Genomic DNA, 288358 nt, shown 5'->3' with positions numbered 1-288358 from the left:
CTGATAGTGCATTTGTCCCACTTTGAAACGCAGGTACTGGCGATGTTGTTGGATAATTGGGACATGAAAGTACCATCTTGAAGGTCTATGGTGGTCATGAAATCCTCGCTGGATAGAAGACGCAGTATTTCCAGTAATGTCAGCATGCGAAAAGATTAGCACTTTAGGAACTGGTTGAGAGCCCTCAAATCCAGAATGGGTCGCCAATCTCCGGTCTTCTTGAGTATGAGGAAGAATCGAGAGTAAAACCCCTCTCCCCTCTGATGTTCCGGGACCACTTTGACTGCACCCTTTAAAACAAGAAGACAGACTTGATGGTAAAGCTCCTCGAGGTGTGGAGGAGATGGGCCAAAAGGTGGAGTACGAGGCGGAATCTCGATGAATTCTAAAGTATGACCCCGCCGTACAATGTCCAAAACCCAGCGGTCGGAGGTGATGGAGGACCACTGGGAATAAAACAGAGAGATTCGACCTCCAACACTTTGGGGATGACGAAAGTCATTGACTCTTAGGAGTGGAGCCGCGATAGGTGGACTTTCCCCTGTAGGGTCTGGAGGGCTGCTGACGAGTCTGCTGAGTGGATGTGTAACGCTGGCTGCCCTGATTGTAGGAGCGGTACTGTTGCCCTCCACGGAAATTGGAAGAAGTGCTGCGTCCGCGCGCACCTCGAAAGGACTGCTTCTGGAATTGCAATGTGCCCAAAGACTTCGCCGTATCAGTGTCCTCTTAATGGACTCCAGGGCGTCATTGATGTGAGAACCGAAGAGCGATTCACCATCATACGGCATATCAAGTATCTTGGATTGGACTTCCTGCCGGAAAGAGGTGGATTTCAACCAACCCTGGCGGCGGAGGGCAGCTGCACTTGCAAGCAGACGGAAACCTGTATTCGCAATATCGACTGCACAGTCGATAATTTCTTCTGAAGCTCTCTGCCCATCAAGAAAAATCTGCTGAGCGTCCGCCTTAGAAGCATCAGGTATAAGATTAACTTCGTGGCATCATCTAGGCCAGGGTTCTCCAGTATTTGTCATGGAGGGCCAGATTTTTAGCATATCCACATTTAGATAAATGTTTTCTTCAAAACCTGGCATGGATCCGGCCCTCCAGAACTGACATTGGAGAACCCTGATCTAGACTATGAGGTGAGTGCACCTGCTAAATCGGATATACACAGATTTACAAGAAGTGGGGCTAAGATGCACCCTTCCATTAAGCCATCAAGGGTGGGAATTTTGGGAGAAAGACTGTAACCAATGGACATCTTCACTCTAACCCATGTATTGCTGTAGAGTTCTATTATCAGGTGTAAAAGACCTTGGAGGATACCCCAGTCCTAAAGCTTCCTCCACAATCTCGTTCGCTTTACCTTACCGAAGGCTGTTGAATAATCTATAAAGCAAGCAAAAGACTGTTTTTCTGGGTATGGGTTATCTGCCCGATCATGGTCAAGGCTTATTTAACATGCTGCAGTTAGGACAGAACCCTAAGTGATGGGAAGTTAATCTGTTTGATTTTTTCACCCATAGCTGTAGATGTGATAATAGGTGTTTGGCAAATTGTTTCTAAACTGCATCAAGTAGAGCAATGAGGTTATGGCTGGTTGGCAAATCTTAGGGCCTTATTTATATATGGGATACAAAATTGCTCTGCATATGTGACTGAGTTGAACATAGGTGTTAGAATCTCTCCCCAGTTTTTGGGATTAAGTTTCATTAGGGCAATGGGGAGCCAATTAGGACCAGTGGTCCACGAAGATTTAGAATCTTTAATTAGTTTCATAGTATTTGCATGACTGATTCTAAGTTGCTATCTGTCTACTTGGTCTTTGCCCCTCATGTCCGTTTCCCGTGTCCTGTAAAGCACCATCATGTGTCTTTTCCGTCGGTCATGCATTATGGGGTAAACACACCCCACTTTAGAGCTTTTAGTGCCGTTACCAACTATAGACTAAAAGTCTTTATTATTTTTGGTAGCTATTGCAGCTTAGCCCATGTGCGTTCTTGTTCTTTTTTTTTTTTAATCAGACGAATTTCAGTTCTTAGCTGAGTTTCAGATTTTTTAATGTCCAGTGATTTTTTCACCTTCCCCATGACCTCCAACAGCTGCCTTACTTCTTTTCTATACTGTTTTTTAGTCGAGATATTTTGCGCTTTATTAAGTTTTTGAACGGCACCATGCAATCAACTGTTCTTGGTGTGGTTGTTAGGAAGTCGATGATGTGGGTAAGTATAATGGTAAAACAGTTTATATACTTTTTGTCCCCCCTCACCCTGGTTATTAACATCTAGCAAAAAGCTTGTCATGAAAGGTTGGATCCAGATCTTGTGACTGAATACCTCCTTCCTTCCATACTATTATTTTACCTTTTCTAACCAACAAATCATCCTTGCCTAGCAACCGCTGTATTCAGCATTTGCTGGTGCTTACCGAATGCCTCGGTGGATCCTGCTGAGCCGTGTCCCAATACCACCAAGATACATGATGGGAACCCCAATAAACGAAGGAGAGGACAGACTGCCAGATGATGGTTTGTTCGTAGACAATAAAGATATGTATCAACCTCGAAATATTCTTCCTAAAATCAAGCTAAAATGAGGAAAACGAAATAGTGAAAAAAAGAAAGGCATGTAACCAGAAAAGTGGGAGATAAACTAGTCAGAGCACAGAGCTATACAACTCAAAGGAAAGTTTCACGGTAGCTACTGCATGTTTGCGACAGACTTCCATACTTCTGCTGTCTGGATTGATCAGAAATGGCGTTTCTAACCCAGACGTGATTATCCAGATGAGTTAGTAGTCTAGTCCATGGTCCCAACCTGAGGTCCTTGTCCAGCGTTTCTATGTCACTCAATTCCAAAGTTTGGGTCTCATTAACGAGGTTTTGGTGCAGGGCAGCATGGCAAGGAATCTTGATGGGCTGATCTGCGCCCTAACAAAAGGGCAGGAATGCGTCCTATCTATGAGATACGGTGCATTCCTATCCATTTCCCCTGCGCTGGTGCACAATGGGCTGCCATGCACCAACGTACATACCAATGCGCCATGGTTTAACCCTTTCCCTGCTGCCGTCGGCCAATGGCCGACGGCAGCACTACCTCCCCAGTGCGGCCGTCGGCCATTAGCGGACGGCATTCCACCCGCGCAAGAAAACGCCCGCACCGCGGCGGAATTACCGCCGCGGTTAACGGGTTAAGAGTGTCTGCATCGTAGGGGTGATTGTTTTTGTGCAGAAAGGAGCACCTTCCAACACAAAAACAATCAAGAAAGGTATTTTCCTCTTTCTATATGTGCTGCAGAATGCAACATACATAGAAAGAGGAAAAAGCAAGGAGAAATATGAATATGTCTCCTTGTTGCGCCTCCCTAACACCACCCCAGGGTTGGCATTAGAATCTGATGCATTCCCAGGTTTACGATTCCTCTTAAATCTGGGAATGCTTCCGATTCCATGGGTGCTGCGTGGGAACACCCACAGCAACAACCATGGAATGCCCCTTCCTCGCAGTTTTCTGCATGAAAGGGCACATATTTACAAGGCCATGAAAAGCCATGCAAAGTGGCTTTGCTTGGCTTTGTAAATATGCTGCAGCACTCTGCGCCACTGGAGCGTAAAAAAAGTGATGCCCCCTGCACCGCAAATGTGTTGCTACTGGCCTTGTAAAGGAGGCCAGTTATAAGACTGAGTCAGTTTCTGGATTTTACTAAAAAAGCAGGTCGTTAGTTTGGAATCTCAAGGATGGATTGACCTTGTTCCAGAGACTGTGAACTTGTACTCAAGATACCTGTCCATGCCTGTGTTAAGCGGTGGAGGCTGGCTATCCTTAAAAATGCAAACACAAGGAAATGATGGATGGAACGCTGAAACTTTTCAGACACTCACCCCCAGTCACAGATCTGGGTTGAATCCATCATCATTCTTTAGCTCACTTCGCCACCTCAGTTCAGACCCAGCTATATGCAAATCAGTCTTGACCCTGTGCCTCATGGGAACAGTCCAGCCCGAACTGCCAAGCCAGGTCTTCCCTGAACCGAAAAAAGCGTCCTTGGACCGGTTTCTGGGTAACACCCTTCATCAGCCAGGCTAGCTTGATTCCAGTGCAAAGTGAGCAAGGGACCCATGTCTGGGCATACCTAGCCAACTTAGGGCGAACAAAGCAAACACAAGGAGATGATGGACGGATCTCTGAAACTTTTCAGACACTCACCCACAGACAAAAATCTGGGTTGAATCCATCATCATTCTATAGCTCACTTCTCCATCCCAGTTCAGACCCAGCGACATGCAAATCAGTCTTGACCCTGTGCCTCATGGAAACAGTCCAGCCCAAACTGCCAAGCCAGGTCTTTCCTAAATCGGAAAGAAGCATCCTGGGACCGGTTCCTGGGTAACAACCTTCATCAGCCAGGCTAGCTTGATTCCAGTGGAAAGTGAGCAAGGGACCCACGTCTGGGCATACTCTGCTAACTTAGGTGAACAAAGCAAACAAAAGGAGATGATGGATGGATCTCTGAAACTTTTCAGACTCTCACCCACAGTCACAAATCTGGGTTGAATCCATCATCATTCTTTAGCTCACTTCGCCACCTCAGTTCAAACCCAGCTATATGCAAATCAGTCTTGACCCTGTGCCTCATGGGAACAGTCCAGACTGAACTTCCAAGCCAGGTCTTCCCTGAACCGAAAAAAAAGCATCCTGGGACCGGTTTCTGGGTAACACTCTTCATCAACCAGGCTACCGGTTTCTGGGTAACACCCTTCATCAGCCAGGCTAGCTTGATTCCAGTGGCAAAGTGAGCAAGGGACCCACGTCTGGGCATACCCAGCCAACTTGGGGTTAACAAAGCAAACACAAGGAGATGATGGACGGATCGCTGAAACTTTTCAGACACTCACCCCCAGTCACAAATATGAGTTGAATCCATCATCATTCTTTAGCTCACTTCGTCACCTCAGTTCAAATCCAGCTATATGCAAATCAGTCTTGACCCTGTGCCTCATGGGAACAGTCAGCCCGAACTGGCAAGCCAGGTCTTCCCTAAACCGGAAAAAAAGCATCCTGAGACCGATTTCTGGGCAACACCCTTCATCAGCCAGGCTAGCTTGATTCCAGTGGCAAAGTGAGTAAGAGACCCACGTCTGGGCATACCAAGCCAAATTAGGGCGAACAAAGCAAACACAAGGAGATAATGGACGGATCGCTGAAACTTTTTAGACACTCACCCACCGTCACAAATCTGGGTTGAATCCATCATCGTTCTTTAGCTCACTTCGCCACCTCAGTTCAGACCCAGCTATATGCAAATCAGTCTTGGCCCGGTGCCTCATGGGAACAGTCCAGCCTGAACTGCCAAGCCAGGTCTTCCCTAAACCGGAAAAAAGCATCCTGGGACCAGTTTCTGGGTAACACCCTTCATCAGCTAGGCTACCGGTTCCTGGGTAACACCTTTCATCAGCCAGGCTAGCTTGATTCCAGTGGAAAGTGAGCAAGGGAGTGACCCACGTCTGGGCATACCCTGTCAACTTGGGGTGTACAAAGCAAACACAAGGAGATGATGGACGGAGCCCTGAGACTTTTCAGACACTCACCCCCAGTCACAGATCTGGGTTGAATCCATCATCATTCTTTAGCTCACTTCGCCACCTCAGTTCAGACCCAGCTATATGTAAATCAGTCTTGACCATGTGCCTCATAGGAACAGTCCAGCCCGAACTGCCAAGCCAGGTCTTCCCTGAACCGAAAAAAAGCATCCTGGGACCGGTTTCTGGGTAACACCCTTCATCATCCAGGCTACTGGTTTCTGGGTAACACCTTTCATCAGCCAGGCTAGCTTGATTCTAGTGGCAAAGTGAGCAAGGGACCCACGTCTGGGCATTCCCAGCCAATTTGGGGTGAACAAAGCAAACACAAGGAGATGATGGACGGATCGCTGAAACTTTTCAGACACTCACCCACAGTCACAAATCTGGGTTGAATCCATCATCGTTCTTTAGCTCACTTCGCCCAGCTATATGCAAATCAGTCTAGACCTTGTGCCTCATAGGAACAGTCCAGCCCGAACTGCCAAACCAGGTCTTCCCTGAACGGAAAAAAGCATCCTGGGACCGGTTTCTGGGTAACACCCTTCATTAGCCAGGCTAACTTGACTCCAGTGGCAAAGTGAGCAAGGGACCCACGTCTGGGCATACCCAGCCAACTAAGGGTAAACAAAGCAAACACAAGGAGATGATGGACGGATCGCTGAAACTTTTCAGGCACTCACTCCCAGTCACAGATCTGGGTTGAATCCATCATCATTCTTTAGCTCACTTCGCCACCTCAGTTAAGACCCAGCTATATGCAAATTAGTCTTGACCCTGTGCCTCATGGGAACAGTCCAGCCCGAACTTCCAAGCCAGGTCTTCCCTAAACCAGAAAAAACCATCCTGGGACTGGTTTCTGGGTAACACCCTTCATCAGCCAGGCTAGCTTGATTCCAGTGGAAAGTTAGCAAGCGAACCACGTCTGGGCATACCCTGCCAACTTAGGGCGAACAAAGCAAACACAAGGAGATGATGGACAGAGCGCTGAGACTTTTCAGACACTCACTCCCAGTCACAGATCTGGGTTGAAGCCATCATCATTCTTTAGCTCACTTTGCCACCTCAGTTCAGACCCAGCTATATGCAAATCAGTTTGCATTCTGTCCATCAATTGTTCTTTTTGCATTTGTCACACCGAGTGGGACGGGTATGCCCAGACGTGGGTCCCGTGCTCTCCATGCAACTGGAGTCAAGCTATCCTGGCTGATGAGGGCTGAAAGCCCGAAAATGGTCCTAGGATACTTGTTTCCAGTCGAGGGAGGACCTGGCCTGACAGTTCGGACTGGATTGTTCCCATTGTGCGCAGGGTCCAAACTGGAATGGCATGGTGAGCAAAAAAACAATGGATTTAGGCCTAGATCTCTGTACTGGGGTGAATGTACGGCATTGTTCTGTATTCTGTCCATCAATTGTTCTTTTTGCATTTGTCACCCCAAGTGGAACGGGTATGCCCAAGCGTGGATCACCTCTCTTGCCACTGCAGTCAAGCTATCCTGACTGATGAGGGCTGAAAGCCCGAAACCGGTCCAGGATGCTTGTTTCCAGCCCAGGGAGGACCTGGCCTGGCAGTTCGGGCTGGACTGTTCCCATTGGGTGCAGGGTCAAGACTGATTTTCATATGGCTGGGTCCAAACTGGAATGGCATGGTGAGCAAAGAAACAATGGATTTAGGCCCTGATCTCTGTACTGGGGTGAATGTACGACATTGTTCTGCATTCTGTCCATCAATTGTTCTTTCAGCATTTATTCTTAAAATGCAACGGCAGGTGGGAGAATGACCTTTTAAAGGAGTTCACCTGAAGCAATTATAAGGGTGTAATCTTAAGAGACCCTCCTGAAAAAGTAAGATGCACAGCCATTGAAGAGTACTGCTGCACGAGTGGTGAACGTCCCTTTTAGGGGCCTGGCTGCAGCAGCATTTGAAGACCCTTGAGAGTGCGATACAGCATAACTGAAGTGGGTAGGGGTTCATATATACTCTTGTGAAGCTGAGCACTAGCAGCATATGACAGCCAAGTTCCTTCTAGTATATGGAGCAGCAGTGGGACCAACACATCTTTAATATACCTGGTGCAATTACAGTTGTCACTTTGTTCCAGATATTCAGGACACCATGTTTCCAGCCTTGAAATTCCTGTTAACAATGATTAGGTGTGCGGAATCTAGCCACAACTAGAAGAATCTTTTAAAGCAGTTCGCCCACAGCAGCTGCAAGCTAAGTTTCTATTACAGGACCGGTTTATTGCTACTCACAGCAGCCAAAAAAAAGTTATATCATACCAATAAACTACATTTCCCATGATGCTTGCCATACATCATATCCTGTTTGACCCTATAAGAGCCACTGTTTCCTTTTCCTGAGCCTCTTTCTTTGCTGCTCACGCAGAGATAAGTGCTGACATTTACTATTTGACTCTTGTAATGTGATTGTTTAATTATGCCCGCGCTGCGGTATTAATACAATGTGATGCGCGTTAACTTTGTTAACTTGGTTAGTTGTTGCCATATTTATGCGCGTTTTTGAGCTTTCTGTTTAATTGGCCCATTCGGGCAGGCGATCAGGGAGACTCCCGCTGGGAGCAGAGGTACTGCGCTGTCTCAGGTAGCATTTATATGTCAAGATTGAGTGTGTGCTCCTTGTGCTTCACCGCCGTGGCTTCCCCTTGTAGCGGGTGCGGTTGAGAACCTGTAATGCTCCGACATGCGTAGCCCAGTTGGGCTAGTTTTGGGCTACGCATGTCGCAAACTTCCCCCTGCAAGCTCCGAAGCTCAGAATTGCCTGGAATTTCACAGTACAATTTATTTTTCTTACGCCTGACCGGCTGCAAGAATAGTTTGGCCCGGGAGCGAGCACACGCTCCCCTAAAATTGAATTTGCTATTACGCCCTAGTGGGCTGGAATAATCTGGACTAAAGCACTGCTGAGGAGCTAGGTACCTTAAATTGAAGGCTTTAGTGTGCATGAGGGTTAGCTCCCACTGACTCCCCCAGTATTTAGACATTGCACTATCTGAAATAGAGACATACTTAATCCTGTGCAATGGAAGAATGGGTTAGATATGAGGAGGAAGAGCCCTATCTTGAAAAACGACAGAAAAATCTCCTGGAGGATAATATTGTTGACGTTCTAGACGCCTCCGTCCAGCAGTCAGTCAACAGGGCCATATGTTATGTTATGTTATGTTATGGTATGAAGCTTTTATATAGCGCACGGCTACTCGAAAGGAGTGTCCCGGCGCTTTCCACCTGCAACTCAGAGTAAAAGTAACACAACACAGCGAAAAAGAAAGAAGAGACAAAAAAGAAACATTAGAAACAGCCTAAAGATTAAAAAGCCAGGTCTTCAGGCTCTTCCTGAACTGGAGCAGATTGGCAGTGCTACGGAGCGAGAGAGGAAGCGAATTCCACAGCTGGGGAGCTTTGCAGCTGAAAGAACGCCCTCCCGCGCGGGCCTTCCTCATCCGCGGGACCACCGCTTTATAAAGGGATTCTGAACGCAAGGAGCGGACTGGTCGATAGAAAGCCAGTCTCCGCCGCAGATATCCAGCCCCTGATCCAAACAAGGCTTTGTGCATCAATGTCAGGGATTTGAACTGAATCCGCTTCCGGATGGGCAGCCAGTGTAACGCCTGTAGCAGCCCGGAGGCTCGGGCTCGTCTACGCAGGCCAAAAATCGCCCGGGCGGCGGAGTTCTGCACCACCTGTAGACGCTGAACCAGGTAATCAGGGAGGCCAAGAAAGGGGGCATTAGCATAGTCTAACCTTGAGCCAACAAGAGCCTGCACAGTAATCCGCCTGTGCTCCTCAGACAGCAGGGGCAGGAATTTACGGAGCATTTTCAAGATTCCATAGCAGGTGCCAGCCAGACCAAGAATATGTGTTCTCAGCGACAGCTGGTTGTCCAGCTTGACACCCAGATTTTTAGCCACCAAGGAAGACTGTGCAGGAGGACTCATGTCGGACGGCCACCATTGCTGCCACTCTGGATCAGCGACGCAACCAAAGAATAGAACCTCGGACTTGCTTGAGTTGGCCCTCAGACTGTTCCGCTGGAACCAGTCGAAGACCAGTGCAAGACAGTCCCGAATTCTCTCTCCATCAAACTCCTGGTCTTTCCCGCATGTGAAGAGGAGTTGCGTATCGTCGACGTATGCCTCCACCAAGGCCGCCAAAGGGGACATAAAGATGTTAAACAACGTGGGGCTCAACACAGAGCCCTGTGGAACCCCAACTCCCAGTGGCGGCATCTCGGCAGAACTCTGGGAAACCCAGACCGTCTGGCGGCGGCCTTCAGAGAGAAGGCAGTCCCTAGCACTGTGCAGCAAGCCTTGTCAGCCGCCTTAAAACCGATAATCAAGCAACTAGAGAGTTTTGCGAAGCGGCATGGATTTCAATACCCCACTGAGCCTCAAGCTGAAGATAGCTCGGACAAACCTAAGTCAGGGCAATGGCCCCATGCGGATGCAATTGCAAATTTGCCCACGGTTAATGCTTCTGATCATGGTTATTCCAAGCCATCTAATACTGGGGGTGGTAAGGCGAAACACAAAGAGAAAGTGCACACAGACATCATGGGCACAGACAACTGACGAGGAGGCTCACCCAAACAAAAGATCCAGTAAGGTAGCAGATAAAACTTCAGACACAACTCCGCAAAATGCTAACACCCCATTCACGTTTAATCCGGCGGATATTGTACACCTGTGTTCCTCTTATTGGACTCCAGCCCCAGAGGTGGCAGACTATCTATATGATAAACTGAGGAAGGGATTCGACAAGGATGTGTGCAACAGGCTGCGTTCTGAGTGCCCTCGGCTGGATATCTCAGATAAGGTGGCGGAGACACCGGAAATCTATTCTAGTCTCCTCACCTTCCTTAAGAAATTTGCGAGGGACCCCGAAAAAGGGATTGACGTGCCTGGCGGGGATGCCAGGAAAACCTTTAGACGTAGTGGGGCCCTTAGCCAAGATCCTTGAAATGGCCCTAGTAGCAAAAGAATTGGACACTTTTGTGGATTCAGATGTCTTAGCAGACTGGACGCAGAGGGTGATATGTCTATTAGAAAATGCTACCCGTGCCATTTCTACTAAACAGCGCAAGTCCTTGCTGATGAGGATAGACTCCAACTTAACAGAGTTAGCATCGGCCGAACCTGGCCCTTTAGCGGAGGTTAACCTCTTTGGCAACAGATTTGTCGATGACGTCTCTAAATATGTGGGCACGTTTGCATCCCTGGACAAGTCCAATCAGGAATTAAACGGGTCTTTCGGGCAGGCCTTTTTAATCCGGCTCGGCGAGGCAGAGGACGCTCGCCACACGCCAGTACTATCAAGGTCCTCCCAGTGGAGACTACGGACGTGGTCGTGGAGAGTGGGATTTCACCAGAGGAGGAACTTTTTACCCCACGAGGCAAAGATTCAACAGAAGGCTTTTCAACAGGGGTCGACACCGTGCCGGTTTCCAAGCCCAGACCTCTGTAGGAAATCCTTTCTCAAATGTCTCATTTACCGTTGGGCGGGGTCGCACCCAGTTCTTCACTCACAATTGGAAAATTTTATCACACGATGCATTGGTTCTACAAACCATTCAGGGATTTCAGCTAGATTTTTACCAGACTCCATTCCAAAACACTCAACCGAGGCAACTCAGTTTTTCCCAACAAAAGTGTGCCTTTATGGACGCAGATATAGAAGAATTGCTGCAGAAACACGCGATTGCGTATTGCGAAAATGGGCCTCACAGCTTCTGCAGCAATGGTTTTTTAGTGCAGAAGAAAGGTGGTGGTCACAGGTTAGTGTTAAACCTGAGGGAGTTCAACCAATTTATGGCCTACAAACACTTCAAGTTGGAAGGCATCCATCTCCTGGCAGATTTATTAAAAGAAGGGGATTGGATGGTCAGACTAGACTTGGAGGACGCCTATCTCACGATCCCTATTTTTCCTCCCCATTGTAGCTTCCTGCTATTCCAATGGCGGAACAGATGGTTGGAGTATTTGGCCCTTCTTTTCGGGCTTTCCTCAGCTCCCTGGTGCTTCACCAAGGTAATGAAACCGGTGATTGTTCATTTACGGGAGCAAGGCAACCGCATGATTGTATATCTGGACGATATACTCCTCATGGCACAGACTCAAGCCCTAGCCGCGCAGCATTTACAGATGACCATGTCTCTAGTACAGAATTTGGGGTTCGTGATCAACGAAACCAAGTCATCCCTTTGTCCCTCCCAGATGGTGGACTTTCTGGGGTTTGTCATAAATTCCCGGACAGCTCAATTGAGTATTCCGCACTCCAAACTGAGAGCTCTCAAGAGGGAGCTCACGTCGGTACTATCCAAACAGACAGTTTCCCTATGAACAATTGCCAGAGTAGTGGGACTGTTAGCATCGTCAATTCAGGTGATCTTCCCGGGCCCTCTTCATTATCGGGCCCTTCAGAGACTAAAGATCCAACACCTTTGCAAGAGTCTGTCCTACACGGACCTAGTGACTCTGTCTCAAGAAGTGCGAGAAGAGATACAATGGTGGTTGGGCCACGTAGAAGCGTGGAATGGCAGAACCATCTTCGGATCCCAACCAAAGATCGTTATAGAGTCAGACGCCACTCGTTGGGGCTGGGGAGCACGTTGCGGAAGAACAGAAGTTACTTACCTGTAAACTGTGGTTCTCCAGTATTGGTGTCTTTCATAGATTCACATGCTTGAATATTCCCCGTCGTCGAAGTGGGAGTCCCACAGTAAATAACATAGCAATGTAAATATAGCACAAGCATAATACATAGAGAAAGCAAAAAAACATTGAGTTTTCTTAGATAGACAACATATCACTTCTATGATATGTCTTAGACATTATGTTTTGGTCCAAACTCCAGCTAATCAGGCGTCAGCGCCCTCTTAGAATGTTCTCCTCAGATGCTCAGGCCCTCTGATTTTCGTAGCACAGAGTAATATGGAGTCGGGAGATCAAGAGAGAGAAAGAGAGCCTCTGAGGGGAGGAGGGTGGGTCGCATGTGAATCTATGAAAGACACCAATGCTGGAGAACCACAGTTTACAGGTAAGTAACTTCTGTTCTTCTCCAGTATTGGGGTGTCTTTCATAGATTCACATGCTTGAATAAGAGTAGTGAGCAGTAAAATTAGAATAATACAAGGTACTGATCAATCATCTTAATAATGATACTATAATGATAACCATAATCATGTACAGTACAAAATATTAAAGTATATAACATTGAATAAAAAAGTTCCTTGTATATAGGAGGAGGGAAGCAAAAGAGGCTCACCTTATTTAAAAAGATTTCGAAGTACTGCTTGTCCCACAGCTGAATCAGCGTTGTCCGCAGCATCCAGACAGTAGTGTTTCGTAAAAGTGTGCCTGCTGGACCATGTTGCAGCTCTGCAAATGTGATGAAGAGGCACACCAGCAAAAAGCGCAGTAGACGTGAAAACCTTTCTGGTAGAATGCGCTCTAACAGATGCAGAAAGTGACTTTCCTGCTTGTTGATGGCAGAAAGCAATAGCAGAAGAAATCCAGCGTGCAATTGTCTGTTTGGTGACTGGATGACCCTTCCGCATCATCCCATAGGTCACAAAAACCTGGTCCGATTTACGTATTGTCGCTGTCTTTTGAAGTTAGAATTTTAGACACCTTTTAACATCCAAGGAGTGGAGTGCTCTTTCTGCTGATGTCTGAGGATTAGTGAAAAGGACTTTAAAACAACTAGTTCGTTTAGGTGGAAGTCTGATGGCACCTTAGGGATAAAAACTGGATTGGTGCGTAATAATACTGAGTACTTAGTAAAATGCAGATAAGGTGGTTTAGTAGTAAACGCCTGAATGTCACTGACTCGACGTGAGGAAGTGAGAGCCAGAAGTAGAGAAGTTTTCCAAGTAATATATTTAAGATCAGCTTTATGAATTGGCTCAAACGGGTGTCTCATTAGTTGTGCCAACACAATGTTTTGACGCCAAGGTTGAGGTGGTCTACAGATTGGTGGGAACATCCGAAAAATACCTTAAAAAAATTGCTGAATGACTCTGGAAGAGTAAAGAGAGTTAGAGCCATCCTGACGGAATCGTGAGATTGCTGCTAGAAAAACCTTTAAGGTGGCGAACGAGAGGCCTGACTTTGCCAATTGCAAAAAGAAAGGCAAAAGTTGCTCAGGAGTGGAATGTATAGGGTGCACCTGGGCTCCCCTGCACTATAGACAGACTCTGTTCCAATTGAGTTTGTATGTCTTCACAGTTGAAGGTGCTCTTGCTTTTGCTAGGACCTCTCTACAATCCTGAGGAATGTCCACATTCAGAAATTCATAGTGCTCAGGTTCCAAGCCGCTAAGCGTAGAGAAGCTGGGTCGGGATGGCAAACTTGGCCCTGATCCATGGTCAGGAGATTCTGAAGAGGGCGAAGGATGATCGGATCGCACAGGGACAGAAGCAGGAGTTCCGTGAACCATATTTGCCTCGGCCACCTGGGAGAGATTAGAATAATGTGACAGGGTTCTTTCTTCATCTTTCGAAGAACTCTGGGGACCAGAGGGATTGGTGGAAAAGTGTAGGCATATATTGTCAACCAATTCATCAAAAAGGCATTTCCGCATGACTCTGGTTGGGGAAGCCAACTTGCGTAGAACAGGCATTTGCAGTTCTGATATGTTGCAAAAAGATCTAAATTCGGGCAACCCCATACCAGAAAAATGTGGCTCAGTGTGGGTTGATGTAACTCCCATTCGTGATTCGCTGTAGAGGACCTGCTTAGAGAGTCCGCAAGATCGATTGATGTTCCCGGAACATGCACTGCTGAAAGGACGACTTGATGCTGAATAGCCCAATCCTAAATCTGTTGAGCCTGACAGGATAGTAGGATGGATCTTGTGCCTCTCCGTTTGTTTATATAGTGCATGCACGTTGTGTTGTCCATTCGTACCAACACCGATGTTCCTTGTATGATAGGACGGAACGCTTTTAGTGCCAAGTAAATGGCCTGTCATTTCAACCGATTGATGTGACATTTCTTTTGCTGAGAGTTCAACTTTCCTTTTACTCTTAAGCCTTGAATGTGAGCACCCCAGCCTTCTAGAGATGCGTCTGTTGTGAGAGTGTAGTTTGGAGTGTCTACCAGGAATGAACGGCCTGACGAGACGTTTCTTTCGAGAGTCCACCACTTGAGACCCTTCTTCATTCGAGGTGTAATGCTGACTATATTGTTGAAAGTTCCCGAGACTTGAGCCCATTGATTGTCTAGCTCTTCCTGAATAGGTCTCATTTATAGCCGGCAGAAAGGGACAAGAGGGATGCAAGAGGATAACATCCCTAGGAAAGATTTCAACTGTCGGACAGAAGCGGACTCTTTTAACAGGAGGGAGGACGCCAACTTGTGTAGACGCAGACGTCTTTCTTGTGACACAAAAGCTTTAGCTAGCCTGGTGTCCAGAATGGCTCCCATGATCATTCTGTTTTAGGCAGGGAGAAAGTGAGATTTTTCCATGTTGAATGTGAGGCCCAGGGACTGAAAAAGGGACTTGCAGATTTGAGTGTGTTTGGAAGCCTGCCTAAATGATCGTGCTTTTAGTAGACAGTCGTCTAGGTTCGGAAGAATTTGCACTCCTTGCAGGCGAAGGAAAGCTGCCACCGGTTCGAGAACCTTGGTGAACACAAGGGGACTAGAACGAAGCCCGAAAGGGAGAACTTTGAATTGAAAGTCTTTCCCCGCTATTCTGAATCTTAGAAATTTTCTGTGCCTTTGAAGAATGGGAAGATGAAAATAAGCATCTTGGAGATCCAATGTTTCATATATTCTCCTTGAGATAGCAAGGGGAGAACTTCCTGAAGGGACAACTTGCGAAACGTCTGTTTCTTGATGTATTTGTTTAGGGCACGCAGGTCCAGAATAGGACGCCATTCCCCTGATTTTTTCTGAATGAGGAAAAACCTCCAAAAAAAAACCCCTGCCCCTCTGGAGTTTTGGTACCATTTCGATTGCGCCCTTTCTTAGCAAAATTGAGAGTTGTTTCAAAAGCTCTTTGAGATGCACAGGGGGAGTACCTCTTGGTGGAGAATTTGGGGGAATTTTTAGGAATTCTAAAGCATGTCCCCTGTGTACAATATCCAAGACCCACTGGTCTGTAGTAATTTGTGACCATTTGGAGTAAAATTGTGAGATCCGACCTCCAACCCGTGGACACTCGGGTGAGGTTAGCAATGGCTGAAGATGAAAGTCATGTTTTCTTAGAGGAATCCTTTCCTCTGAAAGAGGATTTACCTCTGTATTGCCTGTAGGATGAAGAATGTTGTCTGTACTATTGTTGAGACTGGAAGGAGTAACGCTGCTGACCTTGTGTATATTGATTGGAAGAGCCACGAAAAGAGGACGAGGAACCACGGACTCTTGTGCCTCGAAAAGTTTGCTTCTTAAATTGCAGAGTTTCTGTGTCTTTCTTTATTGTTTGAAGTGCATCATCTATATGTTGCCCAAATAAAAATTCTCCGTCATAAGGCATGTCTAAAATCTTCGTTTGAACTTCCTGGCGGAAAGATGTTGCTTTGAGCCAGCCCTGTCTCCTGAGAACCACCACCTCTGCTAAAAGGCGGAAGCCAGTAGAAGAGACATCGGTACAACAGTCAATCATATCCAAAGAAATCTTTTTCCCCTCATGCAGGATCTTTAGTGCTTCTGATTTTAACTGCACTAGAGCAGAAATGTCTGACCTCAATTGTCAATCGTATCTGGCAAGTATGGTCATAGAGTTGGCTGCCCGGACTGTTGTAGCTGCCATTGTTGAGAATTTCTTGCCTATGGCATCGAGACGCCTACTTTCACGGTCAGGTGGTGAGGATATTGGAGACGAAGGGTTCCGTGATCGTCGTTGAGTAATTATGGAATCAGGCTTTGTCTGAGAAATCAAACACGCAGGTGAACTCGAGGTGCTTTGTATTTCTTGCCCAGTCTCGGTAGGACTGCTGGAATAGGGTTTGGATTTTGCATAATTTTTAATCCTGCTTGCCAAATAAAATCAATGATCGGAATAGTGTGGACTTGCTTTTGGGGCTGCTCTTTAAAAGAGTATAAGAAGCACTCTTCTTCGGTTACTGACATGGGAAGTTGAAACCTTTTCGCTGCTCTTTCCATGAGTGCATGGAAACTGCCTATATCAACTGGTGGGGAATCTATAGGAGCTGGAGTAGGGGATGGCGTTTAATTTTGATAGTTGTCCCATTCTGAAAGTATGGATCTATCATTCAGCTCACCCTCTTCTCTCCCACCATCTCCATCATTATTGTCATCGTCGTCATCCTCAATCAAAACCTGAGGGGTCTGTTGCTGAGGCCCTGTTGCTGAGACCGAAGGTGTCACCAATGGGACTTTAGTAGGTTGGAGGTGCTGGAGAGGCCTGTACAGATCTCGTAAACCGGCGATTATAATCATCCAGCATATACTGTAGATTAGAAATTAAAGTCAGAGGAATCTGAGTCATTATAGGCTCAGGCTCAGGATGTATCTCACAGATAGAGTAATCATCATACTCCTCCTCTTCCTCTTCTTCTTCAAGGTCTTCCTCATCTGAGTCCTGACATTTTATAAATAGTTCAGAAGGACTTCAAGCCGCTCTGAATCGCCCATCATCATCTGATTCTTCATCTTCTGAAGAAAATAATACTGCTGGAGGCTATGATGATCTGTGAATCGGTAGTAACTCCAAAGAGGAATGGCACCATTGAAGAAAAAAACTAGATGACTTCAGGGGAACTAAAGCCATAGTCGACGCAGCCACCGCCGACGGAGCCACCGCCGACGAAGCCACCGTCGACGGAGCCACCGTCGATGGAGCCACCGCCGATGAAGCCACCGCCGACAAAGCCACCACCAACGAAGCCCTCGCCGACAAAGCTTTCGCTGACGAAGCCACCGTCGACGAAGCCACCTCCGACGAGGCCACCGCCGACGAAGCCGTCAACGACAAGGCCATCGGCGACGAAGTCACCACCGACGAAGCTGCCGACGACGTCAAGGCCACCGTCGACGAAGTCGCAGTCGACGACGAGGTAAGCATCGACGGAGCCTTCTTCTTCTACTGCTTGGTGGTATCGTCGTCGATGTCAAAGGTATCACCGACGAGATAGGTGTTATCTTCACTGATACCAACGTCGAAGACGCCGACGACAAGACCTAAGCCGTCTTCATGGATGATGATGTTGACGTCCTCGACGTAGGCTCGACGGCGCCTGCTCTCGTCGACCGGGGAAGAGATGGTGGAATCGTGGAAGATGATAGCAGTTTCTGAGGTAAAAACTGCGCAGACTGAGTCTTAGACGCCTGAGAGTCAGATCTCGTGGGCGTAACAGGAGTAGGAAGACTCTGAGGGGGAGAACTCACCCCATTTGAAGTGGAAGGCTGGTCCTTGTGATGTTTTTTCACCATTTTAGGTTTAGGAGATGTCTTCTGTTTTTCATTGCTTCTCTTCAGAGATGAAGAAGTTTTGATGGAAGACACACTCTCTACATCAGAGACAGGGTTCTCTGAAGTTTTCAACTTCTGTAGCCACAGAAGAAGATGGCCTTCTCTATCTTTCAAGGTATTCTGTGAGAAGGTCCTACATATCTTGCAATCCTTAACCTGGTGTTCAGGATACAAACAATAAATACATTTTTTATGAGGGTCTTCAGAATGAAGTCTCTGCTTTCCACAGCTACCACAAGGCCTCAAGAGGTATTTTTTGGTGGTAGACATTCAAAAAATAAGCTTCTGAGAGATTTGAGAAGAAAAAAAATGAGCAGAACTCAGGGAGACTCCCTTCACACGACGTGCGGTAGAAAATCTGAGGGCCTGAGCCTCTGAGGAGAACATTCTAAGAGGGTGCTGAAGCCTGATTGGCTGTAGGTTTTGACCAAAACATAATGACTAAGACATGTTATAGAATTGAAATGTTGTCTATCTAAGAAAACTCTATGTTTTTTTGCTTTCTCTATGTATTTATGCTTGTGCTATAGCTACATTGCTATGTTATTTACCGTCGGACTCCCACTTCAACGACGGGGAATATTCAAGCATGTGAATCTATGAAAGACACCCCAATAGTGGAGAAGAACATAAGTTACTTACCTGTAAACTGTGGTTCTCCAGTATTGGTGTCTTTCATAGATTCACATGCTTGAATATTCCCCGTTGTCGAAGTGGGAGTCCCACGGTACATGAAATAGCAGTAATATATGCATATATAAATAAAAAATTACCATAATTATATATATATATACATACATACAATACGAAAACAAGTTACTTACCTGTAACTTTGGTTCCCCAGTATTGGTAACTTTCATAGATTCCCATGCTTTGTATCATTCCCTGTCGTCGGAATGGGAGCCTCGGTAGTATCACAACCATAGAAACAAAAGAGAAAAAATAGGCCTAGGCCTCATCTCCTTTTGTATCCTATCACCCTCTTTGTGCAAAAGAGACCAAACTTTTGTCAGGAACAATCAGAGCTGCCTCACCCCCTAGAACCTTCCTGAGAGAGCTCAAGAACCTCAGATTTTTCGTAGCCGTTGTGCAAACCGCCACTATCTCTGTCAAGAAACTGAGCTTTCCCAGCGGAGGAGGGTGGGCGCATGGGAATCTATGAAAGTTACCAATACTGGGGAACCAAAGTTACAGGTAAGTAACTTGTTTTCTTGCCCCAGTATTGGAACTTTCATAGATTCCCATGCTTTGTATCAGAGTAGCTAGCAGTAATAAGCAAGACACATTTTGTAGATACATGGCATCACATAACCATAAAGCATATAAACTTATAGCATAGCAAACAAGAAACAAAATGTGCTCACCAGGATGGAGGGCTTGTAGGGAAAGCTCACCTCTCAATGGAAAAGATTCCGCAGAACTGCTTGACCAACAGCCGCGTCGTCTCGTCCTGCAGACTCCAGGCAGTAGTGCTTCGTGAAGGTATGTGTACTGCTCCACGTTGCTGCCCTGCATATGTCCTTAATGGCGACTCCAGAGAAAAGAGCCACCGACTATGCCACAGACCTTGTGGAATGTGCACGGACTTTTCTGTCCAAAGGCTCACCCGCCTCCTGATGGCAGAATTGAATCGCACTGGAGATCCAGCGGTAAATGCCACTCTTTGCCAAAGGAAACCCCTTCCGTGGTAGGACACAAACAATTGGGATGATTTCCGAAAGGGCCGTGTGCGCTCTAAGTAGAATTTTAAGCATCTTTGAACGTCCAAAGAATGTAATGTGCGTTCCGCAGGCGTTGAAGGGCGCGGAAAGAAAGACTTTAAAATCAAAGGTTCATTCAAGTGGAACTCAGACGGCACCTTTGGAATAAATTTGGGATTGGTCCGAAGGATAAGCACATCTTTTTTGAATTGCAGGAATGGATGCACTATGGAGAGGGCTTGAAGCTCACTCACTCTTCTCGCTGATGTTAGAGCTAAGGGGAGGGCAAGTTTCCAAGACAGGAATTTCAAGTCCGCCTTGTGCACCGGCTCAAACGGAACTTTCATGAGTTGAGCCAGGACAAGATTGAGTTGCCAAACTGGTGGAGGAGGGCGAACTGGAGGATACATTCGAAACAAGCCTTTTAAGAATTGCTTAATAATCCTAGAGGACCATAAGGAAGGGCCTGAAGAACTGCGCCTAAACCTCGATATGGCTGCAAGATGTACCTTAACAGATGAATGCGCCAACCCAGACTTTGCCAATGATAGTATATATGGCAAAAGTTGATGAGGTAGAGATTTGTAAGGATGTAGATCTTGTCTCTGACACCACAGGCAGAACCTCTTCCATTTAGCCTTATAAGTCTTATTAGTGCTCGGTACTCGAGCTTGGGACAAAACGTCTCTACATTCCTGGGAGAGATTCAGATGACGGAACTCTCTGTGTTCAGGAGCCACGCTGTCAAGTGCAGTGATTTCGGATCCGGATGGTAAACTTGTCCTTGATTCCTCGACAATAGGGAAGGAATTGGTCGTAAGCAAATCGGATGAGCTTGGGAGAGTAGAAGGAGTTCTGTGTACTAAAATTGCCGGGGCCAAGCTGGTGCAATGAGAATCATCCTGCATGGTTCTGCTTTCATTTTCCTGAGTATTCGAGGAATGAGGGGAATTGGCGGAAAAGCATAAAAGAATGTGCTGTACCAGGCTAGCTAAAGGGCGTTCCCCAGAGATCCCTGATGGTGAACCTTGCTTTGGTAAAACCGGCATTTTGCGTTTCCCGGAGAGGCAAAAAGGTTGATGGTTGGTGTCCCCAAGACCGAAAACAAACTCTCCAGAATGGACTGATTCAACTCCCATTCGTGATTCACCTCTGTCTGGCGACTCAGGGCATCCGCCCTGACATTGAGAGAGCCTGCCAGATGTTAGGCTCTCAAACTGATGTTGTGTAGAATCGCGTAATCCCAGATCCTCTGAGCTTCTTTGGACAGAGTTTGCGATCTCATTCCTCCTTGCTTGTTGACGTAGTGCATGGCCGTCGTATTGTCCGTCTGGACCAGCACTGTATGATTTCGGACCCTGGGAAGGAAAGCCTGCAAAGCCAAACGAATGGCCGCTCGCTCCAAAACATTGATATGACACTGACACTGTTCTGGACTCCAGTGCCCGCTGACTTGAAGCTCTCGGAGCACCGCTCCCCAGCCTTCCAAAGAGGCATCCGTTGTCATGATCAGAGGGGATGGTGAAACTAAACGTCGTCAGACCCTGTGCGAAATTGTCCTGCAATAGCCACCATTCGTATGCCTTTCTCATTTTGGGTGTCACCAACACCTTGTCGTTGAATGATCCCTCTGCTTGGCACCATTGTTTGTCTAGCTCTTCCTGCAGAGGACGCATTCGCAGCCTGCAATGAGGTATTAATGGTATGCAGGATGACATCGGCCCGAGCAGGGACTTGTATTGTCTGACTGAAAGGCATTTCTTGTACCGAGCCGATATGATCAACTTCTGTTGACGTGGCACATGGAGCTCTCGTTGGAGGAAGGTCTTGGAACTCCAACGTATGGCCACTCTGAACAATATTCAGGACACACTGGTCCGATGTTATACACTTCCAGCTGGTCAGGCAAAATGATATCCTGCCCCCACTGATGTGACTGGGAGGGGAGGAACAGTAGGTAGAGCCAGGAGGCCGCTATTGTCTCTTGGTGTTGTCGTGACCCTGACGGTTCTGACGCCCTCGCGGAGGTTGGCGAGAGTAAGACGCCGATTGTCCCTGCCGTTGATTTGAATACTGAGTCTTATAAGATTGCGAAGACTGAGAGGAATATCTCTGTTGGGTGTTGCCTCTGTATGAAAAGAAAGCTCTGCCACGAGCGCCTTTAAATGGGACCTTACGGTAGTTGAGTGATCCCAAAGACTTCGCCGTGTCCGTATCCTTTTTTATATTCTGCAGGGCATCGTCAACATGCTTACCAAAGAGCATCTCTCCATCAAATGGGAGGTCCAGGATCTTATTTTGGACCTCCTGACGAAACCAGGTGGCTCTCAACCAACCTTGGCGACGAAGCACAGCTGACCCTGCCAATGCTCGAAAAGCTGTGGACGCTATGTCCATAGCACAGTCGATAACTTCAGAGGATGACTTTTCTCCCTCCATCAGAACTCTCTTTGCCTCTTCCCTCGCGGGGTCTGGCAGTTGTTCCACGAACGGCTCCATGTCACACCACATCTGGCGATCGTATCTACCTAGAAGGGCGAGAGCATTTGCTGCTCGAACCAGTAAGCTGGCCATGGAAGAAAACCTCTTCCCCACGTTATCCAGGCGCCTACCGTCCTTGTCCGGAGGCGTAGTCACAGGTGTTGATGGGTTCTTAGACTTGCTTTGAGCAGCCTGTGAAATCACCGAATCAGGCTTTGGCTGCCCAAGAAGACAAGCTGGACTGCCATCTGGAGCCTTATACTTCTTTTCCAACCTAGGGAAAACCGGAATCACAGTGGCTGGATTTTGCATTATCTTCATACCTTCCTCCCACACATGCTCAATAATAGGAATGGATTTGACTGATCTTCTGTACTGATCCTTAAAGTCATACAGGAAACATTCAGACTCTTCCTTCCAAATTGGTAGTCCAAACCTCTTTGCAGCTCTCTCCATGAGGTTATGGAACCCCCCTATATCAACCGGAGGGGAAATAGAAGTATCCCGACCAGTGGCATCTGGATCTTGCAATCCACTGTCTCCTTGATCCAAGTCTAGGTCCTGCAATGGATCAGTCAAGGGATCCACCTGAACCTCATCATCCGAAGAGGTATCCTGCTGAATAGGAGTGGAGGATCCGGGATCCGGTGTCCGAGAAAGGACCCTAGGAATGACCGTTGGTTGTGTGATAGACACCACTTGTGATGGAGGAAGTTCGACCACTGGCTGCACTTGCGGCAACGCCTGAGGTGGAGGTTGCGTAGACTGCATTGACTGTTCCGAAGGAAACCTGTTCCTAGTCAAGTCAAGTCAAGTCAAAAAATTTGTATAGCGCACTACATACCCAGAGGGTTTCAAGGCGCTTAGGAAGGGGAGGAGGATTATTTGTCAAATATCCACGTTTTAAGGTGCTTTCTGAACGCTAGGTGGTTCTGGGTGAGGCGAAGGTAAGCGGGGAGTGAGTTCCATGTTTTAGCAGCCAGGTATGAAAAGGATCTGCCTCCCATGGTGGTCTTGTTGATGCGAGGTACAGTGGCGAAGGCTTGGCTGGAAGAACGTAGTTGGCGGGAGGGGGTGTAGAAGGACAGTCGAGAGTTGAGGCAATCTGGTCCGATGTCGTAGAGTGATTTGTGTGCGTGGGTAAGCAGTCGGAAAGTGATCCTCTTATTGACGGGTAGCCAGTGGAGGTCTTTAAGGTGACCAGAGAGGTCTTCGTTGCGTGGGATGTCTAATATGAGCCTGGCTGAGGCGTTTTGGATTCGTTGGAGTTTCTTCTGGAGTTTAGCGGTGGTACCTGCGTAGAGGGTGTTTCCGTAGTCCAGTCGGCTCGTGACCAGAGCGTGGGTGACTGTTTTCCTTGTTTCGGAGGGGATCCAGCGAAATGTTTTTCTGAGCATGCGAAGAATGTTGAAGCAGGAAGAGGATACGGCGCTGACTTGTCTGTTCATTGAGAGTGAAGAATCCAGGATGACGCCAAGGTTCCGTGCGTGGTCTGTCGGGATGGGTGCTTTTCCGAGGGCTTCCGGCCACCAGGAGTCGTCCCAAGCAGAGGGGGATGTACCTAAGATGAGGACTTCTGTTTTGTCTGAGTTCAGTTTCAGACGGCTTTGTTTCATCCATTCGGCGACTTCTTTCATTCCTTCGTGTAGGTTAGTTTTGGCGGTGCTGGGGTCCTTGGTGAGAGAAAGGATCAGTTGAGTGTCATCCGCGTAAGAGATGATGTTGAGGTTGTGTTGGCGGGCGATGGCCGCGAGGGGGCTCATGTATACGTTGAAGAGGGTGGGACTGAGTGAGGATCCTTGAGGTACGCCGCAGATGACTTCAGAGGCCTCGGACTTGAATGGAGGAAGGCGGACTCTCTGGGTTCTTCCGGTGAGGAACGAGGTGATCCATTCAAGTGCTTTTCCTTGGATTCCGATGTTATTGAGGCGTTGTAGAAGGGTGCTGTGGCAGACTGTGTCGAATGCTGCAGAGAGGTCGAGGAGGATGAGGGCGACTGTGTCTCCATTGTCCAGTAGAGTTCGAATGTCGTCTGTTGCTGCGATGAGGGCGGTCTCAGTGCTGTGTTTTGCTCGGAAGCCAGATTGTGAGGGGTCGAGGGATTTGTTGGCTTCGAGGAAGGCGGCGAGCTGGTTGTTGACGGCTTTCGTCGACGGCACAGAAGATCTCATCGACGGAGTCTTGGTCGTCGTCGACGGTCTCGTAGACGAACTCGTCGTCATCACCATCATTGTCGTCGTCGAAGTCGTTGTCGTCGTCGACGTAGTTTTGGTCGTAGACGATGCCGTCGACAGCTGTTTTCCGGAGACCACCATCGTCGACGTTGAAGAAGTTATCGTCGACGAACCAGGAACCTTGAACGACGACAAAGTCGTCGACGCTTTAACCGCTACCGACGACGAGCCCGTCGACGGAGCCAAGGAAGCAGCGGGACTTTTGCCAGAAGTAATCGTCGTCGACGTACCTGATTTTTTTGTCGTCGACGGACGCTATTTTTTCTCAGGCACGTTCCCTGGAGTGCCTGTAGAGTGTTTGTCACCAGTCCTTTCCTTTTTGGACGGAGGAGAAGTAATAGAAACCTCCTTTTTGTCCTTAGAGGCTGTAATTAATCCAGCAGCCTGTCCCTGCCTCTCCTTTTCACTTCCGTGAGGAGATTGAAGGGGACTAGCCCTCTCAGACCTGTCAGAGATCTTATGAGGGGCCTTAGAAGGGGGCTCAGCTGAAGAAGAACCAGGAGGAGACCTACCCCTCTTCTTGGATCTGTGAGAGGAAGCCAGAGATGTCGAATCCTCTTCATCCGATGAGAGAACCTCCTTCTGAGTCTTCATTTTTTGAAGCCAGGTCAAAAGCCGTCCCTCTCTGTCACGAAGTGTCTTAGTAGAGAAGGTTCTACAAATTTTGCAGTCTGTGGCCTTGTGGTCAGGGTATTAGCAATAGATACAGCTTTCATGCTTATCCTCCACAAAAAGACGCTTTTTTCCACAAGACGCACAGGACCTGAATAAGGCCTTCTTCTCCTTGTCAGACATGTCCTGATTGAAGTAGAGAAACTTGAAGAAATAAACAGTTAGAGTGAGAAAAACTGAGCAGAGCCCAGTGGAGACTCCCTAGCACAACGTGCGGTAGAAAAATCTGAGGCTCTGAGCTCTCTCAGGAAGGTTCTAGGGGGTGAGGCTGCTCTGATTGGTCCTGACAAAAGTTTGGTCTCTTTTGCACAAAGAGGGTGATAGGATACAAAAGGAGATGAGGCCTAGGCCTATTTTTTCTCGTTTGTTTCTATGGTTGGGATACTACCGAGGCTCCCATTCCGACGACGGGGAATGATACAAAGCATGGGAATCTATGAAAGTTCCAATACTGGGGCCAAGTAAAGTATCCAAAAAAAACCTCAAAAGTACCATAGAACAGAATAGGCCCATAGAAAGCCTAAGGGAGAAACTCAAATTAGTAACATATCAGTTTCATTATGTTTTGGTCCACATTCCAGCCAATCAGGCTGTAGTTCCCTCTAGAACCTTCTCCTCAGAAGCCCAAGTCCTCAGATTTTCGTAGCACAAAGTAACAAATGTGCCTGAGGAGAAGAGAGAGCCTCTGAGGGGAGGAAGGGAGGGTCACATGTGAATCTATGAAAGACACCAATACTGGAGAACCACAGTTTACAGGTAAGTAACTTATGTTCTTCTCCAGTATTAGGGGTGTCTTTCATAGATTCACATGCTTGAATAAGAGTAGAAAGCAGTAAATCATCATATAAGTCATAAAGGTAACACTAAACTTCAAGCATACAAGAACATATCATAAATATGTAATATATCAATATTCAAGAGAAAATACCTTTATGACTGGAGGCGGGTAGCAACAGAGGCTCACCTTTAATGGAAAAGATTCCGCAGCACCGGTTGTCCCACCGCTGCATTGCGGCATCTGTTGATTGCAGACAGTAGTGCTTCGTTAAAGTATGGCTGCTCGACCACGTAGCAGCTTTGCAAATGTGCTGCAGAGGTACCCCCGCAAAGAGGGCAGTAGAAGCTGACACAGCTCTAGTTGAATGAGCACGTACTGGAGCCGGAAGAGGCTTGCCAGCCCGTTGATGACAAAAAGTAATGGTAGAAGAAATCCACCTAGTAATAGTCTGTTTGGTAACAGGTTGCCCTTTGCAGATCGGGCCATAGGTCACGAATAATTGATCTGATTTCCTGAATGATGCAGTGCGCTGAATGTAAAACTTGAGACAACGTTTCAAATCCAAGGAATGTAATGAACGTTCCGCAGGAGTTTGTGGATCAGGAAAGAAAGTCTTTAAAATGACTGGTTCATTGAGATGGAAATCATTAGGGACTTTCGGAATAAACTTAGGATTAGTACGTAGCGTAACAGCCTCCTTGGAGAACTGGAGAAAAGGAGGCTGAATTGTGAATGCCTGAATGTCACTGACACGCCTAGATGATGTCAAGGCGAGCAATAGAGCAACTTTCCACGTGAGGAATTTTATGCTTGCTGAGTGGATGTGCTCGAAAGGAGGTGGGAGGAGCTGAGACAAAACCAGATTTAGGTGCCAAGCAGGTGGAGGACGACAAATGGGTGGAAACATACGGAAGAGGCCTTTGAAAAACTGTTGGATGATTCTAGATGAATACAGCGAGGTGGAACCATCATGACAGAAGCGGGAAAGTGCTGCCAAAAACACCTTAAGAGTGGAGTGGGAAAGTCCTGACTTTGCAAGGGATAGGAAAAAAGGTAGGATCTGTTCTGGTTTGGCGGTCATTGGATCCAAGGCTTTGGTGTGGCACCAGACACAGAAACGCTTCGACTTCAACTGATAGGTTTTAATGGTGGATGGAGCGCGAGCATGCGCTAACACTTCTCTGCAATCTGCGTCGATGGTTAGACGCGCAAATTCATTGTGTTCGGGTTCCAGGCATGGAGCTGGAGGTACGCCGGATCTGGGTGGCAAATCTGCCCTTGCTGCATCATGAGGAGGTGAGGCAGAGGATGAAGCGATATTGGCTTGTTCTGGGAAAACAAGAGTAGGTTCCAGAACTATGGGCGTCGCAGCCACTTGGGTGCGATCAGAATGACATGACAGGGTTGAAGTCTCATCCTGTGCAACAGGCGCGGAATCAGAGGAAGCGGAGGGAAAGCGTAGATGAATTCGTTCAACCAGCTGATCGAAAATGCATTTCCGCTCGACTCTCTGTGGGGATGAAGACTTGCAAAGCGTTGGCATTTCCTGTTGGCGGCAGTCGCAAATAGATCCATCTGCGGCCGGCCCCACTGACGGAAAATGAACTCGAGAGTTGGTTGGTTGAGTTCCCACTCGTGATGTTTCCGAGAGAGACCTGCTGAGTGAATCCGCCAGAACATTGGAAACACCCGGCACATGGATGGCTGTAAGATGAATTTGATGACGAATCGCCCATTTCCATATCTCCTGTGCTTGTTGGGAAAGCAGAAGGGACCTCATGCCGCCCTGTTTGTTTAGGTAATGCATGCTGGTGGTGTTGTCTGTCCTCACCAGCAGAGATTGGCCCTGTACTATCCGTTGAAAAGATTTCAGGGCAAGGAAGATCGCAAGAAGCTCTAGGCGGTTTATATGCCAAGTGCGTTGGATTGCAGATCACTTTCCTTTTACTGACAGTCCTTCGAGATGCGCTCCCCAGCCCTCCAGGGACGCATCGGTTGTAAGAGTCGGAGTAGCGTCTTGAAAAGACTGACCCATGGATAGGTTCGGAGGGTGAGCCCACCACTCCAGTGCCACCTGAATGCAGGGCGTGAGAAGGATCCTGTCATTGAATGATCCTGAGATCTGTTTCCACTGCTTGTCTAATTCCTCTTGCACGACCCTCATATGTAGCCTGCAGTGGGGGATGAACTGTATGGCTGAGGAAGCCATGCCTAGGAATGATTTCAACATCCGGACTGAAACGTATAGTTTTGACTGCAGGAATTGTACCATCTTGAGCATGTGGTCTTGTCTTTCCTGGGAGACAAAAACCTTTGCCAGCTGAGAATCTAGTGAGGCTCCTAGAAAATCTCGCCTCTGTGACGGGCGAAAGTGTGACTTCTGGCAATTGATGGAAAGGCCCAAGTTTCGAAAAAGGGAGATGCAAGACTGAGTGTGCTGGATTGCCAGTTGGAGGTTCGGAGCCTTTATAAGACAATCGTCCAGGTATGGATAAAATTGGATGCCTTGTCGGCGCAGAAAAGCAGCTACCGGGGCCATGATCTTGGTAAAGACCCTTGGTGCTGAACGGAGGCCGAACGGCAGAACTCTGAATTGGAAGTGTAGGAGTCCGACTGTAAAACGAAGATTCTTTCTGTACCTGGGGTGAATCAGCAAATGAAAGTATGTGTCCTGGAGGTCGATCGTGGAGAAGAACTCTCCGGGATTGAGATAATTTAAAATCTGGAGCACGGTCAACATTTGAAATGTTTTTGACGTGATGAATTTGTTCAGGGCCCTGAGATCCAAAATGGGGCGCCATTCCCCCGACTTTTTCTTGACTAGAAAAAAGCGGGAGTAAAACCCCTTGCCCTGCTGGCCTTGTGGTACGACCTCAATAGCACCTTTTCTGATCATTAATTTGACTTGAGCCAATAGTTCTTTGAAATGGGGAGGAGGCGGGCCAGTAGGAGGGCGATTGGGAGGAAATTCTGTAAACTCCAAGGTATGTCCTTTTGAAATCACATCTAGGACCCATTGATCGGAAGTAATGTTGGACCATTTCAAGATGTAATTTGAGATTCGACCTCCAATTCTTACAGTCGGTGGAAAATTGACGCTGGGACTGTCACTGTTTCTTTGTATTTGAACCACCTCTGTAGGTGGTTTTTCTCTGGTATGGTCTGGAGGAGGTCTGTCGATTCTGGGACTGGTAAGTTTGTCTTTGCCGGTTGTCATTGTAGGAGCGATATTGGTTTGATCCACGAAAAGTGGAAGAGTTGCCACCTCTACCATGTGCTCCTCGAAATGACCGTTTTCTATATTGGAGAGATCCTAACGCCTTGGCCGTATCTGTATCTTTTTTGATCGAATCGAGGACCTCATCAACATGTTTGCCGATGAGCGATTCACCATCATAAGGTAGATCGAGGACTTTAGCATGAACTTCAGGGCGAAATGCTGTCGATTTTAACCAGCCTTGACGCCTCAAAACAGCAGCCCCCGCCAATTGTCTAAACCCCGTAGAGGAGATATAAATGGCGCAGTCAATGATCTCTGAGGAGATCTTTTCACCCTCCTGAATGATGGCTTGTGCTTCCGCGCGGATGGCATCCGGATGTTGTGGAGGCAATGCTGCAATCTCGGACCACATTTGGCGGTCATACCGCACAAGAATAGCCAAGGAATTAGCTGCCCTTACAGTGGTGGCTGCCATGATGGTAAACTTTTTTCCTATGGAATCCAGCTTTCGGCCTTCCTGATCTGGAGGAGAAGTGAGGGGTGTGGAAGGATTGCGAGACCTTTTTTGGGCTGCCTGATGTAATGACGGAATCCGCCTTAGGTTGTGACACTCAGCATGTCGAAGAATCTGCTGGAGCCTTATTTTTTTCATCGAGTCTTGGCAGGACAGCCGGGATCGAATTCGGTCGCTCCATCAATTTGTGACCTTCATTCCAATTTTGGTCGATTATTGGATTAGTGTGAGCTTGCCTTTGAGGTAGGTCTTTAAAATCGTAAAGAAAACAGTGAGTCTGTTGGACGTCTAGAGTGAGATGAAATCTCTTAGCAGCGCGGACCACCAAGTGTGGAAGCTGTCAATGTCCACAGGAGGCGAAGCTAATGGTGACGTTGGTGGGGTTGAAGGTGTGTGAGCCCTGTAATCATCCCACTTTTGAAGGCCATTGTCATCATCATCATTCGGATCCGTATTGTGAGGGTCTGGATCCTCATTGTCCGTATCATGCTGGGTACGCACCGGTGACCTTGACGGAACTGGTGCAGAGGCTTGTGGTTGTGGAGGAGGTTGCGGCACTGGAGAAACAGGCCTAGACGGTGGGAATCTGTGATTATAGTCATCTAGCATGTGCTGCAGATTCAATACCAAAGACAGCGGTATCTGTGTCGTTTGTTCTGATATAGGTGCCTCTGACCTGTCTACAGGAAATAGATCTGTCCCATCTTCGACGTTCTCTTCCTCCTCCTCATCATAATCCTGGCACTTGATGTGTAGCTCGGATGGACTAGCCGCTTGTCCAAAGGCATTATCCAGCTCTGAATCATCATTGGAGTCCTCCTCCGCAGACTGAAATATTTTGTCAGGAAGAGTAGGACCACTCTTTATAGGACTCAACTGTATTAGAGGTACTCGTTTCAGCGTGGAAGCAGTGACAACTGTGAAGGTGGTAGCCGTGGCCAAAGAATGGTGCAGCGTCGACGAGCCCGTCGACGTGGTGGTGGAAGAGTCAATAGCCGGTTGAGGCGTCTGCACTGTGTCCACAGGCAAAGAATCAGTTGACGGATGTGATTTAGTCTTCGTCAATGAAGATTTTTTCGCCGTCGACGGCGTCGTCGACGAGGGAATAGACTTGCTCGTCGACGAAGATGGTCCCGTCGACGAAGGGTGGACCGTCGACGAGGTCAAGTCAAGTCAAGTCAAGTCAATATTTATATAGCGCGCTACATACCCATAGTGTCTCAAGGCGCTTGAGGAAGGGTGGGGAATTACTTGTCGAATATCCAAGTTTTAAGTTGTTTTCTGAATGCTAGGTGGTTCTGAGTAAGGCGAAGGTGAGTGGGAAGTGAGTTCCAGGTTTTAGCTGCCAGGTAGGAGAAGGATCTGCCTCCCATGGTGGTTTTGTTGATGCGAGGTACAGTGGCAAGGGCTTGGTTTGAGGATCGTAGCTGACGGGAGGGGGTGTAGAAGGACAGTCGTGTGTTGAGGCCTTCGGGTCCAAGTTCGTAAAGTGCTTTGTGTGCGTGGGTTAGGAGGCGGACAGTAATCCTCTTATTTATGGGGAGCCAGTGGAGGTTTTTCAGGTGACCAGAGATGTGTTCTTTACGCGGGATGTCTAGTATGAGCCTGGCTGAAGCGTTCTGGATGCGTTGGAGTTTTTTCTGGAGTTTTGCGGTGGTACCGGCGTATAGGGTGTTTCCGTAGTCCAGGCGGCTCGTGACCAGTGCGTGGGTGACCGTTTTTCTAGTTTCGGTGGGGATCCAGCAAAATGTTTTTCTGAGCATGCGAAGAATGTTGAAGCAGGATGATGAGACGGCGTTGACTTGTCTGTTCATAGAGAGTGAGGAGTCCAGGATGACGCCCAGGTTCCGTGCGTGGTCCGTCGGGATGGGTGCTTTTCCAAGGGCCTCTGGCCACCAAGAGTCATCCCAGGCGGAGGGGGAGGTGCCTAAGATGAGGACTTCTGTTTTATCTGAGTTCAGTTTCAGACGGCTGTGCTTCATCCACTCGGCTACTTCTTTCATTCCTTCGTGTAAGTTGGTTTTGGCGGTGTTAGGGTCTTTGGTGAGTGAGAGGATCAGTTGAGTGTCGTCAGCGTAGGAGATGATGTTGAGATTGTGTTGGCGAGCGATGGCCGCAAGGGGGCTCATGTATACGTTGAAGAGGGTGGGGCTGAGTGACGATCCTTGTGGCACGCCGCAGATGACTTCAGAGGCCTCTGACTTGAATGGTGGGAGGCGGACTCTCTGTGTTCTTCCGGTGAGGAACGAGGTGATCCATTCCAGTGCTTTTCCATGGATTCCGACGTTTTTGAGGCGCTGTAGAAGGATGCTATGACAGACTGTGTCGAAGGCAGCGGAGAGGTCGAGGAGGATGAGGGCGACTGTGTCTCCATTGTCCAGTAGAGTTCGAATGTCGTCTGTTGCTGCGATAAGTGCGGTTTCAGTGCTGTGTTTGGCTCGGAAGCCGGACTGTGAGGGGTCGAGGGATTTGTTGGATTCGAGGAAGGTGGCTAGCTGATTGTTGACAGCTTTCTCAATGACTTTGGCCGGGAATGGAAGAAGCGAGATGGGGCGGTAGTTTTTGAGTTCGTGGGGTCAGCTGTGGGTTTTTTCAGAAGGGCGCTGAGTTCTGCGTGTTTCCAGCTTTCCGGGAAGGTGGCGGAGTTGAGGGAGCAGTTGATGACATCTCGGAGATGTGGTGCTATGATGGAGTCTGCTTTGTTGAAGATGTGGTGAGGGCATGGGTCAGTTGGGGATCCTGAGTGGATGGAGTTCATCAGGCGGATGGTGTCCTCAGTGGAGATTGGGTTCCAGTCGTTAAGGGTGTTCAAGGGGGGTGAAGGTCCTGCAGAAGGTTGGGTGGGTTGGTCTCCGGGTCGGTTGTCGAAGCTGTTGTGGATGTTTGCAATTTTGTTGTGGAAGAAGGAAGCTAGGGAGTCGCAGAGGGCTTGGGAGGGGGTGATGTCGTTGGAGTTGGCTGATGGGTTGGTAAATTCTTTGACGATGTTGAATAATTCCTTGCTGTTGTGGGCGTTGTTATCTAGTCGGTCTTTGAATGCGGCTTTCTTGGCAGACCGGATTAGTTGGTGGTGTATGCGGGTGGCGTTTTTGAAGGCGTCCCTGGTGCTGGTGTTTGGGTCTTTTTTCCAGGACTTCTCGAGGGAGCGACAGAGTTTCTTCGATTTATTAAGATCATCGTTGAACCAGGAGGCGTTTTTGCTGCCTAGTTTGTTTTGACGTTTTTTCAATGGTGCTAGGATGTCGGCGCTGTTGGAAAGCCATTGGGTGAGGTTAACGGCTGCTTGGTCGGGGTTTGAGGAGTGGGCGGGGGGGTTTAGAAGAAGCGATGAGGAGATCTGGTCGCTGGTGATTTTGTTCCAGTTTCTTCGCAGGGTGGGTTGAGGATGGTTGTGGATTGTGGTCTTATTGTAGGTAAAGTGAACGCAGCTGTGGTCCGTCCAATGAAGAACTGTGGTGTGACTGAATGAGACATGTTTGCTGGAGGTGAAGATCAACCGTCGAAGAAGTCGTCGTCGACGGTGAGGCAGTCGTCGACGAAGTAGTCATCGACGAGGCAGGTCCCGCTGTAATCTTGGTCGACGACGAGGAGTGCGTCAACGAATGGCGCGTTGACGGTTGCTTCTTCGTCGACGAGGTGGATTTGATAGCCGTCGACAAGATCTTTAAGACAGAGGTAATGGGCCTCACCTCGTTTGTTGTCGTCGACGAGGTGGACGTCGTCGACGTAGTTCTTGAAGATATTGAACATGTCGTCGTCGACGTGGAGACAGCATCCACGGATTTCGTCATCGACGAACGCATCGACAAGCCCGTCGACGAGCCAGTGCCCGTTTTTGAGGAAGAAGGCACGGCTTTGGACAATGAGGCCAGAGAGCCAGGTCTCGTAGGCGCAATTGGAGGTAAATCCTGTGGGGAGACAACTTTAGAGATTTCTACAAGTCTCTTTTTCTTAAGAAAAGGAGAAGGCATCTCTGACTCCGACCCACGCTTTTGAGAGGTCTTTGACTAGAAAGAAGAGACACTCTCATCCTCCGAGACCACAGTGTCCGTAGTCTTCAACTTCTGAAGCCACAGAAGGAGACGGGCCTCTCTGTCCCTTAAAGTTTTAGGTGGAAAAGTAAGGCAGTACTTACAGGTCTTCACTTCATGGTCCGGGTAGAGGCAGTAAATACATTTACTGTGTGTATCTTCATGAAAGAGACGCAACTTTCCACAGGATGGACAAGGTCTGTACAAAGATTTCCTTGAAGAAGACATTTTGAGAAGAAAAACCAGCTAAGTAAGATGAAAAACTGAGCAGAGCTCAGGGAGACTCCCTTCACACGACGTGCAGTAGAAAATCTGAGGACTTGGGCTTCTGAGGAGAAGGTTCTAGAGGCAACAACAGCCTGATTGGCTGGAATGTGGACCAAAACATAATGACACTGATATGTTACTAAGTTGAATTTCTCCCTTAGGATTTCCATGGGCCTATTCTGTTCAATTGGAATTTTTGAGGGTTTATTTTGGATACTTTACTGTATTGTATGTATATATATATATATATATATATATATATATATATATATATATATATATATATATATATATATATATATATATATATATATATATATATATAAATATGGTAATTTTTTATTTATATATGCATATATTACTGCTATTTTATGTACGGTGGGACTCCCACTTTGACGACGGGGAATATTCAAGCATGTGAATCTATGAAAGACACCCCTAATACTGGAGAAATATCCCTATAGGAGGAATGTGGTCACTGCGAGAGTTAGATCTCCACATCAATTGCCTGGAGCTGTTGGCAGGGTCGTTTGCTATTTGGACCCTCTCTTCCAACCAGGTCTCTAGTTGCATTCTGCTACGGATGGACAATATCTCAGCAGTGAAATATATCGACAAGTTGGGAGGTATGAGGTCATCACTACTATTGGAGATAGCAAAGGACTTTTGGCACTATTGCCTAAGTCATCAGATCTCAGTCATTGCGGAATACATTCCAGGACAGTAGAATACTGTAGCGACTGGAATTCCAGATAAAAGCGATTGGCAGCTAAATCCCCCAGTTATTTTATTGGTTGCAGGCAATATGGGGCCCTTGTCAGATGGATCTTTTTGCATCCAGACTGAATACACAGTTGCAGACATTTTTCAGCTGGAGGCCGGATCCATTAGCGGAAGCGACGGATGTTTTTTCCCCAAGACTGGTCAGTGGGCTTGAACTATGCCTTCCCTCCGTTCATTCTGATTCCCAGAGTGGCGACACAGGTAAACCGTCAACTAGCGGAGGTGATTCTGGTGACACCCTTATGAAAGTCACAACCTTGGTTCCCAGTGCTATTGGAAATTAGCTGCGACTTGCCCAGACTGATTCTGTGGTCATCGACGATGGTCCAGGGCCCTCATGTAGAAACGCACCCGATGGTGATATCGGAGCTGTTGTCTCTATTGGAATGGAGGCTTTCTGGCAACAATGGGAATTGCCTGGATTTTCGGTCAATGCCTCGGCGTTCATTAAACAAGCCTGGGCCCCTTCCACAAGGAAACGATACTCATCAGCCTGGAAAGGCTGGTTTTGTTGGTGCGTGGACCGGCACATGGATCCCGTGGAGGCAGACTTACCCCAGGTTGTAAATTTCTTGTCAGAAAAGGCGTTGGAGGGTTTGGCCTACCGTTCAGTCAATAATTTTAGATCGGCCTTTTCTGCGGGACATCCCCAGATAGATGGTAAACCAGTGGGTATGCACCCAGTAGTTTGTAAATTACTGAAAGGAATCAGAGTAGCTAATCCCCCTAAACCGAAATACTCTTCTCTGTGGGATGTTTCACTAGTTCTTTCATTATTTGACAAGAGGCCAGCTAATAATTTGTTATCCAGAAAACAATTGACGGCCAAATTAGGTATGTTGTTATGCTTATCTGCCTGCAGACGTTCGTCGGACGTGAGAGCTTTGGATCTTACTATTTAGTATTTACTCCGGAAGGGGTTTACTTTAACATTACTGGTAGGACTACGACATTATCAAGAAGGATTAAATATCATGCTTTTCCCAGTAATGCAAAGTTATGTGTGGTACAATGCCTTAAGGCCTATGAAGAATGTACTCTGTCTGTACGGCCGGAGGGTTCGACACAATTATTGATTGCATTACATAAACCATATAAACCGGTGTCAGCGGCTACAATAGCCAGGTGGTTAAAATCAATTATGCAAGAAGCTAGTATTGGGGCACATTCTCTTCGTGGTGCAATGGCATCCAAAACTTTTATGTTCGGTTCAAATATTAAAGAGATTATGCGATCTGCTTATTGGTCATCAGAGTCTACGTTTAAACAATTTTATTATAAACCTGTGGGTGATATAGCTACAGTAGTTTTTAATAAGCGTTAATCATGCATAATCCGAAGCCTCCGGTCCTGTAATCAAATAATAAATTTGCTAGCATTCGCACCAAGAATTTTCAATTCTATTAAGGACACGGAGGCGAGGATTATCGCACCCGGTTATATTAAAAGTATGTAATACATGCCCACCCGTATGTATTTTATATTCTGTTTAACAGAAGTTACGGGTTCTCCTGTGTTTCATTCATTTCAGGTTCAGAAAACAAGATGGAATGGATTTACCTCTGGATGAAGAAGTCCTATAACGTTCCAGTTTGGTTATGGTTCTTCCACGTTGGAGGATGACAGTTTGGGCTTGTTTTAATGTTATCAGACTAAACAGTTCGAGCAAAGAAAGAGGCCCAGGGGAAGGAAACAGTGGCTCTTATAGGGTCGAACAGGATATAATGTATGACAAGCATTATGGGAAATGTAGTTTATTGGTTTGATAAAACGTTTTCATTGGCTGCTGTGAGTAGCAATAAACGAAAGAGAAAGCATCATCCTCGCCTCCGTGTCCTTAATAGAATTGAAAATTCTTGGCACGAATGCTAGCAAATTTTTTCTTCATGATCTGTGATGCAAAAGCAAGATGCACAGTCCTTGAAAAATAATAATGTCTGACTGCAGCACCAGTTTCAATGCTTCCAAATGAGATGGAGCAACACTCAGATGTTGTCCAAAGCAGTTACTTAAAAGGAAGTGAAGCTATAGGAACAGGTTCCTTAGCGGTGGAATTAGTTTTAGAGGTTTTTCTAGTCAAAAAGCTGCTCAGTAACCAATAGATCTTTGAAAAGATTTGTATTTAGCGTTCAGGTTTTAGCCTTGTAGCCATATGCCATTTAGTTAGTTGACAGTGAGAGCTTAACCTGATTCTCATTCACAATGAAGAGTCTCTGCCAGGCCAGGTATTTTTTTGTATATTCTGGAACTTACAGTCCTTATTTTATGTGGCAAACAGGACTACAAGTTCATATACAAAGAAATATGCTGGCCTGGGTCAGCTACTCATGCACAGAACAGGGAAGCTTGAGAGCTTTGTAGTTCAAAATAAGGCGACCAACTCACTCTCAAGTCATCATACAAACTGACTTTTCACATACAAATTATTGCTGTAAAATATGCTATTCCGATTAGCCCAATGGAAGCAAAGTAAAGTACCAAGAATGCATTAGGTTGTCACACATAAGTCCAGGACTGGAAATAATATCTATGATTAATGGATTGAGTTGGCCATCAGACCTGTTGGCTCACCTTCATTTGGTGGATGACACCCTCTTTTCAATGATATACACACTCCTAAAAAAGCTTCATGCATCCATAAACTCTGACTTTTTAGGTCAAGCCTGAGACAGCACAGATGTTGTTGCTTGCAAGATCTTTTGTTGACTTAAGCTTAAACATCTAGGGCCCGATGCAGGTCGGTCGGTAACGGCCGAAAATCGGTATTTTCGGCCGTTACCGATCGGTAAATAGGTGATTGGCATGTAGGGGGCTTTATTTTACCGAATCGGTAAAATTTCCGAATCGGTAATTTTACCGATTCGGTAAAATAAAAAAATCGGTAAATTTACCGAATCTGAGCCACCCATATGTAGGTGGGACTCTTCAGAGTCCCAGGAGCCTTACCGAATCGGTATTTTACCATAAAATCCAATTTGATGGTAAAATACCGATTCCGGTGTGCATGCACACGTGTGCATGCACACCTATGCCATGTGACACCACCCCCTTTTCTGAATCGTTTTTGGCCACTATAGGTGTGGCAGGGTATACTCAGACATGAGTCCCTTTCTCACTGCACCATCAGGATTCAAGCAAGCCGGGCCGAAGAAGGCTGAAATGCCAGAAACCGGTCCCCGGTAGCTTGTCTCCTTTCTGGTGAAGAATTGGCTTGGTAGTTTAGTCTGCCCTGTTCCCATGATGCACTGGGCCAGGGACAGACTGATTTGCATATAGCCAGGTTCTGAGCTGGGATGGTGCAGTGAGATAAATAACGGTGATGGATCAAGCCCTGATCTTTGGACTGGGTAAGAGTGGTCTGCTTAATTCAGACATTCTGTTCATCACCACCCCCTTTTCTGAATCGTTTTTGGCCACTATAGGTGTGGCAGGGTATACTCAGACATGAGTCCCTTTCTCACTGCACCATCAGGATTCAAGCAAGCCGGGCCGAAGAAGGCTGAAATGCCAGAAACCGGTCCCCGGTAGCTTGTCTCCTTTCTGGTGAAGAATTGGCTTGGTAGTTTAGTCTGCCCTGTTCCCATGATGCACTGGGCCAGGGACAGACTGATTTGCATATAGCCAGGTTCTGAGCTGGGATGGTGCAGTGAGATAAATAACGGTGATGGATCAAGCCCTGATCTTTGGACTGGGTAAGAGTGGTCTGCTTAATTCAGACATTCTGTTCATCACCACCCCCTTTTCTGAATCGTTTTTGGCCACTATAGGTGTGGCAGGGTATACTCAGACATGAGTCCCTTTCTCACTGCACCATCAGGATTCAAGCAAGCCGGGCCGAAGAAGGCTGAAATGCCAGAAACCGGTCCCCGGTAGCTTGTCTCCTTTCTGGTGAAGAATTGGCTTGGTAGTTTAGTCTGCCCTGTTCCCATGATGCACTGGGCCAGGGACAGACTGATTTGCATATAGCCAGGTTCTGAGCTGGGATGGTGCAGTGAGATAAATAACGGTGATGGATCAAGCCCTGATCTTTGGACTGGGTAAGAGTGGTCTGCTTAATTCAGACATTCTGTTCATCACCACCCCCTTTTCTGAATCGTTTTTGGCCACTATAGGTGTGGCAGGGTATACTCAGACATGAGTCCCTTTCTCACTGCACCATCAGGATTCAAGCAAGCCGGGCCGAAGAAGGCTGAAATGCCAGAAACCGGTCCCCGGTAGCTTGTCTCCTTTCTGGTGAAGAATTGGCTTGGTAGTTTAGTCTGCCCTGTTCCCATGATGCACTGGGCCAGGGACAGACTGATTTGCATATAGCCAGGTTCTGAGCTGGGATGGTGCAGTGAGATAAATAACGGTGATGGATCAAGCCCTGATCTTTGGACTGGGTAAGAGTGGTCTGCTTAATTCAGACATTCTGTTCATCACCACCCCCTTTTCTGAATCGTTTTTGGCCACTATAGGTGTGGCAGGGTATACTCAGACATGAGTCCCTTTCTCACTGCACCATCAGGATTCAAGCAAGCCGGGCCGAAGAAGGCTGAAATGCCAGAAACCGGTCCCCGGTAGCTTGTCTCCTTTCTGGTGAAGAATTGGCTTGGTAGTTTAGTCTGCCCTGTTCCCATGATGCACTGGGCCAGGGACAGACTGATTTGCATATAGCCAGGTTCTGAGCTGGGATGGTGCAGTGAGATAAATAACGGTGATGGATCAAGCCCTGATCTTTGGACTGGGTAAGAGTGGTCTGCTTAATTCAGACATTCTGTTCATCACCACCCCCTTTTCTGAATCGTTTTTGGCCACTATAGGTGTGGCAGGGTATACTCAGACATGAGTCCCTTTCTCACTGCACCATCAGGATTCAAGCAAGCCGGGCCGAAGAAGGCTGAAATGCCAGAAACCGGTCCCCGGTAGCTTGTCTCCTTTCTGGTGAAGAATTGGCTTGGTAGTTTAGTCTGCCCTGTTCCCATGATGCACTGGGCCAGGGACAGACTGATTTGCATATAGCCAGGTTCTGAGCTGGGATGGTGCAGTGAGATAAATAACGGTGATGGATCAAGCCCTGATCTTTGGACTGGGTAAGAGTGGTCTGCTTAATTCAGACATTCTGTTCATCACCACCCCCTTTTCTGAATCGTTTTTGGCCACTATAGGTGTGGCAGGGTATACTCAGACATGAGTCCCTTTCTCACTGCACCATCAGGATTCAAGCAAGCCGGGCCGAAGAAGGCTGAAATGCCAGAAACCGGTCCCCGGTAGCTTGTCTCCTTTCTGGTGAAGAATTGGCTTGGTAGTTTAGTCTGCCCTGTTCCCATGATGCACTGGGCCAGGGACAGACTGATTTGCATATAGCCAGGTTCTGAGCTGGGATGGTGCAGTGAGATAAATAACGGTGATGGATCAAGCCCTGATCTTTGGACTGGGTAAGAGTGGTCTGCTTAATTCAGACATTCTGTTCATCACCACCCCCTTTTCTGAATCGTTTTTGGCCACTATAGGTGTGGCAGGGTATACTCAGACATGAGTCCCTTTCTCACTGCACCATCAGGATTCAAGCAAGCCGGGCCGAAGAAGGCTGAAATGCCAGAAACCGGTCCCCGGTAGCTTGTCTCCTTTCTGGTGAAGAATTGGCTTGGTAGTTTAGTCTGCCCTGTTCCCATGATGCACTGGGCCAGGGACAGACTGATTTGCATATAGCCAGGTTCTGAGCTGGGATGGTGCAGTGAGATAAATAACGGTGATGGATCAAGCCCTGATCTTTGGACTGGGTAAGAGTGGTCTGCTTAATTCAGACATTCTGTTCATCACCACCCCCTTTTCTGAATCGTTTTTGGCCACTATAGGTGTGGCAGGGTATACTCAGACATGAGTCCCTTTCTCACTGCACCATCAGGATTCAAGCAAGCCGGGCCGAAGAAGGCTGAAATGCCAGAAACCGGTCCCCGGTAGCTTGTCTCCTTTCTGGTGAAGAATTGGCTTGGTAGTTTAGTCTGCCCTGTTCCCATGATGCACTGGGCCAGGGACAGACTGATTTGCATATAGCCAGGTTCTGAGCTGGGATGGTGCAGTGAGATAAATAACGGTGATGGATCAAGCCCTGATCTTTGGACTGGGTAAGAGTGGTCTGCTTAATTCAGACATTCTGTTCATCACCACCCCCTTTTCTGAATCGTTTTTGGCCACTATAGGTGTGGCAGGGTATACTCAGACATGAGTCCCTTTCTCACTGCACCATCAGGATTCAAGCAAGCCGGGCCGAAGAAGGCTGAAATGCCAGAAACCGGTCCCCGGTAGCTTGTCTCCTTTCTGGTGAAGAATTGGCTTGGTAGTTTAGTCTGCCCTGTTCCCATGATGCACTGGGCCAGGGACAGACTGATTTGCATATAGCCAGGTTCTGAGCTGGGATGGTGCAGTGAGATAAATAACGGTGATGGATCAAGCCCTGATCTTTGGACTGGGTAAGAGTGGTCTGCTTAATTCAGACATTCTGTTCATCACCACCCCCTTTTCTGAATCGTTTTTGGCCACTATAGGTGTGGCAGGGTATACTCAGACATGAGTCCCTTTCTCACTGCACCATCAGGATTCAAGCAAGCCGGGCCGAAGAAGGCTGAAATGCCAGAAACCGGTCCCCGGTAGCTTGTCTCCTTTCTGGTGAAGAATTGGCTTGGTAGTTTAGTCTGCCCTGTTCCCATGATGCACTGGGCCAGGGACAGACTGATTTGCATATAGCCAGGTTCTGAGCTGGGATGGTGCAGTGAGATAAATAACGGTGATGGATCAAGCCCTGATCTTTGGACTGGGTAAGAGTGGTCTGCTTAATTCAGACATTCTGTTCATCACCACCCCCTTTTCTGAATCGTTTTTGGCCACTATAGGTGTGGCAGGGTATACTCAGACATGAGTCCCTTTCTCACTGCACCATCAGGATTCAAGCAAGCCGGGCCGAAGAAGGCTGAAATGCCAGAAACCGGTCCCCGGTAGCTTGTCTCCTTTCTGGTGAAGAATTGGCTTGGTAGTTTAGTCTGCCCTGTTCCCATGATGCACTGGGCCAGGGACAGACTGATTTGCATATAGCCAGGTTCTGAGCTGGGATGGTGCAGTGAGATAAATAACGGTGATGGATCAAGCCCTGATCTTTGGACTGGGTAAGAGTGGTCTGCTTAATTCAGACATTCTGTTCATCACCACCCCCTTTTCTGAATCGTTTTTGGCCACTATAGGTGTGGCAGGGTATACTCAGACATGAGTCCCTTTCTCACTGCACCATCAGGATTCAAGCAAGCCGGGCCGAAGAAGGCTGAAATGCCAGAAACCGGTCCCCGGTAGCTTGTCTCCTTTCTGGTGAAGAATTGGCTTGGTAGTTTAGTCTGCCCTGTTCCCATGATGCACTGGGCCAGGGACAGACTGATTTGCATATAGCCAGGTTCTGAGCTGGGATGGTGCAGTGAGATAAATAACGGTGATGGATCAAGCCCTGATCTTTGGACTGGGTAAGAGTGGTCTGCTTAATTCAGACATTCTGTTCATCACCACCCCCTTTTCTGAATCGTATGCCATGTGACAGGCAGACCTGCCCTTAGGGCAAGTATGCCTGCCACATGGCACCGAGCCTGTTTTGGGGGTGCCAGAGGGTGTCAAATTGACACCCCCTGCACCCTTGTGAAATTCGGTATTTACCGATTCGGTAAATACCGAATCGGTAATGCCCATCATTCCTATGGGCTTCAAAGCCCATAGGAATGAATGGGCTTTACCGATTCGGTATTTACTGAATCGGTAAATACCGAAATCATCCGATTCGGTATTCCACCACATCTGGAATACCTACATGTCGACCCCATAGATTTACCGATTTTTAATTACCGAATCGGTAAAATTCGGTAATTTAAAATCGGTAAATCTATTTTACCTACATCTAGCCCCTAGAGTCCACCCATTATTTACCATTGGTTGGCTTCTTCCTCACTTTTATTCCTTGTTTTTCAATGGTCAGCATGAGCCAGTTTCACTTTCTCTTCATGTGTTCATCCCATCTCTGGAGCATGGATCAAGTACTGAGTAATTGCTTTAAGGACCTTCCGCTGCTCGTGTTGGAACTGATTAACTTTTTTTTCTTCTTGTTGTTACCCCTGTTGCCGTTGTTGGTTCATTGTTCTTACACTCCTCCACGCCCTATACGCAGGACCCACAGTCAAACTTCAGAAAAGACTCCAAAGCATACAGAACGCATCCGCACGACTCATCCTTGACATCCCCCACCACAGCCACATATCAGCCAACCTGAGAGACCTGCACTGGCTCCCCGTCAGCAAAAGGATCACGTTCAGGCTCCTCACCCACGCACACAAAGCGCTCCACGACTCAGGTCCCGAATACCTCAACAACCGCCTCACGTTCTACACTCCAACACGCAAACTCCGCTCCGCCAGCCTCGCCCTCGACACCATCCCTCGGATCCGCAGAACCAGCGCCGGAGGAAGATCATTCTCCTACCTGGCGGCCAAGACGTGGAACTCCCTCCCCGTCCACCTATGACTGACCCAGGACCACCTCACATTCAGGAAACACCTCAAGACCTGGCTCTTCGAGCAGTAGCGGCACTCCCTCCACCCAGCGCCTTGAGACCCTCACGGGTGAGTAGCGCACTCTACAAATGTATTGATTGATTGATTGATTGATTGTTATTGCTTACCTCCCATTCCTCCAGTCATTGTTGCTTGCTTGCTTACATTTGGAAGACTTTCATCTAAGTTGCATATGTAAAACATACTCTAATAAATTACCTTATATGCCCATTTTACCTTGACAGGATTTAAATTGGTGAACCACAGATCACAACACTAAGCAGTGAGCATCAAATCACCAAGCCAATTTGTGGCCTTGAAAGTATGGGTTTTATAATTGTGTCTTTCGTTGCTCATTGGCTTATGTAAAATATTGGACTTTTTTTTTTTTTAAACAGATTTTATTGTGTGAACTCGCATATCATGCACACCTCTGATACCCAGAGACAAGTGCCATCATCAATACACCAACAATATCTTTAGTCACATGTACAACAAAGATTATCCCCAAACAACCAACCCGCTGATGAATTAGTGCCACAGGATATAATCAATATGCAACCCCCCCTTCCTCTCTCCCCTCCCGCGCCCCCACCGCCTGCTAACATTGCTTATCCAACGTATAAAGTAGCAAAACATTACATTCCATGTAAATTCCATACCAACTGCCACTGTTCACAGTCCGTGTCCTCATATCGTCGGGAGGGTGGCCTCCTCAGGCGGCGGGTCAAGGTCTATACCCCGGTAGTCCGCCCACCGTTTCCAGATTTTGAAGTGCTTCCGGGGACAGCCCCTTGCTAGAAATATGGTTGTTCCAGGCCCATGCAATAGTCCATTCCGTTCTTCCAGGCCGTGAGTGACGGTGCCTGAGGGGCTTTCCATGCTTTTGCAATATCACGTTTCGCCATCGTAAGTCCTAACAACATTAGGTGACGCTTATACCTATTCCCCCCAACCTCAGCCATGACATGCAGCAGTGCTAGTTTAGGGTCCCTCTGTATCCTCCAGGCTAAGACTTCATCTAGACATCGATGAGCCCCATCCCAAAACCTTTGCAACGATGGGCAGTCCCACACCGAATGCAGTAATGTGCCAACTTCTGACCCACAGCGAAGGCAGTCGGGGGACGCCACCAGTCCCGCCTTCCACAGCCGCTGTCTGGTGTAGTATATGCGGTGCAAGTATCTGAACTGGATTAGCCGCAGGCGCGTGGATATGGCCGCTCCCCTGGGACTCTCGAGAGCTTCAACCCAGTCCTCCTCGTCTAATTCCCCGACATCCCGCTCCCAGTGGGCTCTAAGGCCACTCAAATCTGAGGAGCAATGCTGCACTAACATCTGGTAGGTACGCGATAATTTTTTGTCTGGCAGCTCACCCATGAAGAGTTTTGCTTCAATGGGACTGAATTCAGGGATCTGCTCCAGGCCAACCAGGGAGGGCGCCAGGGCATGTCGGAATTGAAGGTATTTATAGAACTGGGTGCGGGGCATCCCATAGTCCTCCTGTAAATTTGCAAATGATTTCAGTGTTTCGCCTGACAGAACGTCGCCCAGGGTGGAAACACCAATGGCATCCCAGCCCCTGAAGCCCGACAGGGCGTCCAGCTGCGGGAGCCTTCCATTGCACCCAAGGGGGGTTTCCCACGTGAGGACATTCCACCAACCCGTCCGCCGCAGCGCCTGCCTCCACACATGAAAGACCACCTGTGTGGCTGATGGGAGGGACCTCCTAAGGGGTGCCGCATACAGCAGCGTATGCACGGACGCCGAGCCCATTAAATGTCTTTCAACGGCGTAGGCCGGGTCTCCCCTGTCACCATACCACCAGTCATTCAGCACTAGTAAATGCGCCCCCTGATAGTACGAGAGCACGTCCGATGTGGCCAGCCCACCGGTGTACGTTGACAAAAAACACGTCCGTAAAGCCACTCGGGCCGCACCCCCTTCCCACAAAAATGCGCTCAAAGCTGAATTAAGCTGCTGGAACCTGCAGGGGGGAATCATATGTGGATGATTCTGTAGTTGGTACACCAGGCGTGGGAGCGCCACCATTTTAAAAATTGCAGACCGCCCGAGAATAGATAGCGGCATCTGCGCCCAGACCTTCAGGTCTTCGCGTACCCGATCCCATACTGGAGTGATGTTGCGTTCCCGGGATATAGTCGCATCTTCAGATAAGAAGACCCCCAGGTACATTACTCCATCCGTCGCCAACCGGAGGCCCGATGCCCAGTCCCCAACGCTCCGCAGGTCGACCAACAGCCACAGCGTGGATTTGCCCGGGTTCATGTATAGGCCAGAGGACTCGCCAAAAATCTGCAAAATGCGCAGCAGTCGCGGGCCTGAGCGGTCCAGGGCAGTGAGGAAAAATAGGACATCATCAGAGTATAGAGCTATTATGTCGGTGAGAACAGGCACCCATCGGAATCCCCTGAGTTGGGCATCAATGCGCACCCACGCCGCGAGGGTTTCCATTGCAAGCGCAAATAGGTATGGGGAGAGGGGACAGCCCTGTCGCGTCCCCCGCCGGACCGGGAATGAGTGAGACACCGCGCCCCCGACACGCATTGATGCCGTGAGGCCCGTGTATAGCAAGTGGACCTGCGCTAAGAACCGTGGGCCGAGATTTAGGCGGCTCAACAGGGCAAAAAGATACGTCCAGCTGAGTGAATCAAACGCCCTATCCATGTCCGCCAGGAACAACGCGGCCGGCTCCCCCAGTCCTCTCCAAGCCGACACCGCCACTTGAGCTCGCCTGATGTTATGGTGGGTAGCCCGCTGCAGCATAAACCTGGCCTGATCCGGATGTATCAGATCTGTAATATGCGGCTTGAGCTTGGTGGCAAGAGCCTTCGCCAAAATTTTGGCTTCAGTGTTCAGGAGTGATATTGGGCGGTAAGACGCATGGCTCTCCAGGGGTCTCCCAGGCTTCAAAAACACCACCAACTCGGCATGTCGCCAGTCCGGCGGGAGTGATCCGCTCTCACGTGATTCTTTAACGACCGGTCTAAAAATCGGGCCCAGCTGAACCGAAAACTTCCGGAAGAATTCACTCGGGAATCCGTTGGGACCCGGCGCCTTGCCCGGGTTTAGGTCGCCCAGGGCGGCGCCCAACTCCTCGTCCGTCAGAGGCCGATCTAGCAGATCCCTGACCTCATCCGAGATGGCTCTTGGTGGGAGGTCATGAATAAAACGCTGAACAGTATCAGCCTCCAAACATTCCCTGGCGGCATATAGGGCCTCGTAATACCCGGCAAAGCTGTCCGCAATCTCCACTGGATCTAGCATGGGCTCCCCCTCAAGGGTAACTATCCGAGGTAGTGGCTGTGCATGCATAATGCCCTGGCAAAGACGGCGCAACATTTTGCAGGACTTGTCGCCCCACTGGTAAACCCGACTACGGGTCGCCAACCAGGCCTGCCTCGCCTCGTCCAGCAAGACCGACGCGTGTTGTTGTTGCGCTAGCAGCAGCTGTCGCCGTGCCTACCCGCCATCAACCTCTCGGGCTCTGCGCTCCAGTGCTTCGTAAAATATTGGACTTTGAGGGAAAGGTTTTACATGAACACAATATCCAGTGACACCAATATTACAAAAAAAGCGTTTTTTTTCCAATGGAATACTTTTCACGCTTTTATTAAATTATATTTTTGCATGTTCCTCACAGCCAACAATGTTTGTACTGCACTGCTTTTTCACATCAACATTCTGTGCACACTTCATGATGCAACTCCTACATTGGCCCTTGTACTCTCCTCTCTAATATTGAACAGGGAGAGGCGGGGACACACTTTCTCGCTGAAAAGAAGTGTGTTTGAACGCAAACAAACCACAATAAGACCACTCAACTCACAGAAGCAATTAAGCACAAATCAATGTCAGCTGGGACTCTTAAGGGGAAAGAGACCAGGGCCGTGCCATCTGCTGGGAGAAACACAAGAGTTTTCTGCATGTGTGGCAATGCAACAAAAAGTAGAAGGGATGTAAAAGTTAGATTGATTGGGAATTTGGCCTAAACATTTGATCAGGCGTACCCATAGGGAAGAAACTGGATATTTGCTTTACCATGGCCATGTAATATACCAATGGCATGTAATATGCCAATGGATCTCACCTCTGTGTGCAATTTTATTTAAAAGTTATGTTTTGTAGCAGCACCGCTGTTGTGCAGCATGCCTGAAAGTAAAATAAAAAAACTCAAAATTATGCTGTAACCACTGGCCACGTCATAGGTTTTTTCTTCAACCATACTGCACAGCAACCACGCGGCTGTACAACAGACTTAAAAGAATATTGGCAAAGCCAAATAGCGCAGGTGTGCAAGAGCTATTTGGCTTTGCCAATGTTTTTCTGTGGTGGGATGGTAGTGGCGGGGGAGGGTTAATGAGGGCAGACATCAATCTGGGACAGAGTGTGAGGGGCAAGCAACAACATGGCAGAGTGCTGCAGCTTAAATAAAGAACAAAAATATAAAGTTAAAAAAAAGTGCTATGATGCGGCTATAGAGAAAATAATTTGTTTTCTAGCTTTATACTTTTGTTTTTTTTATCTTATTTAAACTGCAGCGCCCTTCTCGGTTGTTGCTTGCCTGCCAATAGTCCCCTACCCCATCCAGCATTGCTTGACCCATATGTCCCACCACAAAAAAACAAGCATGTGCAATGCAATATGCCCTGCATTTACGAAGCTTTTACCTACTAACATTGTAAATGACAATGCCTTTTATTCAGGTGTACTTTGTACTTATAGTCATTGCTTGCAGGTTTTCAAAACACATACATAAAAGGCATTGTCATTTACAATGCCAATAACTCAAAATCTCCCAAATGCGAAACCTATTGCATTGCAAACGCTTGTTATGTCCACACTGTGTCTTGTTCAGCAAGACAGGAAGGAGAAATGGAGTTGAGGGAGAGGGTGGGGAGCACGAAGGGCACACTGCTCCTGAACACTGGGCTCAGCTTTCAGGACTTGTGAGGAGAGGAGAAGAACAGGAGGGGCAGGAGCAAGGAGGAGCAGGCAGGAGAGTGGAAAAGCGTGTGCCATGCTGCAACCTAAAGCGCGGTGCCCGTGTGGTTAATATAAGTGGATAAGCAACTATGTTTAAATAAGAGTTGGGCGGCCGCCATTGTTTACTAAGTTTCCGGATCACAAAAATACAATTATAAAAGTGGGCACCTGCTAAAACATTAAGCGTGATGCTGGTGTTGTTAATGATGAAACTTTTGCGCAGCACCCTGGGGAGGGATGGCAATGAGGACCAAGCATGTTGCGCTGCCAAAAAAACAACAGAATGGGCGGAGCCACTATAGTGAAATAAAAAGTTACTTAAATGAAAAGGTGCAGGTTGTCGCTACTGGTAATAAAAATTTTAACACGGGTGCCATGCTGAAACCGAAGCGCGCCGCCTGGAGGCAAAGCAGGCACCTTTGCAGTAAAGCATGTTGTGTCAGCAATAGGGGAAAATCATTAAAGAAAATAATGATCACAGATTAGATAAAACAGACCATGGAAGAACACAAGTAAAAAGTCCAGTCCTCCTAGGAGGTTACAAATGCAGACAAGGTGGTACTAAGGACGGACTACTAAAACTATTCATGAATCAAAAGCAACCATTTGGAAAGGACAGTAAAAGGACCCAATTGAAAAGTTGGGCGGAGCTTCAAGACCATACCAGAATACAGCATCCCTTGCAGAGCACCACATGCGCTGTCCAGGCTCAACCTAAAAACTTTGACAACCAATAGACCTCAACAGGTAGGCAATGTAAGGGTCTAAGTGTAGTCTCTGCAAGAGTGCTCCAGATCCGAAGACAGGCCCAACCCCTCCCTCCTACACCTAATGCGTCTATCAAACTCTAGACCACACTGGTGACAGGGAGGGAAAGAAGGGAACAAAACAAGGAAATGAAGAGGGAGGTGAGTCCTTGGATTCGCAACACTGGCTGGTAAAACACCGGTACTAAGGTCTTTTCTTGAAAGTTCCCAAATACATGAATCTCCCAGAAACAGAACCGGATCCTGGAGAGTTATTAGGCCCATCTAGTGTCTGCAATTAGGCTTAAGTAATCTTCCTGGATGTCAAGGTTGAACTGGTAGACTCAGGTCTTCATCCTAATGGGATTATGAAGGGTGTCTGTCGCCAGGAAGCAGCGTAACTCCAAGGAGGGTACTGGGGATAGGCGGACTCCAACTTCCATAAATCCCCTGGAAGGACTAACAGAACCTCGCCACTCGAGCCCGGCAAACCGACGGAACAACAGGACCGGCCGGTGAGCGGGACCCAGCAGCAACAGTCCGGCCAGCCTCCGGGGACTTTGGAGAAGGTAGCCGGCTCAAAGTGCAAGTGGAGAGGGAGGCAAAAGGGAGGAATGACCAAAAGCTGCCCTGCTGGAAACAAGCAGCTCCTGGCCCAAGGACGGAAACAGTACGAGAGAACACGACTCGTTACCAGGCAGGAGCCATGCAGTATACACGGGGAAAACCAAACCGCAAGACGTACTGGGATTCCCACAACGCAGGAGAAAATGCCGAGAACAGAAAAGGGTGGCGCGGCGAGGCGGATGTGACGCGACGAGGGGTCGTGCACTAGAACGCGAAGCGCTGCACTTGGGGGGAAGTCAGGCTTTTACTGTTGCCTGACTTCCTCGCACATGCGCAATGTGAGGCGGCCATTTTGGGAATTTGAGAATTTGCAGGCGTGACAGGCAAGACCGATCAGCTTTGCCAATGCTTGTTACAAACCTGTTTGCCCCCATAATTAGTTCCCCCCTCTATTTACTTTCATGGCAGCCACCTCCTACAGATCTGCCCTCTACTAAGATAGAATAGCCATAAATGTATGCTGTCTGGGTTTATTCAAGCAAACCAGGAGCCAGAATACATTATATTATCAAATGAAATCCTGGAACAGGAACAGTCATCTGACTACCCAGAACAGTAGCATCTTCATTATAGCTGGCAACGACTGGGCAGAGAGGATGTGGTCTCACGCTAGGCGTCTGACATTGGAGCTGGGGAACCAAAGTTCGGGACTTGGGGTCGACTCCACATCCTGTGATTCTGGGCAGATTACTTATTCTCCCTGTGCCTCCCCCCAATTTTTTTTAAATGAATGTGCCCTTGTGCAACGTAACTGGTGCTCATGTAAAGCGCTCCAATACCTTTGGGTCGAGTTTGCGCTATATAATACCCTGCACAAAAAAAGATACAGCAGGAGCATCTCTCTTTTCAGGAGGATGGATGGCATTTATATGAGCCTGAAGGCAAATCTGTGGTATCTTTAACTTCTGTTTTAGCAGTGTACGTAACCAAATTTAGAAGTGTAAAAGTCAAGTCCCTAGGTGTGTCCTTTTTAGGTCTCGCACATGGCAACGTAGTCGCCAGTGAGACCTATTGTTGTCCTCTTGCCTGCCAAGTGGTACAGACAGGGGCACGCGCAGATTGGTGTCTGTGGACAAGCTTCTAAAGAGACGCACTTGCGCAGACGCGCTTCCATGTACACACAGCCCCTGCTTTCGCTTGGCTACATGCACTAACGGCGGGCGTGCACACACACACAGCCAGCCCCCCTCCTTGAACACACACACAAACATGCACACACACACGCGCGCGCACATACACACACGCACATACACACACGCGCTACTTTGAAAACAAAACCAGTTTGGTAAGTCCGTCTCTTCAGTGGGTTTTCCCTTGAATGGATGAATGCAATTCGCTTTACACACTCCCAGTGCTTTTGCCGTTCCATCATCCTGATGTAAATAGTTTTGTTGTAGATGATTCTAGGACTCTAGTAAATATTCCCTATTTCATGCCCTCATGTGGTTATATCAAATCATACCCTTATACAGGCATAAGAATCATACCCATATTAAGACATAGCCAATGCAGTTCAAATACGGCAAGGCTACTCCCATAGACTCCTAGAAAGCACAACGCATTCTTAAACAAACCAAATCCTCCAGCAGCCCTGGAATTCCCCCTGCTTCTGTATTGATTTGTCCTAAAACTCCTGGAGTCCTGAAAGAACTGCGAGTTCTTAGTGACGTCTTATGTCCAACCTTACGTCAAACTCGGCACCTTCCAGGTATAAATATACCAGTATCTGCCTTAAGCAACACACAGTGGTTTGGAGCAGATCGGCTATCTACTTGCCCGACGCCATGATGATGCGAGTGCCGAAGGAAGCCGACCCTCTCTGCTGACGCACTGAGAGAGACGCTGTCTTTTCTCCTGCCGAGAAATCCAGCTCCAGTGTTTCCCTATCACCCTTGCGGGTTGCTGGGAGATCGAGTCCTGAGAAAGAGATACAAGACCTCCTTCATTCTATAACCAAGGTATGGTTTAGACCCACAGAGAATTCTTGATTCAGATTCTTGGCAAAAACTGTAACTCATCTACTCCTTCCCTGTACTAGGCTTAGGTTAGGAACTCTGGGGTAGGCGTATCTTAGAAACACCAGTTGAGTACGTTTAGTCATTATTTTATCATTGTATGTATTTTATCCATTTTAAATATCTTATGGCTTAGAAACCATATAAATGCTTTTACAGTATTATTTCATAATACTTATTTTACTGTGCGCACTTTACTTTATGACAAGTATTGCAATTGTGGCAATTCACTTCTCTTGCATGAGAAAGTAGACTGCTCAATAAATACCCTTTTTATTGAAAACGCCTGTCTCTCTATTTCTCTGCACTCCTGGTGAAACTAAGCATGCACGATTAACTGAGTGAAATAGCTATCTATTGTTTCCGTGACTCTGGAGATATACTCCTTATTCAGGGGGAGCAAAGTTGTCATGTTTATGCGGTTGTTAGAAACTACTCCCTTCTTGTCTATTCAAGAAAGTTAACACCTTCTTGTTTACTCGAGAAAGTTTCTAGTGACCTCTGAGCTAGCTGGCATTTAATAATTAAGTCTAACATATTCAATAGAGACCTAGTTGACCTCAGTCTTACATCTACACTGTCGTTTATGTTATTCCAATGCGCAGAGCCTATTGGGAATATAGGAACTACACAACATGGCGCCCAACGTTTGGTAAGGCGATAATTTAACGCTAGATAATAGAGTAACTCAGTCGTGCTTTTCACACAGACCCCTTTTTCCGTAAAAACTCCAATAGACGTCTGGAGTGGGTAAAAAGGTCAAATATCCGCCAGAACTAAGTAGGAAGAGATTCCTATGTATTAGTTTTTGGTTTAGTCAACGTTGAAGGATACAGTGTTCCAAAATATTGTGCACCTAATCTTTGTTTCCTTGGACCTTGCTCTGCTAAACTTTCTGTCAGCAAAATGACGGAGAGTGACGACGAAAGGGAGAGAGGTAGAATAGCAACTCAACTATTAGAGGAAGACACAAGTCTTCAGCAAAACAACCCGGACGCAATAATCATCCCGGTAAATGCAAGGAAGAGTGTAACTATAATACATATAGAAAATGGTGTATCATCGAGAGGTGCTACAGTAATATTTGTGGTAGAGGAACATGAATGTCGGCAGACAGAGGTATTCTATTCTTGGATAGTTCCACTACTACAAAGCAGGGGAAGCTCCAGCGGAATACTTTCTTTTCGAGGACGTTGAAATTCCACTAACTTACCAGGAGCATCAGCTCTGGTTTAATGGCGCCCTAAAACATCAAAATCACATTACCAGGCTCGGTCCACTAGGTAGACCAGGAGCCACATGGCCGGTTCCAGCCAGCTATACACCACATCCTGACATTGAAGAAATGTCAGACAGAGAACTTTTAGTTCAACTAAAACAATTAACAAAAGCATATAGGCAATTAGTTCAATTGATAATTGTCGGTACAACTTGCTACCAAGAATTAAAAGAAACAGATATAGCAGAACAACCTTTTGAACTTGCCAGAATAATTGAAAAATCCTATGAAGAATTAGGTAGAGACAGTTTGGGTGGGAAACCACTAAAACCACAACTAACAGAAAATCCTGAAAAGACTTTCATTAAAAATAACTTAATAACTCAAAAGAAGAAGTGGGAGGGTAATAAACAAACCACTCCCAGAGAAAAACAGTTTCAGACCAGAGGAAGGTCTCCCCAACGATGAGATAGATCTCCAGAACGGGGGGTAGGTCTCCCCAACGGGAGCTCTCTGAAAAAAGATATAACCTCAGAAAGAGGGAAAATTTGAGAAAACCTGACAGATATCAAGATATTGATACACGTCCCTCTCGATCTTTTCAGACTTCCTCAAAGAAATCGGAAAGAAGAGGACGGTCAGAACATAAAGAAGAGCGCGTCAAGTCCAAAGACAAAGAACTGCTCATCAAAGTAAAAAATTACAGTTTCCCAAAAAGAAGGTAGCCAGTATTAAAGTAAAACATGCCGAGGATTCTGAGGACACAACTCAAGAACGGAGAATGGGCCCAGACAATGCTAGACAGCGCAGCAGAAGTGACCATAGCTCGCAAGATCCTGATTAATCTTCTGGAGACAGTGGGCACGAATGAATACATTCAAGTGGAAACTGCAAACACCAGAGTCAGTGTGCCCCATAAATTATATGAAATACCATTACGTATAGAGGGGGCCAAAACTAGGAAAATAAGAGGTCTCTTCTGGGAGAACCTATCTAAAGGTTATGATATCCTTTTAGCAGAAAAGGACTGGCCACCAGAGTTTGTCAGGGAGTGCCTACATGGCGAAGAAATGATTATGCCTGCCTTCTCAATTCACATTCCAATTCATAAAAAATACACATATGCTAGAAAATGGGCAGTGGCCCAAGCTCCTGCATTATATAAAAATCATGTAGGATGGGATGAGGATTCTCCTCACCATAAAATCCAGTTAAAAATCAACCTACTGCACAGAGAGTTAAGCAAGAAGCTTAAAAACAAGTCAGGGAGATCTTAGATCAACTTGAGTACCAAGGTGTGATTGAAACATGCACCTCACAAATGAACAATCCTTTGTTTCCTGTATCCAAACCAGACAATTCATATCTTCTAGTATTGGACTACAGACACTGAAACTCCTTTTGCAAAACATTTGCAGTACAAAATTCACACAGTGCAGCACTGATGAATAACATTGTGGGCAAAAAATATCAAACAACACTAGATATTTCAAATGGTTTCTTCTTTCAAAACATTGCACCAGAAAGCAGGTATTTGACCACTTTCTCCAGTATGGGGGCCCAAAAGCAATTTTGTCGTCTCCCACAGGGATTCAAGAATAGCCCAGGATTCTTTTCAACCAGAGTAACAGAGTTCCTACAAATGTATGATGATGAGGTATTATCTTATGTCGACGATATCTATCTAACAGACGATGACCTGGAGACACACTTGAAAAGAGTGAACACTATAATACTTGGCGTCGCATCTGAAGGGTACAAATTTAACTTTAAAAAGTCACGAATTGCCCACCTCACTGTACTATTTTTAGGATATGAGTTATCAAGTGAGGGCAAAAGCCTAGCAGACAACTTCTTAGAGAAGTGTACAGTACTCCAAGCTCCAAAAACGCTGAAAAACTTACAATCAATTCTAGGTCTCCTGAACTTTGGAGGAACTTACATTCTAAATTATGCAGAGAGGGTTAAACTGCTCTACGAACTAATAAAACCTGATTTCAAAGCAATTAATTGGACTCAGAAACATACAGAAATTTTATGATCATTACAAACAGACATGTTAACTAAAACAAAACTGCAAACACGCGCGAACGAACGCAACCTTGTAATCCGAGTCATCCCAGGAAGATGTGGATTTACATACCTAACCTCTAATGAGGGAGAAACGGTACCAGTAGCTTGCAAATCACACTTGTACACACAAGCTGAAATGAAATTCAGTTCCACTGAAAAGATTCTAACTGCGGTACAAACTGCTGTAGCAAAAGAAAGAGCCCTGGCACAAGGTAAACGCATAATAATCGTTACACTGATACCTGCCCTAGAAGCAGTAACAAGAGCAAGCATTCCGAATGCTAAAGCCTTACATCCGAGATGGATACAATGGGTTAATTCTCTTGCTGCATCAGACATAGCATACGAATTCGATCCTAACTTAAAAACGCAAGAATTTCTCCAATATGAATATGAATGTCCTCTGCCAACTGAAATTCTACCTCTGGAACAGTACACCTGTGTAATCTACACAGACAGATTTGCACAACACTAAGTTGTGGATAAAAAAGTTTACAATGCTGCGTGCGCGATTGTAAAAGGTCGCTGGCGCATAGGTAAATTTAGACCATTAACCACTAAAACTGAATCGCTCAAAAACTGTACAGCTCAGCGATCTGAACTACAGGCTTTTAAGATGGCGCTTGAAAATGCAGATCGCAAATTCCCCACACCAATAGTGTGCGATTCGCATTACTGCGTCGAATCTTACAATAATTCCATGCAGACCTGGATTGAAAACGGTTACAAAGATGAGACAGGTGGCACAATAAAACATAAAAAACTATGGGAACAAGTAGTTGTTTTACAGAAAGAACTACGAAAGACTCATGTGATACATACGCAGAGACTTCAACGTGATGGCGTTCACGTTGCAGGGAATTCATTGGCTAATAAAGCCACAGCGGCAGCTGGTCAACCGGCTTCCGTAGCTACAAAAAAGCGTTCTAAAAAAAAAATAGATGGTGAAACGCTACTTGCAGTAAAAGCCTCTATGGAAGGCAATTATGCTGCGTTACTTCTGAATTATCCACTCGGAAATACATACATAATTGATGCGAACTCCGTTCCTTTTGCTCAAATCCCTGGAGTGGGGGATAGAGTAATTCCAAACACGAACCGGAGGGTTTACTTGATTCAAGAAGCACACATGGGAATGGGTCTGAGGCACCAAGAGATCCTGAAATCTCTAATAGAATTGCAATGAAGATACTTGTGGCCGGGAATGAACGTGCAAGTTTATAACTTTGCAATGGATTGTCAGGACTGCAATAGAGATCGCAGTTATGAACCGGACCAAATATCTGATTCTAGCACAGTAAGACCAGCCCAGACACCACTATTAGACAGCATTAGACTATCTACACGCAGGCGTCCGATCGGACAAATGTGATCCCATAAATATTAAGACGAGATTCATTTGGATGTGGCCCCAGCGCTCGGCTGACGCCAGAACTGTTATAAAAGATTTGTGAGTCTTTATCGGCACATACGCAATTGACATGCTACATTCTGACCAGGGTCCTGCGTTTAGCTCTCGAGCTTACAAAGAGGCCATGACCAGCTTGGGCATTGCATTGCGGTACTCTAGTCTATTCCATCCTGAGGGAAATGCGGTAGTGGGAAGAAAAAACCATGACATAAAGCAATCTATAACAGCCAGGGTATTAGGTTCGAGTGATGGGTGGGTCAAACATCTAATAAGTGTCCAACATAGTCTTAATAATCTGCCAAGAAATTCTCCAGGTGGAATCACTCCGTATGAACTTTTATTTGGTACAAGAATGATAATCGAAGATCTCGATTGTCAGACTTCAGTGGTGGAACAAAAAGCGTTTGATATCAAAGATCGTTTGGCTGTTTTACAGGACTTGAATGATACGAGAAGAAGTCTAAGTAACACAAAGCTAAGGCCAACGGCCACTGAAGAGAAACCACCTGTCCCAACAAGACCTGTCTGGATCCAAAGATAGGGGATCCGGTCAGAGAAAAAATTGCGGTAAAGAAGGAATTTGGGCCTTCTTAAAGAAAAGCAGTACCTGTCTTAGCTATCAGCGGAACAAGATCAGTCGTACTACCGCTCCTTGCTGGTAAAAAGGAGAACAGAGTTGTATCAATCGACCTGGTAAAACCACAACCATGTGGCCAATAATAAGTAGTAGGCCCAGTGGACTCCCAAGAAGTAGCAGAAGACCAAACCTTGCTACAATCCAAGAGGTTCAAACTCAGAGACTAATCACATGCGATAAACCTGCAGTGAATAAAAAAGGAATATGCAACAAAGCCATGGAACTTGTGCCTCTTGAAACCCAAATTGCAACAGTTCGTCAACAAACACCTGCCTACAATAATGTAGCCTCGGACTATACCAATATGAAAAAGGAAGAAGCAACTACAAAGATTAATAACAATCCTGATGCCATTCAAACAATTGACAGAACTGCATCTGGCTACTTCATCAATTTCGATTACTTTTCTGATGATCCAAGTGAACATGAAGACAAGCCAGCAAACAAAACTTTCAAAGACAAAATTACAGAACTCTTTCATCAACTTGGGGAAACATATCTGATTTCACCGTGGATTGAATTGTGAATTGTGTTAGGTGTACTTTTCCTCCTACTCTGGCTCATTTAAATTCTAAGCTTGGGAAGAATGATTGATGGAAAATACAGTACAATGGACACAGAAAGCCAGAACATCAACTTGGTTCTAAAACCTCACAGATCCTCTCACATAGAAAAAAGAGAACTATCATCAGTGGACATTACAGCCATTCCTATACCTGGTGGTGTAGCGTGGGACACTACTGATTACGACATAAATGGCCCGGTTGAACTCTTGAAATATCCACATCAGTTCAAGATTTCTTTAAGTGACTTTGAATCACCTAGTACTTTCTCTGATGATTGGGACTTTAGAAATATTAACAATATGTCAGATTTAGAAATGTCAGCTAAATATACAGAACATGATTATTTACAAGGTTCATCAAATTATGAAGAAATGTATTGCTATAATCATTATGGGCATCACTATTTGCATAAATCAGCAACTCCTAGAAATGTTTTTATGTATAATCAATGGGAACATTGTCCAACTCTGCCAAAAGGCAGCTCAAAAACATTTTATGAAAAATTCCCATACTTTTCAGGGTTTAATATCACTGATCCAGAAATGTTTTATTTTAAAATTATGAATAAGACAGGAATGAAAAACATGTTGACAAATACTAAACTGATTTATTCTGAAACATTTTATGAAAAAATGTCTACGTTTGGTTTTGAATTTTGGAAAAACAACATTGAGACAAAAACTGTCTGGGGTACAAAAGACTGGCAGGTACAAGGTTTAGAATCATTATTCAGAGCCTGCATGATCCCAGAACAAATAATGTTCCTGAATGACACCATTCAACAAACGACCTGTCTTGGCCTAGCCAGGATAAAGGACTTAAACAAACCGTCTATACCAAAACCCATACTTGATAGTAATAGTACTACAGAAGTGGAGATAGACGTATCCCATCTTTTAAAACATAACAGAACACTTCCTAATTGGAACAAATGGTTGATCTGGCCCACAGACACTAATAACTGTCAAGATAGATTCCTGAACAAAACACAGGGGTTCAAACAGAATAGGCCAGACCCGAGATATTCCCAGAGACAACATCCAGGGATAATAACAACCTATAGTGTAGGAAAACTATGCCTCGAATGGCTACAGAAATCCACACTACCTGACATTAAGCAACACTTGACTTTACTTAAAGAAGGTGCTGACTTGCAAGATGTCTTACTGGGACCTCGCAAACAGCGTCAAAAACGTTTCATATACGCCGGTATATACACAGCTTACAATGAAGCTTGGAAAGTAACGCAAATTGAAACTGCACAAACAATACGAGAAAGTGATCGTATTAATTTGGAAAAATCACTTTCTGTAGTGGACAATGGGTTAACGACTCTGTCCTCCAGAATTTATTCACTGGACAGTATTGTATCATCTGCTATTGATATAATAGAACAGGATATGCTAATGTTACAACATGGCCAGTCCCAATTACGTTCTAATGTACAGTTAGGCTGGACGTTACAAAATCTGCGTTCAGGCTACGTGCCATGGCGTCTGATAAACACAACGTCATTATTTTCTATCTTTAACCTTAATGATAAACAAATCTCTTTGGCACAAAGAGGGGCAGACTATATGGTGCTGGGCATTGAAAAACTAGAAAGATTACCATTGACAGTCTCCGAAAGATCTGTCATTGAATGGATAATATATGACACCATTACAATTCCGATAACAACTTTTCAGTTTCAATATTGCCAAAAGTATATACCAGCAGGCCTGTATGAAAGTTTGGGTAAAGGGTACATCAAATCAACCTGGAATTTACCTTACACACATAGATGTTGGAGTGGGGGCAAGAAAGAGGTATTCCTTAGTGGTAACAACTGTAAAAATTCACTAAGCGGTACACTTCTGTGTCAAGGAATTAACTTACACGGAGCCTGCCAAGGTTCATCCAATAACCTTTCATGCCACCTGCACGGCACCCCTGATACACAGATAGAGCCTTTTTTCAGACAGCTTTCGAACGGCAGCTATGTTTGAATAAGTGACCACAGCTGTTGTGGCATGGTGCAAGGAACGGCCTATCTCGTGAGCGTTACTTCCAGGGTCACTTGTTGAATGCAAGTATTGTATCCAAACAACAAGCTAGACATGGAGGCGGCAATATGGCCTTCTTTGAATATCTCTTCGGAACCCTTGCAGGAAGGAACGTACCGGGTGTTGCTGCCCTTGAAATCGCCACATCGCCATATCGCCGAACTGCCCGTGTTAGCCAGCTGGCCTCCCCGTATCCCAGGAGGGATTGACCGCCCCGCCGCAAGGTAACAACTTGCAGCACCCGCTTCGCGAGTGCCGCTGCGCGGCCCGAGGCGTGGGGTTGAGGCCGGCTGACTGGGAACAGCTGCGGTAGGAGGAGGAGGAAACATCGGATCTAGCAGAGGGCGCGAGCTGCAGGGACTCCCAAGACCAGGAGTCCCTGCGTTGCACAGGTGTGCACGGCCGCGCCCCCACCAAGACACGCCCCCCGGCTGACCAGCTCTACAAAGAAGGACGCTTTTCAGCATTAAGCGGGAACCCTTGCAGGAAGGAACGTACCGGGTGTTGCTGCCCTTGAAATCGCCACATCGCCATATCGCCGAACTGCCCGTGTTAGCCAGCTGGCCTCCCCGTATCCCAGGAGGGATTGACCGCCCCGCCGCAAGGTAACAACTTGCAGCACCCGTTTCGCGGGTGCCGCTGTGCGGCGCGAGGCGTGGGGTTGAGGCCGGCTGACTGGGAATAGCTGCGGTAGGAGGAGGAGGAAACATCGGATCTAGCAGAGGGCGCGAGCTGCAGGGACTCCCAAGACCAGGAGTCCCTGCGTTGCACAGGTGTGCACGGCCGCGCCCCCACCAAGACACGCCCCCCGGCTGACCAGCTCTACAAAGAAGGACGCTTTTCAGCATTAAGCGGGAACCCCTGCAGGACGGAACGTACCGGGTGTTGCTGCCCTTGAAATCGCCATATCACCGAACTGCCCGTGTTAGCCAGCTGGCCTCCCCGTATCCCAGGAGGGATTGACCGCCCCGCTGCAACGTAACAACTTGCAGCACCCGCTTCGCGGGTGCCGCTGCGCGGCGCGAGGCGTGGGGTTGAGGCCGGCTGACTGGGAACAGCTGCGGTAGGAGGAGGAGGAAACATCGGATCTAGCAGAGGGCGCGAGCTGCAGGGACTCCCAAGACCAGGAGTCCCTGCGTTGCACAGGTGTGCACGGCCGCGCCCCCACCAAGACACGCCCCCGGCTGACCAGCTCTACAAAGAAGGACGCTTTTCAGCATTAAGCGGGAACCCTTGCAGGAAGGAACGTACCGGGTGTTGCTGCCCTTGAAATCGCCACATCGCCATATCGCCGAACTGCCCGTGTTAGCCAGCTGGCCTCCCCGTATTCCAGGAGGGATTGACCGCCCCGCCGCAAGGTAACAACTTGCAGCACCCGCTTCGCGGGTGCCGCTGCGCGGCGCGAGGCGTGGGGTTGAGGCCGGCTGACTGGGAACAGCTGCGGTAGGAGGAGGAGGAAACATCGGATCTAGCAGAGGGCGCGAGCTGCAGGGACTCCCAAGACCAGGAGTCCCTGCGTTGCACAGGTGTGCACGGCCGCGCCCCCACCAAGACACGCCCCCCGGCCGCAACGCTTGGCTTAACTACAACAGGGAGGCGCGTAGCGGGACGCCGAGCGAAGCCCGGGCAAAGGGCGGGCCCTCTGTGGCCCTCAGAGGCCAGAAGAGGCTGGGCTGGGCCACCCCCCTAAAGTCGCATACCGCATCTTGTATATTGGGCTGTCATTCGGACTCACTTGTAATAGACAAATCCACTCACTCACTCGGCGTTGCTGACCATGAGGAAGACCGCCAAGAAGCCCAAGATGCCTACTCTAAGATCAAGCACAAAAGCCAAAACGGACCCACCCCCGCCTTTACCAACTTTAACCGCCATCGACAAAATGCTCAAACAAACCATAGGGGCGGTATCTAATGCCATCGCAAATACAGAAAGAAGAATGTCCCTACCACCTGTGACAATCATTCAGGAAACCCAGGAATCCCTTATCAACCTATCTGAAACCTCCCGAGAGCGAGAGCTGGCAGAGGAACTGGACACTAGCCTGCCCCTCTCCGCCTCTTCTTTCGTTGACCTACCTTGTGCCCAGGCGCCTGCTGAAACTAGTAGCGAGAGATCTGGCGCACAAACAAATAACTATAATAATAACTCTTATAGTACAGAGTAAATCTTGCACAAGGAAGGCCCCAAACGCGGCGGCAAAAAAGGATCATCAAAAACCAGAAACCACAATCTGGTAACGCCCATAAACCCATCTACACCGGGAATACCCTGTTGGATCACCAATATGGTGGCTGACCTCAAAACGGACCTTGAGCATTCCATCAATGCGCTGCTAAAACCCCTCATAGCTAAAATAGACAGATTGACATCACTCGTAAATAACAGGGGGATTGGCTCAAAAACCCAGCTAGCGTAAGAAGGCGGCCCAACAAAACAGAATGATGTCACATCCAAAAGCCTAACTAAAGATAAGGCCTCTACAATTCCTGTCGCGGTGGCAAAGACCTCCAACAGAGTCACCCAAAAAAGTATCAAAGGCACGCAAAAGGCTGCTCCCACACCGAGCACAGGTAAAAGCAACAAACAAATAATCACTGAAAATAATAAATTACCCCCGGGATCCTCCCAAACATTGGAAGGAAACAATGTTCAAACACCTAAAGCGAACCTAAAGATCAACCCGACTCCCCCTACAACAACTACCAAAGAAAATATAACAGCTACTCGCTTCAGGACAATTAATCTACCGCCTGAAGCACTGCCCTTTGTAGTTGTTTTAACAGGAGTCCCACCTTTAAGGGAGGGCCAACGGGAATCACAAGTAGAACTGAAAAACAAGTGTGCACAGTGGCTACAAATACATAGACCCTTGCCCCCTAATATTTATGGAGAAATTCTATCTGTAAGAAGGGGGGAGTGGATTGGCAAAGGCACCAAGACCATAGCAGGGGACATAATCACGGTAAACTTCAGAGATATGGCAGCAGTCAATTTTATCTGTAATGCCCCCCCCGAGCTATACTCGCTCACAAATTCACCCGGTTCATCTATCTTACTTTTACCCCCTTTGCATTTCAAAGACCCAGGCAGAGCAATAGACCACCACCGACTAGTATACCCCCCATGGGCCCTCAATATGGTCCACCCCAATGGCAAAGACCAAACTTTATCATGCCAAATTATGACTCCGCCCTAATGCAGTATGCACATTGGAATAGGTTCAGCACACTTGAAGGGGTTGATTGACATGGACGGGATAATCAATCCCCTAAGATCGCAAGGAGGAAGGAGGCAAGCCCAACATCAAAAGGATGGAGAAAGGGGGTAGGCAACGGACCAGAACTTGTGCCCGGTAAAGGAGGCAGTATCAAACCACCAAACACAAGTCAGGGAAAAGGAGAGTGGACAAATCCCCCAAAACATAGGACAACCAACAAACAGAGTAGACCAGTTGCCCACAGCAGATTAGCTGCTACCAGTAGTATACATCCCGTCCTTGTCACCTCAACGGAAGCGGGAAAACACTCAATGCTCCCATCAGGAGACACGAAAGGAACCCCAAAGGAAATGACCCAAGTAAAATTACTAGTTGTATCTTGGAATATTGCAGGACTAGCGGCCAAATTTGAATCGCAGGAATGGCTCAGCTACATAAATAAATTCCATATCATATGCCTGCAAGAAACCTGAGCTACCGAACTAAATGATTACAGTTTGGAAGGTTATAAAAGTTTCTTCGTTCCAGCTAAAAAAGTAACCTCCGGGAGAGCCAGTGGGGGACTCGCTATATACGTCAACTTAGACATTAAGGGCACCTGGTCCGACATCAAATGGGCCTCACATAATCTTCAAGCATTAAGGTTCACCTCACCAAGATTAACCATTTTCCGAGTTAACTGGTATAATGCTTCTGCAACAACGGAGAAGGGAACAGCTGTAAAGGAACTGGATGAATGTTTAAGAAATTTGAACCTTTTAAATAAGACACCAAACCTCCCAAGTTTAATATTAATGGGAGATTTTAACTGCCATCTATGTGATAGATTAAAACCCTTCAACAAAGACTGGTCAAGATGCACTTTAATGAAAGGCCCACATTTTGTACATTCAAAAGAGGGATGGGACTTAGAGAGACTAACGAAAAGGCATAACTTAACCCAAACCTTAGACCTTGTGGCACTGGGAGAAAAAGGAGAACTGACCCCAACATACAAAGGAAGAGGTTGCCTCTCCTATATTGATTTTATTCTAGTCTCCCCCATTCTAAAAAGAAATATCAGTAACACTACAGTCGAGGCCAGCAGTTTTAGTGATCATAACCCGGTCATTATCACAATCGAAGGTTTTGATTTTAACTCGTGCCCAAAGAGATCTGACATCATGGAAAAAGCAGTGGACCAGGGAAGAAGAATTAAATGGGCCAAAATCGATGGGGATAGATTTTACAAAAAATTATTAACAGAGGCCTCAGCTGCAATAGATAACTGTCTGGACCCAAGTGTGTGTGGTGCTCGGGTGGTCAGGGCATTCGAAGAAATCGAGCACCACGTAAATATCTCTTTAAACACCACTGGGTCTAACAAAACGTATTCAAACCCTCGCTGGTTTGATTCGAATTGCACCAGGGCGCTTAAAAAACTGAAGGATAGTCTCCACTCCAAACCAAGGGACAAGATCATGGTGGCACTGAACAGAGCTGAATATAAAAAAGCTCTGAAGAAACGTAAGCAAAGCCTACAAAATCAGGCCTGGGAAGATTTAAAGGGATGCAGCCGAAAGGAAAGACTCTGCAAGCTTCTGGAAAGTGATTAATTCCCCATTTTTCCAGGACCAAGGGGCACCAAAAATTATGAACATCATCTTGCCGGAACAATGGCAGACCCACTTCCAGAGGCTATATAACCACTCAAGTCACCTAACCCTGGAGGATGCACCTAGGGATCATCAGCCGGCCAAGTTGGACTTCTCCCTGAAAGAAGTTGAAATGGGAATAACTGGGCTCAGCAAAAACAAAGCTCCGGGTCCGGACGGTATTCCACCAGACCTATACCTAAGTAGACCCGATCTGTGGGCACCGTTGCTCACCAGGGTACTAAACGAGGCAGTGGTGGCAGGACTGCCTCAGTCCTGGTCAACGGCGACCATAGTTCCAATCTACAAGAAAGGGAACCATGACGACCCCCAATGCTACCGACCCATCTCGCTCATAGATGTGACAGCAAAGGTACTAGGGCGAGTCATCCTACAGCGACTGCAAGACTGGGCCGAGGAGCATCAAGTCCTCTCGGAAACACAATACGGCTTCAGGAAAGGTAGATCTACCACCGATCAATGCCTAAATTTATACCTCCTGATAGCCAAATATACCATCGCCGGGAAGGGGTCCATTCATATGGGGTTCATGGACCTTTCAGCGGCTTTTGACCGTGTAAACAGGAGCAAGCTTTGGGCCATGTTATTAGAATTGGGGGTGGACCAACCACTAGTAGACACCCTGCAAAATCTCCACCGGAACACCACTGCAAGCGTGAGGTACAATCAAGAGGGTAATAAGACTGACCCCTTCACTTGCTCGAGTGGAGTAAGGCAGGGATGTATCCTCGCGCCCTTCCTTTTTTCCATTTATATCAACTCGCTGGAAAAGGACCTCCTTAAACTCAAGGTGGATTCACCTCAAATCGGTCATCGTGCGGTACCTGTACTACTCTACGCCGATGACGCGGTTTTGCTTGCCAGAACCCCCCTAGGTCTGCAAAAACTGATTGATGGGTTCGTCGTGTTCATGGACAAATTGGACCTGGCCACCAACCTGGAAAAATCTTACATCATGTCATCAGGGCAACCAACAAAAGGGTCTTTTTCCTATCACATCGGGCCACATAAAATAGACCAGGTCAAGACCTTTTCATACCTAGGGGTATTATTTGACCATCACCTCACTTTAAAACCCCTGGTAGAAAAGCATTCTATGAAACTGGCAGCCTCAGTAGGAGCCATTATGGGGTACGGGCAAAGACTAGGAAAATGGTCCCCGGAACAAATATTGAACCTATATAGGTCAATCTGCTGTGCGAAAGTATCCTATGGTGCAGAAGTGTGGGGCTTCTTGGATAATAAAGTGCAGCAGATACAGATGGAAGAAAATAAATTCTTGAGGAGAATTTTTAAAGTCCCGCAGAGCGTATCGGCCCACATCATCCATGAAGAAGTAGGAGAAACCTTCATAGAAGACAAGATTAAAATCAAACCTCTCCTGGCATGGGTCAAAGTATGGACCAACCCAGAGGCGGCCCTAACAAGACAAATCATAGGGGACTGCCTCAGAAGAGATAAAGGGCAAACCATCCCCTGGCTGAAATACGTCAAGAAATCTCTAGTAGAAATTTTATTGCTCTAACTTCTTTACATCCCCAGACTCCATCACACCCGAGAGCAAGACCCTGGTGAAAAAACTCTTTTCCGCACAGCTTAAGTTGTCAAGGGCAGAAAAAGAAAACCATAAACCCACTAACCTTTTTTATAATGAGCTCACAGTGAAGCATGGTATGGAACCTTATTTAAGGGTCATGTTTAACGCCCAGGATCGCTTCGTCATGACCCGCTTCAGACTTAACATGCTCCATCACCTCCTCGCGGTCCCGGCTGGGTTCACTCACACTGTGGAGGAGAAGGGTACCTGCGGCTGCGACCACAGGTCTCCGCAGGATACCCTTCACTTTGTCTTACTGTGCCCATTGTACACTATGCCAAGACGCAAGTTCCTGGTGGGGATCTTGAAAGACCTAAAGTTTAAACACGCAAGATTGGCCTTGAGGTTCTTACAGGAAGCGGAGGATGCTTACACCCTTTTTTGCACCATAAACTTTATTCGAATAGCAATAAGACTGAGGAATACTAGAGAAATTGGCCCCTAACATCACTCGTCCCTTTGAACATTTAAATTTATGATCCCCCTGTCTTTTTAGAGTGTCAGATAATTTTAACAATTTTAACATTTATACCTTTTTTGGAAATTCATTGATGTTTTTAAACATTTTGTGTGTACTTTGTATTTGTGCTTTTATGGTGTCTTTTTAAGAACCGAATAAAGATTACAAATTGAAATTGAATATCTCTTCTATTCGAATTGATACTTTAAGCAGAATGAAGTCTATTCTTTTACAAACAATTGTGCCTTTAACCTCGTCTAGAGAAATGTATGATCTACAAGTTGCAAGGACAGCAGCAGGGATACATACATTATTATCAACAAATTGCCCCGTACATTTTGTAGAAATGTTAAGCCAAGTCTTAAACATGTCTGATACCTGTGGCATCGCTCATGTATTTAAGACAATTTTTTCGGGACTATTAGCACCCTTTGAAGCAGTCCTGAGCATCTTCCCGAATTTTGTGCACTCTGTGTTCGGCGGCCTGCCTCTCATCTTGGGACTCGTAGCAGGAATCTTATTTTTGTTCCTTCTGCTCCGATATGGCAAGTCAAATCACAGACAAAACTCAGGCTACAATGGAAGACACGATCCTAGCAATGCAGTACCGAGAGCGGATTACTAAAGTCCTCGGCTTGGCTCGGCTAAGAGATCTTAATACTACCTGGTTTCTTTCATTCAGACCAATCTGGCAAGATTGCATCTTACTTGTTCTACGATCCCTGCTATGCGGAGAGGATTGTGTGTTAGACGTCTGTCTCACACTTCCATCAGCAGTACCAATGGATATCGATACTTTGCTTGGTTCGGTAACGGCTCATGCAATGTGTTGTCCCCAGTGGCTTCCCATTCTGATGACGACATTCGTTGAGACCTCACCATTACGATTAGGTGGCGGTGAGGTACGAGATGAAAGCGCCACACAGGTACAACCTTCTGTGAACATTGCTGATCCAGATTACGCTGACAGTAATGCATCTCACATATGCACTATTTCCACTTTTTCGGAAATGGCACAACTTTCACCTAATGTTGTAGACAATTTTTTTCCAGCCTATCTGAGTTGATGTTCTCCCCTAACAACAATAATAACTGTTGAAAAAGCAAGCACATGGCGTTCCCTGAAATCTGAATTCAGCCTTCAGTTTTGGTAAACAGAACCTAAAAAACTTTGGAACTATTTTTTCCCCCCAGAGAGCGAAATTGATTTTTTTCCAGTTCCCAAAATATTTACCTTTTGGCACATGATACTCTGCTTAAAGTAGAACTATTCTTAGAGAACAAGATTTCTATTTTTAGAAACTCTAGAGACAATATTTACTTAGTCTCTAGCACATGTACAGTCTTGTATAAATATGTGATGAAATGGTCTCGACCTTCTCTTCTGTATTAAGAGCCATTTCATAAATGTAAATTTCATGATTAATTCAGTCAACATTCTAAATGTACAATATATGCATTATCTGAATGACACCACTGCTTACAAAAAACGTACAGTATAATACTCATTTTCATGTATTTATCATTTCAAATGCATTTTATGTATTTTGGGGTGGGATGGAAAACACATGCTTAGATATGCTTAAACATTGCTTAGTATTTAGTAATGATCAACATTATACGTGGAGTGAGTGTTGTAGATGATTCTAGAACTCTAGTAAATATTCCCGATTTCATGCCCTTATGTGGTTATATCAAATCATACCCTTATACAGGCATAAGAATCATACCCATATTAAGACATATCCAATGCAGTCGAAATGTGGCAAGGCTACTCCCATAGACTCCTAGAAAGCACAACGCGTTCTTAAACAAACCAAGCCTCCAGCAGCCCCGGAATTCCCCCTGCTTCTGTATTGATTTGTCCTAGAACTCCTGGAGTCCTGAAAGAACTGCAAGTTCTTAGTGACGTCGTATGTCCAACCTTACATCAAACTCGGCATCTTCCAGGTATAAATATACCAGCATCTGCCTTTAGCAACACACAGTGGTTTGGAGCAGATCGGCTATCTACTTGCCGACGCCCTGCTGATGCGAGTGCCGAAGGAAGCCGACCCTCCCTGCTGACGCACTGAAAGAGACGCTGTCTTTTCTCCTGCCGAGAAATCCAGCTCCAGTGTTTCCCTGTCACCCTTGCGGGTTGCTGGGAGATCGAGTCCTGAGAAAGAGATACAAGACCTCCTTCATTCTATAACCAAGGTACGGAGCTGATTAGACCCACAGAGAATTCTTGATTCAGATTCTTGGCAAAAACTGTAACTCATCTACTCCTTCCCTGTACTAGGCTTAGGTTAGGTACACTGGGGTAGGCGTATCTTAGAAACACCAGTTGAGTACATTTAGTCATTATTTTATCATTGTATGTATTTTATCCATTTTAAGTATCTTATGGCTTAGAAACCATATAAATGCTTTTACAGTATTATTTCATAATACTCATTTTACTGTACGCACTATACTTCATGACAAGTATTGCAATTGTGGCAATTCACTTCTCTTGCATAAGAAAGTAGAGTGCTCAATAAATACCCTTTTTATTGAAAACGCCTGTCTCTCTATTTCTCTGCACTCCTGGTGAAACTAAGCATGCACGATTAACTGAGTGAAATAGCTATCTATTGTTTCCGCGACTCTGGAGATATACTCCTTATTCTGGAGGAGCAAAGTTGTCATGTTTATGCGGTTGTCAGAAACGAATCCCTTCTTGTCTATTCAAGAAAGTTAACACCTTCTTGTTTACTCGAGAAAGTGTCTAGTGACCTCTGAGCTAGCTGACATTTCATAATTAAGTCTAACATATTCAATGGACACCTAGTTGACCTCAGTCCTACGTCTACACTGTTGTTTATGTTATTCCAATGCGCAGAGCCTATTGGGAATATAGGAACTACACTACAGTTTAAGGGATTAGAAGTATCTGGTTGGTGGTCACAATAGAGGCCTCTTGTCTCTTTTGCAGAGAACGGGCCTTTGTCCCATTGTCACACGTGTTTCCCCGCATGAACTTCGGTGTTTGTATTGGCTCCCGTTCCGGAAGCAATACACAGCGGGTTTGCTTACAGTAAACGCTGCTCAGTGCATGATTACGGCGCACTTCCTTATTTAGTCACCAGAGCGTTTTGATATTTCTGTGCTTAGTGTAACTGTAGTGTAAACGTCATAAATGGAGCGCACACCGCTAGCCCCTCCTCCGGATCGCCCCTCGGGACTCTGGTACTTGCAGTTCTTCAGTGGATCACCCAGGTGGGTGCAAGTCGGTACTTGTAGGACTGATGAATCTCTAGACCCGATACATGTCCCGGGTTTTAGGATATCGCCCGAGACATGTCTCGGGTTTCGGGATGACTTCCCTCATCAGTAGAGAAAGATGGTTTAGGGGTGGAAGAGAAGGCCGCCACACAACAGTCAAAGGCTTCGATGCCAGAACCGGCACGCAGGTGCGTCTTCCAAGAGCCCGTCGGCCCAAAGCTCAAGGGAGCCGTATTGTGTTTCGTCATAAATGGAGCGCACACCGCTAGCCCCTCCTCCGGATCGCCCCTCGGGACTCTGGTACTTGCAGTTCTTCAGTGGATCACCCAGGTGGGTGCAAGTCGGTACTTGTAGGACTGATGAATCTCTAGACCCGATACATGTCCCGGGTTTTAGGATATCGCCCGAGACATGTCTCGGGTTTCGGGATGACTTCCCTCATCAGTAGAGAAAGATGGTTTAGGGGTGGAAGAGAAGGCCGCCACACAACAGTCAAAGGCTTCGATGCCAGAACCGGCACGCAGGTGCGTCTTCCAAGAGCCCGTCGGCCCAAAGCTCAAATGAGCCGTATTGTGTTTCATCATAAATGGAGCGCACACCGCTAGCCCCTCCTCCGGATCGCCCCTCGGGACTCTGGTACTTGCAGTTCTTCAGTGGATCACCCAGGTGGGTGCAAGTCGGTACTTGTAGGACTGATGAATCCCTAGACCCGATACATGTCCCAGGTTTTAGGATATCGCCCGAGACATGTCTCGGGTTTCGGGATGACTTCCCTCATCAGTAGAGAAAGATAGTTTAGGGGTGGAAGAGAAGGCCGCCACACAACAGTCAAAGGCTTCGATGCCAGAACCGGCATGCAGGTGCGTCTTCCAAGAGCCCGTCGGCCCAAAGCTCAAGGGAGCCGTATTGTGTTTCGTCATAAACACTGCTCTGCTGACGAGGGAAACTGTCCCGAAACCCCGGGCCATGTCTCGGGTCCAGAGAACTTGGGGATAATGAGTAACTACTCGCGCCAACTGTGGTGAACTACTTTTTTACTCGTCCATCTACATGCACTACATGTACCAGAGTGCTAAGGGGCGACCCGGAGGAGAGGCTAGTGGTGTGCGATCCATCTTGGTTGTACTTAAACGGCTCCCGTGAGCCCTGAGCTGACGAGCTCTTGGAGACGCACCTGCACGCCGGAGAGGTATCAGAGCCTGTGACGGTTACTTGGCGGCCTTCTCATCCACCCCAAACACTGCTCTGCTGACGAGGGAAACTGTCCCGAAACCCCGGGCCATGTCTCGGGTCCAGAGAACTTGGGGATAATGAGTAACTACTCGCACCAACTGTGGTGAACTACTTTTTAATCGTCCATCTACATGCACTACATGTACCAGAGTGCTAAGGGGCGACCCGGAGGAGAGGCTAGTGGTGTGTGATCCATCTTGGTTGTAACTGTAGTGTAAACCTTTCGTCAATTACTATTAGTGCACGGTATGTCAGTCTCCAGAATTTTTGTAGTACTTATTCTGGCATCGGTGTTGCCTGGCATTATTAGAAAGTGTTTTGGGCATTTTCGTGGTTATGTGGACGTTTACGCATTAATTGAGAGAAAACAATACTCATACACTCAAGGAAGTCGCAAACAATGTTTTAATTGAGAGGCAGAGCATCTGCACGACTTTATTCGCCGGATTGCGGAAACAAACTACTTATGGTATGTTTAGTTCATATATGTATTACCTACACCTGAAAGTGAACCTTTCCATTAGGGCTCGAGAACCCCATCCCAGCACATACACACACGCACATACACACACGCGCACACACACCCGCCCCCCCCCCGCTCAGAGCTTGTTTCATGGTGGCGCTGTTGTCCATCTGCGGAAAGTCTTCGAACACTTTTCGGGGGCTGGGGGATGCGCCGCACTTCTCCACTACTATGGATATCAGTTTGCCCTCCGAAATATTTTCCACTGAAGGGTCGAGAAGATCGCTGCACATTCACATGCAGGACGTCAATACGTCAGCATCGGGGGCACCAGTGCGCATGCGCGGTGTAAAATACACACGTAAGAATGTTGTTATAGTGAGATTTGGAAGAGGGTGGCTTTGTTAACATCTCAGGGACTTATTATCAGTCACATAGAAATAAAAGAATGAAAATAAGAAGTGAGCTAGCAAGGATCGCCGCCATTTATTTGTAGTTTCTGTAATTCTAGGCACGAGCCGGTGGTATCAAGGATTATTATACTATTATTTCTATAACTTTTTTTTCAGTGAGCTTGCAGCATTCATTGATTTATGTTTATAATGAATGGTGATCTGTTTTTCTCTCGATCAAACTTGAATTGTCATTGTGATTTCACAAGAGACCTCGATATGTGATGACGACCCTTTAAAAACGGCTGTATTTTTTTACCGATATGGTTCTTTATTCAGTTCTAGCTAGGCAGCATGTACAATATGTCACGCTTTGAAAGAGTTTTTTACAAATTAAATGACAACTCACAGATCTTCAAATAGGTCTGGACTACATTCCTCAAGGGTTGATATCCGTATGTACATCTAGTTTGGATTCCTGTGCCCCTAGAAATGCCCCCACACAGTCCTTACATTCTCAGTGACCTGTGCGGTTGTTCAGTCAAGCAGACCATGGGACCTTCACTCTACTCCCTGTTGTAGAAGATCTATGTGGAGGGGTTAGCAAAGGGCCAGAATTTCCTAACGGACCCGTCCACATTCTTACATAGGATCTGGACCTCTACTCTCTCCCCACCCCCATTAGAGTCTCAGCTGTAGGCCTCCCCACCCCCACTAAATTGACGTTGATCTATTTATTCTCGACTACTGCTCTTTACGGTTACAGCTTTGTTGCTTATTAGTTTACCTCTAATTGTCGGACCCCTGGATGAGTGTAAAGTGTTGCTTAAACAGAGGTTTGCATTAGGTTACTGTTGGTTATATTGCCTTGCATTATGAACTATGTGAACACCCTGTGTTGCATCTTTAAGTGGATCCTGAAAAAGACAATAAAGAATTGAGATACAAAATAATAAATCTTATACCGCAAATTTCTACTGACATGGAATCAATGAATGGACACAAATCACTTCACGCATTTACCTGCAGAAATAAATGGTCAAATCCTTTAACCACAGAGCTCGGATTTTGACATGTTGGGATTTATAGTTTTAAATAACAAGCAATATAGCACTTGACAGGTGGCCAACAAAATACAATATCTTCCAATCCAGTGCCCTCCTTAGGCCTCTGCGGCAGACAGCTCTCACTTTTCGTAGACAAACATTTCTTCAAATACATTTCATATTCTTGAGTGGGTTTTGGGTCTGTCACTGGGTTCTGATAGATGGCTTTATTTTCCATCTCACTTCCATGCTTCCGATTCAATGGCTTTTCTACCTATTCGTCTAAACCCACATGCATCACCACACCCATATGCCCCATGACTGATTTATGTTTGCATCAAGACAAATGTGCACGCATTAGAGCCCATCTTGCATTGGATTTTCTCCAACAAAGCTAAAGGCAACACTGCTAGTCAAGCATGCGCTATGACATGTATTTGCATGCAAATGGAGGAAAAAAGGAAAAAAGCATATCCAATTACTTGGTCTTTTAGAGCAGAAAAATACTGGTTTTGCTAATGCTTTTTTTTCAATATCATGCAAAATGATTGCAAATCTAAAGATACTTAAAAAAAACCTTCTCCACCAGTAGGATGGGGCATCCTGAGCCGAGGCTCAGGCGAAACTCTTCTAGATGTGCAGCAGGGATGCCAAGTGGCCCTAAACCTTTGTCAAACTAAGATTTAGGTGCTTCTGTCTAAAAGTTTAATTTTTGTACAGCTCTGCTTAGGGATTTTGCTGTAATGCAGTTCTCTAGATTCGGTTTTATATGTGCTGCATTACTCATGGTCTGTCTAGTCTGATGCCCCTTGCATTACTTGTTAACTCCTCAGAAAAGGACTGCAACCACACTGAAAGAATTTCTTACAAGAGATCTTCTTCACAAAGTTCAATTCTTCCTGGTCACAGTCCTGTTCTAAAGGGATTGGGGGACATGGTTCCCTTATTTGGTATGGTCAAGACAATAGTCGAGTGGGGAGGGGGTGGAGGAGGGGTTCCTTTTATACTGCTCCTTATGAAAGGAAGCTGAAGGATTTTTTTGTTAGGGTTTACAGGTGCCAGGGTGCTAATCCGTGGATTGTACAGCGTTAGTGGCAGCAGTAGCAAACAAGCATTTGCAATGCAATATGTCTCACATTTACACAAGTTTAAGCTATTGGCATTGTAAATGAGAATGCCTTGCCTTTTATTTATGTTTTAAAAACAAAATTGAAAGGCATTGCCATTTGCAATGTTAGTAGCTCAAACTCGCATAAATGCGAGACCTATTGCATTGCAAATGCTTGTTAAACAGTCTCCCTGCCATACCAGGCCTGTAGTACCAGGGTGATCGGCCCCTTTAATAGCAGGAGACCCATGACTAGGCAGAAATGATTCCACTTCCCAGCTGAGCATTTAGCTACACCCCTCGGCTCACCACGAGGAGAATGACGCACCCTACATGCAGCTTGCATCCGCCACGCCCCCCTTGTCGCAGCACCAGACATAGACGTAAGACTAAAAGCGAATCTTAGGTCGGCTGCCTTTTTTGGCACGGTCCGTGCGTAAACAAGATGAAAGCTCTTGTGCAGAGGTCAGTCCAAGCCTTTCGCCTTTAGGGCTCAGGAGATCTTAAGACGTGTGTAGGGCCCAACCCTTCCACAAACTGAATCTGAATCTGAGATAGACTTCGGGGCCTGCAGCCAGGGCGTGACCAGTCCTCTTTCTACTTCACTAGCCTCAGCTTGGAAGCCCCGCCTCCTCCACGTTGTTTGTCTACTGCTGTTTGTTGAAAGAAGCATGCCGAGGCCACGCTCCCAGGGTGAACGTCACAGTCGCCACAGCCCCCTTAAGCCCCGCCTACTCGCGTCACGCGCCGGCTGCCCACGTGGAGCTGCACCACGCCGTGTTGTCCCGTCCGATGATTGGCTAAAAAGCACATGACAATGTCACCGGACGCGAGAAGGCGGAGATTGAGGGAAACCTGGAATGGATGAAAGAATAGAAACCTCTGCTGTAGTAACTGCAGCAGAGAGGCGGGGATTGAGGGAATGCAGGAGGGCGAGTCTGGGGCAGAAGGCACAGGACACAACGTAATTCTGACATGGAATAAAAATCGGGATTGGAAAATGTTTCAAACCTAACCACGCCCGCCCCCAAACCCCCCTTGGCTCGGAGGGACCATGATGAGTAATGTGCACGATCCGTTGTAAGCACGTCAGAGATTTTCCCCTCAGAAATTATTTTAGCGCCAAGAAATTAACCTCCAGCAGATTGTTCCCAAACATGTTGCTTAAAACGGAGTTGGCTTCACAACCACATGTAGAAAGAGACTTGCGATTTGGTACAACGATCCCTAGCTTGATATTGAAATATTGATATCTTATACACAGTACCTCGGCGCTGCACCCCCCTGTCCTCCAGCCTACGACCTCGGGGCTGTGGCAAGCAGATCCGAACTGCCCCAAGACGAGCCTGAACCTCCGCACACAAACAAGCGCCAGCCGCTCCTTTTCCCGTGAGGAACCTATTCGCCTTATCTAGTTATGCCACCTACTTTCCAGGACCCCTCCAGGATTTCCTATGAGCCCCCACCCCCATGTAGCACTTGAGTTTCTTTTCGCCTCTGGTCACTAGCAGTAGTAGCAGATGTGCTGGTCTGGCAGGCTAACCCTCATAAACTAGTACGAAGTTGCGAACCCGAGCAGCTAGAAGCCAGTCCCTATCTTATTCCTAGGGCAGGAAGTCTTAAGTGTTTTAGGAGGTTCCCGTTTCATTGTGTCTTCTTAGCCCAAAACGTTATTTTTAAACTTTAATCCCTAAAATGCGAACAGCAATCACCCCCCAATGTTTTAAAAAGAAATCTGTATACTTTTTTTCAGCAGGACTGATCTCTGTGTTGTGTGATCATTTGTAAAAGCCAATCTTAGGCATGGTCTCATTACATAGTAAAGTACATGCTTGGTTTGACTACAATGCCTTCGATGTTCGATACGCCACTAATGAAGGGTGCATCCAACACCCATTTACATGAACAGCTAATTTCCCAAGGAACAAAGAAGTGTTGCAGAGGTTTAAAAGGGAAAAGGAACATTTTCTACAGGGTAGATCGTTAGTAGACCATAAACAATTTTTATTTTAGAAGATTATTGATGTGTTAGGTGCATTTGTATGGCAATGCTGTTTGGTCGTGCAGTACTTTTCACACCTGGCTGGCCTTTGAAATTTCTGGGATTATCAATGAGGGTTTAAACATATCTGTTGATACTGCATTTGGTAGTGTTTCATACGCTTTAAGGGCGCATCAAACTGGACAGTGACAGCAAGGTTAGAATAGATTAAACATATTGTTTAATAACAGGTTACATTGGATAGAGTCCACCTAGATCTTGTTACTGCTCTGCTGTGTCCCAAGCATTTTACCAGCTGTTTCTCTCTGTTGATGTGCACGGTTGTGCATTACGTGGCTTTGGTTTGCTTTTTGGTGTTGGAAGCATATTTTCAGATTAGATCCTTTTCATGCAGTGCTCTCTGCACGTGGTTGTGGTCCATTTAACTTAACTTTGTCTGAATAGTTGATAAGTGAATTGATGAAAGGATGTGGATGGGCTGTAGGAGTGGCAAAGCTGAGCCAACTAGATGGCTTGTAGCCATGTTGTGCACACGTCTTGTGCCCAATATGTACTGTCGGTGTAGTGAAATACATTCTGGCAAAAGACTTATTTTATAGACGAAACATACAATTGCACTAATAAAACAATCAGATGTTTGGAAAAAGATACATAAGTAACAAGTAATCCTCCTCCCCTCCCTAAGCGCCTTGAGACCCTCTGGGTATGTAGTGCGCTATATAAATTCTTTGACTTGACTTGACTTGACTTGAACATATGTAATTTTTTTTGGGGGGGAAAGGTCTCAAGTCTTTCTTATAATACTTCTTCCATACACTTATGATTAATGTAGTAAATTCCAGAATTAAAGCAGTTCTTGACCAGCGGTGGGTGACCACTAGCTTCAAATGGATGTGTGATATTCGTTAACAACACTGCATCGCTTCCCACTAACATGCTACCATTATAGCAATTACCTCACTGACATTCAGTAGCAAAACCATAAAATACATACTAAGCCCTCCTCCTACCACTCAATACCATTTATATCTGATATAAAATTGGTCCACCTAACTATACCGTTGGTATGACATTATGTATGTAGAAAGATATTCATTTTTTGATGTCAGATTCATATGCAAACATGCTAAAGCTCAAACTCTCTGGGTAAACGTGTCTCTTGTACACCCACCTCACATGTAATTCCCCACCTACTTTGGCACCACATTCCTCTATTACTATACAACATGCTTCTTTGGCCACACAGTGCCCCAAAACAGCAACCAGGGGTCTAGGTAAAAAAGAAGTGGGATTACTTTATACCTTACGGCATACCTTAAATAAGTGAAATTGAATCCTGTGTAATATAGAGAATGGTACTGCAACCCAAATGACATTCATAAAGAGTGTAATAAAGTCTCTGACTGACAAAAACATTTTTAACCTGGTAGCCCAATCATCTGGTGATTTGGAGCTGCAAGATCCAGCAAAGTGAATGCTCTTGCTTGTTCCACTGTGGCCAAGTTAGCATGAATGTTGGGCAATGGATACCTTTCAACCAGTGTTTTCTTTCAAACACCTTAGAAAAATACTCATCTTGTAATTGCTTTTTAGCTTCTTGGTGAAAACGACGGGGTACAGTCAGTCAGTCTCTAATAACATTTTAGTTGTAGGGACCGAACACTGTTAGCGTCCGTTTTATTTGCATAATCTGTCCGGCACTACCCGAAGCTGTATGCCTTAACGTACAAGCCCCTTCTTTGTAAATACCTTTTCTTTCCCACCACTTCTTGCAAAGCGTCAGTGTAGCTAGAATACCACAACAGTTCTATGCACAGTCAAACGGATCTGGATCGAGTTCTATAACTCTTGCTCTGTTCTTTGACTTAACCCTTTCGATGCTGATGACGAGCTGGGCTCGTCATGGTGCACAGTGGTCGTGTGCTGATGACGAGCCCAGCTCGTCATGAAACAATAGAAAATAGCAATTCCCAGCACAGGAGGGGAATTGCCTTAGCAGCCATGGGGTTAAATAGTTTGGATTTAGGCTTAGGTTTCAGCACCTGCCACTATTTAAGGTGACCAGGTAGCTGCATACCTCTGAAAACCTAATTTCCAATGATGGGTTTTCCTTTTACAGACCGTTTAGAAAGGCCATAATATTATGTATTGTATTGCTTCAGTGTGGAGAAGTGTGGCTCACTGGTTAGAGCAGGCAGACCCTGAAGCAGAGGTCAGACCCGGGACCAGGGTTCAATTCCCGACGCGGCAGGGTCTTGAGCTCAAATGCCCATGGACTCGATAATTCTCGCTTCGGTGCCTGACCTAATCATGGGTTCACACTCTGCAACTCTGGGCATTAAGCTTGCTTAGTCTCCACAACGGCCCCCCGCGGTGGGATGCCTGGCTTTCACCCTGGGGATGCCCTGTAGGGGCTATCTCACAGGGAAAAACCAGGACGGGTTCCCAAGGCAAGCGCGGAGATACCCCTTCGGGGGTCGATTCTGGGGCTATATAAGAGACATAATAATAATAATTCAGTAGTACACAAATAACACTATACGTCTCAGAATGCACTGAATTGTTACAGGCAACTCCAGGACTCGGAAAAGGGTATCCAGGTAACACTCTCCCTGTGTTGTAGTTGGATTATAGTTACATCTGAGATCGGGACCATAAACCTATTTTGCGTGTTCAAGTCTGGGGAAAAACCTAAGACAGCAGACTGCAGGTGTGCTTTAAATAATCCTATGTCATGGTTTGTCTTGTATATCTTGTATCTCTTCCTTGTGGGACTTTACAACTTGTACATTTGCAAATTTTTTCTGTTTGTATCTTTTATGAAACTCATGTCATCCTAAATCCTTATTTATCGCAACTGATTCTTTTGTAAAGCGCTCTGACACCTTCGGGTAATGTTCGCACTATATAAATTCGCATTAAATAAAATACAAAAAATAAATAAAAAATCTTCTGGTTTCCTCCTTTGCAGAATACCTGGAAATACTTGGAGTGTTTGCTATGCCGCCCCCACATCCCTTTACCATCCCTTCATACCCCCTGTTTGAACCCCTCCCCTCGTCGGCTTTGAGCAGGCCTGTTTTGCACTTTCGCTGCCCTTGTTGTGGAGCGCCTGCCCACTCCATGCCAGGTTTTGTCAGCACCTCTCCACTCCCACCCCTGTAGCCCAGCGCTCCGCCCTTACTCTCGCCTGGGCTTTGCCCCTCCCCGGCTCTCCTTGTTGTGCTCACTCCCCGCCATCTTGTCGCCCTGCTTTGCGCTGGGCTCGGGCTAAGGGTTGTGAGGAGGAGCCGAGGCCGCTGACTGCACCCGGGCCGAGCAAGCGGCCCAGACATGAGCTTGGAGACCCTATTGGAGGCAGCCATGTTCTTGGAATGGCAGGCCCAGCAGCAGCAGCGAGCACGTGGTAAGGTGGGGGCTCCGTGGGGGATGGGGCAGTGTCAGTGGGGTTGGGGAGGGGGCTTCTGGGTGCAGCATGACTCGCCCCTCAGGTCTAGACTAATCCTCCGCACATGCAATGAACGGAGGCTGCAAGGATCTGAATGACTGCAGACACTGCAGCAGTGCATTGATGGGGAATACTTTCACTGTGTGTCTCAACCTTACAGAAGGGGTCGTTTCCGTGCAACTGTATCGTCAGTGTGAGGGTGCTCCACTGCAGTAGTGCACTGGCGGGGAATGCTTTCACTGTGTCTCATCCTTACAGAAGGCGTCGTTTCCGTGCAACTGTACCGTCAGTGTGAGGGTTCTGCAGTGCACTGGTGTCACTGCGCGTCTCATTCTTAGAGAAGGGGTCGTTTCGGTGCAACTGCCGCCAGTGAGGGTGCTACACTGCAGCAGGGCACTGGTGGGAAATGCGATCACTTTGCGTGTCTCTTAAAGAAGGGGTCGTTTCCGTGCACCTCTACCGCCAGTGAGGGTGCTACGGTGTCCTGGTGGGGAATGCGATCACTGATCTTAAAGAAAGGGTTGTTTCAGTCCAACTGCACCGTCAGTGAGGGTGCTACAGTGCAGCAGGGCACTGGTGGGGAATGCGGTCACTGCGTGTCTCTTTCTTTACCGTCAGTATGAGGGTTCTACACTGCAGCAGTGCACAGTGGTGGGCAAACCTATGCTCCAGTGTTTGTCCGTCTTAGAGAAGGGATTGTATCCGTGCAACAGTGCCCTCCGTACGAGGCAGGGAGGAGAGATGGATCTACACTGCAGTGCCTCCGTACAGTCGGTGTTCTACACTGCAGCAGTCTCCTCCTGGAGGCGCACCCTCCCTCCGTACGAGGCAGGGTGGAGAGATCGGTCTGGTCTACACTGCAGTGCCTCCATACAGTCTGTGTGCAGAGCACGCTGTAGCTTCCTCACTGAAGTGTGAGGCAAGCCCCTCATTTGGTGGCATTGTTTTACATTGTAGCAGGGCGCTTAGAGAGCATTGTTTTACGATGCAACAGTGGGAACTGAGGTTGTGATTGCACATTGCAATGTCCTCCTCATCAGAGGGTGGGGGTTGCGCTCCACTGCGGTACCCTTTTAATAGGGGTGGGGGCTTTTATTCTTCAGCCGTGGAATCTGTATGTAATTAGGGTCACAGCGCCACACTGCAGTAGTGTCCCCGAGCGAGGGCATGTTCCACACACCAGCTTCTCTCAAGTGGTGTGTTACTCATTACTCTGCACTGCAGCACTGCCCCCGCATCGGCGGCAGCATTGTTCCGCACTGCAGCAGGGCTTCCCGGGGGCTACACATAGTGGGAAAGGATCTTTTCACGCTGCAACGACGCCAGCCTCGGAGCTGCTGGAGAATCTCATTGTTGCACAGTGCAGCCGTGCTTTCGTTGGGGTGGGGCGGATTGAGGCACACTGCATCCGTTGTGAAACACCTCACAGTGGAGGTTCCTTCGTTGTTCCTGCCGGCGATGATGCTTACGTGCTAGCCTGCGTGTACTTGCATGGCTCCAGCCATGTCGCTAGACAGAAGGCGCCTCAAAGCCCTCCCCCCGTGCATACTCCCCGATCTCCAAGGCACGGCTCTTGTAGTGTGTGGGGTCAGTGTGACACGCAGCGCCTGGCTCCACCCGGGTCACGTGCCTCCCATCACGAGGCGGCCGGAATGTTGCCACAGCGGGTTTACAAGGCATTGTGACGTGTGCAACCCCGCCCATGCCACGTGCTCGCGGGTCCCGCCTCCTCGACCGCCTGCTCTGCAGCGAGGGAATCCTCAGCCCTTCCGCATCAGTCACTGCAAGTTCAGGCTCGCGCCGCGGGAGCGCGCGGCCGGCGGGCCGACTAGTGCGGTGACGTTCTCGTCGGCGGGTGGACATTCAAATAAAGGGCCAGTTTACTGCAGGGGCGCACTGGTAGACACTACAGATTGCAATCTATGGCAACGGCTCTTTCCAGTGGGGTGCTGTTGTCTCAGACAGATGACTTCCCTATGCAGGGCTCCGCCCTTTGCAGTGCTGTCATTACATATATACACCAACAGCCATGGAACCTGCCAGTTGACTAGCCCATAGGCAGATGGGCATCAGATGGTCGGTCCAAATCAGCCTGTTCTTTTAGATGGACATCTTTCCTCAAAAAGCAGGTGTGCCCTGCGCCTAAGTATTAAAGGTTCTTTCACAGCAAGAGGTAATTGTGAAAACATTTATATAGCGCATGGCTACCCGGAGGCACCCCAGTGCTAACAGTAGCAACGGTGCAATGGTCACTCAGTTAGGAAAGAGAAATGTTTTCAGGGATCTACAAAAGGAAAGGTGGTTGGATTCTGTACGCAGGTGGGAGGGAAGGGAGTTCCAGAGTCTGGCAGCGTTGAATGAAAATAATCGGCCTCCACTTCTGGTCTTCCTGATCGTAGGGATAATGGCCAAGTTCTTTGTTTTTGAACAAAGGGATCGGTTGGGCTCGTAAGGCTAGATAATACTATGAAGAATAGAGGGCCCAGTTTTAAATAAAGATTCATGAACCATACACAAGGATTTGAACTTAACTCTCTCCTTAACTGGCAGCCAGTGAAGGGATTTCAGGGCAGATGTAGCAGAGTGGTATTTAGGAATGCCCAATAAGCGTCTTGCTGCCCAGTTTTGAGTAGTCTGTATTTTGGAGAGAGTGGCAACAGGAGCACCCAAATAGAGGGCATTAGCATAATCCAGCCTAGATAGAACCAGAGCCTGGACCATCATTTTCCTAGCCTGAAAAGGCAGGAGAGGAAGGACCTTCGGGATCATTTTAAGGATCCCGTAGCATAAGGCAGCCGTCTTCCGAGCCTGAGTTTTAAATGTAAGTTCATGATCGATCCATACACCCAAACTCTTTAACTGGGTCTTAGGAGTGGGGAATGGATCCAATGAGGTAGGCCAGATTTCATTCAAGTCATGGGGAGGTTCATTTCCTAGGATCATAACTTCACTCTTTCCCCCATTCAATTTTAGGAAAGAGACGCTCATCCATCTTGCAATTTCTTCCAGGCACAGGCTAAGGCAGGGAGGGAAATTTTCCGCTCTATTGAGCCCAATCACCAGTTGCGTATCATTTGCATAGGTGACTAAGTGAACTCCTAAGGGTAAGACTGCCTCAGCGAGGGTGCAGGTATAAGCATTAAACAAGGTGGGGCTTAGGGAAGATCCCTGCTACACTCCACAACGAAGGGGTGTCCGTTTGGAGGTGACTTCATTGTCAAAGACTTGGAAGGATCTGTTGTTCAGGAAAGAGTGTAGCCATGCCAGGGCAGTTCCAGTGATACCTAATTTACTGAGCCTATGGATCAGAATCTGATGGTTTAGGGTATCAAAGGCCTCGCTGAGGTCAAGAAGGAGGACCACTGCGGTGCCACCGGAGTCTACTATCCTTCTTGACTCTTCCACTACTGAGAGAAGGGCTGTCTCCGTTCCCTGTAGTAGGCGAAAACCTGTCTAGGTCGATGGAGAAGGTTATGAGTCTCCAAGTAAGATGATAATATTAGATTGAAATATTTTTCGGTAATTTTACTTACCCCAGGGAGCAAAGAAATAGGGCGATAATTTCCCAGGTCGGAGGGATCAAGACTAGGTTTTTTTAACAGAGCCTTTACCATGGCTTCCTTCCACAAGGGAGGCACTACCCCTGAGGAGAGTGAGATGTTAATAAGGTCTAAGATGACAGGCTAGACCACGACTGGTACCTGTTTAAGTTTCCCTAAAGGGCCAGGATCCTTGGGTGAGCCACTCACTCTTCACCTTGAATAGGAGGCTTTCTAAAACAGACATCTCCATTGCCGTGATTATGTACAAAGTGGCCTGGTTGCAAAAAGATAGGGGAGCTAAGGAATTCTTTTTGACGGAGGGTAATAAGGAATAGATAATTTCAATTTTGTTCGAGAAAAACTCCTAGCTTATCACATTGAACTCCCGCAATATCAGGGGCGACAGGTGGAGGGGGAACTTTGGAGAGAGTTTTAACAATACTAAAAATCTCACGAGAGGAGTTGGGTGCTGCTAAGATTTTATTTCCATAGTAGTCTGCCTGAGCTGCCTTGATTTCGGGTTTATAATGATGAATGCTTTCTCTATATAATTTTTTCTTATCACGTGAGAAGCTTCTCCTCCAAACTCTCTCGAGTTTTTTGCAATTTTGTTTCAGGCCCCGTAGTATAGCAGAATACCAGGGTTTTTGGGTGACCCCTTTTGTTTTTGATGCTTTTTACGGGAGCAAGAACATCTAAGGATTTTTGGACCCAATTGTTAAAATTGTCATTGCCCGTGACCACGTTTAAAGAGGGCGCTGGTTTAGTTTCTTCCAATACTGAGGTCCATTGTTCGATTGAAAGTTTGGACCAAGGACACCTTTTTGAATGCGTTGGGAATTTACATGGGGCTAAATGGGGTGGTGACCAAATGAGAGGAATAAGAAAATGGTCTGACCATGGGACAGTAATGGGTTTCCCTCCAGATAGATCCTCTAAATTCGAAAAAATGGGGTCTAATAAGTGACCCTTTATAAGAGTGGGTTCGCTAATTTTTTTAATAAGATGGAAGGCTGCTAAGTCCTTAGTAAGTTTGTTAGCAGATGTCTGAAGAGGGTCATCAAAATGGAGATTAAAATCCCCCAGTAAAGTGAAATTGGCCAATGAACTAGCAAGGTTTGCAGCCAGGTCTGGTAGTGAGTTACAGAATTCCACTGAGGGACTAGGGGTTCGGTGTATCAGGATACCGGAGAATGTGAGGACTGGAGAGAACTCAATAGAAAAGGCAGTATTCTCACAGTCTGGGACTGGAATGCCAGTCAGACGGCAAGTTAAGCCATGTTTATAAATGATGGTACCTTCGCTTTTGGCGCTTGCTCGAACCAAGATAACTTATCATCGAATCTGTTTCCCCAAGTAGTCACAGAAATGGACTCTGGTCAGGCAACTGCCATTTATTTTGAAGGTTGTCTTCAGGGGGTTCCGGCAATTTGCTATCATAAATTTTGTTTTCATTTTATATATCACAGGGTTTTTCTTGGTGCAGTAGGTTTTGAAGCAGCCCAATAATTTAGGCATTGACAGTTCGTTGTAGGAAAGCAGGACGGCATCATCTGCGTATAGTAATATTGGAATTTTATTCCCCCAATGAAAGGGACGTCCAATATTATTCTGCCAACATTGTTTATGAAATGATTAAATAAATAGTAAGAGCACCATGATGCAACCTTGTCATACCTGCTTTCTATTGCACAGTTTGGCATCAGTTATCCTTTTACCTTGCACCCAACTGAGGCTGTGTTGATTTGATGTAGCATCTGTACAGCCTTCACATGGTCTCATAGGAGTTTTATATTGTGGAGAGACTGCCATAAGTTAATCTCTATCGACAGTCAAATGCTGTCTTAAGATCTATGAACGTTGTATTTTTTATAATGACTTGTTTATGATGCATATTGTATATCAATGATTGGCGACTGTATTATGGGCTTTCCTGAAGCCGGCCCGGAGCGATAACAGTGTATTATTAACCTAAACCCAGGTTTCCACCCCGGAGGCAACTGTCTTTCCATAAACCTTTCCAGCACTGTCAAGCAGTGAGCTTTGACAGTAATTAGCTGAATCGTTCTGTGGCCACTTTTTATGGAGGGGCACTATGACTGCTGTTGACCAGGAAGCTGGGACCTTCACCATTATCCAATCTGCATTAAATGGTGCTGTTAATACAGGAGCCCACAGAGATGCCATACTCCGAAACATATTGCTTGGGACACTCTCAGCCCCTAACCTTATTTCGCTTTTGGGAAAAGATGGGTATTCAGATTTCTTCTTCTGTGAGTTTATTTGTCCGTTTCCTACTGTTGGAGGCAACTGCAGGCGTGAGCCTGTCTTGCTCTTGAAATGAAGTGTCCTTACTTTGATCAGGGTCACAACTCGGTAGAGACAGATGGTGCTACATTTTCGTATATTGCCCCTAAATGATTGACCCATTCGGTTGAGATAATAACTGAGACTAGTATTGAAGGCCCTTTGCGACCCCAGTTGACCTTGTTCCAGCAGCCGGTATTAACCGTTTCTCCAAGTACATTTTTAAGGGCTTCCCATGCTCGTAGATGGGTGTGCAATTAATTTTTTTATGTTTGTTTGATACTGTTAACCATCAACTTATGGTCCAAAGCCTCAGTGAAGTAGGGGTGACAGGAGTCGCCCTGAGATGGCTGCAGTCCTTTCTCAAAGACAGATCTTTTTCTGTCTACGAGGAGGATGCCGTATCAGAGCAGATACCTCTGCAGTGTGGAGTCCCCCAGGGATCTTCTTTAAGTCCCACCATGTTTAACAGCTACAGGTCTGGCAGATGTGGTGCTTCCGTGGGGGATCCACATTGTCACCTATGCGGACGACACCTAGCTAGTGGACTCCCTCAGTCAGCAAGATGAACAATTGTTACTTACCTGTAAACAGATGGTTCTCCAGTATTGGTGTCTTTCATAGAATCACATGCTTGAATATTCCCTGTCGTCGAAGTGGAAGTCCAACGGTAAATATCATAGTAATAAGATGCTAATAACATAAGTAAGTAAAAACATAACACATAAAAAATACACAGTAGAATGCATAGAAATACCAAGACATAATTCCTACATAGGAATACATGGTAGAGAGAAAAAAACACTTGCAACATATCCATGTCATTATATTAGTCCAAACTGCAGCCAATCGGGCGCCAGCACCCCTCCAGAACCTTGTCCTCAGAGCTCAGTTCCTCATATTTTCGTAGCACAGAAGTGACAATAGAATCTATGAGGAGAAGAGAGCCTCTGAGGGGAGGTGGGTGGGTCGCATGTGAATCTATGAAAGACACCAATACTGTAGAACCACCTGTTTAGAGGTAAGTAACAATTGTTCTTCTCCAGTATTGGGGTGTCTTTCATAGATTCACATGCTTGAATAGAATAGTGAGCAGTAGTAGCCGAAAAAGGCTTGAAGAAAACTGTTGTAAATGGAAGTCCTCAAGCCACGTATATTTTAGGTTACTTTATTCAGGTTGGGTTTCAGGTGAGGTAATTAAGATGATAATGTAAAAGACCCACCAGGAGTGACCTCCTTGTCACTCAGCCTGCCTGGTGCCAACTGCCAGTTGAGGCCGGGCAAAGCCCCCAACACTCCATGATGTCACCAAACATTCTAGTGGTGACATCATGTGAGTCACAGTGAAATCCCATGGGCAGAAAAGAGACAGGCTAAATATAACAACAAGCATTTACAATGCAATGGTTTTGCCTTTGTTAAAGTTTGAGCTATTGGCATTGCTCTTGACAATATTTTTATTTATGTTTTTTTTAACATAAATAAATGGCATTGTCATTTACAATGCCACTAGCTTTATCTCTCGCAAATGACACACACAAACACCCACAGAGAGCCCCCCAACACACACTCAGAGGCCTCCCCACACACACACACCCACACAGAGCCTCCCACACACACAGCCACACAAAGCCCCCCCACACACCCACAGAGCCTCCCCACACACTGCGAGCCCCCCACACACACTGCGAGCCCCCCCCACACTGCGAGCCCCCCCCACACTGCGAGCCCCCCACACACTGCGAGCCCCCCCACACACTGCGAGCCCCCCCACACACTGCGAGCCCCCCACACACTTCAAGCCCCCCAACACACTGCGAGCCCCCACACACACTGCGAGCCCCCCACACACTGCGAGCCCCCCAACACACTGCAAGCCCCCCAACACACTGCAAGCCCCCCAACACACTGCAAGCCCCCACACACACTGCAAGCCCCCACACACACTGCAAGCCCCCACACACACTGCAAGCCCGAGCCCAAGCGAAGTTACAGGCAAATCTAAGGGGGTCACGTAAATGAAAAGGACGAGAGTTCGTAATGATACGTGTATTAAGCACACAAACGCACTGGAGAATGAATAAAGGCAGTTACGCAGGTGACACTGGAGAGTGGTAGGAGAAGGTAATATAGTGTCATATAGTGACATGTAAGAACCTCAAGTAGTGCATGGTCTAAAAACAGTCTCTGGGAGAGAGAGACCTTAGTTGAGTCTACATAGAAAGAGGATATTAATATCGTGTGTCAATAACACAAGAAGAACCCCACAAAGGTGTACAAGTCACAGAGGAGGGCGGGGGGGGAGGAAATCATGGAAGAACCGCTAGTCGGAAGGAATGTAAAATGATGCACGTTTCACCTGCTGCGCTCTGTGGATGTCCAGGTGCTCTTCGGAAGACACAAAAAAAGAAAAAAAGTACGGGGTGATTATCAGAGGACGAGAGTGCGAGCGGCGTGATGACTGACAGTGGCAGGGGGTCTTACCTTGGTGGCGACTACTGGATACAAAGTCGGCCACGTGGTAAAAAGTACAGTAAACGACCAGGGCACCCCGTGCCAAAGGTGGGAGTACTGTACTGGACGGGTGCGTCCAGAACTATTCGAGGCGACCTGGGAGGGAAAATAAGAATGAGGTCAGAGAGAGATAAGGGGCTACTGCGGTCAGCATCGGGTGGACCAGATGGCTCTCACCTGAGTCAGAAGGTCAGAAGACGCATCCGGTCCGCGCGTCCATGTAGCGAGATCCGGGTAATGGACGTGTCCCGGCGCCCCTCCCTTCTCTGCGGCCGCACTCACCGGTACTTGGACGCTGCAGCTCTTCCTCACCCGGTCTCGCTTCTTGGGGCCGGGTGCTCTCACGGGCGGCGGCGGGGCTCCACTTCCACCATGGAGCCCTGTCGGTGGGTGCAGCTGCTTCTCCTTGTCCGCGCTGGGGGGGCGGGACTTCGCTGCAGCTCTTCCTCACCCGGTCCCGCTTCTTGGGGCCGGGTGCTCTCACGGGCGGCGGCGGGGCTCCTCTTCCACCATGGAGCCCTGCCGGTGGGTGCAGCTGCTCCTCCTTGTCCACGCTGGGGGGGGGGGGGTGACTTCCGGGTCGCCCCCTCAGCTTCCGGGTCGTCGCGGGCAGCGCGGTGGCCCGTCTCAACTACTGCAGGCGGGGAGTGAATTCACCGAGGGGTGGGCTCCCTCGAGGTGAAAATAAACAATAGCGGCAAGGTCCCTGGGCACCTGCCAGGGGACAATTTAATTACAAAAAAAGCGAGGTGAGCACTCGCTAGGGCAGAAAAGCGCTATGAAGCGCTCGGGGTGTTTTTCACGAAACTCCCCGGCCCCGAGCAGGAAGGCGGGTGCCGGCAATGCCGGACCAGATTCGGGGGCGTTCCCGGCTTTTGGCTGACGTAGCCAAAAGCCAAAAATTCTCGGGAACGCCCCCGAATCTGGTCCTGCATTGACGGACAAATGTCTTCCAATGGCTAGCCTCCATTTATGGAGCTAGCCAATGGAAGACAGGGGCGGATTCCAAGCTCCATACTATACTCATTAGATTTTCGCCTGCGCGAAAAAGCTTCGCAGAGCGCCGCTTTCGCCAGGCAAAACCTAAAAACCATGCAACAACATGGAAGAACACTCCATTGACTATAATAAAGTCATGCAAGTAATAACCATAAGCAAAATAACCTTAATGGAGGAAGGCAATAGGCTCACCTTAGTTAAAATGATTGTGAAGCACTACCTGTCCCACTGCCTTATCTGCGTCTTTGATGGCATCCAGGCAGTAGTGTTCCGTGAACGTGTGCCTGCTGGACCACGTGGCCGCTCTGCAGATTTGATGAAGCGGCACACCGGCAAACAGGGCAGTCGAAGATGACATCGCCCTGGTGGAATGGGCCCTTACGGAAGACTGAAGAGGCCTGCCGGCTTGCTGATGGCAGAAATCCAACGTGCAATAGTTGGTTTGGCAACAGGACGTCCCTTGCGCATGCGTCTATAGGCAATGAATAGTTGATCAGACTTGCCAAAAGGTGCCGTCCTATTGATGTAAAATTTAAGACTTCTTTTAATGTCCAAGGAATGTAGGCGTTGTTCCGCCGGAGATTGAGGATTGTCAAAGAATGTTTTTAAGAACACAGGTTCGTTAATGTGAAAGTCGGTAGGTACTTTAGGAAGGAAAGTAGGGTTGGTGCAAAGCACTACACAGTCCGATTTGAATTGGAGAAATGGAGGTTTAATGGTGAAAGCGTGAATATCGCTTACTCTTCGAGAGGATGTCAGATCAAGGAGAAGGGCAACCTTCCAGGTGAGAAATTTTAAGTCCGTTCTGTGGATGGGCTCGAATGGTGCTTTCATTAGTTGAGCCAGTACGACATTAAGATGCCAAGTGGGAGGAGGACGCCGAATGGGCGGAAACTTCTGGAATAATCCCTTGAAAAACTGGCGAATGACTCTGGAGGAGCAGAGCGAGCTGGAACCATCTTTACGGTAGCAGGAAATCGCCGCCAAGAAGACTCTCAAAGTGGAATGTGAAAGTCCTGATTGAGCCAGTTGCAGAAAGAACGGAAGAAGCTGAACCGGAGTGGAATGAAGAGGATGAATATTGGCATCTGCGCACCAATGACAAACCTCTTCCACTTGAGTTTGTAGGTTTTGACTGTAGACTGAGCTCTTGCCTGAGCGAGAATGTCCCCGCATGATAGTGAGATATTTAAATGGGAAAATTCAAGGTGCCCAGGTTCCATGCTCACAATTTCAGAGACGAGGGGTTCGGATGATATACTTGACCCCGTCCATCGTGAGGAGATCCACTCGAGGATGCAGAAGTATGGGCTCGCACTGGGAGAGAAGTAGCTCCGAGAACTATGCTTGTCGAGGCCATCTGGGAGCGATCAGGAGGATGTGGCAATGTTGTCTCCGCATCTTCCACAGCACACCAGGAACTAGTGGAATCGGAGGAAAAGCGTAGGTTAATAGATTGCACCAGTTCATCAAAAGGGCATTCCTGCACGATCCGGGGTGGGGGTGCCAACCTGCGTAAGATGGGCATTTCCGGTTCTCAGGTGTTGCAAAGAGATCCAAGGGTGGATGGCCCCACCGTCGAAAGACTAGGTCGAGTGTTGGTTGGTGTAACTGCCACTCGTGGGTGGAAGACGTGGATCTGCTGAGGGAATCTGCTAGGATGTTGGAGACTACTGGCAGATGAATGGCAGTCAGGGTGATATAGTGACTGATTTCCTAATCCCAGATCGACTGTGCCAGACGAGACAAGAGAGATTTGGTTCCGCCCTGCTTGTTGACATAGTACATGCTGGTCGTGTTGTCCGTTTGGATAAGGACTGACTCCCCCTTGATCACAGGATGGAACAACTTAAGGGCTAGAAAGATGTCCATCAATTCCAGCCGGTTGATGTGCCAAGAGCGCTGAGGCAGAGTCCATTTGCCCTTGATCGACAGACCTTGAAGGTGAGCACCCCACCCTTCTAAGGATGCGTGCGTCGTCATCGTGAGTTCCGGAGCGGTGGTGAGGAAAGTGACCCCTGCTGCGATGTTGGACTGTTGCGCCCACCACTGGAGAACCGCTTTCAAGCGAGCGGTGACACAGACTATGTCGTTGAAGGATCCGCTGACTTGACGCCATTGCCCGTCCAGTTCTTCCTGAATAGGGCGAGTTTTCAATCTGCAATTTGGGATCAGAGAAATGCATGACGATGTCATCCCCAGAAAGGACTTCAAGATCCGGACTGAAACGGACTGTTTTGCGCAAATACGAGCCTCGAGGCGGAGTATCTTCAGCTGACGCTCGTGAGACACGAACGCTTTGGTTACGGAAGTGTCCAGGGTAGCGCCCAGAAAGGTTCTACAGAGAGCTGGGACAAACTGGGACTTCTCGGCATTGATGGAGAGGCCGAGGGAGCAGAAGACCTCCTGACAGCGTTGAGTGTCCTGAACCAACTGGCTGCGAGATTGAGATTTGAGAAGGCTATTGTCCAGGTATGGAAAAATGTGGACGCCCTGGAGCCGCAGATAGGCCATCACAGGAGCTAACACTTTCGTGAAGACACAAGGGGCGGAGCGGAGGCCGAAAGGCGGCACCCGAAACTGAAAGTCTCTCCGTCCCACTCGTAAGCGCAAGTACTTTCGATGACGTGAAAGAATTGGCACATGAAAGTAAGCATCCTGGAGGTCGATGGTGATCATGTAGTCGTCTTGGGACAGAAGACGCAAAATCTCCATGAGCGTGAGCATACGAAAAGATTGGGATTTGAGATATTTGATCAGCGCTCGTAAGTCCAGAATCGGACGCCAGTCTCCTGATTTCTTGAGGATAAGGAAAAAAACGGGAATAGAACCCCCTTCCTCTTTGAGACTTTGGAACCACTTCGATGGCGCCCTTCGTAATCATAATCCAAATTTGTTGGAACAACTCCTTGAGGTGGGGTGGAGGCGGGCCGGATGGAGGAGTGGGAGGAGGAATCTTGACGAACTCCAAAGCATGGACCTTCGCTACAATGTGCAGAACCCAGCGGTCTGAGGTGATGGAGGACCATTTGAGAAAAGAACAGGGAGATTCGACCTCCAACCTTTGGGGGGGAAGGCAAGTCATTGTTGTTTAGAGGTAGATCCTTTATATGCAGACTTTCCTCTATAGGATTTGGAGGACTGCTGACGGGAGGACTGCTGCTGCTGGGAAGAGTAGCGCTGATTGCCCTGGTTATAGGAGTATTTTTGACGAGATCCTCCATGAAAATTGCAGTTTGTGCTGCGTCCACGTGCGCCACAAAAAGGTTGTTTACGGAACTGTAAGGTCCCTAAAGAGCGAGCAGTGTCAGTGTTCTTTTTAATGACTTGGAGAGCCTCATCAACATGTGCCCCAGAGAGTGACTCTCCATCGTACGGCATATCCAGGATCTTTGCCTGTACCTCTTGACGAAATGAAGTGCAGCGGAGCCATCCCTGTCGCCGCAACACAGCTGCCTCTGCAAGCTGTCGGAAACCAGTCGATGCGATGTCCACTGAGCAGTCCATGATCTCCTCAGCTGCTCTCTCTCCTGCAAAATTTTCAAGGCCTCAGCCCTGGAGGGCTCCGGGATGAGGGATACAAGGGCAGCCATGTCAGACCAAATCTGACGATCGTATCGCCCTAGAATCATTAAAGCTTTCGCTGCTCTCGCCGTGGTAGAGGCCATTGATGAAAATTTCCACCCAATGGCGTTCAGGCGACGACCCTCCCGATCTGGAGGAGCTGTAATAGGTGATGCTGGGTTCCTTGAGCGTCGCCGAGCAGCTTGAGTGACCACCCAATCAGGCTTCGGCTGCGAAATCAGGCACGCAGGGGAACCAATGGGTGCCTTATATTTCTTTTCTAGGCGAGGCATTTGCGCAGGGATGGTATTTGGTGTCTGCATAAGTTTCAACCCTTCGTTCCATATGAAATCAATAATGGGGACTGTATGGACCTGCTTAAATGGCTGATTCTTAAAATCATACAGGAAACAGTCCTCTTCTCTTTGGGCTCTTGGCAGTTTAAATCGTTGAGCCGCTCTGTCCATTAACTGATGGAAGCTGGCAATGTCCATTGGTGGGGAATCCCCAGGTGTCACTGGAGGAGGGGACGGCGTCTGGATTTGGTAGTTGTCCCAATCGACCATGGTGTTGTCGTCTTTGTCATCATCCTGGACTTCGCCCTCTTCACGATCGGGGCGAACGTCATCCTCATCATCGGCATAGACAGTAGTGTGTATCCGAACTGACGTCAGAAGGTGGTGGTAGCGGATCTACAGGAGGAGGTACTACAGGCACAGGAGCTCGCGGTACTGGCGAACCCTGATTGGATGGGGGAAATCGCCTGTTCTAATCCTCCAACATATATTGTAGGTTAGAAAGGAGAGACAGAGGCAGTGTCGCTGTTGGAACCTGCACCGCTTGTTCTTCATCCTGAAAATAATTTCCTTCAGGTTCCTCACCATAGTCCTGGCACTTAATGACTAATTCTGAAGGACTGTGTACAGCCCCAAAAGGGCCAAAGTCTTCCTCTTCTGAACCAGAGTCCTCTTCAGAGCCAGTGGCAAACAATGACGAAGGTGGCTGCTTGTTGTCTTGAATAGACAACTGGTCTACCGGAACCTGGCGACGCTGGTATAGTGGTACGGCTTTGGAAAGACCAGAACCTGACGTTGAAATGGCAACGATGCAAAAGAGTAGGTAGTCACCGTTGACGAAGACGTCGTTGACTTAAGTGATGATGACGGCAGAAGCGACGACGAGGAGGCAGATGAGGATTCCATCGTCAACGGTGTCAGTCGACGGCGCTGTCCTCGACGGGTGTGGCGTCGATGAGGTCTTCAACGTCGACGACAAGTGGTCGTCGACGATAATGACTATGTAGCCGACAACAAAGCACTCGTCAACGGGATCAACGCCGAAGATTTTACAGGTCTCGTCGATGAAGATGTCGTCAATGACGAGTGAGTTTTCTGTTTCTTTTTCGTCGACGAGAGGATAGGAATAGTCGATAAGACCGGTCTAGAGCCCATAGACCTCTTCGTCGACATAGGTGACGTTGACGTAACCGTCGTCGACGTGCCAGCAGCAGATGTCGTCAAAATACAGGCTCGCAAAGTCGCAGCAAATTGCTATAGACTACTAAGGATGCTAAGGAAGATTCTCCCCCTTCTTCCTTTTGACGCCAGACGTATTTTGGTCCAGCCACTCATATTATCTCGCCTTGACTATGCGAATGCAGTCTATTTGGGTGCTCCACTAAGATACTGCAAATTGTTCAGAATTGTGCAGCTCGCCTTCTAATGAACACGCCCAAACGTGTCTCAGTCAGACCTGCTCTTGGTCAGCTGCATTGGCTCCCCATCCAGGAAAGAATTAGGTTTAAGGCTATTTGTATTGTCTATAAATCGATTTCCGGAAAGGGTTCTTCACTGTTTCAGTCAATGCTGCAATTATACTGCCCCAACAGAACTCTTAGATCCAGTAACAAACGACTACTCATTGTTCCTATGATCAAGCGGTCATGAACTGGGGGTTGGCGGTTTTCCTATAATGCAACCAAGTTCTGGAACCAGCTTCCAGAGTATCTATGACTGGAATCTAGTTACCTTAGATTTAGGAAGCAGCTTAAAACCTTTCTCTTTCCTCCTTCCGCTTAAAATCTTCCTCTTTCCATGATCAGATTAGGTGTGCAAGGTGTCCCGATAAGCGCTGGGATGCCCTTGGGTAGCCATGAAATATACAAGTGCATAGTCAATTGGTCTCTTGTATTCATGTGGCAGGGATTTTAGGAGTGCTTCCCCCTCTTCCCAAAGGTGCAACTGACATAGAACTTTTGATAGTGCCTGCTTCATTTTTGCACATTCATCATCAAACCAATCTACATTTGTTAGCGATTGGTTGAACCTGGCTATTTGTAGGTCCTACTGCACCATCTCCAACAGAGTGTTACTTTCATCAGTGTTTAAAATTTCTCCACAGTGATCAAACTTGGATTATCCTTGTAGGCTTGGTTCCAGTGAGTGCGACAGCCCGTTATTTATTTTAATTCGTTTTTTATGCCATGCACTTTTTTTCCCACCAGATTGTACTATGAGATTAGATTCCCTGCCACTCTTCTGTGCTGCAAAACCCTAGAAGAAGTGGAAGAGAGAGGATACATAAAGTAACAATAGATCATGGTGACTCAATTTTCCTAGTTATAGGCATGTCGATAATTTAGTTCAACAACTCCTGGTTGATTAATAAATAGTCTATTAGGGTTCTCAATTGCCAGACCTAAAGGTATTGGTGTGGGGTCGTCTGAAAAGTGCAGCCATTAAGTGTGAAATGATTGTTCTGGATCAAGAAAGTATTGGATTCCCTTCCCCCTTCATGAAGATAGTAGCGGCGGAAACCAAGGCAAGAAAAGAGACTTCTAGGCTTGCACCTTTGCTTGATCTTTCAAAGATATATCTGGTCTGTTATTAAAATCCCAGTATATAAGAACAGAGTGAAAGCAGTGTCCTTTCTTTATACTGATCTCTTCTTTTTGCTAGCATTAGTGAGATAGAAACTTAAGTTTTAATGTTTCTGGATAATCACCCTTGTTGACTAGTGGCATGTAAACATTGAAGTTCTGGATCAAAGCACAGTGGGTGATTTCCAGATGTTGGATGAGGATGAGGATTCCATTCCTCGATAAGCTTTCTGCACTCACTGAGACCCAAACTGTTAAACTGCCTTTCGGCCTTCCGCAGATTATGTAAGATTTTATAAGTGATCCATTCTTTGTCCTCAAATTTAAATTCCCAAACTGCAATATTCCAACTGATTAAGCTCACCTACGTGTTTTTTGCGCAGTGGGATGTGCCGTTATCCTATAGAAGAAACCTTGCATTTACTTGCGATTTCAGTCCACGCCTGCCTGCTACTGGACCCAGGTTGTTTATCACTCTTAATAATTACCTCGATTTAGGACATTATGAGAGCCTCTTGAATAATAGATTGATGTGAATTGAATAATAATGTTATTGCCGCTAGTATAAGATTAGGAGTCACAAATTCTGGAATTTGTTAGGATTTTGACTCCCCGCCCTATTCTGCTGGCTTGGAGGCTCAGTTGAAAGTACAGGCTATTCATTAGATTGATGTGTAAATGCCCCCCTGATGGGTACATTTCACCATCTAGAATAAACGATACGGCTGGATGCTTGTGGTAGAAGCTGTTTGATTCTTTTCCTGATAAGAAGCCACTGCGGACAGTCACTGGTGAAACACAATTACACCATTTGCGGGCTCTTCATGACTGATCATACATCAGAGCTGCTTGCTTTTGGGTAGATCTTCATATCAGCAGAACCCGGCCAGGTATTTTAACTCCTTCACCTTTCTGATCCTGGCTAATTCAAGTGGTCGGGGAATCGGGTGAGTGGCCATATTCATGATGACATTTGGAATAACTGACAATTTGTCGGTTTGGGTTGTCGTACCTGTTGCTTTAGGGCCCACAAGCTCTGATGGATTCTCCTCATGGGTCATTAGCCCTGCTGTGTTTGATGAGACACATAGGGGAATAGGTTTCAGGGGAAATTCTCTTAGACCTGTTGGGAATCTCTGAAGGGGACTATGCTCCTTGAAATCAGGCTTGTATTTGAGTAGTTAAGCTGGATTCTCTATATATCTGTTGTAAAGAACCATTACGTTCTTGGATTCGGAATTTTGTTTGGTTGGGATAGGTTCAGTTTCGCTTTGAGTTTATTTGAGAGAAAAGAAGCCTACTATCCTAATAAGTTGTCGGGGGTCAATCGTTTTCCACACAATGCACATTGAGTTTTGTCTAGTGGTTTTTTGAAAATGGAATATAGGCGGACTTTAATAAAAATGTTCTTTCTTGGGATTTGGCCAGTTGTTAGCTGTGGCTCCTCAAACCTTCCAGGGGCCTCATCTCCTTATAAATATGTCTCTTTTAATAGATTGAAACGCTGAGCCCTGGACGGGTAAGAAGTTGAAAGGAGGCTAGCAGTGTTGTTGGTCTGAGGAAGGCCGCACCACCATATGTAGTGACTTCTTGCACTCCTTGATGATTGATTAGATTACTAAAAGAACGTCATCTAATTTAGCTCAAACTGTCGAGCAGTTTTAGGATTTTTACCGTGGGCTTCTTTTGCCAAAGGCGTCTGACGCTGCAAGTTCCATAGCATTTTCTTCTATTTCGCTGCAACATTAACCTCTATGTTGCACATAATTTTAATTTGCATATACAATTTAGAGGAATGGCAGTTACAGCCCCAGCAACAATATCTAACATGCGGCACATGGGTCTCATGACAGTAAGAATGGGTTGCACATTTGGAGTTTCTGAGATGTTCAAGAGGGAGTTATATTGCCCCTGCATTTATGGCTGGTATTCCTAGACAGAGGCTTTGGGACCAAGATGTTTTTAGAACCCTTGCAGGCTGGACATAATTGAGGGAGTGTCCCCTGCAGATTATATAAATCTACCAAACCTAGGGTGGAATCAATCACATCCTTTTGATTAAAAGCATATGGTGAATACTGAGGAAGAGAATGTAGGGCTGAAAGGGATAGGAGAGTCCTCCGGCTCTGTGTCTAAACCATGGCGATGGCAGTAATCTGTGTCTGAACTGGGGCCAAAATTTCCTGGTGAAGGTCAGAGATATTAATCTGGCGTGGCTGGAGGCCTTGGTTGAACTACAGGGGGACTTACTCATCTACAGGTATACCCATCAACTTGTTTTATTCACAGGGTACCAGGAACATGGTTAAAATAATATTTTGAGGTTTTTGTTGAATGCAATTGTTCAACTAAACTTGCTGTGATTTTGCCAAATTGCTTGATGTGTGATGAACGCTGAGTACACACCGTAAGCAACCCACCACCTGCTTCTAATAGGCTCCAGAATGAAATGATCCACATAAAAAAAGAACACAAATTAAAAAAATAAACAAGACATCACCTAATGTTGCTTGAATACACCAACCTGTCCAAAGCAAACGGGAAGAAAGGGAAAGAAAATGGAAATTTGATTCCCAACAATCAGATACATGCCAAAAACCGAGCCCACATCGCCTTCGTTTCCACAACAGGATCCATAACAAACTAGGACAGAAGGCGCTGATCGTTAGGTTAAACAATATTGTTTTCTAAGAGGCACCACGTGTGTTCGGTTCTTGTAAAATAAGAAATGTTCACAGACTTTCGCTAACACATTTACAGACTCAGATCCAATAGTTCAGACAAAAATTAAATGGGACTACAAGTCCCAGTTTTCTGATGACGTTGCCGTTATGATGTCATCATGGTCGCCCACAGGAACTTACAGCCCCTATGTATACTGTCTCTCGAAATCAGTCCGGCACTCAGCGGCGGACAAGGAGGCGGTGCTCGTACTTTGACAAAGTAAGTGTGTACGTGTTGATATGGATGATTGATATGGCAATAGGAGCCTGCACGAGAGGGCTGGTATGAGAAAGTACGCACTTATATCATCGGTGGCACCGAGTCAGAACACATTATGTAACCAGGATTGCATACTTGGTTTACCAACCATGCAAAATAACAAAACCCCCCTTGCCGCCTATAAGACAAATTTCTTAAAGTTGATGAATATAGTCTACAACGGTAAGTAAACTACAACCCGAAAAATGTGGCTACTCGATACACTTTATTCTCATATTACAGGAAACAGCCAAACACCAGCTCTAGACCCGCATACCTTGCCTGCAAGGAACACTTTATCAAATTACGGTAGGGTAAAAACAGAATTATACGAGCACCCTGCTCATCTCTAAACAAACAAAAGCAACCTATTGCGTTGGAACTACATAGGCATTTCCTGAGTGTACATGGTACAGAGTACTGGCCTCTGGCCGGAGCTTTCCAAAGAATTTAAACTGACTCCTTAGAGACACTAAGGAATTGGTATAATTAAAATAGATGGGTTGTGTGATAGGAATGGAGTGCATTATTTCACCCTAATGAATGTTTTTCACCTGCAAAGTGTGTGACAATAAGACGTCCCCATTCTCCAGGACCTCATGAACTTTGAAAACTTAAAATCGAGGGTAAGCACACCAACTTGAATGAATGTTTTTATCCCACATTTGTCACCTAACAATTTGTCCACAATGGTTGAATGTTAAAAATGTATTAAATTGTAGGATATAGCCATGATAGCTAATGGGGTGGTCCTTCGAACTAAAAAACATTTTTCAATCAAACGGAACAGTAAAAGAACTTCTCTGTAGATATAGCAACAATAAGAATGTTATACCTGCACTGAAGACATTTGGCAGCACAATTCTCACTTTTGTACCCCCAGGGAGGTGTCGCCCCCCCCACCCCCCCCATCACCCCCCCCTTTTCCTTCTTCCTTGCGCTTAAGGCAAGACAAACATGGACCACCATAATTCACGAAAATGTTTATAGATAGAGACCAAGTAGATAATTAGGAATTTCAATTCCTATAGGGAAATACGTATACGGTTCATCTTCAACCTCTCCGATCCTTTTGTCTTGTAGGAAATTCCCAAGAACAGAGACAGGTGAGAGCCTTAGGCCTCAATAGTTTGCATGCATAGTCAAGCAGGGATACACACACAAAGCCCTGACAAAGGCCCAGACCCGAACGGGCTCTAAGCAGGAGTCGAAACATGTTAGCAAAAACACAGAAGGTTTAGTTGAACAATTGTATTCAACAAAAACCTCAAAATATTATTATAACGATGCAAGCGGAATTGTCGACAAAAGACCTGTGTTTGAGAGATGAGGCTACAAAGGTGTAGAGAGCATATGACAGTCCAGAGATCATGGAATCTCCTCAAATGGCAAATAATGGATGAGTGAGTGTCTTTGATAGACCTTCTGCCCCTTACGGACTAAATCTTTTCACCTCATATGTCTAAACATATGTGCACGTTTTAATCCAGATGCGTCCGAGAAAGTTGTCACTCCTATTTTAAAAAATGTAATTGTTCAACTGTTTCTAAAGAAACCAAGCTGGGGTGACGGCGTTTTGCATAAATCTGACTGGCATAGATGATTTTGCAGCAATGGAACAACAAAAAACACTTCTGGTTCTAGGCCAGTCCAGACAAGATTTGCAAGAGGGCAAAGACTTCAGCTATTTGCTGCAGACAGGCCTGCACGATGAATGTTGATGGTGATATGGATCGCCCACATTGAAGCATTTGACTAGATAGACCACTATTAGGAGACGCTGAGACAATCTTCGATACTACAATGTGCTCAAGGATTTTGGGACTAAGCTGTCTTGACTGAGTCGTCGCTACCACTTTAATGGGGCAACGTCTTTGCTCTCTGTAGTGGGACTAGCTAATGGGGGCTTCCGCTCCACCATCTGACCCTCAGTTTGGAACAGACAGCTTGTTTACCAGTACCACACTTAAAACCTGGGTTTGAAGTTTAATAACAACCTGTCTTTCTAGAGATAGCCGCCTCCTGGCAAAATGTATTCACCGACTAAAAACCGGCATACCTCAAAACCATCCAGGTAAAGTGGCACGATTTTGATTGTATGAATGTAAAGTTATTAATTTAGAGCTTCCTACTGAAGCCATAAAGCATGTCTGCCCATCTCCGATCTAAAAAGTGCAGCATTTAAGAGTTCAAAAGAAGACGTATAATTAGTTCTTACACAATATGAAATAACGTGATTTGCTGCAGAAATCTCCCCATTGAGTTTAAGACTAAGCTTAACACTATATAAGGATCTATGTAGTTGCCTGGGTTTACATAATGTGGAATGACCTCGCAAATCAGGGTGTGCAGAAGTAGAGCCCTGTTCCAGTTTCACAAATGTCTTCGTTTTTTGGGGGAGACCACAGGCCTATAACCAGCTTTTCAGTTCCAGTCCATCCAGTGGAGGCTGAAGATTTGAAAGGAGTTTTCTGCAGGAGTTTGCCTCAGAACACTTGTTTCTGAATTTGTGCAGCAACAAACCTGTAAGGTGTCATACGAGTGTGCCAAGTTGGGAATATGGGAATGTGTGAACACAGTCTTCGGAGCTGGGCAATCTTGGTGGGTCAAACTGGTTTTGGGAATATGGGTTGATGACCCGCCTGCTCAGAGCCAGTAAGGTGCTTGGTTACTCATAGAGAGGTGACGGTAGTCGGATATTAACTGGACTAGGGAACTGGTATTCAGAAATGGATTGGTGCATACTGACCAAAAGAGACCTAAACGAGCGTAGTAGCTGGTTAAAGAAATATGAAAACATCTGTGGCCCATGCAGATTGCATAGAGGCATGTCTTGATTATGATTGATAAGTGTGTGGTATACGGCGTGACGGGCCCGGTTGTGGTTTTAGATGGTAAATATCACTGGGGGAGTAGGGGGGGGAGGAGGGGTTATTAAACGTAGCTCTAGGCCGGTCGCCGCCGCAAAAGGAAGTGTTCTCATAGGAGGCCTATACCCCGAAATTGTTTCCTGAATGAATCATGTGCCTTGACGATTCTCTTTTACGTTTGGATTAATTAAAGAATAAAACATTGAAAACGTGGGGTAAACAGCCCGGTTAAACGCGATGAAATAGGGCAGACTCCTCCATCTCAGATGAGAGAACACTTTGACCTCCCCGTGCTCCCACGGGCGCTGCCGCCTCTTGCAGAGACTTCAACCCCTGGCTTGTGAGTTAGTAATAAACTGGCAGTCTGGTGGGAAAGGTTTTCATAACCTTTCTTTTTAGCACAACCCACACATTCTGACTTCTCGCTCACTGGCTATGAAACCACTTACTGGTAATTTGTTGCCTTCAGTTTCCTTTTCTTGTAAAATATATATTTTTTTAATTTGGTGAACTGCAGTGAACCGTACGTGGAACACGAGTCTCCTCTCCCCGAGGTTGATACGTGCTGGCTGTACGCAGTCGAACAGAAGCTGTGCTTAGCGATACGTCGTACTTGTATGTGGAAAAGTTATGGCTCCGCATGCGGAACCAAAATCCGGCAGTCCCCGAGCCTCGCCTACTCTTATGCAGCTTAGCTGTACACTGTGTCCTCGGCTTTATAAACAAACGAGTCAGGAACTTGCGTTGTTTCTTTCCAAATACCAATGATTCATCAGTGTCATTTACAGTTTATAGTGGTAGAAAGAGAATTGACGTTTGGAAAAATGCTGCAGAAGCGACAGTAAACAGGCGAAGAAAGTGGGAGGTTGAGGTTTCTAGCTATGTTTTGACTTCAGGTACTATTTTCAGGCACTTTCAGGACCGATCTTCAGGACGTTTGATTCGAGGGAAGTTTGACAGTCCTTGTGACATGGACTGAAGCTGTCTTTAGAAATCCAGGAACCCGGTTCCACTGTGAGCGACTGAACTGCCTAGTACCTCTTCCTTAGCTTTTGACTTACAAGTGGTAGAGTAGTCAAGCGATCAAGGCTTACAATTGACGGTGGTGTGGGTAGAATGTCTGGATCAGGCTGTGCAACTATCACTTGCAATAAATATAATTTCTAAGCAGTGTTATAGAAACATCATTATAAAGGTGATATGAACAGCCATTTAACTCTGTTTTATAACATTGTTATCTTCCGACTGCATTTCTTAGGGAACTCTGTAATGAACTGTAGCCTGAACTTAAGAACTACATCGATTTGGGTAATGTTCAGCTACAGGCGAAACGCAGTGCATGCTAGTTAGTGTTCACTTTGTTTGCAGTTCTCTACCTGACAATCTTTATCGTTTTGTCTTGGAGTGGCCTATGGGAACCACACAGGGTAACTGCTCTGTCAGGCATTGTCACTGCTGGTCACAGGAGTGGCGGAAGCCAATGTGCATGGCTACCTGGGAGGGCAGGAAGTAGCAAGTGCACACACCTATCTGACGGGCCTATCATCCACGTATTGAAGGCGAAAGCAGCAGCTGCAGGAGGAGGCCCATGGTTGTCGCGCTGTCATTTGTCTCTTGACAAAGTATGGCAACGCATGCCTCTCGCAATCATCAGGTGCTGGTTCAGATTCAGCACTTGAGGGCGCGGGCACCTGGGGCCCTTCATAATGATGGCGAACTTCATGTGAAGTGAGAGATAGGAACCCTTGGTGCAAGCATGTGGGCCCGGTGTGACCACTGGGAGAAGAGAGAGGATTTGATGATGCAGGTTCCAGGCCCACGGGCTACATGTGATCTTTGGATGCAGAGAGAGAGTTGTGGTGATCCATGGCTCTGTACCATGGGCGTCGTGTGATCAGTGCGAATGGAAAGAGATGTAACGAAGCAGGCACATGGGCCTCGTCTGATCCCCAAGTGCAGAGAGCTGTGAAGATGCAGGGTTTAGGCACATGGGCGTCCTATGATCATTGGGTGCAGGTCAGTTCTTGTTCGGGTCTCAGGATAAAGCATGACCGCTCTAGGGGCCTCACACAAAGAAGAACGTGGATCTGTCTGAGCAGCAGCTGATTTTTCTGGCTTGTTGCTTCCAAGCTCTTCCCACCAAGGAGTTCGGGCTGAAGCTGGAGTTTCTTCTCAGCCCTTGGTTTTAAATGTTCACTCTTAGAAGCAAGCTCGCCAAGGATTCGATCTCTAGCACTTGTAATTTTTCAACACTAGTATTCAGAGCTCCTAGAAGTATAAGATAAAAACTGAATTTGCTAGAGGAGCTGGCTTATATCTCTTTCTGGGGGGGGGGGGTCTGTTGGAGGTTGTGGCATAATGGCCTAAACTGCCGACTTGGGAGCCACTGGGAACCAGGTTCGAGTCTCTGCGTCGTCATCCTGTGATTCTGGGTAAATCATTTAATCTCCCTGTGCCTACACTACAATTCTGCGCCTTGAGACTCTCATGGGTGATTTGCCACGCTTTACAAATCCTGGATTGATTGAGCTGGATGACACCAGCCCTGTGTTCGGATTTAAAGTTGGCCTATAACTTTTTGTGGAAGGACTGTACTCCAGGCACCTTTCGCTTTGTGTGGGTCATCTTATTCTCAAACAATGTATGTTATCCTGAGCACTCTGTAAACTCTTTCAACAAAGATTGCTTTAAATTTCCTGGCGGGAGCCCTCGTCGTCGCACGTAGCCTGAACGTGCCTTGGAAACTGAGATAAATATTGAGGTTAGGACCACTAGCCTCTAGACTGGGCTCTCCAATTATCACGAAAACACAGTTTTCTCATTAGGTTATTCACATTTATTTGCAGTTCAAACTTTTCAAAATCTGTTTTTAGACTTGATATTTGATGTATATATTTCTTGCCAACATAATACCATCTTATGTTGTATTAACCATAGTTGAATTAATCCAAAGCTTTCAAATTTTCGAAATACCCAATGCATTTCGGGTCAAACAACAGCCATGACCCTTCGTCAGGGGTCTAAATAAAGGAAATCAAACAGGACCAAATTAGTCACCCGGCAACATGGTCAAAAATATTGTCACCTCGCTGTAACTCTCACAGTAAAGGAAAACGGAAAAGGTAGTGCAACAAGAACCCAAATGAGCCCGAGTCAAACAATTCATACCTGGCTAAACTATGCAGAAACGAGCAGAAGAAGGCTCCACCTATGTGCTTATAAGAGAATCTACGCATTAGTTGCTGGTTAAAGTTTAAACACACTAGCATAACTGTACGCAAACGAAATGCAAACCAATAGACAAACTTACAGGTTTAAGCGCGCGTTCGCGCTTCAGTGGATATCAACCGGTATGTCACTTCCCAACTAACTGCGTAATCATAGGTTATGCTGCATGTCACGTGATCGCGGTTGCAACCAATGGCGTTGCAGGACGGCGGTCACGTGAACTGAGTGTCACGGCTTCAAAACAACAAGACTGCAGCGCCCCGACATGGATCCTGTGAAACAAAGACTCAAAGCAGAGTTTTATTGGATTAAAAAATTGAACTCTGCCCAGCCGATTGGGTTGAATGATCGCATAGAGCACGCGTGGGTTCTATGATTCATCGTCTTGTGCCCAGACCCTGTTTCCCCACATTATATATGTCAAATTGCCATGAGATGATGTTCGATTGTAGCTTCGTCAAATTATTCTGACATCTTCTTTTTGTTTTATTGTATATATGTGCGTTCCGTTTTTCATTCAGTTTTTCATGCAGTTGCAATGTGTTAAGCTTCGCGTCCACTATGCGCTTAATGCATATTTATTTAACGCGATCACTGCAGTCTTGTTGTTTTGAAGCCGTGACACTCAGTTCACGTGACCGCCGTCCTGCAACGCCATTGGTTGCAACCGCGATCACGTGACATGCAGCATAACCTATGATTACGCAGTTAGTTGGGAAGTGACATACCGGTTGATATCCACTGAAGCGCGAACGCGCGTTTAAACCTGTAAGTTTGTCTATTGGTTTGCATTTCGTTTGCGTACAGTTATGCTAGTGTGTTTAAACTTTAACCAGCAACTAATGCGTAGATTCTCTTATAAGCACATAGGTGGAGCCTTCTTCTGCTCGTTTCTGCATAGTTTAGCCAGGTATGAATTGTTTGACTCGGGCTCATTTGGGTTCTTGTTGCACTACCTTTTCCGTTTTCCTTTACTGTGAGAGTTACAGCGAGGTGACAATATTTTTGACCATGTTGCCGGGTGACTAATTTGGTCCTGTTTGATTTCCTTTATTTAGACCCCTGACGAAGGGTCATGGCTGTTGTTTGACCCGAAATGCATTGGGTATTTCGAAAATTTGAAAGCTTTGGATTAATTCAACTATGGTTAATACAACATAAGATGGTATTATGTTGGCAAGAAATATATACATCAAATATCAAGTCTAAAAACAGATTTTGAAAAGTTTGAACTGCAAATAAATGTGAATAACCTAATGAGAAAACTGTGTTTTCGTGATAATTGGAGAGCCCAGTCTAGAGGCTAGTGGTCCTAACCTCAATATTTATCTCATCTTATTCTCAACTCATTTTGGTTAAAACTACTCAAGTATCTGTGTAGTCAAAGTCAGACGGTCCTTGCAAAGGTGCAAAGTAAAGGATGCAGGGGAGCCTAGCAGTCAAGCCTTTCTGTAACTGCTGTGCCCGTCGCCCAGCTTTCAGGCTATAGTAGCGTTGCTGTATGGGTAGGTCACATTGAAACCTGCTTGAACTGTTTCATTTTCAGCCTCTGCAAAAAAAAGTCCTTCTGTACAATGATTCAAGCTCGACAGCGGACTTGTCTTCTCAAATTATTCACAAGAGGACATGCAGAAGAAGGGGAGACTGCAAACTCTGTAGGGCCCTACAATTTTACCAGCTGCACACGCACAATGCGCGGGGTGGTGGGAGGGGGAGTTGGAAGAACATCGACAGGGGTAGCTTTCCTCATGTTAGCGACGCAAATACACAGTCCACAGGCCAGCTATGACCAATTACATGGATTTACCAGGGAGTGAGTATTCAGTCTTCATCGAAGCTCAGTGAAAAAAATGTAACCTAAGCAACGAGTACTGTTATGACACGTCCATAAGGATAGTCACCCACATGGGAAAAAGTACTACTTTAGGTGAACGCCAATCCCCCCCCCCCCCCCCCCCCCCCTACTGGAGTCTTGCTTATTGCAGATGAGCAGCATGCTGTAATCTTGAGGAAAAAAAACACTTCTCAGGACATTCGCTGCGAGTGAATTAAACGATGTCGGCACAAACAATTAAGAGACAGTTGTCATGTGGACACTGCACCTTCGATCCTCCATGTACTGACGGAGATTTAAGCGAGGACAGCAACAACTTGACATGAACTCTGCCGAGCAGTAACACATCTGACAAAGTAAAGGGGGGGTACTTAATCCTAACACCGTGGTAATGCAGTCTCCTGTTGCACCCTACAGACCAAAAGGAAATTCTTTTTTTTTTATCTCACTTTAGCCCATGTCCTTTTAACCAAACGGCCCCAGTGGAGGCTTCAGTGTGGCCGGTAGTACATGCATGGCTACTGACAATTTATTATGGATCTGGGTCATGTAGGATAACTGATTGGTAAAGATGATGGGACAACATTCTGCACTGGATAGATTTTTAGCGTAGGAGGATGGAGTAGCAGCCAGTATAGAATATTGATTATGAATGGTCTTTTGGGGAAGAAGCGTGGATTCTATAGACAGTGTTACTGATGGATCCCTTCGCCGAGCTGTGCTTTAGAAGCAATGAAATATTATTGATTGTCCCCTAGTGAGCATGTATCCTGTTTATTGGATTCTTTAATATTTTAACCATAAAGAATCTGAGCTGGATGGTGATGGTGTGTTTATGCATTTAAATGGATTGTGGTGATGTCACCTACGATTGTAGGGGCCTGGGGGTTCACTGAGAGCTGCGGTGCAACAATCAAGTACAATTTGCCAACATAACACTCGGTAACAAGGTGTTCAGCTCAGGATACAGTCTGTAGGGAGTACTTGCGAGCCTGGTGCTCAGAGTACCTGTTGTAGATCTACATGCAGGGGGTTGTTCTTGAAGTTTGCTTTAACGTCTGGGTGAGGGTAGACCCTCTTAAGCTGAGGGCGATTTAGTGCACGGCGGCAAAGCGGACAAAACACTTTAGGATAACTAGCTAGTGTTCTCTGGCAGTGAAGAGGGCAGTGTGTGAAAGAAGGGAACATGTTATTCTTGGGAAGGAGGGGTACCAGATAACAATATCAAGAACTGTGGGTTAAGGACAACCTTAAATTTTGTTTTTGCAGATTTCATTAAACAGTGATGTAGTTTCATCCATTGATGAGCTTTGGTGAGCTGTTGGCCACTTGCCCATGTGCGTGTGCGATGCTGAATGAAAAAAAGACTATGATGTAGGAGTGAATAACAAAAAATGTAGTAGAAAAATCTAGAGGTGGAAATGAGTGAGTTATTGCAATTTCATAGCGTTCGAAAGAGAATACACCTTTTGTATAAAGTTAGATGATGGTGTAGCAAGAGAAGAGGTCCCAGGCCTAGCTAGATGTGTGGAAGCAAGAGCATAATGACAAGAGATAAGTGACCCGCTATGTTGGAGGTGAACCAGGGAAGCACTATACCTGTGATACCAGGAGTAGATCTTGGTATTAAGGTTTGTTAGAACATTGAGCGCTCCATTGAAGACAGTAGTGCTCCGTGTTTCTGATGGCTGGTAGAACCCCGGAGAGCAACATTACAATGTTTTTTCATGTCATAGCTGTTGCTGTGAACAAAGGCATATTGGAGCCCTAGGGGGATTTAACCCCCCTTGGGCTCAGAGGTCTTTGTTTTTACAAGTTGGAACATTCTGCCGTCTGGGGCGGAATGTTCTAATAGCCTTAGAGGCCTACTTAGTGAGCTTTACTGGACATTAAAGGCTTGCTCCCTTGTTAAAGGCTCTCGTGTTCAGCATGGGCCTTTAACGCTGGAGCGGTCCTTTAATGACCGGTAGTGCCCGCTATGTCGGCCTCTAAGGCTATATGACAACCCCATCAAAAGTTGGAGGGTGGTTCCAGAGTATGACAAAAGCAAAAGAGGTGTATGCTATAGTCTGTAATGAGGAGGTTTAAGACTGGGAAAGTCTTTCTTCAAGAAATACACACTGCAAAAACATGACTGGAAAGGTGGTAGGGATTGTTGTCATCAAGATACCCTCTGAACCTGACTACTCTCGAGGATTTTGGAAAAGAAGAGGAAGGAGAATGGTTGGTAGTTGGGAGAGGTTGGGGTGGTCTGTTGAGCTGTGGGAGGAAAACAGCTGAAGCAAGGTGAAAGACTGTGAGTTTAGGTTGGTGGAAGAACAGGGTGAGGCTGTGTGGCATAATCGGTGAGAAACGTTTTACGAGGGGTGACAGAATGGGTTGCTGAAAGGATGACGTTGAAAGTAGGAAAGAATTGTGAGGGCAGAATGAAGGGGTGTGCAGAAGATTGGAAGGGAAGGTTGTAGAGGCAGTTTGTATGAATAAGATGTTTGCAGCGAAGCCCACTCAGTAAATGACAATAAAGTCGCACCCAGAGTGAGAAAAAGGTTACTAGTATTTGTCATTGGTGGTTGCAAAGGTATAAGTGATGCAGGTTTAAAACGATGTGTCCCGGTTAAAAAGTAAGGATCTCCAAGGGAAATATTTTTGAAGTGAGAAGTTTTGCAGTATGTGCTTTACAGAATTTGACATGACTGGTGTAGAGGTAGTAGATTCAGGGTGGTGAAAGGTTTTTTATATCGGGCTGGAGCTACAGTGTTAGCTTGAGAAGGGTTTAATGAAATTAATTTGGAAAAAAAGTCTTATTTTGCCAGGAGAATTGATGCTGCCACTAATACCAGCAAGGAAATCTTTGCGATTGTGAAGGAATTCACGTCGCCCTCATCCATAACATCAAAACGTTCACATTCTGAACCGTGGGTTATTCAACTTGCAGATTTTTTTGCCAATAAAATTAAAATCATTCAGTCGTCTTTTTCGCCACCAGACCCGGTCAAGGCCTCCAATTCTACTCTTCTTTCACCTTGTTCTGCCTCTGAGCGGCCTTTACTTTCGAACTTTCCGACCCTCTCGCCAAAAGCCTTGTTGGATCTCTTATCCAAACTGAAATCGGGCTCCCCGCTGAATCCGTGTCCTGCTAAGTTCCTTGCTAAATTAGCACAAGTCATTAACCCTATAATCAACCCGATTTTAATTCAATCCCTTGACACTGGAGTGGTTCCTCAGGCCTGGAAACATGCTCTTATCCTTCCTCTCCTAAAAAAGCCAAACCTTGATCCCGGCATTCATGCCAACTATAGACCTATTTCCCTTCTCCCGGCATTTGCCAAGGTTGTGGAAAAGCATGTGCAGTCCTCCCTCTCGGATTTTTTAGAGACACATGATGTCCTCCACCACACCCAGTCTGGGATGCGTGCAAACATGAGCACAGAGACAGCACTGTTGGAGGTCACGGAAGCCATCAAGGAGGTCTTGGATGTCGGAGGAAAGGCGATGCTGGTGATGTTATATCTTTCAGCGCCTTTTGATACCGTCCCCCACAACAGTCTCCTTTCAAGACTCTATGAGATTGGTTTAAGGGGGACGGCTTTCAGTTGGTTTGAGTCCTTTCTATCCGACCGCCAACAAACAATCTGGGCCCCTCCGTACTCTGCTTTAGTGCCGCCATTGGAGGTCGGAGTTCCTCAAGGGTCTATCCTGAGCCCCACTCTTTTTAATATCTACATGTCCCCTTTGGCGGCACTGGCGGAGTCCTATGGCGCCCAGATTGTATCGTACGCCAACGACACACAGCTTCTTTTCACGTGTGAAAAAACTCTGAGTTCGATGGAGAGAGGATTAAGAGCTGTTTATGGCCGTTTTCACATGGTTCCAACTGAATCATCTGAAATGTAACTCAGACAAATCGGAGGCTCTCTTTTTCGGTTGTCCTCCGGATCCCTGCTGGAAGTCCTGGTGGCCGGCGGCGATGTTTCCTCCCTCCGTGGCCACTTCAGTGGCCAAGAATTTAGGAGTAAAAGTGGACAAGAGTCTCACTTTTAAACCGCAGATCCTGGGCTTAGTGGGACAGTGTTTCGTTTTTTTTTAAAAATGCTGAGGAAATTTCTCACACTTTTGTCCCTTGCCACAGGAGGACCACGGTTCAGGCCTTGATAGGTTCCAGGCTGGACTACGCAAATGTGCTATATTTGGGCCTTTCCGAATATCTTCTTTTGCGCCTTCAAATGGTACAAAATTGCGTTGCACGAGCAATTTTCGGCCTCAACCGGAGATCCAACACTGCAGCACTTCTTAAATCTCTTCATTGGCTGCCTGTACGCAAACGTATTTCCTTTAAAGCTCTCACCATGGCATTCAAAGCTCTCCATGGTATGGGTGCTCGCTACCTTAGGAATAGAATCGGCTTCCACCACCCTGCTAGATCATTACGTTCTACATAGCTAGCGCTGGCCACAGTTCCATCAATTAGGCTAGCCCGCATAGGGGGTTGCTCTTTTAGACGTCTGGCGCCCCAACTCTGAAATGCACTGCCTTTGTCTTTGAGGAAGACAGAGAATCTACTTGCCTTCAGGAAAGATCTCAAAACCTGGCTGTTCGGCCAATGATCTCTTCGAGTTTTTGTGCTCTGTGCCTGCTAGGTCTGATAGCGCCGGGACACTCTGCCTGAGTAGCTCAGCGCTTTATAAAACCCATCATAACATAACATAACATATGGTGGGCACATGGAAGAGGAAGCCAGTGCTTAGTTTTAAAGTGTTAGGGCTGACTATATGGTAGCTGGTAAAGATTTGGGCCAGAGAGCAAGTCTTATCTGGAGCTTCTGCTAACTGCTGTTGGTATCAAGAGTTATGTTAAAGAGAACTTACAAAGTGCACATTCGCCATAGGTCTCTTGGCGCTAGATTTATCATTGGGTCATAAAAAAACAATTAGATCCTATATGCTTGTATAAAAACCAAGTCTTCAGACTTTACCTAAAGGAAAGAGTATCCCCCACGTGCCTGATGGTGCTTGGCAGGCGATTCCAACTAGTATGGGCTATAGTTGAAAAACTTCAACCTCTACATCTGCTCTTTCTGTATTTCGAAACAGTAAACAAGTTGGTGCGTGTTGACCTCATTTTGCATAGTGGAACAGATTTCTTAATTTTGTCTGAAATAAATTAATAATGAAACTCTTATTGGGTAGTAGTCTGTGTCTAAGACTGTCAAGCTCTTCGTAGAGTGCCCAGGTCTTTGGGTGGTGATGGAGGATAATGTCCGGGGTGCTGGAGGTGCATAATCTGACGGATGTGATCAAGAGGAGTGCCATTGATTTGGGATAGAGGACGTAGAGGATGGATCTTGCTCAGGATGAAATCCACCCCTTCGCTGCAGTGAGAGGCTTGGGTAAAGATAGTGTGGTCAATGTGGAGGAACCCATTTGGGCTTCATGCAGGTTTGTGACGGTGACATCATGGGGTAATGCAAGCGCAGGAATCAATTTGGCCATTATAGTGCTGCATGTAGATCTGGCGTTCGTCAGACCGAATGAGAGACACCTTGGTAATGTGATATATAAAGATGCAGGACTGAGAGACCTTGAGCGTGGGAGTTTGTAGGTGTATGATACTCCTGAGGGGGTGATAGCCACATATAAGTCTGAGTCTGAGGTATTGTGGAAGGAATGATGTGTGAGGTTGGTGAGCTGTGAGGATACACCAGCATGATGAGGGTAACGTGGTGGCTCAACGAGGAGGCTGTCGTGTGGCTTACGTTGGGTAAGTGAATTGAGATAATGGTGATGTGGTAGAGCGTGTGTGATTTGTTTTGGTTGGATGGTGGTGTTCTGGTGTACAGGGGAACACAAAAGGTGTGTGCAGGCCAGAGACTGGATTGGACAGATGTTGGCTGAACCGCGGTGTATGCTTGCAACTTGAGCAGTTGGTATAGCCCAGTATCGCTCGTCGCCTCCAGTGATCAAGCATAGAGTTGCGACGGCAGCTGTTGAATTCTTAGTTTTGTAGGTATTCTGACTTAGGTTGAATCATTTCCCGGTGGCCCAGAGCACTGGGTGAAGTAGATCTTGACTGCTAAGACTTCTCTCAGATGTCAACCCGGGCTGAAGACTTGGGCTGTATAGCATTGCCTAACGGATGGGCCGAAATAAGGCTGCCAGGTGTTTGGATGGATAGGGATCTGGTCTGAGCTGTACTGCCCAGAGATGCGGATGGTTACTTCTGCTGAAGCCACTCGGGGTCATTGTGCCCGCAAGGAGGTCAGAAGAGGATAGGTTACAGTGCTAGGTTTAATTTGTTGCAGCTAAACTGCGAGCTGCCATATTTATCATCTTTGAACAGAATATGAACCGGGAAAGAGAGCTCGGGGACGGGGCTGGAGGAGGGAGGACCTGGTACACAGCACCGATGCTTCTAAGCCTCCTGCACTTTGGAGCCTCGCCTTCATCTTTGCCCGCAGCATGAACGATGAGCTCTCGGTTATGGAGTGAATGCAGGTTTTCACGTCATCTCTGCAGGGGAAGCCGCACACTGCATCCGTGCTCGTCTACAAAGCATCACCTGCACCCCCTAAGCATCCTGCCTCTTCCAGTCCCGCAGCTTCACCGTTCCCCTTCGGCTCCACTGCAGTTCTTCCCACGCTCCATCTGCTGCCTGTAGTAACCCCTAGACAGGGCCCCTCCTCGGCCGCGCGGTGTGGCGGAGACGCCCCCGCTCCTCGACGACTGATGAGAGCTCTTCAGCTGAGGACCGATGACTGTTCCCCCCGGATACCACGGAGTTTCTAGCAGCTCTCTGCAGTGCTTGCCAGCCACGTTGCTCTGTACGCGTAGTGGTCTTAAACAGCTCTTTCCGCTTGAACTCGTTTGCCATTTTCCCAGTTGAGTCTGGTTGGAGGTGCGCTGCCTGATTCTGCAGTGCTGTTGTGCGTGCACATGCGCTGCCATTGTCTCTGGGGGCTGCGAGGACACGCCGGGCTCGCCGTCTGCTGTGGACGTGCTCAGCCCGCTGATGTGCTGCTGTGCACATGGCGCCGGGTGCACGTGAGGACACGGTAACGAGCCCACAAGGGCTGCAGATGGCTTGAAGGGGGAGGGGGTGGTCGATGCATCCGTGGCAGTGACGAACACCACGTGCTCATAGAAGCAGTGGCGTTATGCAAAATGAGACTGCAGAATGCGATGAGGGTCCCCGAGTCTCCCACATCTCACAGATATGCATTGACTTTGGGCTGAATGCAGGGGGGCGGGGTGGAGGGGTTTTGACAGTTTAGCGACTTCCTGCGGATGTGGGGGCCCGCTGCGCCATATGGGGATGTAGGAGGCTGCGTTACGCTCCTCCATAGAAAGAGTAAGCAGTTTTTTTTTTTTAGAAGTGCAGCAGATGCCGAGATATTTTCATCATCGCACTATAGACAAGTGAAGGGAGAGCTGCACTACAGAAGAGTCATCTTTAGGGAGACATGACAATCCACCATTAAAGAGGCGTCGGGGGCATCTCTGTAATGGATGTTATGTTATGTTAACATTTCTAAAGCGTGACTGATACCCTAGGGCAGAGGTCCTCAAACTTTTTGATGCCAAGACCCCCTTGTAAAACCTTTTTAGGCTTAAGGACCCCTTCCAACAAAAGTTTGTAGAAACTGGTACTCCTCATCATCAACAACTATCGACAACCATAAATGCGCCTATTAGACCTCATCACATCCATCCATCCATCATTCATCCACCCACACTTTCACACATCCATCCATCCATCATCCATCCACCCTTTCATGCTTCCATCCATCATTCATCCACCCACCTTTTCATCCATCCATCCATCATTCATCCATGCAACCTTTTATTTATCCATCCATACATCCATCCTTCATCCATCCACCCTTTCATCCATACATACATCCTTCATCGTTCCATCCATACGTCCATCCTTCATTCACCCACCCTTTCATCCATCCATCCATCCTTCATTCACCCACCCTTTCATCCATACACCCATCATTCATCCACCCACCTTTTCACACATCCATCCATCCATCCATCATCCATGCAACCTTTTATCCATCAGTACATCCATCCTTCATCCAGCCACCCTTTCATCCATCCATCCATCCACTCATCATTCATCACCTTTTCACATATCCATCCATCCTTCATCCACCCTTTCATCCTTACATCCATACATTCATCCATGCACCCACTCATCATTCATCCACCCACCTTTTCACATATCCATCCATCCTTCATCCACCCTTTCATCCTTACATCCATACATTCATCCTTCACCCATCCACTCTTCCGTCCATCCATTCATCATTTATCCACCCACCTTTTCACACATCCATCCATCATTCATCCATGCAACCTTTTATTTATCCATCCATACATCATCCATCCACCCTTTCATCCTCCCATCCATACATCCATCCTTCATCCATCCACCCTTTCATCCATACATCCATCCACCCACCCTTTCATCCTTCCATCCATACATCCATCCTTCACCCATCCATCCTTTCATCCTTCCATCCATACATCTATCCTTCATCCATCCACCCTTTCATCCATACATCCATCCTTCATTCACCCACAGTTTAATCCATCCATCCATCCTTCATTCACCCACCCTTTCATCCATCCATTCACCCATCATTCATCCACCCACCTTTTCACACATCCATCCATCATGATCCATGCAACCTTTTATCCATCCACACATCCCTCCATTCATCCACCCACCTTTTCTGTGCCCCTCTCATAGGGGGGGAGCAGGGAGGGGGGTCAGTATCTCTCTGCGTCTTCTTCTTCCTCTCTCATGGGAGGGCATCTCTGTGCCTTCCTGCTGGGAGCAGGGGGCGGACAGGCTGTAACATCACACCTGAAGAACAGACTCTCAGGCACATTTCTCCCACACAGGCACCAGGTATGAGGGTTTGTGCTTTGTGCTTTACAGCCTCCTCCCCCAGCCACCCTCCCCTGCCCCCCATCCCTTCCCCTCCTCGTGTGCCGCACTCACAAAGCCGCACCCGAGTACTTCACAGGTCTTTAAAAGACCTTTTTCTTGTTAATGATGCTTTGTTGTTTTTCACCCCTCGGTGTGAATTAGGCCTCGCTGTGAGCACCCTTAATCAGCCTGACACCACTAAAGCAAACTGACAATCTGTGACCCCCTTCCCAGGACTCCAAGACCCCCCTGAGGGTCGCGCCTCACAGATTGAAGACCCCTGCCCTAGGGTGTCCTGGCGCTGAGCACTGCCTAATTGCTTGCTATGGTAAAATGACTACACAGTAAACAGCCAGGTATTCAACCCCTTCCTAAAGGAGAGGAGCTCGGTTGCATTTCTCAGGCGGAATGGTAGATTGTTCCAGTATTTTGTGGCGCAAGTGATGAAGCTCCTCCCACCCAAGCTGGCTTTTTTGCAAAGGGGAACATTCACTTGTTTAGCTTCCGAATAACGCAGAGTTCTTCTAGGAATGTACCATTTGAGCCGTTGGTTCAAGTAGTCGGGCCTGCTCCCTTTAGGGCCTTAAAGACCATACAGAGTGCTTTAAACTGCACCCGCTGTTTTACTGGGAGCCAATGGAGCCTAAGTCCCTCCTTGACTGACACAAACCTGGGTGTACCCGTCAACAGCCTAGCTGCTGCATTTTGTAGGGTTTGGAGCCTATTCAAATGTCTCTTTTGGATGTTCAAGTAGAGACCATTACAGGAGTCCAATCAAGACAAAATGAGTGCTGTGACCGCTGTCCTGAGGCGGTCTTCCGGAAGAAGGAACTTTTGTTTCCTCAGAATTTTGAGGAGAAAGAAACTTGCAGAGACAAGCCCACTTATGTGGTCCCTGAAAGTGAGTCTGTTGTCAAAAATGACCCCCAGGTTCTTCACTTTCATGGGGGGGACCGGGAGAGTTCCCAATTCTTTCGGCCACCAGTCAGGCGTCCAGGGGTTCAAGTTGTTACCAAATATAATTACCTCTGTTTTTCCTGAGTTGAGTTTCAGGCAATTAGTTGACATCCAACCAGAGATAGCGTTCAGGCAGGCATTACATCTTGTTCCAGTTTCGGCTTCTTGGCCGTGCTGGAGGGATTGCACTATTTGCGTGTCATCGGCATAAGATGTCAATTGAAACCCAAAGGATCTTATCAGTGCTGCCAGTGGGGACACAAATACATTAAAAAGTGTGGGGATGAGAGACGACCCCTGCGGAACTCCGCAGGGAAGAGAGAAAGATCTGTTTAGCCGAAGAGCCAGGTCCTAAGGGTCTTCCTGAAGGTGTTCAGGGAGGGGGCACCGGTAGCTGGTTCCAGGTCTTGGCTGCAATATGAGAGAAGGATCTTCTGCCTGCTCTGGCTCTGTGGATGCGTGGGGTTTCGGCCAGTGCGAGTTTGGAAGATCGGAGGCTTCTTTTGGGTACGTGGAAGTTGATTCTGTCTTTGAGGTATTTGGGTCCGTTGTGTAGGCATTTGTGTGTGAGGATTTTGAAAGTGACTCTTTTCTCCATGGGGAGCCAATGGAGACTTCATAGGTGTTTTGACTGACGTGTTCGTGTCAGGGGATGCCGAGGACGAGTCTGGCGGCGGTGTTCTGTATTGTCTGGAGTTTGCGGAGAAGGGACTTCTTGATGCCGGCGTAGAGTGCGTTTCCATAGTCCAGTCTGCTAGTGATGAGTGCGTGGGTGACTGTCTTCCTTGACTCAGGGGGGATCCACTTGAAGGTATTGCGGAGGGTGTTGAAGCAGCTAGAGGGGACGGCGTTGACCTGGTTCATGTTGAGTGATGATTCGAGTACGATGCAGAGGCTCTTGGCTTGGTCTGAGGGGGTAGGTGGATTTTCGAGGTTGGTTGGCCACCAAGTACTGTCCCATGCAAAAGGGGTGGTACCGAGGACGAGGACATCTGTCTTCTCGGCGTTGAGGTTCAGGCCGCTGTCGGTCATCCAGACTGCGACGTCTTGCATTCCTTTCTGGAACTTGAGTTTGGCAGTGGTGGGGTCTTTGCTGAGGGAGAGGATGAGCTGGGAACCAAGAAGTAACAGAAATAAATCCCCTGTCGATGTTGGAGCCAGAGAACTTTTTTGATGGCCTACTTTTGTGAGAGGATGGATACCTCTGCCCGAAGTAGGTTTTGCTGATGTACTGATGATCTTCGAGGCAGCATTGCTGGTGGAGTGGACTTGAATCTGATTGAGTACACATTCCGCACAATATTGAGCACCCAATTGTCCTTTGTGATTTTGGCCACTCGTCCAAATGAAACCTGATACTTCACCCCCCTCAGCCCCCCTCTCACCCCCACTACTTGAGTGGGTAACAGAGCTGGGGAAGCAAGTTCTCACTGTTTGGCTGCTGTTTAGCAGAGGGGGATGTTTGCTTGGAAGCCCCTCGTGCTGATGAAAGTGGGATCTTGAATGGTGGTGTTGCGAGGACCAGTGAAGGGTTTGAACCCTCTGTTGGTATTGGCGGCGGTCATGAGGACGGTAACAGCGTCTGAAATCCTTACACTTTTCCAGACCTACTGCCTTCAGGGTGTCAAGCTCGGACTTCATTCTGGACATCTAATGGTCTGCGTGAGTGCCAAAAAGTGAAGTTCCGATGAAGGGAAGATTGCGAATCCTGTGTTGGCCCTCAGGTTTTAGGCCTGTGAGTTTCAGCCAAGAGGAGCGCCTAGCACAAATGCTGTGCGAATAATCATGAGCCACCAGATCTGAAGCATCGGCTCCTGCCCTTATGAGCTGGTTCGCTGTGAGTCCTTCTTCCTGTAGGACCTCCTGGAAATCCTGCGGGTCTTCTTTTGGCACTTAGTACAAGAATCTTGAGAGGTAGTCCCACAGTGATTGATCATATCTAACCAGGAGTGCAGAGGTGCTAGTGGCCTTCATATAAGAGGCTGAAGTGCTACACATTATCTTCCCAATAGAATCCATTGACTTGCTGTCTTTGTCAGGAGGGACTGCGGAGCAGGATGCCCCTGAGTGCGCTTTCCTTGCTGCAGACACTATGACAGAGTCCAGTGGAGGATCGAACCTCAGAAACAGTGTCTCCTCGTCTGGGGGCTCTGTACGCTTTGAATAATCGCGTTGGAGCTGCTCCTATTGATGCAGGAGTGAGAAAGGTATGAAGAGCTGGCTCCAGTAGACCAGGTACCAAGGGAAGCAGAGGTCTAGTGGGCGACCTGTGTATGAGGGTTTCGAGGATGACTGATGCCAAGGAGGTGGTAGACGGCATCTCAATGTTAAGTTTTGCAGCCCCCCCTACATAGGACCTGGTTGAAAGTAATGATGTCATCCACTGGTGACACACACAGGTGTAGTGGCAGACAAAGTAGTGGAATAGTCTTCCACCGAGAATCTAGTGCTGTTTGTAGACCACGATGAAGAACTGTGCCTAGGCTCTTGAGGAATGGGAGTGTCTGGTTCTAGTCGGGTGGAGCATGAGTGGTGTCCGCAATCGATATCTCCTTGAAGCTGGAGATTGTTGCCTTGGAGATTCCCGAGGAGACCTTGTGGCTGGTGTCGGTGGACGCACCCCTCTAGTAGATGTTCGAGAGGGGGATTATATTTGAGAGTAGTCTGACCTTGGACTGCGCTTTGGCACTCTCCACTCTTTTCACACTCTTAGGCCATCTAGATGAGAGGTTTATCGGAGGTGTGTGCTGTTCTTGAGTCGGGGATCCCTCCGGTGCGATCTGCACAATATTCAAGACTAGAGATGATGATGCACTCCTCAATGTTGACCGTCTTGATGTCGGTTCCTTAGACTCCACCACTTGAATTTCCCTCAACTTCAAAGAATCTCTCGGTACAGGTGAATGAGCCAATCTATGTCTCTTTGCCAGTGGAGACGTGTGCGAACAGTGGGCTAGACGTCGATCTCCTCGCCATCTATCTCCTCTACTGCGATCTCCTCGACGTCGATTGATTTCGCCCCAAAACCGGCGATGGTGAAGCTGGGCTTCTTAGTGCTGAGTGCCCATGACTAGCAGTCTGTGGTGTCTCTTGTTGGTGGTTTCGACATTGATGGTGTCTTCGACGTCGGTGGTGTCTTTGTCCGCTGTAGCATACTCGACGTCGGCGTTGGCAGAGGAGACCTCGGCGGTGACCGCCCATGTCTGTGCTGTCTGTATGACTTCGACAGTGAGCATCTTTGCTCCGCCGTCGGAGGTGAACCGGACCTGGACTGTCCACGAGGAACAGTCTATGACGGTCAGTGAGCAGTTGACGCTTGAAGTCTAGACTTAGACTTACTTAGTTTTGACTGACCTGACATCGACCGTGTCATCGGCGATTGTTCTTTCGACGTTTACTGCGGCAAAGGTCTTCCTGTTGACAACTTGGAAGCAGACAGTGAGCATAGAGGTATCTTCAACGCTGATCTTCTCTCAGTCGACGACGGTGAAACTGACAAATGTCTTCTTTTTTCACCTCTTTTTCTATGCTCAGACCGTACTTGAGAGGAGGGCTCTTTAGAAGGCTGTTTGTTACCTTCCAGGCTACTTGTAGATCCTTTTCCTCTCTTCTCCATGGCATGCAGCTTAATCCTTTCCCTGTCTCAGAAGGTCTTTCTGGAGAACTGCTGGCAGCAGTAACACTTGTCTGGTCTGTGTGAGGATGGTAAACGCACATCACAGAGTATGGGTTTGATTTAGCCATTTTCTTCCCACACAGAGTACACTTGTTAAACAGGGCTGGCATTTCTAACTAAAAAATATCTAGGGAAGTCAGAAAAATGTTAGAATAGTACAGCTTGTACTAAAAGATGTTGAGTGAAACCAAACAATTCAACTTCAGAATATCAGTTAATGACAAAAAAGCCAATAATTGACGCGCTCAATGCAACAGGATCCTCACAGAAGGAGCCATAAAAGAGAAATGACCTAACTGACACCTGTGCGGCATGATGGGAGCCTGGACGTCTTGAAGGCACATCACCAGTTTCTTTATGTGTGTTATATATGCAGCCTTCTGGGCTAATCTGCCTGCTAGTACCTTACCTTTCTCCTCAAAAATAAAGGCTTTGTTCAAACAAGTTAAGATAACATTTATCTATGTCATGGAAATGTTGCATATATATGTTTTCTTTTAAAATGAAAAAATACAATGCAATATTGGCATATTTGAACCTAATTTAGGGTTTAGGCAGCAAATGTATAAGTGTGTGTGTGTGTGTGTGTGTGTGTGTGTGTGTTTATGTATATGTATATGCATATATATGTATGTGTATATATATATATATATGTATGTTTCCACCGTACTAGTCCTTAGATTTGGTTAAACATGCATGAACACATATATGTGTGTGTGTGTGTATATATGTATATAAATATAATATATTTTATATGCAGATATTTTTGTATATATTCCTAGGGTCCCCGCACATGGGCGGGACTATTCAGTGCTTATGACTATTGATGGTTATCCCCTGGTAGAGAAGGGTTGGTTAGACTGGGCAGAACTCTTGATATTTGGGGCATCTTCATGTCTTTCGATTGATAGAATGGTTCCCAGCATGAGATTGAGTAAGGTCCTACCCTGCATAAAACCTGTTCTACCTTTTCATCCTTCTCTGTGATAAAGTGTGTCCCATTGAATGAGGACATTTTTCTACCATTAAAACATTCCAAAATAACTTGGTGAGTAGCACACGCAATGGGCATTGCCAATATAGGGCTAAAAACACCACCCTCTTCAATATAGATAGTGGATGGCAAATCCTGACAACTTTTTATTCCCGCTCCTGCTCCCCTATGCTATGCTTGGTTTCCCTCTCATATGCACTTCGAGGAGCCCCCAGAATGAAATAAAGCTTTGTACAAATACATAACATAATGTATCCTTTTTTATCTGGTCAACTACAGTCTTTTGATGCGCTCCTTCTGCCTCGCTGAGCGCTCTATTACAAAAACAGCATTTCGTATTAAGCCAGACCTAGCATTTAGGCTGACAAGGCGCTGAGATTTACAAATTTATGATTGTTTTTAAGGCACATGTCTTCCAATCCCCAAACTTACCTAAAACCTACAACAGGATGCCTCTGTTCTCTCGTACTTAATGTCAGGCCGAAATCATCGGAATCCTGATTCCGTAGAAATGCATTTGATAATCTGTTCATCCACAGTAGGGCACTGACCGAACGACCACTTGGCTTTTTTTAAACTTCTAAACTTTTTCTGATAGCCGTCGCCACAATTCAGCAAGGCCCCCGTGAAGGTTGAAAAAGTTTTAAAAGTTTTACATTTGCCGAGGTTAGCAAGCAGTGCTCCGTTTCCAGGCTCATCATGGGGTGAAAGAGGCTGACAAGGGGTACGTCTCTGGATTTTGTCGTTGCTTCATAAATGTGTGGCCTTGGTATGGCCCCTCTCAATGTTAATTTTCCTCAGTTTAACCGTATGCGCGCTAGCGCAATTCCGCTCCTGTGCTGAGTTTTTTAAAACCGCACTTTACGTGACGAGCTGGGCTCGTCATCAGCGTGCGAGGAGGCTACGCCATGACGAACCCAGCTCGTCATGAGCATGGAAGGGGTTAAGAAATCATACATTTTTCACTAGAACTTCTAGCATGTAGAATGTGCTCTAGTACAACCTTTGGGCTCCTTAAAAAAAAAACTGGAGGTGCGGCCAGTGCACATGGATTTCTCTCACCTGGAGGGAGAAGCAGAGCCCTAACCCGCCCGTCCCCCATACCTTCTGACCGCAAAATCAAACGAGTTTCGTATCACTCTTTAACAATTCATCATATTTTTATTGTTAATTAGCATTTGTACAGTCTTTAGTATGGCAAGTAAGCACTTTTCAGCTCCATGCGGCAAGACTTCCCAATGTTTTCGTTCCAGCTATTCAGTACCATGGATTTGGTACTCTGGTCTGCACAGGTTAGTGTCCGGGGTAGGGTCTAAGATGTCATTTGGCTGCTGCATGAAAATGAGTTTATATGAACATGTTGGCGTGGTACCAGCGCTTAGCTCACTTTTTGGCTTTGTGGTGTTGCCAGTGTAATGCCTGAATGTTTGGGATTGTTTTGAGAATCAAAAAATGACACTGTACCATATCAAATAAAACCATAATGGAATGTAAACAACCGCAATTGAAGAACGTAGGAGGGTCAGATTATGGAATCGTAAATTTGGGGTTTTGCAGGGATGAGAAACGCACGCCACATTTCATGCTAGTGTCCTCCCGCTGCTTGAATCCCGAGATACGCCAGCCAATTCAAAAATCAGCAGTCATAAAGCACCTTTGCACATTTTGTGGCATTTCCTTTTAATTGCAAGCTTCTCTAAAATAAGTAGTCTGTGGAGAACTAAAGACATGTCCAGGTGTGGAGGAGCTGGGGTTTTGGCTAAGAGAGACAACTTATTCTGAAGGTGCTAGAGGGTGGTGTCAGCTGATGACATATTGTTAATGAGGAGATTTGAGAAGGGGACTTGAAGCCCCGCCCCTCTTTTCCATTGGCTGGCGTCACCGTTTATGCTAAACGGTGGCCTGCCATGGGAAATTAGTTTTTTTTCTTTGCCGCCCTTTCCCCTTTTCGTCCGGCCCATCTGGACAGGATTGTCTGCTTTGCGGCTGTCGCGAAGCAATTTCTTATCTTTAGTGGAATAGGGGGCCATCGGTTTTCACTCAGATGCGTGTTTATTTTTGCATCGCTCTTTCACTTAAAGTGAAAGAGCGATGTAAAAATTTCGAAACTTTTACAACCTTCACTGGGGCCTTGCTGAATTGTGGCGACGGCTATGAGAAAAGGTTTAGAAGTTTAAAAAAAGCCAAGTGGTTGTTCGGTCAGTGCCCTACTGTGGATGAACAGATTATCAAATGCATTTCTACGGAATCAGGATAAAGTAGGTTAGGATGATTTCGGCCTGACATTAAGTACGAGGGAACAGAGGCATCCTGTTGTAGGTTTTAGGTAAGTTTGGGGATTGGAAGACGTGTGCCTTAAAAACAATCTTAAATTTGTAAATCTCACCGCCTTGTCAGCCTAAATGCTAGGTCTGGCTTAATACGAAATGCTGTTTTTGTAATAGAGCGCTCAGCGAGGCAGAAGGAGCGCATCAAAAGACTGTAGTTGACCAGATAAAAAAGGATACATTATGTTATGTATTTGTACAAAGCTTTATTTCATTCTGGGGGCTCCTCGAAGTGCATATGAGAGGGAAACCAAGCATAGCATAGGGGAGCAGGAGCGGGAATAAAAAGTTGTCCGGATTTGCCATCCTCTGTCTATCTCGAAGAGGGTGGTGTTTTTAGCCCTATATTGGCAATGCCCATTGCGTGTGCTCACATGCCCAAACTCCAATGTGATCCTGAACCCAAGCGCTTTAACAGAGACAAAGCCATATGAGCTACATTTTCGGAACAAATCATATTAAAATATTAATATTAAAATAAGGGGAAATAACTAACTAATACATTTACTATTTTAATTTTTCAATTCACAAAGATTGTTTATTTAGACCAAACAGAAACAAACATACAAACATAGCGATCTTCGATTTAAAAACCAGCTCGAGTTAAAAACTTGATACATTTACTATAGTGTGTTCACTATTGACAGCACAAACTGGCTTGTTTTGTTGTACGTGAGTATAAAACAGACAACTGGTTGGGAAAATAAGTATTTAAAATATTTCAACAGCAACATATGTTTTCATATATTTCAATATGTTCTCACCTGGATTGCTCTTTTCATATATTTCAGCTCCAAAATTGTCTCGAAGTGGTTGGTAGTGTGACTGGGACTTCACTGACTGTCTGAGAAAAATATTCGAGTTGCGCGTACATGGGCCAACAACCATTACACACCTGCGTTGAAGACGAGACAGGTGGACATCAACTACGAAATTCTGTATGTTTGCCGAATTCCTGAGAGTCACCCCTTCACCCCTTTAATTATCCCCCTAACTCCCAGTCATTGGTGCTTTCACACCTACATTGCATGGTGTGCCGCATCAGAGGGCATATGACAATTTATTTTTTTGCCCCCCGAAAAAAACATGTGAATTTTTCAAACAAGTGACAGAAGAAAATCCGGCAAATATTTGATTAGGTTCCGGTTTGTGCATATCACGCCGTGTACACAGACGCTCGTCTCCGGGTCTGGTGCCTCTGTGGATGCCACGCTTTTACCTTAGGGTGTGCGCTTCAACCCGCTGTCACGGGTTCGAATCCCGGCAGGCCCAGCCATCCTCGGCTCACTCCACCTAATGCAGGTGGGTAGAACACACAGCGGGCAGGGGTCTGTCACCACCCCTGGTACTGGTTGCAATGTGATAGTTTGACATAACTGTATCCAAACAACTAACCCCCGCCTTTTCAGGCGCAGGACCTGCCCAGGCCATTTTTTTTGCGTGGAGGTTGCAAATGTGTCTGTTTGAAGCATTCAAAGTAAAATTAAAAGTAATCCCATCAAAAGAAAACTGCTGATACGGATGGAAATTCAAATCTGGCAGTTAAAACATTTTGTAACCAGTTTGGCAATTTTTATTTCCCACGATTGCTGAGCAAAATCGAACACTCTAGTTCACAGACAAAACACAAAAAAAACGTGTTTCAAGTGAGTTCCGAGCGAGCCCTGGCTTCAGTCTGGCTTGAAACCCAGGGGTTGATACTGAGCGAAAAATTTGAACTTTTTGGAGAATTACTTTGTTGCTGAAGAAAGGGCACTGAAACCCTCTGGGTGGCGCTATAAAGGTATATCAGGGCGTAGAGTGGATCGATCAGGCAAGGGGCTTAACGCAGGGTCCTCTCCCTACAAGGGGGTCACATGTTTAGCCCAAGATTAATAAAACATGGAGTGGGGTGTACCACATTCTGCAGGGGCTGGCATCGCTTTGGTTACGTCACTGGACCAGGTGCTTCCTCTTGGGGCCCAAGTCCCCCTCGTTCACATCTACAAACTCAGGAAGCGTGTGAGCAACATGGAAAGGTTGACTGGGCACGGACAGTGTCAGCCACATAAGGTTGACCTGTTGGGACGCAGTCAGTCAAATCTAAGAGGAACCTTTGATGGGCCAGTGTGACTGAGAAAGAGTCAGTCACATGTCTGCCACTTTCCTAGTAGGCCACTGGAAGCAAGTAAAACTGCTGGCTCGTGATTCAACACTGAGTGAGGCAGGGATTGGAGAAGGTTATTTTTTATCCAGCTTGCAACTGAAAGGCTGGCGGGGCTGGGGCACAGTCAAACACTGAGGCTGATAAAGTCTGTCACAAGACAGGACAGTAGACGGATTGGGGCAGGGTCGCTCGCTAAATCCCTAAAAGTGAGGGAAAGTCAACCACGTGCCTGACTCGACTGGACCAGCGTGACTGAGTTGGGGTTGTGTAATCCTTCCTCCTATCAACCTTCAGAATGATGGTCGGGCGGACAGGGAATCAGTCAGGCTTCAGCCAGGTTTGAACGGGGCCATTCAGACCTGTAGCTTCAGTGTGCCTATGACTCAGTGTGCCTGCCTGTGTGATCACGTGCTTTGGTGCACCCGTGTGCCTCTATGTATTAGTAATAATTAGTGTGTCTGTCTCACGGGGTGCATGTGTTTCTCAGTGTGTGCATGCTTGTGTGCCCGTTTGTAGTGCGGTTTCTATGTATGTCTGTATGCAGGGGTCAACAGGGGGTAAAAGACATTGTCATTTACAACGCCAATACTTGATTAATGCTTCACGAAGGAAAAACATAAATAAATAACATTTTCAATGCCAATAGCTCACAACAATGTAATTGCGAGACCTATTGCATTGTAAATGCTTGTTAAATAAGGACTTGGATTTGTTCTCTGGACAGTGCGGTTGTGCTTTTGGGCAGAAAGACTGTACACAGCAGGAATTTGCAAAGCCAGTAGGTCTTACTATCTCGGTCTATTTGCTTAAGCAATTCTTTTTACCAATGCAACGTCAGCAACAAAACCGAAACAAACAATGGACGAAGAGCTCACAATAAGGAGCCACTTGTGTGAACGCCTCAGGATGCTATGGTGACCCAGGGTTATAACACATGTATGTGCAATCATCATCAACATGGCATAGTGCAGCGGTCATTCCGTTTTTTCAAATTAAGATTTACAGTTCCAAGATTGCGAACGGCACTTGCAAGAGTAACTGAAAAAAGTGAACTTAAAAATGTGTGAAAGCGATGTTTAATAAAGGAACGGAACGGCAGCAAAACCACTAACCTTTTTAAGAGACTCAAATGATTGAGAGGTATGAAGACCAGTGTACCCAGCAGAAAAATCATGGTTTCCACACTTTCTTTTAATCACCATAAGTTTGAAGTTGCTCATTAGTAGGGAATAAAATACTCTTTCACATACCTTATCTGAAAATGCAGCTTACTCCTAGTGAACCCTTCGCGTTTTAGTATTATTTCTTTGGCTTCGCAAAGCTGGCTTTTAGCCATAACCCTTCCCTTATTGTGCTACATGCTCCTTCTAGTAAAAGTAAATAGTTTACGTTTTTTGAACCAGCGTTAACCTTGCAGTGAAAACACATAATCTGTTCACTCAGTTTCATATTATGCTTGAAAGTTGTGTTTCCAACATTTTCTCATTAAACTGAAATCGGATTGTGCAATATTAGCATACTTTGCTTGCTTTTCAAATTGAAGCAAATAGCCAGGACTCATTTCCACATACAAATCTTACTCCTGCCAAGGTTCTATGGTTGGTAAACAGCTGCAATGGTGGCTCTGTACAAAAAGATTCCCTTTTGTCTGCACTGTTACTGCATACCTCTCAATCATTTGAGTCTCTAAGAATGAGTCTTACTTTGTTTACAATATCAATTGGAGTAACACTGTGGTTATACTGCTGTAGCTAACTAAATAAGAAAAAGGCGAATCACGTGGTTGAGGGCTAATTGATTAAAAAAAGAGAGGGTGAGATAGATAAGGAGAGGTGGGAGACAGTCATTGAACTAAGTCCTCCCTAAGTCTATATTGAATAGGTTTCTTGCCAGCAGATAGGTACATTTATCTATATGCAAGACATAAAAAGACTTTTTGATTGGATTTAAGTAGCTGCTTTATTTAGGCTCGGAATCGGGCAGCACTCTTGGAAACCTACTAACCACTTAATAGTTTCTAAAACTAGACACCAGGAAATCCAGGGTGGTGTGGTTTGTGTAGGTGCCATCACATTTTCTTATTCAGAATATAAGAAAACAAGTTGTTTACCTGTGACTACAGTTATCCAGTATGTTTCATTGGCTATGCGGATCTGCAAGATCAGGGAGTATCTTTATGACATCTATGCCCTAAAACCTAGAGTGTACAGCCACCTCGTAGCTGTGACTTTAGAGTATAAGCTGCACTGTGCCCTAGAGCGCTGGAATGTTCAGCGGTCAGTTGGAGACAGTGGAGTACTTCAGGGCCAGTAATGGCTGTTAAAGGCCTTATGCTCCAACATTCTAGTGTTTGTTTTTCTGTTTCTGCCAGTTAGTTAGAATATTTTACTATCACTGATTAGGATGTTCTAATAGACTTTTAGTTCTTCCTCGTGATCTACTGGCCGATAGACCCTTGGCCTTCATGTAGGCACTAGTCTGCTTAACTTGTGCTCAGAGCCATTAACAACCGTTATAGCCCTCAGCAGCAGGGTTTGATCTGGAGTAGTTACCCAGTGCACCCGAACGTATGGAGGAGTACAGTAGATCTGTAGCATCGGCTAATCCCCCAGAGTTTAGGCATGAACTAAAATTTGTACAGTCAACAGCTACACAAGAGTCCCGTGATCATATGGTAAGGTCTGTTCAGTCACCCACTTCCAGCTAACTTTCACTATAAACTATAAGTTCTCTAAGAGGATGTTATGATCTGAAATATATGCAGTTAACCCATGAGCTAATGTGTGGGCAGTCACATTGGCCTTGGGCTGGACTCTGTGTAGTCACTCAGTTGAGGCCATGGGGCAGATCATACCCATTGTACAAAGCACCAGATTTTATGCGCAACTAGAGTTGGCGCAGTCTTGCCATAGGTAAGGCTGGTATTTGGTATGTGTAGTCACCCAATATAGCCTTGGACATCAGCTGGCCTATGTGCAGTCACCTAATACGTCATTAACACAGATATTCTCTTGGGGTTGGACAGAGCTCATTAAATAGGGATTAGACGGGATAACCTATAAGGAAATTGTACCTGGTGTTGGACAAAACTCAAATGAAAAAAGTGTTATACATTATAAAAATTGGATGTTTACTATGAACAATATTGAGGTAAAAGTTGAGCATCTCCATGGTCATGTCATCTTCAACAGCATTTGTATTTCTTTACAGAGGAAAATGAGAAGCTCCTCCTCCGAAGAGGCGATGAAGATGTGGAAGACAAGAAAGTTGTAGTGAAAATTGAAGTTCCAGACGAAGACCCAGACATTCCTGTTTCCCCTCTCGCACCTGCCCCGCCACCTCCTGTACCACCACCCTTGCTAACACCGATGACGGTCATTCCACTTCCCGTTGTCAGCAGTGTGGCCCCGCCGGCCGCCCATCCCACAATGTCCGCCTCTCTAGTCCACCGGAACCCGCCAGTGGTTAGCTCTTCTGGTATCTGCAAGGAATTGTCTATTGCACCAGTCATCCAAAGGCCTGGCGGGCCTGCCCCTCCGGATCTGAAAACCAGCATGCCAACGGTCAGTAGCCCCAAGTTGCTGCATCAATACCCGTCTCCAGTACTTGCCATCTCCCAGCACCACGTTGTCCAACCTATACAACCACAGCCGCAACAGCCCCTACTGCAACAACAGGTGCCGCCATCCCAGCTCAGTGCTCTCAGGCTGGCTCCTTCTGAGGATTCAAAACCTAATGACCAGAAGAGGAGGCCTGGAGGGTAAGTGCACCAAGCTGTTTTTTTTTTTTATAAAGAAGGCTTTCAGTGCCTACTTTAAATCTGAGAGAGTCATGTTCATTTTGATAAATGTCTTTGGGGGCCACTGCAAGTTCTGCTTTCTCCAGGTCAAAATATTGTGCTGATTTGTCCATTTGTAAACAATTTTTAAAAAAACGATCTTGCTGTCATATTCTTCCTTCTCTTTCCACAGCATTGGGATGGGGTTTACGGGGATTATAGTCGGCTCAGGGTAGTGGGCTCTTTGTTCGCTGAAATGTATGTATTTTGCGTTTTCCAGTATTCATTTGGCTGTTCCGGTGCACCTTGAACAAGGTTTAAGAGTTCCGAATATGCAATCACCTATTCCTTATGTGTGATGGTGTGAATCGGTAAATGATCACCTAAGTGTCTCTAACTAGATCAGTCAGTGAACTTTAGATAACTCGTTTATAAGAAAGTAGTGAGTGATGCACATTATAAAAAGAATTGGCTCATGGCCTTCTGCTGAAAAAAACAAAGAAAAAAGCTCAAAATTGGCAATAGATAATATCTACAAACTATATGTTTTACGTGCTTGTCTGTGTCCATCCTCCTTGCTTTGTATAATTTTACATTTTGAAATTACACATGACTTTTCAATCTGGTGATCAGATTCTTGGTGGTGATGCATGATGCAGTTGTATTGGCACTGTAGCTGTGGTACAAGACTGAGACGCGCCATGCCGGTGGTACAGAGTCACTGGAACAAAGATATGACGGGGAGCAGTGTGGGAACAAGTCATTTTTATCATGCTGGACAGCAGTTTTAATCCAGAGGCATTTCATGTGGGTCCAGAAAAGAAAGATGGATATGCACCAGACCTTCATTCAGATTATCTAGATTTGATACATGCAAAACCAATTTATCTAAATGGAACCAGTTCCCTTATTGTAAAGTTATCTTGGAAATCTGAAGGAATCTGGCCCACATTGTCCTACGTTTTACAAATATGCCTTAGAGAATTTTATGTATTTACAATACACACGCGTGAGTCTGTGGTGGTTGCCGAAACAGATTGCATTTGCTAAATGTACTATGCAGAATAGTTCAGCGGGTAGATCGATCACTGCTGAATGGCTGGACATGTTTGTTCAAATTTAGGGCGAAAGGACTGAACTTTTTGTTTCGACAGGCTTGTCTAGTGTCCTGCGGTTCAGCTGCTTCACATGCAGCTGTACTGCTGTAGGAATATGAATTGCCATCAACAGGCAGATGCTTGGAAGTCCGATTCCAAATAGGTAGTAAAAACATTAATAGAGGTAGGGGATATTTACAGCCATCCACTATGGTAAATAAAGAATCCGCTCTGAGGTCTGTTACTGATTATGAAAGAAACAGTGAGCATTTCCAGTTTTGAGCTTCGCGTTTAGTCTAATCTGCCCTTCAAGGGTGTTCTCTAAATCCCTAGCAAAAGTAGCTTATCTTTCTTGGCTTCTCTGGGCGATTTGCAATAAAAGCCCTGCAGGCCCAAGAAACAAGGCAAGAGTTGTGTGGCATAGTGAATCTGCTTGAAGCCTTAATTTTCTCAATCCTCTTTAAATTTGATCCATCTCTAGAAACGGGCCTAGTAATATAGGAGAACATATAGATTTCCCAACCAGTAACATAGGTGACTCTAATCCTAGGAAGTGCCCGGCTGCCTTTGATTTCTACTAAGGAATATTTTAGGTTTTCCTTCAGGGACAAAGGAAGTAAATATTGGGACTCTGGGAAATAGATTCGTCAGTCAGAAGGCATCTCTTTTCAATGGACGATAAGAGATTTTCACTTGAAGGTGTGGGCCTCCTTCTATAGCTGTATTGATTCCAAAACTGGTGCATATATGAAGAATCTGGGAAGTGCATTCAGGGTGTCTTTTTGACCAGGGCTTTTGGTCAAGAAGAAGCAGCTTCTTCCAAGACAGTGTTACGAAGCTCTCATTCCTTTTGCTCTCCAGCCTTGAAATGGAAGTCAATTGTGACCTAAATCACAGGCCTATGTTTAATGCACCAGAAAACTGGAATGTACAAGATTTTTGATCCACACCAGAAAAGCTCTAAAAACTTTATAAATGTGCCCCACCATCCAGAGACCCCCCCCCCCCGCACACACATCTGTTGGTAGTTAAAAATGCCAGCTCAGACTAAGAAGGCTGTTGTTAAAATGATATAATTGGAACGGCGTTTGGCAGTAGTTTAATACCTTTTTCGAATATGGGAATGGGTCTTTCTGCACAAGCAAAAACTAATAAAAATCCAAGTAGTAATTCTTCCATGATGCAATATCTGCAATCTACGGGTAATGTATTCTTATTCATTTGATAAAGAATATTTCTATATTCATTCCACACATTACCCGTTTGTAACTTTTTATTAATTTTAGTATACGAAACACATTCGAAACAAAACACCATTATAATTCCCCAAATTCGCTGTTCCGAGACACCTCATCAGCAACACTTGTTATTTAATATTAGGCAATAGGCAATAATAAACAGTGGATATTTCTTTTAAAAACAAAAGATCAATGCCTGATAACATAAAAACAAGGATTAGCAAAGTCAACAACTATACCTTTTTTTGTTATAAGTCTTTAGTATTGGTTGGGTGAGATTATGTACTGCCTCAGTCTGTCCTTGGAAGCAAATCCTGTAACCAAGCAACATCTTGGGTTACAACATTATGGAAGGTATGAGTAGTGCTCCCTTGCTGAACAGACTGCATTAGCAGTAGCTGTACCTTCAAACAAGGGTTACAAAAAGAATCCTAAGATGAAGCTCATGATGTAGGGGGTAAGGTCAAAAGGCATTAACGGCACAATATTGTATCGTAGATGCTCTTGACAAAGAACCAATATTTTTTATTTATCTTTAAGAAACCTGATTTGTACACGTGTATTTTCTTTGTGAAAAATCAATGCTGTAGAACCAAAATGTTATCCTGACACGAAAGTAAAACAGACTAACGCACCAAGGGGGAGGAACACCATTAAGTCGCAATCACAGACTAAGGCTTTGAAACAGCACACTCGTCCTACCAAAAAACACAAATCAGCAATTTCAAGTTTTATTGTGTCAACAAATAAAAAAAATACATAAATTAACACACACTGGCTCTGAAGTACAAGCTACTTTTTATGGCACATCTGCAGTGTAACAAAAGGGCTACATAACGTCCCATTACCAAAACCTAAAAGGATACAAATTGGACAATATAACAATCTGTGGCATTTTTTAAAATTAATTTTGATTGTTTGCTTATGACTATTGCCATTTAAAGACAGAACCAGCACAAAACAGACCATAGTAAAAACAATAATCAAAATCCTCCAACAAACTGTACACTTTGTAAAATGTAATCTTCAAAGTACAATCTACATCATATATATCATATAGGCATTAATAAACTGCCGCCCTTTTTCTAGTCCTACAATTATATTTCTGAAAAATGTGAGCCAAAATAGCTTAACACCGAGAAATAAACAAGCGGTAATCTATAGAAGTGCATCTAATTTGGCACACTGCTTAGAAAACCATCTTCCATAACACAATTGGATTGTCTCAATTAAGCCTTGAATCTTCCAAGCAGAATGGATCAATCCGTGTTTTTAGAGTGTTCTTAGATGCAAGATTTATAAATGCATATCCTGATGAGGGAGGCTATTCAAATTTTCCCTGTACACAACACACCTAAACAAGTATTTACAATGCAATAGGTCTCCCAGCATTAAAGTTTGAGTTACTGGCATTGTAAATGACAATGCTTTGCATTTTTTTTGGGCAGATGAGGGTGTGTGAGGGTAAGTGAAGGTGTGTGAGGGTAAGTGAGGGTGTGTGAGGGTAAGTGAGGGTGTGTGAGGGTAAGTGAGGGTGTGTGAGGGTAAGTGAGGGTGTGTGAGGGTGTGTGAGGGTGAGGGTGTGTGAGAGTGAGGGGGTGTGAGGGGGTGTGAGGGTGAGGGGGTGTGAGGGTGAGGGGGTGTGAGGGTGAGAGGATGTGTGAGGGTGAGAGGGTGAGAAGATGTGTGAGGATGTGTGAGGGTGAGAGGGTGTGTGAGGGTGAGAGGGTGTGTGAGGGTGAGAGGGCGAGTGAGGGTGACGAGGTGTGAGGGTGAGGGTGTGTGAGGGTGAGGGGGTGTGAGGGTGAGGGGGTGTGAGAGTGAGGGGGTGTGTGATGGTGAGGGTGTGTGGGTTCTGAGGGTGTGTGGCGGTGTGAGGGAGAGGGTGAGGGGTGTGATGGTGAGGGGGTGTGAGAGGGAGGGTGTGTGTGAGGGGGTGTGGGTTCTGAGGGTGTGTGGCGGTGTGAGGGGTTTGAGGGGGGTGAGGGTGTGAGGGTGAGGGCGGGTGAGCGTGTGTGAGGGTGAGAGGGTGTGTGAGGGTGAGAGGGTTGTGAGGGTGAGGGGGTGAAGGTATGAGAGTGGGTGAGGGTGAATGACGGTGAGTGAGGATGCGTGAGGGTGTGTGAGGGTCCGTAGTAAATGGTGGCAGGGCAGACATCATTGCAGCTAGCAAGTCGTTATTGAAAATGTGTTGACCATTTCCTGCACGTTATCTCCCCTCTTTGTAATAAACATGGTAAGTTGATAAATTACACAGTAAATGTGGATCGGAAACATTTGTATACTCTCTACTCCGACCAAGGTTGGAATTAGTCACTAGTTACAGACCCGAAGAATGGATGTGCTCTCTGTGAACACGCGGCAGAGCTGTGAACAGCGGCCCGATCAGATCTGCACACAATTTGTCATAGATAGACAAGAAGCACATTGCATGGAGAGCAAATGTTCCTTCTGCTGGACTACGAAGCAGTCTGTAAGACATAGACACACAATACATGCTCTACTGCACAACCTCATGAACACGCTACAAAGTACGCAAGAGCTAAAGCTAAACTATTGTGTCTTGTCTTTTTCATTCGTACTGATTTCCCTGCCTCACGGTACTGTGCCAGGCAGGTATCAGTCCTCAACCTTTAATGATATACTAATTGTTTATCCTTGATCCGGCTCAATAAACTGTTTTTGAAAGCTGCCAGTAATCCAAGATGTATTTTTACAAGAAAAGAAAATTGAAAACCGGTTGTGTGCTAAATTACTTCCTTCAGTTCCGCTAGATTAACATATTTATTAAGAGAAACACTGAGCTAACTTTTGGACTCAAAATGGCACTGACATGTTACCTAGTAAATAACAAAATTGTTAAACAAATATTTATTTTCGAGGTGACCATAAGTTAAAACCACAGTTCACTGCCCAGGCCCAGCTGCTGCCCATCCCCGCTATTTACCGAAGATGTGAATCGACTCTTAATAACGGCTGCCCGCTGCTGTCGCTGCTCGGGGAGTGACTCCAACTTTCTTCTGCTGTAGGCGAAGGTCAAAAGAAGGGCACGTTAATGATGGATTTTATGCACAGCTCGATAGCGAGAGAACCCAAGGACCAGGAGAAGGAGTTTGCTGTTTTGTTTACGTTGCGTTACGTTACATCACAAGACCAATATAGAACATGTCGGCATCTTATTGGTAAGAGCAGAAGGAATACCGTCGGCTGTAATTGGTAATTTAACAAGCGTTGCCCGTGCATGGCCAGCCACGAGCGTTGACTGCCCTCCCTCTAATGCGCTGCCCCTGCCCTGAGCCACCCTGATGTTTCCCCTCCTTCTGGCTGCTTCTTACCTGTTCCCTGCCTGGCCAGACTCTTATTTTGCCCGTCGAATAGTAATTGGCAGGAGTGCACCTGCGCCGGGTCTGTACTGCGCATGCGCAATGACGGGTTAACTTGGTTTGGCAGGGGATTAGTGGTGCATTTTCTTTGCTCGGGCCATGCCTATCTCCCGGGTACAATAGGCTGCCAACAACAGCGCTCGAGACAGAGGTATATGGGTTTTTGCAAGTGACAGGTGATGCGCAAGGCAAGATCGGCACTTTGTGTGCTCGTGTGTGTGTGTGTGCCCACAGGGTGGGGCGGCGGCGTGTGTGTGTGCTCGTGTGTCTGTGTGTGTAGTGCGAGCCCTAAAAACGAAACCTATCGTGGGGCAGGACTTCCATCTTTTGAAGCCCGCGCCCACGGAGTGCCTGGCCAGAGGTGGTGACGCGGCGAGGAGGCTGCAGCATTCTGGAGTGGCGGTAAGTGGCCCTTACTTGTAGGGGGGGCTCAGTGCGCTTGTGTGTGTGTGTTCGCGCGTGTGTGTGTGTGTGTGTGTGTGCCTGTGCGTGAATGTGTGTAGGTGCGCTCGTGTGTGTGTCTATGTTTGTGCGCATGCGTGCTGGGGGAGGTGTGGCTGTGTGGTACGGCTTTCCAGGAGAGGAGACAGGAGCTGGCCACAGCGAGCACGTTCGCGTGCGCGTGGCCCGCTCAATTCCCTGTGCGTGGCCAGCTCCTGTCCCCTCTCCTGGAAAGCAGAGTCGCTCACTATAGGTCTCTGGCGAGACCGCGCTTTCGTGCGGTTCAACGCCAGGAGACCTAAAAAGGGGCAACATGACTTGGACTTTGCCCTAATGAATAACTTGTATCCCTGATCTGTTATGCTTCTTTACAATAATTTTCAGCAACTGCTTGTTCTCGGTCTCAGAATAAGAGCAGTCTTCACCTGTAATATACAAGACATGGCCGTTCCATTATTTGTGCAGTAAACTTTACTGCTAACAAGTTAGATACATTTTCGAATATCTGCCAACACATACATGATACTTTCTCGCTAGTTCTGGCTCCTTTAGCAGGTGTATAAGTCTCAGGCAACATATTTGTGCTAATGATTCCCAAGCTGTTGTCTTTAATTCTAGTGTCAGCTTGCATTGTGGAATTGAAGCGGAGTTGGAATAGCTTTTTCGTAGAGCAGTTTTTTAGACTAGACCAACTTGGTCTTGCATCTAGTGCTAATAATTCGACATAAAGAGTTTGTGGAATAATTTATCGGTGGTTCTACGCAATGGAGTAGATGAGTAAAGGCCATATTTCTTAACAGGGGGATAAACTTTCTTCAACCCCTGTAGGAAATCCTTAACCACCGGCAATTGGAAACAGGAAGGTTGGTTGGGTGATTTTCTGTATCCTGTAATGGCTGACAAATGAACCCTGATCGAGGCATATTTCAAACCCGCTTTAGCTAAATAAAGGAGGTAAGGAAGAATGACTTCCTCCTGCCCCTTTGTAGGGTCAAAATGATTTTCAACACACCATAGGTAGAATCTCTTCCACTTAAAAGTGTACGACGCTCTTGTGGAAGGCCTCTTTCAGAATAAGCATGCGGTCCGGCGGCAGATTCAAGTGTCCGTATTGTAGGACATCAGGAGCCATGCTGCCAAGTTCAGAGAAGGAAGGCTGGGATGGAGAATCCTCCCGTCCATCTTGGTCAGCAGGTCCGCTCTGTAAGGTAGTCTTTTATGGGGGAGTACCGACAATTGCAGAAGGTCCTGGTACCACCACTGACGTGGCCAGTCTGGAGCTATCAGAATCATCTTCATGTTGGATCTGATGAGCTTGGACACCACTTTTGGGATCAGAGGCAGAGGAGGAAAGGCGTATGGAAATGTCTCTGACCAATCCATCAAAAGCGCATTCCCCTTGTCCCTGGACGGTGGAATCTGGATGCGAAGGCGTGGCATTTTTTCTCATCTGCAAACAAATCTTTTGGCGGACGACCCCACTGCTGGAAAATATCTGCCACCACCTTGTCGTGCAGCACCCAGTCTGGCTGATCTTCGAAGTGCGGACTGAGCGCGTCTGCTCGCAGGTTCTGCTCGCCTGGAAGGTGCACTGCCACTATGGAGAGTTTCCGAGCAAGATGCCAGTACCATATCGCTTTAGAACTCCAGGGAGAGAGGACGAGAGCGCGTACCACCCTGTTTGTTTAGATAATACATGGTGGTCGTGTTGTCTGTTTGGATGAGGATCGAGTTGGGCGCGATCGACGGCCAAAAAGCTTTCAGAGCAAAATGGACTGCTCGTAGCTCCAACATGTTTATGTGGTAGGACTGCTCTTTTGTGGACCACCGGACCTGCATTTGAAGGCACCCCATGTGTGCCCCCCATCCTTGCAGAGATGCATCCGTTATCAACGATTACACTGGAACTGGTTGATGGAAAGGGACTCCCACCAACAGGTTCTGCGGTCGAGTCCATTGAATCCTCCCAGCGACCCGTTGCTTGGTCCCACTTGTCTTCTAGATCTTGCTGCAACGGTCTCATTCTCAGCCTGGTGTTGGGAATAAGAAATATGCAGGAGGCCATTGACCCCAGCAGAGATGCCACCTGTCGGACTAATGGGTGATCTGTCTGAAGCAGAGCATTGCACTTCTGCTGCATTGAAGAAAGTCTCTCCGCAGGAAACGCTCTTCCTTTGTTTGAATCCAGAGTCGATCCCAAATAATGGATTGTCTGGGTTGGCTGTTGGACTGACTTCTCCATGTTCACATGAAGACCCAGTCTGTGGAGCAGATTTAGACAGACCTGGAAATCCTTCCTTACTTTTTGATGAGATGGCCCTTTGAGGATCCAATCATCTAAGTAAGGGTAGACGAACAGACCTTTTCTGTGTAGGGCGGCCGCCACCACTGCCATGCACTTGGTAAAGATTCGTGGGGCAGATTTCAGTCCGAAGGGTAAGACCTTGTACTGATAGTGCTTGTCGCCGACCACGAATTGCAGGTATTTGCGATGACGTGGAATGATAGGTACATGGAAGTACGCATCTTGGAGGTCCACCAAACACATCCTATCTCCTGCTTGTAGATGTAGATATATTTAATGAAGGGCCAACATGCAAAACTTCTCCTTCACAATTACTTTGTTCAGCAAGCGAAGGTCCAGGATAGGTCTGAACTTGTGCTCCTGATCTCTTTGGGGCACAAGAAAGTACCTGCAGTAAACTCCCTTCCCTCGCTGCGCGGAAGGAACCTCTTCTATGGCCTTTTTTCGCAGAAGGGTTATCACTTCCCCCAAGAGTCCTGGGACCTACTTTCTTTATCGGGCGGTACTGAGGAAGACGCAGGCACTGCATGAGTTTTCGTGGCTGCTGCAATTATAAGAGTCCGCAGGCGGATCTGTCTTCAAGAACACAGGGTCTGTTGCAGCCGGCTTGTATTTCTTTTGAATCCTAGCCAGTGCAGCCTTAATTACAGATGGCGTGAGGAAAATGTCCATCACGGGCTCCAGAAGACCAGGAACCAGAGGAAGCAACGGATGAGAAGCTGCTATCTGATGCAGAGTCTCAAATATAACTGTTGTTGCCACCCGAGGGGTAGACATCTCAATGTTTAGCTTCTGAGCCCCTCTCTGAAGCACATCATGGTAAGTGTTAATGTCATCTATCGGTGACACACTCGACAAAGGGCTGTCCGATAGAGTGGGAGAATAGTCCCTCTTCGAGGATCGAGTGGAAGAGGAAGACCACGTAGGTGACCTTCTTCTTTTGCAATGGGAACTATGCCTACGCTCCCGTGATCTGCCTGTTCGCTCTTCACTCCTGGGCGAATGCGATCTATCCACTTCCTGCACCAATCTCTGCAGAGGTGATCTATGAAGAGGTCTGGCGTATTCCTGCATCCGCTGTGCTGTGAAGGAGACCTATGACTTGGTTTGCCTGAACGCCTTTCTGGGGAAGCAGATGGTGAATGCCTCGTTGAAGGATGTCTTGATGAATGAGAGGAAGAGTGGCGTGACGCTGATTCTGTCACTAGAACCACCGATACTTCTCCAGACCTCACTGAAGTGGGTCTTGACGTCGGGCGTGCTCCTCTCAACGCTGACATGGACCTCCTTTTCGATGTCCGGTCTGTTGTTGGAACCGGTCTCAACTACGTTTCTCTGTTCTTCGACGTCGAGTCCCTTGCAGACGACACCTGAACATCCCTTCGTCTCTATGTCGATCGTCGATGAGCCGACGAAGGCGAAGGGGTTCTGCTCCTTGAGGCCGATCGTCGCCATGCTGACGATGGCGGAGGGATCTCCTTCCTCGACGCCGATCGTCTGGCAAAGAGGACATGTCTTAGGTACATGGTCCTTAGGCAAACAAAGAATACAGCCCTAATGAGAGTCTGACCTGGCCTTCCTTTTTCCACAAGAAGGGCAGGGGTCAAAAAGAGATGGCATTTACTTCAGAAGGTGAAAAACGTCGAAGTAAGTCAAACCTTTCCAAAAAAGTGAAGATTATTTCTAACTACAATCAGAAAGAAGTGGAGCTGTGTAACCAGGATCCTCCCTGAAGGAGCCGGAAAGAACAACTGACCTAACTGTCAGCCCTGAGGCAAGCTGGGGGTCATGACTGCCTTAAAGGCACAGTGCCCGTTTATTTCTGTTGCTATGAGTTAGCCTTTTTAGACTATGTTTCTGCAATGCAGCCTGGGAGCTGTATATGCTTTCAGTCCTATGTGAGAGTTTGTGCTGACTGCTAAGCATTAAAGCAGTTTTAAGACCTGTTCTGCTGTTGTTTTTCCCGGTTTCTATTCTTTTATGATGTGATGGGGAGTCCTTACAGCATTATTCAGCTTCCATTAGTGGTTCGGAAACTGCAACAACATTCAATGACAATGATACTAGTAGCACCCACGTGGGCAAGACAGCCGTGGTTCACCCCGCTACTGCAACTCTCACAGGTGCCACATCAAAAGCTGAGATTATCACCCATGCACCTTACACAGAACCATGGAGAAATAATGCACCGAGATCCCAAACAATTGAACCTAGCGATCTGGCTCCTGAGGTCATAGAATTTGGATACTTCGATTTACCCCCAAACTGTATGGAAATCATTATGCAAGCAAGACGTCCTACCACCAGAGCATGCTATGCAGCAAAGTGGATAAGGTTTGCTGTATACTGTAACAGTAACAACATCAACCCTCTGGACGCATCCACTAAAGAGATTTGCTATTTACTACACTTGCAGCAATGTAACCTTGCTTACACCTCTATAAGAGTACATATTGCAGCTATAGCAGCGTACTTGCAAAACAGACAACATCTTTCCCTGTTTAAAGTACCAGCAATAAAAGCTTTCATGGAAGGCCTTAAAAGAGTCATTCCACCAAGACTACCGCCTTCCCCAGTCTGGAATCTCAACATAGTACTTATCAGACTAATGGGACCACCTTTTGAACCTATGCACAGGTGTGAAATACAGTTCGAGGCATGTGGGCTGCTAAATTCATATCTTTGCATTAGATCGCCACCTAGTGTTGGGTCCGGATGATCGCACATTGTTGTCCTGGAAGAGTCTTCGAAGTATCCTGAGATGGGTGGCTCCTCCCCTGGACTACAGTGCGCATGGGCATCGGCTCCATCCCCAGATTGTTTTTTTCCGCCATTGGGTTCGGATGCGGTCTCGACGTCTCTCCGTCGGAACCGAATAAACATCACTTTTTACGGCCAAAAGGCTTTGGGTTCTTTACGTCGGTATTGTTTGCGTACGGTCTCGAGTTCTTCCGTCTCTCGGAGCCGGAATCACCGGAGTTTTTACTACTCTTCGGACATCGAGGCCTTCTCATCGCGACTCGACACTAAGTTCCCAACATGGAGCGGAGTCCGTTTAAACTCTGTCCGCTCTGTGGGTCCAAATACCCACATATAGACGTACACCCGGTCTGTAATAAGTGCCTTTCGCCAGACCATGACGAAGGAAGTTGCCGGGCCTGTGCGAAGTTCAGGTCGAAGAAAACTCTCACGATTCGGCGCGCAGTGCGCCTTGTGGCCAAACAGGCGGCCCCGGATCCAGATAACATCTTCGGCGACCAAGAAGAGGAGGACCAGAGCCATCATCTTCAAATCTCCCCGCCTGAGACGGAGGTCGAGGCTGATCCGGAATATGACGATGACGGAGTCGTGGGTCAAGGCCTTGAATACGTCGACGAGGTAGGGGACGACGTTATGGTTTATGGGGCCGAGGAAGATAGCTCAGGGGACGAGCTATGCCCCGAAGTTGACGAACATCAGGAGAGGGTCGCGGGATCGCCTGTCGGCCTTACCCAAGACCCTGTAGCGCAAGCCACGGCCCCGCCTGCCGGCCCGGCCACGGACATACTTGCTGCGCCGAGGGTTTCGAAACCGAAACTGAAAGCAACGGTCTCGACTGCACCTAAAATGGCCGACCCAAAACCGAAACCGAAAGTTAAGGACTCAATCGTCCCTAAGATGGCGGTCGCAACAGCAAAATCAAATAAACCGGCGGCCTCATCGACTCCGTCGACCTCCGGTCCGCAGAAGTCGAAGAAGCACGGCGATTCCACAGGGTCGAAATCGGCGCCGGAGGAGAGATCCTCTAAAAAGGGTGGCACGCACAAGACAAGCGCGCCGGCGCCGGCGAAGCCTGCCAAGGCAACCGACACAGCCCCGGCTCCAACGGGGACATCTGCGCATCGCTCCAGGGACTCGGGGTCGGCGCCGTCCATCCCTCCAAAAGACCAACGGAACGTCGCATCCGAAGGCAAGGCCACCTCGTCGGTGCCAAAGACATCGGTCACCGACGCATCTCTCGTGGCTGCTTCACTACAAAGAATTAAAGACAAGGCTTTTTCTTCGTCGACGCCAACGCCATCGACGCAGAAGGCGGCAGACGTCCCGGTCAAACCGGCAAGTAAGCTCCTCTTCCTTCTACCGCCAAAAGTGGTGCCAAAGGCCTTTTCCTCGAAATCTACGCCAAAGAAGTCGGAATCTTCTACGGCAGGGACATCTTCGGGTCAACTGCTCGACCCTGAAGAGGATTCGGAGTGTTTCATAGACGCGGACACGGGGAAGTTAACCCTTTATAAAAGGAAGATCACTTCGCAGCCGGTGGAATCCTACGTCATTCCCCTAAAGAAGAAAAAGTTTCCACAGGACGCCTCAGGCCTCATGGAACCTATCCAGCCTCCTCTGGGAAGGAGCCCAACACCGTCTCCAGACCACTCTGAAAGTGAGGGCTATGGTGAAGATGAACAATACACGTTCCCAGTAAATGAACCTGATGCACAGCCAGATTCTTATTATGGCATTGGGGACCAAGGCACCCAAGATGTGGGGCAAGACCCACAGACTTTCAGTACACGTGCATCCCCTACGGAGGATTCTGCAGGTTTCCATGCACTCATTGAGAGGGCAGCTGCTAATCATGATGTGGACATGCATGCTGACCCAGTTGAGGAGGACTTTCTATTCGACACATTTTCAGTTTCGGAAAGAAATGTAAAGACCCTGCCTATGCTCAAAGGGGTCCTCAAGCATGCTGCGGACATCTTTAAAGAGCCTACCAGGGCGAGGGTGGTCAACCCACGTATTGAAAAAAAGTACAGACCAGCGCCTGCAGACCCTGCATACATTCGAGGACAATTGCCGCTTGACTCCTTGGTGGTAGCAAACGCACGCAAGAGGGCCAACTCCCAAACAACGGGTGAAGCTCCTCCCCCGGATAAGGAGTCCAAAGTGCTAGAGGCAGGAGGCAAAAGAGTGGCTGCACAGGCTGCCAATTTCTGGCGTATTGCAAATACACAGGCACTACTGGCACGGTATGATAGATCACATTACGACACACCAGAGCAGATTGTAGAACACCTGCCTCCGCAGTTTCAAGAGGGCACCAAAATGATTATACAAGAAGGACAACTGATCTCCAACGCGGCCATAAAGTGCGCACTTGATGTCGCGGACACAGCCGCTAGGGCCATTAACACCAGTGTCATGCTCAGAAGACAGGCTTGGCTCCGCATATCGGGGTTCAAACCTGACATTCAAACAACCATACTTAATCAACCAGTCAATCCGGATAGACTGTTTGGTCCAGATGTTGACACCACCCTGGAAAAGATTAAAAAGGACACTGAAACCGCTAAATCGATGGGGGCCCTACAATCTCAGCAGTTTCGTGGCAATAATTTTCGTCGCTCAGGTGCCCGTGGAGTCACCAGAGGACAGATGGGTCAACAGTCACAGTTCCCTAGAGGTGGAGCACAGTCCTCGTACCCCAAACAAAACAAGAGGGGCTACAGGGGAAACAGCAACAAAGGACGTGGCAAAGGAGGCAACAATTCACGCTCCTCTGCCCCGAGCAACCAGTGACTCTCTGTCACTGCCCCCCGACCATTTAACACCTGTCGGGGGGAGAATACAGCAGTTCCTGCCCGTCTGGATCAACATCACCACAGACAGGTGGGTGCGACAGCTTATCCAGTACGGTTATTGTCTAGAGTTAAAGTCCACTCCACCCAACATTCCACCAAGGCAAAGACCTATGTCCGCAGAGCACTTGCACTTATTGCAGCAGGAAGTGTTGGTGATGCTGCAAAAAGGGGCAATCGAGCTCGTGCCAGTGGGGGAGGAAGGCACGGGGGTTTATTCCCTGTACTTCCTCATTCCAAAGAAGGACGGATCTCTCAGACCAATTCTGGATCTCCGTCCCCTCAATCTGTACATACTGTCAGAGCATTTCCACATGCTTACACTGCAACAGATTCTTCCTATGTTAAACAAAGGAGACTTCTTAGCAACCTTGGATCTCAAGGATGCTTATTTCCACATTCCGCTACATCCGTCCCACAGAAAGTACCTCAGGTTCACTATCCAGGGCACGCATTATCAGTTCAAAGTCCTACCCTTCGGAGTCACAACTGCCCCAAGGGTCTTTACCAAGTGTCTGGCGACTGTAGCAGCGCACCTCAGGAGGCAGAACATCCATGTCTACCCCTACCTCGACGACTGGCTCGTTCAAGCCAGGTCGGAACAGCAGTGCGCCGCGGACATGTCGACTACCATTCACCTCCTTCACGACCTGGGTTTCTCGTTGAATTACCCGAAGTCACACCTTCAGCCGGCACACGTCCGGCAGTTTCTGGGTGCGACAATCAATACCCTGACGGCCTCGGCACAACCAAACCAGGTCAGGATAGACGGCATACAGTCTTTAATCCAGAAGTTCAGACCGGGACACTCACTTCCAGCAAGAGTGTTCATGCAGTTGATAGGCATGATGGCCTCCTGCATCTTCATAGTCCCGCACGCACGGTTGCATATGCGCCCGCTCCAGGAGTGCTTAGCAAATCAGTGGACACAGGCTCAGGGACAATTAACAGACCTAGTGTTGGTTACCAGTCGGGCATACAACTCTCTGCATTGGTGGACTCCACACAACCTTTGCAAGGGCCGACTGTTCCAGGAGCCAGTGCCACAGGTTATCCTGACAACGGACGCATCTCTCCAGGGATGGGGAGCACACCTGCTCACTTACACAGTGCAGGGACTATGGACGACGCAGCAACAGAAGATGCACATCAACTATCTAGAACTGATGGCGATCTTCATGGCACTCAAGTCCTTCATTGTACATCTGTGCAACAAAGTGGTGTTAGTCCGGACGGACAACATGACCGCGATGTACTACATCCAAAAACAGGGGGGCACCCACTCACCACAGCTGTCTCACCTGGCTCAGAGCATGTGGAAGTGGGCCATTCAGAGGAACATCTTCCTCATGGCAGAACACCTCCCGGGGAAGGACAATCAGATGGCGGATCTGCTCAGCAGATACAGTCATCAAATGCACGAGTGGGAGATACATCCATCGGTACTCCAGCCGTACTTCCAAAGGTGGGGGCGTCCAGACATAGACCTGTTCGCCACAAGGGAGAACGCAAAATGCCAAAGCTTCGCCGCCAGGTTCCCACACCCCCAATCGCAGGGCAATGCGATATGGATGAACTGGTCAGGCAAATTTGCTTACGCTTTTCCCCCGACACCCCTGATACCACTGGTGGCGAGGAAACTACGGCAACACTCCATGACACTCATCCTAGTTGCTCCAACGTGGGCACGCCAAGCATGGTACACCACGTTCCTCGAACTCTCAGTGGTCCCGCATCAAAGACTGCGCCTCACGCCCAGACTTCTGACGCAGAACCATGGAGAAATTCAGCATCCAGATCCGCAACAGCTCAACCTAGCGATCTGGCTCCTGAAGTCTTAGAGTTTGGGTACCTAAACCTACCTCCTGAATGCATGAACATCATCAAGGAGGCGAGGAAGCCGTCAACCAGAGCATGCTATGCCGCAAAATGGAAGCGTTTTGTCATTTACTGTGCAGACAATGACATAAACCCGCTAGATGCATCTATCCCTAACATCATTTGCTATCTGTTACACCTTTATAAGTGCAAACTAGCGTTCACTTCTATTCGGATACATCTATCCGCCATCGCAGCTTACCTTCAAAATAGGCAGCATCTCTCAGTCTTCAGGGTGCCGGCCATTAAAGCGTTTCTTGAAGGCCTGAAACGAGTCATTCCCCCAAGAACACCGCCAGCTCCCGTGTGGAACCTCAATGTGGTCCTCACCAGACTGATGGGACCACCGTTTGAGCCAATGCACTCGTGCGAACTGCAATTCCTAACGTGGAAAGTTGCTTTCCTAATTGCCATTACGTCACTAAGACGCGTAAGTGAGTTGCAAGCACTCACGATACAAGAGCCATTCATCCAGATTCATCCAAATAGGGTAGTACTACGTACTAACCCCAAATTCCTTCCAAAGGTGGTGTCACATTTTCATCTCAACCAAACTATCGATTTGCCTGCATTCTTCCAGAACCCACAAACAGTGGCGGAAAGGATGCTCCATACGTTAGACGTACGGAGGGCATTGATGTACTACATAGACAGGACACAACACTTTAGGAAGACAAAACAACTCTTTGTTGCCTTCTCACCACAACACAAAGGCAACCCAATTTCCAAAGCAGGAATAGCCAGATGGATTGTTAAGTGCATTCAAATCTGTTATCATAAAGCCAAGCGCACTTTAACAATACCCCCAAAGGCACACTCCACACGCAAGTTGGGGGCATCCATGGCTTTCCTTGGAAACATTCCTCTAGAGGACATTTGCAGAGCAGCCACGTGGGTTACACCACATACCTTTACAAAACACTACTGTGTTGATGTACATTCCAAACAGCAAGCGGCTGTAGGGCAGGCTGTTCTCAAGACACTTTTTCAGGTTTCTGCAGCTGGCACGGGCAACCGCCGCTGATGGAGGGACTGCTATGTATTCTATGCAAAGATATGAATTTAGCAGCCCACATGCCTCGAACTGAATATGCTACTTACCAGTATGCATCTGTTCTTGGCATGTAGGGCTGCTAACATTCATATCGCCCACCCTCCTCCCCGGTGCCTGTCGCAGCTGCAGATATACTATTGTATTCAATCATTAGCATGGACATCCTTTACACTTTTCACTCCATCCTTTGCCACAATGGCGAAAAACAATCTGGGGATGGAGCCGATGCCCATGCGCACTGTAGTCCAGGGGAGGAGCCACCCATCTCAGGATACTTCGAAGACTCTTCCAGGACAACAATGTGCGATCATCCGGACCCAACACTAGGTGGCGATCTAATGCAAAGATATGAATGTTAGCAGCCCTACATGCCAAGAACAGATGCATACTGGTAAGTAGCATATTCAATTCCTCACATGGAAGGTGGCCTTTCTTATAGCTATTACTTCACTCAGAAGAGTAAGTGAATTGCAAGCATTTACAATACAAGAACCATTTCTGCAGTTACACCAAAATAAAGTGGTTCTTAGAACAAACCCAAAATTCTTGCCTAAAGTAATTTCAGCATTCCACATCAATCAGCCAGTGGAACTACCAGTCTTCTTTCCAAAACCACAGACGGTAGCAGAAAGGGCCCTACATACATTAGATGTCAGAAGGGCGATATTGTACTACATAGAAAGAACACAAACTTTCAGAAAGACAAAACAACTATTTGTAGCGTTTTCTCCTACACATAAGGGCAATCCTATCTCTAAAGCAGGCATTGCCAGGTGGATTGTAAAATGTATACAAATATGCTACTTAAAAGCAAAGAGGACATTAACTGTTCCTCCTAGAGCTCACTCTACACGTAAACTAGGAGCATCTATGGCATTCTTAGGAAACATTCCTCTAGATTACATATGCAAAGCAGCTACCTGGGTTACACCGCATACCTTCACAAAACACTACTGTGTAGATGTGCAGGCAACACAACAGGCTAGAGTGGGACAAGCTGTACTAAAAACTTTATTTCAGACTGTTTCAACAGACACTGGTGACCACCGCTAGGGAGATAACTGCTGTATAGTCTATTCATAATGTACCATATGCAGCCCATATACCTCGAACGGAATATGCTACTTACCAGTATGCATCTGTTCTTGGCATAGAGGGCTGCAGAGAGGTACATGCCCTCCCAGCCTCCCCGGAAACCTGTGTCTGTTCCAACACTATCTTATTTAGATGGCAAAACAATCTAAGGATGGAGCCGATGCCCATGCGCACTAGCACCCAAAGGAGGAGTCACCAGTCTCGTGACGACAAGACTTCTCAAAGAGAAAAACAAGTGCAATCATCCGAGCCCAACACCAGATGGCGATCTATTCAGAAATGTACCACTCTGCAGCCCTCTATGCCAAGAACAGATGCATACTGGTAAGTAGCATATTCCATATTTATATATATATATATATATATATATATATATATATATATATATATATATATATATATATATATATATATATATATATATATATATATATATATATATAGATAGATAGATAAATAGATAGATATGTATATAGATAGATATGTATATAGATATAGATAGATAGATAGACCCATATTTGTGGGGCACATATATGATTGTGTTTCCGGGGTCCCGCGCATGGGCGGGAATATTCTAGTGCTTATGACTATTGATGAGGATCCCCCTGGAAGAGAACTCCCCTTTACCAGAAGGGTCGGTCTCTGACAGTGAGGACTGTGTGGAAAATTCTGGGGAAGATGGCCTCCTGCATCTCCCTCCCACCTTATGCAAGGCTACATATGAGACCAATCCAGGAATGGGTGCAAAACCAATGGTCACAAGCCACAAGAAGTTGGAAAGATCTAGTGGTTGTCACACAAAAGGTACAGGAGGAGATGGTGTGGTGGAGCAAGGGACATGTAACAGCTAGAAGAACATTTATACACCAACCTCCCACAGTAACCATTGCCACGCATGCCTTACATCTGGGTTGGGAGCTCATGTAGAGAGACTCAAAAGTCAGAGGAATTGGAAGGAAAAGGAAGCGGTACTACATATCAATGTACTGGAACAGTGTTCCTAGCCTTAAAAGCCTTTCAGAAACCCCTGTTGGGAACTACTACAACAATGTTCCATCTCAATAAACAGGGAAGAACACACCTCAGGAAATATGGAGGTGGGCCTTCCAGAGACAAACGTAACAGCAATTCACCTTCTGGGGAAAGACTATGTCGAGGTGGACATGCTCAGCAGGCAAGCATCGTACTCTCACGAGTGGGAACTCGATTGAAACAGTACTGAATCAGACTCAAACAATGGTGAACACCAGAAATGGATCTGTTTTCAACTCCAGAAAACACAAAATTCCAATTATCTCTGTCCATACACCCACACTGTCACTCCTTTGGGGAATGCTCTGTCGATAGACTGGTTATGGACATTTGCTTACACTTTTCTTTGATACCACTGTTATTCAAAGTAATCAGAAAATGCAAACAGTCTCAAATGACACTGATACTTATTGCCCCACAGTGGGTGTGACAGATTTGGTTCTTGGACCTGATAGTGATAGTGCACAACAATATACAGAGATTACTGGGACAGCAAGATCGATCTGTGCAAAGGGGGAGAGTTCTCCATCCAGAAACCTTGAGTTTAGCTTCTTATGCTCCTGAAGGCTTGAAGTTTGAGAACGTAGGTCTGCCAGAAAATACAATGGCAATTCTCAGAGAAGCAAGAAAGCCAACAACAAAAAAATGCTACATAGCTAAATTGGAAAGGTACTCTAGGTAGTGCCAGAAAATAGAATTATTAAAAGGCAGTACAAAGGAGACAACAGTCCTAAACTATATCACACATCTACTGGACTGCGAGCGAACTTGTGCTTCCTTAAAGGTACATTTAGCAGCAATAGCGGCCTACATAAGAGGCTGTATAGGAAATAGTTTCTTCAACACTCCTGTAATTAAAAGATTCCTGAAGGGAGTAAAATGGATAGCTCCGCCTAAAAGGGTGTCTGCACCAATGGAACTTAAATTTGGTACTACCATTACTATTGAGGAAACTCTTTAAACCTTTTCAGAAAGCTGCTCTAAAATGATTAATTTGTGAATGCAGGCACTCGCAATACAAGAGCCGTACACTCCATTAAACAAGGGCTGAATAGTCATGAGGACAGATCTACAATTACTTCCCAATGTCATCTTGCATGTCAACAGAAATCAATCGATTCAAATACTATGCTTTTTCCAAGAAACAGCGGAAAGAGCATTACACACGACCCTAGCGGAAAGAGCATTATACACGACCCTAGCTGAAAGAGCATTATACATGTTATACGCAAGAAGAGCAATTGTCTACTCTATGGACAAAACAAAAACAATCAGAAAGGGGAAGCAACTGTTTGTGTCAGTTGCAGAGAGCAACAAAGGAAAAACAGTTAAAGAGAATACGATCTCTAAATGGATTACACAAACAATCAAATGAGTCACACAACAGCAGGAATAAAAGTACAAACTAAACAAAAGGCACATCTATGCTCACAAAAAAAGCGACAATGGCCTTTCTGGTAGATATACTCTTGCAGGATATTTGCATGGTAGCTACTTGGTAATCTGTGCACATGTTCACAAAGCATTATTGCACAGATATACAAATGACAAAGGAAGCTGAAGTGGTACAAAAAGGATAAAGTATTTAATTACAAATTCAAGCTATATAAATGGGTATGTTTGTTATAATGGGAGACATTTATTTGACTGTATGGAAAGATTAGGAAAGGATAATTCTGTTTGATTACACTCGGGTTATACAATCTGGAATAACATTTTGGATCAAATGACCATACTCCTTTGCTTTAACTGGATGTTGCTTTCTTTATCTCGCCTGTTGATGATGTTTTATTGGTTGTTTTTCCTCAATGTCATGCACTTATTTTTCTTTTTTTCATTAATATTGTCGTGCCCTGTATATAATTGCAAAACATCTTAATAAAAATATTTAAAAAAAAAAATTAAAAAAAAATTCAAGCTCATCTTCAACCCAACCACCTCAAGCATAAACAAGTATTTGCATAGGCAATCTGTCTCGGCATAAACATAAACAAATATAGGCATAGGCAATCTGTCTCGGCAATGGGAGTGTCTAATTATAGAGATGGCAAAAGGGGCGTTGCAACACAAATAGGCAGAACCCAGTGCACCGGGAAGGCCCATATATGCAAGAAGGAGAGCTTGCAAATTAGAGGGATACAATGCAGGCGTCCATCCATGCACACACACGTGATGAACATAGGTTAAACTAGATAAGATTTACAGATCTGTGTAAGGGAAGTCAGAGCGATGAGTCGTCACAAAGCTTTGAGTGATTCGATCAATAAAAACCAGTACCAGCTCGTCCTTTACATTTGCAGATTACCCTAGCAGATTAACCCGTTGCATATGTTTGCATTTCTTTCATGGAAGCAGGCACCCTGGCAGAAAGGCTTGTTGAGCTTTCTGCTTGGCTTCGGTTTTACAGCAGAGGAGACTCAGTGCATGACGCTTCAACTGGAGCATTTAAAATATTAGAATGAATCATCCAGGGCAGTTGTCTTTTTACAAAAAGTAGGGAAATGATTTTTCATAAAACAGAAAAGTATGGGTACATCATGCAACTCAGTAGAAAGTTTCCTCTGTAAAGTGGAGTCACCAACTGCAGAGCACTCCATCCCTGAGAAGTGAAATTGCATACAATAATACCGCCGCCCGTGCAGTAGGCACACACTATATGCAACCACTTCCCTTTGCTGTGATGTCACACTGAGAGCCACCTCCATGTGAAAGAGAGTCGATCCAACGCTACACAGAGGGTTACAAACGTTCTGGCTGTTAAGTTCTGGAAAAACAATCTCTTTGACAAACACACAGCTGGGCTCTTTTTGTATAAAAGCTAAAGTTGTTGTATTTTGTGCGTATTTACAAACAACAAGAGAGAAAGGGAGAGTCACGAACACTCTTAGTCCCCAAATTATAATATGTAACAACAACAAAAGAGTGTTCCTGTTCTGGTTAAGGTGGAAAAAGGCACAGAGCACAAGAAAACAACAAAGCCCAATAGGTTTGTTAGGGCTTTCCTAACAAACCTATTGGGCTTTGTTGTTTTCTTGTGCTCTGTGCCTTTTTCCACCTTAACCAGAACAGGAACACTCTTTTGTTGTTGTTACGTATTTTGTGCGTATACAAGAGTTTCTCATTATTATATAATGTAGTCACAGCCCAGGGCTTGTTTATACTCGCAAAGTTTTCGCCGTTTCCCTGCTTCTAGAAGGCTCTGTTTTCCACAACCCAGAAAGGCATGAATACACTGCAAGAAGGGACCGAGCAGTGGAGGGTACTACAGAGCACACAGTCTCTTAATATGCTAGTGGGGTGCCACATTTTGAAAGCAAACAGCCCTTCTCCGACAATCCGCTTAAGAGACTGGCAACTCTATTTTTGTAGAGTGGCAGATAATATTTCCCAAATGGATCACAAAATCTAAATACACGCACCACTCCCCTCAGAAAAAATCCCCCCAAAAGTATGTATCCTAACAAAAGAAGCCCAAAACACGCGTAAGCATTGAATGTCACATTGCTACTATAAATATTACTAATGACAAATGACAGGCACGTTTTGACTTGCAGTGTAATTGCAGCGCTTACCGTTAAGACAACGATTTACAGGCCTGTTTGAGAATTGCCTGGCCAAAACAAAGATAATAGTGCTCGTGAAAAGCACTGTTATCCAAGGAAAAAAGTAATCCTAAAATTATTAACTAAAATGGCCATTTTGTATGGCATTTATTAATTGGCCGGTGCTCTTGGGTAGGGCTCAACACAGAAAGAGGCTTGACGCATGCATGCTATGGAGATATGGAGTTAAAGAATAGAAGAGTGACAATGGTGGCAGTAAATGGGAAGCCTATGAGTGAACACAAGGAAATGATGGACGGAGCGCTGAAACTTTTCAGACACTCACCCCCAGTCCCAGTTCTGGGTTGAATCCATCATCGTTCTTTAGCTCACTTTGCCCCCCCCCCCCCCCACCCCCCCCCAGTACAGCCCGAACTGCCAAGCCATGTCTTCCCTGGACCGGAAACAAGCATCCTGGGACAGGTTTCGAGCTAACAGCCCTCATCAGCCAGGCTAGCTTGAATCCAGTTGCAAAGTGAGCAAGCCTATGAGTGGGCTGAAGCACACAAAGTATATAGAGCAGTCTCTTCAAGACATTGCCTCTATAGGTTGTGTCATGTCCGTTTTTATGTCTTGCCTGGCGTTGCTTGTTGGGCGAGAGATTTTGTAAAAGATCAGATTTGAGAAGGGGACTTAAAGCCCCGGCTCTCATTTCCATTGGCTTGCGTCGCAGTTTATGCTAAACGGTGGCCTGCCATTGGAAATGGGGTTTTGTAGCCGCTGCCCTTTCCCTTTTTCTGACGGCCCATCCGGACAGGCTCGTCTGCTTTGTGGCTGTTGTGAAGCACTTTCTTATTGTTATGGGGCCATGGTTTCGTCAAGATTTTTATCCTTTGAGAGGTCGGGGACAGTGCGCTCCTCCACGCTTATTAGAAACACATGGCCCCATAAAGATAAGAGATCGATGCTTGTTAGGGTTGTTTGAGTTAGAACATCCAGAGATTTGTTTGTTCATTTTGAGTGATTTTGTGGTTTAATTTATGCCAAAACATAAGGAAAGGAAAGTCAGCTGAGCGGAGAATTCCCAAATGTGTGAATTTATAGTTTGTTCTGTTTCCAATCATTGGCGACCCTGTGTGCACTGGAAGTCATTGTGGAGGTAGAACTTGCTCGTGCAGACTCGGGGGTCCACGGCTCCGTGAATGTAGCACCCCCTGGGATGGTCATTTCCTAATTCTGCCATGGCGTCTTGTACCTCGGTGGGTCTGGCAGGGCAGGGCGTGCTCTGAACATTCTGTCCTGTTCCTTGTGTCACGTGATCCTTGACCTCAAGGGCCACGCCGCTGTACCCAGTGGCAAGATCTGAATCCTTTTTTTCTGTACGTGGGGTAGACTCACAACTCTGCTGGTGCACCTCAACCCGGAGGTGCGCCAGGCCTCTATCCCTTGTGTACCCACTACAGCACTGCCACAGCACCCAAGCTCGGCTCTGCAGCACCCTTGCTACTCCCGAGAGCCAGGGCTCTGTCAGTGCACCTCTGTCCAGATACACAGCTCCCCTGCTGAGTTACCGACTCATCATCTGACAAGAAATATCTTGTCCTAAATATTAGTTACAGAAATATCGCCCCTTTGGGTGCAGATATTCTGTTATTGACTACAAAGGCACAATAATATTTTTGTAAAGGGCAATTACAAAAATATATTTCTGTTGCAAGTTATTCTTCAACGATATTCTGGTACCATACCATCCTGCTATTCAGTACTCGTCCCAGTACAGCATGGTCTATGCATCTTTAGGTGGATTTACAGCACCCCTGTCATTCCAACAATAAGGGTCACTCGCAGCATCATAAATGCAACTCAATTCAGGTCAGCATCCTGCGTGACCATATACTGCTCGGTCCCACACATCAGTAGCAGTCTGTCTCCACCCAGATCTGCAGCACTCATGCTTTTCTGATCCAATACAGTTTTGTTAGTACAATTCAGTTTGGATCCACAGCTTCACTGCCATTCCATTCTGAAGACCCAGACACAGCTCGGTCAATGATATGCAATGCAGTAGGTCTTGCATTTACGTGAGTTTGAGCTATTGACATTGCAAATAACAATGCCTTTTATTTTTGTTTTCATTTTAAAAACATAAATAAAATGCCTTGTCATTTACAATGCCAATAGCTTAAACTCGTGTAACTGCGAGACCTATTGCATTGTAAATGTTTGTTCATTCATCCTGCTGCTTTAGTATAGCTTTGTTAGTTGAAGTGGGATACGATTTTGAATAGCTCCAATAGAAGTTTCATGCCCTCCCCGTTTGCATCATTTTAACATTAAACTTGTGTGCCTCAGGTTACCTGGGAAACCCTGGTCACACCTTGTACAATGTAGCAGCAGCAGCATAATTACCTATAACTGTGTTCTCCACTATTGGATCTTCATAGATTCACATGTTCGAATCATTCCCTGTCATCGAAGTGGGAGTCTCATGGCACAATAGAAAGCAGTAAATCAAGAATATTACGTTGAAGTTGATGCAAAAGACATTCACTTTAATAGCTTTTTATAATTTATTTTATTGGCATTTCAAAGAAGAAAAGACAAACCGAGAGGTAATAAACATGATAATTGACAATGTTCTGTGGCGGCAGAGGTACAGATAATAAACACATGCAGATTGGTAGGTATCACAAAAATCATAAACAGAATCAACCTCAAGTAAGGGGACGGGAAAAAGCCCCAGTATACTCCCAAGGCTCACAACCCCAGGCAGCTACGTAATGAGGGGGTTTGCCTTGGGAATATTCAGATAAACCCTCTCCTGAAAACAATCGTCCGCATCCCCAACCTCCCAAAGTATGCCGCCTAGACTACTACTGTGTCTCCGTGCAATCTGTTTCTTGAGGTGACTCAGCGCTCCCATCCGAGTCTATCCCAACCCCCGGACGGTCTCACCCTCCCCTTCCGAAATGTCAGAGTCCGCATCCCGTCCAAAAACATGGACCAGAAATTCTTGGGTCTGTTGCGACGGGGCATTAATTCGCTATACAGTTCAGATTGTGTGCAACAATATGTCAGTTCACTTGACCAGGCCTTGAGTGAAGGGGGAGGGCCTCTCATCCAGGCGCGCGCAACGCACCCTTTGGCCAGGAGAAAAGCCATGTCTATTAATTTCCTATGCGCTGGGAGCAAGGGCTTCGAGTAGCCCAATAAAGCTAAGAGCGGGTCCGGGACCAGTGCTAAGTGCGCAATTCTGTTAACCTCCTCGTCTACAGCGTGCCAAAAGGAAAGGACTCCTGGGCAGGACCAGGCCACATGCAGGAAATCAGCAATCTGGGCTCCGTACCTCTCGCAGTTTGGGCTGTCCCGCAGCTTGTACCTGTATAGTCTCTCTGGAGTGTAATAAGATCTGTTCAGGTACTTAAAGTGTAGAAGTCTGTGACGACCATTCAGGGATATCTTCCTAGTGCTTGTACAGCAATACTGCCACATGTCCTCCCGTAGCTCAATTTGTAAATCAAGTTCCCATGCTAGTCTTGGTTTCGCATATTCCGTTGTTCTTTCCGAAAGGGCAATGCGATACAGATTAGTTATTAATTTAACGGGGGACTTGGCGTTGACTATATAATCGTAAGCCACAACCGTCGGGGGCTCCTCTATGTCCTCACCCAAATGTTCTCTCAATGATTGTCTCACCCTGTGGAACTGAAAACGTGCCAGTAACGGGAATGTTATTTCGCCAGATGCAATCCCTTCCTATCTTCGGGCCGTACCGCCCTCAAACAGGTCCCCCATACTGTGGATATTCAGCATACGCATCGCCGATAGCACTCCTTTCTCCTTACACGGGATCAGCCAGGCACACCAGTCTATAGCCGCCTTTGGATCGTACAACAGGGAGCCCGCTTGGATATCCATCATGTGGTGCCAAGCATGCGTGACCGCGTTTAACGAGTCGAGAATCCCCGTACGTCGGTCCCGAGGTTTCGCTAGCAGCGCAGGTAATGGAGTCGGATCTGCGACAATCGTTTCGATGCGTAAGTGGGGGATAGTTGCTGGGCCATGAATCCAATGATAGGCGTGAGAGCTTTATGCGGCGCAGTAATAGTTCCAGATCCGAAGCGTTCAGACCGCCCGCAGCATACGGACGGATTAGTATATTCCACGCCACCCTAGGCTGCTTCCCAGCCCATGCAAGTCTAACCATTAGTGCTTGTAGCTGACGGAAAATATGGGACGATAAAACCATAGGGATGTTGCTGAACAAGAACAGGAATCGTGGAAGAACGATCATTTTCATTAGCGAAATACGCCCCAGGAGTGACAGAGGGAGAGTAATCCATTTTGCAATATCGTCTTCTAGCTTAGAAAGTGCCCTACCATAATTCTCCCGAAGAACAACCTCCGAGTCAGTATGGAGGCGAATCCCCAGATATTGCACTGCGTCTGTAGTCCACTGTAGTGGGTACTCCTGATCAAATTTCCTCGTAGCAGGAGTAAGTGGAAACATAATGAATTTGTTCCAATTAACATGGATGCCCGAAAGGGAGCTAAACAAGACCACTTCGCGGAGAACCGTTAATAAGTGTGTGTGTGTCAGGCTCCCTGAACATATAGAAGGGTATCATCCGCGTATGTGGATACGATCAGATTATATGTAGGGAAACGAATGCCCCTATGGCTACGGTATTCTCATAAGGCACAGGAGAGAGGTTCAGCCGCGAGCGTGTAGAGCAGGGGTCTTCAAACTGTGGGGCGCGACCCCCAGGGGGGCCGTGGAGCGATGCAAAGGGGGTCGCGCCTTCCCATTCACAATTCTGCCCAGGCTAAAGGGCTTTAGCCCTCCCTCTTCTCCCGTCCTGTCTCTCAGCCCCGGTTGCTGCAGTGCAACTCGAGGTGCTGGGGGCTCGGTCAGTGGCGTAACACAGGCCCCCACCGCAACCCCCATGGGGGAGGGGGGGGGGGGTCGGGGGGGGGGGAGTTCCAGGGGGCCCGCTCAGCAAAGTCCAGTGAATGCCCCGGCTGCATTCTCATGCTAATGCCAGACGCCTCGGGTGTGGGGTAATGTCTGAGTACCGGGCGAAGTGCTAATCCGCCCGTGCAGCATCTCCATCCTGAAAAACAATGGCAACACTTGACCCCCGACCTCCTCAGGCTGAACAGGACAACCTTAAACCGTTTTTCAACTGCAATTCCACATCTCTCATCTACTACTGCACCCACTGTGTGACCAAATGTCGGAAAAATATAAAGCAACCACTAGTCAGGTTAAAAGAGCTGATTTAGATGCAAGGTCGCGAATTCACCTTTAGTTAGTCATTTTTTTGAAGGCCAATCAAAACGAACATGAAACTTAACGGAGGAGACTTCGAAGAAATACTATGCAAAGAAAAAAGTAAATAGATTGATGCCAGTAAATCATTTAAGTATAGCCTGAATATGGTCGAAGAATAGCATTTTGTTTTAGTTTAAGGAACCTATTTTGATCTGCATCCGGAACAACACTGAGACGACACACCCCTAGTGACAGATTGTTGACTGCGCATCCTCAATACTGAAATTAAGAACTGAATATGCAGAAAGAAAGTATCCATCCCACAATTCTTACATTGATGACCTGTGAATAAGAAAGGATTATGTGGCTGCCGTTCTCTGGTAGAACACATCTCGTACAATCCAGGTATGATCTCGAGACCGAACATCACCAGTATAATATATCTTGTCTAACAAAGAACTGAATGGGCATAAATGTATACAACTGTAACTTGTACTTAATATGCTGCTCGTTCTCATGCCTTATTAGTCGTTGACTGCTGTAATAGCTTGAATTTAATCCATCTCTCAGCAGAGTGTTTTCTGGAATGCTGTGGTTCCATTGCCTTTCTAAAGTTTATATGCTAATTCTTATTTATTTTTTTATCAGTGGAAACCTATTTGTATCACCATTAAGTATTTTGTTTTCAGTATTTTGTTTTCTGCAATTTCATTATTTCAAACTTTTTAATCCCTTTGACTCGCATTCATGCCAGGAATGCGATCTGTGCCACATGCAGCTTTGTTCTGGCACCTCTGCGCTTTGGAAAACCTGGTCCAGGACAGTAAGGATTTGCACAGCTGCACTTGGACGTCTTGAATGATTTGGACGCATTTTCACATTTGCTGTGTCTAAATCTCAACATTAGGCAATTTTCAGCTTTTTCACAACTTTTGCTCCTTGTGGTTTTTGCGGAGGTCTGATCAAATTTTTCTTCAGCACAATATCAATCATAGCCTAATCTGCGAAGAAAGTACCTGCTGTCTGAGTCACATGTACTTCACTCACGAATGCGCACTTCAGTTGTCACTTTCTCAGCAATGGTGATTTTCCTACATTTTGGATTTGAAATACACTACTTTTTTAAAGGTTTTTAAGGTGGGTTTTGAAGCCCTTGGCTGGTAGTCTGAACCTACTGTGATACACCAGTGCAAGGGGCTCACTATGCATGCTAAGGTCATGCACCCGGTCATTGTTGAACTTGCTTCACCCTCTTTATCAAAACTTAATTGACAATTCATTGTGTCATAATGTGGCCCTTTGCCCGTTCTTGAAGAGATGGTGGCACGCACAAGCCTCTATTGCAGTGTATGCACAAGCTCTATTGCCAGTAGTCTGGCACAGGCTTCGGGCACTCTCCTTTGCAGCAATGGCAGCCCAAGCTGTGCCCTAGCACAACAAGCCTGTCCTACTACCAGGGTATAGAACTGAGTCCATCTGGAAAGAACCAGAGAAGGTGATGGAGAGAGGGACATTGGCACCGACTGGCACCGGTGCTTTGGACTTCAGTGAGACTCCCTGGGGGTGAGTGCATCTTCTGAGGGCATCTGTGTGACACAGAAGCACGGCCTGGAGTCAGCTGGGAACACTCTCAGTTGAAATAAACTCTGGTTGGAAGCAGGCCCAGACACCCTGGAGGTCCCATCCAGCTGAAGCCCCACTGGAGGCAGAGATCTGCAAGAGGGGGCAGAGATACCCTGGAGGCCCCACCCAGCTGGAGGCACAGGCCTGCAGGATGGTGGTACAGTGGCATAACACAGGCCCCCGCAGCCCCCGGCGGTGTGGGGGGGGTGAGTTACAAGGGGGGTACTCTCATTTGAAAGCTCCTGGTAGAATCCAGAGCGGCCCCCTCAAGTTTTGTTACGCCACTGGGCTCAGAGGGGCAGTGTATGGAGTCTTATCTCCAGCAGGCCCGAGTTTTTCACAGGTCTTTAAAGACCATTTGCATATTTACATGCCTTTGTAAACTGGTTACAGAGGCTTAGTTTTTTCCTGGTTCCAGTATCCCCTGTGTCCCAACTCTGCCTGCTCCTTACATTTGTATATTACATTTACTGCTGTGGTGTGAGGATGCATTTCATGAAAAGGAATATAAAGTAGGATTGCCAAAAGAAAAATACCTGATGTGTTTTGTTTAAAAAGCCTGCAAAGACCTCCTTTTGACACTAAATAGACGTATAAATAAAAAAGTATGTATGCATTCGTTATGTGACTTTTCTGTCTTTGTTCCCTTTAATTATCAGTCATGGATCAATGAGGCAGCCTTAGTACACAATTAAAAATGGTTTCTATTTATATTTGCTGTTCGAAGTACGCACAGATAGGTGCTAAAAATATAGCTTTAGGTGACAGCCTATTTTTGTAGCGTCTGGGCCATCAAAATATTGAGCTGGCAACCCTAACCATAGGACTGGAAGTTTGGTGGAGGATCAGCACATTATTTATTTCCTCCAACCTCAATCCCTAATTAAAGCCAAAATAGCAACAGTTTAACTGAGATCTGAAACCCTACGCCGCCGTCCATAACATGCTGATTTACTTCAAGTGTCTGGGAATGCACTCTGCATTCAGACAACTCACTTATTCTCGCCCTTCTCTTTTACGCTAACTCTGTACTCACAGCGATCACAATGAATGTATGCTACCTCACCCTGCAGTCACACAAGCACACTACTCATCCTGTACTCATGGGACACTTCACTCACCTGTCCCCCTCACTGCTCAATATGAAACTCACTCAAACAAGCCCATCAGTAATCCTACATTAATTCGTCCGATTCCAAACTTGCATCCGCACCCAAATTCATACGCCACCTCACTCACCCTGCAGTCACTCCTCTTAATGAAGCAATGCTATCCTAAAAGATATGGCATCACATAACATCTTTTACATTTTCTTCCCACACAATTTAGTCAAGCCTGTCGCGTAATTTGGTCCTCACCTGCCTCATAATTCCTCTAGCCCTGCCTACAGGTTTAGAGATTTTTGTCAGGAGGGGGTCCTTACACCTCACAATGTTGACAGGGGGGTCTCAGCATCCAAAAGTTTGAAGACCTCTGGTGTAGAGGATAGGGGAGAGGGGACAGTCTTGCCGTGTACCCCTACCAATCTTGATGGGGTCGGTAACTAGCGCATCTATGCTTATACGGGCCATGGGTTAGGTATACAGTACCGCCAGGAGCTGTAGAAACAAGTGCCCGACACCCATCTGGCCCAGGACCTGTCGAACCAGTAACTCTCCATCGTTATGGTCCTCGAGAATAATAAAGCAATTCCTTGAAAGACTCCTCAGAAACTTTCCTCCAGTGAAACGTTCTCCTCCTCTTTAGCATTTCAATATTGTACTGTCGCAACTGATGAAACACCTGTGTGAACCAATTCACAAAGCAGAGTTAAAATACATTTCCTGGAAGACATCGCTTCTTCTGGCACTTACATCAGCAAAGCCGGGGAGCATCAACCAGGCGTTTATGATCAAACAACCTTTTCTCCAATTCAAAACGGACAGTGTGATCCTCAGGAGTAATCCTACATTTATTCTAAAGGTTCAGTCAGACTTTCACCTAAACATACCAGTCATATTTAGGAAAGTTTTCCCTAATCCTCAAACACCAGGGAAAAGAACATTACATACGTTAGATATCAAACGATATCTCAAGTTCTATATACACAGGACTAACATACGGAAAGCAGATCAGTTGTTTGTAGCCTAAGGCACCCTCAGAAAGGGGTTTCCTGTTTCTAAGCAGAGTATAGCAAGATGGATTGCTTCGGCCTTACAATTCTGTCACTGACAAGCAGGAAAACCTTTGACTGTTAAAGTCAAGGCCCACTCCACCAGAGCGGTCTCCACCTCCAAAACTCTCTTTGCAGGTGTGCCCATTCAACAGAGTTCATCCTCCGAGTCCTCTGGAGATCAAGACCCCAGAGAAGGTACATCAAAACGTCCAAATTCTTTTTTAGAGAAGGGCGAAGGCACATGCCGAGTAAGGTTCAAACCCCAACCACAATCATGGGACATGAGGACTCGCAACAAGAACTACTACAAAACATAACAAATTCTTCCATCATTAATCTTTCCACTAAACAACTAACCACACATGAGCATTCAGTTCTAGAACTGGGAATTACATTTTTTCATCAACGAAAACAGATGTAACATATCTAATGATAGAAACACAAGACCTTTTTAGGAAAATAAGATTAAAGGCTTTCATCCATAACAAAGAGAACACAAGATTACCAGAACCATCCAATCTATCGAACAAATCGTCTTTCACTCCAACAGCACAAATGGTCCCCAAACAAATATTGGCTTTTGAACAAGCAGTCCTTTCTTCGCTCACACAGTTAGGCAAACACAAAACTTTGAGGAGAAACATCACGAAAGACCAACACACAGCTATCAAACACCTAAGCGAAGACACATCCATAGTAGTGAAGCCGGCCGACAAAGGGGGAGCCCTTGTAGTTTGGCAAAAAGACAAATACATAAAAGAAGCCATGAGCCAAATAGAAAATACCGAGTGGTACAGGAAAATACCAGATGATCCCACAAACAGGATTCAGACAAAGATACAAATCAAACTTAAAGAAGGACTTGATGAAGGCATATTGGGCCCTAAGGAATTCGATTACATGAGTAAGAAAAATCCACGCACTCCGGTAATTTATTTCCTGCCCTAAGTGCATAAAAATTTGCAAGACCCACCCGGAAGACCGATAGTCTCCGGGTGTGAGTCTATTTTAGAACCAATAGCCAAATACGTTGACGTGTTTTTAAAACCTTTCTTGAGCGATGTAAAATCTTATGTCAAGGACACGGCTGATTTCATCAATAAGGTTGAAAATCTCCCTTTTGATGACAGCAAAGAATTAAACTGTTAAGAATCCGACGAAATTGCTCTAGAAAAGAAGACTACATAACACATGCGGAAATCTTTTGTGAGCAATTAAAAGCCAGAGGTTATCCCAAGAAAATATTGAAGCACGCAACCAAGCGTGCGTGGTATACACCGAGAGAAGAGCTACTCACCAAAAAAGACAAAAAACCATTGGAACAATTGGTCTGTGTCACAACGTATGGTCCACTTACAAATCGATTCAAGTCGATAATTCTCAAAAATTGGCACTTGTCAAATCTTGAAACTCCATTTGCAAAACCGTTGTTTGCCCTCAAAAAGAATAAAAACCTTGGTCAACAATTAATAAGAGCAGACTTAGGCATAACAAAAGCTAAAAGTGATCTTCGTGCTATGTGGAACTTAGATCCATTACAGGGACATCACAAATGTGGAACTTGCGTAGCATGTGCAAGTACCATCGAAGGCACAACATTTGAACACAACAACACAAAATGGAGTCACAAAGAATTCACGAATTGCAAAAGTAAAAATATTGTCTATGTAATAATTTGTCCATGTGACATAATTTACATCGGAAAAACAAATCAACAAATTTCACAAAGGTTGGCACAACATCGTTCCAGAATAAAACAAAAAGTATTAAATGCACCAATGGTGCAACACTTCCTTGATCAGAACCACTCAGAAAGAGATCTAAGGTGGTCGGTTCTCTCTGCAATAAAAGCCCCATTAAGGGGAGGCAATGTGGAAACCCTTTTACTCAGAAGAGAAGCGTACCTAATTATGAAGTTTGACTGCGTGACCACAGGACTCAATGAACAAATTGAAGCCTGAAAATATAGCTGCGTCCTCTGTACAAGACTTAATAACTAACATCAGTCAGGACTACTTGTCCCAGAACCTCCAAACCACATGACACGAGTATAAGTAAAGAAGTCATGTGACCAGCACCACCTACCAGCACCACCTAGCAAAGCCTCAGAACGCGGAGGAAGGCAGGAAAAATACTGAGCCATGAAAGATTTCTAAAGGTAAGAAACTACACTTACCTTAGTGCTAGATGGACTTTGATAGACGAGTGAGAAAGACCAGACTTTGCTAGTTGAAGAAGATATGGAAGTATCTGCGCCTGCGATGATGTGAAAGGATGGATGTTGGAGTCCATACACCATCCGCTTAAGTTTATATGTTTTATTCATGGTCTGTGTTCTGGCATTGGCCAGTATGTCTCGACATTCTGAAGGAATATCTAGTTTGGGAAACTCATGGAACTCAGGAGCCAGAACGTCAACTGAAGAGATGTCTGGTTGGGATGATGGACCTGGCCTATGTTCATCATTAACATGGTTAGTATTGGTTCCAGCTTCATCGGAGGCTGCTCTGAGAAGAGTGGGACCACTGTAAGCTAATACTGGCGGGGCTACCTTGGAGCTATGAGAAGGACCCAGCAAGGCGCTCTCTTCATCTACCTTTAGAAATCTCGGGATCAATGCAATCTGGTGGGCGGGAATGGGAGGGCACAGGGGAGGATCATAAGTATAAATTCTAGACCATCTGACTAAAAATGCATTCCCCCATGATCCTTTCTGCAGTCGCCAACTGGCAAAGAAGAAAACAAGTTACTTAGCTGTAACTTCAGTTATCCAGTATTGGTATCTTTCATAGATTCACATGCCTGAATCATTCCCCGTCGTCGAGGCGGGAGTCCCCCGGTAAATAAAAAAGCAGTGCCAAAAGGACTTTGCAGTAGTAGGCCCTAGAAAAAGGCCAGAGGCCTATATTATAGTAGCCTATCTACCTCATTATGCTAAAAGACCCAAAGTCTTTGCTCCAACCAATCAGCTCACAGCACCCTCTAGAACCTTCCCTGCAGAGCCAGCTCTACTCAGATTTTCGTAGCACAAGTGGGAACAAGTATCCCAAACTTAGAGAACTGACTCGCCGGGGAGGAGGGTGGGTGCATGTGAATCTATGAAAGATACCAATACTGGATAACTGAAGTTACAGGTAAGTAACTTGTTTTCTTTTCCAGTATTGGGGTATCTTTCATAGATTCACATGCCTGAATCAGAATAGCAAGCAGTAAGCCAGGCAAAGTCGGTTGCTGATGGTGGGAGACTTATTACAGTGCACCCCCTTGAATGTATCGTCAACAACCAACAAACGCCTAGAGATTGATCTACTAATAAATCATGTTCAAGTTCAACATTGAAATTATGCATTTTCTTTCTGGAAAGAAATCTTAAGCATCATACAAAAATACACAACATGTTAGCATATGTCTGCATATTTAAAAACAATCTGTTGAATTGCATGCACTTTATATGAAATAAGTGAACATCAGTACCTGAACATACTCCTTATGGAAACAGGTGACGTAAAACAGCTTGGCCCACTGCCGCATAATCCTGATTTGCTGATTGCAGGCAGTAATGTCTTGTAAACGTGTGGACATTCTTCCATGTCGCAGCACGGCAAATGTTCTCAAGCGTCACTCCTGCAAACAAAGCCGCAGACGCTGCTACATCTCTTGTGGAGTGAGATCGAACAGATCTTGTCAATGGTCGATTAGCCTTGACGTGGCAGAATTGAATAGCGGATGCGATCCATCTTGAAATCGTGGCTTTAGTAACCGCTTTCCCCAATGTAGTCTGGCCATAAGCTACAAACAGTTGATCTGATTTTCTCAAAGTCTTGGTTCTCTGAAGATAGAATTTTAAGCATCGTTTGATGTCCAAAGAATGCAATGTCTTTTCAGCCGGGGTTGACGGGTTTGGAAAGAAAACTTTCAGCTTGACAGGTTCATTTAGATGAAACTGGGAAGGCACTTTCGGTATGAACGTTGGATTCGTTCGTAAAGTGACATAGTCCTGGGAGAATGTAAAAAGGGCTCCTTTATAGTGAAAGCTTGAATTTCTCCCACTCTTCTTGCGGAAGTTAGCGCCAGTAATAAAGCAATCTTCCATGTCAAGAACTTTAGGTCGGCTCTATGGATAGGCTCGAACGGATGCTTCATCAGCTGTGATAGAACCGTGTTGAGCTCCCATTCCGGTGGTGAGGGCTTCACTGGGGGATAAGCCCGGAACAGACCCCTCATAAATTGTTTGATTAGCGATGAAGAGCAGAGTGACTGAGAGTTAGTCATCTTTCTGTACCTGGATAAGGCCGCTGAGTGGACCTTTATTGATGAAAAAGAAAGGCCAGATTGCGCTAAATGCAATAAATAGGGTAATATCTTTTCTGCCGGCGCCTCTATAGGGTGTAAAGCACTAGAGATGCACCATGCGCAAAAACGCTTCCACTTGAGACAATAAGTTTTTAATGTACTCTGGGCTCTTGCCTTCTCTAAAATGTCTCGGCAGTCCTGAGGAATTTGAAGATGTTCGAATTCTAGGAAGTTAGGAGCCATGCGTGCAATTTCAGCGATTGAGGATCTGGGTGAAGTACCTGACCCTCGTTGCGTGACAGTAACCTCGGAGTTACACGCAGTTTGATCGGTGGTTCCTGTGAAAGTAGCATGAGTTCCTGAAACCAGTACTGGCGAGGCCACTTGGGAGCAATGACGAGAAGGCGACAACTCTCCATTTTCATTTTGCGCACCACTCGTGGAATCAGAGGGATCAGAGGAAAAGCGTATGCATAGGTCCCTGACCATCGCATCGAAAGGGCATTCCCCCTTGACCCCTGTTGAGGATATCTGCTGGCGTAGTACCGGCATTTCTTGTTCTGTTGGGTCGCAAATAGGTCCAACCTGGGTTTGCCCCATCTCTGAAACACATAGTTCAACTGGCCGTTGTCCAGTTCCCACTCGTGGCAATCTGACAATGTTCTGCTCAGTTTGTCTGCCAAGGTGTTGTAGAGGCCTCTGACGTGCTCCACTTTGAGAGTTATGTTGTGAACTGTTAACCATTTCCATAACTCTTGGGCTTGTTTGGATAACGTTGCCGATCTCGTTCCTCCCTGCTTGTTGATATAAAACATGCTTGTGGTGTTGTCCGTTTTGACTAGAACCGAGGATCCCACTATCATGGGGAGGAACGCTTGAAGAGACAGACAAATGGCTTTCAACTCTAGACTGTTGATGTGGCATTTCTTGTGTTGCTGAGACCATTTTCCTTGCACTTGCAGGTCCTGGAGATGACCACCCCAGCCCTCCATGGACGCATCCGTCGTCAGAATAAAATCCGGAGGATTCTGCAAGAATGAGAGCCCCTGTTCCAGATTGCTGATCTGAGACCACCATTGGAGTGCATGCACCATCCTGTTGGTGATTGTGATGGTGTCCTCGAATGAACCTGTCGCTTGATGCCATTGACAGTTTAGCTCCTCTTGCAGTGGCCGCATCTTTAGACGCGCCAATGGAATGAGGTTGATGGCTGAAGAACACATCCCCAGAAGTGATGCAAATAGGCGAACTGAAAGTGACCTTCTTCTTGCCAGTTTTTTGGCCAACGCCTGCAGACGGAGTTGTCTCTCTCGAGATAAGGATGCCTTGCATTCCACTGTGTCCAAGCAAGCTCCTAGGAACAACAGGCTTTGTTTTGGATGCATCTGAGATTTGGTTTTGTTGATTGTGAGGCCTAGCGATGCGAAGAGATTGCGGCATGCCGTAATGTCGGATCTTACTTTGGCTTCTGATGGACCTTTGACTAGCCAGTCGTCCAAATACGGGAAGACCTGCACTTTTGCTGCCCGAAGAGCTGCTGCCACAGGGGCCAGGCACTTCGTGAAAATCCTTGGGGCCGACTTGAGGCCAAATGGGAGAACTTTGAATTGATAATGGGCGCCGGCCACAGTGAAACGGAGGTACTTCCGATGGTTTGGGTGGATTGGGATGTGGAAGTATGCGTCTTCCATGTCCAAGGAAGCCATGTAATCTCCCTCGTTGAGGCAACTGAGAATGTCCGAGAGGGTGACCATTCGAAATCCCTGCTTCTTGAGATATTTGTTCAGATTGCGTAGGTCTAGGATCGGTCGCCATTCCCCTGTTTTCTTTTTTATGAGGAAAAAACGGGAATAAAAACCTGCCCCTCTCTGATGATTTGGAACTTTCTCTATTGCATTTTTGAGAAGCATAGCTTGCACTTCCTTGAACAATAAGTGAAGACGAGGGGGAGGGGGACCCCTGGGCGGAGTTGGTGGAGGTTTGGTGATGAACTCTAGGGTGTGACCATGTTGGATCAAGTCTAACACCCACCGATCCGATGTTATATTCTGCCATTGCTGTTGGAAAGCAGATATCTTCGCGCCCACTGGAAGGTAAGGGATTGGAGGTGGCGCCCAATTGCTCTCACTGTTTCTTGTGACTGTCTCGTCCTTGATTGTTTGCGCGCCTTCTTCCTCCTTGGCGAGAGAAACCAGCCGATCCAGATTGTCTGTAAGAGGACTGATAGTTTTGGCGGTATTGTGGTTGATATTGTCTGCCTTGCTGGTAATAACTTCCTCTGGACGAATAACCTCGTCCTCTAGCTCCTCTGAACGATCCTCTTTTATATTGCAATGATCCTAGTGACTTTGCAGTATCTGTGTCAGTTTTAATCGTCTGGAGAGCCTCATCGACATGTTTCCCAAAGAGGGACTCTCCGTCATATGCCATGTCCAGTATTTTCAATTGAACCTCCGGACGAAATGTAGTGGCTTTTAACCACCCTTGACGTCTCAGGACAGCTGCCCCAGCCAACTGCCTGAAATTCGTATTCGCCATATCTAGAGCGCAGTCGATGGATTCTTCCGCTGCCCGCTCTCCTTCCATTAAAACTTTCCTGGCTTCTTGTCTTTTGTCCTCTGGCAACAGCTCTATGAAGCTAGTCATCTCCGACCACATTTGGCGATCGTAGCGCCCAATAATCGCCATTGAATTTGCTATCCTGATGGATGCTGCAGCCATAGTGGAAAACTTCTTCCCAATAAGGTCTAATCGTTGCCCCTCTTTATCTGGTGGAGTAGAAATAGGGGTAGCTGGGTTCTTTGACCTTTGTTGCGCCGCCTGAGAGATTACCGAATCCGGGCGTGGATGACCAATAAGGCACGCCGGACTAGAGAGCGGAGCACGATATTTCTTTTCTATTCTGGGTAACACAGCAGGCACAGATGCAGGGTTTTTCATTATTTTTATGCCTTCCTTCCAAATATACTCAATCATGGGAATGGCTCTAGATATCTTTCTTGTTTCCTCTTTAAAGTCATGGAGAAAACACTCAGTTTGCTCCACTGTAACCGGGAGCTTAAACCTGGTTGATGCCCTCTGCATCAGGTTGTGAAAACCACCTACATCTTCAGGCGGTGAATCTGAAGGTTGTGGAGTTGGAGGGGACGGCATGGGTATAACATATTCATCCCATAGGTCTGATGAAGGTATGTTAGGCAACTCTCCATCTTCTACCTCCTTTTCTGATGACGTATCCGGAGTTTGTGGAGGCAAGACCGGTTGCGGAGTTTCCACAATTGGAGAAACCGGTGGATGTTGCTGAGGAGGAACTACAGTATCAGATTGAGATACTTGCGGTGGAAAACGCTGCTTGTAGTCCGCCAGCATAGCCTGTAAATCTTGTATCAAATTAGGCGGCAACTGAGTGACTTCCGGGACTCTAGGCCGTCTCTGATGTTCCAATGAATGAGGCACTATGATATCCTCCTGGTAGTAGTGTTCAGCGTAGGAATCGTCTTCATCATCATCTTGGCACTTGATGACAAGCTCGGATGGGTGACGTGCCACACCAAAAGCACCCTCATCATCATCATCATCTTCAAAGTCATCTTCTTCATCATCAGCATAAGTTTCTAGAAGATGAGAAGGCATAACTGGAGATATATATGAACCCTGTTGTCTCTTATAAGACACGAGTTGAAAGTTCTTTGTCGCTATTGGCGTACAAAAGGCCTGATTCCCAGTGGTAGGTCTTAGTAAAGCTGATCCCATCGATCTTGATGACCCCCGTGACCAAGGTGCATCCACTTGCTGAAAGGATGCCGTCGTCGACGGGTTTATCGTCGACGAGATCGACGACGGCATCGTGGACGATAGACTAGCCGTCGACGGGACTGTCGACGGGCTCGACGTCGACGGGACAGTCGTCGATGGACTCGACGTCGATGGAGCCACCGTCGACGGGACGGTCGTCGACGGGGTAATCGAAGACGGGCTCGTCGTCGACGGGATAGACGTCGATGCTTTCTTCGTCGACGAGGCAGTCGTCGACGGCGGCGTCGACGACTTCGTCGACGGGCTCTTCTTAGATGACGAATTTTTTGATGATGACGGCGTCTTCGTCGACGAGTCGTCCACGAGAGTTCTTTTTGTCACAATACAAATTTTTGTAGACACAATCGGAGTAGTAATAGATGTAGTGGATATCATATCCATAGAAGAAGAGGTTGAAGTAGAGACAGTGGTCACTGGAGAGGAGACAGTAGAAGTCTTACTCACAGTTTTCTTTGCCGGATCGTTGGTGGCTTAGGCTCCAGAGACAGAATGTTTGGATCTCTGTGAAGAGCCTGAAGTAGAGTGGGAGGTCTTAACATGCTTTCTCCCCTCACTTGTCTTATCCTCTTGAGACCTCGCCCTCTTGCTAGAGGTAGAGGCTCTGTCGTCATCATCCGTGGAGGAGGATTTAAGCCACAAAAGGACTCTGGCCTCCCTATCCCTTAAGGTCTTGGCAGGGAAGGTAAGGCAGATCTTACAGGTTTTTGCCTCATGCTTGGGATACAGGCAATAAATGCAGTCCTTGTGTTGGTCATCTACATGGACCTTCTTCTTCTCGCATGTTCTGCAGGGTCTAAACAAGGCCTTCCTGTCAGACATCTTGAAGCTCTTGAAGAAAAAAAACTGAGTCAAGACTCAGGGAGACTCCCTTCCACACGACGTGCGGTGAAAATCTGAGGAGAGCTGGCTCTGCAGGGAAGGTTCTAGAGGGTGCTGTGAGCTGATTGGTTGGAGCAAAGACTTTGGGTCTTTTAGCATAATGAGGTAGATAGGCTACTATAATATAGGCCTCAGGCCTTTTTCTAGGGCCTACTACTGCAAAGTGCTTTTGGCACTGCTTTTTTATTTACCGTGGGACTCCCGCCTCGACGACGGGGAATGATTCAGGCATGTGAATCTATGAAAGATACCCCAATACTGGATAACTGACATTTGCTGTTCTCGCTCGTCACAAACAGGTCTAAGCCCAGTTTGCCCCAGCAATGGAAAAGATGGTCTAGTGTTTGCTGGTTGAGCTCCCATTCGTGGCAGGCCATGCCAGTCCTGCATAGCGAGTTTGTAAGGATGTTGTGTCGAAGATCCAGGTTCCATATCTCTTGCGCTTGAAGGGATAGGGCTGGTAAACGTGCTCCGCCTTGCTTGTTAGTTAGTGCTTACTTGTGATGTTGTCGGATCAGATGAGTACTGACAAACCTACTTTCTTGGTTAGGAAGGATATTAGCGTCAATGAGATGGTCTTTAGCTCCAGTAAGTTGATATGGAGAGTTGTTTTTTGGGCAGTCCATTTTATCCCGACCGTCAAGTCCTGGAGATGAGCGGCCCAGCCCTTGAGTGACGCATCTGTCATTATCACATATTTATTTTTGAAACTTATAAAGCGCAAACAAATGCCCTTGGGTGTCTCGGCGCTGTGGACTAAGCAGAGTCGTAGGCTAGCTTATTGGTTAAACTACCATGTTTTTATCAGCTTGCGAAAGTCCAACAGTGATTGGCATGAACGGATCTGCAACGGCAGCTCATTCCACAGTCTCGCTGCTGTCACCACAAAACTCCTGTCTCTCTTTGTTCGTGGTACCTGTAACTGATATGCAGTGTGGGAACAAAGTTGTCTATTGGGACAGTATGTTGATAACTGATTTATCAGAAACTGGGGGCCTAGTTTACATGAGGCTTTGAAGGCAATGCAAAGAGTTTTAAATTTTATGCGATTCCTAACTGCCAACCAATGGTAATTTCTAATCACGTGAGATGTGGGCTTAAATTTGGGGGTCCCTGACAACATTCTAGCGGCGGCATTTTGAACAGTTTGCATTTGGTTGATTACCCTGCTTTGTGCGTTGGCGAACAGCCCGTTGCAATAGTCCAGGGATGACATCACTAGCGTACTTAACAAAGTATTCTGGAATGTGTGTCAAAAATGAGAGGTCTTGGGAAATATTGGGTGTGTGCAACCACCAACGCATGGCTTGCCTCATTGTGGACTTAATCTGAATGATATTGTCAAAAGAGCTGTTGTTTCTTTATCTCAATAAACTTATTATTTTTTTTTTTTGCAAAAACCTTTATTGCACCGACAAGATACACAGCGGAATGCCTACAACCCATCGGGCCGGCCGCTATAGCAATGTTGATCAAATGGCGATCCTCTATATTCACTGATTATAGTACTGCAGTAAAAACAACGGCATCACCGTCATAATGAGAAGGTGCATCATTAGCATGAGTCTTTGCAAGCATCATTGGTTTTCGGTATGATTTTTGTAGTTTTCTCCCCCCCCCCACTTCCCCCTGAACAACGAAAAAACAAAATAACTGTTAGGAATGTCAAAGCGGTCACTTAAATGTCAGAATTATGCTCATGTATTCATAGTATCAAGACTTCCCTCACCAGAGTCTATCCCCGCCCATTGTCAAATCCAGCTACTGAGTAGTTTCATTGTGGACCTCTCAACCAAGTAGAAACCCTCAGAGTTCCCCCCGTGGTCACCCCGTATCTCAACAAAACTGGAAATCTCCATCCCACCTGCAATATCCTCCTCCCCCAGTCTGTACGGTGGATTAGCCTTCTGCCTCTTCTCCATCTGAGTCATCCAGATCGTCCTCAGGTAAAGGATCACAAATCTCCCCCCTATACACATTCCACTTGGTCCAAATTTTATTCCACTTACCCGGGCATGCACGATTGGAGTATACCGCCCTTTCTGTTATCATTACTCTATCCATATTTCGACACCATATGGACTTGGTTGGTAGCTCCGCCACCCCCCATTTTTGTGCAATATCTCGTTTTGCTATGAGCAACCCCACCGTGACCCAAATTTGGTCCTGTCTGGAAAGATCGGTAGGCTCCCACACATTTAGGAGGCACCATTTTGGTTCTGGTAACAGAGATGTGTCCAGTGTTTGTGACATCGTTCGTAAGACCTGTCTCCAATATTCTTGTATCCGAGGGCAGTCCCAGATGATGTGGAAAAATGTACCCTCCTCCCCGCACCCGCGTAGGCAATATGGGTGTTGTATCCGGTGAATACGATGTAGCATTGTTCTCGTGTAATATACTCTGTGTAAGATTTTTAATTGAACTAATCGCAGCCGCGCAGAGATGCCCACTTCCTTAGGAGAGGCTAGTGCCTCATTCCATTCCTGCTCGTCCATCTCCCCGGTGTCACCCTCCCATTTCTCCTTCTGAGGCAGTGTCGGATCAGGTAGATTATTAAGTAATTTGCGGTATGTAAGGGAAGTAGCGCGCTCGACCATAAAATCCGTGAGGAGGCGGTCTTCCAGTGGGGCAGACTCAGGCAGATCCGCGGCTAAGGCTGTTAAAAGTGCGTGACGAATCTGAACATACCTGTAACGCTCCCTGTCGCTAAGTTCATAAAGTTCTTGTAGTCTCTGGAAGGGTATCACTCTACCCCTCTCCCAAAGATCGCCCACCGTTGAAATCCCTATTGTGTCCCAGTGGGAGAAGCCCTTGCTGTTTCTCATGTTGCCGAGGACACGGGAGTCCCATAATGGGGTTAGTTTGGTTATTCTACCTTTCCAGCCCAGGGCCGCCGTTGCTGTGTGCCAGGTTTCCACGGTTAGCCTGGTTGGGTCCCTGTAATGTACGTGTTTTACGTCGGTCATACAGTGGGGCTAGTAAGCTGTCGGTGCCTAGTTGCGTTCTATCTGCCTGAAAGGTTCGGTCGGATTGGGAAGCGTGAATCCACTGGTTTATGGGTTTGAGGTGTGCCGCCCAGTAATACAATTTTAAATTGGGCAAAGCAATACCACCGTCATACCACCCTCTATGCAGTTTGGACTGTGCTATACGGGCGGGGAGGTTCCCCCAGAGGAGGTTGGACACTAGTGCTGCCACCTTCCGGAAGAAACCGGGGTGCACCGAGTAGGGCGTATTCTCAAGAACGTAGAGAAAACGGGGCAGTGCCATCATCTTGTATAGTGCTGCTCTCCCCAGCAATGTCAATGGGAGTCCCGACCAGAAATGCACGTCCCGTTTGAGTCTGTCTAGGTGGGGTTTGAAATTTTTGGACACAAACTCCACTGGGTCTCTAGTGACATGTATGCCTAAATATTTAAACGATGTGCCGGTTACGCGTAAAGGGCAGTCCGATTCGAGGACCGGGGTCTGACCCTTTAGGACGTATAATTCGGATTTACCCCAATTCAGTGTATATCCGGATATCTTTCCATGGGTGTCGCAAAGATGTAGTAGAGCGGGGATACCGGCCTCCGGGTTGGTGAGATAGACCAGCATGTCGTCCGCATAGAGGGACAGTCGATCTTCCCAGCCTCCTTCCAGCAAATACCCCGCAGGTGGGGCGTGTTTCTGATCAGGGTTGTGAGGGGTTCCAATGAGAGGGCGAACAGCAATGGCGAAAGGGGGCAGCCCTGTCTCGTGCCTCTACCTAAGGAAAATTCCCTGGAGATATGGCCGTTGGCCACTACTCGTGCCCGTGGGCCAGTGTATAATAATCTCACCCATGCAATAAAGCGGGGGCCGAAGCCCATGCGTGACAATGTCTCGAAGAGGTAGGCTCATTCCACAAGGTCAAAGGCCATCCTAGCATCGAGTGCCATTATCACGGCTGGAGTTTCCAGTGTGTCTGCCTGCGCCAGTACTCCGTGCAATCTGCGCAAATTTAGCGCCGTATTACGATGGGGCATGAATCCGGACTGGTCCGGGTGTATAAGGGACGACAGGTGGGGTAAGATTCTCAGTGCCAGGAGTTTGGCCAAAATCTTGGCTTCTGCATTAAGCAGCGATATGGGGCGGCAAGAGGAACAGCTTTCAGGCGGTTTGCCAGGTTTGGCAATGGCCACTATAGTTGCCGCTCTCTGATCTGGCGGGAGCGTACCTTTTTCCAAACAATTCTTGAACATCTCGAGCAGATGTACACTTAAGGTCTCCGGCATCGCCTGATACCACTCCACCGGTATACCGTTAGGCCCCATAGCCTTGCCCGGATTTAAAGCACGGATCGCTAGCTGAATTTCGTCGGCGGTGATGTCTGCATCCATCTCCTCCGAGATTTCCGGGGCCAATATGTCTCTAGCCATGTCCGGCGTCACTGTGTGTTCGGGGTGTATACTTGTTCGAAGTGGTCTGCAAGTAATTCGACTATGCGTCTCGGGTCAGTGTGAATCTCCCCGTGCTCATCTTTCAATTTTGGAATGCCTCTCGAGCCCCCATCTCTTTTATCGAGCCATGCCAGCATTTTTCCCGCCTTATCGCCCACCTCGTAGACCCTGTTCTGAGTGTCGGACAGACTTTCCCTGACTCGTGTGCGCAGATGATCGTTATATAATTGTTGTTGTAGGGTAAGTGCATGCAGGGTGGATGGAGTGGGACATTGTTCATGGGTTGTAGTCAGTGTCTGTAAGGTCAACTCCAGTGCATCCAACTCCTAAGCCCATTGCCTTTTGAAGCCCGTGACAGAATTTATAGCTTGGCCCCGTAGCACCGTTTTATACGCCTCCCAAAGCACCTCGGCCGAACGTACCGAGTGTACGTTCTCAGTGTAGAATTGTGTCGTTGATTTTTTTAGATCTTTGCGAATCTGGCGGATCTTGAGGTATGCAGCATGTATGGGATAGATGCGTTTGCATGTTTGCGATTGTGAGGAGAGAGTTAGGGTAAGTGGGGAGTGATCTGAGATCCCTCGCGGGTGGATCTCCATTGCTTCTATGTAGTGAAGGCCATCCCCTAGAGTCAGGAAGTGATCGATCCTAGACAGACTTCCATGTACTGCAGAGTGAAAAGTGTACTGCCGTGCAACGGGGCGGAGGTGTCTCCATACATCAACCAGTCCCATGGCTGTTACAAATTGTTGAAAGCGGGGTATCCCACCCGCGGGGGCTGGAGTTGGGAATCTATCAAGTTGTGTATTTAGAATAGCGTTGAAGTCCCCCCCGAGAATAATTTCCCCTTCCGGGAGAGACAGGAGAAAATCGCCCAGTTTGGGGAGGTGTACTGAATGAAGTGATGGCGGGACGTAAACCGAAACCAAGTGGAAGAGTCTCCCCTCCCATTGTCCTTGTAGTGCCGCGAAGCAGCCCTGGTCGTCTGTTTTAGTGTGCAGGGGGAGGAAACGTGAGTGTTTTTGCATTAGAATTCCGGTGACCCTAGAGCCGGACGTAAAGTCCGAGTGGACCACCATCTTGTATCCTCTTCTATTCAGGGCCTTGGTGGTCTCCCCCGTTAAGTGGGTTTCCTGCAATAGAGCTATTGTGGGTTTGTGTCTCTTCAGTGCAGTGAGTATTAGCCCCCTTTTCACCTTGTTGCCTAGTCCTCTCACATTCCAAGATAGTAAACGCAAGGAGGGGCATTGCCTCTCGGGGTCTACATTCCCCCCTTCAGCTGTCGGGACGTCAACCATTCGGTCCCAGGGGTGCCACTAGGTGTCGGTGGAGCGGTGTAGCATTCATGGTGGGTGTGTGAATGTGCGGGAGGATGATGAGCGTTCGCACGTGGGTCGGAAGCTCCCCTTTCTTACACCCTCCCGGAATTAGCTCGGGTGAACATTTCGTCTTCATCAGTGACCTAACATGCAATTTCCTAACAGTCAAAAAACAACCCTTCCCCCATCCCCCCCTCCCTGCATCCCTGCCTAACGGACTTTCAACTGCTCGCCCCCCCAACTGAGCAGAGTGCCTGACCCATCCCCAAACCAAAGTACTTGCGTGTAGGGGGGAGAGTGTCTCCCCGAGCAGGCGGCATCCCTGCGTGCCCTCGGGTTAGCCATGCCAGAGTCCTTTGCAGCCAGAAGAATGTAAAGTCAATGAACATTGAATAACGCTGAGACAGATCCCGGGCAGGAATCATTCTTCACCCCCTGCTCCCGCAAAGCTGCGGGAGGGAGATCTCTCTGCACCTCCTCCACGACCAGACCCTTGCGAACCATTTTTGCTGCGGTCTGTGCTTCCATGGTCCGGCCTATGGGATTTTTGCTGTCGACCAACCATGTGCCATCCCTCCAACCAGTCCCGGGCAGTGTCCGGAGAGTCAAAAAACCACACTTTTTTGTCCGCCACGACTCTGAGTCGAGCCGGGAAAAGCATCGAATATGGTAGTTCCTTTTCTCTCAGCGTTTTCTTGACTTCGAAGAAGGTCCGTCTCCTCTTGGAAACTTCGGCTGTATAGTCCGGGAAAAAGGCTATTCTTGAATTCTGAATTTGGATGGCCTGCGCTACTCTAGCAGCCTGTAAGATGGTGTCACGGTCCCTGAAGTTAAATAGTCTAGCCAAGATAGGTCGGGGCGAGCTTCCAGATTTTGGCTTTCCCCCCGGGACTCGGTGGGCCCTTTCCACAGAGAAGAAATTCGAGAGTCCCTTGGGCTGGAGTTGGTTTTTGATCAAGTCCTCCACATAGAGATCCATCGCCCCCGTGTCTTCGGATTCCGGTACACCTAAAATCCGGACGTTGTTGCGCCGGGAACGGCCCTCCTGGTCGTCCAGTTTATCCCTGAGCTGTTTGTTGTCTGTTTGTAAACGTTCCATGGCTGATTGCAGTTCAGAGACATCCTCGACCAAGGATTTAGTGACCACCTCGACCTGTTTGACCTTCTCACTCATTTTCTGGAGGTCCCCCCATATCAGAGGGACTTCCGTGGCCGTCGCCCCCACTGTTGCCTGCACCTGGGCTAGAGCCGCCAAGACGTCTTCAAGCGTGGCTTTTTTCGCCCCCTCCTTTTCGGTAAATTTTCCCGAGGGTTTGCGTTGTTCTTGAGGCGGTGTCTGTCTCTCATACGCAAATTTGTCCAATTTAGCCTGGGTGGTACTGTTCCTGGGGCCTCTGTTCGACATTGTGCGAGTGACTGCGGTGTTGCCAGAGGCTGCAGCAGGGTGTTGGGCAGATCAGGTAGGGTCTTGCACTGTTAGCGGCGTCAGTTCCGTATGGAGGTCTGCGAGGTGATATCTGCGTAGGCAGCAAAATGGCGGCGTGACGTCTGAGTTTCACTTCTTCTTCCGCGCCCCTAGTTGATCCTGCGGAGCTGTAAAGTATTGATGGGCGCCACGGAGTTGCCCTCTGGACTTCGGATCCCCGGAAAGTATTCTACCGGGTTTCTAGAGTAACATCCACAACGGGCCGGGGCTTCCTGTTCCGCACTGCCGCCACTAGCACACTTCTGGCCGGCTGTAACTTCGCCGTGACTCCGCTGCTTCTAGGTTGGCAGTAGGCCTTACCCCGCTCTGGTCTCCGCCCGGCAATCAGATGTGATTTCGGGCCTTCACAGACCCCAAAGTCGCTGTGTTGGTAGCTGCACGGTCTCTGGGTCTGGCCCTCCCCTTTGAGCTCGTGAAGATACGGATAATTAGTCCAGATTGTTGCGGGAAGCCGCCCTGTCTCGGGAGCCTCTCTAAGCTGCGGCCGCCATCGTTGGCTGCTAGCCACGCCCCCGCCAATAAACTTATTTTTGAACTTAAAAAAAGAGCAGTTGTTTGTAACCACTGGCTGTCCAACTCCTGAAGTGACCTCTTCTGGAGACAGCAGTTTGGTATGAGTGGAATGCATTAGGAGAGCATCTCCAGAAGACTTGTAAGGCCAGACAGAAGTAGACCTTCTTTTTAGTGAGGCGCAGTACTAGGCGGGAATCTGTTTCTGTCTCTCGTGGGAGGCAAAGGCTTTTGCTTGGATTGTATCCATCACAGCTCCCAAAAGGTGATTGAGACAGACATGTTACTGTATCATTTGCTGTGATTTACTTGAGTTTATTAGCCAATCGTCCAAATATGAAAATACTTGGACTCCTCCTTGCCTGATATATGCTGCCACTGGAGCTAATACTTAAGTGAATAATTGAGGTTCTGATCACAGTCCGAATGGCAACACCTTGAATTGGTAGTTAGTGTCGGCTACCCTGAATCACAAGAATTTCCGGTGCTTGGGGTGGATTGGGACATGAAAGTAGGCATCTTGGAGATTAAGGCTGTCATATTATCCCCTTGATTTAGAAGGTGTAGCACATCTTGAAGAGTGACCATACAATATGACAGTGTTTTCAGAAACTTGACGAATATCGAAGATGGAGCGCCAGTCTTCGGTTTTCTTCTATATAAGGTAGAAGCAAGAGTAGAAACCACTTTCCCATTGAGTGTTCGGTACGATTTCTATTGCTCCTTTGCGTATCATTGCGGTTATTTGAAATAAGAGCTCTTTCAAGTGGGAACTTGATGGTCATTGTAGTAGTATATTCGGTGGGGTTTGCTGAAACTCCCAAGTTATGTCCCCGGGTGATGATATCGAGGACCCACCGGTCTGATGTGATCTGGGATCATTAGTGAAAGTAATTGGAAATTCTGCCCCCAATGTGAGTAGTCTAGGTGGGGGTGATGACCAGCACTTGCTGGGGCTCACTGCTTTTTGGTTGTGCCTCTGCCTCTATAGGAAGACTTGCCTCTGCATGCTGCAGATGGTGGTTGTGTATAGGACGGCTGGTGTTGCTTGCCAACGGTCTGGCAATATTGATAGGGTTGGTACTGTTTGTCCTGTTGATAAACACCTTGAGAGGAGTGCACTCCTTGATCAAGGGCTACCCATATTGGCGAGTGCCCACAGATTTGGCTGTTTCATTGGCCATCTTGATGAACTAGAGCGTTGCCTACATGTTTTCCAAACAAAAATTCACCATCATATGGTATGTCCATAATTTATGTCTGAATTTCAGAACAGAAGGAAGTAGCTTCAAGCTATCAATGGCAACATTCGCTCCCTAATGCAATATCTTTTGTGCCTCTAGTTTTGTGTCCTCTGGTTAGAAGTCAATATATGTGGAGATGTCTGACCACATTTGGAGGTCGTAACATCCCAGAATTACCAAGGATTTCTTTGCTCGGACCGTAGTTACCGTCACTGTAGAGAACTTTTTTCCTATACTGTTGAGGGATCTCCTATCCTTATCTGGAGGAGCGGAGAGGGGACAAAATGGATTTCTCGATGACGCTGAGCCGCCTGTGCTACAACTGAATCTGGTTTTGGTTGGCCGATGAGACAAGCTGGAGAATTATCAGGCGCTTTGTATTTTTTTAGCCAGTCTAGGAAGTGCTGCTGGTATACAGGCTGGAGTTTTCGTAACTTTAAGGCCTTCCACCCATATAAAGTTCACAATTGGAATAGCACAAACTACTTTCCTAGTTAGTTCTTAAGTGTCCGAGAAAGCAGTCCGATTGTTTTCTGACTATTGGGAGTTGTAATCTTTGGCAGCGGGCTGTTCCTTAATGCTGTGAAATCCACCAATGTCCTCCGGTGGAGAATCTATTGGTGGTGGAGTAGAAGGGGACCGTGTTTGTATTTGGTAATCATCCCTCTCATTGGGAATTGAAGCAGTATCCTCAATCTCACCATTTACTCTCTATCTTCATCCGCGGATGGAGGATCTTTCACTGGAGGCCCAGGAATTGGAGAATGAGGAAAAGGAGGGGTTGTGTCCAGTTTAGCGCTGGGTAGGACACGACAATATGTTGTATTTAATCAATGGGTGTTTTGATTGTTTGTGTGGAAATACAAGTTGATTCACTTAGATCAATGTTTATAGTAGTCTGAGGACTTACTTTGTCATACACAACATGATATTCGTTATATACAAATTTTTACATTTAACACAAAAAACAAACAATTATGATACAACTATACATAGACATTTCAATCTGCATTTGTGTGGACTGTACCCTACTAACGGATTTCAGCACCAGACCTTTATCAAGTGTCTTTGCTATATTTACGGTCTGGTATCGCAAGGGCAGAATTTACAAAAATTATTCTGTTGACTGCAAGAGGCACTTAGTGTATAAAACCCTTTGCGCTAAAGCAATTCGTCAACTGGAGTGAACAAAGGTAAGCCGACGCGTTTCCAAACCTGTGCCTTGATCATCAGGCTCTTCTTCAGGGCTTTTGTTAGTGGGTACCTATGTGAAAACAAAATGGGACACGTTTGAGAAAAGGAACCTCTCTCTTATGCTGGGAAAGTGCCTTAAGTCAGTTACGCTCATTATTACCTTTGCGGTGAAAGGAGTCTGAGTCGGTCTTGATCGCGACTTCTGACTGACAACTCGTTCTGCAGAGGTAAAGGGCACACTTTATATCTAATTTCCATGTATGTACAACATGTATGGTGTCACTGTTTTTCTGTTTGAAGATAAAGACGTCAGGACTTGCATTTACCTATTTATCTTGGTTGTGGTGGCCGGGTTTCAGAGTCTTTTTGTATTCTTTAATCAGGTTTTGTTAAACCGGCGGCGGCGGCAGGGTCTATGTAAACGACAAAGGTTAAAGATTTCTGTAATTCGGGCATTCCGACCTTTGCGGGGCTTGTATGCTCGATTCACCCTTCGTAATGGTTACTTACTTGGGGTCTCAGCCCGCAGGCTGACTGCTTCTCTCGTGATTCTGACGGCGTCTGTGTTCTTTCAACTAGGGATTAGTCGTGTTTGCTGCAAAAACGAGAGGGTTGGTTTTAGGGGGATGTTTGGCAAAAGCGAAAGTGTAGTTTCTTACCTTTAGAAATCTTTCATGGCTCAGTATTTTTCCTGCCTTCCTCCGCGTTCTGAGGCTTTGCTAGGTGGTGCTGGTAGGTGGTGCTGGTCACATGACTTCTTTACTTATACTTGTGTCATGTGGTTTGGAGGTTCTGTGACAAGTAGTCCTGACTGATGTTAGTTATTAAGTCTTGTACAGAGGACGCAGCTATATTTTCAGGCTTCAATTTGTTCATTGAGTCCTGTGGTCACGCAGTCAAACTTCATAATTAGGTACGCTTCTCTTCTGAGTAAAAGGGTTTCCACATTGCCTCCCCTTAATGGGGCTTTTATTGCAGAGAGAACCGACCACCTTAGATCTCTTTCTGAGTGGTTCTGATCAAGGAAGTGTTGCACCATTGGTGCATTTAATACTTTTTGTTTTATTCTGGAACGATGTTGTGCCAACCTTTGTGAAATTTGTTGATTTGTTTTTCCGATGTAAATTTTGTCACATGGACAAATTATTACATAGACAATATTTTTACTTTTGCAATTCGTGAATTCTTTGTGACTCCATTTTGTGTTGTTGTGTTCAAATGTCGTGCCTTCGATGGTACTTGCACATGCTACGCAAGTTCCACATTTGTGATGTCCCTGTAATGGATCTAAGTTCCATATAGCACGAAGATCACTTTTAGCTTTTGTTATGCCTAAGTCTGCTCTTATTAATTGTTGACCAAGGTTTTTATTCTTTTTGAGGGCAAACAACGGTTTTGCAAATGGAGTTTCAAGATTTGACAAGTGCCAATTTTTGAGAATTATCGACTTGAATCGATTTGTAAGTGGACCATACGTTGTGACACAGACCAATTGGTCCAATGGTTTTTTGTCTTTTTTGGTGAGTAGCTCTTCTCTCGGTGTATACCATGCACGCTTGGTTGCGTGCTTCAATATTTTCTTGGGATAACCTCTGGCTTTTAATTGCTCACAAAAGATTTCCGCATGTGTTATGTAGTCTTCTTTTCTAGAGCAATTTCGTCGGACTCTTAACAGTTTAATTCTTTGCTGTCATCAAAAGGGAGATTTTCAACCTTATTGATGAAATCAGCCGTGTCCTTGATATAAGATTTTACATCACTCAAGAAGGGTTTTAAAAACACGTCAACGTATTTGGCTATTGGTTCTAAAATAGACTCACACCTGGAGACTATCGGTCTTCCGGGAGGGTCTTGCAAATTTTTATGCACTTTGGGCAGGAAATAAATTACCGGAGTGCGTGGATTTTTCTTACTCATGTAATCTAATTCCTTAGGGCCCAATATGCCTTCATCAAGTCCTTCTTTAAGTTTGATTTGTATCTCTGTCTGAATCCTGTTTGTGGGATCATCTGGTATTTTCCTGTACCACTCGGTATTTTCTATTTGGCTCATGGCTTCTTTTATGTATTTGTCTTTTTGCCAAACTACAAGGGCTCCCCCTTTGTCGGCCGGCTTCACTACTATGGATGTGTCTTCGCTTAGGTGTTTGATAGCTGTGTGTTGGTCTTTCGTGATGTTTCTCCTTAAAGTTTTGTGTTTGCCTAACTGTGTGAGCGAAGAAAGGACTGCTTGTTCAAAAGCCAATATTTGTTTGGGGACCATTTGTGCTGTTGGAGTGAAAGACGATTTGTTCGATAGATTGGAAGGTTCTGGTAATCTTGTGTTCTCTTTGTTATGGATGAAAGCCTTTAATCTTATTTTCCTAAAAAGGTCTTGTGTTTCTATCATTAGATTTGTTACATCTGTTTTCGTTGATGGAAAAAATGCAATTCCCAGTTCTAGAACTGAATGCTCATGTGTGGTTAGTTGTTTAGTGGAAAGATTAATGATGGAATAATTTGTTATGTTTTGTAGTAGTTCTTGTTGCGAGTCCTCATGTCCCATGATTGTGGTTGGGGTTTGAACCTTACTCGGCCTCTGCCTTCGCCCTTCTCTAAAAAAGAATTTGGACGTTTTGATGAACCTTCTCTGGGGTCTTGATCTCCAGAGGACTCGGAGGATGAACTTTCTGAAAAGGTGAGGAAACGATTTTTGGACCTTCCCTGGTATTGGGAGAGGGCTCTGCGAGATTCTTGTTGGGCATAAAAATCTTCCCTTGGGTATGGGTAAACGGTCTCAAGGCTTTTGGCCGCCATACGTGTGGCAGGGTATACTCAGACGTGAGTCCCTTGCTCACTTTGCCACTGGATTCAAGCAAGCCGGGCTGAAGACGGCTGGAATGCCAGAAACCAGTCCTCGGAAGCTTGTTTCTGGTCCAGGGAAGACATGGCTTGGCAGTTCGGGCTGGACTGTTCCCATGAGGCACAGGGTCAGACTGATTTGCATATGGCCATGTCTGAACTGGGGTGGCAGAGTGGGCTAAAGAACGGTGATGGATTAAACCCAAATCTTTTGACTGGGTGTGAGTGTTTGATTGATTCAGATGCTCCGTCCATCACCACCCCCTTTTGTACCGCTTTTGGCCGCCATAAGTCCCTTGCTCACTTTGCCACTGGATTCAGGCAAGCCGGGCTGAAGACGGCTGGAATGCCAGAAACCGGTCCTCGGAAGCTTGTTTCTGGTCCAGGGAAGACATGGCTTGGCAGTTCGGGCTGAACTGTTCCCATGAGGCACAGGGTCAGACTGATTTGCATATGGCCATGTCTGAACTGGGGTGGCAGAGTGGGCTAAAGAACGGTGATGGATTAAACCCAGATCTTTTGACTGGGTGTGAGTGTTTGATTCAGATGCTCACTTTGCCACTGGGTGTGAGTGTTTGATTCAGATGCTCCGTCCATCACCACCCCCTTTTGTACCGCTTTTGGCTGCCATAAGTGTGGCAGGGTATGCTCAGACGTGAGTCTCTTGCTCACTTTGCCACTGGATTCAAGAAAGCCGTGCTGAAAACGGCTGGAATGCCAGAAACCGGTCCTCGGAAGCTTGTTTCTGGTCCAGGGAAGACATGGCTTGGCAGTTCGGGCTGGACTGTTCCCATGAGGCACAGGGTCAGACTGATTTGCATATGGCCATGTCTGAACTGGGGTGGCAGAGTGGGCTAAAGAACGGTGATGGATTAAACCCAGATATTTTGACTGGGTGTGAGTGTTTGATTCAGATGCTCCGTCCTTCACCACCCCCTTTTGTACAGCCAGATATATAAGGCACACTGGGGCGAGATGGGAGCAATTGCTACAATACCTCCCAGATGAGCACAAAACAAAAGCTCAAGATTTAGTCCAGGAAGGAAAACTCCTCTTCAATTTCTCAATTAGATGCACATTAGATGCTTTAGAAACCGCAGCTAGAGAAATCAACACTAGTGTGTTATTAAGACATGCGTGGTTAAGGATTTCTGGTTTCAAACCCGAAGTACAACAGTCTATGTTAAAACTCCTTTTGACAAGGAACATCTCGAAAGTAGATAAGTCACTAGAAAACATGACAAAGGACACTGAAGCAACCAAGTACATGGTGGCTCTGCATTCTCCCTCTAATCGTGGCTCCTTTAGTCACTCCTTCCACCAAGGAGGGTCGAAAACCATATCCTCAGTCAATACTGCCGCCTCCTAAAAAAGCAACAATCAATCTTCCTCTTCAAAAGGTCTTAGAGGAGGATACAGAGGCAACAACAACAAAGGTTGAGGCAGGGGTTCTACACCACGTAATTCCCCCTCCCCCAACGAGCAGTGACTTGCCTACACTTCCCCCTGATCTTTCAAGACCTGTAGGGGGGTCGTCTTCTACAGTTCCTCCCCATTTGGCAATCTTTCACCACAGACAAATGGGTGTTGGGAATTATCCAACATGGTTATTGCCTGGAGCTTACCAACAATCCTCTAAACATTCCACCACATTCTCACAAAATGTTACTAGAACATTTATATCTACTTCAGCAAGAGGTCCAATCTCTCCTGTCCAAAGGAGACATAGAACCTGTGCCATTACAACAGCAAGAAACAGGCGTGTACTCCCTGTACTTTCTCATCCCCAAAAAGGAAGGCTCCTTGAGACCTATTCTAGACCTCAGGAAACTAAACCTCTACATACTTTCAGAGCATTTTCACATGGTGACACTTCCATAAGTGTTCCGACTTCTACAGCAGGGCGATTTTATGTCTACTCAAGACTTAAAAGACGCATATTTCCACATTTCAATTCATCTTGCTCATCGCAAATACCTCCGATTCATGATAGTGGGTCATCATTACCAATTCAAAGTTCTACCGTTTGGAATCACCACGGCCCCCAGGGTATTAACCAAATGTCTGGCAGTAGTCGCAGCAAATCTGAGAAAACAACACATCCATGTCTTCCCATACCTGGATGACTGGCTCATCAAAGCGAGCACTTACCAAATGTGTCTCCAACATACTAAATCCACAATTCACTTACTTCACCAACTAGGGTTTAAAGTAACTGTGTTGAAATCTCATATACAGCCTTCCAACACACAAACTTATCTAGGAGCCACAATAGATGCTCAGAAAGCTCTAGCCTCTCCCAATACAGCCAGGATTCACAGTATTTAGTCCCTTCTCACTGAATTTCAGCCTAACCAATCATTGCCAGCAAAAGTATTCATGCAATTGCTAGGAATGACGGTGTTTGCATTTTAATTGTTCGCCATGCAAGACTTCACATGCACCCCCTTCAAGAATGCTTAGCAAGTCAGTGGAACCAGAGGGTCCGTTGACCGATCTATTGTTGGTAGATGACTGCACCTCTCTCTCTGCAGTACTGGAACCCACAAAACTTATCCAAAGGGCAGACATTTCTCGACCCTGTTCCACAGACCGTGCTAACAGCAGACGCATCGCTCACTGGTTGGGGGGCTCATCTACAAAGTCACACAATCCAAAGATTATTGACTCTGTACACGAGCCTCCATATAAATCACCTAGAGCTACTATCAGTGTTTAATAGCGCTCAAAGCCTTTCAAACTCCTCTAATAGGCAAAACGTTCTTAGTCCACACAGACAACTTGACAGCTATGCACTTTATACATGAACAGGGCGGGACACACTCTCCAACTGTCAGGCCCAGCACAAGCCATTTGAGAATGTTCAATACATCACAAAATGTATCTCCTAGCAGAAAATCTTTTAGGAGTAAACAGTCAAATTGCAGACCTTCTCAGCAGGCCGAGATCGCAAATCCACGAGTGGGAACTTCCTCCCCACATTCGTCTTCCCTACTTTCAGGAATGGGGATTTCCTCAGCTCAAAATGCCCAAGCTCGCCTCCAGGTTCCAACACCCGCTCTCCAAAGGCAATGTCCTATGGATGAACTGGTCCGCGATATTTGCCTATGCTTTTCTGCCTCTCTCTTCTCATTCCGCTGGTAGTTCGGAAGCCCAGACATTTATCCCCCAAACTCATTTTCATAGCTTCCACATGGGCACAACAACCTTGGTTCACCACCCTGCTAGAGCTCTCAGTAGTTCCACACCAAAAGCTGCATCTCATCTCCAGTCTCCTCACTCAGAGCCATGGAGAAATCAGACATCCAAATCCCAAGGAACTCAACCTAGCGATTTGGCTCCCGAAGTCATAGAGTTTGGTTATTTCCAAATACCACCAGACTGTATGAATACTCTAAAGAAGTCTAGGAAACCTACTACTAGGGCATGTTATGCAGCAAAAGTGGAAACGATTTGTTATATACTGTAACAATAACCATATCAATCCCATTGATGCTTCAGTGCAAAACATCATCTGTTATCTTACACTTACAGCATTCTGGATTAGCCTACACATCCATTCGATTGCATTTAGCAGCAGAGCTGCATACTTACAAAAACAGACAGCACTCATCTCTATTCAGAGTACCAGTGATTAAAGCCTTTATAGAAGGACTAAAAAGAGTAATATCACCAGGTGCTCCATCTGCACCAGTTTTGAACTTGAATATAGTCCTTGCGAGGCTAATGGGTCCACCTTTTGAACCAATGCACAAGTGTCCACTACAATTTCTCTCATGGAAGGCTGCATTTCCTATTGCAATCACTTCCTTAAGGAGAGTTGGTGAACTCCTGGCACTAACTATACAAGAGACGTTCTTTCAACTTTACAAAGACAAAGTGGTTCTTCGAACCAATCCCAAATTTCTTCCTAAAGTGGTTTCTGCTTTGCACATCAATCAACCTGTTGAGTTACCCGTGTTCTTTCCTCAACCTGATTCTGTAGCACAATGAACACTACACACACTAAATGTTAGAAAAGGTCTACTATATTATGTAGAAAGAACAAAAGATTTTCATAAGACAAAACAGCTCTTTGTTGCTTTTTTGCCACCACACAAAGGCAATCCCATTTCTAAATAAGGTACTGCAAGATGGATTGTGCAATGTATCCAAATATGTTATGTGAAAGCAAAAAGAACCTTGACAATAGCCCCTAGAGCGCATTTCACCCACAAAATAGGGGCTACCATGGCTTTCTTGGGGAATATTCCCCTAGCTGACATCTGTAAGGCAGCGAGGTATTGTTTCCTACCTGTAATTCTAGTTATCTCGTATGGGTATTTCCATGATAGTCATAAGTGATGAATAGTCCCACCCGTGTGCGGGGACCTCGGACCACTTTATCCAGATATGTTCTTAAGTGATGAAGTTCGCCTTTCTTTGGGAAGGCCTTCAAAAAGTCACTTCAGAATATCATAATGCAGCCTAGGGTAAGGCCACCGGGGTCAGAGTTCTTCATCTTGTATTGGCAAAAGAAGTGACTGTGAGAATATGTTCTCAATGTCTTTTTTTGTAATAGCAAAGAAAAAGAAACTTCACAAAGCCTTTTGCTATAAATAGAAAGAAATTAAGAAGTGCCTGACCCTGTAGCCCATAGGCTGCCATTATAAGTATGGAAAAAGAAAAACAGTGCATTTAAGAGCAGAGACACCACCAATATCACATCATGCTCAGTCAGAGGCAGTTACCTCGGTTCTTTTTGAAGGCTAAGACACCTGAAAGTAGACGGAGCATGAGAGAGAACTAGAATTAAATGTAAGAAACTATACCTTCTCTCGTTGGGGATTTCCATCCATGTATAGTCATAAGCGATGAATAGAGTAGCAAGCTCAACCCCCCTAAGGCGGCAGAGTAGACAGAAAACTACCAAATGTGAAGCCCTGTTAAGAAAAAAGATTCCTGAGGGATGCTTGGTGCATCCACTCTGGCATCTGCGTCAAGGCAGTAATGCTTAGTGAATGTAGGGATAGACCTCCATGTCGCTGCCTTACAGATATCTGTTAAAGGAATATTCTTCATAAGGGCAGCAATAGCTGCCTTACCCCTGGTAGCGTGAGCTTTGGGCCTACCAGAAAGGGATTTATTGGCTAGTTGATAGCAGCAGAGAATGCAAGAAACAATCCACTTAGAGATTGATTGTTTATAAGTCGCCAACCCTGTGTGGATTGGACCACAATTGATGAACAATTGTTGAGAACTACGAATGGCTTTAGTCTTGTCCAAATAGAATATTAATACCCTCTTAACGCCAGCAAATGGAGAGACCTCTCTGCTGGAGAAGGGTTTGGAAAAACTTAGGATGTGTGCATAACACTACCTTAGAGGAATGGAACACGGTGTAAGGCTCATGAGTGCAAAGAGCCTGAATCTCACTAACTCTCCTCGCTGATGTAATGGCCACTAAAAAGGGGTTTTCCATGAGAGACGCTGTAATGAAGCTTTATGGATGGGCTCAAAGAGGAAGCATGAGACGAGACAGTACTACGTTCAGCTTCCATGGAGGGAAAGGGTGTCTAAAGGGAGAAAAAACCTTCTTTAACCCCTCTTGGAAGTCCTTAATGACTGGAAGTGTAAAGACACAGATTTGTGAAGGACATTTCCTAAAAGCTGTAAGATCAGAAAGATGGACTTTTACTGTAGAGTATTGGTGGCCCGGTTTGGGAAGAGACGATAAAAAGAGAAGAATATCTTCTTCCTGGCAGGAAGTGGAATCGAACTGGTTAGAAGAGCACCAAATACAGAATCGATTTCATTTAAGGGCATAAGCTGTTTGTGTCGGTGGTCGCTTGGCTTCCTTTTGGATATTCATACTATCCTGAGACCGTTTTAAATGACCAAACTGAATGATCTCAGGAGCCCTGCTGCCAAACTCAAGGATGACAGGCTGGGGTGTAGTAGTTGGCCTTTGAACTGTGAGGGGAGATCTGGTGTGCAAGGTAGCCTGAGATGTGTACGGATAGACCGGTGAAGGTGAAGACGGTCCGGGAAACAGAGTTGTCTCTGCCATTCTGGAGCGATGAGTATCATCTGGGCTGCTGTGGACGCCAGTATGTGCAGGACTGTCGGTATCAATGGTATTGGAGGAAAAGCCTAAAGAAATTTGTTCGACCAGTCGATCCGTAGGGCATTCACCAGAGACTGTTGATGGTAAAATCTGGAGGCGAAGTCATGGCATTTTTTGTTTTCTTTTGTGGCGAACAGGTCTATAGAAGGTGCTCTCCACAAACTGAAAATACTTTCCACGACTTCTCAGAACCGTGGGTGTCGTTGAGAACCCTGCTGAGTGAGCCTTCCTGGATGTTCTGGGCCCCTGGCAGGTGAGCCGCCACCAGTCTTAGATTCCTGGCAATGAGCTAATGCCAAATTGATTGGGCTTCTTGCGACAGAGGTCTGGATCTCGTTCCGCCCTGCTTGTTTACAATGCTTCCGCCTACCGGAGTGGGTAACAGAAGAGAGGAAAGTGAGGATTCATGGTTTTGGTGCAGCAAGTTGTCGCCTCCTTGATTCGTTAGGTGGGAGTTACGACCTCTCTGCGCTTTGCGATGTTGGTGCGACCGCGAAAAGAGCATCGCTGTTCTTTTGATTTCTTTAGCCCCACCGCTTTTAAGGTATCCATCTCTGTTTTCATACGTGACATCTCGTCGCCAGCGTGGGAGCCGAAAAGAGTGGAGCCAGAAAATGGTAAGTTCTGTAGTCGCAATTGGGCGTCCAGCTTCAGAGACGTTTAGCGCAGCCATGCATGGCAACGTAGGGATATTCCATGGCAGTAGTCATGAGCAGCCAGGAGTGAGGAGTCTGCAGCTACACTGATTATTTGGTTAGAGACCATCGCACCCTCTTGCACTGTTTCTAGGAAATCTTACCTATGTTCTTTAGGGAGGTGGTCTGTGAAGTGCAAGATTGAGTCCCACAGGGAGCGATCATAACGTCCTAAAAATGCTGTGGCACTGACTGCTTTCATGGATGTAGCGGCTGTGTTGCAGATCTTGCGTCCTGGTGAATCTATCTTTTTGCTTTCCATATCTGAAAGAAACACGTTAGTGTTAGATTCCTTACCTTAGAATATCCCCAGGCGTCAGTCTGGATCCGGAAACTTTTGCGTAGCAGTACCCCTGCGCGTCGGTAGGCGTCGTCTGCAGGCGTCCCCTGCGGCTCCGCGTCCGTCGTCGGCGTCGTGCGCCGTGATGGCGTTGCTGGAGTATATAGACGCCGCCTCCGCGCGCTGACGTCAGTTCTTCTTTTTTCCGCGCCAGTGGACGCAGATCTGAAGAGCAGTACTCCGGTCTTTGACCAAGTTTTTCGATAGTTTTTTCTCTTATTGTGCCTGATAGGATGCCTGGGTTCAAGCACTGTGATGACTGTGAGCGCACGATGTCGGTCACGGACCATCACCGCCTCTGTCTCCGGTGTCTGGGCCCCGACCACGACGTGGACTCCTGTGTCGACTGCCGGGCCCTCACCAACAAGGCTAGGCGGGAGCGGTCCCGCAAGCTACTGGAGCTCCGGGTGTCGGCCCCACGTCGGGACCGGGAGCGGTCCCGGTCCGGCCGGAGGTCGAGAGAGCGTTCGAGGGAGCGGTCGCGGAGCCGCGCCGAGCGTTCCGGAAGTCGGCACCACTCGTCAGGGTCGTCAGGTAGGAAGCACAAGAAGTCGGGGCGTCGTCATCGTACCCCCGACTCCCCCCGACGCTCGCGCGATGCGGCCGGGGGCTCGGGTGACCCCAACCCCGCGGCTCCGCGAGAGTCGCCGGCGCGGCCTGCCTCATACCCTCCGGTCCCTGGGCATGGCGCGACGCCTGAGGAGATCGAGGCGTTCCTCATGGCCATGAGGGCGCTCGCTTCTCCGACGGGGCCTACGGCGCCTTCGGGCCCAGTGCTACCGTCTGGGGGCCCTGGCGGTTCGGGTGTCCCTGCCTCGGCGCCGTCGGGTGCTCCGGCCCCGGCGCCGCCGACGGCTCCGACCCCGGCGCCGCAAGGGCCTTCGGGATCGGCGCCGGCTGGTCTTCCGGCCTCCCCGGCGCCGTTGCCATCGGGGTTACCCCCGACGCCGCCCCCGCGCGGCGCCGGTTCTCCAGTGCCGGCTCCGGCCGGCGGTGGGGTTCCGGCGCCGGCTCCGGGCGGCGCCGTCCCCTTACCTTCTCCGACGCCGGACGCGGCGCCGGACGGGCGTCGCTCGACGCCGGTCCCGGCGCCGATGGGGCCCATGAACCCCTAGGAGCCGGTCTTCATCGTTGACTCCGAATACGGAGAGGATGAGGAGTACGGTGAAGGTTGGGAGGGGTCCGAGGACCCTCTGTCACGCGAGTGCCAGTATGACCCGGACTGGACAGGTGACTTGGGGGATGCCAGTGGTTTGGACGACTCTCCTAACCCTGGTTTGATCTCTCCTCCTTCCGTGGCATCGGTGGAGGGAGCTGCCTATTCTGTGGTGCTGATGAGGGCTGCCAAGGCCTTACACCTTGAGCTCCCCGTCGCGGCCGTGAGGCCTAACATCCTCACCGAGGTCTTCAAACCGCAGTCATGCCCACAGGAGCCACTGCTGCCGTTTAATGAAGCCTTGTCAGACGTTCTGTTGGGCACGTGGTCCAGGCCCGCTTCAGGTGCGCCTGTTGATCGGAACGTGGCCAGGCGCCACCGTCCTTGTCCGGACGACCCCAAGTACCTGTACCCACCCCACTCCTGAGAGTCTGGTGATCCAGGCCTCGACCTCCCAGTCCGCATTCCCGTCGGCCCCGCCCGACCGGGAATCCAAGAGGTATGACCAGTTTGGCAAAAAGGTCTTCTCGTCCATTAGTTTGGGCCTGCGGTCTTGCAACACCGCTTGCCTCTTGGGCCGCTACACCCACTCTGTGTGGGATACGGTCGCGGAACTGCTGCCAGAATGCCCCATGGAGGTGCGGGCAAAACTCGGTCAAGCTGTGGCTGAGGGCCGGGATGCAGCGAAATATTCAATACGGTGTGGTCTTGATACGACCGACTCGCTGGGCAGAGCTATGTCAACGACGGTGGCGATTCGTCGCCACGCCTGGCTGAGATCCGCCAATTTTTCGGCTGATGTCCAGAATACATTGATGGACATGCCGTTTGATGGCTGTCACCTGTTCGGTGACAAGGCGGACCACGCGCTGGAACGCTTCAAGGACTCCAGGGTCACGGCCAAGTCCTTGGGTCTCTCGACCCAGCGTCAGCAAACGGGTTCGTTTCGTCCCTTTCGTGGCCAAGGAAGGGGCGCCCCCACACGTGCTGCCAGCCACGCGCCGCAACAATCCTTCCAACGCGGTGGCGGCCGTGGAAACCGCCGTGGTGGCGGTCGGGGACAACGGCGGGGTCAGACCACACCTTCCCCCGCAGCATCTACCCCAAAATCCTCCTAGTCCGTGCTTTCGGCCCCATGTGACGCCAGTGGGTGGCAGGGTTCGCCATCACCACGCTCACTGGCGCACGATCACTTCGGACAGGTGGGTGCTGCAAATCGTCCGAAGGGGCTACTCCCTCCCCTTCGAGACCTCTCCTCCAGCCATGCCACCGCAGAACCACCGTGTGTCGGGGGACCACTTGACACTTCTGCAGGAGGAAGTTACGGCCCTCTTGGCCAAGGGGGCCATCGAGCGCGTTCCTGGGCCAGAAGTAGGGCGTGGTTGCTATTCCCACTACTTTCTGGTGCCCAAGAAGGACAAGGGGGGCCTACGTCCTATCTTGGATCTAAGGAACGTCAACGGCTTCCTCCGGAAGGCGAAGTTCAAGATGTTGACGTTAGCTCAGGTCTTGGCTGCTCTAGACCCACAAGACTGGATGGTAGCGTTGGACTTGCAGGACGCCTATTTTCACATTCCCGTCCTGCCGGCCCACCGGCGTTACCTGCGGTTCACGGTAGGCCTGGAGCACTTTCAGTTTATCGTGCTCCCCTTCGGCCTTACCAGCGCCCCACGGGTGTTCACAAAGGTGATGGCGGTGGTCGCAGCCCATCTGCGCAGGTTGGGGGTTTCAGTCTTCCCCTACCTAGACGATTGGTTGTTGAAGGCGGGCTCGCCCCAAACAGTCGTCCACCACCTTCAGATGACGGCAGACCTCTTGCACGACCTGGGGTTCTCCATCAATGTGCCGAAATCACACCTGTGTCCCTCTCAAAAGCTCCTTTTCATCGGAGCGGTTCTGGACTCTGCGCAGTTTCGGGTTTATCCTCCGGAACGGCGGGTTCGGGATATTCAGGCTTTGATTCCCATCTTTCAGCCGCTATCCCGAGTCTCGGTCAGGTTGACGCTGCGGCTGCTGGGACTGATGGCTTCCTGCATCCTTCTGGTGCATCACGCCAGGTGGCGGATGCGGGCTCTGCAGTGGGACCTGAAGTTTCAGTGGGCCCAGCATCAGGGCAACTTGTCCGACCACGTCTTGATCTCGGAGGGCACTGCGAGACAACTGCAGTGGTGGCTTACGGACCGCGATTGGGTCAGGGGCAAGTCCCTCTCCCTTCCCCAACCGGAGCACGTTGTCGTGACGGACGCGTCCCTCCAGGGCTGGGGTGGCCACTTGGGAGAGGCAGAGATCAGAGGCATCTGGTCTCCGGCGGAGTCCCGGCTCCATATCAATCTGTTGGAGCTGCGGGCGATTCGTCTGGCACTGAAGGCATTCCTCCCCTTTGTCAACGGGAGTGTAGTGCAGGTGTTCACCGACAACACCACCGCCATGTGGTACTGCAACAAACAGGGCGGAGTGGGGTCGTGGACCCTTTGCCAGGAGGCTCTGCGCCTCTGGCAATGGCTGGAACGTCAGGGCGTGACTCTGACGGTTCAACACCTGGCAGGTTCTCTGCACGCCAGGGCGGACGAACTCAGCCGTCGGTGCTCGATGGATCACGAATGGCGTCTGAACTCGGACGTGGCGCAAGGCATCTTTCTGCAATGGGGAGAGCCTTGGTTAGATCTATTCGCCACAGAAGAGAACGCGCAATGTCATCAGTTCTGCGCGTTGGAGTTTCCAAGACGGCACTCGCACGGCGACGCCTTTCGGCGCGAGTGGAGTTGCGGTCTGTTATACGCCTTTCCGCCTATACCACTTCTGCCCAGAGTGCTGAAGAAGATCAGGCGCGACCAGGCCCAAGTTATCCTTGTGGCTCCGGACTGGGCTCGAAGGTACTGGTATCCCGAGCTACTCAGCATGTCAGTCGGTCCCCCGATCCGCCTGCCCCTTCAGGAGGACCTTCTGTCGCAGCAGCAGGGGACGGTCCACCACCCGAACCTGTCCAGTCTCCACCTCCATGCTTGGAGATTGAGCGGCGGCAGTTGAGGCCATTTGACTTGCCTCCTGAAGTCTGTGATGTTATTCTGGCAGCCAGGCGTCCCTCCACTAAGTCGGTATACGCCTGTCGGTGGAACAGATTTGTGGCATGGTGCACAGCAAAGGCTGTGGATCCTCTTTCTGCCCCTCTTTCGGAGGTTCTTCTGTTTCTTCTTTCTCTTGCCCAGCAGGGCTCTGCTCTGGGCACTATCAAGGGCTACCTTTCTGCCCTTTCAGCCTTTTTGAGGCTTCCTGATCAGCCTTCTTTGTTCAAATCCCCGATTGTAACTCGATTCTTGAAAGGCATCACTCACATGTTTCCACCTGTCCCGTTTGTGATGCCTCAGTGGGATTTGAACCTGGTTCTGACTTTCCTGATGTGTGCTCCCTTTGAGCTCCTTCATTCTTGCCCTCTCCGTCTCCTGACTTTAAAGACGGCTTTCCTGGTTGCCATCACCTCTGCCAGGAGGGTGAGTGAGCTCCAGGCTCTTTCTGTCCAACCTCCTTTCCTGGTTAGAGACCATCGCACCCTCTTGCACTGTTTCTAGGAAATCTTACCTATGTTCTTTAGGGAGGTGGTCTGTGAAGTGCAAGATTGAGTCCCACAGGGAGCGATCATAACGTCCTAAAAATGCTGTGGCACTGACTGCTTTCATGGATGTAGCGGCTGTGTTGCAGATCTTGCGTCCTGGTGAATCTATCTTTTTGCTTTCCATATCGGGTGAGGTGTTGCAGATGGAGAAGTAGCGTGAGACTTTCGTGCAGCCAGAATTACCACTGAATCAGGAGGAGGATCAGACCTTAAGAACAGAGGATCCTGTTCAGGTGGGTGGTACTGTTAGATGAGCCTTGACGGTGCAGATTTTGCCGGCGGCGGCGTGAGGAACAACTCCATGGCTGGATCGAGCAGGCCTGGTACTAGATGAAGTAGTGGTCTATATGCTGTGCGTTGATGGAGTGTTTAAAAAATAACAGATGTTGATAGAGTAGATGTCGCCATATGAATGTTCAGTTTAGGTGCACCACGAACCACGACCTCTTGAAAGGTATTAATGTCATCAATTGGAGAGGACCGGGTTGTGGTGAATCGGACAATGTAGAAGAGTAGTCTCTGGTAGAGGAAGACGTGCCTCTATGGTGGTTATGGCGTGAACGTGATCTGGACCTGCGGTAACAGTGGTGAAGTGAATGTCATGATCTAGTGGAGGATCGTGAGTGCCCATGTCAAGATCGACGGTGCGATCTCGAACATGATCTTCTAGGAGCCGATCTGGTCCGAGGTACCGCAGAAGCAAGAGGAACCAGTGCTGGTATTATTGGAGCCACCGGAAGCTGAGGTACTGGAAGCTGAGGCGGAGGAGGCAAAGCCGGAATAGGCGTCCTTGAAGGAGCGTGTGCAGGTGAAGCCAGGGTGGAAGATTCGAGTATCTCCACCAATGAAAGAGATCTGGAGTCAGAGTCCGAAGAGGAGTAGATTCTCCTTCTTTTAGATGCCTTTCCTCGCCTCGACGATCCCTGCAACGTCTATCTTTGCCGTTGACTTTTTGACAAAGCTCTGCTCCTCGATGTTGACGACTCGACAAAGAACGAGTTCTCGGAATCGACCAATCACAGCGTCGGCATTTAGTTGTCAACGTCAATCTTCTATCTCTCGGCTTCGGAGAGACATTATCCTCTGGATCGTCACTTGTCTCGACGGTGTGAAGTAGCTCTCAATATCGTTCTAGTAGTCATCGACATGGAGCGTCAGCGTTTATTCGACGTCGAGCCGGTCAATGATGGCGAGCATGTCGGCGCCGTACCTCCTTTCGACATAGATGTCCTCGACTGGGACTCTGGGGGTTGAGATAAAGCTCTGGAGGGACATTTTCTTCCCCTTCGCTCAGAGGTCCCTCTGGTTACCTAGTATTTTCTTCTCTTTTCTCTTCCCTGCATGCAAACCTTCTCCTGTCACGCAGGGTATGTTCGGCGAAGATCTTGCAGATGTCACGGGAGCTAGGAAGATGAGAGGAAGCTAAACACAATACAGACTTCATGTGAATCTGTTTTAGCTTTTTTTCTGCCACATCTAGGGCATTTGTCGAAAAGAGATGCATTATGAACAAGAAAAAGGCCTTTTTTTCCTCAGAGAAAAACACTTTGCTTCACAGAGAAGGACAAAAGACTTTGAGTGTAGCAATAAGCAATGAAATTTGAAGAGTTGAATTGGAGAAAAAAAAAAAAAAAAGGTAGAGTTCAATGCTCCATGTGTCCTGTCGGAACGAGCCGGAAAAAAGAACTGATATAACTGCCTCTGGCAGATCATGATGGGATATTGGTTATCTCCCTGCTCTTAAAGGCACAGTTTTTCTTTTTCTATACTTATAATGGCAGCCTATGGGCTACAGGGTCAGGTACTTCTTCATATCTTTCTGTATATAGCAAAAGGCTTTCTGAAGGTTCTTTTTCTTTGCTATTACAAAAAAAAACATTCTGAGAACATATATTCTCACTGTCACTTATTTTGCCAATACTAGATGAAGAACTCTGACCTCTGTGGAACTTACCTAGGCTGCATTGTGACATTCTTAAGGTACTTTTTCAAGGCCTCCCCCCCCCCGAAGAAAGACGTACTTCATCACTTAAGAACATATCTGGATAAAGTGCTCCAGGGTTCCCTGCATATGGGTGGGACTATTAATCGCTTATGACTATACATGAAAATCAAAGAAAAACCAAAGGTGATGATGGATGGAGCGTTGACAATAAAAACACTCGCCCCCAGTCAACTGATCTGGGTTTAATCCATCACCGTTCTTTAGCTCACTCCGCCACCCCAGTTCAGACATGGCCATATGCAAATCAGACTGTGCCTCATGGGAACAGTCCAGCCCGAACTGCCAAGCCATGTCTTCCCTGGACCAGAATCAAGCTTCCCAGGACCGGTTTCTGGCATTACAGCCGTCTTCAGCCGGGCTTGCTTGACTCCAGTGGCAAAGTGCGCAAGGGACTCACGTCTGAGCATACCCTGCCAACTTAGGGCGAACAAAGAAAAACCAAAGGTGATGATGGACGGAGCGTTCACAATACAAAGACTCACCCCCACTCAACTGATCTGGGTTTAATCCATCACCGTTCTTTAGCTCACTCCGCCACCCCAGTTCAGACATGGCCATATGCAAATCAGTCTGACCCTGTGCCTCATGGGAACAGTCCAGCCCGAACTGCCAAGCCATGTCTTCCCTGGACCGGAATCAAGCTTCCCAGGACCGGTTTCTGAGAGCCCGGCTGAAGACGGCTGTAATGCCAGAAACCGGTCCTGGGAAGCTTGATTCCGGTCCAGGGAAGACATGGCTTGGCAGTTCGGGCTGGACTGGAGGGTGGCGGAGTGAGCTAAAGAACTGTGATGGATTAAACCCAGATCAGTTGACTGGGGGTGAGTGTTTGTATTGTCAACGCTCCATCCATCACCACCTTTGGTTTTTCTTTATACATGAAATTCCCCTACGAGAGAACATGGTGTACACCGCACACATTCACCAAGCATTATTGTGTAGATGTGTTGGCGAGGCAACGAGCTAATGTAGGACAGGCATTACTCAAAACACTTTTTCAAACAACTGCAACAGCTACAGGTTAGCCACTGCTTTGGGAGTTTACTGCTGTATAGTCTATACAAAGCTTGTGATCTACAGCTCACATGCCTCGAACGGATAATGTTACTTACTCGGTAACCATCTGTTCTTGGCATGTAGAACTGTAGATTCTCATGCGCCCTCCCACCTCCCCGGGTACCTATACCTGTTGCAGTTGTCTTACTTTATATACATAGTCATGGACATCTCTATTCTACCTTACTAACTCCATTCTCACCCTCTGCGAAAAAACAATCGAACAATGGAGTCTCTGCCCATGCACACTATCACCGAAAGGAGGAGTCACCTACCTCATGCCTGAAAAGACTTATTTGAAGAAAAGCAACTTGCAAACATCTGGACCCAACACTAGATAGCAGGAGTATGCAAAGCATGTGATCTACAGTTCTACATGGCAAGAACAGATGCTTACTGGGTAAGTAACATTATCCTTCCTGTGGCACCCAGTGTGGACTCTGCTGTTCCTTTCCCCATTTAAAGTCTGTAGACCACTGTTAATTCTGGTCCTAGTCAGTCGCATCATTTGATGTCAAATGTACGGGGTTCATCTGCAGATTCCAAAATCCATCTTAGACAACCAAGTGGATAGACATTAATCTGTGGCTGCCTCTCAACATTTAGCACTGGATGAGCAGCAACTGTGTCTGAATACAATCAACAACTATGTGGAGACTTATCCACCACATGTTCCTGACCAATAAATGTGCAGCCCATGAAGACCTGTCATTTTTTCAGCAGGTCGACAGTGTGTGCCACAAGGCATTGTTCCACATATCTGCAGCTGTGCTTTATTGAGCTGCATGGTCCTTTGGGACTAAGTGCTACGATTGGTATCTCCCTTCCAAGATGTTAGTCAGACTTTGGCGATCAAAAAACTGCATAACCTGATTCATACTCCACTTGAAATGATCACTAAGCATCAATCCTGCTGCGAATTCTGGTAACAAAATTAAATTTAAAATACTGTACCTTGTATCTAAAGCACTGCATGACTCTTGCTCTTGACTATATTGTTTAAAAAGTGATCCTATACCTCCCAACCAAATGCCTATGGACAGACTCTTAAACCAAGCTATTGCTCTAGTTGGTCCAATATCATTTTTGAGTAAATATCCCTGATTTCTTAAGGTATTCATCTTCTTTTGATATTTTGCATCTAGACACACTTTGGAACCTTTCCTCAAAAAACTAAAAACAAGCAGTCTGTTTTCACTTGTGTGCCTCCGCTGTAATCCCTGTACCCCACTGTTAGGAGAACTCTGAAGCTACAACTTGGTAGTGTGAATGGTATATAAAAATGCTATTATTTTAATTAATATTTTCTCTGCCCCTGCATAACAGGGGGAAGGTAATTTTGGGGCCAATCATACCATAAAATTATTGATGGGTTAAAAAGTGAATTAAGGGGAATATTATTCACCTCAGGGTTCTGAGTGATATAGAGAAGAACAATTGTTACTTACCTGTAAACAGGTGGTTCTCCAGTATTAGGGTGTCTTTCAGATTCACATGCTTGAATATTCCCCATCGTCGAGTAAATAAAATAGCAATAACATACCAATAACATATTTATGTAAATACATAACACATGAAATAATACTAGAAAAATACATAGTGAATACTCAAAAACAATTCCTACATAGGAATACATGGTAGAGAGAGAAACACTAGTAACATATACCTGTCATTATGTTAGTCCAAACTACAGCCAATCAGGCGCCAGCACCCTTCCAGAACCTTCTTCTCAGAGCTCAGACCCTCAAATTTTCGTAGCACAAGAGTGACAAAAGAGTTGATGAGGAGAAGCGAGCCTTTGAGGGGACGTGGGTGGGTCGCATGTGAATCTATGAAAGACACCAATACTGGAGAACCACCTGTTTACAGGTAAGTAACAATTGTTCTTCTCCAGTATTAGGGTGTCTTTCATAGATTCACATGCTTAAATAGAATAGAGAGCAGTAACAGCCGAAGAGGCCCCATTGCTATGTAACAGCATGGAGAAAATCAATAATAATACAGTCATGTAAGTACTGATAGCAATCATATAAAACCATAGTGGAGGAGGGAAGACAGAGGCTCACCTTAGTTAAAAAGATGACGAAGTACTGCCTGTCCCACTGCTGTATCCGCCTTGTTGATGGCATCCAGGCAGTAGTGCTTCATGAACGTGTGCCTGTTGCACCACGTGGCTGCTCGGCAGATCTGATGAAGCGGCACACCAGTAAACAAGGCGGTAGAGGATGACATCGCCCTGGTGGAATGATCCTTCACTGAAGATTGGAGAGGCTTGCCGGCTTGCTGATGGCAGAAGATAACGGCTGAAGAAATCCCACGTGCAATAGTTGGCTTGGTAACAGGGCCACCTTTACGCATGCGTCCGTAGGCAATGAACAGTTGATCGGACCTGGGAAAAGGGGCTGTCCTGTTGATGTAAAATCTAAGTAAGATTAACAGGAGTGTAACCCATAAACCAATTCAGGACTGGGTAGGTAGGATGCAGAAAAAACACAGTGTTCTGAGAGGTAGGAGTCGGTAGACAATTATAACTAGCATGCACATAGCATTACTTTGGAAGAAAGAAGGAGAATACTCATTTGTATGTCAAAAGATAGTTATTAATCTTTATGTTGTAACATTAGTTCCAAGGTCGGAGGTATACAGTTAAGAACAGCACTGCATAAATTAAATAGGTGACAACCACATGGAACTTGGTGCAAAACGTGTACAAAAGTGTAAGTGGCGACGCAAGTGAAAGTGAACAGCGTTGGTGGCACACTGTGCATAAGGTGCAAATAATTTACAGTGGGTAGCTCAACGGCGCATGTGACAGTGTGATATCACAGTAGGCCAGGGTAATTTCATTCAATTGTAGAGCCACAAGGGAGGAGTGCGCCTGTTGTTTAGGCTGTTAGGTCGACGGCGTTTCGATCCGGGTTAGTTCGGATCATCATCAGGACTTGGTTGTCTGAATGAAGGAGTGCTGGGTTAGGATCCGGGTGAATTGAATCCTCTTAAAAGCAAGTATCCTGGGAGGGATGCCCGAGGTGACTTGAGAAGCCCCAGTACAGGATCGTCTGTGGGCTGCAGGAGGGTGCTTGTTAGTTCTGTGCTTTGATCGGCCGAATAAATCTGCCGCTTTCGCGAACGCTGTAAGGATCGGCGTGCGCAGCGCTTCCGTGCAGGTAGGCGCCTGAAAAAAAAAGGAAAAACCGCCTACCTGCACGGAAGTGCCGCGCACGCCGATCCTTACAGCGCTGTTTTTAACTGTATACCTCCGACCTTGGAACTAATGTTACAACATAAAGATGAATAACTTATCTTTTGACATACAAATGAGTATTCTCCTTCTTTCTTCCAAAGTAATGCTATGTGCACGATGTAAAATTTAAGGCATCGTTTGATGTCCAAAGAGTGCAATCGTTGCTCTGCCGTAGATTGAGGATCGCAAAAAACACAGTTGATGGACAGAATGCAGAACAATGTCTTACATTCACCCCAGTACAAAGATATGGGCCTAAATCCATCGTTTTTTTGCACTCCACGCCACCCTAGGTCAGACACTGGCTATATGCAAATCAGCCTTGACCCTGTGCCTCATGGGAACAGTCCAGCCCGAACTACCAAGCCATGTCTTTCCTAGACTGGAATCAAGCATCCAAGGACCGGTTTCTGGCTATCAGCCTTCTTCAGCCTGTTGCACCACGTGGCTGCTCGGCAGATCTGATGAAGCGGCACACCAGCAAACAAGGCGGTAGAGGATGACATTGCCCTGGTGGAATGAGCCTTCACTGAAGATTGGAGAGGCTTGCCGGCTTGCTGATGGCAGAAGATAATGGCTGAAGAAATCCCACGTGCAATAGTTGGCTTGGTAACAGGGCCACCTTTACGCATGCGTCCGTAGGCAACGAACAGTTGATCGGACCTGGGAAAAGGGGCTGTCCTGTTGATGTAAAATTTAATGCATCGTTTGATGTCCAAAGAGTGCAATCGTTGCTCTGCCGGAGATTGAGGATCGGCAAAGAAAGTCTTTAAGAAAACAGGTTAATTTAGATGGAAATCCGTAGGCACCTTCGGCAGAAAAGTTGGGTTGGTGCTTCGCACCACACAGTCACTTTTGATTTGGAGAAAAGGTGGTTTTATAGTGAAAGCGTGAAGATCACTCATGCGACGAGATGATGTCAGAGCAAGGAAAAGGGCTACCTTCCAGGTCAGAAACTTTAAGTCCGCCCTATGGATAGGCTCGAATGGCGCCTTCATTAGTTGGGCCAAGACGACATTGAGATGCCAAGTGGGAGGAGGATGCCGTAGAGGTGGGAACTTCCGGAACAGTCCTTTGATAAACTGACGAATAATTCTGGAAAAGCAGAGAGAGGAGGAGCCATCCTGCCGGAAACGAGAGATTGCAGCCAAGAAAATTCTCAAAGTAGCATGGGAAAGCCCTGATTGAGCTAGGTGCAAAAAGAACGGAAGTAGCTGCTCCGGAGTGGAATGGATAGAATGGATATTAGTAGCCGCGCACCAATGGCAGAACCTCTTCTATTTGAGCTAATAAGTTGTAATGGTAGATAGAGCTCTGGCCTGAGCGGGAATATGTCTGCATTCCGGTGAGATATTTAAATGCGCAAATTCAAGGTGCTCAGGTTCCAGGCCTTAAATTGTAAAGAGTAGGGTTCGGATGGCAAATCTGATCCTTGTCCATCGTGAGGAGGTCCGGTCGAGGATGGAGGAGGATGGGCTCGCACTGGGACAGAAGGAGCAACTCCGAGAACCACGCCTGTCGGGGCCAACTATGGGCGATCAGAAGAATGTGGCAGGGCTGCCTCTGTATCTTCCACAGCACACGAGGCTCCAACGGAATCGGAAGAAAAGCGTAGGCGAATAGATCGCACCAATTCATCAAAAGGGCATTCCCGCACAACCCGTGGTGGGGATGCCAACTTGCGTAAGATGGGCATTTCAGGTTCTCCAGGGTCGCAAAGAGATCCAGAGACGGACGACCCCACCGTTGAAAAACAAGGTCGAGAGTTGGTTGATGCAACTCCCACTCGTGGGTCGATGACGTGGACCTGCTGAGGGAGTCCGCTAGGATGTTGGAGTCGCCCGGCAAATGCACCGCCACCAGGGTAACTTGATGACCAATCCCAGATCGACTGAGCCAGCCGAGACAAGAGTGGAGACTTGGTGCCGCCCTGCTTGTTGACATAGTGCATACTGGTGGTATTGTCCGTCTGAATGAGCACCGATTCCCCTTGAATCACAGGAAGGAACGACTTGAGTGCCAGAAAAATTGCCATCAACTCCAGCCTGTTGATGTGCCAGGAACGCTGAAGCAGAGCCCATTTGCCCTTGATGGAGAGGCCTTGAAGGTGAGCACCCCAGCCTTCAAATGAGGCGTCTGTTGTTAGTGTGGGTTCTGGAGTGGTGGAGAGGAAATAAGTCCCAGTCGCAAGGTTGGACCGTTGCGCCCACCACTGGAGAGCTGTTCTCATGCGAGCGGTGACACCAACGAGTTCGTTGAAAGAACCGGTGACCTGACTCCACTGTACGTCCAATTCCTCCTGAATGGGGCCAGTCCGTAGTCTGCAACTTGGGATCAGTGCAATACAAGGCGATGCCATCCCCAGAAATGACTTTAAGATCCGGACTGAAACGGACAGTTTTACCCGAATCAGAGACACCAAGCCAAGCATTTTTTGTTGACGCTCTTGGGACACAAATGCCTTTGTAAGCATTGTGTCTAAAGTGGCTCCCAGACAATTCCTGCGGGGAGCTTGTCTGCATTGATGGCTAGGTCGAGAGATCGAAACACGTCCTGACAATGACGAGTGTCTTGAAGCAGCTGTTTGCGAGACTGTGACTTGAGGCAGTCGTCCAGATATGGAAAGATTTGGACGCCTTGGAGACGCAGGTAAGCCACTACTGGAGCCAATACTTTTGTGAAGACCGGAGGGCAAAAGGCAACACCTTGAACTGGAAGTCTCTCCGTCCCACCCGGAAGCGCAAGTACTTCCGATGCTTTTGGAGAATTGGAACATGGAAGTAAGCATCCTGAAGGTCGATGGTGGACATTAAGTCTCCCATGGAAAGAAGAGGCAAGATCTCTACTAGTATAAGCATGCGAAAGGATTGGCTCTTGAGGTACCTGTTGAGTGCTTGCAAATCCAGAATCAGTCGCCAGTCTCCGGTCTTCTTGAGTATTAGGAAGAAACGGGAATAGAAACCCTTTCCCCTCTGAGACTTGGGAACCACTTTGACGGCACCTTTCTGAATTAGAAGACGAAATTGATGAAAAAGCTCCTTGAGATGGGGAGGAGGCGGGCCAGACGGTGGAGTTGGTGGAGGAATCTTGATGAACTCTAGAGCATGGCCCTTTGCCACAATGTCCAGAACCCAGCGGTCCGAGGTGATGGAGGACCACTGAGAAAAGAACAGAGCGATTCGACCTCCAACACTGGGGGGGATACACAAGTCATTGTCATTTGGGAGTGGATCCTCTATATTTGGATTGTCCCATGTAGGATTTGGACGACTGCTGTCCGGTGGACTGCTGTTGGTTGGATGAGTAACGTTGATTACCTTGGTGGTAGGAGCGATATTGAGTGTTTCCTCCACGAAAAGTTGAGGAGGTGCCACGTCCCCGTACACCATGAAATGGCTCCTTCCAAAACTGTAAAGTCCCCAATGAGCGAGCAGTATCAGTTTCCTTCTTAATGGACTGCAATGCCTCATCTACGTGCGCTCCAAAAAACTCACCGTCATACGGCATATCCAGGATTTTGGCTTGTACTTCCTGGCGGAAAGAGGTGGACCGTAACCAACCCTGCCTCCGCAAGACCGCTGCCCCAGCAAGCTGACGAAAGCCAGTGCACGCAATATCAACTGTGCAATCAATAATTTCCTCCGATGTCCTCTCTCCGTCCTGCAGAATCTTTAAGGCTCCCACCTTGGAAGCATCAGGGATGAGGGTAACCAGGGCAGACCAGTCCGACCACATCTGGCGGTCGTAGCGGCCTAAGAGGGCTAAAGCATTAGCCGCCCTCACCGTAGTGGATGCCATAGTGGAAAATTTGCGTCCAATAGCGTCCAGGCGATGACACTCCCGATCCGGAGGAGCCGTAATTGGAGATGTTGGATTACGGGAACGACATTGTGCAGCTTGAGTGACCACTGAGTCAGGCTTTGGATGAGCAACAAGGCACGCTGGAGAACCGTTGGGCGCCTTGTATTTTTTCTCAAGGCGAGGCAGTTGCGCTGGTAGTGAATTTGGAGTTTGCATTAGTTTCACCCCTTCAGTCCATATAAAATCTATGATGGGTATAGTGTGGACTTGCTTGAATGGTTGATTTTTAAAGTCATAGAGGAAACAGTCCTCCTCCCTCTGGACTCTGGGCAGCTTGAAGCGCTGGGACGCTCTATCCATCAGCTGATGGAAACTTGCAATGTCCCCCGGAGGCGAATCCACGGGCTCCACCGGAGGAGGGGTCTGGATTTGGTAGTCGTCCCACTCCGCCATGTGAGTGGCGTCGTCCTCATCATCATCGTGAACTTCTCCATCTTCCTGTTCTGGAATGACGTCATCATCATCAACTGGGTACACCGTAGTGCGTATTTTCACTGACGTCTGAACTTGTGGAGAAGGCGTTGCTGGCAGTGGTGGCGGAACAGTGACCGGAGCCGCCGCAGCCGCAGGCACATGAGGCACAGGCGAACGCCGGTTGTAGTCATCCAACATATGTTGGAGATTTGAGATGAGCGACAAAGGCAGTGTCGCAGTTGAAACCTGCACAGAATGTTCCTCTGCCTGAGAATATTGGTCGTCATCATCATCACCATAATCCTGGCACTTGATGATCAAATCCGAAGGACTGCGTGCCACTCTGAAGAAATCACCTACATCATTGTCGGAGTCAGAGTCCTGCTCAGAGCCCGTGACAAACATGGGCGAGGGAGGCTGCGGATCTGGGATGGATAGCTGGTCAACTGGCTGTTGACGACGATGGTGCAAGGGGTCGGCGGTGGAAGCGCCAGACCCGGTGGAAGACAAGGGCACCAAAGGCAATGGAGCAAACGAAGAGGGAACCACCGTCGACGGTGCTGACGATGACTATGGCAGAGGCGTCGACGAAGTTGCTGCAGAAGGATCCACCGTCGACGGAGCCGCCGTCGATGGAACCATCGTAGACGGTAAGGTTGTCGACGAAGTCGTCGGCGTTGATGAAGCCGCCGTTGGGACCGACGACGAAGAAGATTTCCTGTGAGCTTTCGTCGACGATGATTTTACTGATGAAGAAGCAGATTTCGTCGTCGACGAAGAGGCAATAGGTATCGTCGACGAGACCGTCTTCAAGCTAAGCAATACCTTAGTCGACATGGAAGACGTCTACGTTGCCGTCGACGACGATCCGGAGGCTGATGTCGTCGTCACTGTCGCTATCGACGATCCCGAGATGGCAGATCTCGTCGTCGGGGCGATCGTCGACGCTCCCGTCGACAATGAAACATGTTTCGGAGCGGAAACATGTTGGGAGGTAGCAGAAGACGCTGGAGAGCCAGGTCTCGTGGGCGTAGAGATAGTAGGAGGTGGTGAAGACACCGCAGGAGCCACAGACAGGGAAAGTTTCTTCCTTTTTAGAAAAGGAGAAGGCATATCCTGCACACTACTACGCTTGGAGGCTGCTTTTGATGGTCCAGAGTGCAAACTTTCTGTATCCCGCAGTGCCGAATCCTTATCTTTAAGTCTCTGAAGCCAAATGAGGAGACAGTCTTCTCTGTCCTTAAGGGTCTTTGTAGAGAAAGTCCTGCAAAACTTGCATTTACGAACCTCATGGTCGGGATAAAGACAATAAATACACTTCTTGTGGGGATCTTCAGAGTAATGACACAATTTCACACAAGAAGAGCAAGGTCTAAAAGACTTCTTACTTGAAGACATGCTGAGAAGACTGGAAAACTTAAAGAAGTTGAGAAAAACTGAGCAGAGCTCAAGGAGACTCCCTTCACACGACGTGCAGTAGACAATCTGAGGGTCTGAGCTCTGAGGAGGTGGTTCTGGAAGGGTGCTATCAGTACTTACATGACTGTATTATTATTGTCTCATTGATTTTCTCCATGCTGTTACATAGCAATCGGGCCTCTTCGGCTGTTACTGCTCTCTATTCTATTTAAGCATGTGAATCTATGAAAGACACCCTAATACTGGAGAAGAACAATTGTTACTTACCTGTAAACAGGTGGTTCTCCAGTATTGATGTCTTTCATAGATTCACATGCGACCCACCCACGTCCCCTCAAAGGCTCGCTTCTCCTCATCAACTCTTTTGTCACTCTTGTGCTACGAAAATTTGAGGGTTTGAGCTCTGAGAAGAAGGTTCTGGAAGGGTGCTGGCACCTGATTGGCTGTAGTTTGGACTAACATAATGACAGGAATATGTTACAAGTGTTTCTCTCTCTACCATGTATTCCTTTGTAGGAATTGTTTTGGATTATTTACTATGTATTTTTCTAGTATTATTTCATCTGTTATGTATTTACATACATATGTTATTGCTATTTTATTTACCATGGGACTCCCACTTCGACGACGGGGAATAATCAAGCATGTGAATCTGAAAGACACCCTAATACTGGAGAACTCAAGCATCACTCTCTTTGTCTCTTTGATGTCACTCAGAACCACTTGTTAAATACATTCCAGCAATTCACTGTTACCCATCTATAATTATATATATTCTGCTATTACTAACTAATTGCATTTATGTAGCACTTGCTACCCTTGAGGAGGCTTTGAGGCACTTTACACCATACAGCAATCTGTGCCGAAACCCAAGATAGGGTTTAGCCCAGTATTCTTGGTTATTGTTGGTTATTGAGATTAGTTTCGTGAGTTTAAGATAACCATTCCATGCATTCACTCCAGTTTCTTTGTGGTGGATTAAATGAATATTACTTAGTTGTAATCATTAGTGGGCAGGGGTGTGTATGTGATCTCATGCAGGTGGTTAGTGGGATTAATAGGTGATCTAGGTTGCAGGGGGTTGAGTTTCAAAGGTCGTAATGTAAAAGAATTGTGGGCAGTATGCAAAAATACAATACTAGAGATTGTGCTCAGTGAGAGGAGGCATGCAGAAGATGAAAGGAAAGAAAAGGGAAGACGGACAAACTAAGACTATATGGGTAACAGTTGCAACATTGAAAATGCTACAGTGGATGTCGCCTTATGTCCATCCTTCAGATTGGGGTCACAGTAATATTACAAAAGCAAACAAGGATACGTTTGGATGTGTTTTTTAACATTGGTTCATCTTTTCTCCCATATTCAAGTGGTACCTGCTCCTCCCTTTTTTGCCTGTTTTGCAGGCATTGTATGTTTTTGCAACTTGTACCACCTTTGCAAGCCAAATTTAGTTCTGTTAAATTGGTTTCCTCGCTCTTGTAGAGGGGTTGTGATAATAGGCTTGGGCAAGAAGTTATTTTTTTACTTTATGTATGATTTAATTTGCTCTTTCAGTCTAGGAAAAAGCAAAATAAAATGTGTGGAGTGGCTTTCAGGCCTTGAGAGAGATTGCACAGTACGCTGCAATTCTGTCTTTTGTCAGTCAGGTGTTCAGACCACCTCTCCTACTTCCCTGTACACTTTAGAGAAACCTATTCACGTAAGACTGTTCGAAATGCAGAAACTCCCAGAGCGAGGACATACAGAGACGTTTCCACTTGTAATGATCGCTCGGGAGTTTATCCAACTCGATTAGTGCTCAACAGATGGAAGGTTTCCATTCATCTACCTTCAACTTCTCAGTATGTTGAACCCGAGCAAATCCTTCAAGGTGGAACCCGCACACTTCTACCGGTCCTACATCTGGGTTCTAGGAGTGTACCACTGAACTTCACCGATGTTCTAGGATTTAAAAGTGCAGAGAGTTTAAAGTTTTCACTGCCATTGTACCTATTTTAATGGATGGGCAGCTATGTTTGGAGGCACAAACCAGCCCCTTACGGGTATGGGGCTAGTTCCGCGGTAGAGCACAGTAGGACTGAAAAGAAATTAAACTGGCCAGGTGGGAGGTGTCAGTTGCATGATATGGTAGCTGGCTAGCTGGGAGAGTCCTGATTCGGCCTAGGTACAATTTATAAATAAATATCCTACAATTTCATACTGAATGATATATGCTCACCTTTACCAGATTAGCCACACAGGTGTCAGTTGCATGATATGGTAGCTGGCTGGCTGGGAGAGTCCTGATTTGGCCTAGGTACAATTTATAAATAAATATCCTACAATTTCATACTGAATGATATATGCTCACCTTTACCTGATTAGCCACACAGGTCACAACACCAACACTATGTACACGATAGTAGTCACCCGTGCCTATACCAGTTGAGATTCAAGCATGCCACATACTTAGTTGACATTGTTTTGTTAATGGATTGATAATTATCCTCTTGGGCCGTATTATTATTTCGTAAATGCATACAGTATCGACATAGTTCGGCTCCTTATTCTCACAGTACCTCTATAGTGGGCACGCTGTTCCCCTCACTCAGTATGGAATCCAGTTAATTGCATTCTTTAAGCACATACTGAAATTCACAGAGCACCAACTCAGTAACAGGACATAAGCAAAACTACCGAATTATGTTATTGGGTTCAAGAAAGCCTTTTAGAGGCCAAGGTGGCCAGCTCAAGCAGTGTGTCCACACCATGGCCGCAGTTGTATAGCAAAACCACATTCCTGTTATCTTCAGACTGCATCTCTGTGTCTATATTCGGTTTATGAATGTTAGTCTCATTTAGTATTGGGTTGTGAGTCCAGCCCACTGAATTTAGGCAGGTGCTTAGGGTACCGTCGATAGTGTGAGCTAGCATCTAGCGGTGGACTTGGGGGGGACGAGGAGGGGGCTCGATTTGAGGCAGTAGTGATTGCACCTATTAGATGAGCGGAGGTTTGCCTCTTATTGACGGCTTTGAATGATATTCACGTTTCAAAATAAAGTATGTGGCTTTGCTTAACGTGGGCGCGCACGGCAAATAATATTTTTGAATCCCACTCTGTCCTTTTGTCTACATGCTTCAGTTACATGAGTAAAGTGTTCAGTGGTGTAAGTGAAAACAATATTGATTTCTGCGTTTACTTTTAGACTTTGAGGTATTCTTGACTTAGCAATATTCGATAAAAATAATTGCTTTTGAAAGAAATCCTTAACTTAACACGAGTCCGGTACCGCTTGCTTTATGGAATGAAATAAACGCCTTAACAAGTTTTGTGAAGGAGTGTTTGCACAACTCTATTTTTCTTCAAAGATAGCATTTTTGGAGGTGCCGATCCTATATTCATTCAAAGACTTTTGTATTTGTACAAGCACTCCCACCAGGTGCCTTCACAGGGCCATGCTCAGGCTGGGGATTGCCATCTCACAGTGCAACGACTAATGCAAAATGGAAGCAGACCCTGAAAGCGGCCACTGAGTTTGTCTTATTTTGTTTGGGTTGCAGGGCTGGGACCAGGGAGGTGCATAATAAACTGGAGAAGAACAGGTGTGTATAAAACTGGACACTTTTTCTTGCTAACTGCTTTAGAAAACACTTAATTTAAACAAACAAAAGCCTCTGTAGAATCATGTGTGTTTAAAGCAGCAGTACCACTCATGGGTCAGCTTGCCTACTTTCTGTTCTATTCAGACTTTGTTCTTTTTGACAAACGTTTTGGGTTCATTTAATCTGTCAAAAATACCACATTTATAACCCCGCCGTGGAAAAAAGAACAAAAGGAAATTAGGATATAAATATGGTGTGTGCTTATCAGCCGTGCTTCAGTGGTTGGTGGTAAGCCTAACAGTGGCACCTTAATTTATTTTAGTTAAAATGCTGCAAATAACTAAATGACACGACCTAACCAAAAAGATTAAATCTTATTGTAGAACTGAATAGAAAACAGATAGAAACAAGGGGCAATGCTGATGGTTTTTGTTTGTTCGAACTAGCAACTAAATAATTTAGCAAATTAATGTTGGCCATCCTGCCTGATTGACTAAGATTCTGTTTTGTGCACGAACCATGCTTATGGTGGAACAAGCCTGAATTTACAGGTGCCTTGATGTGTCTATTGACATGAAAATGCATATATAAATATGCTGTGCAGAATCTTTGTTAACCTGGCATTTACCTCAGCGACACAAACCTGTTGGCTTCAAAAGGCTCAGTCAGAACACATGCCTTCTGACCTGGACCAGTCAGGACCAGAAGAAACTGGCAGATTTTCTGTCAGGCACGTACCTTTTAAAAGCATGTATGGAGGAAAGAACCAGACGCATCACTGACTACTCCAGCCTTGTAGTACACCAGCCACCGGAGACAGAGTTTTGCAGTCGGCCAGCCTGCAACTGATGGCATCGTGCTAATCTCGGCCTGTGATTTGGAATGTATGGAAATTACCAATTGGACCACCTTTAGCCGGCTTGATAAATATGAAGCACTGGTTGACTGACTGGCTTCTTAGGTATAAGATTGTAATAGGACTATAAAAAGGTGCATTTTGGGGGGCTGAATGAAATTGTATTTGACACGTTGGGACGTAGAAACTGTAGATTTTAACTTGCCATTAAATTTGACATTGTTCATCCCATTTCATGGGGACTCAGTGGTTTTCTGTTTTTGATTAGTTTTGAAGTGACAGTTTCCACACAAGGAGAAGAAAGGCTTCCAGGAAGTCGAGATGTTATTTTTCCTTAAAAAATGCAGTATACTGCTGTGTTCAGGTATCTGTTATTCAAATCCTTTGTAATAGACATGTTGTAATCAGGGTGACTCGGTTACACACAAATCATGTTGCTTCCATGTTCACTAAAAGTGATACAGAGCATCCTTCTACATTGAGCAGTGGCAGAAGCGGACAACAGAGTCTTTATGTTCTGCCTGTCTCTTTAACTCCTGCACCATCCAGACACAACACCATCTGATGAGTTACCCCTTCTTCACTGACTTTCATGTGCAACCAGGCTTCATAGCCATGTACTTTTCTTTCTCATCTGCCCCTCACACTGATGGGGTCTTGTCCAGTTGTTCCCTCAACTGGTTCTTTCCCCTCTGCTGTCCATGATGTCTTTCTTTGCAACTCTGGACCAGGTGACCACGTATCTGCCCTTTCTCTACCTGCACACACTCTGAACTGTAGACGAGATCTGGTCTCCAAAGTCTGTTCCAATTAAGGAACCTGTAAAAAATAAACTGGGTGCAAATCAGCAGGATACGGTTGGGCCTCCCAGTGCTCATTTTTGGGGTGAGAGCACAAATGATGACTTTCCAACGATCTGAGTGCCGGAAAGAAAGACGACTTTCAAGACTACCTCTAAGGCACAGGAGGCTAGAAAGCGCTCTCCTGGTTAGTGAGAGTGTATCGTTTCTTTCTTTATCTTGCTCAGGGTGGGGGAGAGGGTTATATGGCTTCCACGAGTTTCCTGGGTGCGAGGCAGTTGTCATTACTAGCTCCTGAGTAAGGGAAGAGTAGGATGGATTTCATCAATTACCATGGTTCCTTAGCAGATATGTTCCACTCTATTAAACAGGTTTAGGGCGACTGTGTCAGCTCACGCTAGATGATCGCAACCTCGCAGACCCTGTCACGAGTAGTATAGCCTAAGCTCCTATTAGTATTTCATCTCTCAGTGTGTGCTAAACTAAAAAGAGACACGCAAAATAGTATATGTACTGGTTTATGCTGTACAGGTCAGCGACATATCTGGCTCATAAGTGTATATAAACAACTGGGTAGTAATCAATTCAATATTCCTCCGTTCCTCACAGCATGTGTTTGTGGACAGTCGTTGGTGTTTCTGTGACTCGTGCTGGAATTCAGCATAGCTGAGCGATGCGGAATGAGTGCACATTGGATCCCATATGCTGATTTTCTTTTTACTGAAGCAAGCTAATAACGAATCCCATGATAATTCAAAATATGCAGACTCCTTTAAATACATGCAGAAAACAGGCAAAGTAATGAATGGGCTGTTGAACAAATGTAGACTTTTAAAGAAGCCTGAAGAAATTGCTACACAGAAATGTGTAGATCTCGATTCAAAACGATGACCAGAATTATTTTAACCAATGTAGGCATTCCAACCTTCCTGTGTGGAATAGCATTTTGAGGAAAACCTTTTAGATCTGTCTGTGTATTCACAGATATATATTTAACCCAAATCTCCCCATTCTGTCGTCTGTGAAAATAACGATGGAAATCCAACGAAAATGATACCCTGCATAGTTGGGTACTCGAAGTGAGAAACGTATACCATTTCTTCCGGTACTCTGTTTGGTGGAAAATGAGGTTCAGAGGGATGGGAAGGGTCGGGTCGGTGGAGGTGCTAGAAACAGAGGTATTTTGTGAGACGGGACGAAGGCAGCATTAAAGTGCAAGAAACGGGGAAGGTGGCGTGGGCCAGAGGAGAGTCATGAACGGAGGTACTTGTAGGGAGCCCACCCCCAAGAAAACATACAATAGAGGGAAAATACAAATGAAATAGCATTATTTTAAAAGGCTAGGTTCTTATTCAATAACAAAACATAAAACTCCCCTCATTTTGTTTTTTTTACTTTCTCGTGCTGCATTCATTCATTGCTTTTATTAACCTGCCCTTTAACACTGGCAACGGATTCCCTCAGGTTCCTAATGAAACCATTTTCACCTCAAGGGTGGGGGCGAGGGCTAATGCTCGACTGCTGACCGCAGAGCGCCCTGCATTGCTACACGCGTGAAATGCTGCTTCACAAGTCAGCCGTGTTGCCATGGTACCTACAGTTATACCACTGGAATACTTTCTTTTGATTTTCGGAAAGACATCCACTTCGGGGCAGTTAAGGCTAGTGGGGGTTATAGTCATTAGCTCACAGGAATTCTCATCCTTGTCAGCTGACCCCTTATTTCCCCTGCTGGTTGTACATGGTGGACCACACCGCCGCATCTATTCCAGTGAGCAGAACATTGGTATTTTACTCGCTTTGGGGGTGGGGTCGAGGGTATTTATGGAAAGTAATGAAATGTGAAACATGGCTACGTTCTAGGGAGATAGTCTTGAAGCCTCAAATCTGATAAAAAGTATTTTGTGGTACTGTTGCTTTAAACTTGGTCCCGCGTGTAAATGGTGTATGTTAAATATTGGTTTGCTAGTCTACTTTCAGACATTGACCAGTTTTATATCTGTTTTTATGTTCCTTCCCCAGACGTGCACATCTGAAGGAATGCTTTGAGACCTTAAAGAGGAACATCCCCAATGTGGACGACAAGAAAACGTCCAATCTCAGTGTCTTGCGGAGTGCCTTGAGGTATATTCAGGTACGGCAGCAAAGACTCCAACTTGGTGACATGGCTTTAAATATGTACTATTACAGCTCCTTTCTGTGCAAGGGCGCACATAGGTCCCATTTGAAAAGAAGAGCTCATCCATGTATCTTTAAAAGTCTGCGTATCTTCGTATTTTTGATGTTTTTGTGGTCTTGCAATGCTCTGCACAAATAAGCAAAGGGCCTCTGAAATAATTAAGTAACACTAGCATAATGGAGTTTTAAAGTATATTTAGACGATGAAAGGCGCTACAGTCGGCTGGTAACTAACTGACTCCAAAAACAGTATTTATTTATGTTTGTAGTATTGTATAGCACAAGCACGTTACATAGCGGGATGAACACGAGTATCAAATGCACTGACTTAAAGTGAAGTACTAAATAAAGTATATTTAAATGTTAACATTGAGGTTTATAAAAAATAGTATGTACATTATTTACAGATAACCGATCGTAGAGTGTTTGCGTCAGTGATAAAAATAGGAAGGGCACGTTTGGAGGAAGAAACTGGGCGAAATGGGTGAATGCATTCGAATCGATAGAAGCTTAGTTTGCCTAGGAATGTCCACTGAAAATAAATCTCTTTTGAAAGCAGACCAGGAAGGATTCCTTTGGCTGGCACGGGGGTTGGAATTCCAAAATTTGAGAGGGCAACAGGAAAATGATTGTCATGGTACTTTTTTTTATTTGTGGTAAGGAATGCAGTTCTGTCCTGAGGTCCTGTTTTATAATATAGGATTATGTTTCTCTTCGACATCTTCGATTGTATTATTCATTTTTTGTCATATCGTTTATTTAAAAATGGAGGGTGAATCTCATGTCAGAAACAAATCAAAGGGGTTTGGGTTACTCAGTGAGAGCAGGTTTGCCGTTGAGGATATGGAGTCAAGCCGAGGTAGAAACATGTTTTGGGTGTCTTTGCTAAGAGTAAAAATATCTGGCTATGTGGCCAGAGGGTGCCCTGGGAAATGAAGAAGGGTGTGGGGAGCGTTGAATCATTATAGAGGAGACATTTGTACCGCACCTTGTCGGCAGGTTGACGCTGGAACTCTCGAAACCCCTTGATCTATTCAATATAATGATTGTGATATCTATTGAAAGTCAATAAAGATGTTGAGAAATGATGTAGTCGCTTGCCTGTAACCAATCGATGTGTTTTTGTTGAAACGGTTTACTAAAAAGAAATATAAAAAATATATATATATATCTGGCCAAGAGACATTCAGTTATATTTTTGTATCATCGGTTTATTAGGGTGAGTTACGCTAACAGAGTAGTAGATCCATCAGGGGTTCAGAGTATTCAAAGTACAGGATAAAGAAGGTGGGGCAAAAATGTAATCTTGTAGGAAAGAAGGTTTCAAGAGAGTGAGTGTTATGTCATTTATCTGATGGAGACGATTAATTAAGTGTTGGGCAAACTAATTACAAACTTTACTCATGCAGTCTTTAAGACCGCCTTCAATTTTCCAAGATTTTGTTATTGATTATGTCGAAGGCTACAAACAAACTAACAAGCTGAGAAAGAGCCTGCATTATCAAGCATGTTCATGGCATCAGTGACGTATTAATAGTGAAAAATAATCTGAATCAGGACTGATTTGATCAGAGACTATATTTTACCAACAACAGTAACATAATCACCACAAAACACACTTTTTAGAGATGCCACGGCCATACCCAGCCCCCAACAATAGACAAATGGCACGTGCTAGACCTCTCTGAAAAGCAGCTGATCCAGGTGTAACCTACAGCTACATGGCCTCTGCAGATTACACCACTTGATATTGTCTCTCCAGCTTCCAGCAAGTCTCTTTAAACCCTCAGAGGTCTCTTCACAGGATGTCTTCAGTCCACTCATATCGTATCCTCTTGGGGCTTTACTGGAAAAGGAAAGGCTGAATTGTTTCAGGCCGTCTGTTTATGTAAGATGCTGGTTGGGCATCCTGAAGTACACACTGCTATGAACAACATTTTGACCTTCTACTTAACATTTGTCAATTATGATCCTGTCCTTGATGCCAGAGAAATAAGATACCAATAGGAATGGAGTAGATGGGTTTATTCACTGATAAAGCATCCAACTGCTATCAAGTGATTCAAGAAAGCTGCATATACCTTTTTTATTCAGCATTCACTCTTGTTTCCTAGTGCTTTACAATTCAATCTCTACAATATTTAAGTAGTCTGCACGTCTCCTGTCAACCATACCACTCCATGTATTTTCTCCGATCTATATAGATATCAGTGGTACAGACAAAGGTTACCAGCTTTCTTATCCTTCCTTCAAGCAATAACCAGAATACTAAACTGCATTTATGCCCCACTTAGTTTTAAACAGCAAACAGTTCTTCTAATTGGTTTGTTTCACAGAGGTTGTGTCCTAGGAGAAGTGCAGTGGCACTCGCCTGGCACTATACGCTGGTGTGTCCAAAAGAGCTGTTTAAAAAAAAAAAAAACGTTTTATGAAAAATGGACTCTTTTATAAATTCTGATTCCATCAGAATCCGAGCACAGCACCCTGTTTTAGGTCTCAAAGAGAGACCTATTGCAGTCAAACCACAAAGCTGACTTCACAATGAGGATTTGTAGAAGTGCACGTGCACGTGCTCGTGAACGCGCTTCTATCCCCCCCCCTGCCTTGCTCTTCAAAGGCTTCCCTTACCATTTGCTCCTGCCTCCCACTGCTTCACACTTCACGGCCACCATGCCCTGACTCGCATTTCTGCCCAGCCATCGGTTCCCCAGCTCCAGCACCTCCCCTCTCTCTACACGCACACAGCCTTACTCGGATTTCTCCTCCCCCTCCCCAGCCAGCTCCCCCCAGGCCCTGTTCCCTCCCACCTTTCCTGCTCTCTGTCCCTCTCTCTCTCCGTACATCCAGCGCAGAATCCACGACTGTCACGTCAGTGCCTGCCACATTAGGCATTCCACCACATATCAGTGTTACGAGAAACCATGTCAATTTTTGAATAAGTTGCATTGTAAATGCTTGTACACACCTGCGAGCTGTCTGTTTAGATACATGTTGGCCAGCGAATCCTGCTCAGAGAGCTGTAAAGCCAGCAGGTTTAGTTTGTCATAGTGGAATTGTATCTGAATTCATAAACTGTAGTGTTTCCTGCCATGTGTGTTCTCACGGAATACATTTTTAAATATGCATTGTTTCATTTCATCCTTTATTATGCTGAATCCAGTCTACCAGATGAGTCGTTCTGGGATACATGTTACTGAAAACGCCACTTTGACAACAGGATTGTAAAAGAAAGAAGGAAACGTGGTGTGGTGTTTCAGTACTTTTTGCTAAAACAATGAACTTTGACCCTGCCACTTAAGAACTCCGCACGTTGCTCACTCCCATCTTGCAGGGTAGCAGCTTGTGTTCCCCCCCCCTCCCTCCCCCCACTCACTTAGGAAGAACACTTGACACTTCTGCCCTTGCTTAGTGATGTAGGTTTTACTAGAAACACATTTCCCATGTGATTTTTACCAGCACATAGTTTTCTAGGACCGTCTGTTAGAAGAGCTGCTTTGATGCTTTTTCTAATTATGTTCTTTGATTCAGTGGCTTGCCTTCAGGACTATTACACTGTTAAAGAATGTGGCCATTGACAGAAGATGCCATACAGATTCATCTCAGTCATAATAGCAGTAGTCACGTGTTCCTGTATAGTCCATTTCATATGAAGCAGCCATACTGCTCATGCTCCCTCCCAGAAAAAAAACGAGATCGAGGCTTGCTTTGATCTCTCTCCCCCACATCAACCGCTAGTGAAAGTCAGTGTTTTTGTAATTAATCATGGCATCATAATAACTACATGAGCCCAATGTCTTCTTGCCACAACTATATAATCAGACTGATAAGACTGGTAATGATTCTTGCTGCCTTTATTTGGGAAAAAAATGTGATCATCCTCAGCCTTTCTTTGTAATACTTTGGATTTGATGTTAGTTTAAATCGCTTTATTGGCATTTTCATATGAAGATGGCAACAGGTAGAGCGCAGCACTGCTGAGTCCCGGCCTCTGTCTCATCTCGGACCCCGACCATCGCCGGAGACTCGACTTCCGGCGCACTCACCTTGCCTGTCACCTCTGAGTCAGAGCGCACTCTGCTGTCACCGTCCCTGCACTCTCGTCTCAGTGTCAGACCTCTCTTACTCTCGTCTCGGTGTCAGACCTCTCTCACTCTCGTCTCAGTGTCAGACCTCTCTCACTCTCGTCTCAGTGTCAGACCTCTCTCACTCTCGTCTCAGTGTGTGTCAGACCTCCCCCCCTTACTCTCCGCTCTCATCTCAGTATCAGACCTCTCTCCCCTCACTCTCTGCTCTCTTCCCTCTCACTCTCCGCTCTGTCTCACCTCTCCGCTCTGTCTCCCCTCTCACTCTCCACTCTCTCTTCCCTCTCACTCTCCGCTCTCTCTTCCCACTCTCCGCTCTCTCTCCCCTCTCACTCTCCACTCTCTCTCCACTCTCACTCTCCACTCTCTCCTCCCCTCTCTCTCCCCTCTCCCTCTCTCCCCTCTCTCCCCTCTCACTCTCACTCCCCTCTCACTCTCCGCTCTCACTCTCCGCTCTCTCTCCCCTCTCACTCTCCGCTCTCTCTCCCCTCTCACTCTCCGCTCTCTCGCCCCTCTCACTCTCCGCTCTCTCTCCCCTCTCACTCCACTCTCTCTCTCCCCTCTCTTCCCTCTCACTCTCCGCTCTCTCTTCCCTCTCTCCGCTCTCTCTCCCCTGTCTAGGCTGCTCTCTGACTGTCTCCAGTGGCATCTGTCTGTCTCTGGTCACCCCTCCTCTCCATCACACACCCTCACATCCACTCACCCTCACACCCTCATCCTCACCCACCCTCACACCCTCACCCACCCTCACCCTCGCACCCTCACTCACCCTCACCCCCTCATCCTCACAAACCCTCACTCCCTCACCCTCACACACCCTTACCATCACCCTGACACACCCTGTCACCCTCACTCCATCACCCTCACACCCCCTCACACACTCACTCACAGTCACACCCCCTCACTCACCCTCACCCACACTCACACACCTTCACACCCCCTCACACACCCACTCACCCTCACACAGCCTTACCCTCACCCCCTCATACCCTCACCCTCACCCTCACACCCCTAACCCTCACCCCCTCACACCCCCACTCATCGTCACCCTCAAACCCCCTTACCCTCACACCCCTCACCCTCCATCACCCTCACACCTCCTCACCATCACATACCCTCACACCCCCTCACCCTCACTCACCCTCACCCCCTCATCCTCACACACCCTCACTCACCCCCCTCACAACCCTCACACCCCCTCATCCTCACACCCCCTCACCCTCACACACCCTTACCCTCACACCCTCACCCTCAGTCACCCTCACCCCCTCACCCCCCTCACCCTCACCTCCCTCACACCCTCACCCACCCACCCTCACTCACCCTCACCCTCTTACCCTCACACCCACACCCACCCTCACTCACCCTCACGACCCTCTCACCCTCACACACCCTCCCCCTCACACACCCTCACCCTCACACCCCCTAACCCTCACGCCCCCTAACCCTCACGCCCCCTAACCCTCACGCCCCCTAACCCTCACACACCCTCACTCACCCTCACACACCCTCACTCACCCTCACACACCCTCACCAGCATAGCATACCAAAACCTAGCATAGCAAAACATAGCATAGCATAACAAAACAAAGCATAGGATAGCAAAACCAAACCTAGCATAACAAAACAAAAAATAGCATAGCAAAACACAACAAAGCATAGCATATCGCTTTACATACGAGAGTGGGGAGGAGCGCCACGAGATCCGTGACAAACGTGGTGTCAGCGAGGAGACTACCACACTGATGTCAGACTGCTACCACGATCTACCTGACATTTGCAGTGCCTTAATGTGAGGTGCCCACCCGACAACAACCCACCATGCCATGGCGCCTGTGGTCTTTCTTCTCATCTCCCACCTGGGCAACATGCTGCTGGTGGGTGACGGGCAGCCATACCACACCACCACCTTCTCTCCTGGACTTCTATACTTTTTGTTTTGTCCTGGCCGCCATTTTGCTGCTGATTTCGGACACTTTTCTATGGACTCTGACCCTCCATCCATTCCCTCGTCCTTTAACCCTTTTCCCCGTTGATGATCCTCAAATGTTTCTTCCCTTTTCTGCTTTGCCTTTTCTCCATACCCTTGCATCCCTCCCACCCTCCCCTTGTGCTGTGACTGCATCCCCCCTCCGACCCCCTTTGGAACTCTGCTTTTCTGTATATAGAGATAACTCTAATCACTAGTATATGCTGTAGACCTTTGTACCATCTACCATTCCTATGTGACTCTCAGAGTATGCAGTAGACCACTGTGCTCTCTAACATCCCTATGTGACTCTTGGAGTATATCCAGTCATATCCCTTCCCTATGTATACAGAGATAACTCTAATCACTAGTATATGCAGTAGACCTTTGTACTATCTACCATTCCTATGTGACTCTTAGAGTATGCAGTAGACCACTGTGCTCTCTAACATCCCTATGTGACTCTTGGAGTATATCCATCTGTATCCCTTCCCTATGTATATAGAGATAACTCTAATCACTAGTATATGCAGTAGACCGTTGTGCTCTCTACCATTACTATGTGACTCTTAGAGTATATCTATTTGTATCTCCTTGTGTGACTTTACATCTTGTACATTTGCAATTATTTTCTGTTTGTATCCTATATGTAACGCATGTAATCCTAAGTCCTTATGTTTTTCAACTGGTCCTTATGTAAAGCGCTCTGACACCTTCTGGTAAAGTTTGCGCTATATAAAATCGCATAAATAAAAATAAATAAAATAAACAAAACACAACAAAACATAGCATAGCAAAACAAACCATAGCATAACAATACACAACAAAACATATCATAAGATAAAACATAGCATAACAAAGCATTGCATAACAAAACAGCAAAACACAAAGCACAGTATAACAAAACACAGCATACATAACAAAACATAGCATAACAAAGCATATCAAAACATAACATAACTTAGCATAACAAAACGCAACAAAACATAGCATAACAAAACACAACATAGCATACCATAACAAAACAAAGCTTAGCATAGCATAACAAAACATAGCATAGCATAACAAAACATAGCTGAACAAAACATAGCATAGTAAAACAAAGCATAGCATAATAAAACACAACAAAACATTGCATAGTATAACAAAGGATAGCATAACAAAGCATAGCAAAACACAACAAAACATAGCATAACAAAACATAGCATAGCATAACAAAACAAAGCATAGGATAGCAAAACTAAACATAGCATAGCATTACAAAAAAAAGCATAGGATAGCAAAACAAACCATAGCATAACATAACATAACAAAACATAGCATAACACAACACATAGCATAACAAAACATAGCAAAACATAACATAGCTTAACAAAACACAGCATAGCATAACAAAAGAAAGCTTAGCATAGCATAACATAGCATAGCATAACAAAACAGCATAACAAAACATAGCATAGCAAAACAAAGCATAGCGTAATAAAACACAACAAAACTTTGCATTGCATAACAAAACATAGCATAGCATAACAAAGCATAGCATAGCAAAACACAATACCACTCAGTGCCACTTAATTATATGCTACATAATTACTCTGCACTCAATGCAACATACTCTCCAAATACCACTCAGTCCCACATAATTACACACCACATAATTACACTCTACTGAATGCAACACACTCCACACAATATGACTCAGTGCCATATAATTACACTGAATGCAACATACACTCCTAATACCACTCAGTGCCACATAATTACACTCTACTGAATGCAAGACACACTCCACACAATACCACTCAGTGCCACATAATTATGTTACATAATTACACGACACTCAATGCAACATGCACTCCAAACAATACAACTCAGTGCCACATAATTACAGTGCACTCAATGCAACATGCACTCCAAATACCACTCTGTGCTACATAATTACACGCCACATAATTACATGCCACATAATTACACTGCACTCAATGCAACATACAATCCAAATACCACTCAGTGCCACATAGTTATATGCCACATAATTACACTGCACTCAATGAACATACACTCCAAATACCACTCAGTGCCACATAGTTATATGCCACATAATTACACTGCACTCAATGTAACATACACTCCAAATACCACTGTGCCACATAATTACACACCACATAATTACACTCGACTGAATGCAACACACTCCACATAATTCCACTCATTACCACATAATTACAAGCCACACAATTAAACTCTACTGAATACAACATACACTCCTCATAATACCACTCAGTGCCACATAATGCCACGCAACATAATTACACTCTACTCAATGCAACATACACTCCAAATACCACTCAGTTCCACGCCACATTATTACACTGCACTCAATGCAACATACGCTCCAAATACCACTCAGTGCCACATAATTACACGCCACATAATTACACTGCACTCAATGCAACATACACTCCAAATACCACTCAGTGCCACATAATTACACTGCACTCAATGTAACATACACTCCAAATACCACTCAGTGCCACATAATTACATGCCACATAATTACAGTCTACTGAATGCAACACACACTCCACACAATACCACTCAGTCCCACATAATTATATGTTACATAATTACACTGCGCTCAACGCAACATACACTCCAAATACCACTCAGTGCCACCTATTACACGCCACATAATTACACTGCGCTCAATGCAACATACACTCCAAATACCACTCGGTGCCACATAATTACACGCTACATAGTTACACTGCACTCCATGCTACATACACTCAATGCAATATACACTCCAAATACCACTCAGTATTACTATGACTATCACTAAGCTACATAATTACACTACACTCAATGCAACATACACTCCAAAGACCACTAAGTGCCACATAAGTATATGCTACATAATTACACTGCACTCAATGCAACATACACTCCAAAGACCACTCAGTGCCACATAATTACACACCACATAATTACTCTACTGAATGCAACACACACTCCACACAATACAACTCTGTGCCACATAATTATATGCTACATAATTACACTGTGCTCAATGCAAAATACACTCCAAATACCACTCAGTGCCACATAATTACACGCAACATAATTACACTCTACTGAATGCAACACACACTCCACACAATACCACTCAGTGTCACATAATTATATGCTACATAATTACACTGCACTCAATGCAACATACACTCCAAATAACACTCAGTGCCACATAGTTACACGCCACATAATTACACTGCACTCAATGCAACATACATTCCAAATACTACTCAGTGCCACATAATTACACGTTAAATAATTACACTTTACTGTAGTGAATGCAACACACACTCCACACAATACCACTCAGTGCCACATAATTATATGCTACATAATTACACTGCACTTAATGCACATACACTCCACACAGTGCCACAAAATTACACGCCACAATTACACTACTGAATACAACATACACTCCACACAATACCACTCAGTGCCACATAATTATATGCTACATAATTACACTGCACTCAATGCAACATACACTCCAAAGGCCACTCAGTGCCACATATTTACATGCCACATAATTACTCTACTGAATACAACATACACTCCACACAATACCACTCAGTGCCACATAATTATATGCTACATAATTACACTGCACTCAACGCAACATACACTCCAAATACCACTCAGTGCCACATAATTACACGCAACATAATTACACTGCACTTAATGCAACATACACTCCAAATACCACTCACTGCCACATAATTACACGTCACATGATTACACAGCTCTCAATGCAACATACACTCCAAATACCACTCAGTGCCACATAGTTATATGCAACATAATTACACTGCACTCAATGCAACATACACTCCAAATACCGCTCAGTGCCACATAATTACACACCACATAATTACACTCTACTGAATGCAACACACACTCCACACAATACCACTCAGTGCCACATAATTACACGCCATATAATTCCATGCTTCTCAATGCAACGCAAATACACTCCACATAATACCACTCGGTGCCATATAATTACACACCTCATACTTGCACTGCTCAATGCAATATGAATACACTCGATCTGTCTATCTATCGCCCTTATTTATTTATTTTTTTTTTTTGAGAACCAGATCATCTATCCCGACTCTAACCCCTTCCGACAACATCTCACACTATGGCGTCGGTACATCGACGACATTCTGATACTATGGAAGGGTGACCGAGAGAGCTGTAATCAGTTCTGCACCTGGATTAACTTACAGAATCCCTACCTGAAATTCACTGGGACAATGTCAGAGACAGCTTTGCCCTTCCTTGACCTCACGATACGGCTGGGATCAGCCGGTCTGAGCACCACTCTGTTCCGTAAAGAGACGGACAGAAACAGCCTCCTTCTGTTTAACAGCCATCACCCCAGAGCACTACGTGAAAATCTTCCCTTCGGTCAATTCTTGAGGATACGTAGGAATTGCTCCTCAAGGGATGATTACAGACAGGAAGCTAATACCTTACAAAGTAAGCTGCTTGACAGAGGGTACCCCACCAAATTGATACGAGACTCTAGTAAGAGAGCCCTCAACAACCATAGGGAGGCCCTCCTGGAAGTACACCAAAAAGAACGCGACAACCTTATAACATGTGTCACTAGTTTCACCAAGAATTCTAACTTCATTAAGAAAACAGTGAATAAACACTGGGGCATCCTCAATTCAGGGGGCACTGATTTACCCAAGCCTAGGTTTGCATTTAAACGGACAACGAACCTAAAAGACTCCCTGATACACACACGTCCTAAGAAATCACCTGGTGCTGGACAACGTACATTATGGGACCTCCCACCCGTGGTTGGACACTACCCGTGTGGAGGCTGTGCCGTCTGTCCCCAATCTATACAGTGCAAAGAAATTACGTTAACAGACTCTTTCACTTGGAAACTGAATAGACACACTAACTGTAATAGCTCTAAATGTGTCTATCTCCTCATCTGCCCTTGTGGCAAATTCTATGTCGGGATGACCATGAGACAGGTCAAATTGAGAATAATGGAGCATAAAAGTAACATACGATGCTCCAAGACTCACACGAGACTTTATGAACACTACCAACAATATAATCACCCTGCCGACAGCATCCAATGGCTAGTGCTTGAGTCCCAACCAGCCATGACCAGACAAGCTTTGTTCAGGCTTGAACAAAGATGGGTGCATCGTCTCCAGCTAGACACAATAGGGCTGAATGACGCTATTCCCTGGGCGAGTGTCTCGAGATAGATACCCTCTACTCTATCACCTGTTTACCCCTCCCGCCATGGTAACACATCCTGGGTACACCTCTCCTGCCATATACCCCTGACTAGCGGTGCAACACAACCTACAACCCAACCCCTTACTGTCACTATCATCCCGTTCCACCTTGATTCCTCTTTACAGAGGACCTCTAGTACAATACTCCACGGACCGACTGGGTTGAGTCGCGCAGTCCCGGCAGCACACAGTCAATGCAGACACAGACTGACATAATGTGTAGACTATTACGCAATATGCGCGAACATCCGCACCTCAACACACCTTATGGCCATTTTATGAATAATTATTCAGGCACTTCCTGTTGCGTCTCCTGCTCGGGTCTAATCACACCCGACTTTCTGAGATATTGATCTCGAAGCAATTTTCCATCTGTTTAAACACTATTGCCACTCCCAAGATGGCCCCCTTACTGAGCCACTCGATTACCTAGCTCTGCCCATTGGACCAGACAGGGTGCTGCGCATGCGCATGACGCATTACAGATGCGCCTTCACCGGACCGGCACCTACGTCAGAGGCCCACTTCCTTCAAAACGGCGGACACCAGCGGAAGCCTCTACCAGCTGCTCCGCACCCTGACCAGGTGCCGTGAGCGTGAGGGGTAGGTGTTCCGCCGTTCCAGTGTCTCCGTCAAGGTAAGCTTCCTTCGAGACCATCAAAGCCCCGGGTTTTCTATGTCAGGAGCGTGGATGACGGGACAACATCGGGCCAAGGTATTTGATTACCGCATGTGTCCGTCAAAGATCACCTTGCTGATCGGAAGCCTTCCCGGAGGCCCCGCTATTCAGATTCTATATGATAAATTATGCCCCGCCTGGCCACTCACTCGACCCGCCCCCAGCTCACCGGGTCTTTAACTACATAGAGACAGGGCAGTTTGTTGTTTTCACATAAGCCTCCCTGGAGCCCCGCTGATCGTATTTTAAAGCATCATATTATGGCCCACTTGGCCATGTACCCGCCCCCATCCCGCCCGATCTATTGCTGAAGGGGCTGAGGGCAGTACCTCGGTTACCTCTCTGTCCCATATGTCAATGGATAGGAGTGGTGTGAGTGATACGTGTCTAACATCACATTACAGTACTGTTACCCAGGGAGCCATATTAAGTGGGGATTATCCCGCCCAGCCTCTCTCCTTCCTTGCCCCGATTATGAATTGCTGCTGGGAGAATGTTTTACGCTCTATCTGGGGCCGCTATTACTGCTGTTAAGTGCACCACCATTCACATCTACCTTACTTGTCTAGGTTACCAGCTACCAATTTTTACATCCTATAGGTGCATCCAACCTTATAACGCTGGCCTCACGGGAGCACGCTGCGGGGCCCATTCTTAATCCCTTTAGGGTAAGAACATGACTAATGCTGCACGCCTGCTGTTGTTTCCTAGGGACGGGTTGTTATCTTGAAAGCTTCGGCTATATATACCACAGTTTTTTCTTAAACACACAATGGAAATTCTCCAATTGTGATATTTGGGTGGTGTATGACATAGAAGGGACGTTGCACCTAAATTCCCGGTTCAATTGGTTCTCCCTTCCACACTACCCCTTCACTTCTCACAGTGTGGAGCCTGTGTCACAAGAGTCACGCTGCACGATTTGAGCATTGAGTCACTATGTTGCATTTGACTTGAGTTGTTCTTTCTGTTTTTATATTTTGTTCCCCTACCTCTAGGTCGCCTAAATAGAGCAGGACCCCTTGGCCCTCTTGTCCTCCGACCCAGCGAGGTTGTATTTGCTTTCTTCATATAGATTGAGCATTGAGTCCAAATTTGTTTTTTTGTGTAGTACTTTATTTGAGGTCCTGACGAATCGCCTTTTGGCGAGAAACATGTTGACCACACTAGGGGGTAGAGTTATTGCTCTGTATACCTTTACGGTCTCTAAACTCCCCTCCCACCCCTTTTAACTAAGGAATCAGCCACGTTATTAAAGTTGGAAGTGGACTGATTACCTTTTTTATCACTTTCACTCACTATTGCACTGACTACACCTTCCTTCATCCTCACCCACATCCACCATCGGCAAGGAACTAAAGAACCCCGTCAAAAGAGTACCTTTGGGGACTCCGTCAGACATTGCAGCGCCGGTCTGACGAGGGGCAGTGAGCCGATGATGACACCGGACACCCTCTAGTAAGGGTGTGTTTCACGCTTATTACTTTGGGTGTGTGAGGCTCTCTAAGTTCCGACTAGGGAACCCTTCCTTCGCAGCCACGGTATTTATAATACCAACTCCTTGCTCCACACTGTTACACGCTCCCTGGGGAACTTTGTACTCTGCTGTTAGCTGTTATATCTATCGCCCTTACTCTCTGTCTATCTATCGCCATCACTCTCTCTATCTATCTATCTATCTATCTATATCTATCTATCTATCTATCGATCGCTCTCACTCTATCTTTTGCCCTCACTCTATCGCCCTCCCTCTATCTATCGCCCTCCCTCTATCTATCGCCCTCCCTCGATCTATCTATCGCCCTCCCTCGATCTATCTATCGCCCTCCCTCTATATATCGCCCTCCCTCTATCTATCGCCCTCCCTCTATCTATCGCCCTCCCTCTATCTATCGCCCTCTCTCTGTTTATCGCCCTCACTCTATCTATCGCTTCACCACAGCATCACTCAGCACCACCACAGCATCACTCAGGGGAAACACAACATTACTAGGCGCTACCACAGCATCACTGAACGCCACAGCATCACTCGTCGCCGCCACATCAATCAGCACAACCACAGCATCAATCTGTGCAACCAATCAACAACAACTGGTTCAAATATGTTCTCTCAATGTTTCAAGCTTTATTACAAATGTCACAAAAAGATGTTATTTCACTTCTGTGCTTGGATTTTCGTCACAATAAAATACAATTAACAAAATCTTCACAAAAATTATTTACAAAAGTTTAAGCTATTGCCATTATAAATTACAATAACTTTTATTTAAGTATTAATTATTAAAAAATGTAAAAACCATTGTTATTTGTAATATCAATACATCTAAGTTACGTAAATACAATACATATTGCATTACAAATGCTATAGGTTTCACATTTGCAAAATTTAAAACTATTGGCATTGTAAATGACAAAGCTATTAATTTAGCTATTTTCAAAACCAACACATAAATAAAAAATGTCATTTACAATACCAATAGCTCAAACTTTCCTAATGCGAGACCTATTGCATTGCAAATGCTTGTTGGCTAACAGCTGTAAAAAGGAGACCAATATTGCCACCATTTTTATTCTGTATCCTTGGTCCAATTCTGGGGTGCTTTTTAACTTCTCTCTAGTTCAATGCAAATCCTACCGTTACAAATTCAAATTGTGTAAGCTTTGGCGTATTTGCAATACAAACTTTATCTCAATAAGTTGCTGTAACAAGCTGCAAGTCCGCTAAGGAAGCCCATTCTTTTGCTAATTATTTTCCACATAAGGTTGCAAGACCATAAAGTGAAGTTTTCAGGATTTTGAATAGTTTCTTGTTTGAAGATGTTAGACTACTGATCACTTGCTCCACCCCAAGTGTTTTTGAGGACTGAAATAGAAGTCATCAACTTGGAATGATGCAGACAGTTGTTATTGAATCTGCAGAATACCTCAGTTCCCTTGTATACCTGCTAAGCCTCTCTTGCTTGCTTAGTACTAGACATTTGTTGGGCCGGAAATGTCCCCTGCATGATATGAAGCTGTGTTCCCTTGTTCTGACTGCCCTACTGTCCAGTCTATCTGGCCTCTTGTCTTTAATTTGGGCCCTGGCATCACAGTGTCTATTGTGTGGGAAGAGACCTAGGCCTATCCCTGACTTAAAGGTTCCAGACCTGTTCTATGACCCGTAGAGACACACCAAGTGTTTCCCCCATAGTAGACAGGTGTCCCTGTCCTGGGTGTAGCTTATATATCAGTGCTGGCACCATACAGTGTTTTGTGATTTATAGTTTGACCAAACCTTTATATCTGTATTAGCGACTGTGTGACCTATTGACTGATCTAGTGTCAACTTCTACTGTTCTGTCACTCAGAATGTTGCACTGCCATCATGTATGTCGAGTGTATTCATAGTGAGCCTGCGAAACGAGTGGCGTTATTACTCCGTGAAATGAAATGAAAAATTGCACTTGTATAGCGCATAGCTACCCGGAGGCCTCGCAGCGCTTGTGAATGATTACTTAGTGCGGGCTTGGGGTAGATTAGCAGGTGCTAGCAAACAGGTGCGTTTTCAGGGCCTTCCTGAAGGACATGTGATTGTTGTGTTCCCGAAGAGAGAGCGGGAGAGAGTTCCAAAGTCTCGCCGCCGTATGAGAGAAAGAGCGGCCTCCCCAGCGAGCTTTCTTGATTTTGACGGACGTTGCCAGCTGGAGGGTGCAAGAGCGAAGGGAACGGGACGGAACATATGGCGTGACCATAGGATGTAGAATTACAGGGCCCGTTCGATGGAACGATTTGTGTAAAATACACATGGCTTTAAATTGCACTCTTGCCGCCACAGGGAGCCAATGGAGCTCCCTCAGGGCGTTCTTAGCTGACTGCCAGCGGGGGATGTTGTAGAGTAGGCGCGCCGCACTGTTTTGTGTGATTTGGAGCTTCTGAGTAACGGAGATGGGGACTCCCATATAAAGAGCATTCCCATAGTCCAGGCGGGAGAGTATCAGGGCCTGGACCATAACCCTCCTCGCCTGGAATGGGAGCAGAGGGAGCACCTTCCGCAGCATCCTCATTAGCCCAAAACAGGTGGCGGCCGTCTTGGTAGCCTGGACCGAAAAATCGAGTGCTCTATCGAGCCAGATCCCAAGGCTCTTTATCTGGGACTTGGGGACGGGGAAGGAGCCTAAACATGGAGGCCAGATGGATGCAAGGGCAGAGGGAGAAGGGTTGCCCAGTAAGATGATGTCTGTCTTCTCCCCATTAAGCTTTAAGCAGGAAGATTGCATCCATCTGGCGACAGCCTCTAGACAGGGGCCTAAGGTGAGGGACGATCCCTCAGAGTGGTCTAGAGAGACCACCAATTGGGTATCGTCTGCGTAGGTGACGATACGCACACCAAAGGGATGGACTATCCTGTCTAGAGGTTCCATGTAGGCATTAAAAAGGGTAGGACTTAGGGAAGAGCCCTGGGGAACCCCGCACCTAAGTGGGTGTTTGGGAGACACCACTTCACCCTCAAAGACTTGAAAAAAACGCTCATCCAGGAAGGATGTCAGCCACTCTAGAGCCGCGCCTGACACGCCCATGCCCGCCAAACGATGTAATAACGTGGCATGGTTAACCGTGTCGAACGCGGCGCTGAGGTCTAGTAGAATGATGGCGACTTTTCCTCCCCGATCCAGCACGGCTCTCGCTTCTTCCGTTACCGCAAGGAGGGCGGTTTCGGTTCCGTGCTGAGGACGGAAGCCTGTCTGAGAGGCACGCAATAGACTATTGGACTCTAAATAGTCCATTAGGATGTTGTTCACGTGCCTCTCAAGCAATTTACTCAGCCACGGAAGAAGAGAGATGGGGCGATAGTTTGCCCAGTTGCTCTGGTCGAGGTTGGGTTTTTTTAACAAAGCCTTCACCATCGCACATTTCCAAGATGGTGGAACAGATTTGGAAGAAATGGACGCGTTAAGAACGTCTAAGATGACTGGACGAACGACGTCCAAGACCTTGATGAGGGTCTGAGGAGGTGCTGGGTCATTGGGAGAGCCAGAAGTGATCTTAGGGATCAGTTTGTCTAGTCCAGGAGTGTCGAGAAGTGGGATTTCCTCCAGCTTACAAGGAACAGAGGAATCAGAGGTGATGAGGAATTTTGAATCGTCCGTAGTGTTGTTAAATGAAGAGTATATGGCCTGAATTTTTTGAGAAAAAAAGACGGCCAGATCATTACAACGGTTTTGGGCGCCTTCAGCGGAGGGACGCTCAGCCGGAGGCGAAATAAGGGACTTAGCGATTTTGAAAATTTCCCTGGGGGCATTCGCCGCCGCATTGATTTTCCCTTCATAAAAAAGAATTTGTGCTGTTTTCATCTCCATTTTGTAGATTTTTATGGCAGCCCTATACTCAGCTTTTTTAGGTTGAGAATAGTCCTGCCTCCAGGCTCTCTCAAGTTTTCGGCAGGCTAATTTCCTGAGTCTAAGGGCAGGTGTATACCATGGGGCAACTTTGGGTCTTCTTATAGTATTGCAAGCATTTTCAGGAAGGACCTGGTCGAGGGTACTGGAAATCCAATGGTTAAAATTATTAGTTGCCTTACTAGGATTGGTTGCCCTTGCAGGAAGATTTTTGGCGAGGGCCACTTCCCAGTCAGGCAAGGGGAGAGAGGGCCATTTCCTGCTTCGATGCTTGGTAGTGTTCTGAGGGGGGAGGAGGGGGTTAGTACACCATGTGAAGGGAATTAAAAAATGGTCGGTCCAGGGTAGAGGAATCGGAGTCTCCACCAAGAGGTTATCTATGTTGCTGTAAATGTGGTCAAGAAGATGACCTTTGTTGTGCGTAGCATGAAAGCCCTTCTGGCATAAATCCATGGCTTGCAGGTTGGAACAAAGATTGTTAGCCGATGAATTATAGGGGTCGTCTAAATGTAGATTAATATCACCAAGCAGAGTGAGATTGGAAGAGGTCAGGACGACGCTTGCGACAAGATCTACTATCTTGGTAATAAAATTATTGAGGGGACCAGGTGGGCGGTATGCTAGGATGCCCGAAAAAGTAGTAGTGGGAGAAAGTTCTAGCGAGAAGTGGAGACTCTCACAAACAGGTGTGGTGGTAGGAGTGACACGGCACTTGTAACCGTCTCTGTATATAATCGCCAGTCCCCCACCTCTCCCAGTCTGGCGGTCTGATCGTTTTAGTGTATACCCTTGGGGAGTGACCCATACAGCCGTAGGGTCTTTATCTAGCTGGAGCCAGGTTTCTGTTAGAAACAGGGCATCAGGGTTAAGTTCTTCAATTAACATGTACAGCTCGGTGAAGTGTTTCGGTAAAGACCGACAATTAAGGAGAAACATTCTCCATTTATGTCCAAAGGACGGATGACTGCGGAGTGAAGGAGTGGGGCGCCAGTTACAGACCTTACAGTGGTAATCAGTGTTAGTAGGAGGAAATGAGTGGTTACAGGGCGACTTGATGGGAGGACGTAAGGAGAGAAGCAAAGAGGAGTCATAGGAGTAAGTACCTGCCATGAAGTAAATCCAGGCCAGAACACGCAAAACGCGTCTGGACGCGGACTGGCGCAGACTGGCTTCTCTTTGGCGCCTCTTAGGCGCAATGAAGGCGCTCCCGCTACGCGTTACCGCTGCGCGAGGGGGGAGAGATTAAGAAGATTGGGAGGTGAGGGAAGACTAGAGCGTCACCCTCTGAAGATGGCCGCCCGCCGAGGGACAAGCAGGAAGTAAGAGCGCTCTTTCTCCCTCCACTCAATCAGCATCAGATAGCTGCGGTGGACCGGGGAGTCAGCGCTATGCCTGGCAAAGGTAACAGCAGTTTTAAAATGCACTTTACAGTTAGTAAAATAACCCACAGGTTAATGACACACAATTTTTAAAATTCGTCCTAAATACTGAAAAAACGCTCCACACCCTAGCGCTATGTAAGACTGATTATTGAAAACAGTGGGATACATTTAGCATGGCACAAGATGGAGGAGGGGACAGCTTCCCTAGACATCTGAAATGAAGTGCCTGTATTCATGTGGTGGGCGATCTAGACACTGAAGTGTGATGATCGAGTCTGAGATTCCTTTAGAATTTCCATAAATACTTTGATCGCAAGCGGCCGCTGATTAGTTATTCCCGAGCACTGACGTTTGGTAGATGGTAGAGGTGAAGGATAAAACTGCAGTTTGTTTTTCAAGGTCAAAAGGTTAGTAGGCCAGGCCAGGCCCGGACTGCCCTTTTATCTGTCCCAAATTACTGTTTTAGAAAGGTTTATCGAAGCCAGGTGCAATTATCTCGCACTTCATTCTGCCTATTTGTTGGGTGCTTCTCTTAAGAGACCACCCCAATGCTACCTGCTGTGAAAAGCATCATAGCAGGTAGCACTGGGGCTGTGTCTGGAGAGCAGCCTGAAGACTTAAAAGAGAACTACCCCAAACCGGTTCTGATATTTGAGACAGTGGTCCCACAACCCTTGTCTAGAAAATGTGTATAAAATTGGGATACAAACCACCCTATTTTGATGTAGCTCCAAGTTATTCATGACCTAGTACTCCGCGGGGTACTTGCTTCTTTAAAGAGCTGTTGTGTAACCAGGGCTAGTGTCTGACTCCCAGAGAGGAGGGTACATCACCTGAAATCTGCACTTCCTGCTGGAAGAGCTGAGGATAAGGAGTGTATCTGGCTCTGCTGGAGAAGAGACTGTCAATGAAGAGAAGTCCAATGTCTTCCCGGTGCATAGAGCACCCAAATAAAGCAGACACAAACACCAGAAAAGTCCCATTATGGTGCAGGGTTCCATTCACTCTCTGTGTGCAATTCTTTGGTTGGGTCCGGGGAGGCCGGCACAACTGGATTTAGCCATTGTATGCCTAATTGACCAGGGTGGCTGTGCTGGTACACCACCAAACACCACTAGCCCGGCAGTCCTTGCCTGCTGCTTAAGCTATACAAGGATCGCTGTTTAACAGAGATATGCTTGAAGTTGAAATGCACCCCAGGTTTGATAATTGCTACCTGAAGGAGACAACGGGTAAGATCGAATGGCTGTTACATCCTCAACCCCCACAGTGAGTTACTGTAAACTGAACTTGTGCCTAATTTGTGCCTTTTCCACTAGTATTTGGGATTAAGGTTCCTAAATATGGGGAGAGGACATAAGCGCGGGAGACAGTATCATTATTATAGAAGGTAGACCGGTATTGAACCCTGTATGCAGGGTTGTGTATTTTTTAGTTTGTGTAATTAAACTACTTGCTTTTTACCAAAATACAAGCACTGAGTTGCACATTCAAGTTATTGTTTGATGAGTTCTGAGCTGTTGTCCCTACACTACTTTTCTTATATGTATTGGACTTCTAGCTCCTGCAGGGTTGTAGGTGAAGTCTGAAGATTGAAGAGGCATAGTAGGCTGGCATACAGTGCACCAGTGGCAAACTACCTCAACCACCACGATTAGAGCATAGTAGTCCATGTCTGCCCTGTGGACCTATCAATGAACAAAGAAAACAAATGTATTTAGTTGGTGATTGCTTTTCTGCTAGAAGCTGCATTTGACGTGCCGTGCTATAGTCTCAAAGATGAATACGCGGCTTCTGTGTTCTATACAGATGACTCGCTTCACTTTGTAAGCCCTTGTTCATTGTTTGCTCGCCTGTTGCTTTCACCCCCTCCCACACCCCCTCGCGTTGCCCTACTTTTACAGCAAGGCCTAATTCTGAAGAGCTGAACTACTTCGGCAAATTAGGCAAAGAGGATTGCTGTTGTGGTTATACAAATAAACGTTTTAAGTAATATACCCTTTGATTTAATGTAGTTTGGATAAGATCCATTAACATAATTACTTGTAAACAAACTTTTTTATGTGGTATAAAAATCCAGTTACACGTCTTTCCCTAAAGAACATTGAAAATAAATGTAGCATTTAGAGTAAAAGCAGCACTGTTATTATTTATACTATATGATAAAAGTAGGAAAACATTTTTTCGCACACAACTCTAAAGAGCACTACGAGATTGCCATTTCCATGCTGAAATTCTTATGAACATCCTGTACTTTATGTAAGATGGAAACATATTACTTGATCCTACTCTAGATTCCTAAAATGCCGACAGTACATCCAACCGTAAAATACTGTACGTTAAAGCATTATGTTATTTGTGAATCCGTTTGCATGTTGTTATTCTTAAAACCATGATGCCTTTTATAGTTGTAAGCTGCAATAGTATTTGCTATACTACCCTCGGACTACTGACAATTGCTAATTTTCTAAGGTTTGGTAACACTTTGAATGCAACAAATATGTCAGTGTTTGGTTCCATGTGGAAATCTATTAAATCTTCATTTCGATAGTCGCTTGATTAAAACAATTTTTTCTCTTTGAAAGACAGTGCTTGCTGCCGCTTCTCCTACAGCATTCTCTCGAGTAGATGCATGTTGAATAGGCACTTCCAGACCTCTCAATCTTAGCTGCAATCTCCAGGCAAACTTTTGGTCAGGGACGGAGGCAATTTTAGAACTAGGATTGGAAGGGTAGATTTTTGTGTGATGGAGGTAAGAACCTGCCTTCCACCAGAGGGTATAAGAGATAGTACTACATGAACATTCGGAAGTATTTTTTTTTCTATAATGTCCCTGTACTGAACAATATTGGAGCGCTTTCAAAAAACGTTATCATACAGTTCAGATTGATGCTTGTCGTTCAGAATTTTAGTCTTTCCAGGGGAAGCATGTCCTTGCTTCTTGATGCTATATAGAGCCACTGGATGTTGTCATTACATCTGCTACATTACCCTGACTTCCTAGGTCATGCTTTAAAGGTGAGGCAGCCAATTAACCCCTTCCGTACTCATGACGAGCTGAGCTCGTCATGAGTTGTTCCGCTCGCATGCTCATGACGAGTTCAGCTTGTCATGTAACGCGGCTTTTTGAAAAAAGCCGCACAGCGCGAAAAAAGCCGCCGCACGCGGTTAAAAATGTTTTATTTTATTCGGGCCTCCAGCAGAAGCAGTGCAGGTCCCTAATTACCAGGCAGATGTGGTACAACACTTACTTAGATATCGGGCCTCAGATATCGGGCATGGTCTTTAGTGGTGTATCCCGTTTACTGCTGTTAGTCCGACCATAATAATATCGATTCTGGAGATAATTAGCACATTCATAAGCAGCTGTCTTAACCCCTTCGCCGAGGGGCTAATTCCCCCGCGGTGCGGGGGGATGTGGGCCGCGCGCGGCGCTGCTTGTGACTAGCTCGGCTCGTCATGCTGCATTGTGGCGCTGTGCTCACCACGCCCGTTTCCATGGAACGCTCAGCACAGCAGGGGAATTATCCCCGCGTGGGCGTTCCGCGGCAGTCATGACGAGCTCAGCTCGTCATAAGCACCCAAGGTGTTAAATTGCACTATAGAGAGTAGGGGCCAGATGTACCACTTGTTTTGCATTTAGGCCATTTGCAACCACAAAAATGCATTTTGGTATGTAAGAAATCCAAATTGCTATGCAGTAGCAAGTTACCGAATTACAATTTGGGTTTGCAACTACATACTGATTTGTAAGGGACATATTTAGGGAGCTCCTTTGAAATACCGAATTTCAGTGAGATGTATTATTATTTAACGACCTGATTTTGGTCGCGAAACACTAAAGTTTTAACAACTACTGAAAGGTAGTGGTAGGGCAATTGCAAACGGGAAGGGGTTCCCAAAGCACCTCTTTCCCTTTATGAATTTTCAAAAGAACATTTTCCATAAATGTTAGCTACAAGTCCATTTTTTTTTTAAAAACCCATCTCATTTTACTTTAAGGTCTGCTGAAAAGCAATCCCAGACATGGTGGTCTACTGACTTCAGCCGGCAGCCATCCCCATGATGGCTACGATTCCTTGTTGGTCGCAATTTGCAACCTACCTCATTATTATTTATGAGGTAGGCCGAATTTCAACCCACTACGAATCATGGTTTGGGAACCAACCTATTTGTACACAGGTCTGTTCGTAAAAACAGAATGTATGTGGTAAAAGTGTGTGCGCAGTTTGCGACCCCTGTCCAAATCCATTTTAAGTACATCTGGCCCTAAGTGCTTTATTCTTTTTTGATAATGTGATGCAAGTTGGCCAATCGTGCTACTTTGTTGAGCCGGGGGATTATTGATTTTGAAGAATAAAGCTAAAAAACAGTTGATTTGACTGTTTTAGCAAGTTCTATCATCTGCAAGTTTAGTTTTCTGTCCTTCAGTTTTGTAATTTTTCTCATCTAGGCTGCAGACTGATGATATTGCGAATCAACAACAGTGTTAGGTATTTTGCATGTTCGTTTACTGAGTCCTATTGACAAACTAGAAACTTGCAGACCTTAGCATGTCATATGTACTGCCCTAAATATATGGTTGCCTAACATTACTAGCTGGGTGTGTATGTACAGAAATTATTTGTACCATTGGACTACATTTTTGTGAATCTCACTTTGTGTTATAAACAGTTGAGCATCTTATTGTGGTCTTCAATTTTAAACGATGCAGATGGGTATAACAGTACCTGAAAATGGGCATAACCATCATCCAGTAGTTGATAGATATTGTTAGATTTTTTGTGTTGTCTTCTATGTTTTGTAACCAGCTCTGAAGCCTCATAGGTAGGCTGCTAGTAGCGAGTTCTTATTGAGTTAACTTGTGAGCTGGATTTGTTTTCCACATTCATTGGTTCTTGTATTCTTTGCCTTCTTTCTGCATGTTCCTGCACCGAGGTCTTAGTTCAGTTTTTGTTAGAAGTAGTTTTTTAGCCACATCAAAGCTCTGATTATGTGGCATTTGTGGCTGTAAAAACGCATGTTTAGCCTATTCCTATCATCTAGTGTTGGGCTTGGACGTTTGCTAGTTATTTTGGTTTAAAGACGTCTTTAGTCACAAGATGTTGTGACTTCTCCTAGTAGTCTAGATGGCGCATGGACACCAAGATTGTTTTTTTTCTCCCATCTGATTCTGAGTGGACTGCGAATTTGTTGTGTTATGAACACCTTTTTGTAGGGCAAGTTCGCATACTCTATAATCCCACTATGCCGGTCTGTTGCGCAAGTTATGACTTTGGCGTGACTCTACAAGGGGTGCTTTCCCAATCAATCAATTAATTTGTAAAGCGCGCTACTTACCCGTGAGGGTCTCAAGGCACTGAAGAGAGGGGGGGGTGCTGCTACTGCTCGAAGAGCCAGGTCTTGAGGAGCCTTCTGAAGGTGAGCAGGTCCTGTGTCTGCCGTAGATGGGTGGGGAGGATGTTCCAGGTTTTTGCAGCGAGGAAGGCAAAGGATCTGCCGCCGGAGATCGTTCATTGGATGCGCGGGACGGCTGCGAGGGAGAGGCTGGCAGAGCGGAGCTGGCGGGCGGGGGTGGGGGGGGGTAGAAATTGAGTCTGTCTATCAGGTATGCTGGTGTGGTGTTGTGGAGTGCTTTGTGTGCGTGGGTGAGGAGTTTGAAGGCGATCTTCTTGTTGATGTGGAGCCAGTGCAGGTCTCTGAGGTGGTGGGAGATGTGGCTGCGGCAGGGGACGTTGACGATCAGTCCGGCTGAGGCGTTCTGAATGCGTTGTAGTCGTCGCAGGTGTTTGGCCGGGATTCCTGCGTAGAGTGCGTTGCCGTAGTCTAGCCTGCTGCTGACTAGGGCTTGGGTCACTGTTCTTTTTGTTTCGGTCGGGATCCACTTGTAGATCCTGCTAAGCATGCGGAGGGTGTTGTAGCAGAAGGAGGAGACGGCGTTGACGTGCTTCGACATGGAGAGGGAGGAGCCGAGGATGAATCCTAGGTTGCATGCGTGGTTCGTGGGTGTTGGTGCTGCTTCCAGTGCGGTCGGCCACCAGGAGTCGTCCCAAGCAAAGGGGGTGGAACCCAGGATGAGGACCTCCGTCTTGTCCGAGTTTAGTTTCAGGCGGCTGTTCCTCATCCAATCGGCGACGGTCTTCATTCCCTCGTGGAGGTTGGATTTGGCGGTGTGCGGTTTCTTGGTGAGGGAGAGGGTGAGCTGGGTGTCATCAGCATAGGAGATGATGTTTAGGTTGTGCTGGCGGGCCACTTGTGCGAGGGGGGCCATGTAGACATTAAACAAGGTCGGGCTGAGGGATGAGCCCTGGGGTACACCGCAGATGATGTCAGTGGCATCGGATCGGAAGAGCGGGAGGCGGACTCTCTGGGTTCTGCCGGAGAGGAAGGACTTGGTCCAGTCCAGGGCCTTCTTCTGGATTCCGGCTTCTTGGAATCATGTTCTTTGTGTGTGGTGGCAGACCGTGTCGAAAGCGGCTGACGGGTCCAGGAGGATGAGGGCTGAGGTTTCGCCGTTGTCTAGCTGGCGCCTGATATTGTCAGTGGCGGCGATAAGGGCAGTCTCGGAGCTGTGGTTGCGTCTGAATCCGGACTAGGATGGGTCTAGGATGCTGTTGTCCTCGAGGTGGCGGTCAGCTGCATGTTGGCGATTTTCTCGATGACCTTCGCCGGGAAGGGGAGCAGGGAGATGGACCGGAAGTTCTTGAGGTCTATGGGGTCAGCCTGGGGTTTCTTGAGGAGGGTGTTGATTTCAGCGTGCTTCCAGCTTTCCGGGAATGTCGCTGTGTCGAAGGAGATGTTGATGATCTTTCGCAGATGGGGTGCGATGGTTGTGTCAGCTTTGTTGAAAACGTGGTGTGGGCAGGGGTCTGATGGAGATCCTGAGTGGATGGAGTTCATGATCTTGCGTGTCTCTTCGTCGTTGATGTGGGACCAGGAGGTCAGATGGTTGGTGCAGGTGGCGTTCGGGGTGTGGTCTGTTGCCGTCGGGGCAGATGAAGAGTTGAAGCTGTCGTGGAAGTCGGCGATCTTGCGATGTAAGATGGGAGTCGCACAGATCCTGCAAGGGCGGTATGTCGTTGGTGTTGGCGCTGGGGTTGGAGAGTTTCTTTACTATGTTGAAAAGTTCTTTGCTGTCGTGTGCGTTGTTATCCAGTCGGGCTTTGAAGGACGATCTCTTGGCTGTTCTGATGAGGTGGTGATGTCTGCGGATGGCGTCCTTGTGGGCTGCGTGGCTGTCTGGTGCGCGGTCGTGGAGCCATTTCTTCTCCAGTTTCCGGCATGTTCGTTTGGCGATCTGGAGTTCTTCGGTGAACCAGGCGGCTTTCTTGCTGGGGTGATTGATGGAGGGTTTATTGATCGGGGCGAGGGTGTTGGCGCAGTCGTTGATCCACTGTCTGAAGTTTCGGACGGCGGTGTCTGTGTCGGTGGGTGGATTCTGGGAGAGGGTGGAGGTCAGCTGGTCATCGGTGACTTTGCTCCAGCAGCGGCGAGGCAGCTGTTGGGTGCGGTGGTGCATGGTTGGTTTCTTGAAGGTGAAGTGGACGCATCGGTGGTCAGTCCAGTGGAGTTCGGTGGTGTGGTTGAAGGTGACGTGTGTGCTTGTGGAGAAGACTGGGTCGAGAGTGTGGCCGGCGGCGTGGGTGGGTTCGGTGACGAGTTGTCGGAGGCCGAGGTTGTCTATCAGGGCGGTGGAGTTTGCGTTGTTGTTGCTCTCGAGGTGGAAGTTCAGGTCCCTGAGGAGGATGTAGTCCGTGGAGGCGAGTGCGTGGGTGCTGTCGAGGTCGGCGGTGGACTCGCTGACCTGAGCCCGGAGTCTGGGGGGTCTGTAGATGAGTGTTCCTCTGAGGGTGGTGTTGGGGTCGGTGTGGATCCGGAAGTGAAGGTGTTCGGCGGAGTTGAGGGAGTCGTCTGCGAGGGTGTGGACCTGGAGGGTGGACTTGTGGACAATGGCTATACCTCCTCCCATCCCGTTGGCGCGGTCTCTGCTGGAGATCTTGTAGCCATCCTGGATGGCTATGGCGAATGCAAGTGCTGAGGAGTCGTTCCACCAGGTCTCGGTCAGGAAGGCAACATCTGGGGCGGTGGTGTTGAGCACTCTCGATGGCGTGCTTTCGTGCGGAGCGGGTGTTGAGTATGCAGCGAAGGTGGTTGGATCCATTCATTGGGGTTTTGGAGGTTCTTTCGCAAGTGAAGTTGCAGGTGTGGCAGGAGAAGGGTCCGTGGGTGCGTTTCGGGGCAGCCTGGAAGCAGCGGTGATCTCGGCGGGTGTTGGGAGCGTGGAGATTGTTGGCGTCGTATCGGGTCCAGGCGCGGACAGGGGCAGACGGGCTTGCCTTTGGCACGCCAGCGGCCGCCATATAAAGCGTGGAGGGAGGAGCAGCTGGGAGGCGGGAGCGGGCGGCGAGGGGGCGTGGCCGCGTTGGACAGCGGCGGGAAACAACGGGCCAAAGAGAGCAGAAAAGGGGGGGGCGGGGAAGGTGGGCTACACACAGCAATACAGGGGCAGACCGCCCACTGGTGACATGGGGTGTTATTCCTCATTTGCAGCATTGCTACTCTGCAATGGATGTTGTTTTGAGGCTCACTGGTGATGGAACTACCACCGGTCCAGCTGTGCCATGAGCCAGGAACTAAACACTGACTGGTCATTGTCATTCTGACCCACCTTATTTACCCGCGTACAACCTGTGTTTCATTAGGAGCACTCAATGTTTGCCTTGAGCTACAATTGCAAGTTCCAATGTACATGGACCTGTTGATGAGTCCAATAACAACCTATTTTTGGACTTGTCCCATAAACCACTGCTTCAAGATGAATAGTATGAGCCACTCCCACCTGGGAAGATGGGTGCATCAGCACCAGGATTACCAAACTCTGGCTCTAATAACACAGATGCAGGACAGCAGGCTACTTCCTCCGCATCAGCTGATCACGAGCATCATGTCTGTCTTTGAAGCTTTTAAATGGGGCTATTGACAAACCATTGTCTGCGGAGACTGAATCTGTTTTGGATTCACTAAAGATTGTTCTTTTGGAAGAAATCTTGGGTGCCCCCGGCTCAACCAATTTGCCCCGCTTCTTAACATTTTCGTTGCCATTTTTAATAATTGTTGAGATGTAGTCTCAATTATTATATGCAATAGCATTGCACTGAATTTGCTTAGCTTGTGATTTTTGTCATTTTGTAAGTGGATAAGTTGCTTTCTCGACCAAGGAAAGGGGTGTAGTGATTACTCGTCTGGGCCCATTTTGGTTCTTCCTTCCTTTTAACTTATTAGATGTTTTAGGCTGCCTCTGCTCTGAACAGCCAAACATAATACATTTGTTTTGTGTCATTGTTTTGGGAACACGCTATACCATGTTAGTTTTTCAGGAACTCTATGCTCTGCACATCTACAAGGTTGGGCACTACAACGTGATACATTGTTTTCCTTGTTCGTTTTAGCATAGCTCCTAGCGTTTTAGACATAACACAGTGGCATAGCTGCAGCTTTGCAACAGAGTCGTTTTCAAACATGTTAGTTTAATTATATAAACTGTCGTTTGTTGTGGGGGTAGTGGGGGCAGAGAGGAGGATTTAGGCAGAGAGATCGGTCTTGGAACCAATCCGCCCAGCAGCCTGGCGTGAACTGAGTTTCACCTTAATGATGCTGACCACCTAACTACACCAGAAATGGGTGGGGGGGGGGAGGGCTGCCAGCCCTGGAGATCACCTAAAATATCTATCCATATGCTCATATGGTGAGGGTAGGCCTAGCCAGATATATAATTTGCCATGGTCGGGCTATTCATTGTATACAGTAATGTTGATTACTTAGCTTCGTTTTATTTGTTTACAAATCGCAGCATAACTGCTTCATAATAGACTATGATAGTTTCAATAAATATTGTAAACTCTCTTTGTGTCTTTCTTTTGTTTTCTACGGACATGCATCAGTGAGAAACGAAAGGTGAGGATCGATTTCCACTTTTCCCTTGGGTCTGGAGGGTTGTGTTCTAGGTTGACACAATTGCCTGTTACTCTGGGAAGGTTAGTAGTGCAGATGAGGCACTGCGAGCTAGTTAGATTTAGGCCTGCAGGTACTGATGTGGTAGACTCAGTCCCTACATTCTCCCTTCCTAGTATCCCAAGTCACAGTTCTGCTTTGTTCAGCAGAATACATGTGACAGAGACGCTCTCCAAATCTAACTATATGGTTCTATTCCTCCCCATGCTAAAATCATCCCAAATAATTTGAATGACCCTGTCAAGGGCAGGGTAATTACCTAGAGGGCCCAGAAGAAATTTAAACTGTGTCCCAGCAATCCAACATAATTAAGGGCCAGGTTCCACCTGGCCCCCTGATCGTGCACAATGCCCACCTCCAGCGATGCTCCTCCTCCAGACAAGTAAAACAAGAAAATGGATGCGCAGAAAAGCGAGTGCAGTTAGATCCGGTTTTAGTTCAGTAAGTAGGGGACCCCCTCTAAAAGAACAGATAGCGGTCAGAGAGAAGAGGGGAAAAATATCAAGACACGACTGTAGTCTCCTTCACGACCTAGATTATTGTACAATGGAATCAATCCAAATACATGCAGTGAGCACCCAAGCCAAATTATTAACCCACTAAACAAAGTATTCCAACAATTATAAAAATATATTCTTTTATTTCGTTTCTTTTGTCAAAGATATTTACAGTGATATGCATGTATTTATATATTTTTTACATTTTCAACATTAATTATAAATTCATAAATAATCACAAACTGAGAAGACAATACATATAACTGAGTCCAGTGAACCCCGGTAGAGAGAAACAATACAAATTCACACCAACCCATTCAAACCCTACTCACACACATCCAGACAAACCTTCACATTCATTCTATATCCGGGGAACGCAACTACAGGGTAACAGTGTAATTGGAATGACCAAAGACCAGAACTGCAGGAAGCAGGATGTTCTCGGGGCAGTGGTTGATTCGTTTCGGTGGCTGCAAGATGATAATATGCCACCTTCTCCAGTATTGGGGTGTCTTTCATAGATTCACATGCTTGAATATTCCCCGTCGTCGGAGTGGGAGTCCCACGGTAAATAAAATAGCAATAAATGCTAAATATATAATAATATATAATAAATATATATATACATAATAAGGAAAAACCCAAAAAATGCATACAATAACCATCTGGTACCTAACCAAAAGTTTCCACATAGGAATGCATGGGGAAAAAGAAGTTCCAATGCAGCCTATCCTTGTCATTATGTTAGTCCAAACTGCAGCCAATCAGGCGTCAGCAGCCCTCTAGAACCTTCTCCTCAGAGCTCAAGCCCTCAGATTTTCTACCGCACGTCGTGTGTAAGGGAGTCTCCCTGAGCTCTGCTCAGTTTTCTTTCTTCAAGTGTTCCAGTTTCTACCAAAATGTCTTCAAGTAAGAAGTCTCTCTTCAGAGCTTGTTCCTCTTGTGGAAAGCTGAGATTATTTCACGATGACCCACACAGTAAGTGTATTTACTGCCTTTACCCGGACCATGAAGTGGGTACTTGTAAACTCTGTAGAAAATTCTCAGAGAAAACTCAAAAGGACAGAGAAGGCCGTTTACTTGTCTGGCTTCAGAGGCTTAAAGACAAAGACAATGTACTTTCTGACGCTGAAAGTCTTGGGTCAGGCCGTTCTAAAGCAGCTTCAAAACGTGGTAGTGTGCAGGAGGTGCCTTCACCATTTCTTAAAAAGAGGAAAGTTTCCCTCACTTTGACCCCTGCGGTGTCTTCACCTTTGCCTACCACGTCTGGGCCCACGAGACACAGCTCTCAGGCTCCTTCTGCTTCAAAGTCCAGTTTTTCTGTGAGGAAAACGGATTTGCCGTCGACGACGGTAGTTTCAGCTCCGTCGACGAAGATGGCTGTCTCTGGTTCCAAATCGACGACGACAGTCACAACGACGCTGGCCTCTGGATCGTCGTCGGCTTTACCGTCGACGTCTTCATCGTCGATGAGAGTGGTTCTCAGTTCTAAGACCGTGTCTTCTGTGATTCCTATTTCATCTTCAACGACGAAAAAAGTTCACTCGTCGACGACCCGGTCGTCGTCGACTAGAAGTGTGAAGGCTTTGACTCCGTTGACGCTCTCGTCGACGAGCGCACCATCGACGGCTATCCCGTCGACAAGGGGACATGTTCCATCTGCTCCGTCGACGACCGCTCCGTCGACGACAGCTCCGTCGACGACCGCTCCGTCGACGATGGCTCCGTCGACGATGGCTCCGTCGACGATGACTCCGTCGACGATGACTCCGTCGACGATGACTCCGTCGACGAAGACATTGAAAGTGAAGGTTCCGTCGACGATGGCTCCATCGAGACGTCCTCACGTCGAGTGAGTGATATGCATGCTTTCACGATTAAACAACCATTTCTACAGTTCAAACCGGATTCTGTGCTTTTACGCACCAACCCTACTTTCCTTCCAAAAGTGCCGTCAGACTTCCATATTAATGAACCTGTTATACTGAAGTCTTTCTTTGCCAACCCGCAATCACCTGCGGAACAACGCTTGCACTCTTTGGACATTAAAAGATGTTTAAAGTTCTACATCAGCAGAACAGCCCAGTTCCGAAAATCGGATCAGCTCTTCGTGGCCTATGGCCGTTTTCAAAAAGGGCGACCAGTCACCAAACCTACAGTAGCCCGCTGGGTGGCTTCGGCGATTGCTTTCTGCCATCAGAGAGCGGGAAAGCCTTTACAGTCTACAGTAAGAGCCCACTCTACCAGGTCTGTGGCCTCTTCGACTGCGCTCTTTGCCGGAGTTCCATTGCATCAGATTTGCAGAGCAGCCACGTGGTCCAGCAGGCACACGCTCACGAAGCACTACAATCTGGGTGCCATGGCTGAAGGGGATACCGCAGTGGGACAAGCTGTGCTCCGTAATCTTTTTCAATAAGGTGAGCCTCTGTTCTACCCTCCTCCTATGGTTTCCAGTCTTATGCATGTCTTCTCTATGTATACATATAGTTTTATAACTTCTATGACATGGGTTTACACCTGTTGACTCCAACCTTTTGTGTATACATTGCATCCTGGAAACTTTGTGTTCGGATACGGACTGCTTACTATTATATATTCAAGCATGTGAATCTATGAAAGACACCCCAATACTGGAGAAGAACAATTGCTACTTACCTGTAAACAGGTGGTTCTCCAGTATTGGTGTCTTTCATAGATTCACATGCGACCCTCCCATCCTCCCCTCAGAGGCTCGCTTCTCCTCATAGACTCTGTGGTCACTCTTGTGCTACGAAAATCTGAGGGCTTGAGCTCTGAGGAGAAGGTTCTAGAGGGCTGCTGACGCCTGATTGGCTGCAGTTTGGACTAACATAATGACAAGGATAGGCTGCATTGGAACTTCTTTTTCCCCATGCATTCCTATGTGGAAACTTTTGGTTAGGTACCAGATGGTTATTGTATGCATTTTTTGGGTTTTTCCTTATTATGTATATATATATTTATTATATATTATTATATATTTAGCATTTATTGCTATTTTATTTACCGTGGGACTCCCACTCCGACGACGGGGAATATTCAAGCATGTGAATCTATGAAAGACACCAATACTGGAGAACCACCTGTTTACAGGTAAGTAACAATTGTTCTTCATCAGGACCTGCCAGATATAATGCCCTCACAAGGGCCACTCCACCCGGGGAAAATAATCGCACTAGAAGAACAGTTTCAAAATCCTCTATGTCGGAACAGACTGACGTTTCTAGATATAATGTCTGAATATCAGACACTTCTCACCCCGTTGCTAACACGCACCGCTCTCAGTACCTCGAGCGATTCAACACCATGTATCGTCGCTTAGAGTTGCCTTTAGATACTCCCAAAAATTTTTTCTTCCTGTTAGAAATTCTTTAACCCCGCCCATTGGGAGGTCCCTACACTCAGTCAGTAGTGTGCGCTCCACATCGTTAATATAGAGTGTGAAGAGAAATGGAGCAAGGACGCAGCCTTGGCGTACCCCTCTCTGAATTCCAAAAGATTCGGTGCATTCCCCATTTTTCCCAAATCTAACTTTTGCAGATGCTCCAGCATAAAGTTCCCGAAGGAAGTTTATGATAGAGCAATCTACACCCATGTTGCTCATAACCAACCAAAGTTTACTGTGGGAGACACAGTCGAATGCAGAAGTAAGATCTACAAATGTTAGAAATATTCGACCCTCCTTGGCTTTGGTGTACTTTTCAGTTAAAATATGCAGGTTCAGGCATTGCTCAATTGTCCCTAGCCCTTTCCTGAAGCCATACTGTAAATCGCTTATAATTTTGTTCTCGTCAGCCCAAATGTGGAGTCTGTTTAAAATTACTCTACCTAGGATCTTGACAGTGGAGTCCAATAGTGATATTGGGCGATAGCACTTACAGCTGTCTCGATCGCCCTTTTTAAAGATTGGTACTATCAGAGATTGGCACCACGAAGAAAGTAAACCTTCATGTAGAGTTGCATTAAAAAGGCGTGCAAGAATCGGGGCCCATAGTTCCTTATTGTTTTTGTACAGGTCAACCTATACATTCATGTCCTCTTCAGCTTTCTCCTGGCAGGTGGTCTTCCTGGTGGCCATTACATTACTTGGGTGCATAGGCGAACTGAAAGTGTTAACCCTACAGGAGCCTTTCCTACAGGTCCACAAGGACAAAGTTGTCATTGGAACTAGCCTTAGGTTCATCCCTAAGGTGTGTGATTATTCCACTTTAACCAAACCAAAAACCTCTAAGCCTTCTTCCCCCAAACAGATACTGTTGCAGAAAGATCAATCCGCACTTTGGATGTCAAGCTATTGAGTACAATTAACAAAAAGAGGAGGGAGGGTTCACAGGTGGATTCACACCCCCTGGTCAATAGTTTACAAACAAACAGAATCCACTGTAGAAAGGGTTTCTACTGCAACTCATGTTTTTACAGACTACCTTGCAGAATTGGCCAGGCACCTGCGAAGTCAGTGCATCCATGTATTCCCATACTTGGACGATTGGCTGATAGAGTTCAACGCAACAGCAGTGTCGAGGCACTTAAAAGCTGCTTCACAGACCGGGCTCTACCATCAATGCTGTAAAGTCCCATCTCCAACTGTATTTTGGGGCAGTCTTCTGTGCAGAGGTCGGCACAACCTAGAGTCAGTCCTTCCATGCTTTGCTCCCTGTTTTTCAGCCAGATCAACAGGTCACAGTCCAGACAGTCATACGATTCCTTGGCATGATGGTCTCCTGCATCGCTATCGTATCCCATGTAAGGTAATGCATGCGCCTGCTTCAGGAATGCTTAACGCAACAATGGTCTCAGGCGTAAGGTCAATGGAAAGATCTAGTGTACAGCGGCCTCACTAATCGCTCTCTGCAGTACTGGAACACCAACAATTTGTTGCAACAGTAAAATGTTCTCATCACAGTTACAGACTACTATCGCAACAGAGGCATCTCTCACCGGGTGGGTGCGCATCTACAAAACTGGACTGTCCAGGATCAGTGGGAACCCAGTCACAGGGGCCTTCACATCAGTAACCTGGAGCTGTTAGCTGTCCATCTAGTGCTCAAGGCCTTCCCTTCCCCACATAGTAGGCATGGTGGTCCTTGTCCATACGGACATGACAGCCATGTATTACGTACAGAAGTAGGGAGGCACTCGCTCTCCCCAGCTCTCTAAGATAGCCCAGTCCATCTCGTGCTGGGCTCTCTGCCACAGGATCCACCTGCTGAAAGATTACATTCCAGGGGTAGACAACGACTTTGCCATCCTTCTCAGTAGGATGCAGCAACAAGTCTACGAGTGGGAACTCCACCCAAGAGTGCTCCTCCATTACTCTGGTGATGGGGGTTGTTAGAAATGGGGGTTTCTAGTTGGCAGATGTATGCACCTTTGTCCAAGTAGGGACCCTTGCTTCTAGTCGAGGATATGGGAATACACGCTTTAGATAACCCCCTGTTCACCCCCTTGGTAGCTTGGCACTAGCAGACCAGCGTATCCCAAAGACAATGCGTGATGTATTTGTTCTTGAAACAAACAGTAAGACAGTGAAAACACCACAAATGGACACCACACCGGTTTAGAAAAAATAAGTATCTTTATCTAAACCAAACCAGACAAAAACAACAACAAAAGTCCAAAATACACATCAAAATATCACTTTAGAACAGTTATTGCAAAACAGAACTTGTAGAAACAAAATAGCTCCACCTGGGGCTATTATGATGTTGTGACAGGCATAAATCCAAAGTACGGCGCCAACCGTGAGGTGCCTGGCGACGGGCGCGGAGTCACACGGACCCCTAAACAACAGTACCTTGGAAAATGAAGTCTGTGGGCGATGCACAGCGTCGTGGAGGTGGGGCCTTTATGCCGAGGTCGAGGCCGGTTCCCTGGTTGCCATTGGGGAGAGGAGGGGTTGAATTCAGGACAGGGAAAGTCTGCAGTGAGGAGTCTGTTCCGGTGAGGCGGTGCTAAGTTAAAGTTTGTGAAGTCACCCTTGTCTGTTATCGGCTCCGCAAAACCGAGATGCTGGCGCTGACAGTGATGGCATTGCTGTGAGCGCTGGCATCAGGAAGACCGGTAACTGCAGGCGTCGGAGTTGCGGTACGTCTTGCCCTTCACGAGCTGTGCCCCGGCCTCAATGCAGGTCACTGCTTCACTGGCGGCAGCGCTGGAGTTGTTTTTCTTGCTTTGCAACTCCAACCACACAATTCTTAAGGCCCAGGAACTAGAATCGGCGCCCTCTGAATGCAGGAATTCACACAGAAGTCCAGGTGCTGGTCAGTGAGTTGCAGGGGAAGTAGTCTTTGTGTCCCTGACACTTCAGAACATGAGGCCAGCACACACAAGCCCTGTTAGTGGTTTGGAGGCTAAAGCCCGTAAGCACCATTTATCAAACCTTCTCACACAGCACCATGAAGAAATCAAGCACCCGATCCCGTGAGTCTCTACCTTGCGATCTGGTTCCTGAAGTCTTTCTTTGTTTATCTCACTCTACCTCCTGAATGCATGAAGATACTCAAAGAAGCACACAGGTCCACTACTCATGCCTGTAATGCTGCCAGATGTCAGACGCATTTCCACCTCTCCTGCTGCTTCCCTTCATGATGCGGAAACTCAGGCAAAGCTCATTAACCCCGTTCTAGTAGTGCAAACCTGGGACAGACAGCCCTGGTGCTCCACTCTCCCCTGGAGATGACCTACAGCCCATAAACAGGCTGGTCCTTGCATGCAAATGCAAGGTTGCGTCAGGCATTTGGATGTCAGACAGCTCAACTTTGAGATTTGGCGCCTGAAATCCTAGAATTTAGGTAACACAACCCTTTTCAGGAATGTATGTCTATTTTAAAGGAAGCTAGACTGCCTTTCAAACCACATTGACTCATTAGCAGCTAGGGTCCAAAACATTATTACCTATACCTACAAAGCTGTGGATTAGCCTTCAGTTCCATTCAGCTACATGTTGGTGTTGTGGCTGCTTATCTACAAAATAGGAAACACCTCTTCCCTCTTTAGGATTCCAGTCACTTGAGCTTTTACGGAGGCACTCAAGCGTAATTCCTCCTGATCTCCCCTGGTCTCGGTGTGGAATATTAACATTGTCCTCATAAGACTCATGGGCCCTCCATTTGAGCGTCTCCTGTCACGTCCGCTTCAGTTTATCTCTTGGAAGCTAGCATTTTTCGTTGCTATCACCACACAAAGATATCATGGAGCTTCAAGCTTTAACATTGGAAGAACCTTTCTTTCAGGTTCATAACAAAATGGCTGGCTGTCCTAAGCTCTAACTGAAAATTTCTCCCTACAGTGGTTTCTCCTTTCCAGCTGAACCAGTCTTTTGTACTCCCAGTTTTCTTTTTCAACTGGACACAGTTGCAGAAAAACAAGCATTAATGTACTATGTAGATTAGGCATAACCCTTTAAAAAGACAAATTTTTGTTGCATTTTCTGACCACATAAGGGGAAGGCTTTATCAAAATCAGACTTCGCCATATGGACAGTTGAATATCAAAACCTGTTACGCAAAAGCTTTATGAGTTTTGCTGTTCCTCCGAGAGCCCTCTACTAGAAAGAAAGGGGCTTCTATGACGTTCCCGGGTAACATCCCATTAGCTGACATTTGTAAAGCAACTACTTGATCTACACCATACACTTTCACTAGACACTACTGTGAGGATGTACTAGATCGCCAACAAGCCAAAGTTGGTCAGGCTGTACTATGTACCCTTTTTCAATCGTCTGCAACTCTCACTGGCTAGCCATTGCTTATGAGAAGTCTGCTTTACAGTCTATCTACAGCCACACATGCCTTTAACAGAAAATGTTACTTACCCTGTGAGCATCTGTTTGTAGCTTGTATGCTGTAGATTCCCATGTGCCCACCCTCTTCCCGGGAGGCCTCTGGGTGTTGCAGTTACGATTACATTTTGCTCATCTTGCATGGTCATCTTAAGTTTTCCCCTCCTGTATCACTTTGCTGCAGCTCCGTCTTCACCCGCCATGCAGAAAACAATCTAAAAATGGAGCCGAGAACCATGAGCAAGAGGTGTGGTCACATTACATCATGACTTGTCAGTAATTCTTCAAAGAAAAAAAAGACTAGCACACATCCAGGCCAAACACTAAATGACAGAAGTATGCACAGAATGTGAATCTACAGCGCTACATGTCACGAACAGATGCTTACAGAGTAAGTAACATTTTCCTTTACAAGCCCTATGACCAGGATGTGTGTTGCTTCTAGATATTGTCTGTCGACCATCTGAGAAGAAGTCTGTTTGGTCATGAGCAATTTTGGCAGACAATACAGGGAGAATATAATCCTCATTGTTTGCCACATGACGAACCATGACATGCACAGTAATGTGCTTACCACATAGTCTTGCCTACATTTGGGTATTGCATCCAATTTAAACCTATAACACCTACCAAATGTAATTCAGGATTTCCACAAAGAACGTCTGGTTTAGACAGGGGCATTTTATCTGCAGAAACCACTTTACAGTGAGCAACTATAGTCCTGATGACTTTCTCTACATGTTAAGAGTTTTAGATGGGCCACTTGTGTGCACCAACAAGGCCTGTTTTAGGAATCCATGCACAAGTCTGAAGAGATGTATTGTACCTCCACTAGGCGTCAGAGGGGGAGATGTTGAGCTGCAGTGTGTGCAATTCTGACTGTAAAGACTGTAGAACTCCCTGTGGTGTGGAGTGATGCATATCGTGCACGGAAGGTTGAGGGTGAGCCTAGCAGCTACGTTTTGGATGGTTTATAGTCTTCTGGTGAGTTGCTTGGTGATTCCAGCATATATATTTCCTGTAGTCGAGCCTGCTGGTGACGAGGGCATGGATGAATGTTTTTCTGATATTGTTTGGGAGCCATTTTAAGATTTTTTTTACAGCAACCTCGGGGTGAGGAAGCAGGATTTTGTGAAAGTATTGCTCTAGTGCAGACATGTCTAGTTTGTTGTCAATTATGATTCCTGGCGTGAGGGTTGGAGTGGGTGTTTGTCCAAGGCTGGCTAGCCAAAGGTGGAGTGTCACAGTGAGGTGCTTTTTGCGGCGATCACTACTCCTGTGTTGTCTATATTGAGACAGGTTGATTTTATACAGCTGGTGACTTTGGTCATGCAGGTAGAAAACGTGTGCTTCGGGGAGGGGTTTATATCCAAGAAGATGATGAGTTGCATGTTGTTGGGAGTACAAGAGGATGTTTATGCTATGGGCACAGATGGTGTTGGACATCGGAGTCATGTACGTGTGGGAGAGTATGGGGCTGATATTTCTGCAGGCAGATTTTGAGAAGGATGTCTCCGCTTGAGGCACAAGTTCAGGTGGCCAGACAAAATCAGTGAAGGGCAGGATACTTTAAAAAACAAACATTGACAAAGGCAATAAATAGGTCTCACCTATGAGAGCTATTGGTTTTGGCAATGTTTTGTCTCCATGATGTACAGCAGCGGAGATGCTTTGCAGTGTGGCTAAACGTACTTTAACAAGCGCTGTGGTGCATGCAGGGCTACTGCGCTTTTTTTATTTTAGTACATTAGTGCTGGATGCATCATAGTCCTTTTTTAGTATTATTTTTTTTAGCCGTACTGCTAAACAGCATGGCTACAAATAATTGCCAATGTTGGCAATGCCCATGCTGTACAGCATGAACATAAGACAATGACGGAGCCAATGTACTCAAAGGTGAGATCTAATGGCTTTTCTAATGCATGATAGGTATCCAGCACAACAACCCTGTGATTCTGAGCAAATCATTGATTCTCACCATGTGTGAAAAAGAAGAAAAAAGTAACGTTCGGCAAACAATCCTATTGTATAAAGAAAGCAATTGTATCCTTGTCCATGCCTACTGAAATTGCATTTAGAAGCATCACAACTGTTGTCATAATAAACTTCCAATTCAAATGAGAAAATGGCCTCTTTGAAGTCTGTGTGGTATAGTAAAACAGAGCTACAAATGGCAAGAGGTTCAACAAGGAAGACTGGGAAGAAGAAAAAATAAAAGTAGTGTTTCAATTGCAGCGCGATCAGTGGAAGGACAGCAATAAAGCTGAAGCAATCAGTACTTGGTCCATGCTCCACCCGAAAGAAAAGGGAGCTAAGCCAGCTCCTTGCCAATTAGAAGGCAGAAAATAAGAGTGACAGTGAAGCCAACTAATGTTTAGGATTGGGCAGGCTGCAAGCCCCTTGTATACAATATCTCTTGCAGGGCATATGCTATTGCAGGCGAGATGTAAAGAGTAGGTTGTTTGAAAGTGCCCGTCCCTTAACTTATTTCAGTGCTAACCTCTGGTGACCTTGCATTCAACTATCCCTATCTGCTGCCCCCAAATGTTTTTTGTGCAGTAACTACTCTCCCTCCCCCAATAAATTATTTATATTTGAAAGCTTTAGTTCACTGTTTTCGTTTGTAACGCAAGCCAAACGCCATTCTGCGCATTGGAATCAAGGTTGTGCGTGATTTAAAGCGTCTGCACGAGTGCCGTGCAGTCTCTACTGAAGGCACACCTGTAAAGATCGCCTTATTCAGTAATTGGTCTTCCTGTCATTGCATCAGCAGGCAAGAGGACTCGTGGAGTGGTTTCAGGTCATGTCGTGAATATACTACACGTTTTAAGAAAAAACATACCTCCTGTTGGTGACGCGAACGAAGCATGCATGTTCGTCATAGAGTTGCTGTCTGCCACCGTTATTACCCCTAACGTTGGTATTTTAAGTCAAGGCACGTTAACAAATTTGGGAACATCTGTAAAAAACATTTTTTCAGAGGCAGTTAATAAAGGAAACCACTGCATTCCAGAAGCTGCGTTTAAAACGCTATGTCAACGTGTTTATAATGTATATACTTGCGAGTCTATGGTTTGTTTGTGCCGGATAAACGAGCGCAGTCCTGTACTGGGGCATCATGTTTATTTTGTATTAGAATAATAATACAGGAGTGAGTGTCACCGAACATATACACTGCGACAAACGCGTCTGCCCTTAACCCTCCGTGGAAGGGCTGCCCTCTATACCCGACTCTTGTCATTTCTAAATACTAGGCTCGTTGGTTGCTCCTCCCTTTAACGCGGTCCCTCATGCGTGTGCACACGTGCTGTGTATGTGTGCGCGCGTCTTGTGTGTATGTCGTGTCTCTTATTCTAGGTTACACCCGTTGTTGTGCACACGGTCTATCCCCTCGCTGTGTTTGGTGTGCGTGCTGGGGCCTCCTTCTGCCGCATACCTTCTCGTCGAGCTAGCGGGGCCCGGGCCTCGGCCCACGCCTTCCCCTGAGGAGGTTTCCAGTGGCGCAGACAGTTTGGTACGCGCGCCCGAGGCGTGTGTGAGCGCTCTGCGCACGCGCCCCACGGCGGACAAAAGACGCTGAGGCGAGGAGCGCGCGCGCCCCTCCCCCGTCTCCCCCGCAGTGCCCCAAGACTCGCCTCTGGGTGCGTCAAGGGGTGGGAGGGCCACGTGGGCAGGCAGCACATGGCTACCGCGAGCCGCTGACGTCAGCCACATCGCAGCCGCGTGACTGACAGTGTCTGCGGCGTGCCCTAAGCTTCTAGCCAGTGTCTGCGCGCGCGGGCTTCCCTGCGCGACGGGGGGGGGGGGAGGGGGCGAACCGTTGGACCGCTTGGCGAGGGGGAAGGGGTTGTAAAGATGAGATGTTATGTGAGGGGTGGGGGCAGGGTGAGGGTCGAGCCTTCTGAAGGGGGGGTGGGTGGATTTTTTTTATTTTTTATGTGGGGGGGTGGGGGCGGCGACAGTCTTTAGACGTCTGAGGAAAGGATAAAGAAAGAGAAGAGATGGGCGAGGCCGGACCCATCTGACGACCCAGCCTCGTTTGTCTTCAACCATATGAAATTTGAACGAGGAAGATGTTGAAATAAATCAGGGGACATATTTTCCCTATAGAGGCAATTCATTTTAGGTGAGGCAATTAAAATACAGTCACTGTTGGCTTAGAAATCGGAAGTCGTCGCCTGAATTGGTTCTGTTGGCATGTAAGCATCATCGGACACCCACGTTGGCGGAGGGGGGGATGGGGGCGTTTAATCATGTAAGAAATTAATCAAACACTTTTATAAATGCATTTGTGGACACACAAAAAACATCAATGACAAAAGATTGTATCTAGCCACACTGCTGACCCTGTGGGAAGCGGCGCCAACTAAACCGGGGACGAAAGCAATTTAGGTATTTGTCATGCTGGTTGACACCTTACCCGATCGCCTCCTAATTAGTCTCACAAACTGCACAAAATAAAAAAAAATATTTTCTTCTGGCAGCTACCTCGAATGGAGGTTTTGGTACAGAAAGCATAATCTGTATTTTTTGACTGGCAAGAAAGGGTAAAATAACATGGAATCACGATTGTTTAATTGGCCCAGCTGTATTATTTTCACTTTTAGTGTGGCAAAAACTAGCCTTGATGCAATCTTTCTTAGGTTAGAAGGTAGCATTGTTATATTAGTCTGGAATTTATATATTTCATAGAGTTGGGTACTGTTGTGGTTCTTTTCTTGAGCTTACAAATTAAATGTTTTAGGAAGGGATTTCAGTTGAAAATCTGAATTTGGGAGCCATGAACATTGACCCACTTATATTTCAGCCTTTCTGTCGGCATTGACTACTAGGCCTGCGCCCTGTGCAACTAAACAGCCTTTGAAACAGGACACAGTAAAACGAATGTCTAAGTCTAAATTCTAACGAATGTAAGTTTGTATTTCACAGATTTAGAGGTTTGTTTTTTATGTGCAAACATGCATTGGATTTCGATACAATTAAAACATTGCAAGTAAACTTATATGTTGTCATCTCAACCCATGCAAGCATTTGCTCCTTAAAACAGACAACACAACTGACCTGAATTGCACTAAACTTGGCATCTAATTACAAATCTACTCAAAGGTAGTGTCATTGCTTTGTTCGGGGTAAATCCATTCAGTAGTTTTTAAGAAATATTCATTTAAAAACCCGGCCAGCGGTCATCGAAACCCTTCTTGCCCCTACACCATTATCCAGTACATTGAACACAGTACCACATTGGGGATGGGAGTGGGGAAATGGCATAGGGGTCAGGCTTAACGTACTGTGACTTCCAGGCCCATGAACCCACAGCATTAAAATAAATAGTAAGCTATTGTTAGCATGGGATTAATGGATCCTAGGCCCTACTGGAGTCCCCATAACCTAACCTGGGATTTACAAATCCTGTTATATTAAAAATAAATATTTACTGTAATTCTGAGTGTTTATTGTTTTTAGTTAATAAAAACCATCACAATACAAAATACAGTTTAAATACATTTTTCTCTTTAAAAGGATGTCACGCCATCTCATTAAAAAAACAAACGTTATATATATTAATACATCAAATAAGTTATATTCCAATTTTATAAAATATCATCAGAGCGAGATTATAAGTACTTTACAGTATTTCAACAAGTTTGTATAGGGGGTACATAGGAGATATGACAAGCATGATTCTGTTGCTCATGATGGCGTCAATTACCATAACTTTAGCTACCTTAACAATAACATACAGTTAGAGCCTGCCTTTATGGATACTTCCTACTGTCTCTTTTACTGCTTCGTCATGAATTTCCAAATATTTCAGCAAGTTACAATTTAGGCGAGGATCAGTAGAGTCCAAGCTTCTCATGATTGCTGTTCTACATGGACGAATCCCTCGCTCGTTAAATAAAAACTTTAAAAGTAATCGGCGTGCATTCATCATTTCGGGGCATATACAGACCAAAGGTACAAAAATCTTCTTCCACAGCATCACATAATCTACATGTTTTTAATCCATTATATCGCCAAGAAGGTTTTTCAAATAAGGACGGCAGGTCCCCTAGGCGCATAGCCATTAATTGCTTCTTAAAGCGCACTGGATAAGTTAATTGAAAATAAATTGCAGGTTTCAATGTGACATATGTTTGATTTGTCATCCATGCATGAGCTCGTCGTGAAAAGAGACTTTTATCCTCTATCAGTGAGTGATTTTTAGCTGCTTTATTCATAGCCTGGCAAAACGTGTGATTAGACAATTTTAGGGCCCACAAATCACCCACATTTATTAAACGTAAGGAGGAATATAAGTATTTGCTATAGTTTGACTTAGCATCATGGATTATGGTTTCCCATAGTGCTTTAACTAAAACACTTGATTCATTATGTCGTATTTTATGCATAGTTTTGATAAAGTGATACCTTCTTGCTATACTTTGCTGCAATAAGCCAAATTCTAAACAGATTTGGGCTGGGGAGGCATTAGATGGAAGATGGAAAACCTGTTTATATGTTTTCGTTTGTAAGCTGTCTAATAATTTAGCATCCCTACCACACATCACCACACTTGCATAAGTTAGCGAAGGAAGGAACTTTGCTTTAATTACTGTAAGTAGTGGTTGATAGGAGGGTCCGTCTAATTTTCTTGCCAACAAGCTGAATGCATGTATCAGAGCTTTGCTTTTCCCAGCCATGTAATTATGTTGTGCTTGAAAATTAACATTTTTATCGAAATGAAACCCCAGGTACTTATAGGTAGTAACTTCTTCTATGATTTGATCGTCCAGCTTGATCTTTAGAGATGCTCCAATGTTCCTCCCTATACGCATAACTTTTGTTTTAGAGATATTTATTTCCAAATTATTATGTTTTGTTAGATCGCTGTTTTTTGAAGTAGTCTTTGAAGACCAATTTCTGTGTGACTCAACAGTACAATATCATCAGCATAAGCTAAATGAGATATCGTCTATGGTCCTAGTCTTGGTGCGTGTGCGTTTACAGAATCCAATTGGAGAGACAAATCTGCCATAAATAGATTGAACAAGTGTGGGGCTAGCACACAACCTTGCTTAAGCCCCCTAGCCGTTGATATTTTCCTTGACAATTTGGTTCTAATTGACCCTGACTACACGTAAGTGTTGGTCATGCACAGAAGTAGCATGTGGCTGCTGTTCTTTCCTTGCTACCAGCCCCAGTTACACACGTCCAGATGCTGTGCTTTGTGGGTTTTGGTTTCTGTGGCGCGGTGGGTCTCTCTGGCCAACCAACCCCTGCTGTGTACTGCTGAAGTACTTGCAGAGCAGAGGTTGGCAATATGCTGCAAGCTCGATGCAGGGCTTTGCTGTCTACTGCCACTCCCCACTAGGCATGGCCGAAGCTCCGTGCAGAGGGTTGGATCTTTGTACGGTTGTGCTGCAGGTCTGGCTGAAAACCAAGCATTGTGTCCAGCCTGCTATGCATGTCCGAAGACCCTGGGCAGTGGAGGTTGACTCCCTGTGGAGGTCTGTGCGCAGGGTCTGGCTGTAAACCAACATTGGCAAACCCAATAGGTCAAAAAGGTGTGACCTTTTGTGTTTACCAATGCTTGTTTTTGTATACTGCCTGTGATAATTAGTGTATGCAACTGTAATCTGTGTGTTTTTCGAAGTACATGGGTTTTATTTGACATAGTTCGTTAATTTTGCTGTCCGCCATTTCTATGGTGTGTAGGTCAGCTCTGTACGATGCTTTTCCCCACAGCCCGTTAGTTTACGTATTGTTGGTGGTACGTGACCGCGTGCACCCTTGCCATAGTGTTTTTCCTCGGCTCTATACATTAGTTGAGTTCCATCCATTTGTTTTGTTTTCTACTTCTGTCAGTGAGTGAACATTTATTTCTAGGCCCCTTTGTGGGTCGGTAGGTCCTGTCTTTCTGTGTACAAGAGCCTGTGTGCGTGCAGTTACAGAGACAGTTAAATACCTCGCAGACCACGTGCGATGTCCTAGGCCAAGGGCTTATTTCACATTCAGCACACAAATCCGGCCCGGTTACCAAGGAGACACAAACTTGTGGTTTCCAAGGCAACTGTTTCATTTGGCTCTTTAATACAGATGCGGTCTGTCCGCAAAAGAGCAGCTTATGCAGGGAGATGTGCGTGCTGCTGGGCGCACACGTACTACTGAACAGAAGAGTACATATGCACGGTTTTAGATGGGAGCGCTTATTCACTGCGCCCTCCATTACTTGTAAAACACTGTTAGGCACGCTAATTCACATCTATGGACTCTTGTCACTGGTGGCACATATCACACACTCACTGACTGCTTGGATTATCTCTGTGTTAATACTGGGCCACCAATACGCTGATCTATTCTTCCTTTTTGTCATTGTCTGGCCTAAATGTCCCTCATGCCCAGCGCATATAATCCTTGTGCGAATGCGTCTAGGTGTCACAAATTTGTCCCCCCTCGTCACCATATTCCTTTTTTCCAGGGTCAACTCATCAGCCACCTTTAAATATGGGTGTAAACTGGGATGTAGAGATTTCTTTTTCGGCCATCCCTTTGCCACATATTTCTGAACAAGCCTGAGGTCCTCATCTGCCTTCAAACACTCAAACCACTCATTTTCCTTGAAACCACCTTCACAACATGCATCAATGGTAACAATGAGACATTCCTCATCATCCTCTTCATTTTGCGATGATGGTACAATGTCCACCCCAAAAGTGCTCTAGGCAAATAGTCTGCTTGCACAATTAGGCCACCTGGTATGTGCTGAATGTCAAAATGGCATTGGAGTTACTTAGAGCTTAATCTAGCTATCCTTGGTGTCTGATCTTTAATACCATAACCACTCAGAATATTAACTAATGGCTTGTGATCTGTCATTAAGGTAAATTTTCTTCCCCACACAAAACTTTTAACGCATTCTACTGCCCAACAATATGCCAATAACTCTTTCAATGATAGAAAACACCTTTTCATTTTCCTTCAATGATGGTGACACGTATCCAGTTATCCTTTCACCTTTAATACTTATTTGAGATAGTCACCCCCTAACTCACTGTAAATTGTATCCACCATGATCAAACACTCACTATATGGATCGAAAGGTGCTAGCACTTTAGCTGACCAAATTTCTTATTTCAGTGTCTCAAATTCCACATTGCAACACTCATTCCACACAAAAACTTTTTTCTTGAGTAACATCCATACATTTTCTATTCTGTCTGCAAAATCTCTTATAAACTTTGGCTAAACTCACAAACCCCTATAGATGAAGAAACCTGTTCCTTGGTTTCTGAGACTAGCGTGCATGATGGCATCCACCAATACAGGGTGTGGTTGTACACCTTCCTCTGATATCACAGGTCCAAAATAATCCAGGTTCGGCTTTGAAAAAACTAGTTTTTTGACGTTTTCAACTATGCGTGCCCTAGCCAAACTTTCCAACACTAGATCGTGCTCCTGAATGTCTTTTGCTGCTATTAATGTATCATCCTGGAACGTGACCACACCTTTAACACTCAGTAACACTGATTCAATGATCCTTTAGAAAACGGATGTGGCCAAAGCCAACTTGAATGGCATCCTCCTGAACTGAAATGTTCCAATTGGAGAAACAAATGCTGTTAGATTTCTTCCTGCCAGATCTAATACTATATGGTGGTTAGTCAATGCTAAGTTAATTTTACTGAAAACTCTCGCCCTGTGAAACATTCGTAACAGTCTTGTAAATGCGTGGTAGGGGATGGGAGTCTACGCTTATAACCTTATTTAAACCTATTAGGTCAACGCAAATTCTTAATTCTCCTTCACAATTGCCAAATGGGATAACCATAGTGAGGACTGAACCGGTTCCGTCACCTCATCCGTGGTTATTTTTCTCAACATCTCTGCTATTCCTCTCTGATGCTAAAATGAACATTTCTCATCCAATGCTTAACGGGCATCACCCCTTCCTTCACCTGGATTTTGTGCTTTAATCCTTACTTTCCCACCCCGTTCTTGAACACTCCATATATTTTTCCTCCTACACACAATGTTCTTGTGATGTTTGCAAGTGATACTTGAACTTATCTTCAAGGTGTCAATGTGATTCTGAATAAACCTTTGTGATACCAACCTAAGATATCTATTCCTTTTCTTGCCACATATACCTTGACAACGATACTTCTCCCCTTAAAGTGCTACGTACTCTCAAAGTAACCAGCTAAATCGATTTTTTTTCTTCTTCAAAAGATACCGAACACCTGTCTGGAGGAAGAAGCTCTTTCTCCCCTCATTTATTAGGAAATAAATATGTGGTAATGATTGTCATTTTGGCACCTGAATCTACTAACAGATTACATTTTTCCCGTCAACAACAACCTCTGCATATAAGTCAACACACTATGGGCCAGATGCATCAAGCATCCATTTTGCGATTCCTTATTAGCGAAAAATAAGGAATCGCTAATAAGGAATAGCAAAATGAAATGCATCAAGCAATCACTATAAAAACAGCGATTCCTTAGAATTCCTTAATTGCGACTCGCAAATTGCGAGTCGCAATTAATGAATACCTCCCCATTAATTCCTATGGGCCTAGAGGCCCATAGGAATGAATGGGAAGACAATCTCAATTTGCGAATCGCAATTAGCGATTCGCAAATTGAGATTGCGAGTTCAAGGGTGCAGGGGTGTCCAAAGGACACCCTGTTACACCCCTGAATGTGATCTGTGCACATATGTTGCGCACACACATGCCCTTAGGGCATGTGTGTGCGCAACATGAAACTTTGAAAAATGCACAAAAGTGCATTTTTCAAAGTTTTTGCTAATTACCATGAAGTTGTACTTCGTGGTAATTTGCGTGCCCTATTAGCGAATTCGCTATTTTTGATACTTTCATGCATTGCATTTAAGGAATCTCAATTTGAGATTCCTTAAATGCAAACAATCGCAATTTAGCGAATTCTCTATTTGCGATTTTTGCATTTGGGATGATGCATCCCAAATGCAAAAATTGCACTTGCAAAGGGCCAGATTCTGAGAATCTGGCCCTTTTGCGAGCGCATTTCCCTTGATGCATCTGGCCCTATCTCCTTTGTGCTGTCGCACAACTCGTTCCACTCTTCATCACTTTATTTCTCAGTCAACCCGTTCGCTCTGTTTTTGTTACTTTGGCAAACCCGTGTGGAAATTATCAACTTTGCCACAGTTTGGACTACTTGCATTCTTCACGGGGCATTGCCGACCGGTTAATGTATGACTTGGAAACTCACATCAAAAACCTACATTAATACGTACATTCCGAAGAACGCACACAGCGGCCAGGAAGACAACACTGTGACTGGCAATTCGGGGTGAGATAGAGGCAGAGGAAAAACCTTGCAGGAAAGCAGAGACCCACAGATTAGCTAGAAAAAAGAAAGGTTGCTGCAAGGTGTTAACGAAAAGAAAATCTGTGAATATGACACTGCAGATAAAAACATCCGGGAAGTAGAACGTAGAGCACAAGCATGCAAATAAGACCAGACAGAGTCCTGAAGGCAGCAATAAAGAGAAGTTAGCAACACCTAGTTGGCACAGGTAACTGGAAGAAAGGAGCAGTGCCCACAAGCGAAGGGTACTGCTGTCTGCAAGTTGCTGTCTGAATTTGAGATTTGTTTTCTGCAGGCTCGGATTTTATCTAACGTGCTTACTGTCTCTAAGCAACGTATCAGGACCATGGAATTATACAAGCAGTACCTACATTTAGAGAAAGAAAACCCATACATAACAAAGGCAATTAGGTCAGCTTCACCTGCTAAAACTAGGGTTTTGCAAGGTGGTTTACATGGGCACGCCCCAAGCTTCTATGAACGAACACCCAGCATAGCTTAGTGGCCTGTGTTCTAATTCGACCACATTATTGTGATCAGTGCACTAGGAAATTAGCCAAATCTGTCACACCGCAGGTGTCTGTGGCAGGCATTTGTCTTTGATAGTGCAATTGGAGTCCACCCTGGTCGTAGACGTACAGATTTCAATCTAAGCCACTTGCACTCCTATGAGACACTGCTCCATGCTGTGAACTGCCATCCGCAAAGATGCTGTAAAAGACTGAGCAGTGCCAAGGAGATTTGTATCAGAACCACAAAGCGGCAGGTAGGAACTCAGTGGTCCGGGTTCTATGAAATCTTGTCCTGTCGACGGCTGGTGGGTTTCTGTGGAAGCAGGGCGCTGTAAAATCCTGCACTACCCTTCATGTGGGGCTAATTTGAAAAGTGATTTATGGAAATCAGTTTGGGTCCCTGTGGACAGGGTTCTCTGAAATTGCTCTCTTCGTAGTAGACATTGCTCACAGTGCATTGGCATACCTTTCGCAGCTGGTAGGGACGTCGTTGACAGGACCATGTTAAATCCTGTCATTTACGACTGACAAAGCTTGTTTAGTCGGCCTTATGATAACTGTATTTCCCAGTGGTATAGCTTATGTGGACAGGGTCTTGTGTAATCCTACATTCTGTAGCAGATGGTTTCACATCGAGAGAAGATGTTGCATGAAATCTGGCATCCATAGCAAATAGGGCTTGAAAAGCCTTTGGTAATCTTGCACTGTGCAACTATTTGGGCTTGCATGACCTAGGACTCAGTGACTCTGCAAGCATGCAGTACTATTTAAGTGGATTGTTTCTACAGTAGGTTCCAGGGACCTGAGGCTATTCACCACTAATATGGTAGCCCACCTTCACTATGGGGCACTCTACAGTTAATTGCAAAATATACATCTATACAATGTTGTGACTTCTACAAACCCCCATGCCCATCTCCCTCACAATATTCTGTGCCACTTCATTGGTTCTGAATGCTATTACCAATTCTTATGGTCTCCCCTCAGTCTGCTACATTCCTAGTGTGTCCCAGTCTGCCTCCATCTTATGTTTGCTTTCCTGTCTCTCCTTTCCCCAAGTGTACATCTTGGTCCTCTGACATAGCTAAGTGTACCTCAAGGTCCTGTGACGTACCTGCTGTGTTCGAAGGTCCTGTTATCTACCCCAATTTACCTGAAGGCCCAATGATCTGTCTAGGGAGTTAAAGTGCTGTGAGCTATCACAGTACGTTGTGGTACTGTGGTTGATAGCATACATCCGGGGATCCTATGAATCCACCACTGTACATCCAGTGGTGTATGCACAACTCTCAAAAGACGTGCTCTATGTAGTGAATGTGGGGTATCCAGGTGATCATTGCTGGTGTGCTTTTACTGATGTAAGATCACAAATGAGAGAAAGAGAGGCAAACAACTTGGGGCATACTCTCCCTACTGAATCAAGTACACACAAAAAATGCTACTGTTTTTGAAAGACTGTTATTAAGAACCTACATGAATCCAAAATGTTTTGTGGAAGATGCCTCACTCGCAACTTATCTTGGCATGCTTTATCATTGGCAGTCCCCCATACCTTAAATACTGCCATGGCGTCGTTGACCATTACTGGGACTTTTTATAAGTACATGCTGAATTATTGCAGGGTTCCAGATGACAGAAGTACCTCGGAAGAAAAGGGGGAGGACCCTTAGTGATCGTTATATCTGCATCTGACACTATGTCCCCATTTCTTCTTCAAACACTGAAGATCTAAACTGGCCTTTTTCTGTCTCTTCCTCTGTCTTGAACACAGATGTTAACAATGTATCGTGAAAGAGTTCAAGACTACATGATATAAAAGTGAAGCTCACATTTTGTTATTTAGCTCACAGGAAACAAAATGGACTGCTTAGTTGTGCTTTTGGCTAATTTATTAATATATTTGAAACAGGCAAGTTAATTTGAGCACCCCATGTGGGCTTCCAACAACATTCGCTTTCAGCAGGAATAGACACATTAAGGGGACATTATGCACGGTAGGATTGGAGTATTGATTTAGCAGGTCTGCAATTGACTAACATGATATACTGGGATTGAAAGTTTTTGACTTGCAAGTCTGCCTTCTTGGTAGTCATATTGGAAGTTTATGAAGTTGTGTCTCTTGTAGCTTCTGAGATGTGCATTTTTCTTCATAACGTGTTTTTATCACCACCACGAGGTTCAGATTTTCACATCAACCAGGAGCTCGTTCCTACAGTATTTTTTCTTAAATCGCACTTGCCGAGCAGCCGCCGCTCTGATTTCAAGTGGTCTTGGGTTTTTCATTAATTGGCGCTGGCTATAAATATGATTGCTTCTATTTTTGCTAGATTATGACCCTCCAGTATCGGTGGTCGGTTTACAGGGAGCTGCAGCAGTGTTTGACATTTTAAACATCCAAGTCCTCCTCTTGAAGCCTCTGTGTATTTTTGAATTTTTATAACAGCAATCTGGAGCAGAATTTTTTAGGGGTTGATTTGAAAATTTAAAATGTGTGTTCAAAACTGCTGGAAACAATCTTGAGTTTATGGTGCAACAATATTCCCAGACCATCCATTTTGCTGTGCCGGTCGTTCCCATAATGGGATGAGAGAAGCTAGTTATCGAAGTACATAAATATTACTTACTTTATTTTCTGTGCTACTAACTAGTCTGACTGGTCCGACGGACTGGTCTTCGCTGGAGGGGTAAATAACCTTTGGTAATAAATAGCTCTGGTTAGAGGTGTGCGAGCCGAGCCAAAGCCAAGCATCTGGCTTGGTTCTTAGCCCACGAGCCGAGCCCTGAAAATGTTTGCCATGTAAATCATACAAGTATGACGTCAAATATGATCAAGAAGGCATTTCTTTAACATAAGAAAGCTTTGAAATAAATACGACCCGCTATAGCAATGCACTAAGAAGTACTTATTAAAAATGTTTAAACATGAACTTGGATACACTCCTGTCACTGGCCCACCGACAGTGCCATTTGGGAACTAGGAGACAAGACATTAGTCATTAGAACCTTGTATGCGACCCAGATCTTTACTGATACAGCCACCCTATAGTCTATTAAATGAAACCCCATAGGTTTTTGTACAACTGGTATGCTGAACTTGTGTACTTGAATAGATGCTTTCATATGCAATAGTGAACAAAATAGAGGATCGGTAAAATAAAATATTGGCCTAAAATCAAATAATTTGTTAACCCGCAATGAATCCAGGTTACAACTCCGCCAGCTAAATGGGTATCTAGTCGTCTCTCTTTTTTTAAAACTTCAAATGTGACTGGTTCTTTCTGAAGGAGGGAAGAGCGGGGGTGGCAGGCAGAAGCCACAAGAAAGTGGGCTGAGGTAAGGTTCAAACGAGCCCCAGGGCTGTGCGAGCCATGCTTCAGGCTCGAGATTTCAGATGCTCGCCCACCTCTATCTGTGGTATAGGATTGTGGGGAGCGAGGACGGCAGTGGTTATGTTACGCACGGTGGGCAGAGCGGTGACTGCCCTCGAAGGCCAAGTGCCCCGGATGTGTTAAAGGTGCAAACCATCTGCGCTCTGCCCACGCTAGCTGCACTATGAGCAGGGGGCAGAGATACCTGGGACTAGGTAGGTTTTGTGATTAAGCCTTCAAGAGGGATAGGGACGATTCTTTGGGAATCGAATGATGACTCTAGCAGCTGCTGATTGGTCGTCAATATCTGCTGCAGAAGAGACCCCGGTGAGTTGTGTGTATGGGATAAAGATGTGTAAAACGGCGGACATGTTGCTTGTGACTCCCGAGTAAAGGGGCCTCGTCGGAAGAGAGGACTCCGGGCAGCCGCCTGGGTAATTTCCCAGGCAGAGGGCAGCTCACCCGATTTACTAGCACTCGTAGGGGATAACACCGTGCCAGGAAGCCCTGCTGAGCTCAGGTGGATCGACGTCATCCGCTCTGAGGCGGATGCCTGGCAGGGCTTTAAGTGAGCCGGGTCCTGTCGGTGCTCAGCACCGGCAGCTCTTAAAAGCAGGTGCTGGGGCGAGTCCCTATCGAACTGTTTTTTTTTGTTGCCCTCACCCTCAGGGTAAAAAGAAAAATCTAAACTCTGCAGCACTTCTTTTGATGCAACTTTTAAGAGACTGATTATGTAACTTCAAAGAGAGTCCTTGTGGTTCTTTCAGAGTCTCTTCATCTCAGAACTTTATTTTTTGCAGTTTTAGATAGCCCAAGCTCGACCCAAACGTTTCGGGGCGCACTTACAGCATATTACATAAGGACATATTCATTTTTCGAATCACGGGATGTGAAGCCGACGCTGAGGCTCGAACCTGCTTGACGAGCTCCAAAGTCAGCAGCTCTAGGGCACAACCTCGCTCACAAGCACCGAAGAATTTTAAGTATTGTATACAACTTAGCCATAGGTCTGCTCGTGTATTTTATGCAACAGAAAAACATTGGCAAAGCCAATAGCCCTGGCTTGTGTAGGTGTTGTGTTACTCGTTGTATTATATATCTGGATGTAACAGAAGAAGCAAAACACCAGCGTGGGCTGCACACTCTGCTAAACACAGAGTTTTAGCTAAAGTGTTTTAAGCCACACCCTTAATTACATGGGCCCCGCCCTTTTGAAGGAACCGCCCAGTTTTTCCATCCCTCTAAAGCCCAGGTGCCAGGGTTCCTTGGCCCTCTGGCACCCATAACATGCAGTAAGTAATGGCGAACCCTCACAATGGTCTGAAGCAGGCCGTCCCATCTGTGGAGTGCAGGCAGGCCTGGGCTCTGGGCCAGAGGCGGTGCAGCGTGCAGCAGGCCTCGCTCAGGGTGGAGCTCTGAAGGAAGCCGGCCCTGCCTTTGCCTGGCAATGCCGCTGTTTGCCTTACCCTGCCTGCTGTGCTTTGTACGCCTGGCCTCCTGCCAACGGAGCTGTTGTGCAAACCGACCCACGGTACGGACACCACGTGGAGGGCCGGGCGCGCAGCCAGGGTTGTAAGATGGATGCCGCGCGGGCGGGGCTCGCAGACACGTTGCCGTGTGTTTGTTCTGTGTTGGACTCTGACGGGGAACACATTCTTGACTTTAGAAGTAGTGTTCCGGGGCAGATGGGCGAGGCAGGGCCGTTCTCAGCAAATCACAGCCGGATCTCGGATTCCTGGCCCGACACAGGCTGGGAGCGGCTGCCCTGCCACGCATGCCCTCACTACTGAGATGGCAATAGATTAGGAAAGAAGGGAACCAGGTAACGCTGTACATAGTTTATTTGTTTTACCAAATTAGCTACTTGAAGCTTTTCAAAGTGTCTTCAGCCCCCTGTGGCAATAAACTGAAGAACCAGCGGTGCAAAACATGCTGAACAGCGCCTTCCCCCAAATAAATGTTTCTTTAACGATAAAAATCAACTCTTTTATCTTTTTATAAGTCCGCATGTCTCGTGTGTAGCTCTGAGTAACAGTAGCCTCCTATTACCGGGACACCTTTCTGTGGCTGATGAAAATGACTTGACTTCCTGACTCTTAGGAGACCATTTCTCAGACCCTTGATAACTTGTGCCCTCTGCTGGCGATCCCGGCGCATTCATTGTGGTACCTTCGATGCGCCCTGAAGGGTCCACGTTTAGCGCCAGTCATGGGCTGGCGAGAGAAACAGGCAATGAATAGAAACCTTTTAACTAGCGTCAGCCACTGATATTCGATCTGCCTCACATTTCAGTACATCTTTTTGTTGCTTTGTGCCCACTGACCTACACTGGTGCAAATGAACCATGGCCCAACCAAGGGACAATTCAGCCCAAAAGTAGACCTCACCCCGTCTGCAGGGAACGCAAACAAATCTAAACGTGTTTTCTCTTGCTGGGCCTCCAAATGGAGGTGCAGTTATGCCATGCCACGGGAGCAGTGGCACCGACGCCTGAGCCGTCCGTTACGTGCCCCATATCTGGGTTATACCCGTAGCATTGCATGCACCCCACTTAGAAAACAAAAGAGGTGATTCATAAAAAGCTTGTAGTAATCTCCCCACAGGAGGAGGCCACACTATTGTGCCTCTTGCTTAGTGCGCCACAGCGACACATTTCGGGCTCAGACTATTGTGCCTTTTGCTCAATGGGGCACTACGGAGACATTTCTGTCCCAGAATAATGTGCCTTATGTTCAGTCCGCCACTGGGGACACACTTCGGACCCAGACTATTTTGCCTTTGCCAGTGCGCCACTGCAGACACATTTCGATCCCACACTATTGTGCCTTTTACTCAGTGTGGCACTACAGACACATTGGTCATAGAAGAAGTCCAAACCAAACTGCAGGGCCTCGTATCCACTAAACTGGAGCACAACCTCGTTTTTTGGTTTGGTTGAATAGAGTACTGACACATCTTTCTGCATCCTGTGCCCTCCAAAGGTGAGAAAACACGGATGGGGTTATTTCTCAAGGAGTTTATTGGCAATGCACTGAGCGGAATACAGACTTGTTTGGCTGACTCTGTTTGACCCAGCTATAAGTGTAAAGAAAACCAAAATAAAGGCCTATCAGGTTTTACCCTACTTCATGTACGGAAACCATGCATTGCAATTTCTGACTTACTACAATGCAAGGGATAAATACACCTCCATTTCTATTTCTTGTAGTCCTTTCCAGAGTGTAATTTAAAGTTCTCTCTTTTTCCTTGACCTGTAACCTCTGGTATGTTCAAAGTTGGCACAGACGCTTATGGAAGCGTTCCTGTGTGTGTGCTGGTGTTTGATTATGTTGTGTTTGGTTGTAGCCAATCTATGCGATCTTTTGGCCTGTCCCAGCATCCTGGAGGCCTTCGTCGCATGATGGGGCCACGCCTGGATTATTTACACATCTGAGGTGATCGGCCCAGCTAAAGATGGGTACAGCATACACATGTTCTTCCTGGCATACAAGAATGTCACTCACATTTGTTGGGCATCTCTGGCACAATATGGCCATTTCTGGCACTATGGTGTTCATCTCTGCAATATTTCTTTGCTTGGTATAATAGGACCATCACAGGTGTGAGGGGGGCTTTCCAGTGGGTATTGCTATAGTAAAGTGGTCACCCCTAGTATCCAGTGGACACCTCTGACATGAGCGTGCCTGGCAGTATTTGTTCTTGTGGGGCATTAGTAAATATGTAGTCGGGAAGGAAACAACAAGCTGATGATTGGATACCAATATAATTGGTAATTACTAAAAATGTAAAGTTGGCATTCAGGAATAAAATGTAGAAAATAACTGCATTTTTGCTTAGCACATTTTTTTATATCGAAAGAGACACAGTAGTATTTTAAAGTGAAATGTATGTATTTTAGTTAATTTGTAAACTGATATTTGAGAAAATTGAGTATATTTGAAGCTCATGTTTGAGTGAGAATTCATGTACAATTGGAAGACAATGTATTATTGTCATTTCTGTAGAGTTTTAGAGTAGAGGGCAGTTACTTTTGGGACTTTAAAAAAAATAATTGTGGCTCACTTGGCGCCATTTCATTATCTGTATTTATACATTTTTATGACATTATTCCCACTTCTGGTTTCTGAGATGTGAGCCTGAAGGATTTTGTAACCTAAGGCATATATTGGTTGTCGGAATCTGTGTGTAACCTCAACAGTAACTTGTCTGCGTCAGCCTGGTGAGTCTATGTAACCTAAACTTAACCCTTTAAGCCAGATTACAATGCCCTGTGCTATGCACTGATTGCACAGTCAATTCTGTCATTAACAGCGTGCATTTGAGTGCAATGCCTGGCTGGGCATGGTCTGTACTGCCTTGTCCCTTGTAGTAATTGCAATGTCCAATCTCTATTCCAATGCACAGTAACTTTACTCTCCTATTATTTTTCACTATTCAGTGACTAAAACATAGTACAGTAAATGCAGTGCCAAGTGTAGCCTTGTTGCTTGGTGTTTGATATTTCTGTGGTGGGTGCTGCAGGTCTGTGAAATGTTGTAGGCTGTGCTGATGTCTTCAGTGGCTGAAGTCCCCATCGCTGTTTCTGATGAGTCTTGTTCCTTAGACCCTGAAACGTAAGGAGAAGGAGTATGAGCATGAGATGGAGCGGCTGGCGCGCGAGAAGATCGCCACGCAACAGCGGCTGGAAGACCTCAAGAATGAGCTGAGCCAGTGGATGGACATCTTGGAAATCGACAGGATCATCCGACAGACGGTCCAGCCCGAAGATGACCAGGCCTCTACCTCCACCGCTTCAGGTACTCTTTTGTGTAGCACAAGACTTTCCTGCAGTTGTGTAGCCTTATGCCGTCTGTCTCCCATAAAGCATAGTCTAACACCTGCGGTGTGTGTAGAAACAGCAGGCTGGTTACTTGGGTCACTGCGGCAGAGCCCAGGAACGGATTCAGGGCTCAGAGGAAACTTCTGCGCTAGAGTCAGATTGATGTTAGGATTGTCTAGCTATGGACTCCCTCTTGCTGCAGTTGGAACAGTCCATGTGACCATATACATTGGTACAATTATAAAGGAAAAATGCAGAGAGAGTGGAGGCTCATGCAAAGTTTCAATATCTTTTTATGAATTAAGAACTAGGGATGCACAACATTTTCCATATGTATATGAAATTGCAGTAAAACTACATGAAATGCAAATACGTCATTGCACACTATATTTTAGCGAAAAATGCCTCCTTGTGCCAATTTTTGGTGTGAACAGCTGCTTGCGTTCATTTGTTCCTGTGCATTCACAGTACATTTTTTACCACAAATAAATGTCTTAGGCGCCCGAATCATGAGAATCGAAGTCTGGGTGTACCTTTAGAATATTTGGAGTTAACTGGGTCAAAGTTCTCTTTATTGGCTGTGCATCCTCCAAATGTGGGGGGGCGGTGAGTCATCGGAGTGTTGATTATGGGTCGGCAGGGTAGCTTGGTACTGCAAATAGGAGAGGAAATTCTGATGAGCCATCCTTCCGAGAGACCAAGTCAAGCTGAGCTATAAACCCATGTGGAGCAGTACACCCTGGAGATCGTTGATTTTGATCCTGAGTTGGGACTACACTTCGTAAGAATGTAACAAGGTTATACTCGAGCCTCAATAGATGGGTATATATTCAAGGCTCGGGAACGTATGTATGCATAAGTGCACAGACACGCCTCAAACAGTTTAAATGCCTCGTATCGTCATGAAAACCAAAAGCTCAAAGATGCCCACTCATGTGCTTTTACAGTTTGCTGTATGGTGTGCTTTTTACAGTTGATTTTGAATGGCGGTTGGTTTTCCTATTGGTGCATTAAATATGTGGCTAGCGATTGCACTCTCTGCTTCAGATCACATGTATGGCCCCACATGCAAAATGTTGTAAATAGCACGATAGCCTTTGTTCCTGCTGATATAAGCAAAGGTCCTTTCCACTGCAGCTCGCACTGTATTAGTGCAGCAGTGGGGTGGCCATAGGATGTGGTTGATTATTGATGGGAACAATAGCCATGGGTGGTGGATTGTCCACGGAGACCTCTGAAGGCGCCGTAGCAACCGTCCAGAGCCCAGTGATGCCAGGTCAAGGTGGGCCTCCCACCAACAACGGAAGAAGGTGGGTGGCGCGTCTTCCAGCCTAGCTTCTTCGTAGTGTGGACGGCGGGTCTCGGCGCTTCCCAGAACACCAGAACAAAAGCCTTTGTGTCCTCCTGTCCCGTCACACCCACCTCCTCCATTGTGGGCTCCTGGGGTGCGCCGTCAGCACCCCCTTCCTCGCACACTCCTTAAACATGGCACATCGCTGGCGTGCGAGGCACCGGAGCCTCCTTCCAGCATACAGATGAGCCCAGTGCTGCTGCTGGCTCGTCGGCTGCATTGAGGGCGAGCGTTCAGTCCACAGCAATGCTGGATTCTGCGGAGATGTGCAGACCTTGGCCTGCCTGTCTGCGGTATTCATCTCGCTGTCAAACAGGCGGCTAAGGTTGGAAATACAGAAGAGGGGGTGGGGCCAGAGGATCCCCCATGCATTCTGAAGCTGGTTTACGGCAGTGACCTTCTAAGGCGCGCGCTCTACCTGCTCCTTGCTAAAGCATCTGTTGGCTGTCTTGCAGGGATCATTATAGTCGTACACAATTCTTCAGAACATCGGCTGGGTGATTCTATTATCAGGGCCGGTGGAATTATGCAGCAGGGGAGTGCTGAATTACGTGGCGAGAAAATCCAATTATGCGGCATAATGCGGCACACGTTTTTCGATATTACTTAATTTTTTTATTTTTACGCGAAGGCAATGCCTTCTTAAGATTTCACCTCATGAGTACCAGTTTAACAAATCAAGTACAGAAAAAAGCAGCTGAAATATGATCAGTCCTCTACACCCCAACATCCCCACATTTTTAGTAATTGTTTGCTAGAAACACATTTGTTTTGTTAAAATCTGCAGATTATGTAGCAGGTGATGGATTATGTGGCAATGCGACAAATCCATGATTATGTGAAAAGGCTGCAGCACAGAATCGCATAGTACTAGTGGCCCTGGGTACTAATTGTGCCTTGCAGTGGCGGTACACTAGTGCTGAGGTTAGAATCGGGTTTGTGGACACTTTGGTTACATGTGGATGGGTGTCTTGAGTTCAGTGCACAACCATCCTCTGGCCTCTGTCTGTTCTTGAACCCCTCTCGGGGTATGTCGCGGAGCTAGGTGGAATAATTATTGATAAGGCTTATTTATAAAAGTTGCAGCACTTAATCCCGGCTGTCTTTGCTGTTTGTCACTGGCCATCGTGTGTTAATCTGCTTTTGTGACCTTTGGGTAGACTTTGGTGGGACTTGTAGCTTGTTGCCATCTAGAGGGTTTTCTGTGGCAGGTAAGTTTATGAGGCGGGACTAGATTTCCGTTTTTTCTTCCAGTTTTGAGGTGCTTGTTGTGCTGTTCATAATATGTCCTTTACAACAGTTCTTGTTACTTTAAAGAAGTTCCCCGCCTAGAATCCGCGTGTTGGTGTTTGCAGAGAAAGCCACCCAAAGTCTCTAGACACTCTATTTTAAAACCTACTTTTTTGGGCCTTGCTTGGTTTGGTGTAGTCCTTTCTCCCCTTTCTCTGTACATATTGCCGGTATGGACTCAATTAAGCTCTAGTTGCAGGCGGTTGACTTTGCGCTAGTATTGAGTATGCCCATGGTATAATCTGCGGCCCCTTCGTGACTCCAGCTCACCCACATTTGATGGGTGTCCACTTCCTTTCAGCCATACTCACCCTCCTGACAAACACAATACCCTTTAGATTTACCCCATCTCCTTCCCAAAACTGTTCATCCTGAAGGGTCCCGCGCGAGAGTGACTGCTGCAGGGGATGCTCTGCCAGGCAGCGCGCGCTGGAGGATGCACTTCCTGTTTCCCGTTCACCTCGCGCTGAACGTTCTATTGCCACGGCACAAGTTACGATAGAGCACGTCCCGCGCGAGAGTGACTGCTGCAGGGGATGCTCTGCCAGGCAGCGCGCGCTGGATGCACTTCCTGTTTCCCGTTCACCTCGCGCTGAACGTTCTATTGCCACGACACAGGTTACGATAGAGCACATCCCGCGCGAGAGTGACAGCTGCAGGGGATGCTTGCCAGGCGGCGCGCGCTGGATGCACTTCCTTTCGCCTCGTGATGAACGTTCTGTTGACACGGCACAGGTTACGATAGAGCACGTCCAGCGCGAGTGTGTCTGCTGCTGCAGGGGATTCTCTGCCAGGCCAGGCAGCGCGCGCTAGATGCACTTATTGTTTCCCGTTCGCCTCGCGCTGAACGTTCTGTTGACACGGCACAGGTTACGTAACGTGGCACCGGGGGCGGTTGTTCCCAGACATTCCCTTATCCGAACCACGCCCGGGCCGGCCTGCTTGCCGTGGGGCTCCGAGGAAGGCAGGGGAGCCGCGGGCCAAGAACAGGTTTGTCCGCTTGAGCCGCCCGCATCCAGATATACGAGCCCCGGCCGCTTTCCCTTCCCCACGCGGTTCGTTACCTCCCTCAGAAGTAGCCCGTGCAATGGGTGTCATCGTACCGCCACCTAGTGGTTACTCCTAGAAAGGACACGCAGCCTCCCGGGACGGCTCATGCTCTTTCTTTCATGTTTCTTGAGCTGAACTGCGCGCACCTCAAGGCAGCAGTGGTGGCAGTGGCGGACGCTGGAAGGTCAAAAGGACTATTCTAAACCCAGTCTAGAATATTTGGGGGGAAAAGTAACTTTGCTTCAAATTTTCCAGAGGTTTATTTAGTATTCCAACTCTAGTCCTGAAATATTTTGGGGCACAATCTGCATGTATTTTTTAGGAATGGTTGAAAAGCTATAATTTCGAATGACAAAGTGCTGCCCTGAGAGGCAAAAAGCTAGGAATAACAATGTATTCCTTAAAATAACACAGCAACCAGGATCTTATTTTACTGCAGTTAGCGCATCTTTTGTCTGCGAAGCCACCTCATTATTTCTAAACAAGGGCACAACATACCCGAAGCATCGCCCTTCCATCTCCAGTAGGTGAGTGTTGTCATACAGATGTCCTCTCAGCTGCGCTCTGCCCCAGATGAAGCCCAGGTCTTTGGGAAATTTCCTTCACGGAGTTTAGAAGCAGACTATCCTACCAAGCTTTTTGTCCCAGAAATTTTCTAGGTAATGGCTGGATTCCAGAATTAGGAACAGTATGAATGTTCACAAAAGAGCCTAATTTAAAAGGAAGCGCACCCAGGAAAAGCACCTAGATTCTTAAGGTTTTGGAAGACCATATGAAAGGTAGAAACATGCTTTTAATAAATGCTGCTGCCATAATTTTTTTCTGTGGTGACTTCTACATGCATATTCCTCACCGTTAAATATCTCAGGCAACAGTCTAGATCCGCAAAAGTATGGCGGAGTACTCCAGTGCCGTACGGAGTTCTGGTTCCATCTTTACACAGTATGTGGAGTTGTAGAACATCGTCAGAGCCATATAGTACCCACCCAGGTGCCTATACGTTAATTCTGTTCTTTTTGTGTCTTCCCATGCTACTCTGAAGCTTCTCTCCTCAACCCTGAGGGGAAGAGGTTTTTGCTGTCAACTAATTTTTAGGTGCTGTCCTAGGCACATGTCCCCTCATAAGAAGTCTGTGCTTAAACCCTGCCTCTGTGGTGTCTCAGTTACAGACAAATCTCTTCATTGTGTGACCCTTGCTTTTGAATGAACCCGAAGGCTATCCTGGAACGTGAAGCTTAGCTCTCCACCTTCTGCTTCGCCGCCTGTGCCTTCCTATCTAGAGACCGTAATTAACGTCCCCTCAGATGCTGAAACAGACACCACTGCCTTTCCAAGTGCAAATGACAATGTAGAAAAACCCAGAGTTCTCGGAGCTGGTTACGAATCCAGACTCCTTCCATCAGGCTATGCTGGACAGGTTTCAGTTGAAGTCCGTTCCCTCTAGTGAGCCTGTTGGACCCATGTGACCTAAAGGACTCCATTCAGCATATCCCCTACGATGCCGAACATTACCGTAGTGTCAATACAGGTTCCTCCCAAAGCTTCCTACCTCCGTACTATAGCAGGTTTCTAAATGGAGTTACCCGCTCCAGTGTCTTTCGATGCCGACCTCTGCCCTGATCCCCGCACCAACTCCTCAAAAATCTCTGGCAATTGGAAATTCAAAATGGAGGAATCTGCAGGTAGGGTCTCCACCAGAAAAATAGTTCTCTAAGGTAAGTAACTGTTTTTTTACTACTATGCCATAGTGCCATTCTGAGTGGAATGTTGAGGCAGTGTCTTCTTACGGATTTTTTGGGCCTTGAATTAGACATATTTTGAGGCCCTCTCCTCTGTTCAGAACAATTTTGAATTTTATTACCCATTTGCAAATACTAGCCCACATAATGCCACATAATATTGGGGGGGTCACAGGATAACAGCTGAAATATACCTTTCCCGGAACCCCAAAAAATCCTTTTGAAAACCAAAGGGTAGTTATCAAGACTGAGTCAGAGGTTGAGATAGATAAAGGTAGAGAGGCGGTGTTGGAAAGTAGGTTATTGGTAGGGGCAAATGTAGGTCTGCCACTTGCAATAAGGCCACTAATACATGATAGGACTCAGCATAGGTCTTAGAAAATTATTCCTTTGCTCAACTCTTGGTAACATGGCTGCGAGCAGACAGGCTTAACTTCAAAGACAGGTATGTAAAGCATTTAAAAACACAATTTCAGTAAATAATTAAGACACAACACAAAAAAATCCAACAGCAATTTATAAAAACAGGTATTATTTTTATCTTTTAAATGACACCAAAATGAAAATAATCCACTGTAGGGAATCAGAGATTTGCATTTTTAAAGATTAGTCACTTTCTAGTGCTTAGAAACCAACAGTGCCCCTTTAAGTCATTTCGTTTTCTCTGTCAGGGAGACACCTTTATAAATTGATCTGAAGAATTTCTCACCACTGTAGTGGGCCGCCTTCCAAAGCAAGCGGGGTCCAGTTACAACACCTTCCTGGCTTTCTGCTTGCGGGTCCCAAAGTATCCAACACACAATCCAAGGTTCTGGAATCTCCAAGAGGGCCTTGAAAGTGTGAAACTTCAATTCCGCAATCCACTTGAACAAAACCCTTACAAATCCACAGGTACTCCAGGCTTTGAATTCTTTGTGGGGCTGTCCAGGTGAGCTCTGTTAACCTGTATCTTGCAGGGAGTTCAAATCTGGAGTCCTTTGGCAGCAAGGTAATCCACAGGGCTGCAGTTTTACTTGGTGCAGTCTTCAGAGGTCAGGCCTTAGAGTTCCTTGCAAAGCAAAATCTTCAGCAGGGCACTTCTTGCTTCATTCAGTTTCAAGCAGCAGATCTGGAGGGCTCTGCCCCTCTCAGATACTTATTCAAAATTCTCTGGGTCAAGCACCAGGTCACTGCTGACCAATGAGGGCTACTCCTCATAGTTATGACCAAATCCTGTAGAGTGTGGCATTAGTTTGACCCAGAGTGCATCATTCTTCCAAATCCATAATGGCTGATTTTACAGCAAGGAGGTAAGAGCTGACTAAACACACCCCCTGGGATGGCTTATTTCCATGGACTCTTCCCCCTACCATCTGCACATACCTTTCTTGAGCCTAGCCCTGACTCCTGGCCAAGACTGTCAGAGTGGACTGAAACCCAGGCCTCCCCTCTGCCTTTGAAGAGCATAGTTTTCAACACCACCTCCTGGCCTGGCATTCCTATAGGCCAGCACACTGCCCTCCCAGCAGCCTGGCTAATCCACTTAACTCCGACCAATCGGGGCAGACCACTGAAAGGCTGAATTTGGACTTACAAACAAGAAAGTCTCATAACTTCTTGTATGTACACTTTAGGAGAAATTCAATAATATAATATTGTTCGATTTACTACTACCATTCTGGGAAGTCTTTGAATGGTCTGGCTAGTCCTCTCCTATCAATATTTATTAATCAATCACTTCCTACCATGTTAACCTATGGGCCATGGGGTTTGCAAAGGTGAAAATGAATTGGGCCACCTTTCAAGAACCAGGGCTTATAAAACCATATTTAATAAGTATTTCCCTAATTTCTACAGGACCCACACCCCCTGTGCAACTAGGGGAGACTTCGAGGGTTCTGAATCTGCAGAAATCCTGCAGATTATTCTTACCCAATTCTTCTAGCATCAAAGTCGAATTTGAGCAGCTCTTTAACGCAGTATGGGGAGTGACATGTATAAGTTCACTTTACCCAGGCATATAAAAACTCATTTTATAAGGGTGCTCCTTATAGATAACTGACCCCCACCCCTGGGATACCTAGGGGTGTCCCTGGGGGTCCCTAATATGCAAAAACATGGTAGGTTTTTCATTTTAAGGGCACCTACCCCCAAAGTCGAGTTTGGGCACAATTTAAGGTTTAAAAGCTGTCCTGGCCACTAGGGATGCTTTTAAACTGACCTCAGGCACTGCACACATGCTAGTGCAGAAAATCTGCTGGCCTCTAAGCTTCCCTGTCCCAAGATACTGGAGACTTCTAGGTAGTTTCAATCCCCTGCCCTATTACATACTAGGGGCTTATGGGGTAGGTCATGCCAATTACAGGAGTACCCCACCATACCATTGTGTACCCTAGTGTATGTTTGGTGTCTTAACTGTATTCTAATGTGTTCCTTTTTGCTTGGCACTGGGCCTGGTTAAACAGAGCCCAGGGTCAGTCAGAGTCAGTTACCACCAGTTCCAGTCAGCAAAAAGTTGGGGAGGGCACAGGATGACTTTGCAACAGGCAGTGATAAAGCAATGGGTTGAGAAAGATCCCCTTCCAATGGGGCTCCTTGTGGGGGCCCTGGGCAATTTTCTCCTTTGCCCAGTCTTAAAATGTTGGGAACGGCCAGCAAATTAGAATGCTGACTTTAGTGGCATAATGTAAAGTATGTGGCTGGCCAAATGCCAAAGTCTTTCTGGGATACTCTGGGTAAATAGGAAGCACGCTTCCTGTTGGTAAGAAGGAAACCCAATCAGCCAAAGAAAAGTAGGAAAGCATACACAAGCATTTTGTACTTGGTTGGCTAATTTGGGATCCCATCACCAAAAACAAAAGAAGGAGCCATACAGACGCCTATGGAAGGCCACCTGTTAGAGAAAACAGAATCAATTTACTATGCAGGGGAGACAAGTATGCCACTTGTACCAGCCAGACTCAGTCTAGCTGCATGGCTTATGAGTACCTAATATTAGGACACCTGGGTCCTCCCCAGAGATGCATGGAATTTCTTACAGAGGAGAGTAATGACACGAATAGGTTTATACAACCAAGTGGAACAGATTTATCCGTAGGTGTAAGGAAGATAAAATTGCGCATGATTGGATAAAGGTCACTACCATTGTCACTACCATTGTTAGATAGAAAATCAAGAGCACACTGAACTAGGAAGAAGGGAGACACATTGGCATTCATTTGCGAATGTATGCATATATGACATCCGCAGGGCAGCCACCTTGCTATCACTCCACACTTTCACAAGACCCTACTAGGTAGACATACAGGACAGTACAGAATCACAAGCGGGACAAAGTTTTTAGACACCCATTTGCAAAGTCACATTCACTTCAGCTCAACCTCCCTAATTTGGGGAATACCATTTTAAAATAATTTCACAATATGAGTCCAGAAAAGATTCACACGGTGAAATGATAAGTTTAATTTACTTATAGGAGTAGTTGTGCAGTTTGAAGATTCTTCTGGTTCACATGTGCCCTTCTTACTAAAAAATTATAAGCGCGAGTGGCTAGAGAGTCAGTTTGAAAAGATGTTCAAGTGATCTTGCAAACGACTTAAGTAGGTTTAGATTGCCAGTAGCCCTGCTTGAACGTTTTGTGCCTTAACTGAAGGTGTCAGCTAAATTTAAAATATCTGGCCCTGTGGACTGCGGCATTCTACCCTGCCTCACTGGAGAGTGTTGACTTGCAATAGAGAGACGTAGTCAGACGGTAAAACTGTTGACAAGGGTAAACTGGTAGACTTTACCAAACCTGCACCTCATCGTAGTGGGCCTTTATGCTGACATGGATTCTTGCCTTTATTATCGCTTTAAAAAAAAAAAAAAGTTTAGTCAAAGAGTTTGTAACTCCTTACCCATAATCTAATTGTTACCATTTCAGGACTGTCCTACTTATTGAAATGTCCTTCTTTGTACTAAATTGGTTTAGGAACGTGTGTTTTCTTCCTCTACTTTAAAATGGTCCTATAGTGGCGTGGTACCTACGTACCTTAGCTGCATGTCTCTTAGAGAAGGGCCTAATGCTCGAGCCATAGCTATCAGTGGTAAGCCTAGAAATTCTCATTAAAATTTGCTTGGGACCCTTTTTGTTTTTTTTTCGAACTTGGTTACTGCACTTTGAGGGAGCTCACCTCCTGGTCTCCCCCTCAGTTGAAGATCTATGTTTTGACAATAGCGTTCAAAATTGTTTCCTTTTATTTGACTAAAATTGTATTTACCAAGGGATTAGTTCATTTGAAAGGTGGTTACACTTTTCCTAACATTGTGTCTATCTCTTTTCTTGTGGGAGTGCTTCCCTGCCACGGGGTATTTTTTGAACTAACTAGTCTAGTAGAGTTTTTAAATATTTCTGAAGATTCATATTTTAAAATGTTCAAGTAAAATTGAGGGGTGGTTATTCTTCTCGCTGCCTTTGTCCTTCTCTTTCTTTGTTAGATGCATTACTGGCATTGATTCTTTCAACTATTAGTCTCGCAAAGTTTTTAAGTATCGCTAAGAAATGGTTTAAAAATGCTTCTGTACAGTTTATATGTACTTGGCTAACATGAATTTTATATGCAGCTAACCTTTAAACTAAGTCTGATATTATGAATGAATCAGGCTTGATTGAATGAATAAAGCTTGATAAGTATGTAGTGTGTGGATTTTTTAATATGAAATGTTTTTTTTAACTAAATTACATATAAGTTAAATAGGAAATAAGAGTTTTGATATTGACGGCATGCATGTGAATTATGGTTGAGCAGGGATTCGCTGAGGGATCATTTCGATGCCAGTGTTTCATTACCTGCCATTTTCTCTTCTTTCAGAGGGTGAAGATAACATCGATGAGGACATGGAAGATGACCGACTTGTGAACTCGTTACCAAAGGTCGCCCATCACCACAACTCTGAGCTTCTAAAAGCAGTTACTCTCAGCGCTGCCTCCATCCTTCCCACCATACTGCCTCCACACTTGTCTATTCATCAGAAGCGCACACCGCCTCACCTGCCGCCGCACATGACAGCCCAGGCACTTGTCCAGCCTCAGCCCATCACGCCAGCACAGACTCATATTATGGCGGCATCAACGGTGCAGTCCACGGTGATCGCCCACACGGCCACGACGCACGCCTCAGTGATTCAGACTCTGAACCATGTCCTCCCCGGACACCAGGCCAAGCACATTGCACACATTGCGCCATCCACATCTAGTCCTGTGCAGCTCAACTCTTCCGGTCAACCCATTGGCCACATCACTGTGCACCCGGCAACTATCAATCACGTGACTCATATGGGCCAGCAGCTGCCCACCATCTACCCGCAGCCAGTGGCTGTGGGCCAGCCAGTGATGAGCCACATCACCCATGCCATTTCTCATCAGCAAGTGAATGGAACCTCAAACCTCAGCCAGCAGGCCGTTATTGCAAAGCCCACTGTAGGAACTCAGGTGGTCCACCACCAACAGTTAGTTGGGCAGACTGTCTTAAACCCTGTAACTATGGTAACCATGCCCCCGTTTCCTGTTAGCACTTTGAAGCTGGCCTGAGCTGCACTTTTGCTAACAAGCAAAGCTACAATGAATTCAAAATATATAATCAGTCTGCAGCTGATGACTTTGCTAAAACTCCATACATTCCAATGAACTCTGATGCCAAGGAATGGAAACAAATCCAACTTTCAGGAAACTGGGAGGGATTAATCCTCTGGGCAGGAAGAGAGGGGAAAACATTGGGGAGAGGATCAATGCTGGTTGAAGCGTGTTGATTCCCGCTTTGTCAGTGAATGAAATTCTGCCTTCTGGGCCAGCTGAACCAGCATTATGAAAATGTGTAAGCGCACTTGCGTTTGGCCTGCATTCAGCCAAATCGACAAGACCACGCGTCGCATTTGTTAGTCACGCTCCCACCGTTTCTCCTCCATCTGCAGGTTTTATGTGTATTTAATAGAATATGACTGGGGTCCTCAGAAAACCTGGCTTTCGCCGCCACAGTTCACGTGTTGCTGCTTTGTAGAGTGTATACGGCAGGCTTCCAGCGTAGACATTGGCTAGCAAGGGCCTCCTGTCCGAGAGCTTATTGAGACCGTGGGTGCAAGGCTTGTAGCAGGACAGGGGTGTCTCCTCTGGGCTTGGGGTGGAGCCTGACCATAACACACCATCAAATTTAAAAGTTTACAATGAAAGTACACAGATGGGTTGGTGGACCAGGGTACAAAATACAAATTAAAAAAAAATCTATCTTATCAATCTATAGTTTTATAGAAATATATATAATAGAACATTACAAACCACTCCTCCTTCCGATATAATCACATTTCCGTCAACCATTCTAAAATCACTGTGATTTTTGTTTTGATAAGATATTCGAACTGGTTCTGTGCTAATAAAAATAACGTTAAATATGACATCCAAAACCCTCATTGATTCTAGTTCATCAATGTTTTTCTGTTTTCAGTCATATTGGCATGAATACCTAATCTCGTGGGAGTAATATAATTTTATCTGTTTTTTTAAAAAACGTTTTATATATTTTTTTTATTTTAACCCATCCATTCATATGTTGGTCCTCTGTCTCACCTTGACCCCAGGCCTGTGTGTGACTCGTGCTTGCTCCCAGCACAGCGGTGCCAGAAGGGCTAGTCCAGCCCTTCTCACCGTCTTTGCCGTGAATGTACCATCGTTTCTGGGATATAATAAGGCCGGGCAGACTGACTTTTTAGGATTGTTGCATTTTTCATTTCTTAACATTGAAGATATTTCTGTTTTTATTTGCCCTGGAGATGTGCATTGCACTTTCCTCTCAGATCTCTCGCTTGCCTTGGCCTGATGAAGTGATTTTGCTGCTTTCTCTGTGAGAGAAAAGTGGAAATGCATGTCTGTTGGGATATTGTTTTGCTAATCACAGAGTTGAGATCGAAATAATGATACAGCCCAAAAACAAGCTGCTTAGTCCTAAAATATGGTGCTAGCTAAGAGTTCGACCGTTTGTGTCACATGCACATGGTTAGTATAGCTAAAATAGCCCTAGACCCTAGGATAGATTTAAATTCATTTTAGACCTGCACTCATTACGTCTTTTTGTCCGTGGTGGGTTGTACGTGGTGCGTCCATTTTTAATCCATAGTAATATTTTTGATTCTAGAAAATTTGGTGCTTTTGTGAAAAAGGTAAGCTGTAATAAGAACATGACATGAAAATGTTGCATTAATCCCAAGTCCCCACTTTTCCCTCCCTACAAGACAGACACATGGACTCATCTTGCAAGACTGTTCACTAACACATCCCGTAGAGGATTCATTACATTGGAGTCTTCCCCCTTTTTTTAAAGATTTGTTTGCCCTCTGAGTGATTCTGTTACTTTCTTCGAGATCCTCCCAATTCTGTCAGGTCCTGTACGTGAGTTTGTGAAATGGCATCTTCATACAGGCGTGCTTGGATGGTACAGAGTCAGGCAGGAAGCCTTGTAGGGGATGAGTCCCAGCCGAGTCGAGCAGTCAAGGACTTGAAAGGCACATGAACTATGCAGCTAGGCCAAGTGCAGTGAAGCAGGTGAGGATGCAACATGAAATGAGATTAAGACTCATCCTCTAACCAGTTGGGATGTCCGCCTTGGGACCTCGACATTCCAGCAGAGCTGTACTAGGTTGGATCTCATCCGGGATGTCCTGCACACATGGGATCCGGCAGCCACCCATGCGACTAGCCTCTGCAGCAATCAGAGTAAAAGATGCAATCTTATGTTTCTAAGCACTTAAGAAGAGGGCCACAGTAACCGCCCTATTTCATCTAACCCTCCTGGCTAGGCCGTGCACATAGGGAACAGCCTGGCAGCATTTTCATTTTGTAATTTTCCTTGGGAAGGTGGGCACAGTAAGGTGTAGGAGCAGTCTAGACTTTCATGTAGGTATAGTATTGAGCAAGGGAATGAGCGAGCACAGGATTGTGCAGGAGAGATTCCCTGTATGACCAGTACTACCTTCCCTTTAGCCACCCCAGAACAAAAATCTCAGAAATGGAGAGGCTTGAGAAACCTACTGATGGCGGCCTCCTGGCCCTCGCCTCCAGTGCGCCTTACCAGATTTCAACTTCCATACTCGTGGTTTCATCAGCTTAAATGTGTTGCACACTGTATTCGTTCATATGTGCTGCACTGGAGAATGTGTCTGATAACATTCTTTATGGCACTTGGTCGATGAAGATTAAACAAGATTTACTGAAGCATATTCGGCTTGAGTAATGGCCTTGTGCTTAAGGTTTCGTGATGTTATTGGTCCGACAGGCAAAAAAGAAAAAGGTTCACCAGCAGCACTTAGTCCTCGGATGTGACCCCCAACAGAGGCTGTAGATATGCACTTTTCCAACTAGGGAGACTACATCATAGCATCCCTTTCAGCTCGTCTTGTCAACCTGGGACTGCCTTGGTATTATTTGGCTCACAGAGTTGTATTAAATGTGACCTGCGCTACCCTACGCCATTCTTCTGTGCGCCTGCCTGGAAATTTTAAGCAAAGAAAATGGTATTCCTCGTGAAACTTTGCACCTGCGCCTTGGATGTTTCTGTCACTGGTGGTCGACTTCTCTAGGTCTGAGGGCACAGTCTCACATGGAAGTTTTCCTTCCTAGCACTTTTCTGCTGAACCCGTAATCTACTGGAAACACTTTCTGCACTCTTGTGCTACTGGGGCAGTGTCTCTCTTAATTCCATCACACTGGGTTAAAAAGGAAATGAAAAAACACATTGATTCAGGGTAGCGTGTGTCTGCTGCTGCATATTGCTTCTGGAAGTTAGTAAAGCCATGCATTTAGGTGTCTTCGATTGTGAAGTCTTCACCATTCACACAAAATACCTCACTTCATTTCATTCACAAAATTCCAAATCTTTCCAAGAAAAGCAAGTCACACGGTGATGACATCACAGTCTCGCCACTTCCAACTTTCTGCTGCTCTGAGCTGCCACAAAGTGTCACTCACTAGTTTTTACACATTAGGAATAGAAAGGGGCATGAAATAGGTTCATAAAGATTCAGCTCATCTGGTTACAGTTGTAATCATGCCGGGTCAGGTTGAGAGGACACTGGCTTGATGATGCTGAGTTAGTACACCGAAAGCAATGCTTGAATTAATGTGCACAAGTTGACAGTTCATTATAAATGTATTTATTGTTCTGTGCCTTTTGTTTAACATTGTTTCTGATGGATATTTCCACCTGCAGATTCCAAAACCCTATGCACGCTGATGGGGGACACAGGACCCTTTTCCTACTAAACAATATGAATCCGGATATACAGCTTAATGACTTTGCATTGACCGCTTACCGTGCTAGTTTGAGGCCAGTTCACAATGCGGGCTATAAAATCTTCATAATGAAAAACGCCCGGATATAGGATATGGTGGGTCATAGGTTCAGGACCATGTGAAGGTTGTACGAATATCCAGTCCAGAGAAGGGTACATATTAGAAAATCACAGCATAGTCAATGACGTCAGACGATATCTTAGCGAATGGCTTAAAAATGGCAAAAGCCTAATTGAACTGGGCCGAGCATCACCGGCTGTGGAGGTTGTCAGCAGGTCTAGTCAAGAATTGTAAAGCCACAGCTCAGTGAGTGAGAGGGTTCATATTGTCATAGAGGTCTGAGCCTAGTTAAGGCTGTAAAACGACACAGCCCGGTGAAGAGGGTTGCATGGTCACATTTTTTATGTGGTTAGATGGTGAAAACTTGGTGAATGTGGTCCGTGAATCACAGCCTAAAATATGGGGTCCGATTTCAAATCTAAAGGGGGGAGTTAGGTCGCAACACAGTGAAATGGGTTCTTTTGCCACAGCCTCAGTATAGGATTAGACACTTGCAGCCTAGTGAGGGTCACAGGTTAAAAACCCAACGTGATTGGGCCTTGGGCACTCTACCAAACGCCCTGATGACACCTGGAGTGGTTACTCTCTGCAGAGCCTAAGCTGTTTCTGGGTGTTACTTTTTTTCCCTCCTTTTTTGCACTATCTGCCTGATCATTTTAAGAAGCTAAGGTGCTTTGGAATGTGCTAATTTGTTAGAAGTTTCACTTTTAACTTGCAGAGCCAGCAGAAGGGCATTTGTTCTCGGATGTTGTGCAGACTTTGCTGAATAGAAGGAGATTGTCAAGTACAATACTCCCCATGCCAGCAGAGAAGGATGCTCCATTTCTTTGTCAGGGCTTGGTTTGTTAAGGGAATTTGTCTTTGTCTCATATTTAGCGTGACGTATTCCATTTCAAAATCCTTTCTGCCACAAACTCTTAATTATTCTTTAGGGAGCACCTGCATAACGGCATCCTCTGCATTCCAGTCTGCACCATAGAGCATCATTCCATCATACTACTCTAGTACGTGGCCGGCCTCATGCCTGTCTGATTTCATTCTATGGATAAACATTTACAACTAAAACTATGATGGAAAACTCTTCTTTCAATTGGCTGAACAAAGGCCTGTGAAGATTTAAAAGAGTATTTTCTAATTGGAGTGACTATCTGCCTAACAAAATGGCTTGTTTTCCCTGTAACTTATTGCAACGTTCCAAGTATTTTCCCCTGAAAAAGAAACCTGGTCAATATTACTCTAAAGAATTGAAAACGACGAATTGTGAATAACTACCTTGGAGTGATATCTTGTCAACAGGTTTCTACTCTCCGCAACAAGCTGGGTTGCCTATAAGATACTCTGACGTATAAATCTAGGCTGTAAAAATAACATGTAAACATGGTAGCTGCTATATGGACTCACAACACATAAGAAAGAGACACCTGTGTTTTAGGCTAAACCATATCTTAAGAGGCTGTGATCTTGTCCGCTTTACTGCCAATGTTCTCTGTGTTAATCAAAAGCACTGGTGCTCCCGCAGTAGGCTAAAAGAGTTGCACTAATGATATAAAGGCTGTAACAGCACCAACTTCACATGGGGTACTCGCGACTTAAGCTCTCACCGCCCCTGTAGTAATCCGCTACATCGTGCAATGATCCCAAAATGGTTGAATGAGAAGAAATAATGAAGTGCACGGCAAAAGGGTATTCAGAGCCACTGTTCTGTTCACATGGACCAGTATCATGGTCAGCCGAAGTGCTGGGAAATTAAAAACTCGTCACAAAGCATGCACATCTCACAATACACAATTCTTTATTAATAGGCACTTTCACATAGTAGCATCTCACATAGTAGCACCCTGTCTCAGTAGAGTTGCAAATCTTCACCTGCGCTCACGATGCTCTTATGTCAATAGGGAATTCTGAAAGAGCCTTTTTTTTTAAGCGAATGTTTTATCATGGCATGCGCACAACTGAAGGAGCAGTTTCTCAGTTCAGTAATTTTTTATATTGGAATTTGTTCACGGGTCATTAACGCCATATAAACTGCAGTCATTAACTTTCTTATTCCATCAAACTCATTTCTATACATGAAAATATGCAGGAGATTCAGTACCAGCAAGTTCAGACGCTGCTGGGAGGAAAACTTGCTCCTCTGGGATGGTCTGGTACTTGAGCCTGAGGAGGCAGCCTCCTCTGATTGATTACGTACCCCCAGGGGTGCAGGTCATGAAGTCCTAGGTAACTCCTCACAGACATTTCCAGTGTTTTGACTTTTGACTTGATATCTCTGTTGTGTCTTCTGGAGGGCTCTTGTGTGGTAGAAGCTGGGCAC

At 46.4% G+C, this 288358-nt stretch overlaps 1 protein-coding gene across 2 annotated transcripts; it reads left to right on the top strand.

Annotated features, from left to right (window-relative positions):
• Nucleotides 1-79021: 79021 nt before the first annotated feature.
• On the top strand, nt 79022-283094 carry MNT (MAX network transcriptional repressor). Of its 2 annotated transcripts, XM_086954512.1 has the most exons (6): nt 79270-79456; nt 128464-129013; nt 210211-210252; nt 213931-214042; nt 271044-271236; nt 281519-283094. In XM_086954512.1, the coding sequence occupies exons 1-6, from the start codon at nt 79384-79386 to the stop codon at nt 282235-282237; spliced, it is 1689 nt and encodes a 562-aa protein (XP_086810638.1). In that variant the 5' UTR covers nt 79270-79383; the 3' UTR covers nt 282238-283094. The 2 variants fall into 2 exon arrangements, with proteins under 2 accessions (XP_086810639.1, XP_086810638.1); XM_086954513.1 differs by lacking the exon at nt 210211-210252 and having other exon boundaries at nt 79022-79456.
• The last annotated feature ends 5264 nt before the right edge of the window (nt 283095-288358 follow it).

Source organism: Lissotriton vulgaris, chromosome 2_1 (genome assembly GCF_964263255.1).
Source record: "Lissotriton vulgaris chromosome 2_1, aLisVul1.2, whole genome shotgun sequence".
NCBI lineage: Eukaryota > Metazoa > Chordata > Amphibia > Caudata > Salamandridae > Lissotriton > Lissotriton vulgaris.
Note: the sequence above shows the minus strand (reverse complement) of the source record. Positions and strands in the feature narration are given on the sequence as shown.

Coding starts and splice junctions, on each gene's coding strand:
- MNT (XM_086954512.1), top strand. CDS start 79,384: ATGAGCTTGGAGACCCTATTGGAGGCAGCCATGTTCTTGGAATGGCAG. Junction 129,014..210,210: donor CAGAAGAGGAGGCCTGGAGG/GTAAGTGCACCA, acceptor TTTGGGTTGCAG/GGCTGGGACCAGGGAGGTGC. Junction 210,253..213,930: donor AATAAACTGGAGAAGAACAG/GTGTGTATAAAA, acceptor TTCCTTCCCCAG/ACGTGCACATCTGAAGGAAT.